The 284,317-nt window shown below is 46.1% G+C and overlaps 19 protein-coding genes across 40 annotated transcripts in view; 7 read left to right on the top strand and 12 right to left on the bottom strand.

Moving 5' to 3' along the window:
- Positions 1–867: 867 nt before the first annotated feature.
- Positions 868–59,880, bottom strand: Hh (hedgehog signaling protein). Its single transcript, XM_076794608.1, has 3 exons — positions 59,099–59,880; positions 6,096–6,357; positions 868–1,968 (listed from the first exon to the last, which is right to left on the bottom strand). Exons 1-3 carry the CDS (start codon positions 59,477–59,479, stop codon positions 1,283–1,285), a joined length of 1,329 nt encoding a protein of 442 aa, XP_076650723.1. The 5' UTR covers positions 59,480–59,880; the 3' UTR covers positions 868–1,282.
- A 17,916-nt stretch (positions 59,881–77,796) lies between these two features.
- On the bottom strand, positions 77,797–87,447 carry LOC143358267 (dnaJ homolog subfamily C member 9). The gene is made up of 4 exons (XM_076795276.1): positions 87,339–87,447; positions 86,894–87,208; positions 86,657–86,823; positions 77,797–78,286 (listed from the first exon to the last, which is right to left on the bottom strand). Exons 1-4 carry the CDS (start codon positions 87,430–87,432, stop codon positions 78,029–78,031), a joined length of 834 nt encoding a protein of 277 aa, XP_076651391.1. The 5' UTR covers positions 87,433–87,447; the 3' UTR covers positions 77,797–78,028.
- LOC143358262 (uncharacterized) lies at positions 84,095–86,013 on the bottom strand. Its single transcript, XM_076795266.1, has one exon. It carries the CDS (start codon positions 85,713–85,715, stop codon positions 84,360–84,362), a length of 1,356 nt encoding a protein of 451 aa, XP_076651381.1. The 5' UTR covers positions 85,716–86,013; the 3' UTR covers positions 84,095–84,359.
- Positions 87,448–87,960: 513 nt separating the features above from the next.
- Qless (decaprenyl diphosphate synthase subunit 1 qless) lies at positions 87,961–137,099 on the bottom strand. 2 transcript variants are annotated; one of them, XM_076794998.1, is made up of 8 exons: positions 136,922–137,099; positions 105,943–106,086; positions 101,959–102,092; positions 99,164–99,305; positions 91,926–92,015; positions 91,149–91,280; positions 90,887–91,081; positions 87,961–90,234 (listed from the first exon to the last, which is right to left on the bottom strand). In XM_076794998.1, the coding sequence occupies exons 1-8, from the start codon at positions 137,075–137,077 to the stop codon at positions 90,013–90,015; spliced, it is 1,215 nt and encodes a 404-aa protein (XP_076651113.1). In that variant the 5' UTR covers positions 137,078–137,099; the 3' UTR covers positions 87,961–90,012. The 2 variants fall into 2 exon arrangements, with proteins under 2 accessions (XP_076651113.1, XP_076651114.1); XM_076794999.1 differs by having other exon boundaries at positions 105,943–106,081; positions 136,922–137,061.
- Positions 137,100–137,843: 744 nt separating this feature from the next.
- On the top strand, positions 137,844–139,064 carry Mrpl32 (mitochondrial ribosomal protein L32). 2 transcript variants are annotated; one of them, XM_076795001.1, is made up of 5 exons: positions 137,844–137,991; positions 138,161–138,412; positions 138,500–138,642; positions 138,713–138,864; positions 138,972–139,064. In XM_076795001.1, exons 1-4 carry the CDS (start codon positions 137,901–137,903, stop codon positions 138,848–138,850), a joined length of 624 nt encoding a protein of 207 aa, XP_076651116.1. In that variant the 5' UTR covers positions 137,844–137,900; the 3' UTR covers positions 138,851–138,864; positions 138,972–139,064. The 2 variants fall into 2 exon arrangements, with proteins under 2 accessions (XP_076651116.1, XP_076651115.1); XM_076795000.1 differs by having other exon boundaries at positions 138,713–138,988.
- A 1,897-nt stretch (positions 139,065–140,961) lies between these two features.
- Positions 140,962–148,924, top strand: Stat92e (Signal transducer and transcription activator Stat92E). 5 transcript variants are annotated; one of them, XM_076794997.1, is made up of 10 exons: positions 140,962–141,165; positions 141,752–141,887; positions 141,973–142,129; positions 142,208–142,554; positions 142,642–142,785; positions 142,870–143,338; positions 143,440–144,112; positions 144,214–144,369; positions 144,490–144,724; positions 146,005–147,569. In XM_076794997.1, the coding sequence occupies exons 2-10, from the start codon at positions 141,760–141,762 to the stop codon at positions 146,075–146,077; spliced, it is 2,382 nt and encodes a 793-aa protein (XP_076651112.1). In that variant the 5' UTR covers positions 140,962–141,165; positions 141,752–141,759; the 3' UTR covers positions 146,078–147,569. The 5 variants fall into 5 exon arrangements, with proteins under 5 accessions (XP_076651112.1, XP_076651111.1, XP_076651109.1 ...); XM_076794996.1 differs by having other exon boundaries at positions 146,446–147,569; XM_076794994.1 differs by having other exon boundaries at positions 140,963–141,165; positions 141,695–141,887; positions 147,335–148,924.
- A 1,275-nt stretch (positions 148,925–150,199) lies between these two features.
- On the bottom strand, positions 150,200–152,320 carry LOC143358152 (uncharacterized). Its single transcript, XM_076795070.1, has 6 exons — positions 152,240–152,320; positions 151,859–152,142; positions 151,464–151,784; positions 151,116–151,371; positions 150,756–151,033; positions 150,200–150,678 (listed from the first exon to the last, which is right to left on the bottom strand). Exons 1-6 carry the CDS (start codon positions 152,318–152,320, stop codon positions 150,426–150,428), a joined length of 1,473 nt encoding a protein of 490 aa, XP_076651185.1. The 3' UTR covers positions 150,200–150,425.
- Positions 152,321–153,168: 848 nt separating this feature from the next.
- Positions 153,169–155,578, bottom strand: LOC143358261 (phosphatidylinositol 4-kinase type 2-alpha-like). The gene is made up of 6 exons (XM_076795264.1): positions 154,964–155,578; positions 154,764–154,882; positions 154,189–154,681; positions 153,845–154,110; positions 153,643–153,782; positions 153,169–153,560 (listed from the first exon to the last, which is right to left on the bottom strand). The coding sequence occupies exons 1-6, from the start codon at positions 155,256–155,258 to the stop codon at positions 153,467–153,469; spliced, it is 1,407 nt and encodes a 468-aa protein (XP_076651379.1). The 5' UTR covers positions 155,259–155,578; the 3' UTR covers positions 153,169–153,466.
- Positions 155,579–156,523: 945 nt separating this feature from the next.
- Positions 156,524–159,155, top strand: Exd2 (Exonuclease 3'-5' domain-containing 2). The gene is made up of 7 exons (XM_076795259.1): positions 156,524–156,847; positions 157,059–157,200; positions 157,277–157,576; positions 157,662–157,786; positions 157,861–158,273; positions 158,345–158,721; positions 158,805–159,155. Exons 1-7 carry the CDS (start codon positions 156,609–156,611, stop codon positions 159,003–159,005), a joined length of 1,797 nt encoding a protein of 598 aa, XP_076651374.1. The 5' UTR covers positions 156,524–156,608; the 3' UTR covers positions 159,006–159,155.
- A 134-nt stretch (positions 159,156–159,289) lies between these two features.
- On the bottom strand, positions 159,290–160,168 carry Blp (mitochondrial import inner membrane translocase subunit Tim16). The gene is made up of 2 exons (XM_076795280.1): positions 160,016–160,168; positions 159,290–159,951 (listed from the first exon to the last, which is right to left on the bottom strand). The coding sequence occupies exon 2, from the start codon at positions 159,876–159,878 to the stop codon at positions 159,477–159,479; it is 402 nt and encodes a 133-aa protein (XP_076651395.1). The 5' UTR covers positions 159,879–159,951; positions 160,016–160,168; the 3' UTR covers positions 159,290–159,476.
- Positions 160,169–160,538: 370 nt separating this feature from the next.
- On the bottom strand, positions 160,539–162,880 carry Fntb (Farnesyl transferase beta subunit). Its single transcript, XM_076795271.1, has 6 exons — positions 162,356–162,880; positions 162,173–162,292; positions 161,850–162,094; positions 161,466–161,766; positions 160,974–161,215; positions 160,539–160,895 (listed from the first exon to the last, which is right to left on the bottom strand). The coding sequence occupies exons 1-6, from the start codon at positions 162,470–162,472 to the stop codon at positions 160,706–160,708; spliced, it is 1,215 nt and encodes a 404-aa protein (XP_076651386.1). The 5' UTR covers positions 162,473–162,880; the 3' UTR covers positions 160,539–160,705.
- A 9,227-nt stretch (positions 162,881–172,107) lies between these two features.
- Positions 172,108–191,316, top strand: Argk1 (Arginine kinase 1). Of its 3 annotated transcripts, XM_076795272.1 has the most exons (5): positions 172,142–172,266; positions 186,293–186,380; positions 189,014–189,374; positions 189,459–189,833; positions 190,142–191,316. In XM_076795272.1, the coding sequence occupies exons 2-5, from the start codon at positions 186,337–186,339 to the stop codon at positions 190,487–190,489; spliced, it is 1,128 nt and encodes a 375-aa protein (XP_076651387.1). In that variant the 5' UTR covers positions 172,142–172,266; positions 186,293–186,336; the 3' UTR covers positions 190,490–191,316. The 3 variants fall into 3 exon arrangements, with proteins under 3 accessions (XP_076651389.1, XP_076651387.1, XP_076651388.1); XM_076795274.1 differs by lacking the exon at positions 186,293–186,380 and having other exon boundaries at positions 172,108–172,266; XM_076795273.1 differs by lacking the exons at positions 172,142–172,266; positions 186,293–186,380 and adding an exon at positions 184,572–184,870.
- A 1,718-nt stretch (positions 191,317–193,034) lies between these two features.
- On the bottom strand, positions 193,035–195,255 carry Slu7 (Pre-mRNA-splicing factor Slu7). The gene is made up of 5 exons (XM_076794504.1): positions 194,925–195,255; positions 194,571–194,842; positions 194,162–194,485; positions 193,796–194,093; positions 193,035–193,716 (listed from the first exon to the last, which is right to left on the bottom strand). Exons 1-5 carry the CDS (start codon positions 195,150–195,152, stop codon positions 193,120–193,122), a joined length of 1,719 nt encoding a protein of 572 aa, XP_076650619.1. The 5' UTR covers positions 195,153–195,255; the 3' UTR covers positions 193,035–193,119.
- Positions 195,256–195,754: 499 nt separating this feature from the next.
- On the top strand, positions 195,755–196,762 carry LOC143358270 (huntingtin-interacting protein K). The gene is made up of 3 exons (XM_076795279.1): positions 195,755–195,951; positions 196,348–196,455; positions 196,526–196,762. Exons 1-3 carry the CDS (start codon positions 195,796–195,798, stop codon positions 196,619–196,621), a joined length of 360 nt encoding a protein of 119 aa, XP_076651394.1. The 5' UTR covers positions 195,755–195,795; the 3' UTR covers positions 196,622–196,762.
- Positions 196,763–196,911: 149 nt separating this feature from the next.
- On the top strand, positions 196,912–198,631 carry LOC143358269 (uncharacterized). The gene is made up of 5 exons (XM_076795278.1): positions 196,912–197,239; positions 197,319–197,447; positions 197,668–197,764; positions 197,922–198,093; positions 198,432–198,631. The coding sequence occupies exons 1-5, from the start codon at positions 197,206–197,208 to the stop codon at positions 198,525–198,527; spliced, it is 528 nt and encodes a 175-aa protein (XP_076651393.1). The 5' UTR covers positions 196,912–197,205; the 3' UTR covers positions 198,528–198,631.
- A 988-nt stretch (positions 198,632–199,619) lies between these two features.
- On the bottom strand, positions 199,620–229,847 carry Rdx (BTB/POZ and MATH domain-containing protein rdx). 4 transcript variants are annotated; one of them, XM_076795269.1, is made up of 8 exons: positions 228,898–229,847; positions 213,020–213,164; positions 205,278–205,399; positions 204,762–204,913; positions 204,396–204,535; positions 204,131–204,308; positions 203,394–203,715; positions 199,620–203,227 (listed from the first exon to the last, which is right to left on the bottom strand). In XM_076795269.1, exons 1-8 carry the CDS (start codon positions 229,008–229,010, stop codon positions 203,083–203,085), a joined length of 1,317 nt encoding a protein of 438 aa, XP_076651384.1. In that variant the 5' UTR covers positions 229,011–229,847; the 3' UTR covers positions 199,620–203,082. The 4 variants fall into 4 exon arrangements, with proteins under 4 accessions (XP_076651384.1, XP_076651383.1, XP_076651382.1 ...); XM_076795268.1 differs by having other exon boundaries at positions 204,408–204,535; positions 205,278–205,414; XM_076795267.1 differs by having other exon boundaries at positions 205,278–205,414.
- Positions 229,848–276,019: 46,172 nt separating this feature from the next.
- On the bottom strand, positions 276,020–280,835 carry Orc2 (origin recognition complex subunit 2). The gene is made up of 11 exons (XM_076795260.1): positions 280,570–280,835; positions 280,391–280,504; positions 280,112–280,312; positions 279,787–280,037; positions 279,490–279,704; positions 279,287–279,416; positions 278,974–279,214; positions 278,663–278,896; positions 278,364–278,581; positions 276,362–276,428; positions 276,020–276,245 (listed from the first exon to the last, which is right to left on the bottom strand). The coding sequence occupies exons 1-9, from the start codon at positions 280,622–280,624 to the stop codon at positions 278,382–278,384; spliced, it is 1,641 nt and encodes a 546-aa protein (XP_076651375.1). The 5' UTR covers positions 280,625–280,835; the 3' UTR covers positions 276,020–276,245; positions 276,362–276,428; positions 278,364–278,381.
- The window catches only part of Nt5b (5' nucleotidase B), an 18,933-nt gene continuing 15,006 nt past the window's right edge, over positions 280,391–284,317 (bottom strand). For 10 of the 11 annotated variants that reach the window (XM_076795249.1, XM_076795248.1, XM_076795247.1 and 7 more), the window contains one exon: positions 282,516–284,317. This exon is cut by the window's right edge and continues 84 nt beyond it. Coding sequence is in view for 1 of the 11 variants with exons in the window: in XM_076795250.1 (XP_076651365.1) it covers positions 280,490–280,504 (15 nt within the window). In the remaining 10 variants the exon portion in view is untranslated. Of the gene's footprint in view, positions 280,505–282,515 lie in introns of those variants that run through there. The other variant, XM_076795250.1, reaches the window with a different exon arrangement.
- LOC143358268 (protein FRA10AC1 homolog) overlaps positions 281,018–284,317 on the top strand; it is a 3,471-nt gene continuing 171 nt past the window's right edge. The window contains exons 1-4 of the mRNA XM_076795277.1: positions 281,018–281,403; positions 281,699–281,867; positions 281,953–282,112; positions 282,195–284,317. The exon at positions 282,195–284,317 is cut by the window's right edge and continues 171 nt beyond it. Of these exons, the coding sequence (XP_076651392.1) occupies positions 281,297–281,403; positions 281,699–281,867; positions 281,953–282,112; positions 282,195–282,484 (726 nt within the window). The 5' untranslated portion in view covers positions 281,018–281,296 and the 3' untranslated portion in view covers positions 282,485–284,317. The remainder of the gene's footprint in view (positions 281,404–281,698; positions 281,868–281,952; positions 282,113–282,194) is intronic.

Here is a 284,317-nt window from a genome sequence, read left to right on the forward strand (position 1 = left end):
CGATCTCGATCTCTTCGAGAACGGGGATCGGAAGCGATTGGAGAGGAAGACAGTACGTTACGGCGAGCGCGTCTCTGATCTGGACCGGACGGAAACATTTTCGAACGCAGGCTCGGATCGGTGGTTGGCTCGTTAACGTTCCGAAAGCGTTCCGTGAACGGGTATAAAGCGCGGAAGCTTGATTAAACGTCTGAAGCAGTGCCGAAAAACAAATGAGAATCCATTTCACCGGAAAGTCTGGAAATATACTTTGTACCGTTTGTAGCGGTCCCGTGCTTTGAACATCGAAACGAAGCGCTGTTTGCGACAAGCTTTGTTGAAATTCACGGAACGCGTAATCGAAATTCCGTTTTTATACATTCGTTCAACCGGTATTCGCAAATAAAGCGAGAACAGGTTTAAACGAAGTTTAGTACAGTGAAAGACGCGTGTCTCCGATCGCAACGAGCCAACCGAGCACCGTCGTGCGCTGTATGGACGCGTTAATTAGATCAATTAGCTCGGACATCGAGTTCCGTCGCAGATCCGCCTCGGAGGTCACACTTCGCGGTCGTTAGGCAGGGAACGAGGAGGGGAAACATTTATATTATATATATATATATTTATATACTCGTATTGTACACACGCTACAGTGTCAAGAGAGAAGCTTCGATCCTCTCTAAAGCTTCGTTTCACTTCGGTCATCCTAGAAATCTAGTATGCTACACGTCACTCGGTGAACGGTGTGTCACTGGCCAACAAACTTCGTGGCTCTTCAACGTTCGTCAACGTAGTCCACGTAGTCGATCGCACGTTCTCCGAAGAAAGGGTGCGCAGAGAAAGAGAAAGAGAAATATAGAGAGAGAGAGAGGCTTCAGCAACCCCCGGAACTAGATACAATTTATCGACTATAGTCGGCGCAAAGTCGGTTGGCCGTTCAAGGCCGAAACTCCTTCCCTCGTGGCGCAACACGACGGAGTCAGCAACGCGAGAGCCCGCGCAGGTTCAACGTTCGATTACAAAAGAAAAAAGAAACATAAAAGAAAACTGAAAGCCACGAACGTGGTTCCGATGCGTGACGCGTAGTCGCAACAAGAGGAATCGATCCAGGGGCCTGATCCTCCGCCCTCGCGTTCGCTCTTCGGATGACGACGATGATGACTCCTCCGGATGATGTCCGCGACGAACGCTCGCTCCGAAGCTTCCGCGCAACGAGAGAGACTAACTGGACTTCCCGGACGCGTTTCACGGCCCGTTCGGTTGAAAGCTAGACGACGTGTTCGCCTCGTCGGCGAGGCTCTCGTCACTGGTAGATCATCCTCGTGGGCGTCACGTAGGAGGACACCCAGTAGAGGAACGAGGCGTACCAGTGGATGCCCTCCGGTGTCGTACCGAGGTCGTTTTGCCTGACATCGGGCTGCCTCGTGTCCTCGAGGGTCAGCCTCCTGACGAAAAAGGACTTGACGCTGCTCCAGACGCGGTAAGGCATGAACGCCATGTGCGCCCAGTTCTGGTTGTCGATGAACGCGTAACAGGAGGCCACCACGTCGTCCACGAGGAGGGTGCCTTCCGTCGTCAACGGAGCGTAGATACCCTCCTCCAGGACCAACCGGCTGTCCACCACCTTGTCCCATCGCAGACGGTGCTCGACCTCGTTCTCGTCCGCAGGGTCCCTCACCAGGATCTTATCGCCAGGCTGCACCCTGCCGGCGAACATCGGCGACCTGCCCTCCACCGGCACCAAATGCGCCGGTGTCAAGGTCAACACGCGGCCGGACTCCGTCGTCAGACGCACGAACTGCCTCCTCTCCGTCAACGACCGGTCCAGGAACGCTATCACCTCGCTGTAGACAATGTCCCCGCGGGAATCCAGGGCAGCGATACGATCTCCAAGACGCACCTGGTCCAGCCTCTTCGACAACCCGTCCGACGTCCGCACCAGACTCCTACCTGGGAAACAGCCTCCCGACTTCGCTGCCGACGAGGATTCTGCAAGCAGATCACACCTTGGTTAGAGCTAGGTCTAACGAAAGATTCGGGACCGAGAAGTCACTTGTACACCTGTACAGGTGACACTATTGTTTAGGTTAGGTAGAACAAATTTTTTGGTTCCAAGGATTTTTTGTTCGACCGACAAATTCGTAACTCTTTTCTGATTGTAACGAGTCCAAACACGGTACAGTTTGGCTCATATTTAATCGTTTGATCCACGGTTTAATGGAACCTCCGTTATCCGAACTAAGCAGTGGAACGTGAGCGTTCAGATAATAGTTCCCTAGGAAGTTAGAGTGTTGGATTAAAGTTGGATCGCTCCGAATCGAACTGTTTGCATGTGAAAACAATATGTATCTGGATAATAGTGAATTCGGATGTCGTCGGTTCGGATAATGGAGGTTCCACCGAATCGTGGATTAAATAGGCGAATGTACTTCGAACGGTGTCGTGTTTGGGCTCGATTTAATCTGAGAAATGTCACAAATCTGTCCATAAAAGTTTCACGAAAGAATAATCATTGTCAGGGGAGAAATTAAAAATATCGTACGATGTAGAGGTCGGAAGAGTTTCGTGCATATTCGACCTGCACCAAGAATGAGAGTTTATGACGTTCCCATTGTAGATATTGGAATCGATGAGTGTATTTGATTTTTCTCGAGAGTAGCAATATAGTTTTCCGAACTATAGTAATCCGATCGGTCAGCCCCGCGTCGAGACTATTCGAATAAAAGTGATCGGGACGCGATCGAACGCGAACGGAAACACGTGCAATGAGCCGTAACCGTGACAAATTCCTAGTAATCACAGCCCTGGGACCGGTATCCGTATAATGGCGTGTATCGTTCGCGAATTCTCCGCGAACAGTTGCGATTTCCCTAGGGAACAACTATGTCGCGCGACGAGATTGAGCTACGGCGGGTCTCATTTGAATTTAAATTCCTCCGCGCGACACCATCGGACAGACTTATCGTCGTTTCTTTGCGCGCGCGAGCTTGCAAGCACAGTCACACTTTGATATACTTGCGCAAACATTTCCATAAATTTGCATTCGGATAAACTACTTGTTAGAAAGTAGAATTACATAAGAATCGCTTTTATCATCCTATCAATCAAAAAATTCAGTCTTCACGTTGAGAATTCTTGAAATTCTTATATTATTGTTGCACTTTAATAATTAAATAACCGATCGTTTCAACAAATCTTGACGATTCGCAGACTTATTTATCAATTCCTTTTTTGTTTTTTAATATTTGCAGTCATTTCTTTTAGACTTGTTTCTATTATAACTTTTCTTTTGACAAACAAGAAGGGATCTTTTGTTAATATTCGTCACTTCGGGAGGAAACCCAGGCTTGCTATAATTAATATTTGTTTCTTCCGTTTCTCGTATACACAATTTCACCTAAATTTGCCCGAGTGCATTGTGAGTTCTAGCCTGCATAGAAATGCGTCGCGTACGAATCGGTGAGACCGGTGGCAGTGTGTTGGTCGTGCACGTGGGGACGAGGCTTTATGGGTGTGTTTATTTACGCTCTCGTGAAATTCCAGGCGAGATTGTTGGTAAATGCAAATGCCGCGAGACTCAATTTCCATGATCGCTCGGGAGCTGCCGTTTCGCGAACGGTGGTGGATCGGCGACGGGGCCGTCGATAATCGTTCACGATCGCGATCGACGATGTTTCGTTTCGTTTCGTTTCGTTTCGTTTCGTTTCGTTTTCATGGAGACACGCCGTCCTGTCTCCGAATATCGTTCTTTCGGCTCGTATCGATTTCGCGGCGATCGTTCCGCTGGAATCTAATTCGAGCGGACAGCCGCGCCTAGATTTATTGACATTTATTTTGAAACCCGAGCCACGGCTGGTCAACGAAACGGGCTGATCGCTCTCGCCGGCCGGTTATTTTTTTCCATGTTTTTTTTCCGTTTCCCTTTTTTTCTTTCGTTTTGCTTTCGTGCGCGGCGAGTTTGTCGATCGCCGCAGGAAATCCGACCGATCGGTCGCCTTCGAACGATTTTAGCGCAGGAAATGGGAGGAATTGCGAATCGGCGTGTTCAGTTTAACCGGATATTCGATTCGGGCTTCGCGGACTATCAAATCTGTTCAATCTCCAAAAATCGGAACAAAAACTTGTAATAAAAATCACATAGAAGCACTTTTTTCTTTTTTTAAATAAGCCCCGTCTCTTGTATCGTAGAAATGTACGATAAAATAATGTGAACGGAGAAAAGAATGTTCAGTTTCAAAATCGCAAAGTTATGCAAAGTCTACAATGGACTTTTTGAATTTTTTATTCATGACATAAATAGTAAAAGAAAATATTTTCTAAGCTGTCTGTTTACTTATTTTCTGCTTTTTTTTTATTTATCTACTATATTTTCAATAAAGTAGTAATGCACTGCAGCGAAGGATTATTTAGTTTCGCGAGTGTAAAGCCTCGCTGTGCTACAACCGACGATTGTATTTTTAAACTAATTTTCTTGGATGCTTTATTTGTTGATTCTTTTTGTACCTGCAATGGGTAGGTGCTTGCAAAATGCACCTACTGCAAGAGCTCGTGCACTAACGACATCCAGCAGACAATATTCAGAACACTCTTCGAGATCTATGAAAGTCGGTAAAACAGTTTCTTGTTACCAGTGGAGTAATTTGCAAATAAATGATTTCGGCAAGGCAGTGGTGCTCGATTAAAAAACTTTAACAAAGTAACATTAAAGCAACATTGCAACACGAAGCGCGATCAATTTGACCAAAGTGTAAACCTCGATGCACCTGTCGCGATCAAATCAAGTCTCATATAATAAATTAACTGACGATCTTTCTCTCTCTCTCTCTTTGAAAATGTCCGTATTGCATTTTTACTAGAATGTGTAACGACGTGAAATGTTCGAAATAGAATAGAGAATAGACGATGTATTCTGCGATGACTCGCGAGTATCGCAAATGGTCGCAGACGTTGATTTAAATGATAAGGCGATATCTGTTCTCGGTATCGAGGGGTTGTAGACATTGTTCGCGATTTAAAGAGAAATTAGATGGCCTACATGGCTACTGATAAAATCAATACGTGACTCCTGCCGCACGTTACTTTACCGGATAATGGATGGAGCAAGCGTGACGAGGCAGAAAATCAGAACGTGATTTCCCTGGGGAATGCGGATTAATTGCGATAATACGTGCATTAGATGGATCAGTGTCGAAATTACTCAACCATATTTATCGCGGCAAACACGTGATGTAAGAACATTTAAGAACACTTTGCTTCCTCGCTTTTATTAATAATTCAGTGATTTTGTCGTTACTTTCCATAAGAATTATCCAGACACTTCAGTGAACCGATTAATTCACAGTTCAATTAAAATACACGCACGTTCGCGTATTTCATTTATTAAAAAAGTAACAGAAATTATTACTCGGGATTTCATTGCACTGGAATCCTCGATTGCGCAAACTGCCCGTGACTGGAATATTGAAACTCACTCGGAAATTCGTCATAGCTACCGAATCGAAACCGCGTAATAGCAATTTACTTGGAAATGTCACTCGAAGCCCCCTAACATTTCTCATCGCTCAGCAATTAATTGCCTTTCGATTCGCGTCGATCACGAAGCACTGGAAATATCGATTAGATCTGATTACATCAGACTGATCTATCCTCTTCAACCCTCGTGTGACGGACCGAAATATACTAAACGAGTTTCGAGCTTTAACCCTTAACGGTCCGGAACTGTTTCAAGTTTACTTCCCACCAAGCTGTTTTTCATACGAAGAGAAACTGTGGACTCAACACTTTTGTATCAAGTATAGAAAGGAAAATATTTATATGTTAGCGAAAATTTATTAATATATGTTCAGAGTAATAGGACAACAAGATGATTTAAATTTGACTTTCACCGCCATGTACGCGACATTGGACCGTTAACGGTTAATGATTAAAGAGCAGAAATATTTTAACAAGAACACACTTCAATCGAGTGATTGTTCAGTTCAGTGACACATTCTCGGATTACATCCGAGATTCGTGATAGATTGAAATTTAAATGGTTGCTCGCATATGGGTGGAAGAGCGTTATTCAGTTCAGTGAGGCGGCATGGCGAAAATAGAACAAACGAAGAGATACTGACCAGATTTGACGGAGCAGTGGATATGTGACCTGGACTCGTAATAAACCCAATCGAAACCAGCTTCGACGGCGAGTCTAGCCAACATTCCATATTTCGAGCGATCCCGATCGCTCGTTGTCACGTCGACGGCACGTCCCTCGTAATGCAACGAATCCGTGGCGTGTTTCCCTTCCTCGTCCCAGCCTTCCGTCACCCTTAGCTTCACCCCTGGCCACTGGTTCATTACCGAGATTGCGAGGGTATTCAACTTCTCTTTGCACCTCTGCAACAGAACACTTCCACGGTTATTCGACTGATTACAGGGGATGCACGAATCTACATATTAATAGCGTCGCCGCGGCAATCTCCGCAATTTCTAACCACGTCCAATTACCTGCGAGCAATCCAAACACACACACACACATACACGCGCGCTCAGAACCGTACAATCATTACTATGACCGCGGATCTTTACGCGGAATAAAAATTATCGGTACTGCAACATAAAGAAATTTTCTTTCTTTCTTCGATATCCTTAAATCGTATATTTACTGTTTTAACCGTTAGAACTCGAATGGCGACTGCAAGGCGCCACTAAAAATTCCTCTGTCATTACTCAAAATATTTTTTAATAAATTACTGAACATTTCAGTATTGTACGAGTAAATTCCACCTAATTTTTACTGTACAACACGAAAAAAATATATACAGTAACGATTAAAAGTGCGATTTTAAGTCGAAAATCGTGAAAAATGGCAATTTTTCCACTTTTAAGCGTTTATAACTCGTAAACGAATTAACCAATGTCGGTGAAATTTTCAGCATGGGTATAATTTATTCAAGCGAATCAAACACATTTTTTAAATTTTCAATACAGGCTCAGATAAAAAAGCTGAAAAAACCAACTTTTACTATTTCTTTTGCGATTCCGACCAATTAAAATTTTTTTCAAAAATTTTGTACACCTCGTCTAATAAACTAATCCTTCTAACTTCTTAATAACATTCAAGTCATTTGATCCAATTTTTAGAAAGTTATGTTGCTTCCAATAGTGTAGACTCAGTTTTGCTCGTTAGTGTATATATAGAAAAGAAATATTTTAGGTCGGAAGAAATGTTTCGTTTTGGAGTTGAAATAGCTTCGAGCGCAAAGGGTTAAATTTGACCATCTCATTTTCGTCGTAGATGAACGGAATCCTGAACGTCTCAGTGAAAATCACAAGTGAAGTAGAAACGGTGCCGAAGAAAATGGTTTCTGGCCACCGCAGAGGTCGCACTCGAAATGTGCTAATCCTATCCGCCGAAGGAGAGTTTCGATTGCGAAAGAGGATCACTCGGCAAACGTCAACGCAGAACTCTAACCGTTCTGTTCGTCGTGATTCGTGAAAAGCTGCCGGTACCTGCATCGTAGGCTACCCCGCGCGGAAGATCAATTTGCTGAAAAGGAAGGGAAGGTGACTCGCAGCCCCGAAGAGAATGCGCCAGGCAGCCTGTTCAGCTCGTCAATGACCGATCGACCGCAGAAAAATCGAGGCGACTTTCACGCGGCGAAAAGACCGCCGGGAATTAGCTTCTTCCGCGCGCCCGGCCGAGAATAAAGCGGGCCATCGGGCGGAGATCATGGTTGGCCGTCGAGGGAGCCGCTTGTACGGGCTCGTCGAGGCGCATGAGGCCCAACCTGGCCGATTAGCTCTCGGAAAATCAATTGGAACACAGTGACAATACAGAGGACCTCTGGGCCCGGTCTTCGTAGATTCCCGATAAGGTAGAGTGACCACGTTACCGACAAAAAATGGTTTCAAGTGACTCAACTTTGCAATTTGCGAACGGTAATCTGTAAAATTGTAGGAGCCAGATAGTATTAGAGAAGTCGATTGAAAATGGTATGGAAATGAAATTTATCGATAAAAATTTCAATGGACTCAGCGACGTCAACCATTTGTTAGGATTTGTTTGAATTATTTGTAACGTTAGCTTTCCCGCCTGCTACTTTTGACTCTCCGTTTCCTATCAGCCAGGTAGGCGGCGGGAAGAGCAGAAAGTCAAGGAAAGAGAAAGAGGGAGAGAGAGAGAGAGAGAGAGGGTGAGAGAGAATAGCCACAGCAGCGCCGGTTAAGAAGAAAACAGGGGGAAGATCACCGTGACCGAATGATCCCCGACACCGGTCGTATTTATACTCCTGTTTGCCTCCTGATTCGCCACAGCCGGGATCCTTAAACAACCCCCGTCGAAAGTCCTCTCCTGTGTTCAACCTGGTGACCGGTCAAAACACGCATTCGTTTTCCGGAAGGCATCCTGGGTCCGATACCTGGCCGGCGCACGGTCCTTTTTTCCGCGCGCATCCGCGTGAAAACGCCGAGTTTTTCGGCCCGCCCCCCGACACCGAGAAAATCGCGTTAAGCGGAAACTTCGAGGAAAAACTCCCGGCTCCCGAGGGCTGAATGAAAAACCCTCTTTCGGACGGGACGAGAAATTGAGCTCGGATTGGATCTGCACCCCGTGAGGCCTCCGATGCGACGGGATTCGTTTCCAATGTTATGAACTTCCTATATCTCTCCGCGCGGCGAATCTGCTTGCTCCGAAGGAGTTGAGGAAAAATGCGGCGTCCTTTGGCGGGCTTGAGCGCTCGGCTCAATGGGCCATTTATTATAAGGCTATTGTGGTGATCCGAAGCGACAATATGGCTACACGGCAACGTCGTGTATCGTAAGCTCTACGTCGCAACGCAACATGCGTCACGGATACGCGACGTCCGCAAGCTCTGTATTTACTGAAGATACAAAAAAAAATTAACTATACACTAATGTTTACCGCGTATTACATTCGATTGTCTATAGAAATGAACTACATTTTTAAAAAAATGAACCCACCAATATTAAATTTTATTATTAAATTATTTTACCTCGTAGAATCGAAACCCCTCCAAGATTGACTTTCACAACCTGAACGAGCTGATATCCGAGAATGCTTTCTGATAAAAAGATTGCGCGACCAGCTTGTTCGTTGTTAAGCACAATTACGTGCAGTTTGCTTATGTTAGATCTTGGTTCTTGCCATAATCGGACAACGAATGACAGAGCCCGGCCGCTGTGGGTTGGAATGATCGCGTGGCCGTTCGGTCAGTATGCTGGCAATAAATTCGGGCGGAGATTCGCCGGGCGAGGCAGCGACGGAATTAAGGCCGGCTATTGAACGCGATATCGTGACAGCGCGGTTATGCGTCTGGTTCGCATAAGCGGGAACGCGGCGTGGCCCGTTTCATTCAGAGGCGGGCCTCCGGGTGGCTTAATGGGAATTCATCCGACAGCCGATGGGCGTGCGATTTCGCTTGTGGCGATCGCGTGCACGTGGCCGTGACACCGGCGCGGCGCGGCGCGGCGAGTCCGCGAGTCGGCTTTTCACCGTGCGAGAGGAGGATTCGTGAACCGGAGAGTATAATAAAAGAGTATAGGGGAGGGACGAGAAGGGGGAGGGGGAGAACGAGGGGAGAAAAACGAAGGAACGACGAAGACGGTGAACACGGTGAAGAGGAGGGCAGGACCGGTCCCTCGAGCTGTCGTGCACCGCTCAATAGGGGCTAATTGCCGCAAGGAGAGCTGCAAATTCGTGGTATTGTCAGAGCCGCGTCTCGTTTCGTGCTCGCTGTCGAACCGCATTGTCTCGGTGTCCGCGGTCCGCGAACGCCGTTTTCACCTGGAACATCAATGAAAGGACGCCGTGCGAACGTTCGACGCGCTGCCGCGATCCACACCACTCGAAACAAGGGATCGCCATCACCAATTAGCGGATATCTGTACAATTTGCAATTTTTATAGACGAATTTCGAGAAAGTCGAATCAAATGAAATCTTACTCCCAATGGTAGCAGCTTTTCTAAAGCTCGTATAAAGAAAAATCGTACCAGACTCTGACGAATTTGACATTCTAGTATTTTTTGGAAATTTTCAGAAGCCACGGATGCAAACTGTTTAAATATTTTCACTGTTTCGCACTGTTAACCCGTTTGCATCATACGGAAATATGAAAAGAGGAGCTTTTTCGCAAACTTTGTTTTTTATTATATTCAAGCACAAAAATGGCTACAAGTGAAAGAACTTCATATTTCAGCATTATAAGAAAAAATAAATTGAGCGTAGTGACCAGGAAAATTGAGCGTATATATATACGCTAATGATGCAAATGTAAACCTGTTGCATCACTTCCAACCTTTCGGAATGATTAAGAAAATATGGATTTTATTACGAAGCATTTTTATTGATCGAGAATCCACGTGTTTAAATGATTTTCTGTACAGAAATGAGAGGGTAGATCCGCCACAAACGTTAACTATACAACCTTAAACCTTCTGGGGTTTAACACTAGGTCAAAATGACGGGTTCTAATATTTGTAATTTAAAATTATTAAGACTCCAAGGATGCATACATGAGAAATTAATTATAAAATTTATTTCTTTGGGTGTACTTTATTTTTAAAATATTCCTAAAAATCTGGGTTGCACGTTCTTGTAATTTTTATAAAGTAATGAAAATAGTCACTTTTAGTGCTCCGTGAACCTAGTGTTAATATACCGACGTTCCATCCCATCCATAACGCTTTCATTGTCCCATTGAACGAAAAAAAAAAGTTCCATATGTCGAACCCTGGCCGCGCATTGTTGAATAATTGCGGAATCACCGCGGGACAATCGATGGGACACACTATCGAACACCCTCGGGTGCAATTTGTCACCGCGAATCCACCGTTCGAACAGAACTTTCCTTTCGCACGCGTGTCGACGATTTCCGGTGAACTCGGCCGGCCGAATGATGTTTCCCGGGAGCAGTTCATCCCGGCGCAAATTTACATAACGAAGATGTGCAGAAGACAAACACAATGTGCCTCCATACCGGCGATTTATCATCGCTTCCGAAGGGAGTCGGCCCGTGTGTGTGTGTTTGTATGACCGTTAATAATTTGCACGGCCAACAATAAGGTATGCCGAAGCACGTACTCAAACGTACACACACGCGCGAACCTGGGAAACAATTTTTGTAAGAAAGGACAGAGAAATTACATACGAGAGGCTCGCTGCCTAGGAGAACAGTGTGTATACATATTGTAAGCTCGGGTAATTTATGTCCCTGTTGCTTGCAAACACGGCGTCGTTACGTGTACACGATCTTCGGAAGTGAGCTCGAGCCGTTTCTCATTAAATTTCTGCGCGGCAAGACAACTGCAATCTAACGACGTTTTCACGATACCTGGATCTTTTTCACGATTCTATCCCTTTAAACCAGACATCGGTGAAGTACTTCAATAACGCTGACCGTGATGTTAATAATCAATAACAAGTCTGTTAATAATTATTGTGTTATATCAGAACAGGCTTACAAGCATTTCTACATGAACGATAATCGCGAAAGAAACGATTAAAAGCCTGGTAAATATAAAATCAAGAGAAAAATAGAAAAACTGAGGGGAAAATAATGAATTGGACTATCTTGTGCGAGTTTCTATATAAAAGTCCTCTAAGTTTCGGTAGAACAGAAAAGACAAAGAACCCTGAAGAGTCTGAAAGGTCCACTGGCGTGTGTGGGGAAACGAAGAGAAACGATCGAAGAGCACGGAAATTGGGTGGGACATGCGGAATCGAGACGAAAAGGAGGAGGAAGGATCGGGTGGGCAGGAATTAAAAAAATCGGGGATGACTAATAACGAAGAGAAAGAGAACAGGGGAGGAAGAACAAAAGGAGAATTCGGCGAGTGGGAGGATAGTGGAACGGCGAGGAACGAACGAGGAAGGAGAAAGAGGTGGAAGAAGTACAAAGGAAGGGTGGCTGTGATGTAGCTTCGTATAAAGAGAGGGAAGAACGGTGAAGAGCCCGAGAAATGTACGTGGTGCCGACCGCGGTGCACAATGGGGCGCCTTGTTCACCCAGCGGGGCACCCGCTGGGCCCCTCCCCAGACTTTACATCTATTTACAAACATTTTGGCGGACAGGAGATAGAGTGAAACGGAGAATGGTAGAGAATGCGCGCGGTTGGGCAAAGTCGAGAATGTCGGGCCTTATGAAAATCCATTTCGGGTGAAAAATGGCCTGGCCCGTAATCCATTAGGGGCACAAGGGCAGAAGGGGGCCCGGGGACAGGGATGAGAAAAAGGGCGAGCGCAAAGCTACGCGCGAAATACCCTCGAAATGGATCGCGACTCTCGTGCAACAGTCGGGGGCAACCAGCGGAACCCTTGGAAGCCCTGCAACTGGTTCTGTGAACCCCGTGGCAAAGGGAAAATTGACGTTTCTCGCGCAACAGTCGACGGAAACTAACGGAGGCCCTGGGACAGCTCCTGCGAACCCCGTTGCAGCGAGAAAATTCGAAGCTTCTGATTTTTTATTGTCTAACAGTCGAGGCAAGCCAGCAGAAACCGGCAGCTTTGGAATAACTCCTGTGGACCCCGTAGGCGCGCGAAAATTCAAATAAAAATAGTAGTCGCTGCAATCTCCACGAAATTGACAGAGGCTAAGGCGACTTTCTGATCGTCGCATGCGTCTCATAACGAAAGCAATCTTTCCGAAGGTTATTTGTAGTCGTTACGCAAGCGGAGTGACAAAAATCGACGGAAATCGCTAGAAAGTCGAAGTAATTAATATTTATTCCCTGCAGCGCCGCGATGAAACACGATCCGGTGGGAAAAAAAAATGGGTTTGCGAAAGGTTAGTGAAAGTCCTATATGGGTTTCGTACGGGCAGCTCGAAGCCTTGAAGTCGTCCAGGTGCGGAGCCACGGTTCCAGACATCCGATTCCCCTTCGGGTTTTTAGCAGGCGTGTAACACTCGTAACGATACTACATCGACCGGTTCGCTGGCTGGGAAACAGAAACAAGAAACAAGGGGAAATTTTCGAGTTTCCGCGAGTACAGGCTCTCGGGCGGATATCGGCGAGAACCGGACGAAACGCGAAAAGCAAACTAGTTTCGGCGGATGATGAACTGGCCGCGACAGGTATAATGTCCGCCGTGCCTCGCACACCCTATCTCCGCCGCATCTCTCACCTCGATACCCGTTAATTATCGAGCGTCTATCACTTACACCTCGTTTACATGCACCGTATCTTATCTCGTGCAGCCGGCCGGCGTGTTAATGCCCGCGCGGCCGCTAGTTAACCACCGAGCAATTTCAATTCCGCATTTTCAACGAGCGTCATTTGCATTAGGATTCGCCGACCCTGCTCCTCCGGGCCGTCGTTCGACGACCGCCGATCGAAATTTAAAAAGACTCGTCGGGTTCGCGTCAGACTTTAATAATATCCACCGCACAACTCCCATAGAATAATTTTGCAGAGTTCCAGTTCATCATAACCATTTCTTTCTTTTTCTTTTTGTTTCTGCGTAACCCTTTTAAGCCTCACCACAGACTAGACGATTGAAGCTTCACAAGCAGCCCCTAATACACGATGCTGGATTTCTTTTTCTTTTTTGCTCGATTTTTCGAGCTTTGTTTCCTCATTTTTGTCTCGTGAAACAGCCGAAGAAAATCGTACAATTTCCAAGAGGTCGTTGTAAACTGGAGCCTTCAATTTTCAAATCTGCGACAAGTTGGTTCACAAGAACAATTTGTTAATGATTTTGCAGACGTTTAAATTTGCAGCGTTTTCGACGCGTCTTCCCGCCCGTTACATCACAGATGAAAAATGATTGTTTTCAAATACCGTCGCACAAACTTTAACAAAGCACTGTATCATGAACATATAAAGAAATGTAATAATAACCACAGCAATCACGAACTCGTCGAAGCGTCCTACAATCTTCAATTTTCAGGTTGCATTTAAGATGCAAATGCATTTCGGAGCTCGAAAGATTCTCGGTTACCGATGCGATTAAAAATTTAGCCCAACCACGCTGAAGTGTCTGCACTTCGGGCTCGTGCTCAGTCGGAAACGTTCGCCACAGGTGAGAAGGTCAAGGGAAGAAGTCAAGAATAATGCAGAAGAAGAAGAAGAGGAAGAAGAAGAGGAAGACGAAGAAGAAGAAGAAGAAGAAGCAAAAGCAGGAACGAAAGATGGGCCACCTCCTGATCAGGAAAAGGGGTTGGGTCCGAGATAAACGAAGATGGTGAAGGAGGACTGGAACTCCATCCCAGCATCCAGAGTTTCGGCCCCGCCCCCGTTGGTTTCTTCTCGAGTCCTCCTCCTCCTCCGTCCCGTTTCAGCTTCACTTTCGCGGCCAGACCAACCTTTTATTCCATTCTTCTTGTTTGAACGTGCTCGTTCCTCTCTCGTCCCCCCCTGCCCCCCACCCCTCCCCTCGCCGTTCCTGTTCCTCAGGTTCGGGGCCTCTCCACCTTCTCCTTCGATTTCCTTCTTGCCCCCCGTATCCGGCCCCACCACCAACGGGCGTTCATCACCTCCTCGCCCGAGAGAGCTGACCACGTTCACGGGGCCAGCAGGAGAGAGCAATTTTGCTCTGCTCTTGATATTCCATTCACTAGGAAACGATCCGCCCCGAGCGTCAGCTGATCTCCCAGGAAGTCTCGCTTTTGTCTCCCTCGTAGAAACGCCCTCTCTCCCCTTCCCCCCCTTTCCGCGACACCTAGGCGACACGTCGGCATTAATCGGCTCGATGATCGCCGGATATTCGAATTCTCAGACAGTGAGATGTCCTGCGACCAACTTCCTACGGTCCTCCGAAAGGTCAAGCGTGCCCCCTGAACGCGGGACCTTAAACAGGAATTCCCGTGTGACCACGTCGAGTCGTTTTGATCAATTTCTTTCTCGCGGACAAACGTAAGTTCTCTTTTTCTAAGCCTTCTCGACTGTCTGCTAAATATACTTGTAACGCTTGTAATACTTTCTCTTCGATGATACAATTAATATATAATTTTAAAGATTTGAAACGACGGCCTCCACAGCCTTTTGTTCCATAACTTCGGCAATCGTGCTGACATTCACACGAAACTTTCCGGAAAATGTTCCGCGAAAGTAATTCAATTAAATGTTCCCCAACAATTGAAATAATCGACTTGCTCCTGTACCCCTTCGAACAACTCCCAGCCGATTCCTTCTCGGTTCTCCTCGTCGGTTTCAGGTTCAGCGTCATTTCCGTGGCGGATCCGTCGGGATTTCGGCAGGGAATCGTTCGGATAATGGGAGCGGATCGATGCCGAACGATTGGTAATGCGCGTGTTTAGAGGACAATGGCCCGAAGCCCGGAGATGACACGGCAACAATGGGCCCCGTGTTTTAAAGAAGAACCACGCGAGCTTGCTCGAGTGTTTATCGAGCTCTCTAGATGGTCCCAGCCAGCGGTGAAGAGCGATCCCCGGGGCCGGACGACCTATCTCACGCTTCTTCATCTCCGTTCCGTCGACTTCGCTCTCCTCTCTCATGACTTCGAGTCATTCATTTGCTGCGCGGGCCCTTCAGCCGCGACTGAACGACCAGGCGAGCGGACTCGATAGAACGCCGCGATTAAAAAACGCTCGCGATCGATCCTTTTGTTCCGAGACTGCTACGATCGCTGCAAACTGTCAGGTCTTTTTCTTTACAACCAATTTAAAAAAACAAAAACAAAAAAGAACTAAAAATACTTTCACTTTTCAAGTAGTCAGCAGAAGCACGCGTGGAATTGATCATTCTTCTTTGAGCTCGTTCAAGATAAAATTTGATCACTCACAGTGGAATTGCACTAGGGTCGTCTGACCACAGACCCACCGAATCTCCTTATCGTCTCGGGGATTTTGGAGACGTAGCTCAACGTAGAGTCAGTTTCATACGCGAACTATATCGACAAATATTGAACATTGTCGAGCATAAGGTGTTCCATAAAGTCAATTCTGTGTTTTGCGTCACTGGATCTCGGCCGGCGCGTCGTGTCCGTTGGACAATCTCGTTTCCCATAAATCATAGAGCAATGAACCAGTCGGATCTATGTGTCGCGCACTCGGCGGGGCTTGCGATTGAGTTATAAAATCGGTCGATAAATCACGACACATTATACTCGGCCGACGCTGTCGCAATTTGCGGTCCGGTGCTCGGGCGTTCGCCGGTGCGGCGTACGAATTAAATTTCGAACGGGGAGACATCGCTTCCTGGAAGCCGTCGATGGGAATTTCGATCGCGACCAGGAATTTTCGGGGCTGTACTGTCTCATAGACGGGTCCCCTGCACTTTGACGATCCTGGGTTGGGTTACATCGTTGCATGCCAGCGATCTGGGGGAAGAATGTTTCGCCGTGCCACGTCCAGGAACCACGTAATCGCGGAAGATCCGGTCGAGTTGCGTGAAGTCCAGCCTTGCTCGACCGATAAATAATTCATAGACAATTCCTAATGGATTCCGGAGTCGGTCGGTACCAGCTAGCTGACGCAACAGTGTCTTCGTCGCATAAGCAAGCTTAGAATCCGACCCTTTTTCTGTAATTTATTGTGTGGTAGACACTGGTAATGTGCTCGTCGAGAGATTGATTATTGGAGGAGTTGTTTTTTCGTTCTAACAAGCGGAAACTCTCTCGAGCCTCATTTGCATGATCAAATTAGAATGCTGGTAGAATTGTACAGATTTGCAGAATTTTCAGGAAATATGCTCGAGGGAAAGGCGAAAAATGATCTCGGCAAAGCTGGCGATAAAATCGCAAAGGAATGATCATTTTGCAACATCCAAAGAATTTAAGGTCTCAGAAAATCCACTGATCCTCCGCGGTCGCAGAAAATCGGCTAATCCTTCAAGAAAGCAGGGAAAGAGAGCCAAAGGAAGATCGGGGGAACGCGTGAGATTAATTAGCACGGATCCGAGCACAAATTCGAGATCGCGAAACACGAGAGGAGCGAGGCAGCTCGAAAGGTATTGGGAGCTAATTTTCAGCTGGGTGTCTCGGGACGGCCGGTGGTTTTCCAAGAAGCAGCGAGATCGATCGCGGCGATCGATCGAGTGTAGGAGCGTTCGAACCTGTCGTGGAACCTGGATCGTAGTCCCCGAGGCCCGGGGCCCGGGGCCCGTGTCCCGAGGAGCTCGGGTTACATCCTTATTACATACCTGCGCACGGTGGACACGATCACGGGTACGCAAGCCGAGGTGGTGGAAGAAGATCGAAGTCGACGGGCCGCGAGGCCCTTTTGTCTGTGGGAACGGATTACCGCGGCAGAAGGTGGAGGCGAGGCGAGGCGAGGCGAGGCGAGGCGAGACGAGGCGAAGTTGCGATCCTCGAGAAAAAGGAGAGAAACAGGGGCGTGTTGTTTTGGCCCCGGTGCACATCACGCCCGTCGTCGACAGGACAGGATCCACGAAGGCGACCACGGGTGATGAAGCCTCGTCCGCCGCGATCAAAGCACGCCTCGTCGCTTCCAGTGCCTCGGCACTCAATCTCGCAGCTTCCTCCTTCCTCGACAGCTCCTTTCATTTATTTATTTCTCGTCGAGACACACCGCTCGATCCTCTCAGCCCGTGCGCACGACTCGCCGACTTTTCGCGAACCACAACCCCCTTGAACCCCCTCGAAGAACTTCATCGGACAGACTCCTTCCTTACCGACCGTACAGCCTGACTTACGAGTGGTACTGCTTAGTATTCGGTAGATTTAATAAACAATATTATATTAATACTGTTTCCTTAGTATTCTCATGCTTAGCCGTAACTCGGAAAAATCGTCGAATTTTTCTTTCGAAGAACAAGTCTTTAGTCTGTGACTAAACTTGTCACGTTTTTTGCTCTGTATTATCGGTACTATGAATTCTGACGCCAGATAAAATATAGCTCAATTTGTAGCTGGAGATTTCATCCAGAAAACTCATCCAATGGCAGAAAAATGCTTGGATTCCGCGGCATGCACATCGTCAATTTTTGGCCTACTTCTAACGGTTATATTATCAAATATCTGCACGATCTCGGCAACTCGTGACCAGCGCGCGCTAGATTGAACCTTCCTCTTTCGAATGAGCCGCTTTTCCCAGCGAAAAATATTCTCGAATAAGGACGAAAAGTTGAGGCAGGTAAAACCATTTTTTGTCGGTAATGTAGTCACTCTACCTTATCGCGAATCTACGAGCCCGTCGAAATCCTTCCGTCTGTAGATTTTTGAAAGTAGTATTTTTGGAGAACTTGAACTTCTCCGTAGTGCAGCTATTTGTGAACGGCAGCGTGTTCCTTTTAATACGCATATTAGTTTCCGCAGAAACCCATTCAATTACCTGAAGCATCCTCGAAACGGCTCGAACGTTCAGTAATTATTGACTGTTCATCCGTCATTTACTTTGCTCCTCTCGACTGTACCGTGCGTCCGCACGGAACGACTTTCACCGTTGCCACGGGGACCGGTGAAATTATCCTGAAGTAGAATAGGCTCGCGGGAACAACCACTCGTATTTTAAAGAGACACGGCGGATGTCGGTGGAAGGCAACAAATTCGAAACAAACGGACACAAGAACACCATTAAAGACGTAGCTGACTTTTCGCATTCTCCGTGAGGAAAGCGGGCCTGGCTATTGACAGATGTAGCGGTAACGGGTTCAGAGGTCCCCGTGCCACCTAGAATCCACGAACGCGGAGGAATTCGAAATGGAACGCGGCGAACGACTTCGGTCACGAACCTCTTCGATCGTACAGCAGATTGGGAGGAGATTACGTCGACTGTTCGTTTATATAAATTACGAACATGTTAGATTTTACCCGATCGCACGATTGCACGCGATCTTGTAAAACGAATTATTTAAATTGCTCATGTTGGTTCAGACTACCGGCATCAATAATCAATAACACAGTAAATGTCAGCTACTTCGTGAACAAGGTTCACAGGTTTGCGGCAACAGTCACATAATTGATGGACAATTGAAACAGAAGAAAAATATTTTCTTACAGTTCGAAGTTGCCCGGCTGTGTACGAAAAAGTTTTACTCGGACAATATGACTAGTTTTTGTAGGAAAAAAAATCGCAAAAATCACTAATATTTTTGTGCTCGTTGCACAGCAGAGAATCCCTTCCCTTAGAAGCTCGTCGGCGGCGGAGTCAGTTAGGGGGGGAAGGGCGGGCAGAAAGGATTATAGAAGGAAACGAAGAAACGGTCGAGAGCAGAGGCAGCAGCGTCACGGAAAAGAAAGCCGGGGGAGGGGGAGGGGGAGGGGGCGGAGGGGCGGGCGTACGTACACGAAGAGGACGGATATCGTGTTCCAAATCGTTCCATATCGAGGGATCGGGTTATTAGGATCGAAATGAATGTAAATCCCCTTAACACGATCCCCGGGCAAAACACGGCTACCCGCGGCTCCGAAAGTGGCCAGATTAGATACCGTAGCCTCTCGGGGCCGGGCTCACCACGATCCTGTAGGATGTAGCCGGGCCTGATCCTATCTCGGGGGGCCTCCGCCACGTCGGGAGAGGATATACCGGGGACCTACCCTGCGCGAACGGGCCCTTAAATCTCTCTCGGCGGCGCGGTTCGGGACCAACGAGGAATGCCTGATGCGCGTCCGACCTAACGAGCTTTTAATCGTCGCTTCGACGGTCCACCGACACGTGACGACGGTGTCACGTGCCTCTAAATCAGAGAATTATATCACCCTCCCACGCTGTCCGACATCGCTTCCCCCCTCCACCACCCCCCTTCTTTTCGTGACCAGGTAAGTTTCTCCTTTTGTCGACGCGCCGCCTTTGCCTACCGACGCCGACCATTTTATTTTGTGGGCTCTGTATAGGATCCTTCTCACACTTATTTCTCCGATTGTCTTACCTTTCCGAACTGTAGCATCGGTTATCGATTAACCCTTACGTCGATATTCAACGTTACGTGCATGCACGTCCCGTTTAACGCGATTAAAAAATTGTTTAGAAATATATGCGTGGAAAATATAATTGTATGTCTCGTAAGCTGCGGGGTATACCCCGTGAGAGGCCATGAGCCGAGGTCTCTGGAGATTAGTATCTCCCGGCCGATATCTGTCACTGGCTAGACCCGAGTTTTCGACGTATATCGAGTAAACGCTGTATCTCATTTTTAACATTCATTACGCTTTAAAATCCACAGAGTAATTGGCTCCGTAATTCGTACAGTACGTATTTCGACGATTTAGAGAAAGATTAAAGAACGAACGAATCGAAAGGGGGAGGAATCTAAAGAAAAGACGAAGAAGTTCGCGGCTGTGGGAGTTTCGAGCGCGCGTTCATAATTTCTTTGAGCGGTGTCAGGCCGTATTTATCAGCGGGCGTGCAGAGCGCAGAAATAACAGAGCAGGGTTGCAAATTACCCGAGATGGCATTTATACGCAGAGGCCCGCCGCGCGGAGAAAATCAATATTCCAGTGAAAGTAACAGTTTAACCTGTTGATATATCGACCGGCTTCGCGATGACTGGTTATTTAATCATGCGCCGCGGATTAGCACGGGAAAAAGTCCGGCGTTTACATCGGTAACCTAACAGGATAATCGTGCCACAAATCAGAATGATAAAATTTCGACGAGCAATTACACGCGCGTACAGCAACAATTTAATTGACGCATAAATACGCGCAAGTAGCGTGCGCTGTCGTGTTACCTTATCGAATCGTATTACTCCATTATCTATGAAAAAACGGCGAACATGCTCGCCCCCTCCCCCTCGAGCACGCATACTGGATTCGAGATTTTTATACGCATATATATGAAATATTAAACGCGAAACTGTACAATATGTATTTTATGCGGACGGGAGTTATAGGCGATCGAACGTTAAACACATTGTTGCTAGAATTCAAATATCCTTTACCGAAGATATTGTCCCTGTTGCAACTAATGCAATGCCTTGTGGGACACGCGTGATATAAAAGAATGATAGCAACATCTAGAGAAGAAATGGACTAGGAGATTTTGCAACAGTATCTCTCGTAAATGCCACGGTAAGTCTCGGTTTATGGGGCCAACTCGTCGCAGATAACATAAAAACGGGGACACCGAAGATATTTTCCTTTCTTTATCGTTCATAAACTTATGCCAGTGGGAGTTCGAACGAGTCGAAGAAAAAATGTTTCCGAGAAACTAGTTCCAGAAAGAATGTTACTTTTTCGTTCGTTCAATCTTTTCCTCTCGAAATCGAGGTTCCAGGGGAAGTTGTCGAAGCGATGTGCGAATATTTCTCGGCGAAGAAGAAGCCAGCGATCTTAAAATATACTATCGCTGATAGATGACGGCACCCGGAGCCGATTATTTTTCGAGCAGGGAACACCGCCGCTCTAAAAGCGACTTCTGCAGAAGTAAACCTCGGAAATACAGCAGAACTGACCTTTGTTTTCGAGGCGAAGGCGTTGAACGAAATCGAAAGCCTGGAGAGAGCCCAGGCTTTGACCTTGCACAAGAGAGATGCCATTGATCAGATCATAAATTCGGAATGCGGCATCGCTCAATGTCCGAATCTAGACACTGCTATTTATACGGCCCCGCGTCTCGCTGTTTCGTTGCGATGAGTAATAGCATTGCTCACATTGTCAGATTTATCTGGAACCATAAGCTGCGCGGTCGGAAATTGTGCAAACTTGTACTCGCTTATCTGACCGTGTTGGCCACAATTTTTATTTCAACCGCTCGTGTAAGCAAAACTGAGACCGATTATAAACGATCCGCCTTTTATTTCAAATATATTAATACTCGGATCGATCTACGATAGTTACACGAATTCAAAATTTAACCGAATAATATTAACAACTGAACCACGGACTAGACTAATCACTATTTTAACACAATTTATTTCTAACGTTACAATATATTTTCCTATTTTTATAAAATTCATTTCGGTGCTACTTGAATTATTATTTGTTGGAACAAGTGATGTTTTGCGAAGGTAATTCTCTAGGAAAATTTTCGTGTTCCATTTTATTTTATAATAGCGGGGGGTTTTTGTATTTTCTGCTGCAGAGGTTTCTTCGAAAATTTTTGTTTCTATTGCCGTGTCTGATACAAACGTTAGATTAGGGATTTCAGTATTTATCTATTAAAATTATTCCGGTTCTAATTGGTTTGGGGGTAGCGCAACAAGTGGTAGTGATTCGAGTCGATGATTCGCGCGACAGAACGTTAAAGGACAGGCCACGTAACGTATTGAACATTTAATTACGGCTGATAAATAATTCTTTTCGACGTTTTGTAATACCTATAGTATTTTCAGGTGCTTTGTTTTCAATAAATGGTAATACGACTAGGCGAACTTTTATCGCGTACGAATAAAAAGTAATTCAATACAATTTTCCCAAAAATAATCACAATCCTCCGCTTCGTTGAAACAATAGTTGTTTAATTAAACTTCGCTGAGATAATCTTCTTATTTTCTTCCAACAAACAATTTTATCCTGAGAACATTGTCGCGACACATTAAAAGTTGGCATTTGCTTCCCCGGAGAATTAAAACGAGTCAGAAATAAATTAGAAAAGTCGCTTAAAATCCGTGAAGCAACATTGTTTTGCAATTTCCAAGCGGAATATCAGGCTGGAAATTTCCGAGCAGAGGTGGGAAAAGTGTTTAGATGTAAATCCAACGTTAGCCGAGCGTTATGGGGTTGCGGCAACAGGAAGTGAAAATAACGCGAGAAGGCAGCGAGCATGCGGCGCGGCGCGGCGTTCGAGACTAGCCACGGCCCAGTGGTCAATTAGCGTTAATTAGCATGGCCGAGAGCCTGGGACGGCTGATTGATTTAGTGGACGTGGGTCTGGTTCAGATATGACATTCGAACTCGCGATTCGCCGCTCCCCTTTGCCCGCTCTCGTCGATCCCGTACACTCTACGAGGAAGAAACCGACGTGATTCACAGTGACTTGCTTTGGAAGCTCGCCCCGTAGCCACCACCAAGTAATTACGGGAACGACAAGATAAATAATCGTCCGCCTACATCGCGCATACTCCACTGGCAACCATAAACCCCGGTTGTGATTTGTTGGCCGCCCGGAAAAACTGCGCTTCGCTCTCTCGAATCCGCCACGGAAAAATAGACAAATTTCGCGCGGCACGTCCACCAAAAGGATCTCCAAAATTCACGTAACAAAAATTCAACAATTCTTATTGGATAAAATTAAACCGTTTAGATACATTACTAACCAATCGACCAGTGCTTTAAACATTTTCATTACATATTTATTTAAATTATCAGTTTCGCATCGTCACTTAAATATATTGTGTTCTTCGGAAAAGAACAAAATTTTTGTCTTATTTTATAGTTTATAGATCAACCAAAAACACGGAATACAATTCCTATAATTCATGGAAAGTCGAACAGTTCCCCTGAACACAATTTGGTAATAAAGTATATTTGGTTCACTTTTTCCGAGCACTATGAAATTTGTATTCTCCAAGAATTTCGAAATATATCATTATCAGCTAAATCTACGTACCGCTCGATAAGATTTGATCGATCCGACGCGTAGAATCGTCCTTGAAGCGTTTCACACAAATTCGACGGAGATAGTTCGTTTTTTTTTTTTTTTTGGTTTTTTAGGTCAAAAACACAGAGTCGTTCTTTGTTATAGCATAGCGATCGATCATCGAGATCGAAGATACGGCGGCTGTCGCGATCGAGCACGGAACAAACGAAGACAGCGAGAGCGCCTCTAATCAGCCGTGTAATCTACCTTTTAAACAGTGGTAAGTACCGATCAAGCAGTCAGTCACTTGATCGTTTAAGTAATCAGGTTCTCGTGTACACAAGTTGTTCCCGTCGGGTCGGCCTGTTTCACCGTTCTCCCCCGGCCCTAATCGTATTTACTAACGAGCGCTAGCCGAAAGTTTACACGGGAAGCCTTTACCGAGCGGTGCGCGCAATTCATTCTAGATAAAGACCGCGATTCGGATCGGCTCGTTATTTTGAATTCCGTCACGTAACGGCTAAAAACGAGTTCTCGCACCCCTTTGAAACATGTGCTTCTATCTGTTTCTTTAGAAAATTATATCTATCGCAAGATAATTCATCTGTGGAAAAATTAGAATCGAAAATTTACAAGCTTCTTCTCTCGCATCCCAGGTTAAGAACCACCGACCCTAAAGGGAATGATTTCAGATTTCTTAGGAGCTGTCCCCTTAAATATATGCACATTTTTCTGCAAATTTTACTTCGGGTCAGAAGTATCGTGAAAAATTTATTTCCCCGATTACATTAATATTATATTAATTCCGGGTATCATTGTTTCATACATTTTTGTACGACTTAAACACAATGAGTTAAAGCCGTTTCCAACCCTTTACGTTTCACCCCTGAGTTTCCCCTAACCTACACCATGAATTTCGATCAGTCTGGAAGAATTGATAAAAAATTATGAAACGTTGCGCACCGACTAAGAACGCAAGAGAAAATGGTTAATTTTAGAAACGAGCATGCCCCACTTGCATACAAACATGTCCAGCCGCACACAATCAGAGATATATCATGAAACTGAACGCAGCCATTGTGAAATAAATTCTTTTATCCGGTTGTTTGCCCGTACAGTAACAAAGGCTGACAAATAACAAACCGACAGTTTCAGTCGCGTGTCCGATAGTTAATGGTCCCGTGATAATAAGAATTTCCTCCGATCTAACGCGTATATCAAAGCTGGGCCCCGTACGAACCGGGTGGAAGATCTTTGGCGGAAAGAATCGCGTAAACGTATGCGAGCGATCGATATCGATCGAATCGGTCCGAGGGCCTCGGCCCGGCCTCGCGTTAGCCCATAAATTCAATTACGATCGAGATTAAACGGCGACGGAAACTTCAGTTGCGCACCCCTGGGTCCCGTGGCGACGGTTTTAAGCGGCTTGTAACAATGTATCGGACAATTCCCCGGCCTATGGTTCCGATGTATTTTATGGCTCATTGTGATGTCGGCCATTATTCACGGTGCAGTTATAACGAAGGATTAAATTATAATGCCCGTTTTCCACGGGTTAACGGTACGACTATTATTGTAACAATAAATATGCATTCGTAATTGCCCCGGACCCCGACCCCGGCGTGAATGGAACACCGCATAAATATGTTAATATCAAACATAAAACTCCGGCCGTGTAATTACGATGAATTCATTTACGTTCCCGGGAGACAACAGGCCGAATCGGTAATTTTCGCGGTGAAAATAAAGGACCGTGTTAGCGGAGGCGGCAGAGGAATAGAGAGAGAGAGAGAGAGAGAGAGAGAGAGAGATCGAAAATTTACGGAAACCAAAAGGCACTCCTCGATGCCGGAGATAGCGATGATGGAGGACTTTAATTATGTCGGACCGTGATCATGTTACTGACGACCACTGGGAGCCTATCATGAAATATCTGTCGGACTTTTCTGGACCGGTCTGAATGGATCGTGGATCCGTCGCCGGATCTACGCGGAGAAACTTCTCGAGCGACGGTTTTCGGAGGACGTCGAATCCGTGGGCGATTTCAATTAATTAAGACGGTGCTAAAGTGACGTCAGAACAGACACGTTCCGAGATTCTTCCCAGAGTGTGCTTAGGCCGGCCAACGATTGGTGGACAACCGGAAAACATTCTCCGACCATCCTTGCCAGCTTCTCGAGGGATCGAAGAAAGCGATTTTTAAACATTTTTCCCGAACAAATTGATCAACCCTTTTTCAAAAAGAGTGCATTGTACACCTGGTAATGTTTCTGTTGCAAGACCTTCTAAAACATTTGAGTGACAATTTTATTCACAGTGTTTACTCGACTCGTGTCCACATCACGGGTGTCTAGCCGGACATATATCGGCCAGGAGATACTATTCGAATCTTTAAAATGAGATCAAAGTGGTTACAGGAACTTTCAGACGTGTTAGTTTTTCGAATTTTCGATCAGCCAAGTGAATAAGCGAGCAGGAAAGTAAGACCGGATAAAATGCGGAGGAGGATCCAAAACGAAATGAATGGCACCGTGTAATTTGATTTGATTTTTTAGTAGGAGCAGCTTTCACGAGGGTGAAACGGCAGCCACCGTGGTATCGATTGCTCACACGAGTTTCGCGTAATGTCGACCACGCTCGAGCAGTTGTAAGCCGATGGTTAAGTCCATTGTAAAGGCAGTACAACACAGTGCACAACCTGCAAGGGACCCCGAAGGTCGACTCAAGAAGGAATTCGAGGGGTCGAGTGGCCCGTGGATGTGGATTTGTGTGTACGAGCCCCTCTCTCTCTCCCTCTCTCTCTCCCCCCTCTCTCTCTCTCTATTTCTCTGTCCTTCCCTCGCCTCATTTCGCCCCGACCATCTCTGTCTCCCGAAGTCATGAATAAAACTGAATAGCTGAACCGGTAACCTAAACCCAAAGCCACTCACCACCTGTTGCTTTTGTATTTGTACAGTACGAACGATGTTGCCTCGGTAGAAATGAAACGCGGTTTCACTCGTGGCTCTGATAGCCATCCTTGTTCCCATTGTCCCTTACAAGTCATAGTTTGGACGCACAGTGGCACGACGATTTGTCCCTAACTTCTGGACAGTAAACAATCCTCTGCCGCGTCGACCACCGTATCTCTCTTTTCAACCGGGAATATGTACAGCCATTTCTTTCCGTGATGAAAAGTTGACAATTTTCTACTGCTACCGCTTTCCTCTTTCTTCGAGGAAATTTGATTTTTTCCTATTTGACACGTTTTATTTGAGGTCATGACGCTTCTCGACACGTTTTGTTTATTTTCACACGGTCCTCCAGGACCTTCTCTTTATTTCCACGTTAAATTTCCAAATATTTGAATCGTCACAAATTATATCCTCACTAAAAACAGTGCACATTATGCGAATTTTCTGATACCGTAGAAATAGCAGTATCTGCATTTTCCAGAATTATCTTCGGAAACAGGTATCTTTCTTAGAGCGGGAACGAAACTTCTGTTTCAAGTTAACATTGGAATCGTGAAAACAAGCTCGGCATCGAGTAGAGGGAACTATTATTGGAACGTATTAAAAGCGTCTTTAAAAAACAAGGTGAAGTAACTCTTTGATCGCGTCGTCGTGGCGAGCGTATGAATGTTTTTTAGTTCGGCAGTAAAACCGAGTTTATTTCCATTTCTTTTCACAGGTGCCGTCGCGTCGTTTGTATATCCGAATGACGCAAGAACCGATTTTAAGTTTAGCCTGACGCGAGAAGGATTTTTCGGATGTTACCGCGAACAGAGCTGGATTTGTTACGCGTTCGTCCGTTCGTTTATTCTGAAACGAATCCTCCACAGAAAATCACACCTACGCGTATTTCGAACAGCAAACCCGTTTCAGGTTTAATTTCAAACTTTCCATTTTCCACTAGAAATCAATATGTTTTCAAATAAGAAAATAGCCCTCTTTCGCGTGAAAATAAAAAATCTTTCGATGAAGAACAAAATGTTCTAATGCATTTCAAAAATTTTGTAAAGTGAAAACAGTTGTGAAAATCTTTAAATTATAGCAATACAAATTTTTATAAATCCATATAGGATTATGTCTCTCGTTTGTAAACGCACCTTTGTGCACCACCCATAAACGGCTGAAAACAAATAATTTTGTATGGAACCATAAATCAATTTAATACCACAAATATATATGTAAATTACGACGATGTTACGGTTCCTTTTTTTTTCAGTAAACGGAGGTCCGTTCGGACGGAATTCAATTCACAAAGTATCATCGTAACAGCTGCCTGAAAGCCGCGCCGGGGTTGAAGAAGGTCTCGGTATCCTTTTCTACCGTAAATTCGAAGGAACGCCGCGGGGAGTTCGTAATGGACAATTGATGATAGCACGTTAACATCGTGATAATTCGTTGAATGAAGCGTGGACACTCGAAAGTATCTGGATCCCCGGTTGGCGCTCACCTACAACCGGGATAACGACTCGATTATTGCTTTACAGTTCGCCAGGATAACTGCAGTAACGAGTTTATTGCTCGGCCGGTACATACTTGTAAATATCGCTAACGACCGCCGGTACACGGCACTTCTGAATGTTAATCTTAATTCCCCGTGACAAGATGCGTGGCTACCTGCTTGCTCGTACAAGTGTGAAGAATTGAATTAATGCCGCTCATGCAGCTTAATGCGCCCGTGGAATTATAACGAACGGCTCCCCCTTCAACACGGTCTGTCGATGTTCCGATAGCTCGAATTACCAATTCTTCTTCTATAGTTCACTCGGCGAACATTCATTTCTCAAACTCTGCAAATGTCCACCAACGCCCGGATCAAATTTTTTCTCTTCCTGGAGCTGGACGCCATTTTCGTTCGATATTCCAGAATTTCCATCGGAATTTGCACTACCGAATATAGTTGCAATTCATTTGTTATTATCGTTATTGTTATTACAGCCACGATATCACGACGATAGGACCGACAATTCTTCTATAGTTCAATCGATAAACATTTACCGAATTGTAAATTAAACATCCACCAAACTCAAATATAATATAATTCCTCTTTTTCTCTTCCTGGAGCTGGACGCCATTTTCGTTCGATATTCCAGAATTTCCATTAGAATTTTCACTTCCGAATATAGCTGCAATTCATTTGTTATTATCGTTATTGTTATTACAGCCACGATATCACGACGATAGGACCGACAATTCTTCTATAGTTCACTGTATAAACATTTACCGAATTGTAAATTAAACATCCTCCAAACTCAAATAAAATATAATTTCTCTTTTTCTCTTCCTGGAGCTGGACCGCCATTTTCGTTCTGCATTCCAGAATTTCTACCGGAATTTGCATTTCCGAATGTAGTTACAATTGTTGTTAGACGATTGCACAATTTATAACATTATTATTCGAGCAACGAAACTGCTTTCACGAAGCAAATATTTCGTAATTTGTGGAAGGCCACGGAGTATTAGGCTCGTTAGGATCGGATGATTTAGAGGTGTACTCAGGAGACAGTTAAAGACAATGTTAATAGACAAGAAGCCTCTGTGCGTCAAGTAGCGCTAACCTGTACGGTAGCTCGGTAACTACCGTGTGTCGTACCTGCAAACTCGACTATTTATCGATTTCATTTAGGCGGTTTTAGTCGCCGGTACTAATTACATTGGCACGCCGCAGCCAATTAGAATACGCAGAAAACAGGCGGAGGATGATGTTTACCTTTCGAAATTCTTGCCATTCCGATTGATATTCTAATTAAACGAACGGTTTCCGTGAAACAGGCGTATCGTTCAGCGAGACGACCGCAATTCCTCTGCCGTCTAAACGCTTTTTAATCAACCTACGATTAAAAACGTTGAGTATTTAAATTACGAAATTTCTCTCCATTCAATCGATCTCTCTTAAATTATTGTTTCGGTCCGAAACGATTTCTACACGCGTGTAAATAAAAATAAAGCAATATTTACCGAAATAAACGCACGAGGGTATCGTGAACTTTCGTTTACGATTCGTCGGAGATTCGCACGGGCGGTTACAGTTTTCGGGAGGGAAAAGGACAACGTGAACGGCCAAACAGAAATGAAAAAAGCACCGCACCATTTTCATAAAACTTTTGTGGAATTTCGAAACGAGTCCCGGGGGGGGGGGGGGCGCGATCAATTTCAGGCGTACCTACCGAATCAGTCAATCGAAAACGTCCATTTAGATTCCACGAGTCCCACCTTTCTCGTCCTCCGAAAGCCACGGGCGAGCAACGTTTTCACCAACCCGGAGATTCCACGTTATCTAAATGTTCGCCACGATAAGACAATTCTTTACACTTTGCCGCGTGTCTCGAGGCCCCGAGAAAAATTCCAGCCTCGAAATGCTACTCGCCAAACTCTCAGTTTGTCAGCAGTTTCACCGGCGTTCAAGCCAAAACGGCCCATTAAAGCCGCAAGAAATTATCATTTTAACGGAGACCGTTTGCAGGACATGCAAATGCGGTTGCACGACTGTAAAACGTTCACTGTCCTCCAGCAGTCAGAATCGCTCGATAGTTCAGCTGACTAATTGTCCATTTAGACCCAGCGAAGCCATCACCTATAGTCATTCTTTTCCCGCGGTGACGAATTTCAATTAAAAGCTGTGCAATAAGATCAATGGATCTGGATAAAATTCCGTTGGAGATATATTTTAAAAGATTTACGAAAAAAGGCCGAAAGAATTAATCTGCTAGAAACATAGAATTCGGATGGAACGTTCTCAACTGCAAACCAAAGTTTAAACGAGGATAGTTCTTCGACGCACGAGCTTGCAGACGCAGGACGTCCCAGGTGCGGATCTGTTTCGCGCGATTCCCGGCGGTAATATAAATTCGTGAATTTACGTGGTAGCAGGGCGGTAGCGTTCCGCGACAACAACGTGTTTTCGGGCCCGTTAAGGGGGCCAGTTAAATGCGAGCGATTCGTTGAAGGTCCCACGGCGCGGGAGAGGGCAGGGCCTCCGGTCAATAATTTCTCGGCCGGAGGCATTCCGCGGCGCGCGATCCGCGAATTTTCATCGAACCCGAAACGTGCACGGCACGGGTCGGTCCCGGGTCGGGCCTGGGGGTTCGGGGCGACGGAATTCACGTCGATCTTCGCGCCTCGTCCCGGTCCATTCTCTCTCCCGCGGGCCTCCTTGATCCTCTCCATGAATCTCTTCGGGGTGTAGATGGTGAGCCAAGATAGGGGGGCTACTTAAACTTAACCCTTACTTGAGCTCGTGCTCTCCGGGGCCAGGAGGACCGGTGAGACCGGAGGCCACACACCAAGAAAGACTAATAGCCGGGAAGATAACGCTCTTAAACACTTTGCCAGGCCAATGCTTCTTCTCCACTGTTGCAACCTGCTTCTACCCGCCGCGCCGCTCCGCGCCGCGTCCCCTTGGACCCGGTCCCGACTCTCCCCCTGCTTCCTACCATCGGGGGGAACCGGGCTACCATTCGGCACCGGTAAAGCCCGGGATCGATCGGCTGCCAATAACATCGCGAAAAACACGCCAACTACGGTCGCCGACTCGACCGCACACCTCTGCAACTCTCCTCGATCCTCGAAACGTGCTGCTTCAAACGGTTCTCGAAAAGTCCATTTTTAAACTGTTTTCCTAACGTCAATCTTTCCAATGGAGCGTTTTTAACCGTGGGTCGAAACGGACCCAAATCCCTGCGAATTAATTTGTATGATAACCGGGGTGCGGATACTTACGCAAAATAAAAATTGCCTGTTAATATATAGAAACTGTACATATACACAGTGCCTATATATATATATATACGGTGATTTTTCTGTATGTCGCCAAGGCTCGGATGATAAACGTCGCGGAATTGTCCCCACTACCGCGGGGTATAATAGTGAGGGGTTATAATAGAAGAGGCCTCGGACGCCTCGGACAACATAAATAGTAAACGTAAATAGTAAAACATAAATAAATAGTAAACATAAGAGTAAACATAACACGGGTATGTCTCCTTAAAAATTGTCCTAAATAAAATTACAGTAGAGCGTAAGAAGTAAGAAGAAATAAAGGACCATTGAAACTCGCAACGGCGGAGCATTCGAGCGACCATTTTCTTGTCAGAAAATCTCGCAACCACTGGCAATGTAAAATCGATCATTTTCATCGCGTAAGGGGAAGAGATTAATGTGCATCGAGCGTCGCCCCGGGACGTATTGAGATCTTCGTGGAAAGGTTCGGGACAGATCAATGCGAGATCGATAGTGTCGTGGGTCGAGGTGGACACTCTCGAGGCGTTTAATAACCGGCTGGCCTGTGTTTGTTTGTTAATAATGTTGGTTTATTAATAGGGCCCATTGTCGAGCCGGGTGTCCGTTCTCGTACTAGCTCGGTGTGGGCCCATTGTCGAAAGGAACATGCGGTGCGCGTAATTCCTGCCAGATTGATGACCGACCATTACCAGGATTTATCACGCCTGCCAGCCGGACCATTGTGACGTACGTGTAAATAAAAAAATGACGGTCGTGTGGCCGGATCGACGACCGCGGGAGAAATTCGTCGTAGCTCGGCAACCCCCTTCGTCGTCATCGAAACTTCTCGGCTTGAAAAATCGGCCCCTGTCACACTATTTAGCCGTGCATCGAGTGATACTACCGAATCATTAATTTCGGCCTGAATTTAACCCTTTAGGCTCCTAACGTTCTCTGATCCGATCGGCAACTTCGACTATTATAACTTTTGGCAACCAAGGATTTGATTCGCTTCGAGCTAGCATTATTTCGTTGTCTTGCAATCTTTATTTTGCATAAAAAATCCCCAGTCTATGAGCATTGTCTTTTTTCAAAAAACAGACCACAATACCGTTTAGATTATACATACATACTAATTAGATTTTAGATATAGCACGAAAACCTTGAAACACTGTAAACCATAAGAATTAGTACAATTTATTTGACAGCTCCTAAATCCAAGGACAAACTGCGAGAATTCGTACAATTTATCTGACAGTTCCATATTTCATTTTAACGTCCAGTTTCGCTTTACGTTTCCATGTAGTTCGTTTCGATTTGATACACAGGTTCTTCGAACCATTTCATTAAACTGGCCTATGAAAACAGTAGTAGTTTATTTCGGAAATGAATCATCGAGTGTCCGATTTACGTCAAAAGGGTGTAAAACCAGGACAGCCGGGAAACTATAAATATCGACGAAACATTCGATACACTGTTTGACAGGATCCTTTTGCTGGCTGAAAGTTACACGCTTCTTCCCCCCGGGGCGCAGAATTGGCGAATCAAAAAGGGAGGATCCGTGGTCGATTATGCAGTTTGATTTACTCGAAAGGCGGGGAGCAGATTAATCTTTCGGGCCGGTTTACGACGCAGGGGTGCATTTCCGAGGATAGAGAGTCGTGTCCCATTGAGACGTGAGTTTGATTCGGTCTGGAGGTCGGGGAACAACATTTTTAATGATTAATCAAGACGCGACTGTCGCCGGGACGTTAAACGTTAAACGACCGGGGCAGAACGTCGTCGGGTCAACGACGGTACAAAGGATGATGGCTCTAAACAGGATCAAGAGGAAAAGGATCGAAATGGGTGAGGCTGTTATGCACATCATGATCGCGTTATGATCGCCATAAGATTTTACAGCGGTCATAACGGGCCCCGAGGCTTTATTGTTGGCTGGACAGAGCCCGGCGAACACCACGGGAACCTCTCTTCACGGTTGCCTATGGGTCTCTGTAAATCCAGCCTGGTTAGGCCGAGATCTACTCACGACCGAGCCTCCCCCGACAAATATTGCCAAGGACGAGGATAAATAAAAATGTTTATTCTCTTTTCCCCTTTTCTGTCGGTCGACCCGGCTGACCCCGGCCCACTGTTTCTCGTTTCTCGAAAGCCGGGAAACGGAAGCTCGGCCTGCAATCGTTAAACGTAATTAGCTATTTGTGATGCTCTCAACATTCTAATAGGAAGTTGGCATACTCTATGGGGGCAAAGGATAATGTGGTCAAAAGTGCCCCCAAACCAAATTGAATTTCCAATAGGCCATTCGACAGCTTATCCGAAGAAAATAATTTCTGACAATTTTCAACCCTGAACGTCGACATCGGGGGTAGTAACGGGGTGACAAAGAAAATCAAGTTTTTCCGTAATTTCTCTCGTCCACTTCAATCGAAAATTCCGAAAAAATTCAGAGATGTGCACCCCAACAGCTAGAATATTCCTGATTTTTTTCAGAATTTTCAATTGAAAAAGTCAAGAGAAATAAAAGAAAAACCTGATTTTCTTTGTTAGCCCGTTACTACCCCCCTGTCGACGTACAGGGTTGAAAATTGGCACAAAGTATTTTCGTCGGATAAGCTATCGAATGACCGGCTGTAGGAAATTCAATTTGGTTCGGGGGCACGTTTCAGCTCCTTGTCCGGCTGCACCCTGACCCAGTGGGCCTAGAACGTCTGAAGCGGCAGCTTTCTCTAAAACTGCGAGATCTCGCAGACGTTCAAGGGGAAGTGACACTTATGTGGCAGCAGTTTCGCGCCGAAGTGAAACGAATCCGAGGATTCCGGCGACGGGACGGAAGCGGTTGTTACGTGTACGGTAGATTTATTGGGAAGTCGTCACGGCCGTCAGAACGGTGTCCGCTGAGAGTGGACGCAATCAGATTCGCAATTATCCACGGTGCCGGACCCTGTCGAGGGTGAAAAGGGCCAACTACTGTGCGACGGGCCGGTTAAACGGTAAACAGAAGTTGGGACCTTCGGCCGGTTCGCCCTAAATATTTGTGCGGGCCGATTAGTCGCGCGTCCAAGTGAAACGGACATGGAGGAGCAACAACGTTTCCGTCCGCCCTGCAAACCGGTGGAACGAAGAAGAATCGTGTCTCGAAAAATATGTACCCGGACAACGACGGGGGACGGCAACCGTGAAAAAGTCCCGTGACCAGTCACGTTCGTCACGGCGCGTACCATTTTTCCGTCGGACGCTTTTTTTGTTTAAACAGTGGCACGCCTGGAAAAGGGATTTCCATTGTTCCCCGGTCGGTAAATAAAGGACGAATAAAAACGCGACGGGAAATGTAACTCGGACGCGCTGTGTGCGTTACGTCTGACAGATTGAGTCGTAAATTTCCTCTCCTCCGGCCTCGTTATGGTCGTTCATACACTGTAATAATGTTCTTGCGAGGGACGCGTCACCCTGGTCTGTCATAACTTTGGGCAAAATCATTATTTAAAATGGTAACATTCGTACTCTTATGCAGCAAGCTTGACACAGCACGTTCGTGTCTGATTTCTACGTGGAACAATTTTTTAGTTTTCTTAGGATCTCATAATTGACACTTTGATCGCCAAACTAGAAACCCCAAAAGTTCCATAAAATCAAAGTAAGTTATTTAATGAAATAAAAATTGCAAAAAATTAAATGTATGATACTGAGTAATCGTCCAACTTTCTTGCATGTTACAGATCCTAATCAAGTTTAGTTGAATGAATATATCAACGTAAAAATTCATTTTAAAACCTGCACAAATAATTCCGTCACCCACGTATGACGTGGCATTCAACTCTTTATTATGTGCTAAAGCAAAGTTGGCATTTGCAAATTTGCAGTAAAAATTGCTTGGCGCTTTCAGAGCGTATTTTAGAAAATTACGAGGCATAATATGCAGGCGAAACTGTCGAAGCGAATCTGCATTAGGGGATTTCTTTTCTCGCCCCCGCTGATTTGACAACTGTGCGACGCCTTTATTGCTGGCAATACTTGCCACTGTTTTCCGTAACAAATCGCCCTAGGTCCCAGTGATTTACGACGTATCTTTGGGAGAAAGAGAGAGCGAACACCGAGGAGAAGAAGTAACAAGTGAAAATCCAGTTGAAACGGGAGCTCGACGTGGCGCCCCTTTCTACCTCCGAGTGGCGCGAATTCTGTTTTGCAAACGGGAACCCCGACGGACTACCGGAAACCTTGAAAGAGAAGGGCCCGCAAAAACAACCTTCGAATGTCGGTCAAGCTGTCCTCCCGCGAGCTGTACCGAAAGCGGACCTTCATGCTTTAATTGTCTTACAACGAATGTTCACTCCGAAAACGCCTTTTCTTCAATGCACTCCCTCGGTGCAGCTTCTTCGAGGAAAATATATTTCAGTGAATTTCTCTGTTTATATTATTTTCTTTTTTTTTTTGTTTCAATATATTGATTCTACTTTTGTATTTCAAGCACGTATGGGAACATAGAAAAATGAGTTAGACAAGAAATTTGTACCCGGTAAAGTCATCCATAAAAAGAATAAAATTTCCACTAATTCTCGTTTATGTGAATTAACAAAAGTACGAATATAGTGAGCATATTCTCAGTTCAAATATCGAAATAGTAAATCGAGCGGACAAAAATCAATGTACCCAAAGAGATTGAACTGACTCTATTGGTGGATCAGTTTCAATATAAAATCATAATCCACGAATAGCAATATTGCAAATCTTTTCCCATCGTTCTTTTACGATATTTGTACGGAACACCGAATGCAATCACAATCCACGCATCGTAATAAGGTAAATTGTAGTTCAATCAACGTCTTAACGTTAATTGGAAAATCGATTAAACGGTTATGCGAAGGGAATCGATAGCGAAACGTGTTGCTCGAGGTTAGAAAGACGGGAGACGGAATGCCCATTGAAATACACGATAAAAATACCGATAGATACCGGGGGGGCAGGCGGAGGGGGGAGGGTTTGTCCGGGGACAGCGAAAAACGAAGAAGAATCCTGCGTGGCGAGCTTCCGGCCGATCGCCTCGTTAGCATCGCCGTGTTTCCAGTTGGTGAACGATAACCGCTCGTTAACGGCGATTAAACGGCGAGCTAAACATCGTGGTGCCGCGAGACGAAACAATCTCGAAGGCGCGTTGAGCCTCGATTAAAATAAACAAGCTGCTCTGCGAGTCACCGCGCCGACTTACACCCTCTGGTCGACTTCCTTTTTCATTATTCTATCCGATCCTGATGATTTTCGCGCGAAACTTCCATCACTCTAACATCAGCTACCTGAAACCTTCGCGATCATCGATTTCCCCAAACGGTTTCAAGCCTGGTCCTCCATTAACAATTTTATTCATTAAGTTCTCATCCCGCACTACAATCTAATTAATTCCAGCATTGCTAAACTGATATTCGGTGGCATTAATTTTAATTTTCTTTTTCAATTTTAATTCCTTAGCTCCGATTTTGATGCGTTTCATAAAAACCAGGCTGAGGAGTAAGTACAATTGAATATTTGTTATCACACATGTTTCTCCGTACTTTCACACGTTAACTGCCACGTCAGTCACACATGACTGACAGTGACATTTGACTAGGTTCAGAAATTCATTTTTACCGTGACATATAAACCGAATTCTATTAGGATCTTTAGAATTCAGTAGGGTTAAGACGGCATCCCCTGTAATACATTTTAAATTTCCAGTTTCGGTTTCATCAATTGAATTACACTGATTCTATGAGAATCTCCGGGATTCGACGTGTTAAAAATTGCCTAGTGTTTCTAGACTCTGTCGCTCACCCGAAAGCACTAAATTGATTTTTAAAATGAAGAACACCTGCAGGGAATTGGAAACGTCGAAATCGCCTCGTCCAGTTTGCCGAGGGTCGAGGCATTTGTGGAGCCGTCTTAGGCGAAGAGCAACTTCCCGAAATTCCGAGGTAGGAAGGCGGCGCGGAGAGGAGCACCGTGTGGAAACGTTTCTCTCTCGTCTCAATAAATAACGTTTACCCGAGAGAGCCCTTTCATCCGGTTCCGCCGGCAGCGCGGGGAAACAGGTGAGTAGAAAGAAAATAAAGCGTCGTCGAGACCTATGAAGAAGCGGCCCGGAGCTTCCCGAAAAAAAAGAAAGAATATTTCGGCGACGCCTATTTAAACCGGCCGCGGAGATAAGAGAGCCTCTTGGAAACACGTTACGGGGCCAATACAAATTTCCGTTGTTGGAGGAAGAATCGTTCGTAGCGCACAAAAGAGGCTCGAAATAGAGAAGAAGGAGAAGAAGGTGTCTTAAAGTTCTAACGTGAGTGGTTAAAAAGCGAGTTCTCTTGGGTACACGAGTACGTACATCGGTCGGACGTCTCAAAGGAGCGCGAAGTAAATGAAGAAGAAGATAAAGACGACGAAGCTACAGAACAGGCCGGCTATAGAAGAAGAAGAAGAAGACGAGGCAGCAGAAGTCCCGAGCAGAAGAAGAAGAAGAAGAAGCGCTGGCCGAGGAAGGAGAAAAAGGAGCGAAAGAACGAGAGAGTGAGAATCGTGAGAGAGTCCGGTTGTTGTACGCTCGGCGGGGTCGGGGGTCTTAATAAGGTGGAAAGAGGCGCTTTCGTGCTGGTGGATGCACGAAGAGGAGACCGATAGAGGGACCCGAAGGGCGGCAGAGTTCACACCTCGCCTTGAAAAGGCGCCTTCGTACCCTGTTCTTCCATTCCTCTTTCCCTCTCCTTCGTTTCTCCTTCGTTCCCTCTTCCCTGTCATCTTTCTTCTTCCCGTCTCGTCCCTTCTATCCCCCGTTTCCTTTCCTCCCGTACTCCCGGTTTCTCTCTTTCTTCCCGCTGCCATACTCTCCGTCCATCCTCCTGCTGCGCCTCTTCCAACCTTCGCCAACCTTCTCCAGCCGCGTCCTCTTCATGTTTTCCCGCCTCGTTAACGCCTCGCGGCCAGACCGGACGTTGCACACACAGCTATTTACCGGGCCGCCTTTGGCCCTCTCTCCCTCTCGTCGAAGGTGAAGGTCTCTCTCCTCTCCTCTCCTCTCCTCTCATCTCCTCTCCTCTCCGCCGACGAGGAACCCGAGAGAACTGTTCCGAGGGGAAACCGCGATATGGAGCCAGTTTCCTTTCGGCGCTACCTTCCCCGGCGAACGCGTTTCGGGGAATTTCTCGCTTTTTATTCGAGCCTCTTTTGTCTTTTATGTACTGCCGAGGGATCCCTTTCTCCCCGCTAAGAAGCGCCGTAAAAATTGCTGATAAGGATTAATCACGTTCAACACAACGTCTGGCGAGTTTCGTTGAACTGTCCGAGATATTTTCTACTGTTTTGTTGCACCTGACTACGTATTTGTTCGAGTTATTTCGTCAACGTTCTAATTCAAGACGGCAGCAGCGTCCGCCATCTTGGCATCCTACCGCTCGAAACGATCGACGGTGATTGACATCGAAAAAGACTTTTGGAGACTATAATGTCCTTCTACGAGTTGCATTAAGTCAGTAATTTATCGTTCGGTAAAATGTTTCGCGGGCTCGTTTAATTTTAATTCGTTTAAACGAGAAGAAAGTCCAGTCCGCCATCTTGGTACTCTATCGCCCCTTCAAAAATTACCGGTTAATATCGTTGGATAGAGTCTTGGAGTTGATTATAATGGTTGTGCACCCCTTAAGACTGATTTTATGAGTCGTTTCCCCCTTGAGAAACCCATATTTATATTTTTACGCTTGGATATTCAACGGAAGGAGTCGCCGATCGCCATTTTGGTTCATAGCCGCGTGACCGGGTTTATAATATCTAATATGTAGATGAGAAAATACACTATCTCCTCCGGATTAAAACTTCCAAGAACATCGGGAAAATATGCTTCTTGAAATATTCATTCGACATTCTTTTCCAGTACAATTTTGCACTAATTTTATTGTGCAGCTGCTACAAGAGCTGAAAAACACGTTCAGCACAAAATGTACTACCACCTAAAGGATAAAATAGTGAATTAACTCCCGTTGCCCTAAAAATGTTATTAAAAAGTCTGAATACATTTAGTAACCATTAATCATCCCCTTTTTGTGGAAATAAAATTATACGAGATATATTTAACAGTGACCCTTAATCATCGATGCAGTAAAAATATATAGGCCCTACAAAAGCAGAAAAATACAATTGAATTTAGAATATACTGTCATCTTAAGAAGAAAATGGTGGTTTAAATCCTATAAAACATCGGAGATTTCGATAACAGCCCATTGTCATCCGTTTCAGCGTAACACAATATTCTTTAAAATAAAGTATCCACATCCCGGTCATTTGAAAGATCGAATCTAAAAGATGTACAGTACGTGCACTCGGAAATTCAGTTAGCGGAATTGGCGGGCGACCTAACTCGGACCATTCAAGGATCTAAAAATTATCGTCTCGGTCGCGGCGTATTAACACTTCCTCGATTCCGGTACCATTCCATTACCATTCCGGTACCATTCATAGCGAAGGTGGCAGGTTCGTCTAGTAAATTCCATTCGGGGGGGCTAATGCCTAAGGTGCCTCGGCCTGCGTGTTGCCTCGGCGCGAGGCAAGACGCAACGTCCCACGGGCGCCCGGGTGTCAAATAAATAACGCTCTTTAAGGGAAGCATAAAGCCGCGCCGAAAGAATCCCGAATGGTCGCGCTTACTTCTGTTTACGTCATTTCCGTAGGACCTCGCCTGTTACCTGGACAACCACCGATCCCCGGGGATCGTGTTACCCTGCTCTCCAACACCACGACTAATTGCCGTTGATCGGTCACTTCGCTCGAATTACGATCCTCGTCGATCGCCGCTCCAAAGACGTCGACGATCGGCCGACAACCATCCTTCCAGTTCTAGTCGGTTGTACGACAGAAATATTCTCGGAGGAATTTTACGGAATCTTTTTTCGAACTGCCTAATTGCCTGGCTGAATACTTTGGCTGCCGCACAGGTGACATGACTCTTTGTCCAGGCGTAAAAATTAATTTTTATGGTACCGTGTCGAGGGAGGTGAATTTTGTTAGGGATTCGTAGATGCGAGGAGATTAAAACGGTAGTGATTATAATTAGTAATAATTCTAGCGATTTATGAGAAAAATGCGTTAGAAGAATCTAAGAACCTGACTGTTCCAACATTTTGTCATCGTCGACGAAAGAAAGAACTTTTCATTTCGCACTAATCATCTCCAGACTGTGAAACATGTTTGCTTCTTCAAAGAAATTGAACCTGAGCGATCGTGAATCGTTTTGCAAATAAAATAAAAAGTGAATAATGGAGGATAGCCACGCGATCCAAGCGACCTGGTCAAACAAAAATGGAGGATGCTGTTCTGCAGGAGAAGGTGAACAGTCTTGCCAGCTGTCGAGAGTAATTTTCAAGTGGTACGGTTTCTTTAATTTTGGTGGGCATGCGGTGATCGGCGTCACGTAGGCCCCGTATTGACGACCGACAGAGGTCACGGGTCCCATGGAAAAATCGCGGCGGTTCCAGGGAACGGGGCCCTCCGTTCTCCAAGTTCCTGGGGCCTGCGCGAATTCTCGGCGCACTTTCTAAAAACAAGCCGTATTTTTCGCGGTAGAGGCGCGGTACCACCCGGGCCCGGGCCCGGGCCCGGGGACGGCCTGGAATTCCACGATGCGAAGCCGCCGGGCCCCGTGGGGCGGTTTTTCCCCCGATCTCCAGGGGCCCCTTTATTCGTGTTGTCCTAATTCGAAGCGAGTCATCGGATCGCGGACAGGACTGGAATGTTCGGCGGCATGCAGTGCCACTCGTTCTACTCAGGCCCATTCTCCTTTCTCGCTCCGATCCTCCTGCTACCTCCAGTTGGATACCCCGCTTGGAACCCCGGTAATTAATTTAACTTCTTGCCCCGACGATGGCGGCTGCTAATGGTTTTCTTGTACCCTGCGCGAAACTCTCCGCGTCGTCTCGCCTTCGTCCTGCGAGGCCACACTGCGACAACTTGAAATATTCTACGCGAACCGATCCGCGAGGTTCCAACCATCGATTTTCGGACCGTCCCACATTTTTACAGATTTTTTCAGAAGACCAACACTTCTAGAATATCGTACAAAGCTAGTAACATACGTCTAAAACAATTTGCAATTCTCCTGGGTTCTTCGAACCGAAATTCAGATCAAATACACCGTAACCAGTAAATTAACAGAATTGAAATACTGATCGCTTCTGAAGCACGAATGTACGTAAAATCATGCACTCCTCGAGGTTTTCGATTCGAATGACAAGGACGGCTACAAAATTACAAGAACGATGCAAGTAATTTCTGAAGAAATGCCGTATCGATTGTTTCCCTCTGGAAATCCTATAAGCGCTTTTTCTTTCCTAGAAAAATTGAAAATGGGCCGTGTCAAAATAGAGATCGTTGGCTAATTTCTTATCTGTCGGTTATCGGAAACAAAACAGAGACCGGTAAAGATTCTCGGTAGAGCGGATCAATATTTGGCCGTAGGTTTCGAGGAAAATTTTTAAAAACCGTCGGTTGTTAATGTTAATGGATCGACGAAGGTATCGACGGACGTGTCCGGTTTGCTCGGAGGAATGTAAATTTAACAGATTCTAGAGGGTCGCCGGGGAAGGTATTTGATAACCGAGAACGATGGACTTCGAAGTCATCTCGGGAACAAATTACCGCGCATTGGATTCCAACGATGTTATCGGGGATCTGGCGGAGGTCGATGATACCGGATAGAAGCATCCTCGGGTTGGGTATCGCGTGGGAAATGCGTTTTTGATACATTTTACGAGGAGGCGCCGGATTATGTCGACCTATCTAACGGGTATCGACTTATTAATAAATATTTTAACGATCTTATCCGATCTACACGCTTCAGCAACTGCGCGACACACCTCTACCGATATAAACAAAAAAACTATAGACTACAATCAAAAGAATTGCGATTAACCCTTAAATATACTATTACGGCTGCCTTGTTTAAATTTATTCTGTGTGTACCGATGCAACTATTTGTGAATTCTCTTTTTAAACCACCGATATTAAATGTACCGATTAATTTCCTGCATTGTTTAAGTCCATTTAGAAAACGTTCTTATTTTCGCATAGATTTCACTTTCAACAGAGTGAAATAGTTGGAGGATTTGAAAAATGTTTCTGTTATCTTGAAGCTCGGGCTTAGGGAATACGATTGTTCGTTTCGAGCGGTGGTATCCGCGTTGTATTTCGACGAGTCGCTCGAACAATGGTCCGAGGTGGTTAGGTGGAGCCGAGGTAGCGCGAAGCAAAAATCCGTCGATGTAACATCGCTTGTCTTCGATGAGTAATCGGTGTATCTTCAAAGACAAATAACGACGCGGCAACGTCAGCGTAGGCGTCACCTTTTAGGGTAGCGGACGCAGAAGAACGAGACAACACGACGCTCAATAGAAACACGACCTCTCGAGATATCAGCGAGGCTTAGTGCTTTCAATCGTCGACTGTGTCACCGAGATGACTGACAACTTGAAAAATCGCATTTAATTAGAATCGAGTGGGAATCTCCCCAACGAGCAGAAACACTCCGACATACTCCTGCAGTTAGACATTGTTAATAATTAATGATCTCAATACTCGTTCTATGCTCTTCCAAATTGAAAATAAGCGCCTCTCGAATGCTCGAATAATCTGGTATTTGAATAACTATAATTTACGTAACCCAAGATAATGTCGGAGAAAGACAGCAAGTCTTCTAAATAAATACGAAAGTTACTGCTAAGATATCTCCTCTTAAATGCTTCAGGCACCACCGTTACGAAATACCAAAATAATTTGTATTCTCATTATACGGGCTTAAACAAAAAGGTTTTGGAAAGTGCCTTTTTTTATATTTTCTCATGCAATTTTTTCGAAATCTGTCAGCAACTAGAAGAATGCCAAACAATATGGAGAAATAAACATCCAGGTCGTTTTCGTGTGCGATGAGCGTCAAATAAAATTCGCTGGTGCACCTACGTTCAATGGAGAATATTTTGGAGCGGTAGGAGCGCAGAAAGCAAAATGGAAGTTGGATAGGTAGGAACCGTTTCGCGAACAGCGAACACGGATTCGGAGGGATCGGCTCGGGTTAGAGGACGAAGAAGAGAAGAGGAGCGCGAAAATCGAAGACGCCGTTAAGTACTAATCAGAAAGCAGAGGGAACGAGCTGGAAAGAGGTAGAAGGAGTAAACGTACAAGGGAAGTGGTCGGTCGCCGCCCCATTAATTAACCGCCCCTCTTGTGCTTCCCCTCCCGTTGCTCTCCTGTTCCGTTCCATCAAGGGCGTAGCCATTCACAGCTAACTACGCCGATATCTCTGCCCCCCTGATTCTCTCCTCTGCCTCTACCTTTCTCTGCTTTCCTCCCCCTTTGCGATGCAGCGTGTCCGTACACCTCGGGGATACTCCGAACCGGCCGATTAATTATATCGGGCGACCCGTACACCGAGAAAAAGGGCTTTAATTACGAATTATCTACAATTACGCCACTAATCGGCGTGGCGGCTGTAAAACCGGGACACTCGTCGGATTCCCCGTCTCGTTTCGTTCGGTCTCGAGCTCTCGCCAGCTTATCGTCACCCTCTTCACCAACTTACGCTACCCCACTCCCCTCGAATCGACAATTAACCCCCGTTCGCGGTTCGTCAATTACGCGGAGTCTTCCGAGAATCGACTCTCGAACATTTATTCTGGTCGGTTCGGTCTCTGTTCCTCGGTGTTCTCTTTAGAAATGTAGCACGTTCGTTCTAGTTAATTTTACAGTGAAGAATTATAATTGAAACCACCGAAATATCTACCCCAGTGGTGCACGAACTGGATTCGCCCGGTGAAATTTCATTGAATTTACACAGTGGGAAAATTGTATCTCTTTTAGCAATCGAAAACCTTCGTCGAAGGATTTATTAACTGTAGAAACAAATGGTTTTATCTCGGAACACAGCGGGCGCGAAAATTCCGACTATTTTCCTCGGGCAGGGCTTTCACATTGATTTGAGATAAAGTTAAGCAATAAAATGGCCACCTAAAGAGGGGCATAAATGATAATTGTCTGGAAAAATGAGGATCCTGTCTCCGAAGCATAAATGTACGACCTTGTCGGCAACTCGGCACGCGCGTTCCTTTATTTTCCTTCACCGAGAAATATATATATTTATAGATATAGATATATTAAAAATAAGAAAAAGCGATGGCCACGATACTAGCCGGCGATAAAATCGAAAATGTCCGCTCCCTGACGGTCAGAGTCATACAAAGTTACAAACGACCAGGGCCGGTGGTTTATTGACGCGAGGGGGTTCTCGCCGGGGGTGGGGGGATAATATTTCGCGAACAGATTCGAGATAAGTAAGACGGTGAAGATTTAATGCCGTTAGTACGGTCCCACGAAACGTAGGCATATACTACACCCGGGGCCCCCGAGCCGATATCGTCGACGACGATTACACGCCGTGGAAGCCATTGTTGTCTTCCTATGGAAATTAATTGAATGTATTTGAATAAGCGCGTTGTTCGCCGCTTGTTCCTACTTGCCCACCTACGCCGAACACGCGACCGCCATAAACCCCGAGCCCGTTCCCGCGGGACACCATCATTCCACCTGGACGCGCTGGCTTATCGGGATATATCGTTTTTGCGGAATCGTCAGTCGCAAAGCCCGAATTTGCCTAATTTTAATTCGCTCCGGAATTTTAGCGATTTGTTGCAGAAATTTCGAACCAGAAAACTCCTTCAACCCCTTCTCCTACGTTTCACAATCTCTTAGAAGAAGAAAGTTTATATCTATCGCAATAACTGTGACAACAACAAGATTCCGTTAAAAATCCCCCCACTGCCGGTCAAAATGACTTTTCTGAATTTTTCTTTTTACGATTATTGAAATTAGGAAGATGCATTCGCGAGGAATCGTCACGGAAATTTCTTTACTGAAAGCTGACGTGATCAAAATTGTGCGAAATCTAAATAAATGGAATCTTGTCATTTTTATAGAGCGATACATGCCAACAGATTTTGCTGCTCGGCCACGTCGTATAAAGATCGCATAATGCAAATAATTCTGCGCGTACCTGTGCAGCCACGTGTAATACGCATACTCGGGACAGCGCATTGGAGCCCCAAGCTATAATGCATTGCAACAGATAGGACATTGTGTTACTGTAAGGGCCGTTGCTTCGGTGAGTAGAGCTGCCGTCCGCACAATGCACAATAGGCTTGTAACATGAATTATACAGTTATTTGTTTATTTATTAACCGTGGTGCCGCGGTCTCCAGCTTGGAAAAGTATCATTTCAAATTATTGGCATTCATCTTGGTAACCCATGATTTCATACTAAGAGCAGATCAAACTAGCATAATTCCGAAATATTGAAACAACGTCTATCTATCTTGTATTCTAATCCAGTGTCTTTCAGCAAATATTGTTTCCCAGAAAGCAAAGAGCACCTACTTATACAGGATTGTTCCCGAGTATATTTAGAATTTAGAAAAGTTTACGAAAGAGTAAATGTGAATTTTTAAAAAATCAAAGTAGTATTCCATTTCAGAACGGTCTAATGACTTTTGATCCCAATACCCTTAACGCGAGTAACTTAACACCTGGACCTAACCAACCTTGTATTTATCATTGCCTAATATTTCCGAGCGAAAATAGAGTAGCCTAATATTTCCGAATTCTGATAAGCTGACAAGTGCATTTGTAAGAATACTTTGAAACTCTGTTTCCGAGTAAAATGATTACAACAAAAATTTAACAAAGACAGCGTTAGAAAAATAATTAAAAAATGTCCCGCGAATAGAACGATGCCTCGGGATGATAGCGTTTACATTAGACAGTATTGGTATTATAAAGTTGGATCAGTGCGATCGCATTCTTCGAGCAGCCCGACGACCGTCGCGGAAGGGAATCAGTGTCGCTCCCCACACTGGCAAATCCCTGTGCATGTGTATTCGCGAGCGCGATCGCCGGCAATTTGCAGGTGTCGAGGGGCAGAAATAAGTCAGCGACGACGTTAACGCCTAAAATTGATCGTGAACGAAAATTTCGAGGGTTTCCGCGATGGGAAAAAGGAGAAGAAGAAGCACCGACGACGACGACGTCCCCATAATTCGTGGGCCGATCGGCGTCTGTCGGCGTTATTAATAATTTTCGTGACCCTGGCATCCTGTCGGCGAAATTCCGCGGAATTTCGTTTCATCATCGTTTACCGGCCGAATTTTATAACCGGTTATTACACGCAACCGTCAAAGCTTCGATCACGAAGCCGATCCGCCGGCTTGAAACATTGCATTAAACCACCTCTCGGCCCACGAGATACACGTTGCTGCTCTCTCTCTCTCTCTCTCTCTCTCTCTCTCTCTCTCTCTCTCTCTCTCTCTCTCTCCCAATGATTTTTCGCGTTTTAAAACGCGACTCCGTTCGGCCGCGATCATCGGCGCCGATAAACCGAAACGCGAACGACGATTTTTATGGCCGCGGTATAATAGCGTTATAAATATAAATATCAATTGTGCGCCGGGTCTCGGCCTACCCTCGCCTAACTCCAGAGCAAATTGCAGAACGATCGGTGACCGTGTCGGTCGCAGAGCGAATTTGCAAGATTAACAAAGGTACGCCGCCATCCCGCGGGCGATAATAGCAAGAAATTGATAAGTTATACGAGAGGAGAGCGTGTATCGTGGAGAAACGACGATGTGAACGGCCAACGATCACCGCGAACGTTCGCTGTACGCGGTAGACGCGAAAAAAAGAGAAGAACGGGAGAGCGAGGAGAAACAATAAGAAAGGATCGAAGAAAGAAAAAAAAAAGAAAAGAGAGAGAGAGAGAGAGACGGTAGAAGGAGAGAGAAGACGAGGGCCAAAAGGAAGACCAACCAGTGACGATCCTTTCCCACGTCGGTCATCGCCGACCTCAAACTGGTCATCGGATCTCCGATCGCGACGGGAGGAAGGAAGTGGTCGGGAAGATCATTTTACAGCGAAGACCGTGGCATATTTTGCAAAACTTTCTTCTCCGCGCGGACTACCCCCATTCACGACAACGACCTCGTGCTCGCGAAGCAGGATACCACGATTCAGCGAATAAGAGGAACGCGGAGAACGATCGACAATGCGTTTGGCAAATCGTTCGGCTGCGATCACGCCGGTTGCGTCTTCGAGATTAATTTTCCATGTAATTGTACGCGTTCTCGTACGCATCTCGCGCAAGTTTCACGAGAAAAATCGAAACTGGATAAGAACGATGATCGAACGCGTCTTGCGGGAATTAGCATGATCCAATGTACAGCTTGAAATAAAGAATCCACGAAACGCAAAGTCAGATTATTCGTACAATCGATGCCAGTCTCGTTTGTACAAGCAATTTCTGATGCCAAATTTAATATCGATCTCGGAGCGGCAACCGAGGATAAATCATTTTTTCGAAACACACGCTGCGCAACATTTCGGAGCCGAAGGGCTCGAGGTACCTTCGGCTGGGTTTGTTTAGGGTCAGCCGGCGACGGATCGATGGAGAGTCCGGTGTTCCCGTGAGAGACAAGCAAAGGGTGTTTACCGCGAGACGCAAGGTCATAGTACGGGCTGGCCGTCGACCATTTTTACGATTCAAGGTCCGGCTTAATCGCGATGAAGTCGTCCCCGGCGCGGCGTCACGTATCCGTGGGGTTCGACGTTAAGCGAACATCGACGAGGGGGTTTCAACGCGTTCGAACCGCGTCCGCCATAGGAACGAGCAGCGCCATGACGTTCTTTTGACCCGTTTGACCCCATGCACACTTCTCACGATGCATTATGGCGGCCGCCTCGGGGGCCCTCTCGGCCCTTCCTTTTATCCTTTCCCCGTTGAAACTCGGTGGACCAACCAGATTACGTCCCTCTCTTTCTCTCTCTCATTTTCACTTGCTCTCTGCCCTCGCGCCGTCCCTTTTCCATCCGCGCGGCTCTGTTTCTCCATGTGGCCTCTTTGTCCCTCTTGTTCTCACCGTATTATCCCACATATAATCGAACATGCTGCGAAGAGAGCCACACGGCGAGAAAGAGAGGGAGCGAGAGGAAGCGAGAGAGAACAGAGAGAGAGAGAGAGAGAGAGAGAGAGAGAGAGAGAGAGAGAGGGAGAGCAGGGAGAGAAAGGGAAACCAAGGGGAAGAAAGAAAGGCGAAGGTACCGAAGAGGCTTTCGCTTCGTGCTCCTTCGGTGTCTATACGCATCCTGGTCTGCGGTTTACACTTTAAGCGCCGTGCACATCGAGATAGGCATACCTCGCACCTCTCGATCGACACGACGATGAATAACGATCGGGATTCCCGCTGGTTACTTCTCTTGTAGTATTACGAATTTGTTACTTCGAAAAACGCAGCCGGTGTTCCCGTTGATATACGCGATGGTCGCGGGGACATTGTTCCGAGAGGAGCTGCGTAGTTTATCCGCGACAAGTCGCGAAATATTCGTCCTCGGGGGCCATCAATTATTCGATAGTTTCAGCAAAGCTTCATCGACAGTGCCGGTATTACGGCATTCGGTTCTGGATACCGTGTCGCGTCGCTTTGGAAATCGACGGATACATGCCTGCTTGTTAAGACAAGCTAACGCGCGCGGTTGATTTATAAAGATCTAAAGGATTGTTATTTTATTGACTATCTGTATGCTGGCCAGCAAAATTCTTACTTTAGAAGCTTAGTCCCTGCCATAAACATATAATTGTCTCTCTTGAAAAGGAAATAGTTGATTGAAATTCAGAATTTCTTCTCACTACGGCTTGTTTTAACCGTTGACAATTCACCCATTTCATATTTTTGCATATACTGTAAAATTATTCGTCTTGTTTCGTATAAATCGCACGTGCAACTTGTTGATTTCAACTGTAGAACAAAAACGGGTGAACTACTGACCCTAGTCTCTTTTATGAAACTGTTTTTGAGGAGCGTGTGAGGATCAAAGATGGCGGATCGTGACGAGAAACAAGAGCGAGGAAATGGAAGCTTCCGAGTCAAATCGGGTTCGGAAATAAACATGAAACACGTCAGGAAATAATTGATTGATAATTGCACTGACTAGAAAACGTTTCAAAAATAGTATAGCATCGAATAAGTAATATCCAACATGGCGGACTTGATCGATCAATTACCATAACCCATTAAAAATGACTATTTATACAAACAACAAGAATAGATCCAAATTTTTAGGATAGCCACATTCCTTTCATAAAATATACCGAGAGAGATAACTGTGTTGAATAATTTCTCATGGATGCAATCTTTGCAATCTCAGCAATTGCGAATTATAAATATTGGAAGCGGTCATTTCGACGGTGCCCGTAAACCAAGTGTTGAAAATCAATAATTTGCTATTAACAATACGAACTAGAACACCGCGTTAGTCGAAAAGTTATTCGATCATCGATCACTCGATCGATTCAAATCGCTAATAACCGACCTAGCTCAGCATTCCCGACAGCATCGAGCGCTCTGTTATCAGTCGTTTCCTTATCAAACCAGATTATCCGGCGTTCCACGGATTCCCGTGATTTTATAGGACCGAGGAGCGGGATCTCCGATGGATCCTTGGATCTTAGCACGGCGCGAAACGATTTCCCCGAGCGAAAGACAAAGATGGAGGAGCCTGCGGATGAAGGAACGGGAAAGAGGCAGCGATTTGTCGCTGTAAACGCATGAACGATCGCATCGGGGTTAACGCGGCTAACCCCGAGACGTCCGGCTGTTGGAAACAAATGCCCGTGGATTTACGAGGTTATGGCTGCGAAGATCACGGCGAGAGAGAGAGAAAGAGAGAAGTTTTTTCAGGCGAACGCTAATCCCGCGAGAGCGCATTAGTAAAACGCGGCACGGACGCGGTTAGCAATCAGTTAACCGTCGAACCGGCCAGCCACCGCGTTTTCAGGATCCTCCTTGATACTTATCGAGAATCGACTTTTCACCCGGCGACCAACTCGACCGATCGATCACCCGCCGAGGAGAAATCGGTCTTGCTGAAGAGAATCGTTGCTCGCCTACAGTGGATCCGCGTTTCTCAATGCGATTTCTTAAATATTAACCGCTAGCTAGTAGACCGAGGATTTTATGCGTTTGTGGGAAAATAGGTAGCCAGACGAAACTGTGAATACATTAACCCCCGGACTCCTGCCAGTTCTATGCCGGAGTCGTTTCTGACCCACGACGATATTTCACTACAGTTGGCTTTCGTCGTATTTCGGATGAAGAGGAGATATTCTTATATTCTTATCTCGAAATAAAAAGCGTCATTTTGAAATCGAACGAAGCTATTTTTAAATAAAAAAATTCGAGAGAGAAATGGGACTGACCGACTAAAGAGAATCGTTGCTCGCCTCCTGTGAGTTTGTGTTTTTCCTTTTTTTATTCGTTTTAGAATAAACGTCTCTTCGATGTTCGTCGTGATAATTGAGAGTCCCTCAATGATTCGTCGAGAATCGACGATCGTAAATCGGCTACGGTTAAGCCAGACCCATGTCGAGTATTTATGTACTTTTATTTCGGACTCGCTTGGGTAATATTGTTGCATGTACACGATCCTGCCAGCAAGCTGTAATTTCATATTTAACGCGGACTGTTTGCACGCTGGCGCGAGGAGTATGCGATTATATTATTAGCAACAGTTCTCGTGTCTCGCGAGACTTGATGATTCATGGTCGATGGCTCGTGAATTAAAATCGGCTGGTCGATTAGTCGAGGCTGTACGTTCGAGAGATTGCCGTGCTTTTTGCCAAAATAATTAACGAGCGAAAAAGAAAGTAATCTTCATGAATTTTTTCTGGAAGAAAATTAATGGACTCTTTTTTTTTTAAACAATACCTTACTTTCAAGTACGTACGTTGTACCAGTAAAGTTTTTTTATTCGTCTGCTTCGTTAATTTCTGTTCAGATACCGAGATCACGTATTAACGGAAGCTTCATGAATTTTTTAGTTTTAGGAAAGACATTTTTGAAGATTTTGCTGCTGAAAAATTGTTACAATTCAATATGTGTACTTTCGCGTAAAAATTTTGTTTAAGAAAAAGGTCCATTCATTTTCAAAATGAATATATGAACATTTCCTTGACCTTTCAAAATGAATATATGAACATTTCTATGAAACTGCTATTTTTGCACAAAGATCTGCCACTTAAGTCTGCAAACATTGTGTAGTGTAGTAGCTAAAGTGCTACTAATTTTTGTAAATGTGCATCAGTATTCTACAGACTAGCTATGTGTTCATCAAGAAAGAAGAAACGTTCAGTTGTATGTTAACTTGTGTACGAATGCTGCAAATTATCTTTACGAGCACTTTTAAGAGGATAGTGAAATATCACTGGTTTTTCTGCAATCTTAATAACTCGGTCTTCCATAAACGTGATTAGTGGCAACGTTTATGTTACCCTGCCTCGATTCTATGTTGGGAACAGTCACGATGAGAATCGCGGACTTTAATGGACACTTGTAGAGACATTTTTCAAACATGTACCATTCCTGTCGCACCCCTTTTATACTTCGAATACTTGTTTTGCATGTATCATTTTTAAAACTGAGTACATTCTTCAATGACTCTTGAAAGTCCCTCCACGAAAGTTCATCTCTTTGTACTTTTACAATATAATAATGCTAAACACAAGTACCGACAAGCCAACAGCAAGCTCAATTAGCAAGTTCAGCTAAAAACAAAGCTTCGCAAAATCGAACGGCACAAGACTAAATCCTCCAATTAGCCCCATTCTATCGCGAACCTAACTGATCGATAACGATTTCGCGTAAGCGCCGCGGAACACGGCAGGAAATTTGCGAGAGCCGCATAAAAGGATACCGCAACGATTGTTGTGTACGGTGATTGACGTTCCGGCGCGGTAATGAGCGTGCGGCAACGTTTACTGTCAAACATCGTCTTCGCTGACAATTTGTCGTGCCGGCGGCGGTTGCAATTTGACAACGATTTATTAATTACGTCCGCGGGTGTCCCCGATCCTGCGGTCGCAACACTCGATAAATCAGTTTTGCGCAACGGGAAAAACGACGTTTAGAAATGATCGGGAAAAAACGGGAAAACGACGAAGAAGAAGAAAGCAAGCGGAGGAAAAGTATTCGCGCGTCGCCGCGACGCGGCGGGAATTTATGAGGCGCATTTCATACGGCCGATTGCACGTTACAACTATGTATTTATTTTCCGGTCCTCGATCGGCGAATCGCCTAACGATTTATCAGCGTGGCGTAACGCATTCGCAGCGGGATCGCGAAAGATTTCGCGCGGTCTGCCGAGCGCTGCATGGTAACGCTGACTATACCACCCCCGCAACTCGCGATCATGCGTAATCTTGATCGATGCAAATTCGAAGGCTGACAATACATTTTCTACCGTTAAATGTCAGCCTGCCGCCGCCCCTGCGATTACCATCTTTGCTCCGCTAATCGATCTATGGTTCGACCCTTCGCAGATCTGTCCACCGACTCGAAAACGTGTTTCGAAATTGATTGCACGCGATCTGATTACTAGACACGATGCTCTCCTCCGTTTGCAAAAATGGGTTGGTGGGTAATTTCACATAAAAAATATTGGAACAATTTAAGAGTACAAATACGTTTCTCACAACTTAATGGAACCACTAAGAGAGAGAGAGAAAGAAATTCCTATATGTTTTCAGTCAATTACAGGACATTTCTGTCTTCAACGATTTTAATAAATCGAGAATAACGTATGGATGTTCTTAGCACTAGGTTTACCGAGCCCGTCAAGACGACGGGTTCTACATGATTTAATTAACAATTATTGTGATCGTAAAAGTGCATTTATAAGAAATTTATTTAACAGATTTATTCCTTGGGACATACATCACGGTAGAAGCTGCTAAAAATCTGGCAGAATATATTCTTGATATTTTTATAAAGTAATCGAAACGACTTTCAGTGCCTCCGTAACCCTAGTGTTAAATCGGGATACATCGATCGACAGGGTTTCCGATCGACCGACCAGAAAGAGACACTCGCGAGCCTCACGATTGCCTTCTTCTCCGCTTACGGCTGATTCGAGACGTCTCGAACGCGTGCACCCGACGCCGATAGCTCACCGGGTTTCGAATTCAGCGACGTTCACCTTGACTTCAGCTCGGTATCGTCTCTCGATCCTTCGACGGGGACGATAACGTTGCCAACGAGATTGCACGAACTCGTCTGCAGGGTCAGAAAACGTATCGCATGGCGCCACGTGCGCTTATCGGGTTACCCTGTTGGTCATTGCCTGTCATCGGGCACCTGTTTGCAACTTGCCGCGATACTACTCTGCTACAGAGCCTCGATTCGCTCCCGTGTGCTATTCCTTATCGCGTCGTCACCGTCTCGATGATGCGAGTTCGCCAGCCAGATCGCGATCATTCGATGTCACGATGCGTCGCGTCGAGACTATACAGTACAAAATGGAAACGAGGCTGGGCAATTTTGTTCAGAAAGTCGAAATCAAGCGAGCAGAAAAATTTCTTTTGTCGAGGGTATAGTGCAGAAATGTACCATTTTTTTTTCCGCCCAGTAGAAAAACGCAGAACAAGTCCGATAATAGAGATAAAAATTTGGCGAAACTCGACGGCAGGTGCGCGGCGCACATCTTGAGAAGTAAATCTTAATTATCGCGTCGCGTCGTCGGCGCGTCGGGCAATTAATTCGTCAGCGCGCGACGGATCGATATAATTGATAAATGACGTCGTGTATCTCGGATATCAATCGATCAACGGGCGCGATCGTTTCATTTATCACTCGGCGGATCGACGGGTGAATTTTCTCACGTTAAAAAACGATCGGCGCCGGGCTCGCCGAAGCGGAGGATCGGTTTCGACGACAGGTCCGATCGATATCGAGAAACCGTTGGATCCCGAAGCTCGTCATCGTTCTATCGGCGCCACGGCGTTCAAAGAGGAAATCGGTGAAAGATCGGGGGGGGGGAGGAACGAGAAGCACGGCCATTAGGTTTATTTGCCGTAATTGGGGGAGCTCGAACGCGCCAAACCAAACACTGGTTATAGCCGCCATAAACCTACCCACAATCACTTAGAGCTGGCGCGCGGGTACGCGCTTTTTCCCGTATTTAATCCGCGCGACCTGACGAACCAACAGACGGAAAGGACGAAAGGGCCGAACCAGAGCTCCCGGCAATTTCCTAAACCCTTCGGGTTTCTTGCGACGACGCTCCGACTACGTTTTTAACCCGGCCGCTTCGAAACCGGACGTTTCTTTCGCGCAACACGAGCTGCGCGCTTCGTTTACCGACTAATTGAAAACCATTATGCCCGCGAATAGATAGGCACTTGCCGCACAGTGTAATTTTCGAATTACCCTGCACCCTTGTTAGACGTTTTCTGTCTCGGCGTTCTATTCGAGCGAAACACACCACCCGAGAGAAAAAGAATAGTGACATTTTTTAACGCTCCTCAGATCTCCTCAACACCGAGTGTTTCGGAGAAGTTACTATGGTTGTTCAAGTTGGGAACAGTTTTCTGTTTCCATACGGTTGCGAAGACTGTAGAAAGAGAGAGAAAAGCTCGAACCTCTGCGAAAGGGGTATAAAGCCTTCTTAAAGATATATTCGGCCGATTGATAGTAATTTGTAGAAAATGCTGAAATTTTTTAAAGCTATTTTCCGCACTGAATTAACGAGCAACTTTTAGTTGATGTATCGAACAAAAGAAGAGTAAGGCAACAAGAGGCTTCAGTGTGGATATAGCTTGATAATTACGTATTGGTGTGCACAACTCGCATAGTCGCCAACAAAATCAAAACAAACCACGGGAAGTTGTAAACTCGTCGCTTACGCTGTCCGTAGGTTTAACTCGCTGACAATAATTAAGCAATCCGGTGTGTTTCACTTTCATAATTTACTTTATAATTTATCAACGTTCGTCGGCGTTCTATCGGCAACGTTTTTACAACGCGATCGTTAATCCCGCGGTCAACAACGTTCGCGAAAAAAACAAAGAGTGGTCGGTCCGCGCTCGCCATCGAACGCTAACAGCCGAGGTAGCATTTAAATGAACTTCTTAATATTTATAGCAGACGCTCGGAACCGAAATGCTGCGAGATATATGTATCAGAAAAACAGGAGTGGCAATCGTTTGCTTTTCGAAACGGTCTTCCGTCAGCGTTCACGTACGCCCCGACGTCATTACGGGAACGGTTCGTTAATAAAACTAATTCGCGGACGGTGTTTAAATTGCAAACACCTAACGATTCTACGGGCGTAAATCAACCGGCGGAATACTTTTCGTGCGTTCGATTTCTGAGAGGAAAGAGACAGAGAGAGAGAGAGAGAAAGGGTTTTTGCTCGGCGCGAGAGCCGAAAGTTGCAAGAACGGTGCGCGGCGTTATTCGTTGTACTTAAATTTGTCAGTGAGCCCCGGCTAATTGGCCGTGGTACCGTCGCTTTACGATCGCGAGGAAGAACCGTATCCTCGTCTGACACGAGATTCATGCCCGCAAAACACGGCGTTAACGAGCGCGCCGGCAAGTCACCGACGGATCCTTTCGCTCTCGAGCTTTTCGGAGACATCGACGCCCGCAGAGGCGATACGCCGCGCCGGCGACGCTCTTGATACCGTCACTGTCGCTCCCACAGTCTCCATTTCACTCCTAAACAAACACCACTTCGTTTGTTCGCGCCGTTCGATTGCGCATCTTTCGACATTTCCGTTGATCTTGACATTCCGGCTAGGAACGCAATTCCATGCGCCACAAAATTAACACGCCGACTGTCACGCGAAGCATCGCTAATAACACAATTGTTCGCTGCTCAATAACGGAGGGTCCACCTTACGGTATAACCTACTTAACTTCAGCATCAGTAAATTGATATTCAGTGGCGTTCGTGTTGGATAATAATTTTTAGTTTGCACAAAGTTTGCCGCGCTACGAATACGAAGACGTTTACCTTACCTTTTAACTACCATCTGAACAGTTTCGGACTGTTTGCACGTTTACTCGCCGACATTCTGGTTACGTTTAAAAATAGTGTTGCTTCCCTTGGCAAACAGGACTTCGCACGAAAAAGAACTATTTAAGAATCCCGAGATTATTTTCCGGCAGACCACTAGAGCGGTTCGAAGCGTCGTAAATTTTGTCCCGACGACGTTCTTCCAGGAACGTTGGCTCGATCGAATCGATGAAAGAGATAAACGGAACAGTCGCAGATTCCGCGTTCACAATTTACTTAGCTCGCCGCGGGCGACCTTTATTCGTGCGGAAACGGCAAATCTTGGGATAATATTTGAACGAGTGAAACCCAGGGGCGATAGATCCGACGCCGGTTCAACGTTCGTATTCGTAGGGCCCCGTCTCGATGAAACAGTGGGCCCCCGGTTTTGCGAAACACGAGTAAACACGAGGCAAGCCGCGAAGAAAGAGTCTGCCTCTAGCTTGGCTGGCAGAGCTGGCTCGAATGCAATTTTCAATGCTAAACTTTATATTTAACTTCCGAGAATGTTGAAAATATTGGAAAATTTGTCAGGAAATATCTGATTTGTTTCCTCTTTTTAAATGCCATTGCTTATGCGATATGCGATACATTTGTTAGTGGATTTTATGCATTTTTAACAGAATTCGGTAGGTGCCATTCACGACAGCGGAAAGGTTAAAAGAATTAAAGAACTTTAACGAATTATCTTCAACTTTGTAAAATTGCTAGGCGATGGAAAAAATGTTTAAACGAACACTAGTAAAATAGTAAATTTTAAGAAATAAATTTTAGAGCGTTATCTTGTTGAAATAAAAGTGTTTCGAATGGTACTTATTTGAAATGTGGACAGCTCTGCCCGGGGATGGTTTACGAGCGGAAACCGGCGCGGTTTCGAAGCGGTTTCGAGCGGATCGGAGCGGCGCCGCGCGCGCAGCCCTTTTGTTCGCCGCGTCTCACGAACGTGGGACTTACAAATTGGAATACAACGGGCCCGGAGTTAGGAGAATCGTTTCACGCTTCGCGGAGGCGCCAAGTGGAAGGCAAACACCGATAAAAACTGCATGAATAAAGCACTAATGGACGCTCTATGGACGGGGAATAAACATCGGGGAGTACATTGAACGACTATAGACTGGTACAGGTGGCGACGACAGACGATCGCTGTTTTCCCTCCTTTTATTCACGAGAATGCTCCCTAATCTCTCGATTCGACGACGGATTTATTTTTGGCGAGATGGGAAAAACTTAATTGCAAATATCAGTAGATTAAGTGGCTTCGTTTAAATTCAACGTGAAGCTTTATAAGAGAAAACAATCGAATATGATACGGTACGTTGTCAATAAACTTTGTCAGATCGTGCTGACAGAAAATCAAGTTGTACCTTCAGAGATAAATCTATACCACTCAACAAGTTTTTTACAAGCAAATTCTTTTCATAAAAAATCCGGATGCAGACATTACGTATGCAACAGTTAAAACAGTAGACTTTCAACAATAATTATCTTTTCCGTCAGTCATTTATCTAAGGTTGCGACAGTTTCTGTAATCAGTCTGTCAGTGTCAGAGGAACTCGTGCGAGCCGAACACGAAAGTGATGTAACATGCTGTTAAACGTCATTTTCAATTAATCGTGCTGCGCGACTAAATGAGGAGACGACAAAACGAGCTGTGGGAATATTAACACTGTTTATGTATGTATGTAAATAAATGTAGAGCTTCGGAGTTGATATGAAAGATTGCTAAATGATTGCCGAAAGGTGTGCTTCGAAGATGCTCAGCGTAGAAAGTAGTATGAATGCGTCGTCGCTTCGGTGGGAAGTGATCGGATCGAGTCATCGCCGGGCAAGAAGATTTTCCCATGAAATCCTACGACGCGTGTTCGGGTTTCAAGTATCGATCCCGTACACGCGTTGTTCGGAAGCGATCGAGGCTCTTATCGGTCGGCTAGCATTTCGCGTGAATCACCTGGCGACGTTTAACGACGTCCAGTAGCTAATTTGTCATACGGCTGCCGGGCACGGTGACACGCGTTGAAGTAATAACACGCGTCGTTGCAGTTAACGCGCCCGTCAGACTGCGCTTTAAACGCGAAACGCAATCAATCTCCTTAGAATCGAGGATCCTACCGCCGTCCGGCAGCGCTAGCGAGCGAGCGAGCGCGCGCGCGCGCATATTCCAACATTCTAATTCCAGGCGAAACGTACTCGGCGAAGTATCGCGCCGAAGAGATCATGAATCACGGGAATCCGCGAGCAGAGCTGAAAAACCGAGTGAGAATCTCGCCGGTTGCGATAACAATCGTCGGGGATCTATTTCAGGCGACTGACAGCTGTTTTCGTGAATGATACCGGTTGTAAACCGTGGCGCCAATAAACGCCGGAGACACGATAAACAGTATGTTAAACGATCGAATCGACGAGCTAATCCTTTTATCGGTCGGAGATCGCGAATCGCCGATCAAACAGACGTTTCGCTCGCGATTTCCACGCACGATCTATCGATTGTTATTACAGTTTCGAGACGTTCCCAGCCGGCTGTGTATTTATCCAGACGAAGGATCGCGCGCTCCGATCCGGGACCCCGAGCTGTTCGATCTCTATCCCCTAGCACCGTGGCGTTCGTACGGTTCGCGCGTGAATCACCGGTTACTATTATCGGAAACGATTGTAAAGGTCACTGACTGCGATCTTTCTACCAGAGATCCCGGCTGCGATGGCTCGGGTTAGGCGATTCCGGCGGAGGATCCCGGCGAACTGAAATCCGCGATACCCGTCGGGCTAAGTGGCTACGAAACCCCGTGTCGGCCGCATAATGATTCACCGACGGTTACCAAGGACTGCTCGGAGTCGTCGCTATCGCAGGTTGACACACGATATTATCAACCGGTCGAGAAAGAAAGAGCCCCGCGAGAAATGACGAATCCGAGCAACTGGTTATCGCAGGTCCACGTCGCGTCGCGTCGGTTCCTCGGGAAGCCGTAGTCGCCCGGAACCTTGATCGACATCTATGTCCACCGAGCGCATTTCTCTCCGTTGAAAGATTACACCGTGCGAGGCAATCCTACAAGCGTGTCCGCGCGATTCGACTGGCAACGACCTTACGCATAGAATGTAGAATTCACCTGTGTCATGAGGCGATCCGCCCCGGTGCCCTCCTCGTCCTTGAAGATGATGTCGGTGTTGTAGTTCGGCACGAGATCCCGGAACCTGGAGTCGTGCCTGGAGACGCGGCCCTCGATGAGCCCGCTGGCCGGTAGCGTGTTCTCGCTGACGTTCGGCACATGTTGCTTGAAGACCAACGGCGTCAGCTTCCTGAGGGGTGGTCGCCTGCCACCGCCCCTGCCCGGTCCACAGGCAAGCACCAGGCCGCCGTTGTCCAGCACCGGCAGCCAGAGGCCGAGGATCAAGAGGAACACCTGGAGCAACGATGGCGCGGTCCCTCGCCTCCTGAGGACGCAGTGGTGGCTTGCCTGATGGCCGCGGCGACGATGATGCTGCACCATAATCACGCGGCTCTGGCAACGCGGAGAACCCTGTTTGCCGGTTTGGTACCAATCACTGCACGCCGATCCTCACGTGCTTCGTTGCTGCCAGCCGCCGTCGTCGACGCCGACGGTACCACCGTGTATTCACCACCACCACCGCCACCACCGCCGACGAATACGATCACGATCCTCCTCCTCCACGGTTGACGGAACGTGGATGCGGACCCGGCCAAACAAGACGACCAGCACGAGGATTTCGGTAAATAGCTGCCGTCGCCGTCGCCGCCGCCAGTCCGTCTTCTCCTCCTGTTGCCACTGACCTCACTCACGCTTAACCATAACCAGGGCATCACACACCCCCCCAGCACCGCACTCTTATCACCGTTCGGACCGTCGTAGCGTCGTAGTCGATCGGCACCCGCGACAGAATGATAGATAGAGACAGAAGAAAAACGAGAAAGAAAAAGAGAGAGAGAGAGAGAAAAAGAGAGAGAGAGAGAGGACACGTTCAACTATCAAATCCGGCAGATAGGGATCTAGGCCTATCGGTGTACCAGAGATCGTCGATGATCGACCGTACGCGGCACGACCGGCACCGACACGTTCGCCGCACTCGAAGCAACAACAACCTCCGAAACCGGAGAGTGACCCCGACGTTGTACTTCTATTCCTCGATCTTATCAGAGTCGTTGGACATATACCGATAACAGATTACGCTTTATCGAACGGTCTCCTACGTAATTCCACCGCGCCGAAACATCGGGGGCACAATTCCTTTCGATCGTATCGAAGGTTCGCTACATATTATAGGGGTTGGGAATCTGGTTCGCGCGACGTTTCGAATGTCACATGGATGTATTTCTTTCCTCTTTTCTTTTCTTTTTTTGTTTGTTTGTTTGACGATCACTCGTAGAGACCGGCGCGTCACGGCGCGAGCTTCGGAACCTTGTGCCCGTGGACCCCCGGTTTTCGTGAGAGCCGGAGGAGAGGTGTCACCGCGATCGGACCTGACTCACTTGACTGAACCCGATATTGCGAGCCGCGGTCCGGAAGCTCTGTGGCGCACGTTTTCCGGACGAGTCGGTGGTGGGAAATGCGTGACGGGTTTCGGTGGGTACCCCTGGCGTCGTCGTTGGTTTGGCCTGGCCTGCCTCGGGTCCAGGGTGCCCCTCTTCCTGCCCCCACCAAGCTACGTGGCCAACGGCCGGCCTGGCGCTGGTTGCAGCTATAGCTGCTGGCCCCCGTGGGGCTCTCACGGCCTCCGGAACGTGGTGGTGGACGATCCCCCTACTCCCACCAGGCCGGGCCCTGCTTGGTGCACATCCTTGACGTCACCGGGCCCGTCGAGACTCCATTGGTCGGGGCGGGGCGTGCGCTGGGTAAACGAGGACAGGTGCACAACGCGGACTCTTCGCGGGCCTCCCGTTCGTTGGTGGAAGCAGGAGGACAGCACGCCGGCCAAGGGAGAGAGAGGATGAAAACCTTTTAGCTTTCTCCTCGTTCGATTCGGTTTTGATCAACCTCTACCGGGGCCGTCTCTCTCTCTCTCTCTCTCTCTCTCTCTCTCTCTCTCTCTCTCTCTCACTCTCTCTCTCACTCTCTCCTCCGCTCTCTTCGTAACCCGTCTTCTGTCTCGCTCGCTTCCACACACGGTTCCCCACGGGTCTCCTCATCGGCTTCTTCTTCACCGCTGTCCTCTTCCTTTTACGTGTTCTCAACGATCCCCACCCCCCACCCCCGCCCCACCTCCTTCTTCGCTCCCTCGATTGATCCCTCTTCCTCTTCGTCGTTTTCGTTGTCGTCGTTACAACGTTTTACCTTGTTGCCGCCTGTCCTTCTTCGACAGCGGGATCGTTTCCTCGTTCAACCTCTACTCCCGTGGATCCTTACGCCAAGTACCCCGGGACAAGCTTCGGTTGCGAGAAGATTCTCAATGACCGTCTACCCCCAAGCAGACCCGGCGTACCCTAGGCTGATGCTGGCCGGCGTGGGGTGGGCTGACCTTGACTTCGGCAGCCGTCAAGTTTCGCTCTTCTTTACGATTTTGCTTTTTCAAGTCTTGTTTCTCTCTCTCTCTCTCTCTCTCTCTCTCTCTCTCTCTCTCTCTCTCTCTCCCTCGCTCTCACGCGAGCGCGCGCGCGCGCGCGCGTTCGGTTTCTTTGCTCGATTACCCTCTCCACCGACCGATTACCACTTTTATCGCATTCCTGCGCCGCGTCGGGATTTTATTAAATGTTACAACGTGCACCGGGGAGGATCGCCGGACCGGCGTGCAACGCGTTTCCTTCCTTTCCCATGGTGACCGGTCATCGTTGAACTTTAAAGGGCAGGCGCCGGAACCGCGGGATTTAATCGTTCCGCGAATCGCTCGATCCTCCGGGAAAGCGTAACCACGCTGGAATGCGTACACAACCGATCCGATCGGCCCGCTGTAAGCGTTACGATTCTTATTTACAAGCAGCGCCGGGATTTATCGATCCAACATTATCGCGGCGGCGACGGCGCTTCGATCGGCACGCGATAAACGCGTAGCTGATTTTTGAAATATTCCCGATAATCGATCAGAACGGATTACCGATTTCTTGGGAAGAATGAGGAGTGGGCACGGACACGATGGAACGTCGCGCGCAACTGGTTAACTGATATGAAAGTCCGAGACTTCTGGAGGAACAGGGAGGGGATCAAGAGCGCGAATACCTACCAAACGGTTCACTGATAATAAACAACTTTTGCGCGAATGTCTGGCCACGTCCCACCGACGCCAGTCACGCTTGATCATCGACACACGCCGATTTACCGTGTAAACGATCCCAGGCCTCCGGATTTCGCGAGAAATCTGATTTAAGCACGGGCAAAAAAATTCCTTTCTTCTTGATAATCACTCGGGAATTTGCAATGAGTGGGATGGTTCTGAGAACGTGCCGATACGTTGAGTCACTTTTGTACCGAATCTAATTAAATATATCTTCTCTCGTGGCTGAGTTAGAGTTTCTCGGGAAAATTGATTTTTCGGTCGTTGATGGTAATCTATCACAGAAAACGGTAAGACTGGTAAAGTTATTTGAGTTGTCACAGTTTTATAGTACTGTCCTGCTTTTCATAAAGTCGTCTAATGCGCAGGTTAAAAAATAGTGAAAAAAGAAAAATAGGACAATACAAGTGCTCAAGATCAGATAAATGCTGGGTGAAATGGGAGGAAATAGAATTGAAAAATTACAGAGAGTAGAGTCCGTAATTTTGTAAAGTATGTCAGTGTTAAAATCGTTCGTGTTTACCGTTGTACTTCCCCCAGTAAAATTTCAATTGAATTCGCCTGCCTCGATTCCCCAAAATCCGAGTAATTTACACATTTAAAAATGACTGCCGTTGAAACCTGTTATTAATTCTCGAGAACCGTGCCTTCGCTCACACTTTTTGCGACGAAACTATATAAATTAACGCAATACTAACAGTTCATATTTTATAATTGGTATGGGAACAGACTTTTTACTTTAACTGCACGCGAACCAATTCAATTCCGAAAATATGAACGCAACAATTACCCGAACAGTGCGTAATGCTTAACAAGTCCACTGTCGGCACCGGCCACCATAAAAATTCCACGAAATGGAAGTAATTTGTTTAATGAACCAAAACCTGAGAAGTTAACATTTCTCACCGCAATTATCCTCTCTCGTTTCTTCGCGAACCGAAGGTTGGCAACGCCAATTTTTTAATCTGAACGATCTCAACGTTGTGACAAATGCTAGTTATTTTTTACTTTACTGTATTACTAATAAATGTTTCTCTTTTCTAGTCCAGCACAAACATTAAGACGATCGTAAAGGGCACAGAAATCGTTTCTCACAAATTCATCGGTTTGCCAACAAGAACATTGTCAGCAAAAAATGATGAGATGCAACTTGTCTTTTTCAAACACAAAAATAGATTTTGAGGTCTCCGGGGGAAGAAATCGCCAAAAATTCTTTTTTCTCGGCCTCCCGATTGGGCGCGAGCCCTTAAGGAGGGTCCGCCGCGAAGCAGAAGGGGAACGGAAGCGTCGGTAAGGGGGCACGAGGTATAAACGTGCTCGAAGGGGGGACGATAATCGATAAGCGAAAGCGCGTTTCTCGCGTTTTAAGCGTTCACCGTAGACGGCGACGGTGTTACACGGGATGGCAACGCCGCGCTATTACTTGCACCTCGATAGCGGAATTTTATTTCCGCTCCGCGCCACCGCAGCTGCCACAAAAGTCAAAGTGCCTCGTAACAGGATTATGAAATGTTCCGGAGTAGCGTTCCGCGGATGTTTACAGCTCGCGAATACTCGTTATCTTTTATTGCCCACCGGCCTGTTTCAGCGATTCTGGCATCGGCATCGTTAACGAGCGACGTTTATACCTGCCATTGGTCCGTAACTCTCCCCCTTTTTGCGTACTACGCACGGGACCATAATGTAACCATTGTTTCTGCGCAGGGATCATGCCGTCCACGCCGAATCTTACGCCTCGATCCTTCGTCCTTCGGATCACCAGGTTGCACGGCGACGAGAAACCATATCCCAGACCAAAGATACAAATCAAAAAGATTCGATTCTTTCGATCCATCTCTGTCGAATCGGTGCAAGAATAATTTAAATTTCACCAATGATCGTACAGATGATCGGATCGGTGTTACGAGAACCGATGGTTCACGAATGAGTCCATATTCACCCAGTTTGAATACGTAGACACCGGAGATTTTTCAGGTTTTCGAGCATTAACGAAGACGCAATCGTGGACGCATCCCTGCGAAAACGCGACTAGAATTTCAGGCAAGGTTCTTGCAATGAACGAAGTGCACGCGCTCGCTATCGATGATGAGCACGTAGTCGCACGTACTCCGCGAAATTACCATTTCCACTGCAAGCTGAATTGCTCCAGCTCGCGCGAACAAAATGCAACGAGGAAGGTTTGCGCGAAAGAACAGGCATTATTCGATGGGGTGCGCAATGAGCGAGAACCTGCTGTGAACGAAGTTCGGATGAAACGGGGTGCCGGTGTATCTCGAAGGAGTGATCTTGTCCGCGGGATCCACCATCGCGGAGAAGCTCACCTCCGGGTGTCCCTTTTTCAAAGTAACACGATCCACGGCACGGCGAGGAAGTCTCTCGCGTCTCTCGGGTCTCTCGGAGGTAATGCCGGGGCCGGATAGAGGTCCGACGAGGCCCCCTCCGCGTAATGGACGGCTCAAATATTTATCATCGGCCGCGTAATTTAAGGTGCGTTTAGCAAACGGAAGACGACGCGAGGGAAAACAAACAAGTCAGGGGCGGTGTAGGATCGCCGGTAAGGTGGAGAATGGGACGTAGAAGGAGGAGGAGGAGGAGGAGGAGGAGGAGGGCGGAGGAGCGAAAGGGTGAGCGAGAGGTGGAGGCGGATGAGAATGAGGAGGAGGAGGATGAAGGCAAGAGGGGAAGGGAGTGGTGGTAGGATAAGGTCGAGATCGAGAGAGGACAGGGAGCCCGGAGATGAGACAGAGTTAGAAAGAACGGTGGCTAGACGGAGAGAAAAACCGAGGGAGAACGACGAGAGAGGCAGAAGGAGTAGCTCAAAGGGGCCGCCGCGGGCCCCAGAGGGCTCTGTGAGAAGGCACAAACCCCAATAATAGCACCAGAATTTATATACCTGCACGAACTCGGTGGAACGGTCTGCGGGGCTGCGGGTCCACGGATCCAGGGACGGCTTGTTGCGATACCCGAACCAGCCGGGGTCATTCTTCGAGAGAGGATTCATTTTCTTCTGTTTCCACGAGGCACCGGCCGTGGAAACCGGTCAATCTCTCGCGAACCAGAGATACGAACCTTCGAACCAACGATGATCTCTCGGTACCGAACAGCGCTAACACCGGTTCGGCCGATCGACCGGTTTTAAAGGCTAGCGATCGAGAGAGCCAGATCATTCCGAGCCCGTCGATATCCGGAACCACGCGAGGAAACGAGATATCTCGGGATCAACCTCGGACAAGGGACTTCGCGTCCATACACCTCAGGACTGACCGGCCCTGGGCCCCATCAGCGGCAGTCTAGCATCCTCTCGACGGAGGGAAGAAAAGCCAACAAGGGGAGCGAGCGAGAGCTGCAGACACCGGACAAGATGAAGAGAGAGAGAAAGAGAGAAAGAGATAGAGAGAGAGAGAGAGAGAGAGAGAGAGAGAGAGAGAGAGAGAGAGGAGAGACAGAGTGTAGAAGTAGCAATTCGTGGCGGGCTGGAGAGCGAACCATCCATCACCGAGGGCTCAAAGCCGTATCTTCTGGTGACCGGTGCCCGCCGCGACCGATGCTGGATGCCAAAGCACAGCCAAATATTGTGAAAGGTCCAGAAAAGGCAGGAACGTGAAATAAATTTGCTCTGCCAGCAGCGGAACGAGGAACGAGAGAGAGAAGGGGACCAGGTGCCGAGAGCGAAAGGGACAGCCGACCGATTCGTGAGAGCGAGCGAGACCCTCGGGAAGGATGATACTCTTCTGGGTAGCTCGAAAGGTTGCGCCTTGTACTTGTGCGTGTCGAGGTGGAGAGAGGAAGAAGGCTCTTTAACCACTGTCGGCTCTTTGAACCCTGTTCGTCTCTCTTTCTCTATCTCTCATCCTCCTCCTCCTACTCCTCCTCGTCCCCCCACCCCCTTTTCTCTCTTTTCCTTGTTCCCATCTTCCTCGTGCACGCACACGCACATCCAAGCGGGAAACTGGCCGGCCTCAGAAACACAGAGCACCGCCATTTACATTTTACACGCGAAAATACGCATTGCCGACCACGGCCAATCGGCTGGCTCTGTTCGAAATGTGTTTCGCGCGCGCGTTATTTTTGCCACTGGAACGAACCCGCGTTGTCTGCTCTCAGATCCCCGACCGTTCAGTCGATTCCGTTCATTCCCGGTCGGAAACTGTTTAAAGGTAACTTGAAAAAGAGGGAGAGACATTCTATGTCAATTATTTTTAAATTGCAAGAGAGATTTTAATCTGTTGTGGTTTGTTTTTTTGCGAGCTGCAGTGACACAGTTAACAAGTTTTGTAATATTGTACAGCTCCGTTTATCAATTGTTTTCTTTTAACCAAATTTCTGTACGAACTTCTTTGACGTACAGACAGTTTTCCTATCGATTTTAGTGGAGCCATCGATTCAATTTAATCGCCGAAGGTCAAAATGTCCATTAGGAAACTGTTAAAACAGAGATTTTACTTTTAATTCTTCCAAATCGTTTTATTTTCAAGTAGACACGTCACAGCACACCCGTCCTCTTATTTTTTGAAATGCGAAGAATTCTATATTGGAATTAATTAAAGTAGAAGGGTCTCGTATAAAAAATACATATTCGAGGACGAACGTGGACATCCAAATCGAAACCAATTGGAACAGAGGATTATCAAAAAATACAAATTTCAATTTTAAAAAGTAGATTAGTACCTATCGACAACGATTTCAACACCTATATATGAATAGGGGATGATACCTCCGTGATTTCCATGTTGGAACCGATCGAATCGGAGGTGTTTAAAAGGAATCGAACTTCGAAAACCAGTTTTTGTTTTAAAATAGATTGGCAGTGTTACACGGTCGCAGGATACGCCGTCTCGCGACGCGACGTCGGATCCTTCGAATCACGTCTCAGGATCGTTCGATCCCCCCCCCCCCCCGCGGGTCTATTGATGCTTGTTAACGTAGCAGCACCTTGACCGTGCTCTCGGTCCATAATCTCCGCGAACGGCACGGATTCTCTTTCTCTCTCTCCCTCTCCCTCTCTCTCTCTCTCTCTCTATCTCGTCGGTGGATTAATAATCGGAGGAGAACTCGAGGGGAGCGAAAAAGCGAGACGACGCAGCGCCGGATCGGGCTAAGGAGAGACATAGGGGACAGAAAAGGACAAACAAAGATTTACAAAACAAAAAACGAGAAAAAGAGAAAGAAAAGAACGGTCGAGCCGAGGAGTGCGAGCGAACGATCGGCCGCGAGGAAGAACGAGAAAGAAAGAAAGAGAAAGAGAGAAATAGAGAGTGAAAGGAGAAGGGAGAAAGACGGAAGACTGCGGGGAAGAATGAGAGAGAGAGAGAGAGAGAGAGAATGATAGAAGGAGAGAGGTGGTTAGAAAGGAAGACCGCGTAGAAAGATGAAGAAAGAAAGGAAAGTGGAAGGGTACAGAGATCGTAGCTCGTAAGTTAGCACGTGGTCGAGGCAAGCCGTGCGAAGGAAACCGAGAAGCGGGAAAGGAGAGGTGAAACGGGTCGAGTGGGCTTACCACCTCATCTTCTTTCTGTTGGCCACTGACGTAGATAAAATTCTACGTGGCCCCCGTGAACGTGACACCCGTCCGCTGTTTTCGTGACGAATAACAATGTAATGGAGGTCGATGGCGCCCTTTGAAGTGGCCGTCCTGCTCGCTCATTTTCGTGACTAATCAAAACCTCCGAGTTCTCGCGACGCACAAAAGGAGCGTCTCCACCGAACGAGAAATATTTATCGACAGAGCCGAATAGGCGCGAGCTGGCTACACACTGTACGATAGCGAACCGTGTAAAATCCGGGAACGGTGTATAAATTAGCCGCGTTTCTCGGGCGACAACGCACACAGACAGACACGCGTGCACCGTGGGGGCCCGTTCGTTCGAGGGGCCCGTTTCCCCCCCTCCAGTAACGAGGAACCTCCCTAATTAGAATTCCATTTCGCGGTCCTGTCGGCGGGAATATCGGCCGATCTACACGATCCTTCGTTACTTACGCCACTGTCAGCACCTCCACCTTTCTGCTGTTCGTCTTTGGGCCACCTCATCTTCGCGGCCCGAACGGAGGCAGAGAGAAGAGAAGAGAGGAGACAAGCGTGCAAGCGTGCAAGCGTGCAAGCGGAGACAGAGGCACAGAGGAGGAAAGGAACAACAGATAGATAAAGCGGACGACACAGCGGCCGAAAAACCAGGAAGAAATCGGAATTCGACGGGACGCCACCGAAAAACCTAGCTGAAGAAGTAGACAAGACACGGCGGGTGGAGTCCGACGAATGCAACAAAAGGAGGGGGCGGGGGTGAAGGGGGAAAACAATAACGCGAAGAAAAAGTAGCGTGGATCGGGGTTGGGGGGGGGGGGGAGTGGAGTAAAAAAGAAAAAGAATGAAATAGTGAAGTGACGAGGGACGGAGGAGGACGGAGCGAGAGAAGAAAAGGAACGGAAGAGCATCGGAGGTAGAATAGGAAGAGCGAAGAAGCGAGCGTAAGACCACACAGGACGCGGCACGCGCGCGCTCTACCGGGTGGGCCAGCGCACGACGGCTTCGGGCCCGCTCGTGCGAAGTCGGCGAAGCTCGTGCGTCCTCGGCTGGGCCCGGTGGTCGAGCCCAGCCGAGGCCACACAGATCGCGCACGCGCGAACGCTTCCTGGGTGGCATTCGCCTGCCGGCCGGCAGGCTAAGCGTAAGGTATTTCTTCTCTCGGTTCCACCGTGGGCCGTACAACCTGTTAGTGTCGTACCATCCACGCATTATGCCCCTCGTTCTCTCCTCGTCTTTCACGGCTACTCACGCTACCTGTCTCTCACCCGAGGCCCCTCGTACTTCTCTCTCTCTCTCTTTCTCTCTCTCTCTCTCTCTCTCTCTCTCTCTCTTTCCTTCTCTCGCGCGAACGCGAGATGAGGCCCCTCGAGGCTCCTCCTGCCCTCCGGTACCTCCGGCATCACGAGCTTCTAATAAGATTCCAATTTGTCAATTAGGGGGAGGACGGGATCCGGGCGCATCTTCTCTCCTCTCCTTCACCGGCACCTTCTCCACCTCGTCTTCTCTTCCTCTCCGCGTTAGCACCTGCCTCACATTAACGACGTGCAACTGCGACACTTGAGCGGCTGCCGTACGCGACGTAATCTCCGTGCGATCTTCCTGCGCGATTTAAACACAACCCGACACGAGCGTCTCTCGCGCGCTTCTCCCGGTGCGATATGGCTCAATGAGGTTCCGTTTCGTCTTCGACTATGATCTGTTTTTTCGGGGACGTCTCCGTGGCCCTCGTAGACGCCCAATGTTGCGAATCTGAACCAACGGGTACACGCTTTCTGGTCAAACTGTTTGCTTCTTCATTGATTCGTTTGAGAAAATCTGCGAGCAAAAATAGTGCTCGTAGAACAATCTCTAGTTCGTTATGAGAGTCTTGTACATTTGTACGTGAATTGGAAGGAGCAGTGTCCCCACTCCTATGCTCCAAATTTGCAGTGCAGTAGGACCTCGACACGATGCGCCGATCATATCGAAGAGAGTAAGCAAACACGGGTGTATCGAAGAGGTACCGTGGGACAGATCCGAGAGAGTGGAAACGCCGGGGCTGAGATTACTGAGAAATCTGGCGATTATTTTCTCCGAAGTCGTTCTCGGTTTCCAGCACACTCCCGAGTGAAGACCCAGCGGGTGGCTCGCGTCACGAGAATGCAGCCCGCTCATGTTGCGGCCAGGCTCATTATGTCGGTGTGTGCGTAAGAATTTCGTACACGCGATGTAATCGCGCCGGTGAAACTGACGCGGTAAACTACACGCGACACGTATCGCGAGTCATCGGCTCGGCCAGGAATCTTTGTCATCATCGTCCCGCCGAAATTCGCGGCGGGATGCAACCAAGCGCATTCCCGGACTCGCCTGCCAATAAAACCGCGCGATCGCACCTTTGTCTCGTCGAATCTCATTGTTCGACACGCGGTTTCGTCTAGCCGTTTTCCACCTGATTCGAATCAATGTTTTCCTGTCGATGATACCGCTCGGTAACTTTATCTGTTCTAAATAGGTTAATAGAACCACCTATGGGAATGTAAGAGGGTTAATTAATGGGACTTAAGAGGGTTGATTAATTAGGTCAACATACAAATTGCTCCGGTACCGTGTTATAGCGCGTTTGCGAATAACGCTGTCGAACCGAAATTTCGTAGAACCGTGCAACGAGCAAGATCATCCATCGAGCAGCTCGCTAGCCGATCCTTAGAGGAGAACTGACGGATCTCGGGCGGCGAGGCTCGAAAACCGAAAGGATTTGAAAGTGATCCATCGGAGGCATTAGTCCTGGTCAGGGGCGTATCCCGAGGCCCGGGCGCCTGTTGTATCAGCTCCTACGTATGTTCGGTGACGCGGTCCCGGGTCCCGGGTCCCGGGTCCCAGGTCCCGGGGCCCTCTCTGCCCCCGCAGGGGGACTATAAAGTTTCATTTCTGCCGGGCGAATGTCTTCGAATTAGCAATAAAGCAGCGATTCTCTTCCCCTCGCAACGAACAACGAGGCCGCGCCGCGCCGCGCAGCGTTGGCTCCTTCTCGTTTTTTGTTTACTCACCAGCGAACTGGTTTTGCGGTATACATGCTCCATTCCCCCTCCCCTCCCCCCTCCTTTCACTGCCACCCCTCCTCACCCCGTGGACCCCCTGGACCCTTCGTCTTCGTCTTCGGTCCCGTCCTCTCGTCCTCTCGTCCTCTCGTCCTCACTCGCCGAGAGCGAAGGAGGATGCCCCCCGAGGGACAGAGAAGACGAGTACAGCTATTTTCGGGTACGCAAATACGCGGAGTGCGTGTGCGAAGGGGTGCTTCTGCTGCTGCTGCTGCTTCTGCTGCTCTCGAGAGCACCCGCGGTGAGAAACCGCCGGACTGTCATCGGCCAAAAATCATCGACCGTCCCAGCGTGCCCGCGTTGATCGTCGAGCATGCTTCGAAGAACAGACCCGGGTACGATTTTTGTATCGGCGGCCGTCTTGTGTTATTCCTGTAACAGTGGGACTGCGTTGAACAAATTTGTATGTAGAATACCATTGGAAACAGCATAACCTTCCGTTGTCTTTTGACGGTAGATTTACGTTACCTTCCTAGCGATTCGTAGCGACAAAATTGATAAATCTGTATTTAAACGGGAAAAATATGGACTTCTGAACAGATAAAGGCGGCTATAAATGCTGTAAAATTAAATATACAATAGAAATTTTCAAATGAAAATCACTTTAAAAAGAGGCCAGAGACTCCTTAGGCTGGGTAATTATTCTCTATTCTTGGACGGGGATGCACAGGTCGCACCCTTCGCGTTGAACAAGAGCATCCGTCGAGAAGCGTCCCCGTGACGCAGGAAACCTACGGCTGCAATATTCTCTCGGAATACTGATATGAAACGATGTTGGCCGCGACTTCTACGACTTCCTGCTCGGCCGGTAAACCACAAAATCCGAGTGCCCGGTGGTTGCAAGGGCTCTCTCCGGTGATTTCTCGGGGCCCGGCTTTAATGCTCGGAGGCACGCGTAATGCACCGACACGCCGCGCCGGTTCCTATATAGTCGCGCATCCTTATGCACCATTATACACATTATATACTATGTGATCTAGGTCCGTGCGCGCAGAGACAAAGGAATGCTCCCTCCCTCCCATCCTCTCTCGTCCTTCCACCTACCGATCCAGCTCGGTACCCCGTCCGAAGGGGGTACAGAAGTAGCCTAAGCGAAGGACGGCGTGAGCCGAAGCCGAGGGGGAGACATGGTCGAAGAAGAAGAAGAAGAAGAAGGAGAAGAAGAAGAAGAAGAAGAAGAAGAAGAGGAAGGGGAGCCGGGAGGAGGAGGAGAAGAGGCACGCGGGAAGAAAGAAGAATAAGAAGAGCGAACCGGAGGAGGAATAGGCCATTCCACTTATACGCTGCTCGGATTCAATTAACTCTCCACCTTCTTCCCTCCTTCTTCTTCTCATCTCGCGAGTCGGCGTGCCTTCTGCCCCCCTCGCCTTATACAGGGTGTTCCACGTGTTACGGACAAGAGCATGCACTCCGAATGCCACCGAAAAACTTTCGCTGACCACGAGCTGCTGCTTCGACACGGGGCACACCTTTGTCTCCGGCTTGTCCCGTTAACCGATCGGTGTTACATGTCCACCGGAGGCCGACGGCGACATATTTCGTCGGGATGAAAGCGGCACGGGTCCACGCCGTTCGTTTCGCCCTAACAAACAGTCCTATATTCGATCCGACGATAGCGGAAATTTCGCTAACGCGAGATCGAACGTCCTACAGTCTCTGTGGAGTGGTGGTGACCAGACGGAGTCTAAAGGGTGACTAGAACGATGGGACTGAACATCGTCCGAATAAATGCGCTCTTACAGTCTCGGTGGAGCGAAAAATAATTTCATAGAAATTATAATGTAGTCGGACGAAGTCTGAAGGGTGGCTAGGTCATTGAAGAAGTGACGGAGGCTACGGTATCACCAGACGAAGTCTAAAGGGTGACCAGACTGTTCAGAGTAAAAATTATAGTCCATATCATCGTATATAAATGAACGAATAAATTTATTTTGACCGGTTCCATATATTTTATTTCACAATCGTTGAAATCACAAGGTTGCTTCCATCGGGAAATGATCCAATAAATTTCAGGAAATTCAATGTAAATTGCGCAGAATCTAAATAAATATAGTCTTGTTAGTTTTATAAGGTAGAACGTTTTAAGTGCTTGGCAGGTTAAAGAACTGCAAGCGAAGATATCAGTAATTGATTTCACGGCTGAGTAAAAGAAAAATTTTTAAAACCATCGTACGGGAAACACCTGAAACATATGCAAGTAAGAACATAGAAGCAATAATTTAATTGGAAAAATGGATTTGTTTGGGCGTCTCCAACAAAGTGCGTTCACGCGCAAGTAAAGAGTACACAGGTATACAGGTAACGCGTCGCCAGCGGCCAGAGGAATGGACATACTCGTACGGCGAATCGGTGTTGGATTTCTCAGTGTCGTTTAATTGGACGTTATCCTTCTGCGTAATGAAGTGCGCGCATGTCGTTGCCGATACCGATGCACGCTGAGCGATTATCGTGTCATTGCCGCACACGTTCGGTCTGTCGCTTTGACTTACGATGGCAATAATCATAATGAGACACTTTACTGCGATCGTATACCAACTGACAACGATGACGACAAGTCATTGTCGTTGGTACGCGAACGAGCGAGATAAGGAGACTCTTATGAAACGTCCGGTAGGCAATTAATGCTAACCTGTTCCTCGCGTTTCTTCCAAAATTGTAAACTTGCATTCCCCGTTTGCAGAATATTCTTTTTCGACCGATTCTGTAAGAAAAGGTACTCGACACTGAAACTAATTCTTCAGATTCTTTGTTCTTTCAAACCTGTTGCTTTTTGCGCGTTCTGAAAAATTATCAACTTGTTCCATCCGTTTGAAAAATATGCTTTCGATCGATTTGGTTGAAAAAGGCAGTAACAAACAATATTCTTCAGTATTCCCAACATCCGGCAGTTAATTCTTGGAAATCTTCATTCTTTTAAATGCCGTTTGCACCATAAAAGTGTTATTAAACACTATCAGAAAAGTGAAACGGGTCCATTCCAATTGCGTATTGCGTTACGCCTTTCGATCATACCAGAGACAAAGTGATCTCACGAATCCAGCATCCCATGAGCATCCACCACCACCACCACCTCTATAGGGCTCGCTTATCCCAAAGATCGCGAGGATCCACAGCCTCTGCGATCCTCGACTAAATCCCGCAGGACCCGCTAACCGATCTGAGCACCAGACAAAGCGTGCACCGTAAAAGAGTGGTAGCAGCCTATACCGCACGAAATTCAGTGTTGCAACGTGACCGAGCTGATCTAGAAAATCAGCTTCACGGTAATCGCTTATCGATACCTGTACCGTGATCTCTGATTACAGACATTTCGTAGCTTTATCGTCGTGGAACAACGCAGTAGCCGGCCGATACCGTCGAGGCAAACCTAAAAGGAAAAGTGCAACGTGCACGCGAAACTGCGACAACGTTATCGCGGCTAATAACGCTGGTCTTAACGGTTCGGCGTTCGGTCCGGTTGAAAACACCGGATAAAGATGTATCGAGTTTCCTCGACACGACGTTTGCGCAGCGTAAATCGATATAATAGTCGCGCAACGGTCTCTTCGGGTTCGTTCGAGTCCGTTCGTCGAAGGTGGAGAAGGTAGAAGCTAGAATCCTGGCGAGAAGTGGATCCTGTGGACGAGAGGGAGCTTTCGAAGTCCTGGGTCCCCGGGCGTTTATGAGTTACCGGCGAGGATCCCTATCCTCTCTCACGAATTCATAAATTCGAGGACTGTCGGCAGCACCTGAGCCAGAAGTCTGCGGTCTTGTCGCGCGTTCGGAGATGAGAACGGTGCCTTAAGGCCCGCAACCTCTCTCCTTGAGACGAGATATCTCTCTCTCTCGCTCTCTCTCCCGTGTGTCTCTTTCTCTCTCTTCGGTTTCCCACGAGAACCACCGCCGCCGCCGCCTTCTGGAATGTCGCTCTCCCCTTCTCCTTCTGTTCTCTCTGCTCCTTCACCATCTCCACCTCCTCCTCCTCCTCCTCCTCCTCCTCCTCCTCCACCTTCTCCCGATACGACCTGCCACCTCCTCTCACGTTGCTCCCCCGTGTTCGAGGCTCCACGAGACCTCGATGTCCTCTCTCGTTCTATCGCGTCGCAAGCAACCCTGGACCATTCTCCTCCTCAGCTTCCCTCTTTCCGCCGTACACCTCCGACACCGGCCCTCTCTCCCTCGATTCCCTCCCGAGATTTAACGGGGTGCATCCTGCTACACGCTATACGCGACGATGCGACTCGTGATTAGGAGTGCATATGGGAAAAGGAGGACCTGGCAGACCCTGCTACCCAGCCATCCCGATTGCGAACTTCCAAAATTCATCCTTCATCGTTTTGCCTTCGCCGAGAGATGTTAACGCGCGGAGTGCGCGTCTAGAGTTTCAGCACGATGCTCGGAGCGGGTCTGTCCTTTCACGGTGAAGAAGCCACGGTATATTCAAATGAATCTGGATTCTGTCGCCGTGACAATTAACGGATGTAGGGTGATTCTTCTTTTGTCTTCGTCGAGAAATTTTAACACCGTGCTGCTTCGGTTTCGGGATGATTTTTCCATTGTAATCGTATGTTTTTGAAAGCGAGAAAATTCTACATGTTCCTTCCTCTAATGCCAGAATAATTTCTATTTGTTAAGATGAGTTTTACGAAATTGGTGTTAACGTTTGCTTAAAGCAATTTTTGTTTTTCGTGCGTAATTGAAGAGGTACGAGGAAGGGAGACTCGGAGGGTGGCTAGAACAAGTCTATTTTAATTACTCTCCGAATTACATTCATCCCCCGGATCCGGCTTGCCGGATTTATTGATCCATAAACAAGAAACTACGCGCGAATCGCAGGAGAGTTAAACGTTGAGTGAGACACGCACAATGGTTTACGACCGTGAATTCTTTATAGCCCTCCGATTACACGATTTCACGTGACAAAAAACTTTTTCGACGGATGTGACATAATTTGCTCGCTATCAGTGGCCATACCATAAACTTTTATCATTCGCGAAGAAGTGCCATGTCTTTGTTGATTTAAAGCCGACCTTAAAATAAAGAAACGGATTAGAAATCACTAATTCGCGACACTATCGAAGCTTTCAGTCTTTTACAAAAAGTAGTATCAATGTCGTTCTCCTTCACTTTGTCTCAGTTTTTCGTCGAATCGCCAGTTCTTTTTTTTTCTTTTTAGGACACCATGCGGAACGGCCGATTTCTCATGGAGTCAAGAGTGAATCCGCGTTTAATTAACACCGCCGCAAAAATCGGCGGCCCTGAACAATGTTGTATTTTCTGCTTGGCGGAGCGGCCGTTCGAACGGGATGTTTTGCTTGGCCGTTCTTGATTCGCTTTGTGATTTCATTGAGATCGAAGCCGATGCGAAACAATCGGATTGCTCGTCGGTTGTAGCTACAACATCGGGCCGTGGATCTAATTGCTGTTTAGCCGGCCGTGGAAAAATATCGTTCGACCCCATTGTATGTGCCGCCGATTTATTTCTCGAACCGGAGCCCGGCGTCCCATTACACGTCTTGTTAATAATGACGGTGGTTTACATTTTGCTACCTATGTTTGCGGCCCGCGGACGCAATAAGATGGCCGTGATCAAGCCTAAGTGTGCGTCCGATCATGTGCACAACGGGTGACGCGTTTAAATCACGCGATTGCGTTCCGATTTAACAACCCTTTGGGAACGAGGATTTTCGAAAGATTATTCTCTTCGGGGAAGTAGCTTATGCGTCGAAGTCTTAAACAATAGGAAAAAATTAAGAATATCCACTGATCACTGCGATAGACTATTATAAAATTGAGGACTCGCGCGGTACATCACTGTAACGTATGAAGAGCGTTATATTTTACATTAATAGTAACAATAAAAATCATCGTAGAATAAATTGAAAAAGGAAAAGGATTTATTCATAATTTTCTATCCCACCTCCAGGGAATATTTGATTTAAAAAAATGATGTCTCAGCCAGTAATAGTATCAAAACTGTCTTTATAAGTGATTATAAAGTGGTTATATTCAACTATTTAAAAAAAGTATAAAAATCACGTACACGTACCAAAAAGGTCTACTAAAAATGGTATCTATGCTTTTCATTCGTATAACGGAGCATAACTGAGCAGTTCGATTAATCACTCTACAGTGACATTTTGTCAGAAAATTAGTGTTTCAGCCACGGAAATCGTAGTATCAAATTTCTTAATCAGTATGCCGTCCCATCGGACGGATGGTGTGTCGTTAATTTCGTTATGGTGTCGATATCGAACAAGATTCCATAATGGATAAGCTTTAGGATATTTCAAATTGCAATATGAAAAAACTTGATGTGCCGTTTGCCTTAAAGTGTGTCACCCGATGTGTAGTGTGTTGTTGTTCAACCCAGACGTAATACGATGCTGACCGTGCGCTGTGGCTACTTATGGTTCCCGATATGCACCACGACTGCTAACACTGATAAAAAAACCTGCAACACCATCTTCGATATCGTCATTATTTTTGCTTGCAAAATTTGAGTATCGGGGATTAATGACTTCGTTCCTTCCAGCAGGGTCCTCTTGTTCCTTATACAAATTTCTGCAATCCGGCATAAATGACCAAGCAATTAATTCGTATGTTGTATATCAATATATTTAAAATTATTCGGTGCGTGCTTTGGTCGAGTATGTTTAAATCGATAAATGTGTAGATGTGTTTTTGGGTAGTCAGTTTCGAATATGAAAATGAGAACCACTGGATCTGCTTTACTAAAGCTGGATACAGCAGTGATCTGTGGCAGCTAACTTAGCATGAACAGGTAAAGAAGAAGTTATGGTTGCTACCACAAACTGGTAAGGAAGAATGGATGTGTGTCGACTGTTGGTCTGAAACAGATTGTGTACGAATCGATTAATATCAATGTTATTATTATCAAATACAAATAATCGATTTCTTTTCTTTTACGAAATATCTTATTAAATCGTGACGAAGTAACGAAAGCCAGTTCCATTTTTATTACATAGCAAATTTAAAAAAAAAACAACTTGTTCAATTCGTTATATTTGAACGAGATGGTACGTAAAATTACAACAAAATTTTACTATCATTTAACCGATGGTTCTTACGATAAATTTCCGTACGATGAATCTCTCGTAGAAACTAGTATGGTAGTGAAATGGTACGCGTCTCAGACGTGATTAATAATTAAGTTACAAAAGTTGCACGTTAAGAGATACGGAGGGAAGTTCTTGTGTACAAATAGCGTCACTATTCTACGTCTTCCTTTTGGTTTTCTTCGTGGGTTTCGTAGTTTTAGCGGCTTTTGAGGGTGAGGACCTCTTTCTCGTCGATTTCTCCGCTTTTTTCGCGTATTTGTCGATTAGAGCGTCGAAGAATTTGTCGGACTGACTCGCTCGGGCTTCGTTGCGACTCTGAATCGCCAGCGCCAAATTGTTTGCAGCTGCGTTCTCCTCGTTTTCGATCTTCAGCATCTTCTCGAGACGTTCCGCTTCTTCGGCTTCCTTTGCCCACTGCAAAAGAAAAACCATTCGTCAAAACAACAGCACAGATCACTAAAAAGCATCTCCAATTGCTGAAAAAAAAAAAATTACGAACATATCTCCTTGCAATTCAAACGTATTTTCCTCGATGTACCTTCACTAGAGAGTACAAGCAAATTTTCTAACGACGACATTTCCAGTGTACACGTAAAAAACCGTGTACCTTTCTGTCGTGATAATTAGGGACAGCCTCTTGACTATAAAAAGATCCGCGCAGAGTGCGTCTTCCGTCCACTTCGCCCTGCACATCACACTTGACCTACATGAACAAGGAATCCGCTTAATGGGTTCGAGATAACATCGAGAGATCGGTTAAATCAGACGGCTGCGGCTCAAGAGACCGTGGTGCTTATTAGCGTAATTAATTGCGAGCACTTCGTGACACGCGGTAGCTCTCTATTTCCGATCCATACGGTCTATCTTCGATTATCGGCTCGACGTCATCCTCGTGACTTGTGCTCGCCGGCCCGTAAAAGACGAGTTAATTTTATTAAGTTCGATAACACCGGATGCTGCTCGGGATTTTCGTATTGTTTCTGGCAACAATGGCAGCGAGCCAGCAGTATCGTTTTGCCATCGAAACGGAAACACGACGGCCGTTCTGATTCAACAAAATTACGCGAAACCCGACGGTATTCTATTTCTATGCCCGTAAAAGTTCTTCCGACGGAGCTCTGCTCACTCGGGAACAATGCTTCGCCTAATCCCTAGGTATTCAGTTTTCCCTATTCAAAGTTCCGTTCAAAATAATATAGAAAGCGCAATAAACGTCGTTAAATATTATTTCGATAAAAATCCATGAAAGATTTTACCGACCTACGGTCTTGAACATGGCAAAATGGCGTGCGAGAAAAACAGAATCCTAAAAAGCACCGCGTGACTAATTTTTATTTTTCATGCGCGGAAACACGGACAATTTGATTTGCTCGATGACAACAAGTCATGAAACGTTGTTTTGCTGGAAATGTCCAATTCAGCAAATTGCCTGCGAAGGTGAAGCCCTGACATTCGATTGACAGCTGAACGAGCACGTAACGCATCCCGGAGCCAGGAAATAAAATTCTACGATTTTTGCCGTTTTCTATTCCGAATAATAATCGTCCTATTATTTCACTGGCGCTTTATTTAGGAAAGTTGGAAATCTCAAACGGAGATTCGGTCATCTCTAACGAGAGGCACGCATCGTAGGGTCATAGTTGTCGATGATGTTACATATACCCGGTGACCTACTCCATAATTCGGCGCTGAGCAAAATCCGTTATTTATAATTTTTGGCAAGTACATCGAAGAGGCATCCTAATGTTAGGTCGTTGCACAACGGTTCGCGAAATTCTGAATGCAGAGGGTTATCGGAATGGCATTCGATTCATATCTGATGGAACCGAGTCAGTCAGCGATTCCCGAGGAACTGGTGCATCATCCTCGATCGAAGGTTCGTCCGACAGAATTTCTCTTATTCTAGCGGACCGAGCGGAAAACATTTCAAGGATGCTCCACTTGAAGAACATTTCAACACGTTCGCGTTGACATCAGTGTTATTTCTAAGAAAACTGCTCGTTCCAAAATAATGCGCTTTCTTACGCCGCTGCGCTATATTTCATCCTGAACCACCCTTGTGGAACTATATTTCATGTCAAGCGGACGATGTTTAGTGGGGACCGGTGTTTAAATCGCGATAGTACCAACTACCTCGAACAATAACTTCTGGTGCGCTTAATAATAGCAAACCGAGACGGTTTTGTTCGGTTCGACTACCAAACCGCAGATTTTATGCGATATGCGCAAACGACGGATCAAAGTGAAATTGTTCGAAATTATTTTTGGAAGCCTTCGGTGCGTGTTTATTATTTAAACGAGTCGTTCTGGCAAGTTGCTTCAAGCATAATTTCGTCAAATGTGTGATATTTTCTAATTTATAATCACCACCCACTTCTGCAATTAAAAATTGTATCACTATTTTTGAAATTACAATAATTATTTGTTCTCCGTCTCGTTTATGTTTTCTAGTTATATTACGAGTGTCTTGGTTGCAACTTTGATAGAAGAGTGAAGTGATACGGTGTACATCGCGTTACACTTATGGTTTTCCGTAAAAGGCAACGGAATGGTCACGTGCATGCATACATCACCTCATGATTATGCAATTTTATGTGCAATACCGTGTGCCACACCATTTCAGAGCACATTTTCCGCAGCAATGATGGACAATGTCAAGTGGAATGGCGGACAGCATGGAATACGATATGGCACGGTTCCAAACTGTGCAGAACTAAATAAACATTCTAGCATTCTTCATGACTATGCATATTGTTAAATTATGCGGAATGTCACTCGGGTATGGAGCTTCCCTTAAATGTAGAATGAGTAGTCAACAGCATAGAGTTACTGGACGTTTGTTCCATCACTTGAATAGTAAATATGTTATTACTGAAGTGCGGACGTTTGTGCAATTTCATATTTCCCAGAACTAATTGATGCAAATTAGAATTATACAGAAGCGCACTTATTTCAGTAAATGGTACTTTGTGCAGTTTGAATCGGTGGCATTTTCTGTAAATGCACGAAGTGTAATGCATAAAACATTATGCATAATCTGCACTCTATTTGTTGCTTGTGTCTCTCGTATTATTGGTATACGACATATTATCGGCCAAAATAACTGGTGTATGAGTCATTTCGTTAATAATATTTTTCGCACAACTTGCGCGGATTTGTAAACACAAAAACAATGCAGTAAGTAGCTGCAGTATCGTGTTTATTTTTAATCAACACGATCGAAATGTGAACACAAAGGCCGACACATAAATCTCGAACCACAGACCCATCGAAAATGAGGCTTCATGCTGAAATATGTTTGTTTTCAAAATTGCACTCCGGACTAGCTTGAAACACATTCTAATTAAAACCCATTATACACTGTTACCAACGACGAGGCAGCTGTTCGCGATATTTCTGCCAGTTCAATGGTGAGACAGAATTTGCTGTTGTTGCAAATTCTAATGAAAACCTTGCATTGTATATCAATTATTAAAGGTACCACCATGTTCGAGACGATAATATCGAACGGCTACTCCAAAGGGCCGTAATTCAAAACGATTTTCGCGTTGCTAAACTTATTGGTATGTAACACTAGGTTTACGGGTTCTAATATTTTTAATTTAAAATTATTAAGACTCTAAGGATGCATACACGAGAAATTATTTAGCAAATTTATTTCTTTGGCTACATATTATTTTTAAAATATTGCTAAAAATGTGGGTTGCACGTTCTCGTTATTTTTCTAAAGTAATGCAAAATAGTCAATTCTAGTGCTGCGTAAATCTAGTGTTAAACAATAGCTGAAAGCTTTGACAAAGAATGCAAAGGGTTGAAACGGTACATAATAAAATAGGAGACTACAATAGAACCTAATAATTTTGCGAGAACTATACGCTGGCGAAATTAGGTCATTCCGACAAGGTGCAACCGTTCCCCAGCATCCTCTGTCTGGGTCCACAGTTCGGATTTGAAGGAGAGGTCGAAACGTTTCCGGGAGCTCGGTCAGAGCGATTAGCATGCCGCGATGCGAGCGTGTTAAGTGACAACAAAGCGGCCAATGTTTAGTGTCAAGTTCGAGTTAGTAGGCTTCCCGTGTTCTTGTTGCAACAGGTGTAGAGACCACGGTATAGTCGGCCGAACGGTTCCCGTCAATGCCAACTCGAAATAACAGGCTTCTCGGGCGTCCTTGCTCGGAACAGCATCGATTCAAGGGGTCCATTGTGGCCGGGAGATGCATCTCCGGATCTCGAACGTTGCAGCACGTGCATCCTTAACCCGCGGAATGGAGTCACAATTCCCGCGAAATTCCACGGCGATGACTCGTCCCAGAGGGAATGCGTTGCGTGTTGCGCAACACGAGCGAGCCCGCCGCGACGGTCCCAACGACTATTTTCAATTATTTCGTGATTCGAACGATTTCCGGAGCGTGTCAGTCGAGCCGACACACATACGTGTCGTTCGCTCTAGACACCGGGAGGCGAGATTCAAGGTCGCGGAAGCGCATCGCTCTGTCAACGGCTCGTGTGCGTCCACGCGGTTTCGCCGTTTCATATTTTGGCACAGTTTCCGCCGATGCAAATAGCCCGCCGCGAAGTACTATCGATTGGTTACCGATCTTATAAATAGCACCGCCGAAACGGAACCGAGTAAATCGTTCTCGGCAGTGATCGATAGACTACGGATTTTCGGCGTGCGGAGAATTCACCGATGCGCGAAATCACAACATCAGTTTATTTTTCATCACTGCCTTCAATTCAATTTGATGTACTGCCTCGAACATAATGCTACCTTTGCTACCCGCATATCCGTGATAGATGTACGATGCAAGATTTTTATCTTTGAACTACCGTAACTTCGTGTAGAAAAAATTGTAAAATCTCCTAGCCCTTGAACTCACTTCCCCCATTGTTCGTACTGCCAAAATTGAATAAAAATTCCATTTTATCTACACTTTGTATTTCAGTACCTGTCCATACCTTTTTCATACGAATGCGCAGGAAAATTAACCGAAGAAGTAACTAAAAGGTCGATTGTCTACATTCGCGTTATCATCTGAAATGAATAAAGTCACTGCGAATATATTGAATAGTGTGCGAGTTGATCCTACAATAGGCTCATAAAGCAATTATACCGCCCTGATTGGTCCGCTGATTGGATTAACAAGAGTTCTCCTATAATTATCAATTTCTATAGATTTATGCTACATCCCCAACCTGCAGAGATACACGCGGCATTAAATAACTGGCTGCTTTTTCAACGTAACCGTTGCTCGAGTAACTTTGTGACCATTCCGTACAGAAAGCGCGGCCTCAAAGAAGATTTGCCTCCCAGTTATTTGACATCTGACCAGCAAGCATGACGGCACCTTCACCTCTACACTCTTTACCGCTCTGCAATGTCTTTCAGCGAAGACAACAATTGGAAAATGAGAGCGCGGCCGCTCATCCGAGCGATTCCTATCAAAACGGAGAATATACGCGATATCGCAGAAACCGGAGAGTATCTTGACCAGATGCGGTTTGGTCAAGGTCGTTGCATAACACCCAGCATTAGATTGGACCGACGACATTAGTAATTATTTCATTACCACACCGGATACATCGCGGCCCTCGTTGCTTGTTACTTTCAATTGATATTCAGCGTCGCGTTCCCGCAGAAATCGTATTTGGCATTCCCGCTTCGCAAACAATATTGCACAACTTCGGTACGGAACGTTGCAGCGTCCGGCTCGGTTAGGCGTGCCGCTCCGTACGGAATTTATGAATAGATTATCGAGTTACGAGCCGAGGGTTGCATGAATGAAGTGAATACGGAGCACTGCCGCGATCACCATGCGAAGCAAGAAAGTACAAAATGGCGGACCGAGACGCAGTCTGCGATCGTACGAATTCGCACCTGTTAATGGTGCCCGGTTGTTGTTCAACCATCGAACTGTATTTTTTAACTCGGAAAAATGCAATCGCGCGATACTAATACTTTGCCGATCAGAAGCCTATCGAAAATCATCTTTCAAATAATAATCTCGACAGAAATGATTGCTCGCTTTGCTCCAATTGCAAGAACGTTCAACACCTATCTACAACTGATCAAAATACAAGTCGCCATGGAATACATCCGAAACCCTAATCAAAAGCGAGTTTAAACCCAATCCAGACCCTATCCTCGCTCTCCAAGATCTCCGAGGAACGACGACAATACGAAGACCCACCCTTCGGATAAAAGCCAAAAGCGTATACGTACACTATCAGCACTGCAGGCTCCGCGGTATCCATTAGAACCAATCCAACAACTGTGGACCAGTTCCGTTCCGAAGTGAAAACGACGAATCCAGCTGCACACCAATTACCCAGTCCAGTCCTTACGATCAATCGTTTAATGGACATCATCCTGACCGTCCCATGAATAACATTATACAACGGTAGGCTACGACGTAAATGCCCGCACAGGTCCGCGCTAGCGATTCGGCTCGACGTTGATTACTATAGACGTTAGTTACAATTTTTTGCTAAAATCCCTCCACAAAGCCATGGCCGGCTAGGGCCATGAGAACCGCGAGTATGACCAGTCCGAGAGATCGTTGGATCGTTGAGGACGAGTTCGGACAGTTTGGTAAAGGTTTGTCGGTGGTGGTTGGGCCTGGTTCGGCGGCCATGACGGATGGGGGTGCTTGGACGTTGTTTGGCGAAACTTGTTGGACCAAGTTAGGTGTATCGGTTGGTAAAGGTCCGATGATCTTGGTCCAGTTGATCGTGTACGGCTTGGTGGCACGGTCCACATCAGATTCCACGGAAGATGACGTTTGCTGCTGGACAGGCGCCAACGGGAACGGTTTGGCTTCGCTTTGGCTGTCCCCGTTTCCATGGGGTGGGAATCGAGGCCTGGTAGGCGAAGGCTCCGTGAGTCTCGGCCAAGATTCCAAGGTCTCGTCGACGCCAGACTGTTGATTCGGTGGATCCGTCGCAGGCTCCAAAGGCGCTATTGTCCTCGGTGGAACGTAGGGTCTCATCTCATTCTCCTCATCGTAGACGTCCGGCATAGGATGGTAGACGACTTCCTCCGTGCTTTGGACTAATGGAGGAATGTACGAAGGGGTTGACGGTTGTTCAGGAGGTAGGATTGGAGATGTCGGGTGTAGTCTTTCTCGGTATGGAGGCAAAGGTGTGTTCTGCATCGTGGTGCTGTCGTAGTAGTCCGTGTCGTAGGGGAGCTCTACTGGGATCAGGTCCTCGGTGATCCTGTTCCATTCAGGGTCCTTCTCGAAGTTCACACCCTGGGACTCCAGGTAGGCGCTGACGGCGTTGGGACACTTGAATTCAGAGTTCTCGGTTAGAAACATTCTTTTCAGATCTTTCAATTTAGACATGTCTTCCAGATTCAAACATTCGAGACGATTGCCTGAAAGTCTTAGGTCGATCAGACTAGGTAGAGTCTGAAATACACCGTCTTCGATGGTGCTTATGGCGTTGTAGTTCAGGTCCAGGTACGTCAGGTAGTCCAGTCCCCGGAACGAGGACTCCCTGACGGTGGTCAGTTGGTTGTTATCCAGGCTCAGTTGTTGCAGATTTTGCAGATGTTGAAAGGCTCCAGGCTCGATGTCTCTGATCTCGCAATAGGAGCAGCCGAAAACCCAGAGGTCGGAACCGAATCTTGCGAGCGTGTCCCTTGTTATAACTGGAAGTGGCATGTTCGAGATCCGAATTTTTCCCGTCGATGCTGGAAGACTGTCCAAATCGGACAGCTGGCCGCCGACGCATGAGTACTCCACCATGTCGTCGTTTTGCACATGTCTGCAGGCCCCTTGCACTGTACCGACACTCGCACACAAAACGGACAACAGCAACAGTTCGATTATGGCACCCATTTCAAGTAGCCAATTCTACGAAATTGTTCGTTTTTGTATTCTTCGAAAAAATCACAGGATCGACTGCGGAGTTTGGTGATCGTTACAGTGGTAGAAGACGCGTTTCATTATTTTGTACGCGCGACGGATGATCATTCAGTGGTTTATCATTGTGGTAGGGATTTTAGCCGAAAATTTCAGTGCATCGAGCAGCGGGCTAGAACCGGCCTAATTGCTCTTTAGACTGAACTCGGCTCTTGCGTTCCCTCTTTACTTATTTACTAGTACTCCCTCTCCTCTGATCTTCATACTACTAGTCCACCTCCTCCTACTACTACTACTACTTCCAATCATGAAGGAGTACTATCTAATGATAAAAATAGAAAAGCTTGAAAATAGCGCGCTGCTCACTTGTTCGTCAGATCTCTGATGTGATGTGTAGCAGGAGCGAAGGGTGGGGGGACATCATGATCAAATTTATGAGCGCATCGCCACTTGCAATCTCGAACGATCGTATGAAAGGAAAACTTAACGTGTCTCGTGACAACGCTCAATATCTGCGCTCTACACAATTTTTTAATCATTTTCTTAATCGATGAACCATATGGTTTCACAATTAGTGCCGTTGTTCAACTAAAAATAGTTCCTCAAATACCATTTTTTAAGACAGACGCCAATAAATAACTCTTTTTGTACTGTAAACAATAATAGTAAGAAATTTTTAATGGAAAGCACCTTCCTTAGTCTTTCTAGAGTCAGGAATAAATTTTTGAAAAAATTGTGAATGAACATAGACAAGGTATTTCTTATACGATATCTATTATAATAATTCAAAAGCTATGTCTACGATACATTATTGAAAATTAATTTAAACTTGTACTGAATTACATGAATTGATGCTCTCGAAAATATAATAATTTTTTAAATCACTTACCAATCAACTATTCATATTTATCCCTTACCTTGCGTTTTCTGCGTAGCTTCTTTTTCTCACTTTCCTCTGTGAAAGCCTTGTATTCTGGCACTTCACCCTTTTCTATCAGACCTTGGATAATATCATGTAATCTTGGTTCATCGTCACAGCTGGTGAATGGTACAGTTTCCAAGATGTAATCCATGTCTCCTTCACCTGTAAGCAAAATATTCAATGTATAATATACTCCATTTGCTGGAGATAGAATATAGTTCGATTCACTTACTGTCCATATAAGCACGTTTCAGATCCTTAATCTCAATTTCAGATCCTTTGTACTTCTTCTCGTAGTTGTTAATGTCCTCCACTGTGATCTTCTTGAAAAGAGTCTTCCAGTAGTCCGCCCAGTTTCTCATCATCATTTCTTCGCTTTCTTCGTCATATTGACCCGACTGATCGTATATCTTGCGTTTCTCACTATCGCTGAGAATAGAATGAATTCGTCCAAGAACTTTGAATTTTTCTGTTGCTTCTGCCTTGACATCTTCTTCGACGCGATCGGGATGTACGAGTAGAGACAATTGGTGATATGCTTTCTTCACTAGTAAAATATCGAGAAAACTTTTATAAATATAATACTGTAAAATGATATATAATAATAGTTATTTAAGTATTGAATAAATTAAGGATGTAAATAGTAAACTTTACGGGTAGGTTATGTGTGCACTTGCCTTGTTTGTCGTTGGCGGTTCTTGAAATCTTGAGGACCTCGTAGAAATCACGAGCGCCGAAATACTGTTCGCAGAGATCCAATAAACTTGCCATAATTTTGACGTTAGGTATATACTGACGGAGTTTGTTTTGGATTTACCGGATTGACAGAACACGGGACTTGCGTGTTGTGGTTTGGCGCTTATTTTTGGTTAAACAGTTCGAACCGGAAGCTAGCGACACCTATGTTCGGTTTATGGCAACGGAATACCACTGCCGGTCAAAATAATTCGAAACGAGTTACCTTTCTCACATGAAAATATTTTATGACGTACATTTAAATTTAAAATTCAAGTTAGAAATCACAAAAAACTTATAGAAATAGGAATACAATATTTGTTGTAACAACTTCCTCGATCTAATATGCTAGACTAACTTCTACAGAAATAAAATCATACCCCCCCCCCAAATGTGTGATACAATTAAATTATAATAGAGTTAAGTAACAAAGTTCGTATGAGGAGAATGTGGGGGAAAATATATTTTTAGGAGTTGTACATTAATGGAGATTTTCTTTTATTAAATCTTGTAGAATTCCATGGTCAACATTAATCGTATAAATATTTAAAAAATTAAGCAGTGTTTAGACTTCGATATAATGTTTATATTAAAAAGGCATTATATAATATAATTTTTATAACATGGATTTAGTAAACCCAACACAACAAATAAGATATTAAACCTTATGGTTTACAATTTAGTAATAATGAAGCTAATCGATCTAAGCTAAAAACATTTCACTTTGATAGCATGATTTTATAGTTTCCGCTGTTATCAACATTAAAAGTTATGCATCCAGAGCGTGCTTACAAAGAATCGCATATTTACAATCGTATGTTTACATTGTTTACACGTAAACAACATTCCGTTGCTATATTTCGTAATACCAGTACATTTATACAGTGCAGCACGTTTACAGGACGTTATTGTCAATGGGTATTCAGTTCCGTATCTAGTTAGTAGGTCATAAATAAATATTACATAAACTGTCCTTTTTTTCGGTTAATACTTGCAACAATCAAAATTTCCATTGCGTTATACAAAGTGGCAGGCGATACATAAATAAAGAAAGAATAACCGTGCCTATGCAGGAGATCGAGAGCTTCATTTACTTTCTCTTTGTTGTCCCAATTCTCACCCTAACTTAAAATCTACGTTTGATCGTAATTACATGATTGCAATTGTATTTTTTATTAATAATCTTACAACAGTGATTTTTTGTTACCTTACAGAGAAATTATATACATTAATTCACGTTATAAATAGAAGTTATTATACATTTATTCCTATATGTTCAGTTATGTAGTAAATAATATTTTGAGCACTTTTTGCATCTATCGAGATAAAAAAGAAGAAAGAAACAAAACGAACGTTTGTGGAAGATGTTGATTCCGTTATCATCGAAACACTTTCACGTAAAAATAGTATGGTTAATTTTAATAATAATATAAACAACTAATTGATTCGATCGTGTATATATGTATGATGCCGATTTGCAATAATTGCGATAATATCAGACAGGCCAAAAATTCAGAATTGTTGGTACAAGTGGAAGAATCAAGACCATAAAGTCTTCTTTGGTAAACATTCTTCGCACGTTTCAAACAAAACATTAAATTATGCTGTCGTTTAGTATTGGTACTCTTGCGATTGTTATTCTTCGAGTGTTCGGAGTGTTGCAATTTTTGTTACCTGACTGTTTCGAAAAACATCTCGAAAACTATCTTGGCGCAATTTTCCCTTCAAATTTTCTTTACCATCAGGAGTTGTGCACAGCAGGTCTACGCCACGGCGAGAGAGAGAAAGAGAGAGAGTGAGAGAGAGAGAGAGAGAACAATCAGGAAGAGCTACCAATCCTAACATAGTTTAACTAATCCTACACATTATTTTATTTACAGTTACGATTGACAATGTCGATAAGAATCAGGTAATATGTGTGCTGTCGAGCGCGATAAGCATCGCCGCCCGTGTTTTTACATTTCCTTTAATATGGTGCGTCTCCTCTTTCACAAGACAATAGCCTAAGCACTTGGTGATTGGATCGTCCCTGCTACTCCTAAAAATTCCTAAAAACACTCGGTCGCGCGTCGTCGACAAGGGAGCGCATGTAGAAAAGAAAAAAAACGAAACCGCGCGCGCGTCCCCGAGACACTGTCACCCAGCAGACAATAATCATCGTTAAACTCTGCAATACTCTCATGTAATACCTACATTGAAATTTTATAAAAATAATTTCCCCGTTGTCTCTCGGCTTCGAAAACGTATCTCGAACAATCCTCTAGTAAATATTTATCTAACGATAACCGTCGTAAACTTGCGAGTTTCTGGTCTAACAAGTGAATTATCCTCCAACGATGATCGACGGAACACATTCGTTACGAGCATATCGAATACACGTCAGGTGTTCTGTGAAAAAAAGGTGGTAGCCCACGATCTTGCCTCTTCTTCTTCTTTTTTTGTTATTTTTTTTCGACAATTTGCTATCAACGTTGTCGTTATCAAAGGTACACTGTGTATCTTTCGTTCGAATGACATCCTCCAGCCCCCGGTCGACAATGCTGGCTAGGCAACGTCGACGTTAACTGTTCACGACTACATTACTCGTCTCTCCTTCGATCTGAGCTTCTCACGTCGCTACTTCATGCGATTCAATACTAAATCGCAGACGACCTGCAGACCTTTTTGGTATGGACTTTCGGCTAAAGATTGCGCGAGCTTCACAGCTTCCACGCAGTGTTTCCGGGCGAGGAATCTCGTCTGGTCGAGACCCTGCGATTTGTGCACCAGGTCGAACGCCTTCTCGACGTCCCCGGGCTCTTGAAACCGGCGCATGATCATTGCGTTTAGTTCTGGGTACTGCAACAGACAAGGGAATCACTCTTGTAGAAATATTAACTCTTATTCTTAAGAAACCGAAACATTTGTTAACCCTTAACTGTAGGATACTTGTGGGAATCTCATTCAACCCTGGCAAAGGTGGACACTTTTTGAGGATCCACTGAAATCCTCAGTAATAATTTTCTTTCAAATATTTCTGAACCTACTCGTTTGGCGTCAACGCTGATTCTTTTATTGGATCTAATATAAATAAGTGATAACTCAAACTAGCTGCCAGGACGTTAAAATTCAGATGGAACATTTGAAACCCTGGGTAAAAGTGGACCCAATCTTAAACCTCTTTTAGTTCTAGCGTAACCATTAAAACTTCCAGTAGCTAAAATGTTAACATCCTGGAACAGCCAAGCGTTTCAGAAGCAATTTTGTCGGATAACCAAAGGAGTACTACTGTGGCTGAAAATTTTCTTTGTGTCTGATGGCAATTGCTAAAGCCATGTCCGTACTGAAGCAAGGTCAGGCAACTTTTTGTCGCCCCTGATTGCCTTCTTCTTCGTTTACCTGAATAAAAGAAGAAGAAGAAGAAGAACAAGGCAACGAGTAGTGAGAAAAAGTTGCTTGATGCTCGTCCAGTGTGGACATAGCAGAAGGGATATAATTGCTAGACTCTTACCCGTTCGCATGCAAAAAGAACCGGAGCAGTCGCAAGGCCGAGTTTCAGATCAGCCGCGGTAGGTTTGCCCATCGCCTCTAAAGACGAGACGAAATCCAAAAGATCGTCGACTAATTGGAACGCCAGGCCAACATTTCTACCGTACTGGAAAGCTAATTCTGCCAGCTGATCGTCGGCGCCTCCTAGCATCGCCGCCTGTTGCAAAACAGCTCTATTTATCATGGACCCCAGGCGAGTTTGTGCGCGATCTTTCCGAACTTACAGCTTTCAACGAGTTGGCGATCAGACTGGCCGTTTTGCGGTACGTTTTCGTTAGGTAATGTGCGAATCTCTCGTTCTCCGTCTCCTTGGACCCGAGTTGCATAAATTCACCCTGCACCAGGTCCGTCACGACCTGGAAAGCACCTGGACTTGTCAATACTTATCGTCAGGATTATATCAAGATCCTAGAGATCGTGGTTGTTATCCCATATAATATATTTATAATCGATCCAAAAGAAAATTGCAAACTTTCTTTCTTTCTTTCTCTGTTCTCTACGGAACTTGTCCTCTACGAAATTGTAAACAGCTCGTTACTTAAACTGCATTTCATTTCTTCCGATCTTGCCTCGTCGAATACGGGTTTCATTATTCGACATAAAACACGCTTCGGCATAAATAAGGATAAACAAGTCCAATTAAAAGTATGATTCATCGAACGAGCGAATCCAGCCGAGTTCAAATCAACTGGATCGGAACAATAATAAAATCATTTCCAGCCGAGTTAATATTTATAAATCGGCTAGAAAGTTTTCTTTGAACGGAGAGAAGTTGAGCAAGATTGCTCCACGGTTCAAACGCCGTTTCCTCCAGGAGAGAACTTTCGCACTAAAAATTTCAATCCGGACTTTCGAGTCTCTTTCACGAGTGTTCCCGAGGAGTCTGACATTGTGTGCGTGCAAACGATTAGGTTCTTGCATGCGGAGTAACTCCTTAAACGATCGCCGAAAGCTATAAGAATCATTCGAGGAGAATTACGATTTTAGACGTTGAATTTTACCTGACTGAGAGTGAGGGTGACGTCGTCGTTTCGCAGCTGGGCTATCATAATCGACACCATTGCCAAAATGTAATCGCCCGCCATCGTCACCTGCGAACAAGATAGGAGACTGTCAATAGCGCCGGTTTTTGAAGCATTATTAAAAAGATAACAAGCAAAAAGGAAAAATTTATTCTTCGAAATATGTCCTAATTCGTGGATAACATTTTCATTTTATTCTAGTATAGTGGCACCAAGTAGAAAAATGAATTCTGGCCAGTTGTTCCATTTGGAATTAGCGAAACAAGATGAAATGACCGCACGATCGCGGCATCTTCAGTCACACCTTTCACCGTGCATCTTTCGAAAGGAAGAACTCATTGCAAGAACGTTCGTTTCTGCATGTTTTACTTTATCTCCCACACACAACGTGCTAGTGATTCCTGCGTACTCGGCCGCGGTTACGCGTAATTAATGCGCGATAACGATCTCCCAGCCGTTTGATTTTATTCCGAGAAGCCGGGCAGCCGCCGAGACTTGTTAGCGGAGGAGGCTACTTTCTTTCGTTCATCTTGCACGTTTCACGGGTGTACGGTAGCATAATTCGGTCCACGATTACGGTAAAAGCGCACACAGAAAGCGTAACATTGGAGGAGCATCGTGAAAAACCTCGAGAACAACGCCGGAAGCCACGGGAATCGCCCGATAATTAATTATTTTCTCGATTACTCTTAATAAGCGGTGTTCCTAAAGTTTCATCGAATCGGACGTCGACTGCCGATTTCGAAGGAAAACTTTCACCGTGTGTCGGCCATTTTGGAAAGACGCGTACGTGTTACGCGGACTCATTAAGAGAGATGTCCTGCTGTTTAACGAGATGTTTATTTCTTGGTACCTTAAAACGCTCGTCGAATTCTGTTAGACAACGGCTTGACAAAAGAAAAATTACATTCGATGCTTGGCCACGCGGTTTTGCAAATTCTGTCTTTGCTTCATGATCTCAATAATCGTAAATCGAAAAATTTGAAACACGGCATTTTCTCGGGTCTACTAACACCAACTGAAAACTCTTCAAACGTGCATGTAATTTACATAAACTAAAAATGTATATATTTTAACAGCTAATTTAGAAACGAATAATTATCTCCTACTGAATGTCAGTGAATTAATGCAGTTTCTAGGTATGTAAATTAGCGAACAAACGAGTGCTGCGTGCAGAGGCTAATATCGCAATGGTATTATTTTACGAGCCATTTAAATCTTTCGATTAGAGAGTGTTAAGGATTACACTGTTATGCGACACTGTCTATGCAAATCGTCCAATTGAGGTAACCATCGGTTCTGTAGAACCGTGATTTTTCTCGTTCATTACAAAGTTAAATCAGGTCGGTGCCACCGATCATGCCCGCAGTTATCATTCGTATCTTCATTACGACGAGCGCGGTCGTGCGTGCAGCGTTGTTAGAAAGTCGGTGGAATGCAAATAAGGGTTGGACCGAGCGCAAATAACAGCGATAGCGAAGGGTGAAAAAAGATGAAACAAAGTGGTCAGGATTGACAACGCGTGGCGTCCACGTTCGTGGGTATCTCTTTTTGTTCCGAGTCTGCGAATGAAAGCGTTGATGAGCAACGCTGTACGCGAGACGTTGAAACCACACTTTCTTAATGGCTTTTAACACCAAGCCAGGCTGCTACCGGCTATTTCGAAGTGTGACTGAATCGCATATTCCTAATGCGTTGCTACGCCTCTTTGTGTGAACCATTCCTCTAATACCTAATCAGCGCGGCAGCCGCCTGGGACTACAAAGTCACCGCTTTTTCTTCCATGCGTAATGAGCAATTCGTTTTCCACCTCATCGGTGCGCGTTCCACTTGCGATTTTCTACCGCCTATGGTTCGAACCGGACAACACTGTCCATTCAAGCAATCCCGTTGTACAAATTTACTCGCAGGATGCCACTTTGTTTCGCTGAATTATGTCTGAAAAGATTGATTCAAATTGTAATTATTTTTTCCTAGATTAACCCCTTGCGATATGATTTATTTTACGGTCACGGGGATCACAACTTCGTTTGCCGTGCGTAAGCTTCTAGAAGAACGAGAAAATTGATATCTATTGTGTGCCTGATGTTCTCCGCGATGGGTGGTCGTTATGCGCAGCACTACAAATCCCGGAGACCTGGATTCAAATCTCGTGACCCACTTTGACATTTTCCATAAAAATCTACATTGATGTATTCGACATACTTTATTTGCTCTAAATGGCTAAATAAATTAAACCGATGAAACAGAGTTTCATCCCAGTTTGAATAATAACTGCAGATTTTCATGCAAAGTAAAAATTGTATCAACTGCAAGACACGGTAACCGAATAAGAATTTTAATAAGAATTGTTTATCACTAGTCTGACTATATAAGGGGCCGAATAAGAGTGTATCGATTAATGCCCATCTAGATTAAAAACGCTTCTTGTTTGACAGTTTGCGCAACGCTTTTTCCACAATGCCGCACGTTTGTTGACTTGTTTGTTTCTGACTGTAGAAAGTCAATTCGTTATTACTTAATCGTGATTAGTAACTTTCTAAATACGATGCACGGAACAATGTAGGACTTGTCGGACTAAAAATGAAAATGTTTCTTGCAATTCATCATTATGTAAACTTCTTTGGGATAAAATTTCGCGTGTACAATGGATTAGGACAAAATAGAAGATCACGATATTGGAGTTAATTATTAGAATCGTTATCTGCTTGTTATAATCTAGTTTTATGAAATGATTTTAAATCACTTTCCACTCTACAAGCAGCACTGTATCAGTTCCATCAATTTGTTTTTATACCTAATAGAGTAACACGATTTCATCACATTCGTTACTACAAATAGTAACATTATGTAATACTTGTACTTATTTGCAACCGATCCCAAAGTTTCCACCGAGTCACCTGGATCTTCCGTCGAATTGAAATCACATTCTCAAGCGTTAATTACCCCAAATGCGTTTACCTCGATGTGCGAATACGTTTACAAACATTCCAGTAATTCTCCGAAATAGTATCCCGAAGTGTCTCGTATCACTCGAAATCGTCCTCGCCGTAACCTACTCGCGAAGCGGAACCATACTCGCGGTGTTTCCCGTCTGGGAGAAGGTGACGAAATTCAACAAGTTTTCTCAGTTGTCTACCCAAAAGATCAGCTTTATTAATAACTTGGACAAACAGGTGGACGTCCGAAGGGGCCGTGTGGCGCGCTGTGCCATTTGTCTCGTAGGACAATGGTTCGAAGAGATTAGACTGCCTCGTAATTTCGAGTTTCACATCCGGCGCGACGCCTGTTAAAATCGCGACGTGCAACATGTCCGTTTCGAGTGTCTGCACATGATAGTTATAAGTATCAGAAATATAAAAAAATATTTCCGATGAAACTTGTACGGTACCGTGGGCGACATATCACGCTGACAATTGTTTGACCTTGAGATAGCATCGGTACCGTCTTGTGAAGGTAACATTTTAATTTTTAAAGGAACATACTCTAACCTCACGTGCTTATTGCCAGTAATGATACGTTTCGAAAACCTAAACACGTATTTTGCTCGAGTCGTTCTTGACGTATCGACTAATTATCTTTTTAAATTTTCCAGTTTACGTCAGATTTCCTTACAAATAAATTTCGTTATCGTGGCCGAAACGCTTTGCTGAAACTGTTGGCCGCGTTGCGAAAGAATTGCTATGAAGTTTCGCAAAGTGCAGCCTCGATATGCGGAAAAAATGAACATAGTTGATTAGAACTGGCCATTACCTCCGGAAAATCCATTATACAATAGCGCGTAGCGATTGAAAAGTGTCTATGGTATATCTTGTAATAAAAACGATTTGCACAAGATCGGATAATGCGAATTTGATTGATGCTTTTTTCTCGACGATTGTGACAGAGTGCGGGAGATGTAATGTGTTGAGCGATTATGCGAGACGAATCGGTTGGGAACACGGTTGTACCGAAGATTATTTCGAGAGACGTTGATGTTACTCGATAATGTTATTATTAGCATAAATGCTGACGGAAATCAGATATATTTTAACTAATTTTTAGCGCAAAATGTTGATACTGTTGATATGTGTATTTAATAGCTCCGTTTTTGTATCTGAGAGCCGCGCACGCAACTCAATCGAAATCAGTCCCGGTGATTTCAATGCTTGGTAAGAGACTACATATCGAGCGATGTGATGAATAGCGGTTCAGCGATCGTGAAACACATTCTTATTAGACTCTCATTATAACACACGTTAGAACGTATACCACCGAGGCAAGAAAAAAAAAACAACATACATTTGCCCAATTATTTATTGAGACACGCCAAGTGAACGTACGTAACCAAACTGAGTACTCAATTCAGCCCTTCTCGATTCTTCTATTTTCATAAAATTAAGTTTAACGGCAATAATCTCTATAAATACAATTTACAACATTTTAAAATTGCATCGTTTATTATTCAACTTAAATGGTCAATATTAATAGAAAACTATCTGTGGCAAACTTTTAAAAGCGGAAAAATAAATTTTCCATCGTTCTATAAATATCCGCCATAAGCAATTTTCCAGTTAGAAAATACACAGAAAATTCGTGTCCAATGAACCACGCATAATTGCACCAGCACAGATTTCCCGCTGCTCTCCAATTGCCGTTCCTCTGGTTTCACAATAATTTCCGTAATTATGCAATGCTGTTTAAACGATAAAGAATTCCGGTTAAGTGAATTGCAATTAACAGCTTCCGAACGCAGTTTGCATTACGAGTAACCCGATTAGTTGATTGTCCAGAGGTATTCCGAGTTGTACAGGGTGTCCCAAAAAATGTTGTACTTCCTTGAATGGTGTGATTCTTGAGGTCATTCGAAATAACATTTTCCTTTGCGGCAATATTCTCCGCGATTTTGTTTTCGGGGAATTATTAAAGAAAAAAACGGACCAATCTTGACCAAGAACCTTTCAAGGAAGCACAACATTTTTAAGACACCCTGTATGTATCCCGCCTCGTTCACGGCCTCGTTATTGGCATGTAACTGGGCGATAACTATTATATATACACAAGCAAAAGTTCGTCCAATTAGTGCCCCGTTAATACGACCGCGTTACACAATTGGTTAGTCCCGGTGATGCTTCGAATCTCCGGCGCGAGACTTTCGTGGCTGGTTGACGGCTTTCCATTTCTTTGGAAATCGCTAATTTGTTTCTCAAGGCCGTCACACTTTTCAGAGTTGGCTGCGGATCACGTGTTCTCCCCCGAAAACATATTTACACCGACAGCTCGTCCGATAGCAAGTGATTAATTCCAAGCGGACCGCCATCGACTGTGGATTTTTCGAAAATGTGTTTAACTTGAACTTTCGCCGATCCTTCGTCTTCCTCGTAAAGAAATATTTTTATTCATACATTATAGAACAAGCCTTATGTAACAAAAAATCAGCCGTACACTTTTCCCCTGAACTAAAGAACAGCATTATCGAACTGTCCGACAAATACACAGATATAATGATTTTTTACAGGAATGGTTTCGCTGATTCGGTTTTGCTCCTCGCGCTGTAATTTTCCGTGTGTTTTGCAATTTGGAGGTGAAGCTAGCTTTCGGGTAAACCAAAAATTGGCTAATTTCGTGAGTCAGCGTTGAAATATGATTAGGGGACGCAAGAACCATGGCAACCGGGGTTTCAAAACGGATCGTTATGTGCTCCGATCCGTGGCTCCGGCGCCGAATAACGCATCGGACGACTCTAATTGGCAACATCCTCGACTTTCGCGTCGACTCGACGCCGGGCCCGTTCTAACGTGTCGCTTGATCGTGCGCGATCGATTTTCTCTCGCGGGCATCCGGGCGATCCGATGATTCTCCTTTTCGAAATCTCGCCGGCCAAACCGTTGGCCGACCCGTTTCCGGTTCCACTCCAAGAAAGCGTGCGCAGAGCGCAAACGTGAATCGCATTAGCCTCCTTCCTCCTCCGGCATTTCAGAGAGAGAGAGTTACCAGAGCCTCCGTGTCGATCGCAACCTCCTCCTCCTCCTCCTCCTCCCCGCACCGTGTCGATCGATCTATCGAAATTCACGATGCATCCCGCGAAATACCAGACGCGGATGATGCCCGACAAATCGAACGGGAATCGTCGACTTCGAGCAAAAAGAAACGTGACGCAAGGTCGGTGAAACGTGTTCGCTTCCGAGCTCCATCCGCGTCGGATCATTCACTGCTGATGACTCGGAGGAATTTTTAATTCGATCCTTTTCGGTCAGCGGAAACTTTTCGTTCGTCTCTTTGGCGCTGGGCCCACCCAAAAATATTCACGGAAGTTGCACACTCTGACCTTCAGTTTTCGGCATACAGACGAAACCTGCGATCGTTCGATCGCTAACAAATGCCCGATGCATTAACGGAAGTATTCGAACGGGAGACAAATTGAAGTATCGATATCTTGCATTTAGAGAGAAGAATGGCGCCGCACGCAGAAATCATTCCCAGTACAAAACCATGGGTCTTCCGAGCACACCAAAAGCAAAAAGGAGGAGCAGTTCAACACCCTATGACTTGTCTCTTCATCAGACATTAAACTCGCAACGGAATTCTAAAGAATTTTTTTCTCGATGATCAAAGACATTTCCGTTCGAAGGATCGCCCGGGGCATCGAAGTTGCTAATTTCTTTCGGACCGAAAGGAACGGCTATGTTTCCTGTTTAAAAAAATTCCGCTCGGATCTCTGTTCGGTTATACCACAGCTATCCAACTTGTGTACACTCCACAATTAATAAAACTCACACCTGTGCATCTTTCCAAACAATTTTTTAATCGCGTTGCACGGGGGTTCTCCACTGCATTGTTATATCTTATAAATTCTGTTCAATCTGAAACCTTTTCGTATCTGTTCTGTACATGTTGTACACGTTCGCTTTATTTTTATATTTCCTCTATCTCGTCTGGTTGTTATTTACAGTGTAGCAATGTGTTCTAACAACGATCCAGAACATGAAGTTTATGACTCTGCACATTTTAGAGTGAATTTTTCAAAAAGTTCCACTACGCATGTTTCAAGTGGAACATTTTAAAGAAATTCCGCTGTGCATTGTTCAAAGAGAACTTTTTAAGAAATTTCACCGTGCGCGTTTCAAATAGAACTCTCTGATAAAGTTCCACTATGCAAATCTCGAACGGAACCTTTTAGAAAATAGCATAATCCGTTCAAGCATTGATTCGGACACGTGTGCGTCTTTTTTCCTTACCTTTTTTTGGCTCCAGACAACATTCACCGAAGGCTTGCCACGGCGGAAGTCTGGCTGGTCGATTACGTCGTCGTGTATTAACGAGGCGTTGTGGATCATCTCGGAGATCATCGCCACCTGTCGTTGCGATTCCAAGAGATCACTGGAACAGAAGAATATTTCTCTCGTGAAAAGATCATCGTTTCATCCGTGTAAGGATCCCCCCCCCCCCCGGGCTAGCGCAAGGCGTGGACGTCGATTCTCAGCGAGAAGAGAAAGGAATGGCAGTAAATAAAAGCCAACGCGTGATCTCGTGCCGCAATATGCCTTCGACGACTTGCATTTAGTGGTTGAACCGCGTCCGTTGCTCTCGCGTTCTCAATTAATACGACCAGCAAAAAGTTGTATCTACGATACGCCCCTCGACCAGTCGATGACGCACATAAACGACGCATAATGTTCCGAGAGAATTCAACCACTTTGATTGAGATCTCGGGCTTCGGTAAATTGCAGCTTAATTGCCCGCCACAGATCATTTGAACAACGAGCAAGGCCGGCCGCAGGGACTAGCAAAAACATGCTAACCCCATAATCATTCGAGAATTTTCAGTCCCTCCGCTAGGTTTAATCCAGGCAATTATTGTGCCAAGGTTGACGATATTTTATTCCGTGGTATTTCAACGTTTTGTACAAATTAGAACGTAATTTTAGGCTCGATATTTTATTGTGAAATTATCTTACACAGGCCCAAAAAATATCCACAACAGTAGAAACGGTCTGAAGAAAAACCGTGGTGTGCTTGCCCACAAATATTTGAGAGTCGACGGACGTTGTAATTGAACGTTTGCGCGGCCATGTTCCCTTGTTAATTAGAGAAACTCCACGCTATACTTTTTATGGGCAGCCAGCACAAAAAGATTGCCGAAGAGATTGAATGAGTTACGCCGAGTTTCTGGTTCGAGTGTTTGTTCTTCGCGGCACTACGACGTGCGACCAGGACCGAGAGGTTGATCGAGGAATTTGGCACCTTCGCATAATCGTCGACAGAAAAATCGACGCCGGACGATCCACGGCGGACCTGGTAACACGTGTCATAGTTACTACTATTTACAATTCGTCAAGCATATGCGATAACGTACTCTACACTAGTTCTCATTCGCTGGACATCTCATTCATATTCATCGGCCTTCGATTCGCCTACGACCGACAGGTAATTGCTTTCAATGCGATTTATGAATTTGAAACAGACCGCGGCGTTAGGCTACTCGCATTCTTTCGGTGCTTTCGAAACATTGTTACTTTATTCGAGTCTCGCTCGACTCTTTTCGTATCCTTAAAATTGCCATTGCATTTCTCTTTTTCTTTTTCTTTTTTTTTGCACGATACAAATACCAAGGAGTTACATAGACATTCATTTCTTTTCTTAACAATTTCATTGAGTCGAGCACAATAAAACAGTATTTAGAACATTCTCTTAATGCTTCTACTGTTTTCCATTTGATCTACTCGTGTTTGTCATAAATCCATAAAATCTGAAATCTAATTTTTTAAGAACATACACGTGCTCTTTGATATTTCAAGATTCCGTCTGCAGAGAAATTCAATGTTTTTTTTTTTTAGAACAAATATGTACGCAGTGGTTTTTGAAGATTCCCACTGCAGAAAAATGGAATTTCTTGAGAACATGTGTGCTCGTTAATGTTTGAAGACTCTGTTCGAAGAAACATGAATTTTAACGAATGCATTGCTTAACCACGGAACGAGTATGTATCAACGTTTGCATTACAGTGTTATCTATACACGTATTTCAGTTTACAAGGCTGTATACAAAACGTTTATTAAATTATATGCATTTATTTTCATTTACATATAAATTCTAAAAATTTAACCGAATGTTTATCAATATTTCTTCTTCTTTAAATCAAAAGGACATCCTGCACCAATTTATAGATCTGCAGCCAAAAAGCTTTCAAAATTCGTATTGCTAAGCTGCATGTTTATAAAAGATATTTGTTCTAGAACGATAAAAAGGGATTAAACGTTCATGCAATGGTGTAGATAAGATCATCGTTGACCCATTCCACGAGGCATTGATAACTGCACCGGCTCCGATTACGACGAAAATAGAAATCCAAAAGAATAATGTTTCGTGGGTCATTGATGACCCACTAGGTCACAGCTGCGCGTCCGCAGAGAATACCTAAACGTTTTGCGATACTGTAATTCATCCCAGTGAAAGTACGAGTCTAGAGAAAACGCTTCTTCGTGGGTCACCGGTGACCCACGTGGCGTGGAGCATGTTACGAAAGATATTTATGTTACTTCACGCGATCGGCTATATCCCGGCTCGTCCTTCAAACCTTCCGAGGAAATTTATGGCTGTTTAGAACAACCGTAAAGTGAAACGCGCGTTCATGTTCAGTAACTCGATCTCTCTATAAAAACAATCGACACCGGAAGAAGCTTTCGCGGATAAAAAAAAGAATGGTTAAATTTGTCACTAAAAAGAAAATTATTTACTAGAAAAAAAAAATGGAATTTTAAAAATACATTAAAACACACGGAGGTAATATTTTGTCTTGGTTTTCTACAAATAAAAATTAATATAGATCTTTACGGTAAAGCAAATGTTGTTTTAAAAAATTACCGAAATTGACTAATCTAATCTTTACATGTAAATCTAATTTTACAAATGAAAAAAATGGTCACGGCCCTAGCATTTTGCAGGACGGCTTCGGTAACCCCGAAAATCCATCGAAAAGCAAAAGAAGTTTATCTGAGGCGAACTTGAAAATGCGCTGCCTCGCACAACTCACTTTCTTTCCTTGTGGTAATTGATAGCCCGTGCCATGAGAGTTGCCACCATCGGCCGCAACGCCTTTCCCTTACCGTCGAAGTAGTATGTCGCTATAGTTTGCAGCTCCTTCTGCGTTGTGTTCCTGATGAGTACCTGAAACAATGGCAAACGTAACCTTGACTTCGAACGGTGAAACGGAACTCTGATTGTTACTAGGAAAACCGCGACTCGGTGTCTTCCATCCACAAAACTGAACACGCTTGCGTTAGAATTGTTATGGTGTGCCCCACGAATCGAAATGTTACGCGATGAAGGACTCCCTTGGGAAACGATTTTTCCAGATTTCTTTGCCCATCGTGAACACAATGGACACTTTATAAGAGGTAACATGAATATTCTGCGAATGGTTTTCGCGGTTGGAAAAGTACCGTTCAAGCAAACCGGCACGATAGTATTTCAATTCAATGCAGGCGTTACATATATTATTCTAAACCAATTTATTACTGGCGCGTGCATAGGCAACGGCTAGCCATATTACGATGATGATGATTCGCATACGTGACGAACGAACGGTCGCCGGATTGCAAGCACGGTAGAAAAAGAGCAGAAGGATCGCTTTGAATTCCAGACATGACACAAGCTGAAAGTCCGTCCTGGAATTTGGCCAAAGTCGAAAGGAACGCTCGTTAGCAGCTCGCGAGGCGAGCTTACGTCACTGAGGCTTTCCGTATTGTCTCCGGCCACCTGATCGGAAGTTGCCGATGCACTCCACTCGACTTGAGCGCACTTTCTTCTAATTGTAAAACGCTGCTTCATCCGAGGTAATTGGGAATTGAATTATTCAACTTTTCGGAGATTTCCTTCAGGACTTTCATTGTCTCAAAATTGTGCCATAGAGACATTTCTGGCACTCGTTAGGATCGAGCGATTTTGTTCGATATTTTCACTGTTTTTTACTCCTTTTGGGGGAATCCTTGTCTTAATATTTCTACTCCCATTAAAAAATCCTCAGTTCATTTTTTTAACTCCTTTTGGAAAAATCTTAGTTCAATATTGTTCTCCATTTGGAGCAATCCTTAGTTTAATATTTGTATTCCTTTTGAAAAATCCTTAGTTCACTTTTTTACTCCTTTTTGGAAAATCCTTAGATCAATATTTCTACTCCTATCGTCGGAGACCTCTAAATTACAAAATTATGTTTAAATATTTCTTCTCTCCTGTCGAAAATTCTATTATGAATAATGACACTGTCTACAAAACGACAGGGACGCGGTGTACTCATTTCACTTGATTTTAATATTCATATCGACTTGAATTAATCAAACTTCCAATTGAATGATATTCCATTTTATCGAATTTCATATTTGGCAAGTGTCCAAAGATCTCAATGTATTATAAAGACAGGCGTCTAACCATGACGTAATCCCGCCGAAAAAGAACACGAAAACCATGCGCAGGACAAAGTCCATCGGACTTCTCGTTTTTAAGAATGAAATATCGATTCTCCGGTTCGAACGCGCCGAAAGAATGCGACTTTTCGATTCGCTCTACTTTCCACCGGCTAATACGCAGAGATAAAAACTGAAAAGTGGACGACGAATGTCTCCAGCGAAAGAAAGTTAAGTTGTGCAGGTCTGGTGTAATGAATTGACTCCGAAGAAGAGTGCCGGAGGCAGACAGCGACAAGAACAATATCAATCTTTACAATCCTTGTTCATCAATTTATTGGTGCTTCGTACGGTACCGCGGAAATTTGCACGCATCGATATGCCTGTACGAAAAAATAAACGTTCAATTCCCGTTTCAATCGAGTTGTGCAATTGTCGTCGGGAGACATATCTGTTTCGAATTAATACGAAAATTAGTTGAGCAACAAATGGTACCTTTGGTCACATTGAATTTCATTTAATTCGTGTATCGAAGGGTTAAGCTTCCTTTACCCGTAGCAATTAGAAAACCCACTAATAGGCTATTCGATGCCCAAAGCGTCAAGGGTGGTTTCACCCCTTAAGCTCTACTGAACCAGTCTACTGACATTAGAAAACTGTTTTCTACAGAAACGTTCGAATGAATAATTGTATAAAGTCTGACTGGATGCATTCTCGCCTCCGTTGAAAGAACCAATAATCACGATAGTCTTAGAAGCCTGGAAATTTTCGTGAATGGTCCAACAGTTCGCGAACATGGTCCGTCATCACTGTGGTCGAGCAGGGGCGCACGCAAGGCCGACGATCTGTCGCGCATCCCCGCCACGTAATTGCGTGACGGCTCGCCCATGATATCGCGTTCCATGGTGCAACGAGAAAAAGTGCTTTCTAAACGCGCTCGGACGCGCATACGCAAATACAATGGCAGCAGCTGGTGGGCTCGGACGCGAGTAAAAGTTCCAGATACTCTCGGCCATATATGCAGACCGTGAAGCCAGCCAGCGGCTGCTTTCGCTAGCCGAGCGCGAAGCGCCTCGAGCACAGGCGCCCTGTCGTGAAAACGGCATTCCTCACTATAAATATTTATAATTACGCGTCGCGAGCCTGATCGTCTTGCTATCGCGTCGCCTAGAAACTAGCCAGAAAGAGAGAGACAGAGAGAGAGAGAGAAAAAAGAGAGAATTCAGGCGACCGAGAGTCTCGCGTCGTCGTCGTCGTCGTCGTCGTCGTCGTCGTGGTCGTTGTCGCGAGCAATGACGAAACCAACCGGCGATGATGCAAATCGATGAGCCCGTTCCTGACACACTGGCCATCCGAGGACAGTCTTTCCCTTCCGGATCTGGTCCACCTCTTCCTGTTGAAAACCCCCTGGCCGGAAGTGCTTGCCGATTCGCCGCGTATCCGGAAGGTTTCCACCGAAAATGGCGGCAGGAAATCGATTCGGTGACTTGCGAATTTGACTAATCGCCGATTGCTTTTTTTAGCCGATGAGTCAAATTTCTCGGACCTTGGACACTCCTCCGAGAACACCGGACTGGATGCTGCGTGGTTCTTTAGCCATTACCATTTCTCAACTTTGCTATAATCCGACTACATTTAACGTTCTCAGAGTGCGATCGCAGTCCTTCGTGCGAATAGGTATGCACCTGCCCGCAGTCATTTTTCAACAATACATTGACAGTCTCCGTTAGAAATGATTATTTCCTGCTAGTAACCGTGCGGAATCGAATCTTCCTCATTGTTCAACTTTGCTGAAGAACCGCTTTTTCTGTCATTGAGAGATAGCACCCCGTTAATGGGCAACATACTTCAATCGTTTTCTTCAAAGGTGCAGTGTATAATGCCAAGGAAAATTGTTGCTCAAGGTAGCAGTATGACTCGGATTTGCAATTTCTAATAAATCATAGACAGGTTTCGAGGATCCTTGCAATTACAACTATCAACATCTTAATCAACGACCGCTGTCGATAGCAATCGTTGTTGAGCATAATTTACTTCTTCGACTGTTGCTCTATGATTTATCGTGTAATTGTTCTTGACAGAGTTAATCTATAACATTATCGTTGATATTATTGAAAAGTCCTCTATAAGGAGAGTACCTCCGCTGTATTGAAGATTATGGCAGACATGTTCGGACTAAATTGTGTCCTGATGGTACCTCAAGGCCCCATTTCCATTAAGATTTCTTCTTGTGCTTCTTTCTTAAGTGCACAAATGATTGTGCACTTTATACAGTAATAACAATGACTGCTTGAATCAACGATCTGGTCTGCTTTCCGATATCTTTCACCGTGAACTTTTTCGTGAAATAAGTTTCCCAACAGTTCCTAGTAGGTACGTGCAGATAAAAGGCACGTAACGCTACTATTTACGGGGGGGTTCAAGCTTCCTCGTTTTTTTTCCCCGCGACTGAACAGGTGTCCTTACGCGGAAAGATACACATTGCATTGTAGAAAGTGAACGCACGGGCAGAACGTGTCGCGTTAATTTGATGAACGTTTCTGCGTTAGGATCGTGTTGTCGCGGGATCTCCGACGCGATTACTTCATCGCGAGGATGCTCCGGGTTCTACTGACCTCTCGTATATTGTCGTAGACATCTTTAAGGTCGTCCTCCAGAAGCCGGTAAGGATCGACTTGGTAATCGTGCATGGATCCGGGTAGCTGTGTTTGCATGGAACTCATCATCCTTGTCCTGTAGTCTCGTGTGCTCGTTCTACTCTGCAAGAAACAACACGGATTCATTATTAATGGCAGCAGGAACAATCTTCGGGTTCTATTTGCATAATAGTCATTTTAACACTAATTCTATCGTATAAATACATTTTTTGTTGAATCAATGGTTAGCGCGATACAATTTATTCGAATATGTAATTTTCTGCGATAAGATGACTCGAACTGTACACTGTCTTTATAGCGAAACGCGAATCACGGCTAAGCTGTTTATGATTGCGACGATTAGCCAATATCCAGGCGTGCATTGGAAACGCTATGTGTAACAGTTGCACGAAACGCACTTGCAATATTCATGCCCAAGAAACGTACAGTTGTATTAAATACATTAGACGAATCTATGCATTTTCCTGCGCTCAATTTCTCGCAGATTGTCAGCTTCTCCAACAATATTAAACGATTAAAAAACAGAATATAAAGCAGGCTTAACAAATGAATCCCAAGATAAGTCATTACACAGAATATTTCGTCATTAGAACGCTAGGAAATGTCAATAATCAGCAGAACGCTAATTAAAACAAGCCAAATATTCTGTTTCTAGAAATAGAAATGAAATTTAATGGAATGCTCGATCCGTGTTGATCGTAAACATAAGTCAAGTGCTGGATTTTTATTCAGAGAATCGATTTTTCGGTTCCACGTGGTTCGTTACGTTCGCTTACATTAATATTCTTTCGCAACGATTGCAGAATCGCGCGTTACGACATTAAACAGTTTTGTTTATTTTTTTTTAACGTCCAGATGTTTAACCACGCTTGTTACAATCTGGACAAACATTCGCGCATAACTGAAATACTTTTCTAGCTTCGCTCGTCAATAACGGAGAGAGGATGTCGCGCACCGCGAAACGATATCGTACTGATCCGTAGGATCTGTTATTTACACGTACTTGTAAATATGAAACGATTGCATGGTTCAGAGTCATGCGGGAAATGAAGTGCCTCGAGCGAGACAGCCAGCGGAATATTAATTTCACGAATGCGTTGCGTATGTCCAACAAGCATCTCGTCTGCGCGATCACGCGTCGCCGCTACTAGCCCAGTCTGATCACACACGCGCCTCTACTACTTCGCACTTCGCGGCGCGTCTGATTTGCCGTTGAGTTTACCACTTGCTGGAAATTGCTCGACTAGAGCAATTCGACCTGTAATCTTAAACATCGAGTTTTTGCTTTTAAGATTCAAAACTACTATAGCTACACTTTTACACTTTTTTTTTTAAATCCGTTAGAGCTTAAAAAATATATTGGAAGAATTTAAGTATACTGTTACACTACCTTCGACTTTACCGTTTATTAGTTGACCATTATTAATTGGTATCAATCGAACACTAGTAATTGACTTGATGACAAACTGTCTCTTCTATCGTTCTGAACGGGTTAATGAATCTCTTAATTGATAACGCGTATCTTCCTTATCATGAAATGGCTGCAAAGATAAAACTTTATGCAGACGTTCGTAATCTATACAATCAACGCTACAAACGGAAATTTATTAAGTTTGCATGAAAAAGTAAGTCAGTATCACACAGTAAAATTTTGTTGTTCGAAGCATCGTGCAAATATTTGTTTCGCATGATTGATTTACTCTTTGAGAGCAGTAGAAACGGTGCGCCATGCTCAGACACGGCAGCCGTGTCAAACCAACTTTCGGAGACGATTATTCCAAAACAGGTGACTTTTATGAAAAAATGTTATACTTTGGTTTTCATTCGGGTTTCCTGTAGAATCAGCTCCTTCTCGTGATTAATCAGAAATCGGTTTGTTATGACAAAAACGAATAGGTGTAATATAAAACAGTAAAAAGTATTTAATATTCAGAAAGAAAATTCAGTTTGTTGCTATTCAGGTAGAAAACTTTTATTTCTATATTGACTATATTGAGAGTTGGATCAAATTCTCTGAGCGTGCGTTCGAAAAACATAAGAATAATATAGTTTCAGCTGGTTCTTATCTTTCAGAACAGTGTGCGATGGCATCGCCATGCGATTTCTTTCGGATAAGCGTGCAGTTCGACCGGAATAGCTGATCGGTTCGGCAAGCGGCCGACAGTTCTTTTGCAAAATCAATCATTCTCGGGACTGTTTACGTTTGGTGGGCACGTAATGGCTCTCGCCGCGGACGGTACGAGCGCGTCTCTTTTCTTTTTTTCTTTTTCCCCGAGTTGTCGGCAAGACTACGACAGTGCCAAGACGGCATTCTTTCCCTGGTAGTGCATCGATGTCTACTTTCGTCATCGAAACTTGATTCTGATTCCCAGCGATTTCTTAGCATTCACCGCGGACGCGAGACGACGCTCACTCGCGGTGTACTCGCCGGTTGTCCATCGAGTGTGTGAGATCAGCCGGCGGATTGGGCATGTCAGGATGCAGTAAATGGCACCCAACAGGCAACGTTTCACAAGTTCGCTCGCCTCTTTGCCGGCGGTTTAATTGAGGTCACGGCAGGCAAATAATACTCTGTGTCGAGCCGGCAACAGCCTAGACGCTGGATCGACACATCGGTAACTGCGCATCGGTCGACCACGATTGACAACTTAATACGAAAATAAATATTTACGGGGATAAGTAGCTACCCGCCGCCGCGTGTCGTGATCATCTTCTAAATCCTCAAGACTGCAAGACTTTGATGGCCACAGTCCTTTTCACGAGCTCTAGCATGAAATAATGATAGATCTCTGCTAGACAGGGGCCATCTTTGACACTATGCTATTTCCTCCTAGCTTCGAGCATAAAACAGTGATTGACGACCCAAATATTTCGACTCGCAATTCTTTATTTGTCATTTTTAGTTTAATCCTCAGAATCTTTGTCTACGCTCAATTTGCCTGACTTCGGTAGTCTTTTTTTCCAGTTGAATTAATAGCGGCCATTTGTTCTTCCCTATTATTTTCTTATAGTTTCGAGCTCCAGGGAACGATTGATGATTGAAAATTTGGCCCCCGCAATTTTTTTCTAATGGTACAATTTTTTAATAGTTTTTTCGACAGCAAGGAAATAATCGACAACTCGGTTAAAGGGTTTTTATTTTGCTCACTTGTATTTATTATTTGTAGTGGAATGAATGCGTATCAGTGCCTATTATTTTTCTATAATTTCAGCTACAAGAAAATTGCTAACAACCACGTTAAAACTAAAAGTTTGATTTCACATTTCATTAAATTTTTATTGGAATCTTCAAGATCATTCATTTTATATGTCTTCAACCTAAGCGTTCATGTATTCTAGTTCAATTAATGGTACGAGTTTAATAGTTCACTCGTACGCTGGTATAATTTTTTACGCTATCTTTTTACGGTTTCATAAATTGCTTTACTAATAGCCCAATTAAATGAAACGTTACAGATTCCGTTCAAGTTTAATTCGTCCAATGAATATTTCTCACGAGCTAACATAGAGTCTAATAGTAACATAACCGTATAAACTGGAACAGCTACCGTCTATTAGTACGTAACATCATTTCTATTAGATTTAGAATGTTCTTGATTTCCTCAAACATATTCAAACCCTGTACGCATTTGCACAAATGGCGTATTTATAACTTATAAATAAACTTGCTCGATAAAAATACTCGGGACTAAAAACTATTAGTCCCAGTTAGCTTCGTAGCTTCGTTCCAACTTCCCAGTCTCGTGTGAACGATCAGAATAAAATAAAAGATATGATAAACTCCGCGATCTACTTATCATACTTCTATCGACTCATATTTGATCCTCGCGCTCTATTTTAACCGTTAACCTCGCGCGGACATCTAATTACAGAATTTTTTCTTTTTTTTTTTTGTAGAATAAGCATGCTAAAGTTCGTTTTGGTTTGCACATAGAAGGGACAGGTGTAGGGCGATCGTGTTTGCTTTGCCGATCGTTTCGTTAGCACGCCGGTTTCTTGAACGCTGGCCTTGAGTAACGGAACGATATGGGAGAGGTAAAAGTGGGGTAGTGAACTTGCCAGTTGCCACTAAACTAGTTGTCCAAGAATGTAATAACCGGCCACCTCGCCGTGGAAATCACATGACACGCATCGACACACATCGAACACGGTCATTGCTCAATGTTGCATGTCCTCCTATAAACATGCTAACGGTTTCAATTTTAGGTTGACCTCACGCCGAGCACGATATACCCGCCAACCGGAAAACGCATCGGTCGCAAATCCCGTTTTCCGTCTCACGGACACGAAACCTGGCTCGCAAGTTCTTCCACCGTCATTCGAAGGTCGTTCGCATGCACGCTCACACTTCGCCAGAAAAATCGTTTTCGCGTAATCACCAGAATCGTCAGTTTCCAAGTCGCACGTTTTTATGTTGCTTTTGTGGTAGCGAGTGTACCGGTCCTTTTCAAATGATTCTTTGTACATTTTTTAAATAATTTTTTGGTTGGCGTTACATGAGAGCTCTACGAATAGAAATATGTTCACAAAAATATTTCTTTGGGAAAAATCGTCCCAGTCGAGAGGGGTTTATCACCGTGGAAGTTCGAGGAATGTGTGTCAAATTTTGAATTTGACATGCATACCGTTTTGAAATGAGACATTACCATCGAAATTCACAATCACAGAGTCCCCGCCACCCCCACCTTAGAGTCATGCTTTCACCGAGAAACGAACTATTCCGTCGAATTAAGTTTCTCGAGTCGCCCGGAGCTCATTTCTATGACGGGCAACCGACTCGAGCGGAGTGTCGTTAACCAAATGACACCCAGAACGGGAGTTCTCTGTCCCAGATGATTCGATAACACCGTCTGGCGATGTAGGATGACCTCCGTGCATAATATAATACTAAACATCGGTGTATCTTGCTAGACGATCTTTACCTCGAACGATCATTTCCCGCACGAGGAAACGCTTTGATCGTGACTGTACCCGACGATTTTTATTTTTCGGAAAGTGTTGGCACGTTCAGGGTAAAAGTTGATCAAGGGTGGTGACATGATTACGAAATTCTCGTCGGGCAAGATGTCACGTGCGTAACGGTTCACTCACACAAGTCTCGATCCGGTGGTAATGAACTCCCTCTCCCTCTCCCTCTCCTCCGCCCTCCTCTCTCTCTCTCTCTCTCTCTCTCTCTCTCTCTCTCTCTCTCTCCCTCTCTCTCTCTGTCTCTCTCTGTCTCTTTCTCTCTTCGACAACGAGACTTTCTTAAATTCTTTTCGCCGAATTCTTGTCATTCCTCGATGGCGAACTTTTATGCAAAGTAAACCTATTCTAGGCGTAGTCGTCTAGCTGTGGCAACACATAGGAATTTCAGCTAAGTTACGTATGATTCCAAGAATCTGGGAATCGATTAGGATTCCAGAATTTTAGCTTAATAGCCCGTGTCCGTGCACCGGGGAGCTCTTGATCCACGTGATTCTTCGATCATGATTTGTGGTCCTTTCAGGCTTTTTGGTTACGTGGAATAACGACTGAGTCAGGGTGGCTAATTACACTTTTTGGACCGTGCTAAACGCAAGATTTATTCATTTTGTAGGTGAAATGATTTTTAAAACCATGTTCAAAGAGAATTATTTTTCTTCAGATGTTTTGTCTATAATTTTAATGGTTAATTTTAGAAAAATCACTACACTGGTTGTCTCTGAATCTAATTTGTTACCTAATGTCAAATTCATGGAACGACAACCAAACAATATGACAAACACAGGGATAGTTGGATTTTTGAACTGCCTCGTTGAAAATAAAAGAACGAGATAAGATAAAATTGAATTAAAATTACTTTTCTTTGATAAGCAAAGAAGCTTGTACCGAGGACGTATAACGAGCGAGGCTCGATTTTTACGCAGCATCAGATTGACAGGACCGCGTAAAAACCACATTAATTTATATTATGTGTCCAATTAGACGTGCTTGAAAATGCAATAAATGTTCAGAGTTTTTCAAAGAGTAAAACAACCTGCAGAGTTCGCGCAGGTTCTTCCAAGTACTCGATTATCTCTCACCGACCTCTGAAACGGGTAAACTTTTCTATAAAACACGTTTTCCAACTTTTATTTTCACTGATCTGATCCAGTCTCTTCGCAGAATGGCCTCGGTTAAACCAAAAAGAAAAGCGGAATAGACCAGGAAAAAGGACAATGAACGCTCAATGTCGGAATTGAACGTCGTTTCCACTTTGCGTCATCTCCGCAAAGCCTGTTTCTTATCTCGACGCAAGGATACGCAAGGATCACATACGCGATCACTATCGAGTTTAAAAACTTATTAGCGTCCAAAGTACGTTTCCCTTAATTGCTTGAGAATTTTTTACGGCACAGAAAATCCTTGTTGCCTCGTGAACGGCGCGCGCGCGTTTTGCATACAGTCACTGGCTCTAATTTTCTTTTATCTTGTTTCTTTTGTTTTTTTCGTCGCGCGTTCACTTTACCCTTTTCCTTGCCCTACAAAAACCGCCTGCGTATGGCCGCGTAATTAGACCTGTTGGCCAAGAATTAATATACCTAGGAGAGGTTTTAACGAGGCAAGAAACGAGCCGTCGGATTCCACCCGTGTGACTGGCCATGACTACTATCGATAATTTATTCCGCGTAAAAGTCGGGGATCGGCCACGTGTGGATTTCGTGTATAAGAATAGAGAAACACACCTTGGGAAACGCACGTGGTCCGAATAGAATTTCGCGGTGTCCACCGCGATTGCCGACGGCTAATGACCTGTGTAGATTTTCTTAATTTACAGCCATGCTAATTTTAAACTACGCCCACCGATGGCTCCCCCGGATCGCCGATGCTCTGCGGTTCCACTTGCGATTCATCGCGAATTTTGCCACCGCTTTCACCCTGCGAAACATGCTTGGATCATTTTTTATTCCTTATCGTCGCACTTTGGTGATCCATGCAATACGGATCTTCGTTTCATCCGGTTCGAAACCGATTTATAGGTTTTCTTCCTTCACGCACAGAGTACACAAGTGTAAGAGGTGTGCGCGTATAATTTCAAAAATGAGGAGAATATAATTTATATATGAAATAATTTGTTCTATGTCTTGACGTGTTTGTAGCTCAATAATACTATGATAAGCTAAATTTCATTCGCAAGGAAAAATGTCTATTTCGGAGTATTTTCTGCAATTTCTAGCAAACAAAATAAATTAGAGAAATAGTGAATCAAACTGGGAATGATCTGAGTAAATAGAGAACCACTCGTGCGTGCGCACAATGGTTATATAATTCGGAAGTACTCTATGTGGCGAACCAGCTTCCCTATTCGTTTCTTCCTATTGCATTCCTAGATTCCAACGCGAATACGACGCAGTGGCGGTGTGTCGTTGTTGCAATTTAAGAATAATATCGAGCCTTGACGGTGTTAATTTTATACCGGACGGACACGATTAACATTCGTCAATATTCATTGTTGATTCGGCGAAGGGACGAGACACTAATTACAATTAGTTGCTTCGTGAACGGAACGCGTCGGAGGGAACGTGAAAATCGAGGGAAAAATATAAAATGTTGTTACGAAGCTCCGATCCACTATCAAAACCTCAGAACCTACTGATATATTAGATAATGACTAATGAAGTATGTTTATACACTTCGTTCTGAATTTTTATAACGTGCTTGAAGCATTGGTATCTTCCGTTCCGCTTTCATAAATGTTCACTTCTGTATAAAACATTTGTTAACGCTGGAACTACTGGGACTCCTTTTTTGATTTTCTAATGATTGAAATTATAAAAATGTTGTCATGCGCAATTTTTTAGTAAACTTCCTATTCGAGCATATATTATAATAAAAATTGTAAACGCGAGAAACCGAATGAATTCAGTCTTGGTATCATTATGAATTATTCTCATTCATAAAGTAATTTATATAAAAAAATCCTCGTAGTCTACAAATTGATTGAAGCTGCTGGTCGAAGCTATTGTTACAGTGGAATCAGTTTGTCGAGTGCAAAGAAACCAGTGTTCACATTCGTTCACGCACAAAGTGGCAACGAACCTTGATTATGGCGCTCGTTATGCTAAGTACAATTATAAGAGAGAGAGAGAGCAGTCAGTGCTAGCCGGTTTTTGCGAGAAGCTCGTAAATAATACATTGTAAACTCGTTTCAGTCATCGACGTATGCAAACCGATTGTGAAACATAGGACGATATTTTTTAACGATTTCTTTTTTTTTCTCTCTCTTTTTTTAACGGGCAAGAAGTTCTTGCAGCGATGATCTAAAGAAATGGGTACAAAGTGTGGCGTAAGATCGCATGTCTCATGGAAGTGCTTCTGTCGCAAGAACCTCCTCAGCTCGCACCTGCGATTGCTATTCGAAAGGTACTATGGGAAACACGAAAAAACGCCGACCGATTCAACACCCCCGCGATCTTGACGATTTTCAATGATCCCCGAACACATCCTGTTTTCCGAGTCCAATTGTCGTTTGTTACGCGTACAAATTCATCCGTAGCCCTTCTTCGCGAATTTACTAATTACTTGCAAAGTGAAGTACGTTTACTCTCCAAAAAAATCTGAATCATTCTCCACGAATCTGCTCAATTTTGCGGGTGATTAATGAATCGTTAGTCTTCGAAATAAGATTGCAATTAACTGCGAGAATCGCCAATTAATTTGTACGCCTGATAATGTCCAGGACAATGCAAAAGACGGTAGATCATTGTCGAATGAGCCTACAATTTTTCTATACGAACAGAATAATAGTATTCCTCGTTAGCAGGGGAAAAAAAAGAAGAGAAATTTGTATTGCATTAGAAAGGTATTCAATTGATGTGAAAACAGACGCGCCGGAAGCAATTCATCATCGTTCTGTCCAATCAAAAACTGTTCTAGATATTTTGCGAACATTTTCATCGACGTGCATGTTTAACCAGTCTTATCTGGATGAAGAAATACACAGACAAATATATTACCACTTTCAATTTCAATCTTATTAATTGAAATTTCACGCTTCTTGGCTGCGACACGAATACTTCTAAACGTACAAGAAGATTGTTTTACAAATGACGCTAGTCGTCGAATCAAGTGATCTAGTCGTTTCACTGATAATTTCTGAACATAATAACGAAAGGCGTGATTATTCGGTGCTGCTAAGTAGTTAAACAATACATTGTAGTGTTACCGAGTCTTCGTTAACATTTCTCGCGAATTCTCTTCCGATTTCGTTAGGCATAGATATTTCGCGGGATTAACTATCACGAACGGGTGCTAATAAACACAGATTTGTTGCTGGAATTTTGCACGGAAAATGGATCTAATAAAGTAATACGTTGAACATGATAACGAGATACATTTCAGCTAAAACGCAGTCAGCCGTGCCGGGAAAAGATACCGATCGACACTCTTCAGACTTTTCTACGCCCACATCGATTAAGAAACACACACATGGCTCACATGCGTCGGGTATCAAAGTTTAAGTAAAAACCTTTGCTACTGGCGTAGGTAGACGTTTTATTAATGCTGGAAAAACACGTGTGCGCCTTTCGTGTTAGGCGATTTACACGGGAAAGGGGAATTGGAATGGAGTAACGTTAAACGTGCGTTCTATTCGGACGATTCTTATTTTTCATCAAAATCCGCAATAATCTACTTTTTCCAAAAAGAAGATGAACCGCACTCGCACTAGTTTTACCAGAAAAAAGCTGATAAAACGTTAACGAACAACTGATCGTTCCGATTTCGGACAATCGTGTCTATTATGAATACCGATTGAGTCAATGAATTGTCATCGTCTTAAGAAGATGAGCCGCCGGTCTCGACTATCAACGACACACGCGAAACAGATTCGATTTATCAGCGGATTGCGTGTGATTGTTGATCACTCGCGGGATCGGTTCCCGCAGAACTGGTTCGTTACGGAGGCGATCCTAACAGTGAGTATCATTTGTTCGGCGACAGTGTCGACGCACGCCGGTTACATCATTGTGCTGGTGCGTTTACGAGCCGCCGCGTATGATTAAAGAGAAAAGTGTAACCAGACTGGGTGGAGCGGGCCCGGGGTTTCGTCTTAAATCGAATCCCCAGCCGCGCGGCCTTTCTGTAAAAGGAGAAAGTGAGGTTACACGATGGCGATACGACCACGATGGTGTTCGACGCCGCAAGGTGGATTGTGGCAACCCGACGCTGATCGACAGCGGCGTAAACTTGGCCAAGAATAGTTGTCACAACTATTCGGCGGGCAGTGGATAAGATATACATCATCTTGAGAGGGGGGGGGGACATTGCGCAACCGTGGAATACATTATCGTAGGTGTCCCCTTACCGTGGCTTCTAACCGAGATATGCAAATCCCTGGCGCGAAAAGAAATCGAAAAGACCTTTACCGTCTTGCACAGCGAAGCTTCGTTCTCGAGATAAAGGCGAGTTCGGACGAACAGGTCGACTTCCGGTTGAATCGAAGAACACGCCGGAAGCGGAGGCTCGAAAAGCTGCAATCATCCTTATCTGGGTGCCTTGAATTGAACATGCTAGCACACTTTTCGTGTCCTTCTATTTTCTACATAATTTTCTTGGCTGTTTGTTCGGTGGAAATTTTTTTCCGCGCTTGAATAGTAGTTCAGTCGTTTTTATTTAGCTAGCAAAGCCTTCGACTTAAAATGTCAGCACATTTTTCGTATTTTTCCACTCAAAAATTATTATATTTTAAATATTGTATAACGAGTGTTATACTTATGCAAATTTTCCTTGTCAAGGATTATTTTAATGAACTGATACTGTTGGAATGTACAAAACACGATACATTGCCGAAAGATTACTGTAATCTATCCATTCACCAAAGAAAGAATGCTTCAAGGATAGTCTCTGTGCGAAGTAAACAAGCCGCTGAAAGATCATTTGCAATCGCTGCAACATTGTCTCCGAATGGATGTCACGTATGTGTTGTTGTATACGCGCGTATACAATCTTTCTCCAGCCAAGTGAAAAAAAAAGATCCGTGTTGCGACACATACTTTTTGTCCAATTGAACCAGACGTTTACTGGAACACCGACTCCTCGGTTCGGAGAAAGTGACACGATTAATTTTCGCCGGGCAACGAGGACTACCAACGGAAGTTGCATCGTGCGTACTGCGAATTCGTTAGGACAACTGATGATACGATACGCGATATCGGACGCTGAGTCACGGAATTATTATTTAGACGGAAATAATTCTTGTGTTTACGGTCGGGACGAATGAATAATATTTAAGTGGAAGCTGAACACTGTTTGGTGAAAGCTTCGCGACAACAGAGAATTGACATGGTTGATCGTTTATGTGCGGTGGAGATGAAATAAAAGGAGTCGGTGACAAAGTCGGTGGCTAAAAAATTCACGGGAAACGTTTACGAATCAGAGATGATTAAAAATGCTTTGAAGTGTGACTTCGAGTTTTGCAATAACGATAAGAGTACTATCTGGCTATTAAACACTCCAACTCCATTAAGCAAAGACTCCATGAAACCAGTGACATCTTTTTATGAATCATCTCTCCGCGTCGTCATGCTTCAAAGTTCAAAAATATTTCGCCTAGCGAAAATCGTAATACTATCGGCCTTCGGTTGTGAGACTCATTTTGTTGGATCGGATAATCGACCTTGTAGACAAGGTCCATAGTAAATGTCTTTTGCGAGCTAGTTCATAGAGGAAAAATGCAGAATATTACAGTATCCATTTAAAAAATATTGAACATCACCAGACTGCAGATGTTACCTATTCACGACAAAAGCGAACAGTATGAAAACACCGAACATTGAAAATATAAGAAGGATTCTGTCACGTTGTATTAAACGTTTACAAAATGTTTAAACGAAGCAATAAATATTTATTCAACCTTCCGTTTGCGAGACTGATAAAAGCCATTTTTATTCTGCCTAAAGATCCCAAATCTGAATCACAAATGCAAAGAAAGATCGATAAATTGTGCGATTATGAAACCGGTTTCTCTCGTACGATATTTTTCAATATTTTTCTTCTTCGATTTTCTATTTCTTTCTCTTTTTTTCTCGAGAATTTCACCGTGCCTAACGGAGGCGACTAATCATCGTGCAAAGCATATAAGGGTCCCGATTTTTCTAAATGTTCACCCTAGACGACTTTCGTAATTGCTAAATAATTAATAGACCGGAGAAAGGCCGTGCAATTACGATTTGTTTAGACAAGTTCGGCTCTAGCCGAACTAATTACGCGTTCCGAAGCCAGACATCGACGTGGCCGTCTCGTAAAACGGTTCAGGGAGCACGACAAAGGGAAACGCATTTTTACGCTGAGCCGAGAAGAGCAAGCAGAGTCCGACACTTGAACCGTGTCGTTGCCAAATCTTTAGTGTACAAGCAGTCGCGCCTGTTTGCCTAGCAGAAAAACTTTCACTCCTTTGCCAAAGAATGTCTCCGCGGAGCGGGGACCATCCTTTCCGTTGGTGAAAACGCAAAAACTCCAGTTTCTTTCGTTCTTGGTTAATTGGATCGTCTGCCTTTGTCAACCAAACAAAAAAACTGTGATTTTGACCCGTTCACAAAAACGTTTCTCGCATGTACGCTTATTATGCCATTGCACCATTTTAAAATGTTATTCAATACCTTTATATTATTTTCATTATTTCATCATTTAACGGCGGCTCTGAATCTGTGTGGAAATTTTCTGCTAAACTTACACAAATGTTATATTAAAAAATAAATAAATAAACCTTTTTACGAGTTCTACTCTTACAATTCCGATTATATCATTGTTGTGAAATTGTAAAATACAAGCAAACGCATCAACAAAAGTAACAGTATCTCCAATTTTTTCTGAAATGACGAATTTTTTGGTCAACGAAGACAATTTCAACAAAGTGTTAAAGTGAAGATTTGCACGAAGAATCCGCTATTGCAAACGTTTTCATTATTAAAGGAAGACTGTAATTACACTGGACACTGTGTTCCCGCACGAAAGAAACCGTTCTTTTGGCCATGAAGGAAAAAAGAAACCGCGAACGAAGTCGTCGAAAAAGCGATTGTCTTAGCGTCGAATGCTTTCGTTTGATACGTTGCGCGGTGCGTTTCGAAAGAAATTGCGCCACAGCCCGGTGGAAAAAAGGGTCTGAACGACGACGCCAGGTTCGTCGATCTTCAGTCGAATTTCCACGCGATCAACAGGTATGTATAATTACGCCGATCAACGTGGCTGCGCGCGTTCACGAAGAACGATATCGGATGCCAAGAGAGGACACTCGGAGAGTGGGAAAATACACTTTCTCCGAGGGTTTCTGGCCGACCCACATTTTGGAATCACTCGGCACATTCATGGATGCTGATGACCGCCGAGAGACCAACGTTCCAGCCGTACTCTAAGCGAAGTATAAATCCGACCAAGGGAATCAAGGTCGCTCTCGCGAGAGTCTGCCCGGCTGTTTTCTGCACGTTTACCAAAGTTTCCTGTTCTCACCTCCATATTAACACTAGGTTTACGGAGCACTAAAAATTACTATTTTACATTTCCTTATAAAAATAACATGAATATATCTATCAAAATCTGTAACCACTTTTTAAATAATATATACCTAGAGAAATCAATTTGCTAAATAATTCCTCACGGATCCATGTTTGCAATCTCAATATTCGTGAATTAAAAATGTTAGAATCCGTCATTTTGACGGGTACCGTAAACCTAGTGTTAATAGAAACCTTAGCGCACCCAGTACCGATTTTACTCGAACTTCATTCAATTTTTTGGTCAATATTTTTCCTTTTTTTTTTTGCTGCTGCTACTATATGGATTTTTCCTTAACACTGTTTCACGACGAAGTGTCTTTTGATTTTAGGCGAATTTTATATGAATTCTTTGGTGAATACGAAATTCTATGTCGTTTTAAAGGATTTAAGAGGATTTGCGGAGTCCAGGATGGATCAGAAGATCGAGGATCCAGTTTGCCGCGAAACAAGTGGTCGCCAGCACGCAGACAAACGATCGATGACATTTGGTGGACCATTGACCAGCCGTGCACCGGGAAACATTCGCGAACTGCCCGAGTAATCAAGGTCAACACGCATTCCTCGACAACTTTCCACGAACGGTTTTATCGTGGCCAACAATCGTCCGCGACGTCCACTTTTCCTTCTCCGAACAAGCGGACCAATAAGTGGCACGGCGTCGGCGATGAATGGACGCGAACAAAGCAAACGACGGGGAGTATACTACTAGATCGTGCCATTAAATTTCTTTTTATTTACCACGACCGACCGCCGCGGCACATTCAAAAACGACGGCAGCTTTCTCGTTTTACGAACCAGCCGGCGAACGTGTCCGTAGAACGCCGGGAATGCAGTTAATAAAATTATTAAAATTCCACGCGACCACGATAGAAATAATTCCCGCCGCTTCCGCTAATTATCCCGCGGTTTCCCTGTGAAGATCTCCCGGGAACTGGTAACGCGACCGGCTTCGAACGAGATTTTCCGGTAAATGGTACTTTCTGTCACCTCGTGACGGTTTAAAAAAAAAAAGAATTGTTTTATTTCACGCAGACACTTGCTCGATTATCGTGCCAGTGCCCGAAAGCATGACTCGTTTCGACTGGGAATGAACTCTGCTAAAAACTGAAAATGTCAATCCACCAATTTTAAATCACGCGATCAATTGAGCGTGTATCCTCTACAGGTTTGTAAATTTTTTGGTCAAGATTTGAATCGAAATCGTTCGTTAAAAGGCCCTGGATATTTCCATTATTCATCATGAGAAAATTATTCGTAGTCAACCTCGTTTTCAAATAAAATAACCTTCCTCGCCAGTATGGAACTATATCGTGGTCAGAATAACCGAGAAAACAGGAATCCCTGAAGATAGAAATGAAAATGATAAATCTATAGATTAATAAAGAAAATAATTCCCGACCGATGCACCAAAAATAAAAATTCTTACGCAAGCTTATCCGCGGGTTTCACGATCGAGTTTGTGCCTTTCGTCGAGCGGAAGACGGCATTCGATGATCATACTTCAGCACGAGTTTCGACACGGCAAGCTGGAAGAAAGTGAAATACCAGCGACAAAGGGGTCACAGGTGTTCCATTCACCGAAAGGGCCGTCCACCGACATCCTTGACCCGAATTTACAGTACCGACTAGGACAGGAAGGTCTTTGACCAGACAGTAGATTAGGATTCCCGTATATAATACATTCGACGACCGATAACGCTGACCAAGTGACCAATGACGTATTTTGCCCGGGTGAACAGGTTCGAAGAAAGTTTCACGCGGTTCCGAGGGGGGAGGAAGATATGTGAATGTCTGCGAAGACCCCAGGAGAATGGGAAAGAGAGTCTTCGAGACGTTGCTTCGCATGCTCGCAAATGTTCGCGGAAAATCGTTTTCAGAAGTTCGGCTCGAAAATGTGACACACACGTGCACAATTCAACGATTGTCCAGTCGTAGAGGAATGTTTTGCAGCGTTCGTAATCGTCTGATTTGTGAGCTGTAAATCAAGCCTGCTTTACTTTTTTGAAGTGCTACTCTCGAATTTGTTAACATAATTATACGGTGACGTAAATCAACGACAGACGACCCATTCTGTGACAGTTTAATGGACACAAGTGGTAATTGAAAATCCTAGCAGGTGGTTGAATTGTGAAACGATGCTAAAGGGTACAAGCATGTAGTCGAAAAGATATTAATCATTATTCCCTTCCTTATTTAAGATGAATAACGTTTACTCATTTTCGCGATGATACATCGAGCCTGATTTCTGTAGAACCTGAGTAATACAAGAAGATTGGAATCACTATGCCAGATCTGTACTTTGGCAGTTGCTGTTGTTGAATTAGAAGATCGCAGATTTGTATGCGAAATAAAAATTGTTATTTCTTTTCTGCATCATTTTTAGTCAAGCATTCGTTATGATGAAAGAAATCGCACAAAATGCAAATAAATTCAATCCTGCCATTTTTAGTGCAAATATTTGCGCGAACATATTTTTTAGTGTTAAGCTAGTAAAGAAACTCTCGACAGAAAAATTCGTCTATTTTATTGCAAAGCACAGCGGGTCAAGGTAGACCCAACACCTTCAGGACCGAATGAAATTTCACGATCGTCCGCATCATTCATAGTTTCAAGCACCGATAAGTGTCTCTAAATGAGCGTACGAAGCGAACAAAGGTTCAGTAGTCTCGGTAAACCGGCAGATGTCTGAACTTCATCAGATTCTACTACTTCCGCGTGATTTCGCACACATTCGCGAGCGTCCTACCGTGTCTACATACGTCACAACGAGAAAGTGGCCTACGTGCCGAAAAGAATAAGACACTCGGCCATGAATATTCGTCGACCTTGGCCTATCAAAAATCCCCTTTCACGAAGAAGCCCGAGAAAGATGTCGATAAGAGACGTGTCTGGACGTTGCCTTCGTGGTGCGTCGGATTTTTGATTCGATGAATTGCCATTCTGATTCGTCGGTCCACGTGCGGGGCATTCGTCCGACCTCGAATCGGAGATTTCGATCTCCGAAAGGCGATTTCACGGCTCCTTGAGCAAATCGATATCGAATACATTAGGCTTCGCACGGTCCATTTCATTTCTATACGTTTGGAAAATATTCTACGCTTTTCCGAGACCCGGCGGTACACGAAAGTCTCGGTGTACAGAGTTGGGAAATAGACAAAATATTAGTTCAATTATATCAACGGTGGTAACAGGAACGATCCAAGTTTTCCAATTGTCACGCAATCAAATCGACATCCGTTGAACAGATGTTTCGGTCGTTTCAAACGAAATCGCAATTTGTCGACCGAGCTATAAATCAGGATTTAAATGTTCTTTTCATCGACTTGCAGCAGCAAGTGCACCGATCCAGCAGCGTTCCATTCTTCTGCCATCGGCACAACCGAACCAAGCGGTTTCTCCGACGCGGGAATGGCGCGCATGTGCCCTCGATACCCAAATGTGAATCACGGTAAAAGTTGAACGTGATTACGTGCAACGTACTACCTAGCGTTCGACCGCCTAACAACGAGCATTCTTTCTGTCTTGTATCTATACTCGCCTCTTAATACGCTCGCAGCTGACGAAGAAACCGTTTCTCTGGGAAATCGATGAATTTTCGCCTGGAAAAACGATCGGCGAAAATCATCTGAACGTCTCGATCGATGACTCCGCTTGCCGCGCTTTCACTCGATATTTGGCGAAACCATGTGACCGGTGCCCCTTCTATCAACGAGAAACCTTTTATCCTGCCCAAGTGTCGTTCCCAGTGAAGAGAAATAATTTTACAAAAAATTTAACAAGAAAAAAAAAGATCACGTATCTAAATTTTTAATTCGACGAGCTTGAAATACTTGAAAAGTATTTTGCAGACTAATGTCTTGTTTCTTGTCGACAAATAGCAAAGTCGATTCCTTCTACAATTACCAGACTATCGATTTCTATGCAAAATAAAAATTGTCCGTATTAATTAGGAGTTGGATAAAAATATGTTTCCCAGTTTAATAGTTTCAATAAATTCTGAAAATGATTCACCTGCATTTTTAAACTCCTCCGACGCCTTCAATTTTTATTTCCCTTACAAGCGAATACAAATAAACTGCTGGAAACGCTGTCATTAAGCGCGTCGTCTTCGGCAATGAAAATTGAGAACAAAGGATCGGGCAGCACGTGTGCCCGTCTCGGACATTAAGAGGCATTTACCGGGCGCGTAATTGCTATGAGACGAGCCCGTGATTTCCTTCGAGCTCGTCGGGGAATGACCAATCTCGTTTTGCATCAAAGACGTCCCGAGTGGTCGATGATAAAACAGATAGCATACCGGCTTAGCGGCGTGAATATCAACAAGTGCGCTCGGAACCGGTGCAGCATCTGCAGTGGAAAAACAGCGGGGAAACACACACGGCGGAGAGCGCACAATCTCGGAAATTAAATGAGCTATTTTGCCTGGACGAGAGAGCGAAACCGAAAGGAGACTTCGAAGGTCCTTCGAGCGGAGTTGCGTTTCCCTCGATCGAGCCACAGCTTGCTATAACTCGCTATAACTTGCTATAGCTCGTTCCACACACCCCCCCCCCCCCTCGGGGAATGTATTTCTGGACACATAGCCACGGATCGACGAGACAGGACGTGACAGAGAACTCCTTTGGACCTTGGAGGCAAAGTCACTGGACGACTACGAATGAGTTCGCGGCGGACTGTTCGCATATGCGGGGGACGTCGCGACGTCTCCTTCGACGGCTCCAGGATAACTCGGCCCGCGATCCGCGAATTTGCATTTCGAAAAATGCGGAAGACGCGCTCCCGGGAAAGACCCCTGGGCTCGCCGAAAGATAAATCTGCCCGCCCCTTTCGCATTATGGGTCTTTCGATCAGTTCTCAGCAGGATGAGGGTCCTCATGCAAATGAGAATTCATAGAAATGGACTCGCTGGGACAGGACAAAGGTTTCTTTATGTTGTTAGGGGTTCCAGCATCGTCCAAAGAGCGTGCCAAATTCTAAAGGATTTTCCGAGGCAAGCTTCAACAGTCTGCGCTGGAGTCACGTGCCTCGTCGAAAACGTTTACTCTCGTTCTTGTCGTAAACGCATAAATATAGGAGACCAAATCGGTCACTTTTCGAACTGGTAAATAAAGAGCTACCGAAGAGAGTGAATAAAAATCGTCTCTCGATTTGCAAAGTTGAAACTCCTCGACACTGGAGATGTATGGCGGGCTCGAATTACAAAGTGGCAAGAGCTCTCGCATAATGACAGCGAGCGAAGTGAACGTAGCCGGAAACCGCGAGATTAGATTAAATCGCGGAACGAGCGTGTGATCGGCGCGGCGGGCCTTGATAAAGCTGAATCGTCCCTTTTTGCTTGTTCGCATCCTGCTGGCAAAAGAACATGTGTTCTTGCTCGGGCCTCAATCATCGCGAGCGACCAACACCTCGGGATTAGAAGGTTCCGTAAAATTTATGTTTGCATAGCCACGCGCGTAATTATAGACTGAAACGAGTCAGCCTTTTATCCAATTTCTAAAATGATTTTTAACCGAGGAGAACGGGTTCCTGAAGAAGATGGCATGTCGTACATAAATCCTCCAGGCGGGAGGAAGCGAAGGATGCAGAAGAAAAAACCGATCGAGGGATATTGGTAACTCTCACGGTCTTATGTCGAGTCAGGTACAATTTTTTGTACTACATGAATATTTAATTGCGTGGCAAATATTGAAATATGAAATGCAGGATTTCGTCGGAGCAGCAGCATTTATAGCGGCTTTGAAGCTCAGAGACTCCGGCAGGTGATAATGGGATGTCGAAAGGTTCTGGCAGGCGATTATTCACCGGCGATTATCGGAAGCAATTAAATCGATGTTATTAGACAATTAAGATGGTGTAAAAATACAGGTCGAGCTATTAGAGGCACCGTGAACCGTCTTATAACTGTATAAAGATTCAGGAATTCGACTAATAGCACACCGTCGACGAGTCTTCGCAACCACGACACGATCCCGCCATTATCGTCCCGTTATGTCGGCGGAACATTAGGAACCAACATGAGCGTCGAATTTTAGCCCACGACTCGATTGCGTAAGGCTCGAATGAATGGCTGACGTCCATTGTTAAAAGTTGTCTGGGGAATCTCCAAAGTGTGTCTTGTCCGAACATCGTTATAATGAATGACAGTCTATCGTACCGTCCTTGTTACCAAATGACCAAACGATACTCTAATCGAATCATTAAAATGATCTACACCGTGTACAGTGCTAGAAGCGTGTATCGCAATCGATATCTAACATGATTAATTTATGTGTTCGTTAGCCGCTTGCCCTACAATCTTCATTAGAACTTCCTTGCTGATCGGAATTTCCGAATTTGTCTACGTTTACTTAAATGTTAATATCGGAGGAAATGAATTTTATTTCAACTCGACAAACGTTATTAACGTTAACGGATCGTGTCTCACCGGTCCGAGTCGATATTGCACGACAAAGGCTGAATATTTTTGCGATAATAAATTTTTAACAAACAAAGCTTTAACTAACGTCAAAACGTTACTGTAGCGAGAGAATGTTCGATACTCGAATTGTGCAATGTTTTCATTACGACCGGTTTCCCAAGATTCATACATACTTTTCGCGCACTATATGCGGACTAAAGACTTCAACGATCGCATGGGCGATATTCTGGAACGAGAAACGAACCTAACGCTTTCAAACTGACCCAATTAGTGCTACGACTTCAGTCCAATTTAAGAATACTTGTTTAGATCTACTTAAATCACGAAATCGTCGAGAAAATTGATTTTTATTTTTTAACTATGACGAGCCCAGCAAAAAGTATGGAAAAAATTGGAGATAGCGTTGATAACAATACCTTACTATCGAATTAATTTCCAGAGTGGTCGCTCTTCAACTTCGGCATGATATCTGTATTTTTTTCGAATTTTTTCGGGGTTTTCAGTTTTTACAACCAGAGTTTGCAACTGAAAAATCGGAAAAAATTCTCGAATATGTGGTTCGATATGTTGAACGTGTCAGAATTTTTTTAGAATTTTGAGATGCGATTAAATGGGGAAAATGGGGTAGAAACTGGTTTTTAGTGTTTTCCCCGTAACTACCCTTACGGACGAGGTACAGGGCTGCAACTTGGCTGAAAGGGTTCTTCCTTGGTAAGGAATCCAAAATCGGCTAAAGGGCGTTTTTTACCCTTAAAAACGAAAGAAAAGTACGTTTACAAAAGACCCGGAAAAATCACAAAGGAACACTAAGACATAGCTATTACTATCTTACAATATCAAAATGACTAATCTTTCCGTGCAGAGGTTGCAATCGTTTCCGCGGATAGTTGCAGAAGATCGGTTAGTCAATTTTATAAATAAGCGCAGAGCTACGCCTAACGGGACGTGCTTGGTATAGCAATGCGAAAAAAAAGAACAAAATCGATCGGCAGATAGGGGAATTCCATAACAGTATTTTGCAACCGTGCTGATGCTGCGCGTGCCCGATTACTATGCCGATGTTACGCAGGAAGATCTGTCGTTACCGGCGACGCCGTCGGATTCGGAGACGAGCCTGTGTTCATTCATGCTAGCTGCGTTTCGATTGACGCACTCCGAGCCGCGAACGATTCACATGATTCACCGACACTCCCTGAATGGCGAATTTATCGCGTTCGTCGATCTCCTAATCTCGATCACGGTAGCCGTCCGGATTTCGGGTTGCGACTCGGTAACTCCGCCGGGTCGTCGGCGATCGCTGAGCTAATTAGGGACGCTTTAACGAGGCGTTTAGATGATAGATTAAATTAATTAACGCGCCGCGAGTCTCGTTGCGAATTCGACCTGTGTCCGAGCTGCCGATCATTTCCCATTCCACGCGGAACGATTCGACGGCGTCTCTCTGGAAGATCGGTTTTGATATTCCTCGAGTATGCTCGCGGTTCAACACCTGTTCAATATGTATGCTATCTATGGATCTGAGTGAAATCAAAATAGATCTTATCCATGGAGTCATGTGTCTCTTTCTTCCAGGAAGATTGATCAGAAAAGAAACTGTTGCTCCTATATTTCGCAATTAGTAAAGACAATTTTTCTTTCGCGTAAGTAATCTAATAATTACAAAGATAGACGCTTGATTTGTTCGATCGGATGATTTTGTCCAAGTAGGTACACCTTCATAGCCGTGACCGGTCGCGAAAGTAATATAATTGCCATCCAGCGGCATTAATTAGCGAGGAGACGACGAACGCCGGCCCCGCCGAGAGGAATCAATTATCGCTATCGGTCTTGCTAATTATCAGATCGAATCCGTAGGTAACGTAGGTCGTTGATCGCAAACATAATTGCGACTCGTCTAGATCCTCTGACTTGATTAGTGCAACATTGGTACCGGTTTCTCGCTGGAACAGAGAAGTGTCACGTTCCTCTGCACATCGCGGCCGTTCTCTTCAATTATCTGCGTACATATATGTAGTATGTATACACACGGCAAACCCAAAGGCCGACCTCAAAGCTCACGTTAACTGTACGGCTACACCGAGGCAACAAGGATTCGCAGGAAATTGCACACGGCTACTCGACATTCGCACAGATGTCCTCGCGGGGTAATTGCCATCGCGTTCCTGCCCGGTTAACTATAGTTTCATTACGCGGAGATCTTCAATGTTTCTGAAATTGCGATGATCCTACGCGAGATTGCGCGTCCAACGTTCAAACCATCGGTGTAACTCGCATCATAACCATGTAATAATTGATCGAATAATCATGAAGTGTACGAAGTCCTTCGCGAGATTCTTTCACTTATTAACTTCAGTTTCTTGTTCTTCGCTCGTTCGCAGAAGAATGATATATCATTTAGTCGTGTCGGGTTTCGAGTCGTTTGCAATTTAATCGTTCGAGCGGCTTTGTCATTAAATGTTTCCAAGTTGTGTCGCTTCGAAGTTTACATAATCGATTAGTTCTCTACAATCTTTCCACATTTAATAAAACAGCGATTGAATACCACCTAATAATTTGGCCACTTCGTGGCCACTTCAAAATATTTTCTATCCAAGCTAAACATAAAATTTAACCAAAGATTAGATTCTCACAAGTTGAAAAAATTCCTAGGTTCGCAAAAATATAGTGTCAAGATTTTATAGGCTAATATTTAAAAGAAAAAACACTGCAGAAAAATAATAACTTACAAGAATAAAGTGCAGAATGTTGGATTGAAATTGTGACGATTTCATGCACTAATGTTTCAATGAAAAGTCTAATTCAACTCTAGATCAATTTAAATTGTAAAAATTTTAATGTCTAATATTTGAATAAAAAATGATGCTTCGTAAATAGGTAAATAATTCGATGTGTCGGTGTTGTCAGCTTGTCTTTGACTCGAGGTTGGCGTGAAAAGCGTGTTTACTGGGAAATAGGCCAAAGTTGCAAGATGCAGGAATGTGACTTCAATCGAGTGACTTCAACGCGCGAAATACATAGCATGCTCTCTCCTACACATTATGCGGACCAGTTGCGAAGACCGAGCGATCTAGATAGTTTTTTCAGAAAACGTCGGCCACGTTGCGCAAATCGATGATGAATAAGGCAATGTTTATTCCGCGCGTTCTCTAAGTAGTTGTCTAAAACAGGTTTTTACGGGAAACAAAACCCGAAAGCCGGGCGGAAGGTTCGAGCCCGAAAAAACCAACGACTTACATTTCCTACTGTTTACCGTTATTGTTATGAGCCAGTAAATTTCACGCTTTAAATAACCGTGTTACATAACCGGCCGCGTGGAAAAGTAATTTTGGTACACGTCTCGAGACCGAACAAAAATTTAACCAACCCGACGAGGATGCAATCCTGGCTATGATTTTTCTTGTTTACCGTTAGAGCTGTTCTTATTACGCTTGCAGAATTATTCGTTGCTTGCATCCACGATTGCCGAGTACCTGTTTAACTCGGAAACTTGAAGGTCCAGTTGTTTTGCGACCGAAAGTAGGTTGAAATAGACCATTCATTAAAACTAAATCCTGATAAGTAACCAGTAATTTCGTACTAATTAAGATGTGCTGAATATAGGCTGAATATGCTAACTAATGCTGGCTCTGTTGGTAATTCGCTCCTAATTTGTAAGCATAATAGTTGTCTAATGTGACTACCAAGCAACATTGAAACAGCCGCATCCTCTGAACGAAGTTGTTCTGCAAGATGTACTAGTTTTTATGTCGCAACAAGGAAGTTAACAGATGCAACAGAGTTCCTTACCTAAAGGAGCCTGGGATAATAATACACCAATTTTTGTGCTGCACTTTAAATCAACAAATTATGTTACATTCAAGATGCACATTTCACAGAAAATGATTTACAAAAAATGTGAACCGAGGGATTTGGAGATTTGGACCCACTGACATGGTTTTCAGCTTATTAAAATTATTATAGAAAGGACACTTGGTTCCTGTTTCTTGCAATCGATGCGGAATACTTTTACTTTGCATAAAGATACGAGCGATAAAAAATATTCTGTTAAACCTAAAGTACCCTGTTTCAGAATATGTGCTGTCCGCTTTTCCAGGCTGTCCAGAATAGAAATCGCGGTCAGAAGGTAACGATCCAGGCCTAAAAGGGTTAAAGGCAAGTTTTTCGATCGCTTCCTCAATTTATGTAACGTGTAACGCAAGTGACGGAATTTTTCACGGTGTGCACGGACAGAATCATGTTTCCAGAGCTATTTCCTTTCGCCTCGTCCACTTACATACCTAGGTTACCGCGACAGTCTATTCGAGCTATCAATCCGTGCACAAGAAGGCACACTCACACAACGGCCCGGCCAACCGTGTGCACTCGTGACAAAATTCGAAATCTTCCTGCGCAAGAGCGAGCCGTGCCTGCGATGTAACGATGAAACGCGATCTTCTCGAAGCTAGACCAGCATTCTGGTTCGGTAGCCTCTATCTCGCAACGTTCGCCCGACTTGCGAAACGATTCGCCGCGCACGGCGCACGGCGCACGGCGAACAGCGCACAGCGCACGTCGATCATTTCGTTCGCCAAGGCAGAGCCTCCTCGATCGGCCACGATCGATCCAGACTTTTTCTTGCCGTTCGCAGACCTGCTTGTTACACTTCGCTGCAGGTTTATTAACCCACGGACGAGCACGGACCATTCTTGTAACTGGTCTGCCGGTTTTATGCACTTGCGACGAAAATGAGTAGGCGAAATTTCAAGCAATAAACAGATGAAAAATATTTAAGAACAGCATCGCATTAGTTCCAGCTTATTGAAATCGTTAAAGGAAGAAAAGAATTTCTACTTTGCTCCACTTGGTTGCAATTGTTTGTCAATATTCTAAAACATATTTTCGAAGGTACTTCTTGTGGACACGTTAATTGAATGATTGAATGACGATTCTGACACTCTGGGTCTAAACAGACCCGGACTCGGCTGTCAGAGGGTCGACCCTCGGATCCCAGAAGTTGGATCCATTTCGGCCCAAAGTTGTAAACGTTTCGCGTAAATTTGGAACTTTTGCCAGCCAGTTTCGAAAGTTAATCTTTCAGTATATTTAATGCTTGTTTCGGATCTGAAAAATGCAAAACGATTCGGCAATTTGTACTTGATTAAATTTACTTCGATTATATGGAATTTCTATGTCAAGAGACTCCTTATAATATTAGTTTACTCGTATAAACAGTATTTTCCTTGTTCCTCTTTATACAGTGTGTCCGGTAAGTAGAAAGTCCATTATTTCTCAAGATACTGATGAGGTGCCGGTGCACAAGAAAGAAAATGCAATACCAATTTCAATTATTGCAAATTTTAACTTTATTTATTTAAAAGAAATGAATCTAGAATCTGCCATTTTTCTACAGAACCGCCCCCTTTTCCGATTGAAGCATTAATTACTGAACACCCTGTAGAAATGGGGAATGTAGGTTGAGCCGAGTCTCGAGCTGATCTTTGCTCGGTGTCTTATACTACTCTTCTCTTTCAACCAGAATCGTTCTTCTCTACATAATCATAGGAAAAACAGTACAGTATTACACTATCGCAAGAGAGACATGGGTGGAGATTAAACTCTTCGTATACAGTGGATTCAAAAAATATTTCAACCGCAAATTTCCCGTCCCATTCTCGGGAAATCGTCGATATTTGAACTGTGGCAATTTCGTTAAATAAAATAATACAACAATACACCTGGACTCGTTTCAAAGCTCGAAGCCTCTACTTTTTGTCATCCATCGTTCATTTGTGCCTAAGAGATTTTTTTTATGCTTTCACAAACCATTCAGTTTGTATAATTTTCGACTAAAAAAAAACGAATGATGGTTTACGAGAGTGGAAGCTTCGAGCTTTAAAATAAGTCCAAATTTGTGATTATGCTATCTTTTTTTAACGAAACGATCATAGTTGCAACATTGAAAATTTCTCGAATTTGCTGTTGCAATACTTTTCGCACTCACTGTAGCCCGTAAGACGATCGGCAGCGTAATTTCTGCTAGGTGGTCGTTAAGCAATGCATTTGTTACGGATTTGCGTGTTCATTTGTTCCGTTTTCGATGGATCATTGGCAATGTACGCTGCGTAATACACTGCCGTACAACTCGCCACGCTAATTTCCAGCGTATCAACGCGTCCCGTATGCTTTTCGCATAAACGTTCGCTCGAAAAGAACGGTGAAAATCGGACGCGGGAGAGACCGGTTCTCCCACAACGAAACTATGCTGCCTTGTCATTTAGATACTCCGCTACCGACTAATGGTTACGTACTTCAACTTTTTTCTTTTTTCTTTTTTTTTTCTTTTGGTTACTCTAATGACTTGGCCGCTCTCAAGCGGGAAAAGTAAACGACATTCGAAACCGTGAACGCATGGTTTAATAGACTCGGAGAACTCGTTTTCAGCGAGTGTTGATCTCGAAATTGTGAACTTGATGATCGGAGAAACACAACAAACACGAAAAGGAATTCATACCGTTACATGAGCCGACAGGATAATTAATGGGAATGTAATTAACCTCGCTTTAACGTACAAGGTGTTGAAACACGGATTCAGCAGAAAGCTAACGCTGTGAATTCAAAATAGATCTTTTTTTCGTGGAGATTTTTTTTTTTTGTAGATTTACATTTCACAAACGATGCGAATGTTTAAAGAGGCTTTCCTTTGGTTTTTCTTTTAAATTTAATTTTTACGATTTTGGGTCAATCGAAAATGTATTCGAACACAGTTTGGATGCGCGGATTAATTGTTGAGAGCATTAAATTTAAGAGAATGAAAATTATTACTGCGAGAACGCTTCTCTCGTTCGGGTTATAAGACTTCTGTACACTTGCCGCTTCGATTTTTCGAAGACCATTTACGTAACGTTGAAAAAGTGAAAGTGTTTGAGAATCTCTGGCAGGCTGTAGCTAAGTAGCTCTCAATGAAGATGCAGTATTTCCAAAATGACATAATGTTTACCATTTTCCCGGTAATACTTGCGCAACACTGGCGCTAATAGACCGATACACGCGGACTGCTCCAACTCCAGCGATCAAAACACAACTACACGTAATTCACATAATTCAAAGCCGACAGGCGCCGAGAAAATCAAGGAACTATAAACGATGCACGATCCTACTTTGCAATAAGATCAAAGACACGTTTCAATTTGATGTTTTGCTTAATAAAGATAGATCTGAATCAAGACAAATTTTGCTTAATAAATCAACAGTTCACAGACTATTAATCGCCTAGCAACACGGTCAACTGCAAACTAAAACCAGGCCCGAGTTGGGCCCCATAAATTGAGACTTGCGGGCTGAAGAAAAAGATAAACGGAGAGGCCGCGAATTTCAAAATATTAGCAAACCGTGCATAACGAATCAGTCGTAAGATTATTCCCGCTTTAATGCGATGTGCATAGAATTGGAAGCTGAAAGAGAGCAAAGGTTGGATGACGCTGCACCATGCATAAAAATGACGCGCGCGCGCGGCCCATTTAGAGGCAGTCAAAGGTTGATAAATGTCACGAGCACATGTTTCGTGGTCATTTGCGTCGAGCCGAAGGCGATACCGGATTATCGTCGGCGAAAGCATCCTAGCCGGTGTAATACGAATGGCTTGTCCTTGAAAACTAAATATCCTTAATTACACCGGCCTTGGGTGAACCACGTTCGAAACCGTGAAGAACCAGCGGACGGATGTAAGGCATTGCAATAAGTATCCAAGAACTGTTCCGGCGTTGAACATAGCCTGTCAACGTGAATGTTACATGTGAATGTCCCAACGCGTATGTATAGTTACTGGCTGGTGAACTCGATCCGACGGTGCGAGTCGACGAAGCGAGAAAAGAGGCATACTGAACGACTTATGTTCACCGTTTGTTCCTTGTAATCTCGAAAAACAATATAAAAGCAATCATTCGTTTTCAAGGCATATCCCCGAATTCTTTAAAACCAGCTACGCAAAAACCTAATAATTCTAATTATTAAGCGAGCTGAAAATTGTGTTGTGTTATCATTGTTAACACTAGATTCAGTCCATGAGGAATTATTGAAACAAATTGATTTCTTTGGGTATATATTATTTTAAAAAGGGTACAAATTTTGATAGACACATTCGTGTTATTTTTATCAAGTAACATGAAATAATAATTTTTAGTGCTCCGTAAAGCTGGAAATTGGAATTTTTCAGAAGTTAAAGGAACGTTTAATTACGCGGTTCGCGTGCCGACGCACACGAGGCCGTTATGTTAATCAACGGGGCGGCACATCGAATAGAGTGCGCAGTAATTTAACAACAATCGTATTGTAAAACTATTCACGCATTCCTATGCGTGCGTACACACGTGGAACGTTCACGAGAGTGGAATGCCAAAAGCAAAGACCGTCGTGCGTCAATGAAGGAAATCTCCCTTATTGAGCACGAGTTATGGTGAGTGACGCTTGTGAAACAGAACTTGCAAATCTATGGTGTTAATGACCTTATATTTGCATTTAATAACGGCCATGAAATTCGCCGTGGCACAGATTCTTCTCTGGCGTTGAATGTTCGTCCTCGATTGGAAATTATTACATCTTTTATATTGAATGAACAATATAAAATCTCTGTAACTGCAAATAATCGTTTTCTATGTCGAAAATGATAATTCCATAGGAAACGATTTTATTGGAATGCATGCCTTCGAGTCTTATTCAAATGACTGCGGTGAGCTCAACGACAGTCTTCACCGCGCATTGAAATCACTGTACGAAGTTTGTTGAACACATCCGCGATTCCCTCGCGGAAACAAAACACGTTGGCTATTTCGATTTTTTAGTGCACAATTTGCGGTTGATTTGCTTACAAGAAGCCTGCGGATTTTTATGCAAATTTCGAATTTTGTATACAAATTTTTGCCGGCGACAGCTACAATTGTAATTCAAGTAACAACCTGTGCGTTGCACCTCACTTGAACAAAACAACAGCTTGCAATCTCACTTCACCTGAATGGAACAGCAATATTGAAAGGAATAAATATTTATACGATACTACTGTAAAGAAAAAAAGAAACCAAGTACAATGACAATAAGTAGTAAAAGTTATAAATATTTAGCGCTTAGAAAGTGCAGAAAATAGGGACGAGTGTATGAAAAAGTAGAAAACATTTTATACGGTCTTAAAACTATTCTACTCAAGAAAAATGCCATATCTCAGCGAGACAGAAAAATGCTCGACCAATTTTCATCGAGCAATATCTTTCTTTATCACAAAATAAATCGAATTCTGTGCTGGATCCAGCGATAATACTGTACTACTTTCATTTTGCAAAAAAACTGCAAAAAATATGGCCGCTTATATTGGGTTAATTGGAAAGTAACATCAGTTTTAAAATAATTAATCGTGATGTTATCGTCTTATTTAACCAATTATGCAATATACCCATATATGTAACCATAAATAAATCTCAAGTGTTTTATTGTGAAACTCCAAAAATCGTTTTTTCTTTTATTAAATCTTAAATAAGTATTTCGGTGTAGAGGCCTGAATAATGTTAACAACTTTTAATAAAAAAAAAAAAAGAAAGAAAGAAGGAAAGAAAGAGCGCTCGATTCATGGTAGAATCGGTGAATAAGAGCAGGGATCTTTACGCGTGTAGCGCGGCTAAACAAGCCGAGAAAGTCAAGAGCGTGAATTCCATAGGTTAACCGTGCTCGAAGAAGGATATCTCACGGGCCAGTTAGCCTACTTATGAGAAGCGAGACATGAAATTCGTCTCGTGGCGTTCGCGACCGGTTCTCGGTTGAATTCGATAACATTGACCAGCGCGCGACGGTGAAACAGAGGAAAGAATCTTTCAGCGCGGGCAACGCCTGGCCATCGTTTACCTAAGGCCTTATGCAATATGTACAGACGATTAGCTATCGCCTATGAGCCGGTGCCTCGCATCTTCGATATCCGATCGAAAGAGATTTCAAAATCCGGTCTCTGTGTCACTTTCGAGCAGAGAAAGTCGTGCAATTCGTGTGGATGCTCGCGGAACGATTTATGGAAAACTTTCGTTACAGGCGCGCTCGCGGTTTCAGATTAAATTAGAAACTCCGGGAAATTAATATTCTACCGTTCTGTGGCCAATGAACAATTAATTACAACACCTTTCGTTGTCGCGACACGAATCTATCCTTCTCGTATTTAAAAGTGCGCGAGAACGCGCTCGAGTTTAGCCACTGCGCATGCGTCCGGCCGGCGAGCGTCGCTTCTACAGTCAACACAATGATTAAATACGATTAAAAATAGTATCGTCTTATCTCGGGTCAAAACACATACGTCAAAAATCGAATCTTAATTTTGTCCATGACTTTCTGGAGTGAAAGATGCATGTTTTCTTTTTTTCGTATAATGTTGTCTTAAGATGCTCGCTTGAACTACGCGGGTAACAGACGCCAACTAGATCGTCTGCTAGAAACAGCTGACAGCTCGGCCGGACAAAAACGTGGTTTCACGAATTTTTAGATGTTTTATGTCCGTCAGTGGAAATTGTGTCACGCGTGACGTTTCACCTAAAACGGCGAGCACGCAGTGCGTGCGCGAAAGAGAATCGTTTGCTTCACTTCGTTTCCGAAACTTCTCAGTGAAGGAACGTGTTTTACCGACACATTTTGCTAGACATTATGTAATTTTCGTAGTCCAAAGAAACCGATATAATTGATCTTTTCACGTGAGTCGTCGACGCCACAGACTTCTGTATAGTTTAACTTCGAAATGCCTATAATAACCCGTATGTCACGTTAAACGAGATCACGTGCATCAACGTAAATCTATTCGGGAACTGCAGGCGCGAGCAGGTTATGTCGGTGGCGACACGCGGATCAGTATCAATATCCTCCGAAAAATGAATGAAACGCCGGGTATTTGTTAGCGTGTCGTGTTGTAATGACATAGAGGAATCGTAAGAATAATTTACGAATTTACCGCCAACGGTGATTAACGGTGATCGCTGATAAGATTGGCCACGGCCAAACCGTGGCATCGAAAACGAGATCAACGTACCTGACAGCGTTGAATTAAAGTGCTGGTCTGCTGCTCTATTCTGGGTCGTGACTTGACACATGTTGTCGAAACTTTTCTCCGTAATTGGGCGAAATGTCCGAACTGGCACAATTTCTCTGCACGAGCACAGAGCCTACTCGACCCTATACACGCCATAGCGAAAACTGTAGTGAGGCAAGTCACACGACTCCTAAAGACTTTCGAGTCCTACTACTCCCCACCGACACTTCAAAATTGATTCCCCACCCGCTTTTCCCTTTCCCTTCCCCACCACCAAATACACCTGCTTTGCACGGCATTAATCGGATCGGTATTGTAATTCTTGACTGTCATCGATCATCGAGTGTTTTACGAAAAAGTCATTATACTCGACGAAATATTAAATCGTCTGCTTATCAGCGACCTCTTTTTTTATTCGAAACCAAATCTTAGATTAAACGACTCCTGATCCCCATGTACCTTTACCAGTTACGAATTATATACAGGGTGCCCAAAAAATGTTATACTTCCTTGAAAGGGGTGATTCCTGAAGTCATTTGAAGTAACTTTTCCCTTTGGGAATACCTTCTCCACGGCCTTGTTAGTGAGTTATTAACGAAAAACGCGGACCAATCAGAGCGTGGCTACAGTGGACAGATTCCTGCTAGGCCAATGTCATCGCCTCTGATTGGTCCGTGTTTTTAGTTAATAACTCTGTAAGAAAGCCGCGGATTACATTTTCGTAAAGGAAAAAGTTACTTCGAATGACCTCGGGAGTCACCCGTTTCAAGAAAGCACAACATTTTGATTTTATCTTCTAACGAAATTTCTGGTTGCACCGATAAATTTTGGATAAATTGAGTAAACATATATAGTCTGAATAATTGAAAATACTAATTCAATGATATGGTAATGCACAACGAAAATTACCCTTTATCTTATGGGTACCAATTACCAACCCATCTATTTGATACACCATGGTTTATGGTTAACCTGAATCATGGCTAGCGGTTTGTTAAGGAGGTTATCTCATGCATTTCAAACGTTTGAACAGGCAGTTAATATTATTCTCGGTCGAGGATTTCCACCAGGTAATAAGGAAAATTGGTTTTATATTACACTTACTTGAAACTGTGTAACAACATATTAAAGATGGCAAAAAATACAATCGAAGTGTCCTAACCTCTAGAGTAGAATTTAAACTACATTTACTTAGACAACTTCTATATTATTCATATCTGTTGTTTATATTTTATTTAGGTAGTCTATGTGCGATCGACTGCAGTCACGTTTTAAATCAAACACAACCTGCTCATTTACCTGGGCGATCTCTAAAGGACATTCTGAACGATTCAATTTTATGGGCTGTACCGAAAAAACGTCGTTCAATAGAAAAACGACTGAATAGAAGATTCGGTATTCCAGATCTACATTGGAAACCGCATGTTCCCAAAACCAATATTTTGATGTGTAGACGTTGCGGTCATGATTATGAGGCTGGTACACTTTGTGGTAAGACCTATGGGATATTACTAAATATGAATCCGTTTTGTTATATCTTTAAATTATAGAATATTGACTTCCTGTACACTTCCATAGGATATTGTTATGAGATAGTGAAAACAGAAACGAAAGAAATGCAAAAGGCTATAGTGAATTCGTTAGGCTTGGAACCAATAGAGAAAGATGTTATAGTATTATATGAAGGAGAAAAAGAACGACTGAAAGAGGAATATTGGAAGGTACTTGATCCAATTGCATTTTCAATTATAATGTGTACTTGGAATAAAAATTTCTATTCAAATTCAACAGTCACAGAGGATCGTTGAATTACCCAAAAAGAGACCTGAATGGTTCAGTGAGAATTTACTTCAGCCAACCACGAAAGAACTGTCTGATGAAAAGGAGTTAGAAGTTGTAGATGTACCTAAAATTATAAGTAAAGAATAAGTTGCATCAACAAGGTACTTTTGTTTACATATGATGAAGTTAGAGGGAGAAAATAAATTACAAAAATGTTACGCCTGTGTTTAAACATAAAATATTGACTATACTTATTTTATTATTTCAGTGTAGAATTGTTATGATTGTAATCTCAGTAGTTCAATTCTTCTTTACTGCTTCAGCTTAAAACAAAAAAATACATGTCATAGTACTAACAACTGCATTAAATTAATTTTATCTGGATCAGAGTTTAGCACTGGCAGACCCATATATATAGGGGAAAGAAAATATCGTGTAAGTCTGTTATCGTTACTTATGTTTTAAATAGCTGTTAGCGAACGATTTCGAAATCATCGATAGACACTTTCTTATTAAAATTTCCCGTAGAAAGATCCACACAATGGCAATTATTAGGGTGGGAAGTTTTGTGAACATGAAAATTTGTCTAAAGGTGGTGGCGCCATCTAACATTGACTATTCTAACCGTCATGATCGTATAGGGTTATGGTGTTTGCTCAAAGAGGGCACAACCACATTTTGGGAAAATTATCATCTGGTGGTAACATTCGGCTACCAGTTTTAGCGTTTTGCCACTACGTCGAATAGCGCTGTACAAACATTTGAACGGAGCAAATCATTCTTGCCGCTGTTTACACGATACCTTATGTGCAACACGGCACGAATCATCTGTGTGAAAGATTGCAAATTTATGAAGAAATTTGCAATCGAGATTAGTTAATATTTTGACACGTTATGGTACTTCTTTTTCAACCTAAACGTCTTGATCACAAAATTGCCATCTTTCACCTTTAATTTAAGCCCTCAAAAGTTAGAAAACTCCTACAGGAATATATTCTAAAATTGGCTCAAAAATCCCCTCAAATTTTAATTAATTCGATCATTTCTCCGTTACATGGCCGAAGTTTCTGTGCCCGTGTAGAGCAGGTTTCAGGAACCTGTTTAATGTACAACTATTAAGTCACAACGTATATCACATTTTCTACTTATGATCATTTTCTACTTATTATCACATTTGTAAGTACAAATAAGAGAGTAGTATAAATCTGTGCACAGAGGAAGCAATATAAAGTCGAACATGGCAAATAATATCTTTTTCATGCATCATAGCCACTGCCATGGTTGTAACTTGTATGATGATTCAAAAAAATATGAGAATCAAAAAGGAGTGATAACAGATGTATTTTGTTCGCTTGGAGCACTGGCTAGAGCTTCTGGACCTATCATAGCACCTTCGGGTAATGATAAAGTGAAACAAATATATATATTTACACCTACTTATTGATGTAACACTATACAGGTTACAGCTGTTATTCTAGCTTTCTGGTGCATTGGAAGTAAGACAACGTATCTTATCGGGGCTGTGCTTCTCGTACTTCCACCCCTTATTCTCCAGAGTATAAAATCCCTTTAAAAATAAGGGATTTTAAAAGAAACTATAAGAAGTATTTCCGGTGACGTTACATTTACATATGTATATGTATAGCTGTATACATATTCGAACACTATTTTTATATACTTTTTGTACGCTTAAACAAAGTTTTTGCGATTATATTATACATTCTTTTCTTTTTTTGTTCTTTTTTTTTTACTGAGTGCATGAAAACATTAACAGTATGAAAGGATGAGTGCAAAGAATTGTAAGCCAAATCCTCTTTCATCACGAAGAGACAGAAATAAGCTTATCTATCTATCTATTTATCTTACAAATTTTTTCTACATTTATTCTATATCGAGAAAATAATATATTTTAAATTTAAATATACACGTGAATATATATGTATGCGGTGTTAAAAACCCACAGTAAATCGAGCGTTTTGTTGTCGGAAGCGTTTTGTAGAGAAAGAGGTTGTTAACATCGTAATGGTAGTTATACGTGCGATAAGCCGAGTAAATGTTATTGATTTGCAGCAGAAAATTCCAAGATTGATGTAACGATAGGTATTGGTACTCGTTTCCATGTGTTATTACGTTCCTGGGAAAATCATACGGCCGCGCATGCGCGGTTAGCCGTTCGGTCAGGTGACTCTCCCCTCTCTTTAGGACCGCGCCATTTACGGTCAGAAATTCTCGGAATTGCTTGGCCGCGGCACTCTGTCGTCGTCCGCGCTGATGGGAATAACGCAGAAGGGGAAGGAAAGTTATTGATGAGATTCGCGCGTGCGACCGGTCCCCGCGATCATTACGTTTACGATTATTTCATCGGTGCAAAGGTTACATCTCGAACGTATCGGGTCTAACGAACAGAAAGGTACAGGTCACCGAACAGAACCTAGTTGCTTCTGTCTTCGGACTAGCAGCAGGTGAGTACGGACAGTTCTTTGAACGCACATCTTTTTCTCTCGCCCCTCCCGCTTAACTATTTTACGCGTTACATATTTCGTTTACGTCATATTCTTTCACTTGTAAATATTGATACTGGTGTTTCTGCACCGAATTCGGCCAAAATTTCGAATTCTTTAGCGAAATAATCAGAATTTTCTGGTCATTTCGTAAATAATTCAATATACTTGTATCAGATTCGTCGAATATTTCCGTATTGGCAATTCCGTATTTAAATTTTCCAAGCATGTACTCGCATGCTTTTCCTGTAATCTTATCAACCATTTTTTTGCTTCGTTGAGTCTCGATCTTTGCGTTCTGCACTCTCGCTTAAGAAAAGTCGCGTATGGAAAATAGTGTCTTTCGTTCCATTTTATGCCTACGAAAAACGAGAAAAAAAGGTTAAATGGAGTAGCGTTAATTTGTGGTTATACTGTTATCTTATTTGGCGGTCGACCACTGTTATCGATCACCGACGAGTACAGTTATCATTACTTTTAAACTTTGTAGATTTGACACGTTCCGTAAAGATTTCAAACTAATTCAAGAGAAAAATATTTTTGTTAGGAGTGAAGATGGCACTGTGGACAAAGATACAACAATTGCCACAAGATGTGTTGCAACAGGTGCGATCAGTCTACGGAGAACACTTTCCGATAGAAGTTCGCCACTTCCTGTCGTCTTGGATAGAAGAACAAATGTGGTAAGTACATATGCATACGGATATCTTTAACTTATTAATTTGTCGTTCTATTCTCCCGAGACTCATAACGAGATTGGTGTTATAGGACCGAAATAGAACCAGAAAATCCACAGTTCGAACAGTACATAACAAATATTGTTATATCTCTGATACAAGAATTAGAATCCAAAGCAGCATCTTTAAACACGGATGATATGTTTATTACAAAGATAAAGTTGATGGAAGCTGCAAAAAATTTTCGAGTAAGTTCTTCTTCGAGCAGACATTAACTGGTAGTTGAAAATTGCACGGTTGTTATTTACATATTTTCTTTGCTACAGCAAAGGTATACGCATAATCCGACGATGCTGTTCAGAATAATCAGTCACTGTTTGGGAACAGAAATGAAGTTCCTAGGTCAAGTAGAGAATTTGGGAGGAACTTTGATGAGTATGGCAGGAGGAAAAGTAGGTTTGATAAGCGATGCTATCGCTGAAATAGCGCAGCACGTTGAATCCTTACGGCGTAGAACTCAAGAAACTGGAGAAGATCTGCGAAAAATGGAACAGGAACAAGAAGCTTTTGCCATTAGTTATCACGAGTGTACCAAGCTGAACGCGCATCTGCAACATCTTGCAACCCAGCCACAGAATCAACAAAACTTGGATATGGAAAAGAAAATTAGAAGGTAACTAACGTAACGTTATGGTTTCCTGTAATCCGAAGCAACGCGTTTTACCATTCCTATTAATACTAAAAGCGACTAATATTGTAGACAAAAAGAGCAACAAGAACAAATACTGAATCATAAAGTGACTGGCTTGATGCAGCTAAGATTAACGTTAGCCGATAAACTAAAAGATACTATTACCAGGCTAAATAGCTTGCAGTCCAGAGTCCTGGACGATGAACTTATTAGGTAAAATTTCTTTTCTTTTTCCTCTTGGCTCCAACAATTTTGCCACGCAGGAAATGCTTACCTGTAAAAGTTATGAATTTGTAGGTGGAAAAGAGATCAACAATTGGCTGGAAACGGAGCACCGTTTAACAATAATCTGGACTCTATTCAAGAATGGTGCGAAAGCTTGGCGGAATTGATCTGGTTGAATCGTCAGCAAATCAAAGAGGCTGAACGTTTAAAGCAAAAGTTTGCGCTCGAACCACCCGGAATGCAAGATATTCTCCCCACGTTGAATTCACAGATTACGCAGCTTCTTAGCTCGTTAGTAACCAGCACGTTTATCATAGAAAAACAACCGCCGCAGGTAATGAAGACCAATACCCGTTTCACAAGTACAGTACGCCTTCTGGTGGGTGGCAAGTTGAACGTTCACATGACGCCTCCACAAGTAAAAGTTAGCATTATTAGCGAAGCTCAGGCAAATGCTCTTTTGAAGAGCGACAAAATGTCAAAGAACGGTGAGGCCAGCGGTGAAATTCTAAACAATACAGGATCGATGGAATACCATCAAGTAAGCGAGAATATTTTGTCTCTATTTTCTAATATCGTTGTTTGGTATGTATGTTTATCGAATTAAAGAAAAACTGATTTCTTTTTTTTTCTTTCTGGTAGGCAACGAGACAACTCTCTGTAAGCTTTCGTAACATGCAACTGAAGAAAATCAAAAGGGCGGAGAAGAAGGGAACGGAGTCGGTGATGGACGAGAAGTTTTCGCTTCTGTTCCAATCGCAGTTCAGCGTTGGTGGAGGCGAATTAGTATTTCAGGTTTGGACGTTGAGCTTGCCGGTTGTAGTGATCGTGCACGGGAACCAAGAGCCTCACGCGGTGGCTACGGTTACGTGGGACAATGCTTTCGCCGAGCCTGGAAGGGTACCGTTCGCTGTACCCGATAAAGTGCCGTGGGGCCAGGTAGCCGAAGCATTGAACGTTAAATTTCGATCGGCAACGGGTCGTTCTTTGACCGAAGATAATCTTCGATTTCTCGCGGAGAAAGCTTTTCGAGGAGGCAACGCTACCGGCCAGGATTATACCGGTTTACTTTTGACCTGGGCGCAATTCTGCAAAGAGCCGTTGCCCGAAAGGAACTTCACCTTTTGGGAATGGTTCTACGCCGTGATGAAACTAACGAGAGAACATTTGAGAGGGCCGTGGATCGACGGCTACATATTGGGGTTCGTCAGAAAGAAGCAAGCCGAAGAAATGCTGGCGAGTTGCGCATCGGGAACTTTTCTGATGCGCTTCTCGGACTCCGAGCTCGGCGGTGTCACCATTGCGTGGGTAGGAGGTAAAGTGTTCTGAACGATTGTTCTCGTTATTGAATCGATGTGTTGCGGCATACGTTTGAAACTGGCAAAAACTATAACAAAAACACCTTGAATTGTGCAGATCAAACCGAGGTGTTTATGCTGCAACCATTTACCAGCAAGGATTTCACGATCCGCAGTTTGGCGGATCGGGTGTTCGATCTTCAACACCTGCTCTACCTCTATCCGGATTTGTCGAAGGATCAGGCGTTTTCGAAGTACTACACGCCGTTCACAGGTAAATGTTTGTTCGATTGGTCGTTTGTCTCTTTATACACGCAGTATGCTTGATTTGATACTGGTAACTCGTAACTTGAAATTTGAAACTTGAAACGGGATGTTGCACGATTTGTCGTAGAAAATCAATCCACGTCGACGAACGGATACGTGAAACCTTTCTTAGTAACGCACATACCTGGTTGGGGTGGACCGGGCGTTGGTGGTCAGACACCGTCGCACTCGTCCGTAATTGGGGTAGGCAGTAGCGGTCAGAGTGGTGCGGGTGGTAGTTATCCTGCAACGCCGTCCACCATGTTCCAAGCGCACAGTCCTGACCCGTCCGTGACGCGCGATACTCCATCAGTGGCTTCCAGGTCAGTCCCCTGGATCTAAGCTCTCATATTTGATCGTATTTTCATTTATTCGCTAATATTAATACTAATACCAATACTAATATTAATACTAGTAATTACCATAAGTTACTGCCATAGATATATTTCGTACAAGATATGCAAAGATTCTGCTTCTTTCGCTTTTTTTTTTCCATGTACATATACGTTGTACTTAGAATTCGATTCGATTCTACTCTATTTTGTTCTGTTCTATTACATTCTATTTTATTCTTCGTTTCCCATGAGAGAGCCTCGTGTTGTTTCCGGTAATTACGAGAGTTTTTCTTTTCGAATTCTTACTAATGTTGTCCTGGTACCATTTTTATATCTCGATACATTATGCGATGATTCTTCTTCTTCCTCTCCTTCTTCATCTTCATCTTTATCATTTTCTCCTTCTACTTCTTCTTCTTCTTCTGTTTATTATTATTATTATTATCATCATCATCATCGTCATCATCATCAACAGCAGCTTTATCGTCATCATCGTCACCATCATCATTATCGCGATTATTATTACCGTTATTATACACCGAAATTTTTCACGTTGAAACGTAGATACGAAACATTCCCACGATCCGTAACGCTTTGCATGTCTTTTTTTTTTGTATACTATCTGTGCAGACGATGTCAGTATTGTTTTTTACGTTCTCACGTTGTACGAATGTTTAGAAAATATTTACAGTGATATTATAGTTTCATACCTTTTGTAAAACGTTTCTCATGGAATTTTGAGCATTTTTACAGTATATTGTATCGTGAGATGGATATCGCATAACTAATATTAGCGTTAAGTCGTGTTAAGCGATTATTCTGTCCGTGATTAAGAATAATGTAGGTATATAATATATATATATATGCATTGAAGAATGCTGGGTGTTCCGAACGTTGAGGAGCTTATGAAACAAGAATTCTTTTTTTTTTTTGCCATTGTTACCATCATTCTCGAAGTATATCGTTCTGTTTTTTTTTCTTTCTTTTGATATAGCAGTTTTTTCGGTTTGTTCTTGTTTTTAATTTCGTCCGAAATAGCATTCGCGCCCCACTCAGCATTCTGTTCTAATGTTTGAAAAGTAATTATTAGAAAAGTAAGTGTACATACATATATGTAGGATTTTGGAGGAAGAAAGGAAGGAACCAGGCACGAGCGGGACTCGAGATTCATGTCGAGAGGTTTGCGAGTTCGAGTTCGAGTCTCGCTCTGTTTCCAAAAAATCCTATATATATATATACATATATATATATTCTATGATAATGTTAAGGGACATCTGGGTCAAGTGCAACTCGACGAACGATGTTGTTATCGAAGCTCTCCGAGGTCCTTCGACGATTTGAATCTTCTTTGGGAGAATCGAGATCCCAGAAACGTGCATGATGCTGATCACGCGGTGCTCTTATTATCACTATAATATTATATGCGAAATGTAGTTGACGAATGTTTGAAATTTTACGAGATCCGTCCAACGGATAACGCGCGAGCAACGAAATCAAGGATCTACGGAGACAATTTGGGAGAGCAGTTTGATCGTCGATCGATTTGTCTCAACTCTTCTCCTTTTACTTTTCTAACGTTTACAATGTGTAGTTTGTAGTATGAATGGGGAACACGAAGGAAAGAGGTTGATAAGTATATAGAGAACAACAGTCCGTACTTTTTACAATAACAATGAGACTGCCAAATTTTATATTTGTGTGTTTTTTAGCGAAACCGCTTATCCATGGCTTATAAATCAAATAAGGCAAACGATTCGAGTAAGAAAAGCTGTTGGTTCGCTGGTGGGTGCTGTATCAAAGAAAAAAGAAACAGTAGCGCGCTAATCGACAGCCCGACCAGACGAACGTGTCTACATACATACATACGTGCAAAATAGTTTGCTTAACACGAGATTTCGAAAAACAGAAGGCAAAGGCCTGGAGCAAGCCGGTACAACCACAACAACAACGGAAAAATTGAACGCTTAGACTAAAACGCTACTCTTGACTAAAAGAATAGAGAAACGCAAACGAAACGCAGCTCCAATCACGATGTGTTGCAACATCATCATAGTATAGAGAACTCTACTGGCAATTTAGCGATACATGCGTTGCGCGTAGACGATGCTACTATACTGTCAATTCGGTCGAGGGGACGGACAGGCAGCAAAACAAGGCAACGCAAACGCAATCCACCGTTCTACAGACGCGTTGAATCGCATAATCGTTTACTTAACTATCGTGTCGCAGCGATCGCGATTCACGACTCGAGGCTTGGTCGGGGATTCTTTTTGTGGTTGTCTGTTGTGTACCTACGTCCCTTGCCGTGTTGTACCGGCTAGCCGGCTAAATCGGTCACGATCGTTTCGGAAAAATTCAAAATAATCTAGGAAAAGAACGAGTAACGAAAGTACTCGAAACGAACAAACGTTCAGGCAAAAAAAAGAAATTCTCGAGGATCGGTGGCGTTTAGACCATTAAAAAGCAAGTAACAGAGGCCGTGTCGCACGTGTGTCGCGGCGCGGTCCTACTACCGTGCGTGTTATATGTTTGGAATTAGAACGAGACCGCTGTCTATTGCTATGCCAGTGATTGGGGTTGTGTTTTGATTTGTGGTAGCTACGCTCCGGGCCTTGGCCAGTCAAGCGTTGGGCGAGCAAACCCGGACATGGACTATGTGGAGCTGATGGGTCCTGGTGAGCTGCCCTCGTTCGACGAAAATCTCAACTTGGACCACTTTAACGGCTTTAACTTCTCCGAGCTCATATACTCGTACAACTCGAAGCCGCAGTAGTAGGTATGTCGATGATGGGACAATCGCGATCATACGTTTCTCATTTCCACCTATATCTACCTTCGCGTCCGTCGCTCGTCTTCGTTTTTCGTTTCTCGTTTCGTTTTCCCCTTTTTACTTTTCACCGAAAATCCATAGAATCTGATCCGAGACGATACGGGGTCGTTTAATCGGGGGTCTACCGGGGGAGGAATAGAAACTGGAAATGGTCTCGTCGTTTTTATTAATCACCGATCACCGAAACGCGTTACGTCGCGCGTCTCAAGTGCAATATAGATCTAGAATCAATAGCATGTGAACCCCTTGCTGCTGTCTGTTGCCTCATCTGTCCCTCTCTTTTTCTGTCGCGCGCGCGCCCTCGAAGCGCGCTCGACCTATACATACACATACGCGTGCCGCGTACACACACACACACACACACACATAAACAAAGAATATCATCGTATTCCATTCATTTTACACAGGATCGAAACGTTAACACAACTGTATTCGTAGGCGTAATCGACGCTACTTGGTGTTTCGTTACGATTATACGTTCAAGTGTATCGTGAACGATGCTTGGACTTATTTTACTAGGCAATTTAGTTGTTTTACCATTTTATTTTTAAATAATTGTTAACGTCGCACGGCACGACGATATTTTCGAGATTTTAAGGTGATCACAGGAATCGGTCGGGGTCTGGCTGGGATTTGCTAATCGGCAACGCGCGTTACGAGAAACTAATCTTCTGTCTTTTATCGAACAGTTCTCTTGTACGGTACGATGTACCCAACTTGTTCAATCTTTTAATCGTTTTAGTTGGTCAAAAGCTGTTTTGACGTTTTATACGGGGCAGAATAGGAAAACGGTTGGTACAAAATATCATAGGCATTGTATAATTTAAGATGCATGCGAAAACGAGGCAAAAAGCACACTGTATTGTATAGAAGTATAAGAGGAAGGGAGATTGTCCGACGGACAACGTTGGACGACGTCAACGCGTTCTTCTTGCATATTTCGCAAGGGAATCTGAGCGAGGGAAGAATCGATGACGGTTTTGCTAGCCTCTAGACTCTAGAAATATCGGATGATAAGTGATAATAGAAACAGTACGGAAGAATGTATGGCGCGTAAGTTGCGACAATCATTTTCGTCTAATTCTGTAAATAGCGAAATTACGGGAGAGAGAGAGAGAGAGAGAGAGAGAGAAAAGTTTTTAATTTATCGATGGAATGTATGGCGAATCGAAAATCTATGATGCTCGAGGTTTCTGTAACATCTATGGATAAAGTTATATTATACCGGCGTTGTGCAATTCGTGTGACCTAACTACGTGCCTTACGATCTTTGAATTTATGGTCGTCATATTTTTTGAGGATTCTTATATAGAAATTTATATATACTACATGTATATTATATAAACGTCTTTGGTAAAGTTCTTTTCTTTTTTTTTCCTCTCCAAAACAATTCGATATCACGGGGACGCGACGCGACGGTATGACTATCGATCAAGCACGTTTTCACCTACCGTTCTCTCAGAATCTTTTCGATGAAATCACTTTCGCTTTTAATTCGACGCGCAAAACACGCTTTCGTCGTCGTACACAGAAAAACGTTGATCGGTTTTTTCGGAAACGAACATTTCCTCGTTAATAGATATTTGAATGTTAAACCGAGCGTTGTCGTCGAATTCAATTGATTATAGATGGCGAGCGAGGGCGAGCGATTCGGAAAGTGGTTCTTAGGTCATTTAGGGTCACTTGTCACTTTGTTTGTTCGCTATCGGCCCTTAAACCTTAACTAACGTTTGCTAAAGGTATTCTCCGATCTAGCTCGACTCGCTGCCAGTTGTTTTTAACCCTTTGCACTCGAGCGGTGACCCTGAAGCGCCACTAGAAATTGTTGTGGCATTATTTCAAACATATCGCAAAAAATATTACAAAATTTGTATTCAACAGATTACTAAACATTCAAATATTATACGTGGAAATCGGATCAGTTTCGTACGAATAAAACGAAAATATTCCAAGACGGAAGAAAGATTTAGTTTCAGAATTAAAATAGCGCCGAGTGCAAAGGGTTCATTTCCCGAGGACGGGCCTTTTTATGCTGATTCTTAGAACCACCGTCCCCGCTATTCACTGTCAAGGACGTTTTATTACCCTTAGATACCTCGTCGTCATGGTAGCGCGTCCTCGTAGACACGTTTAGGCGTCTAAAAACTAAGCTGATACTATGTTCATAGTATTTACACGTTAGCTGTACAGCATGTATATGCCATGACAAAACTTCGGAAACTGTTGTTATTGTTTTCGAGCGCATAAAATTACCTGATCGACGTTCGCCCTCCCCTATTGTACATGAACTATGACAAAAGAAGAAGAAGAATACTATGACTTGTTGCACATCCGTGAAATATCGATGTACGCTAATGTTTTGTCTTAAATATATATATATAGTACACATTATGTATATTATATAGTACATAAGTATGTATGTATGTATATGTATGTATGTATACGTACGTAATAAGCTAGACCTCAGAGGAGCGTAGAGTACGTTAATATTGTCTATTGATCTTTTTATCAAAGATTAGAGTTTATTTTATTATCGAGAACAATTTCACTGTTTGTAAAAGATAAAATCGTTTATTATCCATCGTCCTCTGTATACCGAAATCGCTACACATATAGAATAATATATATATATATATATATATATATATATATATAAGAGAGGAAAAGAGAGTAAAATGAGGTACGTTCGTCTGTTATTATAGCAACGTACTGTAATAAAATATCTTTTAGTTGGACTTTTTGTAGGTTTCTTTACAATGTAATTTGATCGTTGCGGAGCGTCGCTTGCAGTCGTGGCGGGTATTCGTTCCACGACGAGTTTCAAGGATGGGAATCGTTCGAGTTTTTGACAAGTTCGGTTCACGCGGTAGGGCACGGCGAACAGCCGTTTTTCGGGTCGCAGGGATCACAGTCTGCTTCTTGCTCCTCGCATATCTGCTCGTAGTGTCCGGGCGCGGGATAGCTGGCCTGATACATAGTGTCGGAGCACATGGCCTCCTTCGGTGGTTGGTACTTCCTCTTGACCGCCCACGTTAGCTCTTCTTTCGGAAGGGGAGTCCATTGCTGATACGAGAGTTTGCTCACGGTTTCGGAATCGATTTTGTACGGTGATCTGTAAGACGGTTATACCACGCCTATAATCATCACCAGTTCGATTAGCACTGGTTATCGGAAAATTTGTCGGTTTACTTGGCGTATCGAGCGACAGGCTTGAAACTTTGAACGCATTCCATCGGTCCCGGTATCGCGTACGATAATCTCGTGGTGGTGGTGTCGTCCATAGGCGTGTCCGCGCTTCGGAGATTGCCGCTCGGAATAATCGGATCGGGTCGGGTTGCCCAGGATTTTGCCGCAAAATCGCGCCGACTGGTAGTCTCCGATTGCATCGGGCCGTCGCCCATCATGTTCCGGTCTCGGGGCAATATGGGCATCGCGCGTTCGTCGGTCCGAATCGGTTGATAGCTCAACTGCATTCGGTTTCGTCGAAATCGTTCGGAAAAGAAATCGAAATTACGGAGAAGAAATGAATAGATCACGAGCAGCGCATACTTTGTTGGTCGTGTCCCCCGAAATCTTGCCGTCCGGTTTCGAGATACTGTTGCACGGAAGGACCGGTTGCACGCGATCGGTGCAGCTCGGTTCTACGCGGTAGCTCTCCTTGTATATCGTCCTCGCGGCGAATTCGCCTCCGTGCGGGAACAGAAGGTTACCGATAGGCTTGATGGGTTTCTCCGTGCAGAGTTCCTCGTTTTGCAAGAAGCTTTCGGAATAGGTGGTCTGTCCGCACATCGCTACGTCCGGTGGTCTTTCAAAGGAGTATTAAGATTTGTCTCGCGTGAACGAAGTAGCTTTCGATTCGGAAAGATGCCACTAAAGGGAGAACCGAGAACGGAGTACCTATACGTTGGCTTCAACCGCCAAGGACACTCTTCCTGCTCTTGAACTTGAACCGGCTGATAGCTCAACTTTTGGGTGGTCTCGTGACGTACCGGTTCGCTGGGTGGCCGGTACACCCTTATCGGCTTGAAGTTGACGGTCGGCTCGACGTAGCCTGGATCCACGTAAGAGAGTTTCGCGGTGGTGCCGGCGTCCAATTTACCGGTGCTCACGCGGATGTGTCCGCACGGGATTATCATTTCCGATTTCTCGACGTGTTTGCGAGCGTAATCCTGGCGAGCAGTGGTCACGTGTTCCATGCGACCTGTCCCAATCATTGGCCTGACACCGTGCACGAAAAACGAAAAGAAAAAGAGAAAGAGTGATCCTCGTACCAGCGGTGTTTTTTCGGTTACCTATGCTTCGGCATAATCGGCCTCGTCCTCGGTATAAAGCCAACGGTGGGTTGCTTGTAACTCAACCTGCTGGTTGTTTCATCGGAAAACTTCCCTTCGAACTTTCCGAGAGCCGGGGTCGGCCGAATCGGTTGGGATCGACTGTGCCGTTTATCGGCATGGTCCACGTTCAAGAAGGACACGTGGTAAGTGGTATCCGTTTCGAGCAGCTTCGAGGGCGGACAATACTTTCTTTCCGGTGCAAATGATTTGACTCGCGACGGTTGTACGTATCTTTTTGTACACTGACGAAACGAACGAAAACAAAGGGAAATGAGAGAGAGGGTGCCAAAGTCGGTGATCGAAAGGCGTCCGGAAGAGAGAACGGAAGGATCGCGTTACCCGAACGTTGCAAGGACATTCCAGCGGTTTCCGTGGCGGTAACCGAATCGGCCTTTGCGTCTTAATCTCCACCACTTCCATCTTCCTCTTTTCTCTACTCGAGTTCCCACGTTACAAATTCAAGGTGGTTAATTTGTTCCCGACGAGATCCCGATTCAAAATTCGTCGCGGTACACGCGTAAAGACGGAAATATAGAAAAGGATGAAACCACAACCCGCAAGCGACAACTACTACGTTTCATCGCGCGGAGTTGACGAAGCGAAACATCTTGCAGCATCGGATCTTTGAAGTCGGTTTCAAATGAACGATATTTGAACAAAAGCAACGTAAAATCTATAACACGACCGTCGACGTGTATGTATATACAATGAATTTCATCGAATACCGTCTACCGCACTACTGTACGGACGTACATTTACATACCTACGTACACAGATATATACACAGATATATGTAGATGCGTATCTCTTTGACTATTGTAAATCGTGAATTGAAATTTTCCGTGTTAGCCACCAATAGTAAATTTATTTCCTCATATTTGTCGATTAAAAATATAATATGTTTGCGTGAGATGATCCAACGAATAATGACACGACCTCTAACTATTAGATCACAGTTGATTTTTCAAGATCCGTCTCAAGTTGTCTGGGGTATTTCTTTTCGGTAGCACCTAGCGAAGACACGTTCATGGCGATGAGTCCGTAAACATGATCCGGTACGAGTTAATACGTTTGTACGGAAGACGCGAAGAACGTACCATGCGAATACATCTACACAGAGTACATAGAGTATTCGTGTTTCGCTAAGGGGGTGGTACCGTGGTTACGATAATACGTACGTGTACCTATGTACGCAGCAAAGACAACGCGTTGCTGCCCAATGTTAGTTTCCATACTTTTCGTTGAAACGCGAAGCATATCGAAAAATGTTACTTTAACAATACATATATTTACTGTATACAAGATAATTCATGCTACGACCGATATTTTTGTCTCGTTCGAATGAAACAAAGGTATTTCAAGTAAAAGATAAATTAGACTTAGAGGCGTAGACGTAGACGTAGACGTAGACGCGGACACTGTCGTCGACCTAATCTTCCAACGGAGGTAGTAATGCGGAATAATATTAAAAGATAGACAGAACAAATAATAAGACGATATTTGCGTTACATCGAATAGCTTTTTTCTCAGTCGACACACGCACACACACAATTGACCGATGTCGTTTCAACACCAAGAGAAGAAGGGACTTTTGTTCTGGAAGCGCTGTGTAAACGTGTCGGAAAACGAGAATAATCTCGGTGCTCCGTTCCCTTTGGCCCTGTGGACGGAAAACGTAAAACGTAAATAATAAATAACGAACTAACGAACTAACGACTATAGAGAAACGAAGAAATAAATACTTTTCGACAATCACAGCAGGCATTTGGACCAATTGCACTGGGCTTTTGGCATCCTTTAAAGCTTGTTGCAAGTTTAATATCTGGCCCCTCATTACGCTCATTTGTTTATCAAAGTGATGCCGATCGAAACCTTTATCTTGCTACAAAAACAATTTCTCGGTTTGATACTTTGGATTCGTGGATTATCTTACTTTGTACTTACTTTGAACAATTGGTACAAGTCATCGCAAAGGTCTTGCACGAAATTTTGATCGGAGAGCTGAGGTAGCACGAGCTCTCTCGTTACTTCGCTGAAAGGTTGCTTCGCTTGGCTCAACCATGCCCAGTGATAAGGATAGGCACGCCAAGAATCAGGATGTTTGAAGGGAAAGGCTAGTCCGTTGTCTATCGCGGCAATTTTGACCTCGCCCTGTTCCGGCTCGGCCTTTGCCACAACATTGTCGTACTTGATCAACCAATTGTCGTTACCTTGGGAAAATTGTAATGCATTTAGAATTACAGGCTCCGATGGCAGGGAGCGGAGAAGTTCTCGAATTTATTAAATACCTCGATCCGTATTTCTAATGATGTAGTCCAGTATAACTAAACGCTCGAATTGAAGTTGAAATTCTCTACTGAGGCGCGGCGACAGAGGCTCGCTTTCCCACCGTCTCAGCCAATAGTCGGCATCTTTATAGCTATCCACGAACACTTGAAAGGAGCCAACTTTTGGCGGTAGACCGATACGATTGAAATGAGAGCCTACCGTGGGAAACTGATCCATGATCGCTTGCTTCATCCGGGCTTTTTGACGGTCTAAGCGTGGGTAGTTAAATGTTTTACTGACAAGTTTAACTACTCTAGTATTTGGAACTATGCCGAGACCTAATTTACGGTCAACTAAACTTGCACCAGCCTCGCTCAAATATCCCTGATTCGGTATCAAACAACTTCTTCCGAAACAACAAGGACAACAAAGTTTGTGCATCCATTTCGTCCATTTTGGATTTAATCTCCCGTAAGGTTCTTCATCTTTTGGTTTGAATACGCCTATTATTTTCTGAAAATTATTCAAATTTTCTTATCGTTATTCTTGCTGTTTCTGCGTTATAACCAGATTCGATAACAATATTATACCTTACCCCTGCAGGATTTTTTACAAAATAGCTCCCACTGGAGCCTTGATATATTCTTTCAGGAAAGATTCCATTGTCTATCGCGCATTCGGCCTGCCATACCAATTCAGAAAATTGTGGATCGTCTATAAAATGCTTAGAATTAATGGATACGTTTATTATTTATGTACATTGTTCGCTTATAATCGGAAAAGAGGATTACAAACCAGGAAAGCGATTGAACGTAACATCTAACTCCAAGCGACCGAGGAGAGGCTGGCTCTCCCGGTCGATTCCAGGGGAATCAATGGCTATGGGTTGTTCGTTGCTCTGGTTTGGAACAAACTCAACTTCCGGTATTACTTCGGAGCACTCGTTGTTGTTCACTGGTAAACAATTATTGGATACTATGGATAAATCTACGAGCGCATCGGTTTCCACCAGGGCAGACGTGTTAGTGTTGTTCTGGCTATGGTATTCTCTATAAGGCACGTGCAATTGCCGCTGTTCGGAGTCGCTCATCACAACCGAATCTGCTCGTTGAACGGCAGATTCTATTACGTCGCCGATCGTGTAAAGGATCGTTCTCGCGATAATCCTATCCTATCTGTTTGCCGACATTCCTGTACCACTTGTCAATGACGCATTCAATTCAGTTCTTGTCTCCGAAATATTTTCACCATTAAAAACCGTGACACGGTCATTGCGACATTAAAACAGCCATACCTTTATCGGTTTTCGCGTACCTACCAATTCATTCGAATGACCATTAAATCGGAAAATGTTTTTCTAACAGTTCAAGCAGCACTGTTTAACCAACAAGCAACAAGGCGAACTACAATTCGTCATACCAGCAGACGATATCAGCTGATAGGATTAACGCCATACTTTTTACTATATATATATATATACATATATATACATATGTATACAGACTCTTTTGTGCGCCTTTGGGTATGTTTCCTAATAATTTTTTTTTTGAACTTACAAGAAACACGTGCCCGACTATATGTATTTGTCTATATTTCACGTATTCTTGAGAATCGTTTAAATTTTAACGTTTTCGGAACATACTTGACAACAATAAGTTAAACGGACAATACGGACATGTATGTTCTATTCGAAAATGAAAATTTGGACTGTCTACGGTTTCCATTTCTTTGTGATACGTGTGACTACTTCGAAAAATTTCGACAATGATGTACGATGTTTTTCGTGAAAACTTTCCGCGTAGAATACCGTCGACCAATCAGCACGACGAACATACTATCGAAGCGTGAACGTGAACACGACAAGCAAAGTAATTACAGAAAGATAACGTTATGGTAATCGCGCGTGGTAGTAAACATATCGCAGTCGTGCGTGATATCCGTAGCCGCGTACGTCGGCCGTTTCTTCAAGGAGCTACGGATTACCTTGAACCTCGTTCGGTTAACAATTGAATTCTTCTAATTAAGGTCGTGATGTATCTTTCGCGCGATTATTCAAATAATTTTCATAATTTCATTATTGAAACGTACCTCGCGTGGCATTTCTCGTCTTTATTACTTTGCAATAAAGATTGTCGTCTAGTTATTCACGATCGATTGAATTATAATTCTCATAATTCAACGTAACAATAGACTTATTTATAACTTATTTATTTAATTTATTCTACCGCTCGTGTAAATATTTAACTTGAACAAGTAAAACTTGATATTTATATATACATATACATTATATACATACGTATATATATATAAAAATAAGAAAATAAATACATATATATATATATATACACACACACAAGCGCACATAAAGCAAAAAAAGTAAATTGTACATAAAATTTTTAACATTAACTTTCATGAGAGTAAATCTTTATTTTTGCAATTAATGCATCCTGCAAAGAACAAAATGTTTCTCGTATGTGTAACCGTGGGTCTTGTATTACTGGCCTCTACTAAGTACCGCAGGAACGTATTCGATAGTGTAAAACACATATATCGAAGCATCAAGAGCAAAAGCTACAAGCAGGAGACCAACAAGAGGAAGGATATTAACGTTGCAACGGACAAAATTATTTTGGCAGATACTCCAGAAAAATGTGATTACGCCGTTCAGCGTATTCGCTGGTAAGTCGAGGAGACCACCTATATTTTGATTATGGGTGTCAAGTACACGCCAATGTTATATTTACATTTTTTCTGAGATCTATTACATTCCATATAGATTCAAAATAGCAGTTGTGTTTGTACTCTTGTCTCAAAATTATTTCTTACATTAACTATTGTACAAAAATATTATTTATTCTTACAATTCTAAGTAAACATTATTATATTGAAGCAATTTATCCAACAATGTATTGGGCTTTGACTGTGAATGGGCCAACGAAGGACCCGTTTCTCTGCTCCAACTTGCTACATTTAATGGAGTATGCGGTCTATTTCGTATTGGAAAAATTGGATATGTTCCTCAAAAATTAAAAGTGAGATGCTTTCGATTGGAATTCACTAAATATGACTTGATAGATATGTATATATAAATGCAGAACCATTTTTTAGGAATTGCTGGCGAGTAAGCATATCCTTAAAGTTGGAGTCGCTTCGTACGAAGATGGTCAGAAAATAACAGCAGATTACGGATGTAGAGTTTGCGGAACTCTCGATTTAAGGTCATTGGCAGAACGTGCGAGGTTACCAAGTCCGAAGAGCTTGGCTGCAATGAGTTTAGAATATTTAGACGTAGAAATGGATAAATTGATAGAAGTAAGATGTGGCAATTGGAATGCTGACATTCTTACAGACGAACAAGTAGCATATGCTGCTTGTGATGCAATTGCGTCTGTTCTTATTTATGACCAGGTAGCAATGTATTAATAGTATAACTATTTTAACAATCTTACAAAGGAAATTCCCAATGATAATTAAATTGTCTTATATTTTTTAGATCGTGCAAAGAATAAAGGAAAAATACTCTTTGTGGGAAAATTTTGTAAACTATATAAAATGTATGTGTAATAAAAACGTAAATACTCAATTTTATTATATACCTAATGCTGTAATCGATACGAGGTAATAATTCTCATTCCCTATTCTAGATGTAATAGTGAATCAAGAATGATTTCATGATAATTTCTTCATTTTAGGTTCAAGGTGCAGCAAACACGCGCAAGTGTTAATCAAAAGAACACTAAAAACTCTAAACCCGATGCATTTAAGCAAGACTCGGATGCTAACAATATCGTTGTACGTACAAGCAGTATACCTACAAGAAATAAACCGCTTTATCACAACTGTTATTTGCAAGCACCGGATGGAGACACATTGTGTACGTGTGATCGCAAAAAAGCAGAATGGTACATTACCAAAGGATTAGGAGAAGCGATCGAACTGGAACCATTTACCGTGAGATTAAAATTTGAACCTTCCGGTCGTGCTTTGGGAGAGGTAGGAAAGTACTATACGCAGGTCAAGATCAATCAATGCGTGGTGTGCGGAACTTCGGAGAAGTTCATTAGAAAAAGCGTAGTGCCTAGAGAGTATCGTAAATACTTCCCATGTAAGTTATCAAAATTGTAAGTGAATTCGACATGGTGAACAAAGCGGTAAAATCTGTTAAATATCTTTCAGTGGTGATGAAAGCGCACCAGTCTCATGATATATTATTGTTATGTCCAATATGTCATGAGATAAGCAACAGTCATGATCTGCAGCTCAGAAGAAAGCTGGCAGACATATGCGACGCACCTCTGGCTGGCCCGCTGACGCACGTACGCAACAAATATGTAAATAATTACAGAAAACTGCATTCGGCCATTAAGGCACTAACGGAAAAAGCTACGTTACCCGACGTACGACGCAAGGAATTAGAACATTATATTTTAGAATGTACAGGTCAATCGCAAGTCACGCCGCTTCTTCTTGATGTGTTGACTCAAGAATTAAAAAATGATATACTCTCGGCGACCAACTATGATCAGTCCAAATGTCAACCCCATGGCTTGAAGGTATAAACGACGAAACGTTCAGATTTCAACGTTTTATTAACAAACTCACAATCTTACTATACGTTCTTAATTCTTTTCTATAGGTGGTTCAGTACTTTGAAAAAAGAGAGGGTGGCTTGGTAGAATTGGAACGCATATGGAGAGAACATTTCCTTCTAACTATGAAACCAAAATATTTGCCTAGTCTGTGGTCTGTTTGTCACAATCAGGAAAGGCTAACTATTCGTCAATCGCAGAACAGAATCGAACCGCAAGACGCGATGGTAGCGGGCTTGAAATACTGAACTTTTAGTATTACGTAACGAAAAGGACTCGTATATGAGCGAGTACTTGTATTAAAATACTGTCACACGAACCAATGTGTCTCTTAATAACATGTATTTATGTACATATATATTTATATTATTTATATACATACATCTACGTACAACGTCTATCAATGCTTTTCTCATTTTCCGCTACTTATCTGTCTCGAAAGTAATACATAGTATGAATTGAATGAATCCAGCATGGTCGGTATAAAAATAGTAATAATACGTGGAGATGAAACACTTTTTAAAGCTCCTACTTATAATAAGATGTCTGTCTTTATTTTAATATTTTAGTAGTTAACAAAATACAGTCAGAGCAATCTCATTCAATTGCATATTTTGTACTATTTATTTATAATTAAAATATAGGTAATTAGTTATAATATTTCTATATACAGAGATTTCGGAGATGCGGTAATGAAATTTAGACTACGAAAGCAGTTATTAAGGTTGTTTGGTTGCATCTTGATGCGTAGAATTTGTCTTAGGTGGAGGTACAGTCGTGTTTTTCAGCTCTTCGTCTATACGTTCTTTAGCACGTACTATTTTCGATTGAATATAAAACGAACCACCCTTAGTTCTGTCGTTAACATCCATGAGATACTTATAGTTACGCTCGATAACGTCTGCCTGGTCTATTCTATCAACATTGAGAATACGTAACGCTTCGTCCAAAGAAATTCCAGCTCTAGAATCGGCAGCTACATGTTGAGCGCCTCTAGTTCCTCCTCCAGCTCTGCGCGCAGCTTCTTGGCTAGCTGCGATTTCTTGTCGCAGTGCACGAGCGAATGCTTTGCCCACGACCCGCGTGCCCATAACTATCACCTGTATCAAGTACTTCGCCATAACCTCTTCTTTCAGGTTAGGAACAGTTATCGAAATGATCGTTCACGTATAGTTTCTCTATGCACATTTACGCCTAAAAAATCATTTGTTCTTAGAAAATTCGTTTGATATAATTTTTAGACGATGACACTACTGACCTCAAAACTTTACAGACGTACTCTCGTGCATTACACCGTGCAACCCGTGTTTGCGGCATTTCCGGACGTGATTGCACGATGCCCCTGCCCCAGCATATACCCACATATACCATATACGAACCTATAGACTTAACCTACTATTTTGGTTTTCATTTGCAAATATATTAGTTATTAGAGTGTCCATATCAATTCGATACAAAATTTTTTAATAAAAATTTCAAAACTATTTTCCACTAAAACGTATATGTATTTTTAATTCTACATACTGTACTTGATAGCTGTTGATGAGCAGAGATATTTATTACAAAATATATGATGAAACTTTACTCGAAATAGAGTGGGTATTGTCGCCAATATCAAACATACATTTTTATCAATAATTTATTTTTTACATTTAAATTTATAATTATATGGTACAATTATTTTTTCTCTGTTCATGAATCGTCGAAGGATTTATGTTAGGTTAACATATTGTATTATGGCTTCTTACAGACACGCTTACAAAAATGAATTATCTCTTGAATCGTTTCAATACTTCTTACTTTTATTAATCAGTAACATTATATGTACAGTTTGTTGGTCAATTTTAATACGAAGTCAAATAGAATCTGTCCCTTTGAACTTTTTTCCATAAAAGAGAATAGAAATAGTTGTCACTCTATTAATGCACTTTGAATATTAAATACATACTCAGGTAGGTATCCGTTCTCTATTAAAGTATTCTAGTGCATAAGTTGCAGATGTATGTACGAGATTATATATAGGATGAGTTCGGTTCACTATATCTGTAGTTTGTGATCCAATAATTAAAGGTCGTGGAGAATTTTGGGCAATTGATAATCCACTGAGAGCATAACACGTGTGGTACATATCCGAAATTCTAAAATAGATAGAAATATTTAGAAAACCTTTTCGGTACAATGGTATTATGATCACTGTAACAGTAGCATTTTCATACTTCTGAGGCTTGTCCACAAAGCCGCCGTCAGGATGCTGGCAGCAAATTAATAAATATTCTTGTAAGGCCTCTTGGTTGAACAACCAGTAGTTAGAATTGAACACTTCCTTGTCTTTTGTTAAAATCGCGTGTATCAATGAAAGAGCTCCACTTTGCCAAAAGGAATAGCAAGCGTCTACTACTTTATTGGGCCGTCCTTGAAATCCGCCCTCCAGCCGCATTTGTCTGTTCACCGTCCATCTCTAACAGAATATAATATCAAAAAAATAAATAAGAAGTGATATCAGGCGGCGGATCTTTATGCAACTATAGATTTTTCTGGACCAATTAATAACAATTGAAAATGACAAATATTTTGCTCCCTCCATTACGAGTTCTATTATGTTTCAAAGAAGATACAAATCTTATTAAACTTTTTTTAAACGTTTTAGTAATACTATAGATGCATAAAATCCACAGTTTAGTCATTATGCTTTAAGGCATTCTATGTACCAGCAACGACTGTAAATTGCAAGAATCAGTTTTCCCAAGAAGTACAAGAGATGCTAGCCCGCAATACGTGTATCCCCCATGGGCTTCCATGCCGGGACAACCTCCAAAACCACCTTCCCAAGTTTGACATTTAGCTATCCAGTCCTCCGATCCCTTGAACATTTCGGGAGTATATACATTCGTCAATTTTGCTACAGTAAGTGCACAGTATATACCCCTAATGTCTACTTCCCCATCGACGTGTATACTGAAAGAACCGTCTTCGCCGCGTAGAGACGTTAAAAAACGTTTAAGCGCTTTCCTGCAACCGATATAGACGTTTTCTGGTTACAAAATAATTTTGGTGTAGATAAATGTGTCTTGTTACAATGTGTTTCTTTGTACCTATCGATTACTCGGTACGGGTACGCTTGGCGAGTGCCAAGGATACACAACGCGTTTACTGCCGCAAAAGTAGTAGCCAAATGAGGATACTGCCCTGGGCCTCCTCCAAATCCACCTTCTGACGACTGACATTTAGCTAAGAAACTAACAATTCTACAACGCTCTTTGTCATCTAAATGATATCCTAAGATTTGAAGAGAATGTAAGATCCAGTAACACAACCATGGTCTGCTACAATCCAAAGACTAAACAGTAAAGCGTATACATAAGTACGGATGACAAATAGGAAAGTAGTAAAAGAAAATTAAATGGAGAACACTTACTTCGAAAGTTACATCGAGATTAGTTATGAGCATCTTTAACTTTTTCAAATGATTCTGTGTCATTAAAGTAGGCGTATGACTTAATTTGTAAAATTTAAGTACACTATTCTCCACACATTCCTACGAACAACATTAAGACAAATATATATTGGTTTGCGATTTTCGGTGATTGGAAAAACGTACCTGTTCCATCGATGTATTGGTTTTGTGATTTTCGTCATCTTGCTTTTGTTCTAACACTTCGGCGTAACTTCTAATACGAGGTTGATCGACTTCATTGAATGTCGAGTCCCACAACATAATCTATTGAACGTGCCGATACGTCGTATCAAACTCGATAGTAGAAAATTATGCGTTCAAATCGAAAAAGAAAGGAACTATGAAATTGATTAAATTTCACAGTAACTATATCGTATTCATGGTGAATGTGCAGTAATTACGCGAGGATTAAATTCCGTGACACTAACTAAAATGTATATTAGAGCAGAGAGGATATCCTCTATGATTATATAGAGACACTTGGAAAAGAACCGTGTGTGAATCAGTGTGAATAACCTTAAATAGTTACTCTGCACTATTCAAGTCAAAATACGTAACAACATAGTTGTCCACACCACTCTGGTAATCTGAGAGTCGCCAGACCTCTCTTATATCGCGATAATCAATGGCATTTGCATTCTCTCTGTAAGAGCTCGAACATCCGAACCTCCTAGAAATGCTTATATCGTTAGATCGATAGATATGCGATTGTCGAGCTTTCTAGCAGCTAGAATTTCCTAGATACTTTTTTTTTTTAGTTAGTAAGTCATTACCAGAGAGGAAATGAGAGTGCTCACACCCGGGATTTTAGTGTCCCCCGGTTCTATGTTGGAAGAGGCTCTTCTATGTTGGCTCTGATCCAGTCTAAAAGATGATGCAGGTTCTGGTCCAGGCTAAAAAGTCGATACAGGTTAGTGTTCAGGATTCCTCCGCTGGGTGGCGCCACGTAAATCTTCCAAGAAAATCTGCAAACAGCGCCATTACCTCGTAGTGGCAAAACGCCCAAGCTTGTAGCCGATTGGTTAGTTCGGGGTTCCACCGCCAGGTGGCGCTGGCGGCACCAATGTCGGTAACGTTAAATAACGTTAAATACAAACGGGATATTACAAGTAGAATTACAAACGGTATAAAATTTAATGAACAGTACAGGTTAATGTACACTATATAGCAGGCATAAGATTTAACTGGCCAGATCCGAGGTATTTACTTTACGGTTAAAGTTCTCGTGTCACCTCAAGCCTGTACCATATGAGTCGCCTTAATGCGTCTCGCGAAAATTACTTTTGCTTTGGAAAGTCTACGAAGTTACAAGCGGGGAAACGAAATGAAAATACAGAAACAAATAAAAGAAAATATGCAATAAGCCTAGAAATCAGGACGGGTGTAGGCTGGTCATTTTGTATTTCAATTTTCCAATTGGTGGGACGACAAGTTAACGGGCTGTGGAAAAATTCGAATTTGTTGCACCGACGTTAAACGTAGAATTGAAAATAAGATATTTAGAGAAACGTTCCATCCTCTTTTTTTCAATTTTTATTTCCTATTCTAATTTACCGATAGTTATCCGGCGCAGCGTTGCGTTATCTAGCGACACAAGTACAGAACTATTTGGTGTAAGTAGCTTGAACGCCTTGCCGTGGATGGCGCCACCGGTGTTTCGGCTATCAAAATTTTTCCATTAAATGAAAATCATTCGGTATCGATGAAAAGAACAATGGCTTCCGAGGATATTCAAGTATCGATCTGGAAGATTTTCGATTAGAATTTCCGTGGATTTAAATATTCCGTTCGGTGTTTACATTTCCAAAGTGAATTCGGTGATCTTTATCGGTATCGACAAATTGGAATTTCCTCGTGAAACGATGTGAGGTTTGCTCGAGAATTCGTCGATACAATAAAGTTGGTGTCCCGTTGCTGGGAACCAGCGAACAGCAACAAGCAAGAAGCAACCGGCTGAAAATATCACAGTTGCTGCGTCGGTCCGTCGGCAAACATCCGTGAGGTCAGTCCACCGAGTACCGATGAAATTAGCTGGAGCAAGAGAGCAACAGAAGAAGCGGCAGTCAGTAAATATGGCATAAGGGAACGAGGGGAATAGCGTCCGTATTATGTGCGAGGATCCGACGCGACGTCTCTCTACACGCCGTGCTAAAATTGACTTGCTCCGGGAACCGGTCGCCTATTCGAAACACTGTACAATCCATTCGTTCCGCAAAAGGTACGCAAAGGTTGTTTCGAGGAAATTTTTGTCTCGCTGCTAGGTGGATTTACGAAAAAATATTGGGACGCAAAGGTTGAAATGGAGAAAAGAAGAGATTGCAAGTCGAACGAGCGAGCAAGCGAAACGATATTAGCGCGCGAAGAATAGGGACACGAGAACGGCAGGAATCGCGCTAAAAATACACCGGAACTTTCTGCAACACGATGAAAAACAGTTGGCATTCTAGCAAAGACCTTTCTTTAAATTCATAGAGGAAGGTCCGACACGTTTGCCCGACGACAGCGTATCCTCAAGCTCGAAAATAGATCGTAGCATATGTAGTTTTCCACGGCTGTTAACGCGGCGGGTATATCATACATAATAGTTGTACCAACCAGCAAACCGACCGAAACATCGCCTGGCCACGGATAATTAAACATTTCTAAACACCCGAGCGGAAGGTGTTATAGCTCGGAAGATTCCGAGGTGCAGGGTTGCGCTTTTGATGCAACCGGTCCCGAGCGCGCCAAAATTTGCAACGTGCAAGGCCACTATAATATCGTTCTCCATTTACATATCACGCGAGCGCGTCAGCGTTTGTCCGAATTTCACCGTGAAATCATTTTTATCCTCCATTATTACGCTATCGATCGATGAAATATTGCGAGAGAAAATTATCGCGAGACTTGTCGTCGGTTCGAACGCGTTTAAATCAATTTGAAAGATTTGTTTCGTCGTTATCGCGATAACCACTTACCGAGACGTGGCACTTTTTATTCTGTTATAGCAAGGTGGTTGCAACGATCGAAGACATGTGTTGCAACGAAGAAGATGTCGTCGGGGGACATAATCGGTCCTTTGGTCTAGCAAAGAGGTGGCCGTGAAATCGGCTACGTCGGCCATTCTAAAATCGTGCCAGAATTTCTTGCCAAATTTAATTGGAGCTCCGCTGTGTCTACCTACCGTCTGTTCTATAGTACAATCATTCGCCGTCACCGTTGCTCTCGACTGTAACTTTTTCCACGATTATGTGTATTCGTCGTCGAGCGGACTTTCACGTTTCACATTGATCCGTTCGTCGAACGAGTCGATCGATCGATCAACGAAAGTGATACGATAACCAAAGTCTCGTCGAATCAACATATAGGGTGGGTGACGAACGGAAAATTACAGTTTATCGGCTCGAAACTAAAGCACGATCCGGTTTTCCAGATCATCGACGATTCAATCATAGAAACGCGAACGCGTGTTCGTGCCACCGGCTCGCTAAATTCCCGCGAACTTTCGTCGTTTATCGCGACACGATTTATCGGTTGACAACGTTCGAAAGTGTTCAGCAAATATCGTCTGTTCCACGATAACGAAAGTACTCGATGCTTCTCTCCGCGAATTCGCGAAAGTACTGATACATATACCTTGCATACGCATGTGTATTTAGCTATTCAGCCTTTTCCATTGGTTTGTCGTCGCCGTAAAAGGGAAGTCCCTAGGCAATTCTCCGGCGTTCTTCAACAAAGCGTTTCCGATGGCTGAAAACGCGGTTGAGAATTACAAAGGAAAACAGAAATCGGGACTGCAACGGGAAATTGTTGTGCCTTTCGATTTCTGCTCGCGACGATAAATCTCGGAACGATTTGTACGCGAGTCGTTCCAGGCAATCGTTACGTCGTGCACGTGCAGACGCGTTGCGTCAACGACTCACGTAAGAACATCTAAACGGTAACGATTCGTTCGTTTACAAGTTACATGCACCTTCTGCCGCGATGCAAATGTACGTCGGACACGCGAGAAAGTCGGCTCCTCGTGCGAATTAAGCGAATTAAGCGAATTAAGCGGACAGTATCGTTAAGCCACGAACAATTAGCGTCCCTCGATCGTCTTCCGTGGCGACTGGGCCGATCGAATCGCATCATTTCCCGTAAAAAATTAGCTAGTCCCGTCGACCATATTTATGGACCATGAACGCCATCGATCCAAACTGTCGCGAAAACGATCGTTCTCGTATTATTATTGATCGCGAAACGCTTGAAGTGTCTCTGCGAATTGTTAGAAGGACTGTACCGTTGCTGAAAAGATTTACATTCGCAGAGGCGTGCGACAAAGCCGAAGTCGAAGCAGAAGCAGAAGCAGAAGCGGATAGAGGAGGAGGAGGAGGAGAAAGACGAAGGGAAGAAAGGAAAAACTCGCGACAAGAGGAACAATTCGAGCGGCGTCGGTGTACCCGTCGTGTATTTCGGTCCCAGCGAGCGGCTGGGCCCTCCGAGAAGTTTACGGTCTCCCTGTCTTAGCGAGATTCCACGCTAAATTTAATCCACGCCAAACCACTAGATAATTGTGCTTTTGCGTAAGAGATAGCGCGTCTCTTGAAATAATGGTACCGACCGCGTGCGCGTCTTACAGTTATTCTCGAACTTTCCTTCGAGATAATGCCTCCTAAGGACTCGTACTCTCATGGTTAGCCGATGAAACGACGCGAAAGCGTTATTTTACACCGGCGGTAACGTTATCGTTAAAATTCAGTCGCTGCCACGCGACGCGACAGTGTCGTTGGTCAGGATAGACGAACGTAGAAGTGGTACAGAGTGCCAAGTACCTATGTAGATGTTTCTTCCGTTGTATCGACGCGGTAACGAGCAGCTTAATGAGCACCGATGCCAATCCGTTCCCGGAGGAGCTTGTTTAGGATTTGCTGAACGACGCTTAATTGTTCCGTTAGCAAATTGCATTGGCCACGTATCAACTCGATCCCTGCAATTGAACTTGTTTTCTTCGAGACAGCGTTCGAGGCGCGTTTTACACGACCGTGCACGATAAGAGAACGACGGCTTTTCTTCTTTCACGGTTTTCTCGCGAACGAGAATCTTCCTGTATTCCGAATATGGCAGAATTATCGGTGTATCGGGTGCTGTGTAAATTTTCGAAAATTTCTGGTACGCGACATAGCAACATTTCTTTCGCGAAGTCTCTTCGAGCAGATAACATCGAACCTACGATCAAACTTTTACGCAACGATTATCGCGTACAACGGAAGAAACTCGTCGATCCTCGAAGCCCGATCGGTTCCTGGATAAGGTCTCTCGTTATCGCCCGTAGATAGTTTATTCCCGTGATACATACTCGGTCGGTTGTTTCGCTCGATCGTTACGACATTAACGGTGCAATTAACAAACGGCCGACGATCGGTCGGTTGCAACAGGTTGAGACATTTTTCTCGGCGCGCGAGACAACTGCCGAAAACGAGTCGGAACTTTGCCGATGACCCGGCAGAACGTTCGGCACGATAAAATCTGTAAATCAGTAGAGGAGAGATAACGGGGCGGGGACAGGGGCGAGCGGAATGATCGATAAGAAAACGTTTAAACGTGGATGTTTTCGAAGGTGTCCGGGGATGCCGGGCGGATAAAGTTGGCACGCTCGCTGGCACCCGCCGGTTTCCACGGAAAACAAGTACATATAATATATATCTGGCGGAGCCCGTCGTCGGGCATTATGTAATGCGCGACGCGAGCAAGGTGGCCGTCAACCAGGACCACCGATTCAGCGAACGAAACGAAGACGAACGAGCGCCGAAATTACGAAACCACGGAACCACCTTGTGCGTCGTCGGTGGTTAGTGTTCGATCATCGGGACGTTGACATTCAGATCGATTCTCCAGATAATGACTGGACAAGAGATTTCCGGTTTGCCTCGCGGATCGCAAAATTATTATTACCCGCTACACCGATTATATAAAACATCGTTCTCTCGGGGAAGTTTCTCGTTCCGGTAAAGAGGTAACGCCAGAAACAGAAACGTTGAAGCAAATAATAGCGGTATGAATTTAGTTGAGGTTTCCACGGTTTCGGAGGATCGCTTGTCGCGACCATCTGGGAAACTGGACGACAAATATTTGCCGTGCTCGCGCCGGCCACGACGCTGGTCACGCGATAAAATCGCTGGTCTCCAGCCAGTTAAGCCGTTCATTTAATACGCTTATTGTGGTATTTAAAGCGGTTGTTTCAGAGGCTGCGATCCGGGTGATAATTTTCTCGTTTGCCGGCCCGAGACGCGACGCGCGAAATCCTCTTGGAATTCTCGCTCGCTCGCTCGCTCGCTCGCTCGCGAGGCTTGTTCCCTGCTCTCTGCTCCCCTATCTCCGTGGAATGCGCGCGATGCCCAAAGCCGTTGGATCGTGTTCCTAGAAGCCCAAAGCAAAACGGTTGAGCGAGGAAAGCTCTCTCTTCCTTGATCCACCGAATGATTTTTCAGCAACATCTCGAGAATCGAAAAATCTTGCAGTGGCCGGCACGCGAGTACGATAAACATCGTTCGAGTAGCAATAAGCGGGATCCTTTGATTCGATTCGGCACGTTCGCCGGTGGCGGCTGCTCGTAAACTCGGAGTGCGTCGGGAAGAATATAAAACAGATGGTCGATGTTAAAAATAACAAACAAGCGAGGAAAAGTCATTTCTCCCGGCCATTGGCGCAAGCGTCGCTCGTTTCGTTGATGCCAGCCAGTCCGCGTCACTCCGCGCCGTTACGTAACCGAGAACCGCGCGAAACGGAACGAGCTTTCCGTCGATATTTTCGATTTCGATACCCGTGCGTTACATACATACATACCTATTGTTTACGTCTGCGGCGCGGATAAATTCGATAAATTGCGCGCGCTTCCTCTGCACGCGGCACGGATACTTCGCGAACGGATCGATCCTCGAACGCGGCCACTACCGATCAACCTTTGCTCGGTTACCATTCGTCGGGACTCGTCGAATAACATCGGGGACACGTAGCGGACGAGAACTGGAAAAATATCTAGAGATCTGCCACACCGTTTCCGAACTCGCGAACATTTCAATCGAGAAGACAAACGTTTGTTCTATCTGGGAGAAGGGGGACTTGGACATTGCTATGGCTTGTTCGACGGGTACAGAGATCGCTTTTGGGAAAAGAGAATTTGTATCTAACGAAAGAAATCGATGCTCCGTGGAATTACAGGACCGTTCGGTTCCTTGGAACTGGAACGTCCTGTAAAATAACGTTGCCCCAGCCACCCCGTACGCGAGAAAATGCTTGTCCACATCGATGACAATGGTTTTTCAGTGGATCGTGCTTTGATTACTGTTTGGAGGTGGAACGATCGTCGAGAGGGAGGCAATTAAACAGTTTCGAGAGAACGATCATTTCGGGCATTCCCATTGGTCTGATAGGGAAGGTGAGCATGTAGGCTTCGTATTGATCACCGCGTTGAGGCGACCTTTAATATCCCCTCTCCTTTATTACTTCCTCGGTTGGCTAGAGAGAGCTAGAGCGGGACAGAGAGAGAGAGAGGGGGGAGAGAGAGAGAGAGAGAGAGAGAGAGAGAGAGAGAGAGAGAGACTTGGAAACCGAGAGAGAGAGAAGGCGAAAAAGGTTGGGTCGCGAGGGGAGTCCTGACGCGACCTACAACAACCAGAGGCAGGCGCACAGCTGATTTCGTAACAGCCAGACGACACTCCCGGAGTTCCACCGTTCTCCGGAAACGCTGAATGACCTATATATTCCTAGGAATTCGGGGAACGGCGCGAAACAGGAGCAACTGCACGGAACTACCGGTTTCAGGATGCACGCCGGCTCCCTCTGCAACCACCTTCCAGACTCGGAACTGCATTCGAACTCGTTCCACCCCTTAACCCATTTTATGATCGACGATGACTCGTTGAATGCCCGTCGCGAGGAAAAAGAAATTCGCTTTGGCTATTGTCCGACATTTTTTAGCCGGTTTTACAGCAACCACGCGATCGAAAGCTGATCCAACGAGATGTTTGTTCCATTATCGTCGTCTGCATAGCAGAGGTATTACTTTCTTTTCGAAGATTGGCATGTTAATTCCGGCAAATCTATTTGCCGAAGCCCAGTTGTTTTACGGTCCGTTTAAAATCGGATAACGATGAGCGCGGGCCAGAAAATGATAATGCGATAACGCGAAATTTAATTCGGAGATCAAACCGGTGTTGTTTATCGGCACGGTATCGTTTCTAAGGTCTCGCGAAGCATCGCCGGCCGACAGAATTAAACGAGTAAGCACGCCGAAAGCAGATTACGCCTTTCCGCGTGTGTATACAATCGCGTGCCCCGATCGACAAACGCCGAAGACGAAACACGAAAGACGACGCGACGCGCGACGTCACGATCCAACGAAGAAGAACCTCAGGTGTGAATATGGCGTCCGTTATTTATAGATCGCTGCACGTTCGCGCCTCGTACACTTGTACAGTCTCTGTCCCTCGATAAACACAAATGTATCTGTACCCGAAACCCTGAGAGACAGATTGCGATCGATGCTCGTTTGCGAAAATGACTCGAGCGTCGAACGAATTCCTGTATGCTCGTAAGAAAACGTTCGTCCAGACAGGAAGCTTCCATCGAATTAATGGGCTTTCATCAACTGGCGAATCGCATCGCGCATATTTGCATAATATCCGTGGTCTCTATTAATTATGGGGGCCTGTCGGATCGTTGAACTCCAGCGATCGCTTCCTCTTTTGCCGGAATCGCGAAGTGTGGGGCCTTCTCTGGCCTCGATTCATCTTACACACCTACGTATACCTATGCAGTATTCAATCTTTCGATCGATTCGAGAATAATCTAATTGCGCTAGAACTCGCAGCTAGATTAGAGACACACGGTGGAGAAGAAAAACGATCGGCACGACATTTTTGTTATGGTTATCTGGTTGTAGGCGACGATCGATTTTTTTCTGCCATCGACGGCTCTTTGTTTCGAGGTCGTTGACGTCCGATCGCGTTACCAGATCGTTTATCGATCGCGTGCGTATCGTCCCGTAACATCGATTGAAAAAAGCGGCAAATATTTTACATAACCTCTCGGTTGCGTCCGAAGGACAAAGAGAGAATGCTGCTTCGGCATAATGTCGTAGACACAAAAGATACATAACTAACCATTGTATAATTTGAACACAAAAAGGTTTCTTATTCCAGTAGCATCGCGTCACGGTATACCACCGTCCAACCCTTGCGTCCCGTCGGGATAATCGTTACCTTCCTATTACCTAGTATAGCCTAGCCGTTATTCTTAACATTTATTGCTTTCGCAGTATGCTTTCATAGTTCCGCGTTATCATACTTACACATATTCCAGAAAATATGTTAGGAACGAGTAGGTGCAATTTCTGGAAACATTGGAAATATTTTTTGCATCATTGTTCATATTTAATAGAGTACCAAACACTCAAGTATTGTACGAGTAAATCGTATCAGTTTGATATGCATAAAATGAAAAAAAAAAAAACAATCATATAGAATGGAAACATTCTAGGTTCAATTTTGCGTAAAGGTTCGTTCCGTTGTTCGGAGTAATGCTGCTTTGCAACCGTTTTAAGTACCGAAAAACGATATTGGGAGAGTTTTCGAATCCTGATTCGGAGCGTCTGTTAAGATTTATCGGTTGCTGCGCGGTTTCGGTATCGATCGAAGAGGGATCCGGCGGTGAGGGATAATCGTTAAAATTAGGAGGAAAGAAAAAATAGTGGTGGTAGGAGGGCCGGGCAACGGGCAAAATCCTCGTGGAAACAACGGAACAGAGGAACGTGGCTGGACCACGAACCGCGGACAGTATACCGTATACCGTATACCGTATACCGTATACCCTATACCGTGTACCGTCCCGGGGAGTGGAACAGAGGAACGAGGGGAGAACGGGGGGAGTATGTACAAAGGAGGGATGCGATTGGCTGAGGCAGAGAGGAGAGGTTCTCTCGGCTGTCGCGAGGCGAGTTGATTCCGCGCCACTTCGTTTCCGACTCGTGTCTACGTACGACGTGTCCGAGGACTAACGCAGAACATCATCCTTCGACTTTCCTTTGTCTACTAACGGTAAGCGACAGAATAGTTTGATCATCGCCGGAATGCTTTGTGCTCGCGAGACCCACGTTTTCCCGGATTTAACATTGGAACAGCCAGCTGGCTTCAATTTTGAATTTCTTTTCCGTTATTCTCCTCGGATTCGCTTGCGAAAACCGGACCGGATCTCTCGAAAAATTCACCCTTGGAATTTCCATCGGACATTGCTATTCGACTCTCGAAATTTTCTTCGCGTTCGTCGCGAAATTGTTGGATAAACTTGTTTTGGCAAAGCCGGTCGATATCTTTGCGAGAATTTCGCCTGGCAATTCCAATGTTAACGGTCATTTAGTTGTAGGCTGAGGGAATTTCTGTAAATTTCTGTCGACTGAAACATTCGGTCGTACTCGTTCGATCGAAGGATAAAATTGATTCGAAGATTTTTCGGCCGCTGCACCTTGCAGGTTAGGAGAGAGCGTAAACGCGGAAATTGCTAGCAGAAATCGAGAAATCGTTAGCGTGCAGGTTCTTTCCTCGATTATCTCGATGAAAGTCGCCTGGATTCGATCATCGAGTAGACTGCTGGTCTGCTGGTAAACCTGAACGAAACGAAAGAATAGGCGACGAGTTTCGATCGGTCTCGATTGCCGGTGGCTCGAACCGGCAGGAATTTCACGACCTGCTCTCTCGCGAGTTTTGCTCTAAATAGAGTTGCACAAGCGAGAGATACGCCCGATTCGCGTACACCGCCTAAGTGCTCGCGATATCATTTTCCCAACAGTGTAGATCGACGATTATACCGTTCGCGAACGTGCACGGTCGATTGTGCCGGTTTTTAGGTTAGCTATCGACCAGGTGTGTCCGTCCGACCAGGTATCCCGATCGACCGGTCCGACCACACACATACGTGTATCCGCAATCTCTACGATTCGGAATCGCGAATTGATATCGAAAGAATGATCGATCCGATCGCTTGCACTCGTTGGATCCTCTCGGATCAATTTTTTCCCATGATTTTTCGGAAACATTCGAGCACCGGTAAACGGTGCGGTTTTGTCGTAATTCGCATTCGATCGCGTAATCGTCGGAGATTTCGTTTAGTTGGTATTCGTTCGGTCCGATACAGAACGATAATTACAACGATAAATCGTGTAATTTTGTCGATACCAATGAAGACGTGCAAGTCAGATTTATGATTGTCTCTGCAAAGACTGATCGCGGAAATGGCGGTTACATGTCACGTGATCGTACATTTTAATGGATCGTTAAACCACTTGCTTTTCAAGCAAGAAGCTCGTAACTCGCGATCGATTGTATCGTATTCGGGGGCTGGTGCAAAAAGAAAAAAAAAACGAAACAACTTTTTTCGCGTGTTCCAAGGCCACGAGTTATTTCAAAAGCTAAAAATACGCCTCGCGTTTCATTCAAAGTATGTATCGATCTTGAATTTGAAAATACGCGATATATCGAGCTCGTGGTTGTTCGTAGTTGGATCCGCGTGTCACCTTGAAACTAAAAAATTTGCCGGATTTTAGGAACATCATCGATCGCTCTACCGTCGGCATCGGCGTCGTTCACGTTTCACGGGTTTCGGTATTACATGCTTACCGTGTTACATCCTCGTAGTTCTTCTTTTCACACAAAACTATCGTTTTTCCCCTCCTCGATGATTTTAGCGTTGCACCAGCGAGACTGCCCGTTACAATGTTTCGCTCGGCTCTCTCGAACGAACGAAAATATTCTGTTTCGAGACAAAGTTTTCGCCGGTTCGCTTTGTACGGTCAAATAATTTTTTACCGGGGGGTACAGTCGCGGACACCGGGTATTATTATTATTATTATTAGCATCACGATCGTCGGAAGCTCGGTGTCGGAAAATTGATTAAAAAACGAAAAGTAGAAGAAAAATTGCATCGCGTCGAGACAAATTGCTCTCGGATTCGAATTCGCGCAGCGAACGTATACCCGGATAAACATTCGCAGTCTAGTTATCCTCCATTGAACTGATTCTCGATTAGCATAACAGAATGTCTCGGTCCGACTGGCACATGAACGCGATCGATTCAATTTCCGTCGCACGCTTCGACGGAAAACGACAAAAAGAAAAAAGATTCGTTCGCGTCGCGCGTCTCGTTTCCGGTTCGTCCTGAAACGTCTGACACCGTGTTACGCAATTTTCGTGACCGTCATTTCGGTTCACCTTGGATCGTGTGCGCGCGCGCGCGCGCTCGCAGCCGAGTAGAAGAGAGTAGGTGGTAGGCGGTAGGCGGATTCCAATCGAATTCGAGTTGTCAGGAAAATCGGTATCGAATATGCAAATTAGCGAGAAACGCTGCATCGGATTTCCGTTCCGGGGATCCTGTCAAAAGTGAATTGACAGATTACGGTCAGACTACGTGGCATAGTGAAACGAGAGAGTGGGTGCAGTCTGATTACGTAAGGCCAGGGGATGCCCAGTGTTTCTCATGCTATTCGCCAATTTCATTTATTCACCAATTTTCGTTTGGTCCTGATCCGATATGTACATTTAAAAATTCGACAATTCGATCGCGTTACAGCGTTAGCGAAATTTATTAAAAAATCGCTAGAATTTCGGTGATACCCGGGTAAGTAGATGTGCCCGCCACGATTTAATCTCGATTCCCGAGATAGGAAGACGAGATCGATACTGACTGTGAAAATCTCATCGTTCACATCGCATTTTCGTCGAGCTCGTAAACTATTCACGGGTGTAGAGACAACGATCACGGGGGCACGATCCAAAAGTCCGAAATTTCAATTTGAAGAAACCGGTCCTAGTTCCTGGTTAGTTGTTACCGCGAATTCGAGAGAAAAAAGAAAAATTGAGATCTCCCTAATTGGGGAATATTCTGATCGATCGAGGGCTGCGGGAGGGGTTTGGGCTTCCGGTTCCGGCGGACGATTTATCGTCGCGTCGATCGAAATGTATGCGAACGGCGCGGAGCGGCGTGCTATTGGCAGAAAGGAGAGGAAAGAAGAAGGAGTGCATCGATGCGTTTCTTCTAGGAGGAGCCTCGTTAGGCCGCCGAGAACCGGAGATTCGTTTGAGCGGCGCGTGTGCATGCGTGTTCTGGCGTTTGGTAATTCAAAACGGAAATTGATAGTTGGCGGTCTCCCAATCGCGGGGGGCTCTGCGCGCCTCTGCTATACTCTCTGCGCGCTCTGCGCTCTGCGCTCTGCGTGGAAGGAACGCGGGCGCGCGCATACAAGCGTACATGCACGTGCGGGCACGCGTACACTGACGCTCAAAAGTATCTGGACACTTGGAATTTTTCACTCGATACAAACTGTCGACCAAATTGAAACACAACTTTCGCCGCAGACTTTCCTGTTAATCCAATGTAGTCGTTCGCTATTGTCGTCGAGGCCGTTAAATACAAAGTAGAAATAAAGTGCGCGGAATTTGGCAAATTTATTAATCATTTCACGAGCATTTCCCCAGCTAGCTGTCGCGCATCTGGCATAGTTTTGAGTGGCACTGTACGCGCGCACAACCGCAGACCGGAATGCAACGGCCCTCGTCTGCCATCGATGGTGTTTCCCTTGATCGATTTTTGCTGGAACAACGGTCACCGTCGGCACCTTCCACGACGCAATCGCGACGAATTATGCAGACCATTGCTTTTAGAACGGGATGGGAAACGTTGTTATCGATGCCCATTCATACCGGTTATTTTTATAATATTATAATCGTAGGACTTTGTAGACGGGCGTGTTATTTTTACCAACACTTTCATTCTTATCCCCGTGGTCGCGGAGATCGATAATGTATTCGGTTAAATTTAACCCGCGGCCAGCGGAACGCGTCCGATTGTTGGTCGGTAACATATTTCGCGATAGCACGAGGCCAGCCGAAGGGCTGTATTTGTTGGGGCGACGTTCACGGTTTGTATAACTGGCATCGATTACGGTTCTAGGTTCTACCGTCCCGCGAATCGTTGATACCGATTCACGGTATCGGTTTGTTCGTCTCCGCTCGGCGCTCGTCATCTCGTTACCTCGCCGCCCGTGTCGCACCTGTGATATTTAACTCGCCGTTCGTTCCGTTGAAGGTGCCCGGTGAAAAATTTTTCGCGCAACGTTTGTTACGGGATAATGAAATATCAATGAAAATGTTAACGATAAATTTAGAGAGCCGGTCGGCCGACGTCGCTCTTGGAGAAATCAGCCGGATTTAGAAAAGGTCTGACAGCACTTTATTCTCGGAGCTAATGATTTTTCCAGAGCGATTAGCGAAAGAGCAGCTCTTCACCCGTGACGTTTGCCGCCAGCAATATATGTCGCGAGTAATCTTTATCGATCTTACTTTTAACGTACAGATTCTTAAGGAGAAGAAACACGTTCGGCGTGTTCCGTTCGGGCTCTGGGTCTTTGCCCTCGGCCGTTGCGTTTCAGCATAAACAAAAGCGAAATGTTGTGTCAGTCTCGTTTTAATTTTGGTCCGAGTTAATTGGAGCAAAGGTGTGTACCTATCGAGCGACCCTGGGCGACATATCGATGCTTTAGCAACCTCTTTGCAGGCTGCAGCTTACACCCTGTGTCGAGCTGAACTTTTGCACAGTCCTCTAAAGGTACGCGAAGGTTCCCGATGACTATAATCCACTCGAATAATTTATATTCCTTCGATCTCTTTCGCATTGCCGCTTCATACCATATTAGACCCAGTTTTCGAATAGTCTTCTATACATTTCGAAAGCGACCTGTCGACCGGCTGAATTCTCTCCTCGGAACGTTAATTCTATTCTATTCTATTATAGATGGCTATCTTGTTTCTTTCGAGGGAATTAAATATTGCGTTGGAACGGTCGCGCAATGTTTTCTTTGAGAACGGAATCCATTCTTATCCGGATAAAGGGAACCGAAGACGGTACCGCATTCCAGACACTTATTCCTTTCGTCGAACAGACGCGAAAACGAGAAAAAGAAATGGAGTTCGTTTAAATTCCGAACCGATGATTCGCGGCCTCCGCGCGCGGTGTAGATCGGCCGTAATGACGCAAATGTAAGCTCAGTGACCAATAATTGGCACTGGCCTCGAAGTTACGCGATTTAAAAATACAAGTTGGCCGACCCGATGCCAGCGACAACTTGTTTGTCTTCTTCATTTAGACGCGCGACCACCTTTTAAATCGAATGCCGGTTAAAACGCGAGTCTGGCGTCACGTTTCTTGCTCATACAAAATCCTCTTTCTAACTATTTTTAGCGTTTCAACGATCTCGTTGAAATGTCATTTTGATAATAGTCTTGCGGGCGATTGTGGGCGTAACACTTGCACAATTAATTGCACCGGACAGCCTGCCAAATGTTACGAAAATCTGCTTACTGCCATACAGGTTCGCTTTGTTGATCGACGTGTCGCGTGTCGCGAAAACATTGTATCGAAATATTTCGCTGCGGGTATTTGAATTATCTTCGACCTTTATAGGTTGGAGGGTTTTCCTCGTAGATTATCGCGAATCCGATCGCAAATGTATGCCGCGTTTCAAACCGGCATCGATCTCCCGCGCGTTCACGTTTACCGGCAAAGTAGGTCTCTACCGGCAAAGTTGCCGAAAGGGTGCGCCACGGTCCGGCTCGACTGGTAATCGACAGGTCGGTACAATCGGTTTCTAGATGTACAACGGCGCGAACAATCGACACAGTCGGTAAATAGATTTTTGAAATTTGTAAATAGGTTGAGATGAATTTTTATTTTTTCTTCTTCCCGTTGAAACTCATTGTGCTTTTCGTACGTGGCGCGATACGGAGTAATTTTCACGTCGCAGGTAATTTATCTTCATGAACCCAGTGCAACCGGACACTGGCTAACAAGCGGAAGAATACATTGGTATATTCGCGTGGGTGGCTTTTAAGCAACCATTTTTCACGGTTTCCGATTTAAGAGCAGCTGCTGCGTGTCCCGAAATGCTCCGTCCGCGTGCATAAAGAGGACTTCCGGTCCACGAGAAGATCTCGCAAAACCCGATTTGCTAGCAGTCTCTTGTAATTTTGATCTTATCTTTGGCTAGATTTTTAAATAGATTTTATCCGTTCCACGCGTACGGTTTTCGTCTCGTTTCGTCTTCCGATCGATCGATTTCGTTGATCTCGCGCAAGAGTATCTCGCAACAGCTTCGCGGCCGACGGAAACGGCGACGTGGTTTGCTTGGAATTCGCATAATTCGACACGATTCCTTCTGCGAATCAGGCGAGTCGGCCTGAAACGACTGCATCCGGTGAATCGCGCGATTTATCCGGTTCATTTCAAACTGCCGGCTGGAGAAGGACAGCTAGCTCGAACCATGCAGGGAAATTCGTATAACGGAATTCATAGTTGAACGGATCATTCGATCCTCGCTGATTGTTCGATTGTCCTTCGAATTGCAGGGAATTTCGCAGGGTGTTGATGGCGTTCGATGTTGTCGCGCGGAGCGTGACTGGAATCGCAGAATTTTCGACGCTCCGATTCGAACAGCGCAGAAAGAATCGTCGCGACGGCGTAATATTTGCGAAAGTAATAATCTTCGGCAAATATTAGGCTCGCTCGAGCGAGGAACATCGTGTTGACGAGCGAGACGATTCTATTCGCGCGGGATGACCTTCTTCTAAAGTGAACCCGTTGCGTTTTCCTTTTCGCGGAACTATTCCATTCCGGCATACATAATTACCATCTCTAAACGCGATTACTCATTGCCAGGCTCGCAACCATGACGGAGGTCCTTGGAGCCGTGTCTCGAATCATTGTTCACGTCCCGATTTGCGTTGTAACGTAACCGATCGACGCGACGCGACGACGCGCGACGTCTCATTTCGCGAAACATCGTGCAGCGCGACGATCAGCCGTATTTCGCGCGTAGATCGAATTAAATCATTGTCATAAAGGTAAATACGATTTTGTACCGTGTTCTGTTCGAACGAAAGAAATCTTCTGTTTAGAAATTGTCCGAAGCTCGTTTAATTCTCAGACGAAACGATTAGCGATTTAATTCGCAACCGCGGTCGCAATCAGTCGCAATCAGTCGCAATCAGTCCCCTTGCTTATCATTTTTAATGCCGTTTAGATAACCAGGTGATTATTAGGATTTCTGCGAGTACAGTTGCCTGCTCGATGAAACCGAGCGAGTACCATAATCGCCAGCAATCTTTGCATGCCCCTTCAGAGAAAATTATCGAAGAATTAACGTGTTGTCGCGCAGAATATTCGACCGCTAAGTATTGTAGGAGACAAAATTGTCCCGGCAAAGTTATCGACCCGAGTTATCGTTCGATCGTAATTTCGGACGAACGGGGAGGAACGGGGACGAGAAGCGGAAGGGGGACGCACGGTCGAGAACAATTCGAATAGTGTTGGTGCCGTTATCGGGCCTCTCGATAACGCACGGTGCCGCCGCGATAATTCTATCGTCAAGACATTCTTGAAACACGAGCCGACAGATCGTAATCGCTTTTACGTGCCTCGTCCCTGTTTCCCTTCGTTCGCCTATAGAAAAATTACTAACGTCGCACATTATGCACCCTTCGATGCCGGAGGACGAAGAGAAAGCTATTCTCTTGGAGAGCAGCAAAGTTTCGTAATTTTTCGAATGTCCTCGAGCATCCGTGTCGATGGCTCGAGGCGCTAAAGCGATCAAGAAAGATGACGCAAGTAATTGAAAGAGAGAGAAAAATAATTAGCGCCGTGGCGGGTACAAGTGGCCGCAAGTTGACCGAACCCCAGTTACCGGAGAACAAAGCGGAACACAATGGAAACAAAGTGTCTGCGTTTACCCCCGGTGCGTGTTGTTTCGTGCGCCACCCTCGCGCCACGCCACACCACGCCACGCTCTTTCATCTCTTCGGAAACGTTGCGTCGTGTGTGTGTGTGTGTGTGTGTGTGCGCGCGTGTGAGCGCGCGCGCTGCGTGGTGTACCGAGAGAAAAGGCCGTCTTTTCACGGTAACGCGAAAAACTTGGAGGGAGCAGCGAAGAGACGAATCGTTGCTCTTTCACTCCCCCGGTTCTAAAGCTCGCCCCGAGCGCGGTTCGTGCCCCCCGTAACGAGCTCCTCTCTTCTCGGAATTAAACGGGACTGATATATCGAGGCTGCCTCGCAACTATCTACATACGTCTCTGCTACTTCGCGGTCGCGAGCAAGACATCGCAAGGAATTGCTGGAAAAGGGTAGATCTCGTCCAACGATCTTTCTTGTTAAACGAAGAGTATCCAATTGTATTTCAAAGAGTGGTTCCAAAGCTACAGGGTTGCGAGGCGAGGCGAGGCCTGATGTCTGACCTGCACAGGGCTACTCCACTTGGCGCGTTGTACCCGTTGAGCCACGCGACTGCTTTTCAAAATCAACTTTCGTGTCTTTCGCTCGAACAATTGATTTTGTACCGTGGCTGTTTAAATGACTGGTAGGCGTGCACTCGCTAGAACGATAGGAAATAACACGCTTGTCCGTCGATCGTTGCCAGGCGGGCACGATAATCGTGTGCGAAATGGCGTATTCGCGAGCGACACGGATAGACGCCAGGTTGAAGGGACTGGGGGAAAGGGACGCGCGATGAGATCCCCGGTGCACCTCTTGCACGCACCTTGACCCCTTTGGTTCCCGTTGACGCGACGCATCGGCGAAACAATTTCGTCAATGAACAATGATGGGTCGATTTAGGCTGATGCGCGGGGCCTAGATCGCGTTTAGCAGCCGATGGTCCTGAGAAACTTGCGAAAAGCTTGTTCTCGGTGTTCTATTTATCGTATATCGTGCCTTCTACGAGGGAATCGCCCTTCGTCTCGCGAGGGACAGAGCCTATCGAAAGTTATTTTTACCACTAGTTACTTGGTATTTTCGTTACAACAGAGTATATTTTATTTAGCAGCGGGAGAACAAGCAACGTATTTATCGAGGGGGTTTATTCGAAGATCCCTCGATGACGTTTCAATTAATTTCGCGGGCGTCCGATCAACTGAAAATATCGTTTCCTATTAGAACGTTGTCGAGCGTGTGCAACGGAAAAGTTTCGACGGATGAACAGGTGCGGTAAATCATTAGAATAGATTTGCTACTCGTTTGATCAAGAACCTGTTACTCTCGTAGGAGTCACGGCGAGGCGAGGCGAGGCGAGGCGAGTTTTCGCGCATACGTAAAGAGCCGCCGACTAGCAAGCACTCCCGTAGGCAGCCATTTATTATTCAGGCTCTCCTGTTATTGGTTTTCCTCGTTCGCTGCCCTTCCGAGCTCTATTCGTCTCTCGCAATCGCGTGTCGTCATCGAACGAACAGAAAATCCTAGGTACTTTCAGAAGCTGTTGGCGGCTACCTGTTCACGACTCGTCCCCCATTTTTCAAATTTCGTACAACGAACTGCCAAGCTTCGTAAGCTTCAAAATTACTGTCGAGTACGAAGATCTTCGAGGAGAAGATTTTTTTGTTAGAAAATTCGCCATAAAGGAATTCGAAGAAGGATATTTTCTTATTGAGATTGTTCGAGCTGGCTGAAATCCGAGTTGCCGAATAATCTTGTTCCTGTATTTCTCGATACACCGGTTTAGCCGTGCCTCGTGAAAAATGTAGAAAGTTGCGAGGCTTGCCCCGCCGCGCTGCACCGCGTCGTACCGCGCCGGTTTAACGCAGAAACCGTTCGAACTCCGCCGAGAAAAGAGGAGAGAGAAGAGAGAAGAGAGAAACAGAAGTCGAGCAATTGGTAGAGAACCGCATTTGACTCTCTCGACGGAATAACAAACTACCCCCGGTGCTGGATAATCAGCGTGTATTTCTTGCGAGCGTGTCGGGAGCATTTAGACGTCGCCGACGATCGAGATAATATCGTCTCGGGAGCACAATATTATCTCTGAAAGCAACGACGAGTTCTCGAACACGGTCTTCGATTCATTTTTGCGTACCGTTCATTCCGAACAACTTCTTATATTTCTCCGAAAGATTCGGCGAACGCAACAAAATTTGCATCGCAACCCTCCGGGATGGCATCATTCATCCCGCGGGGTATGTATATACTCAGAGTTTCCGAAATCACGGGCCGATCGAGAACGAACAAATCGGGAACACCGAGCCGAAAGTGTTTCCGATTGGTTCGAGCAGGTGTTCCCCGCGATACCAACTAGAAACATGGAACGAAATTTGCACTAGGGTAGCTCCGAGTACGTGCATGTATATCGAACGATCTCATCTTTGGGTCTCGCTACAAATATCAGGGTCTACCTTTCGGAAAATTGATCGTTGTACCGGGAAATTGCAAAATTGCAAACCGCGCGCGCATCGGTCGGCTGATTTTTCCCGGCAGGTAGCCCAAGCCCGAGCCCGAGCCTGGGCCCGAGACCACGACGAACGTAACAAAGTGGCAGGGATTGGTGGGTTCGGCATCGAGGCTCGAAAACTACGGTCTCTTCCGGCAGCCAGCGGGTAGAGTCGGCCAGAGTCGGGTAGAGTCGGGTAGAGTCGAGCCGGAGCATAGGTAGACAAGCGCGAAGGTGAGTGCGCGCGTGTGATTTTCCACGCACGTAGTCTCTGGCCCGTGTGTGTGTGCGTGTCGCGACTTGCGTGTTGCTGCACATGGACGTGTGGGTGTGTGGGTGCCGGTGTAGGTGCGTGCTATCGACCGGGTATCCTTCCGTGCTGGACGCCGGTGTGCCCCACCCTGATGCCGTCGGGGCGAGCACAACCGAGAGAGAGAGAGAGAGAGAGAGAGAGAGAGAGAGCAAAATCGTACACGCGTCCGGGGAAACGACAGAGACGAGAGATGTAGCCGCTTCGCGAGCGAGCAATCGGAGGAAACGAGAAAAACAAACGAACGATGCGCGCCGCTAAGGAGGTAGGGGGTGGCCTTTTAAAAAACGAGACAGGCTCAGGAAGGAAAACGAGAGTGCGACGAGAAAGGATCGCGTGGCTGTGGCGCGTACAGAGACAGAGAGAGAGAGAGAGGAGTGGGGAGGTCTGCGAAATGGTGGAAAGTCTAGTGGAAAATGAGAGAGACGGATAGGAGGAGCGAAAGGAGACGGCCGGGCCGTCCTGCGCGGGCAACAGAGACACAGGAAAATTGGTGCGAGCGGTAACAGTCGGAGAGAGAAAGAGCGCTATTCGTCGGAGAGGGGAGAGCGGGAGAGCGAGAGCGAGAGAGAGAGAGAGAGAGAGAGTGTCGGAGAGAGATGACGGCACGCAGAAATGCCTGCTGCTTAGTGATAGCGTAGAGACTGTAGTGTTCGCATCTGTCTGACGGCGCGCGGACGGTGTTCACGACGGACGGTGACATTTTTCGGAGAATAGAGGAGGAACGACAGAGAAGAGACGCGCGGGAGAAAAGCGAACCGTTCGCAAAACTGTTCGGAAAAACACGGGAGAAGACGAGAAAGGAAGATCGCCGGACCGGTGACTCGCGAAAAGACACGCGAGTTCAGTGATCGACGTAGCGGGAGTTCCAGGATACGTCTCTAAAAAACGAGAGAGAAAGAGAGATTGAGGGAGAACGGGGTAGAAGGGAATTTCGATTTACGAATTTTGACTAGGCCTTTCTCGAGGTACCCTTTCCAAGCCCTTCCCCGATCGTTGTTTTTCTAACTCTCTTCCCCGGATTTGGTAAGTAGGCGGGGAACTCTGATCCACGACTTCCGGTTACACCGGCCGAGCTCGCGTGATTTTTCGAGGGCCGTTTCTACCGTTTACCGGGATATCGATTCAAGAAGTTGCTCGGAACGCGCGTGCCGGTACGCTTTCGTTTTCACCGAGCGAAAAGGAAATACCCCGGTAATAATACTCGCGCGACATTGATCGCGATTCTCGGTGGTCCGTCCGGCGCCACCTGTTTCCCTTCGCGGATTTTTTCTTTCATCCCTCGCGCGTTTTCGCCGGGAATATCGCCGTCTCGATCGCTAGAGAGCCGTCCGAAGAAACGCCGATCGACCGGTGTGCAAACCGAGAACACGCTGCTCCGGTCGATCGATCTTTTTTTTTTCTTCCGAAAAGATGTTTTCGGGAGATCGATTCGAGAGCAGCGTGTTCCAGGAAGTCTGGGGCCACGGGCGGGAAGAGAGAGAGAGAGAAAAACGATGATCAGTCATTTTCAAAATTGTCAGACGACCTCGTCGATCGGTCCAGCGTACGAAGAGCCAACGGATCCTCGAGGGATGCTGGTTTGGACCGGTGCTTCGCCGAGGATATTTTGTTAGACGTTTCTTTTTTTTCACGGTGAAACCGGCGAGGTAGAGTGCACCGCGCTAAATCCTTTTGCGGCGCTCGGACCGGAAGCGGACACGAGAACACGACGAGTACAAGCAGTACGGACTATTAGAGAGCGTGCTATCGACGAACGGGGCTACCCGCGTTTCGTTCTCCGTCCATCTTGTCTCGCGAGGACCACGGCGCGAGCCTCTTTGCTCCGAACGGGACTGCTTCCTGCTTCCGGTGTCGGTGGACCCTGTGTCGACCAAAGACGGAGGGAGAGAAACGACCGAAGCGGTTGATTCATCGACGGTGTACTCGCAGGCACGCGCACACGCACGCACCGGTGGTTCGCGCCCTCGTTTCCCTCTACCTCTCTCTTTCTCTCTCTAGCGCGTGCGTCAGGGCGTCGCCGTCGTTGTTGTTGTTGTTGGCGTTGTCGTCGTCATGGGTGGATGTACGTCGAAGGATACCACCTCCAGCGACGAGTATGTATCAGAAAGGGGAGACGTACTTGTTGGGTTTGATCGAAACCGATTTTATACATTGAGCAAACGGTAGCATTTCATCGAGAGAGTATTTGTATTTGTTTCGTGCGAGTGAAATTCGTTGAAAAATCGTTGACGGAGGAGAATGTGGGAAACCCGGCGATTCGCGTTCTTCGATGAAAAACAATCAGGGTGCAGCCGGGACGGTGTTGCATCCTGTAGAACGTGTGCAACATGGTTTTCGAAGGGATGCTCGCAGCGTTCAGTGATACAGGAGCACGATGGGTCGGACCGCGTGGGGAATACGATACGCTCGAAAGTGCTCGAGACGAGCTTCGTGACTAAACTAGATCGGGGAGCCACGGGATAACAATAAGGGAACGCGAGACTCTTATCGCGACTATCTTCCCCTTGTATTCGAAATAATAATAACCAGATGTACGACTAGAATAGCCTTTTTAGAGGGGGGGGGGCGGTCGAGCGCAAACAGTTCAACGATAATACAGACGCTCCGACGGAAACGGGTGCTAAGGAGTGTCCACGATCTCGATTTCTCCGAGAATTATAGAGCATCCCTGAAAGTACGTTTATACGAGAGCTGTGATAAAAGCTGATCGTCCATGGCGCTAAGCTACAAGTTGCCGTGCCGGTTGTTTCGACGTAAACGCGCTACCATTCGAGAACGATGGAACGCGTTTGGTCCGATACGAACGTGATAAAAGTGCCGTAACGCTCGAAGACCGAAACGAATCTTGTTCATCTTGGATGAACGAGGCTCGATGAGTTTCTTGTGTTATTCGAGTACACGGTGGAATATCGAGTACCGGTCCCTCGTGCTGAACGACAGGACGAGAGAGGGGTCTTTGCCGAGTTTACACTGGCCGGAGACCGACCCCTGCGTTGGCTCGCACAAAAGGGTTAACCCTTCGCCCTTGCGTAGGGGCGTGGACGGGAAGCAGGTCACCTGAAAAATTTTATTTGCATTTCGCACGGTATGTCGAACTCGGCGCTCGTGCGATCACCTTTTCTGGCGCGCCTTCGAGAACGTCCCACCGACAATACCTATTTATTTCTTTTTTTTTTACAACTCGACGACTGTCGATCAAATTTAGAAAACACGGTGTGCACGCTGTTAACGAGAAAACTTTTTTGCGAATCTGGCGCCGTTACCGCGTACGATAAGGATAAGAATAAGAATAGGAACGAGAACCGGAAGCGAGTGTACGCGCGATTCCTCGCGATCAGAATGTTAATCGGATCGATTCGAAACCGAAGGACGAGACGGGACGAGACGAGACGAAGGAAGCTTTCGAACGCGATGAAACTATAGGAAAGTATAGTGGTCGATGCTCCGTCGTCTGTGTGCTCGCTGAGAGAAATAGAGGAGACCCAACCGTAACAGTTTCTGTCGCTTATAAATAGACGCATAAATCGCCAGGGCGATAATCTACGCATAATTGTCGACGATGGGCATATGCGAGTCGGCGGATGAGACCACCGTTGAGGACGAGTACGTATTGGCACGCACTGTTGTTGTTGTCTCTCTCCTTTCTCTCTCTCTCTCTCTCTCTCTCTCTCTCTCTCTGTCTCTGTCTCTCTGTCTCTCTGTCTGTCTTTTTGTTAAACGTTGGTGGCCCCAGGCACGAACAGTAAACTCGCTCGAGCTCGGTTGTTCTCCCATAAAATTATTCGAAACGATACTTTTTCCAAATAATATCTAGAAAAGCGCGAAGATTTTTAAATATTCGATTTGCTTCGGGAAAGCGGTGGCAATTACCGCGTTCGAGAGTTTAATGTCGCGGGTCGGTCTCGTGACGCATTGCCCTGTTAATCATCCGATGATTAATCTTCGGCCGTGACTCGTCGTCCGAGCATAATTAGACACGAATCCATGCGCGTTTCGAAGGTACACTCTGGGAATTTTGTTCGCACGAATCCAGCTATCTCGATGAAACTTCGCAGACTTTTCGTTGCGTGTTCAAGCTATGTACGAATCTCACGATGCATCGTTCTTTCCTCCATGCGTTGTAAATTACTCGACCGATCGGCTTCGAATTTCGCAAGCTAGAATCGTCGGTAGTCGAACCGCCAGCAAATTGTTAGAGCTCCGTCGATGTACAATGTTCTGTCCGTTTGAACAAAGTCCGAGGATACGTTCGAAAGCCAGGGGGAAAAGATAATATCCGCTCGAGGATGAAGCTCGAACGAGTTCGAGCGAAGCACTCTCGCAACTTGTCAGTGTATCGCCTCTCAACAAGTGCACCGACGCTCCGCGCCGCGCCGCGCCGCGCCGCGTCGCGTCGCGTCGACGAGAGACACGCCTTAGACACCCATCGCACGGCACATGCCGCTCGAATGCAAAACCGTCGAAGCTGTGTCGATGCCGAAGAGCAGCTGCGATGAACAGAATCTACATTCCACCGAGGCTCTTCGAGCATCCGATTGCGAAAAAATGTCTGTATCAACGTCCTCTTCACACATTGCGGACGTGCGAAATTCTAGTTGAAAATGCAGGCTGGCGATTCGTGTTCCGCACCGGTCATTCGAACGTGTCGATGGTTATTAAAGCTTCGTTAACACGGCATTTCTGGGTCGGCTGTAAATGGTTGCAGGCTCGCAGTCTATTAATTAGGAATAATTCAAGGTTGAGCCATCGTGGTCACGAAAGCCTCGAGCACGACACGTTGGTACCGTTCCATTGCTATTTCTATTTGTATTCGAACTTGAAATAGCAAGGCGCATTCGACGAAATTGAACAAATTATTAAGAGGGCCGCCTTGTCGCCTCAATGACGATCGAGAACGGTGCTTCTCGCTCCTATCGATCGTTTCGGCGTCAAGTTCAAACGTCTCCCGTGATTGCCGATGACGCGCCGCGTTAGACCCGAACGGAAAAATTAATGTGAACTCGAGAATAACGAGGTATGCATCGTTTCGTGAAGCACGTGCTTCCGAGGACCGGCCGGCTGCCGTCTGCTGTTGCTATTTCTGTTGCCGTTCCCATTGCTGCCGCTGCTGGTGGTCTCTGGTCAAGAATCGATCGATCGCCGCGACCAGTTCTCTCTCGATGCTACCCTGTAAGCTTTTAAACGTTCTCCGTGCCTCGAACGAAGCCCTGACACAATCTCTGGCCTGTCGTGCCGTAAGATTGCCGTTCAGATCGATCCAAACGTGAGTAACAAACCTCGATCCTCTTCGATGATATCGTCGCCCTCGCGATCGCCCAAATAGATTATACTCGATTTTTGTCTAGGCAAGATCGTCTATCCTTATTAGACGAATTTATCTTTGTCCTACCACGTTCTAACTCCGTGTTTGCCTTCGTGAATATTTAAGCCTGTACGTACGGTCCGATTGTACAATTCCAGTTGAAATCGGCTCATCGGGTAGATATCGTGTATATTTTTATGTAATTCTTATCGCGACGGGATCGAACGCTATCGTTTCTAGGTACGACGTAACCAGATATCCGAATCGGTTGACGTCAACGAACAATCCGGGGTCTTAAAATCTGTAAAATCTCGCGATTCGACGCGCATTGTCGATTCGGCGATATTAATAAACGCTCGATAACGGGGAATTATCTTTAAGAACCGTGATCGATAATCTATCGGGTTGATACGCGAGAGAACAGCGCAAAGGTCAAAGATAAGATGTTTCGCGATAGAGAGAGAGATTGGTCGCGCCCATCGACACTCTCGATCGTCTTACCGACACCTTGACACATTGACACCTTGACACGTTGACACATCGACACAACGTGTACTATTATGCACCTTGTTGCTACTCGAAGGAGCCGTGTGATTCTACTACTAGCTATTCCCTTGTTCTTTGTTTGCTTCGCGGGAAAAACGAAACCGTAATGATTCTGTACGAGGTACAGTATCACCTCGTTCGACGGACACGCGAGAAAGTAACACGTTCGAGACGAAAAGATCGGGCCTGTCGTTTTCTCCTGTTAGAATTAGGGGAGGCGCAGAATGACCGAATGATCGAAAACACGTGGGTCGCTGACAGGTGGAAATCGGCACCGTTTAACGAGGTGTTACCGTCCAACGAACCACACTTTAAACCACCTTGAACCATCTTGAAACGCGTATCGAAAAACCGTGTTCGACTAACGAGTCACGATTGTTCGTTGCAGCAAGAAAAACAGCAATATGGTGGACCAAGCAGTTCTGGACAAGCTGGAGGCTGGCTTCAACAAGCTGTCCGGCACCGAGAGCAAGTCGTTGCTGAAGAAGTATCTGACGAAGGAGATCTTCGATCAACTGAAGACGAAGAAGACTCAATTGGGCGCCACCCTGCTCGACGTGATCCAGTCCGGCGTGGAGAACCCCGACTCCGGCGTTGGCATCTACGCCCCCGACGCCGAGTCCTATACTGTCTTTGCCGACCTGTTCGACCCCATCATCGAGGACTACCATGGTGGCTTTAAGAAGACCGACAAACACCCGCCTAAAGATTTCGGCGATGTCGACACCCTTGGAAACCTCGACCCTGCTGTTAGTATCCCGAAGAAATTATTCTATTTTGCTTTTCATAGTCGTCGATAAACGAGCATTAACTCTTTTCTGTCTGTGATTCAGGGTGAATTCGTGGTTTCCACTCGCGTGAGATGCGGTCGATCTTTGGAAGGCTACCCCTTCAACCCCTGCCTGACCGAAGCCCAGTACAAAGAGATGGAAGAGAAAGTCTCCAGCACTTTATCCGGCTTGGAGGGCGAGCTCAAGGGAACATTCTATCCGTTGACCGGCATGAGCAAGGAGGTGCAGCAGAAACTGATCGACGACCACTTCCTCTTCAAGGAGGGCGACCGCTTCTTGCAGGCTGCCAACGCTTGCCGCTATTGGCCCACCGGCCGTGGTATTTTCCACAACGACGCCAAGACCTTCTTGGTCTGGTGCAACGAGGAAGATCATCTGCGTATCATCTCCATGCAGATGGGTGGTGACCTTGGACAGGTAAACATCGGAAATATCGAAGTCTGCGTTTCGTAATTTTCTCATTGTTGAAATTTTCGGACGGGTTTCTAGCTGGGAGGAGGGTATATTCTACCTAAGGTTTCTACGTAGGAATTTGTTAACTTACGATTAGGATAATAAAGGTTGGCGGTGATCGTCGTCGGTCCTAGAATTCTCGACCAGGATCAAAGTAATCTGTACACGATAAGAATACTTTGAACAGATGCTTCGCATAGAAATTGAACGGGATAATAGGACTGCAAAGTAGCCGGCTCTGCGATCGTTGATTCGTGTTTCGTGTTTCGCAGGTTTACCGACGTCTGGTGACCGCAGTCAACGACATCGAGAAACGACTTCCGTTCTCTCACAACGACCGTCTGGGCTTCTTGACTTTCTGCCCGACTAACTTGGGTACCACCGTGCGCGCCTCCGTGCACATCAAGGTGCCCAAGTTGGCCGCGAACAAGGAGAAGCTCGAGGAGGTTGCGTCCAAGTTCAATCTTCAGGTCCGTGGAACCCGCGGAGAGCACACCGAGGCCGAGGGCGGCATCTACGACATTTCCAACAAGCGACGTCTCGGTCTGACCGAGTACCAAGCTGTAAAGGAGATGCACGACGGCATCGCCGAGCTGATCAAGATCGAGAAAGAGCTCTAAATCCCGCGTCCCAACGTTGAATAACGGACACCGCGACCACTTTTCCCTTCCCCCCTCCCCATACCCTTTACCCATACAGTTCTCCATTTAGTTGTTCTTGACGCCATCGAGGATCAACATTGTTGTTCTCTCGTGCTCGCTTCTATCGAGCCAATCAAAAGTGACATCAAGGCTACGCGATGAGTCGCGTACGTATGTACGTTGTTTTTCTGTTAATGCGAGATCGTTGAAGAGAGGTACGAATCTTTAGGAAAGATTTGTATTCCCGAACGGGATATCATTTTGAGATCCGCTCTAATTGTCTACGTCAACTTTTGGTTCTCGATGCGGTAAGACCTCTAACGCAGCTACAAGCGGGTCCTTAGAGTTTCAGGGAAACGATTCAAAGACGCCTCCTTCGCGTTGAAGAGTTTCAAAGTGTTGGCGACGAACGATCGTTTCCTCGTCTATTTGCTCTGTCTTTACTCCTCTACACGCGTTATGATTATTATTACTATTCTTATTCTTATTCTTATTATTATTATATAATTAATATTATTAATATTATTATTATTATTATTATTATTATTACCATCGTTACTATTATAATTATTATGATTATCATTATAATTTTTATGTTGACTCAAGTTCCTTTTTATCGATAAAAAAATCTGATAATAACAGACAGCGTAAGAACAATACAAAAACAGCCTTTCGTTGTGTTACACGTGAATACAACCACGCATTCTATGTTCGGACAGTATTTTGATTTCGTTTCACCCTATTTCTTTTTTTTTTCTAAGGACATGTAATCCAGCAGGTAGAGAAATACACGCAGTATTCTTTCATTTCTCTATTATATTATGCATGCTCTTTCAATATCCTTGGGATTGATTTTTTTGTAACCGTCGTCGCCGTTTAATGCCAGTCGTGTCCCGATCGAAATCCACATCCCACGATTTGTGATTGTCTTTACTCGGAGAAAGTTTAAACGAAAGAATGGAAGCTACGGTTGTACGAAAGATTCGCGTCGACGAACGACACGAACGTGTACGGTGATCGCGTTCGATTTTTATACGTTCTTCCGGAAGCCCGTCGATTCTCTTCTTCTTTCTCTATTTATTCTACAACGAAGCCATTCCGTCTCTCGTGAAAACGCGTCGAGCAATTTGATACGAGACACGGAGGGCGAAATTTCTATCGACGCAGAACGGAAGCGATTTTGAAAGAATAACTTTCCGCAACTTCTCGAGTGTGAGATTCGACATCTGGGCTGCTGTCGCTTTTCGAAACGTTTACAAACAGCCCTCCAAAATATTCGAACGAAGATGAATTTTACTTTGTTACGAAATCGGAACCGACAATCGCGTTCGCGAAAAACTTTGAATTTCCAAGTGCCAACTCGTTTACAGATTACTCAGTTCACCATTCGAATCCGCGTCTCGATACGTCGAAAGAAACGCGAGCATCCGACGTACGACGATGTTTGCGTTTCCCACGGTGTATGAAAGTATGTTACGCGCGCGTTCCTTTTCCTTTTATTCCTCATTTTCTACAAAAACTAAGAACATCTGCGACGGATACGTAGCATGTTCAAGTGCCGCGGATTGAGGGCTGCTACAGCTTCGCTATCAGATGTATGAAGAAACGAGTTTCAGACACGAATAAAAAGAAACATACACACCGTAACCGGTTTTTGTTACTGTATCCTATCCTATCTTATCCTATCCTATTCTATCCTATTAAATACGCTATGTATACATGCATGTATGTATATATTTGTTCCCTTAGGAGGGCACAAAGAGATCACGTTCTCTCTAAAAATCTTTTCTCCATTTTTCCCATCGCCTCTCGTCATCTTTAGCCTGGAACAGAACCTGCATCAACTCTTTAACCTGGACCAGAACCTGCAACATCTTTTTAGCCTGACACTAAAATCCCGGGCGTGAGCAACCCCTAAAGAACACAACAAATGATTCTTGCCGATATTCCCATAAGGGCTAGTGCAATAAGCGGCAGGAATCACCTACTCCTGAAAATCTGAAAATAGCGCCACTAGACCGTAGCGGCAAAATGCTCAAACTGTTAGCCAAACGTTACCGACCGAGTAACCCGTTGGTGTCGCCAGCGCCGCCTGTCGGTGGAAAGCCGAAACTAATCGGCTACGAGCTTGGGCGTTTCGCCGCTACGAGGAATGGCGCTGTTTGCAGATTCTGGAACAGAACGTGCATCATCTTTTTAGCCTGTATTAGAACCTGCATCATCTTTTAAGCTGGATCAGAGTCTACATAGAAGAGCCTCTTTCAACATAGAAGTAGCATCCACTCTGGCATTATTTGGAATCCGCTGCTAATGATGCAGGTTCTGGTTCAGGCTAAAAAGATGATGCAGGTTCTGGTCCAGGCTAAACATTAAACTAGGGGGCAGCACTATAATCGGGTGTGAGCACTCTCATTTCCTCTCTGATACGCATATAGTTAGAGGATACGAGAGTACTCACACTCGAGGTTTTCTGCCTCTGGTATAGTAATGCAACAACACTAAATTCTAGCCTGGACCAGAACCCCACACAATAAAATTGAATAACTTGAAATACGATTTATTTAATATGTACAACTCTTATGCTAAATCGGCTTAGACTAAAGATTCGTTTATTTGTTTAGAAATTCTGCCATGGGATCATCCTCGCGTTGTCTCTTCATTTGGAACGCTTCTATTTCTTCTACCGTTGGTTCTTGTACTTCGTACATACTGTTATAAGGCCGCTTCCTTTCGTCTATCCCCAACAGCTTTTCTGCTCTTTCTTGATTCTCCCTTTCTTTTTGCAGTGCTTGCTGTAGCTTGTCCTCCTCTTCCTTCTTTGCCATCTTTTCCTTCTGCTTTCGTTCCTTCTGTTTTCGTTTTTTATCCTTTTTCTTAGATGATTTCGATCTCTTGATTGTTTTCGGTCTTTTCTCCTCTTCATCTGACGAACTATCGCTACTCGATGATTTTTCATCGGGCGTGTCTTCCTTTCCATCGTCTGAATTTTCCACTTCCGTTGTTTTTTTGTTTTCCGTAACTTTTGCATCGAACGCCCTTTTACCTGCTTCTCCTGTACAGTACGAATTTTTAACAAACGAATGGCAACACTTGTAACCCCATGTACCAGCATGCCAGTAAGATCCCCACACAGAGGTGTGATTATTCGGGTAGACATCTTCTTCATATTTCGATCGAATTACATGTCTCTCCTGTCCTTTGATGATCTGTAAATTATCCATGTAAATTAAGAGTACTCTTTGAATAAAACAAATAATTATTATAGAATTTTGTTAAGTTACGTACCTTTCCGTATCTAGAATATTCTACGTATTGTTCTGTTTGTGCTAGTAAAAGAGAAGGTGGTAGAGTATCAAGATGCTCTTCACCACCGTATGTACTGATTATACTGTCGCGAGCCTTGTCTTTTAATTCATCGCGCTTTTTATCATATTCCTGTTTAAGTAGTTCCAGTTTCGTGGGTTCAGCAAGTAAATGAACATCGACACCCCTTTCATGAGCTTCCCATGCGAACAATTGAGCATTCGCATGACGTTGCGTGTCTCCGGAGAAACGAGCAAAGTTTTCGCCTTTATAATCCACTCTGTAATAGAATGTAATAGGTATTGAGATAGTCCGTTTGTTTGAAACTCGTAAGATAAAGATACGTACTCTCGTTCTGTTCCAGTATAAGGATTATCGCGCATAGATCTTGTTTTAGGATCGTAATACGCGGAATTCGGATCCAAATTTCGAAGATATTTTGCTGTGTCTTCTCTAATTCTCAGATTCCTAACAGTAATACGTTGTTTGGAATCTACTTTTGTCCCTGGCATATCAACTTCGTCTACATATTTATCCTCGTCTTTATCCGAATCTTGTTCGTCATTCTCTTCTGCGTTTAGCTTTTCTGCGCGCATTTGTCTTTTAGCTTCTTCGATTTTTTGATATTCTTCAACAATGGCTCTGTGCTCCGACGGATCATAACCAGCCCACCTACAACAAACAACAAAATTACATGGAATTATAACTTTGTGATTCATTCTCAAAAATAAATAGACACAAAACACAGTTAGATTACCTATCTCTTTTACCATCGTAGTCCATTGATAATTCAGGCTGGCCAAATTCATCTGAAGCAATGTTCGCGTTTGTATATTTGGCTCCAATTTTACGTGGACGCTCCATGCATTCCTTTCTTTTGTGAGTCATAGCACCACAGTTCTCGCAAGCTCCTTTACGATACTTTGTTACTAATTTGGAAGAGTCGACACCTCGATTATACCATTCGTCTATTCCACTAAATTGTTTTTGTTTCTCTGGTTGTGGTCTTTGATGTTTCAAAGTAGGACCCTTGAAACATTTTTATACAAAAATATTAATTGTCGAAAGGATATTTTTTAACGTAAAATTACCGATAGAACTACTGAGATACCTGTGCTCCAAAATACCACGGTGTAGCACTAATATACTGTGGAATATGTGGATTAATATCTTTTCCTTCTTCATCTACCGCTGCTGGTGCTGTACCAGCTTTTCTTGCTTCCTCCAACTCCTTTGCTTTTCGCCAATCCTCTCTACTCTTTTTCCTCGGTTCATCCTCAAAATTACTTGTATTCTTTATGATTTTCGATACAGGCACATTGGCTAATGTGTTAGCCATCTTTACCGAATAGCAGATTAGCGGATAACTTGTGAAGGCGTTTAATCTTATGTTTATAACGATTCTTTCATTTGATGTTCCATTTCACGAAACACTACCTATGTAAACAGTGGTTAAAGAAGCGCTTGTGGATTCCCACCCAGGATTCCTCCGCTAGGTGGCGCCACGTACAATTTCCGGCAAAATCTGCAAACAGCGCCATTACCTCGTAGTGGCGAAACGCCCAAGCTTGTAGCCGATTGGTTTCGGCTTTCCACCGCCAGGTGGCGCTGGCGACCACGACTCGGTCGGTAACGTTTGGCAAACAGTTTGAGCATTATGCCGCTACGGCCAGTGGCGCTATTTTCAGATTTTCAGAAGCAGAGGATACCTGCCGCTTATTGCACTACCCCTTATGGGAATATCGGCAAGAATCATTTGTTCTGGTCTTTAGGGGTTGGATATTAGCAGAGAGGAAATGAGAGTGCTAACGCCCGGTATTTTAGTGTCAGGCTAAAAAGATGATGCAGATGCTGGTCCAGGCTAAAAGGATGATGATGAAGAAAAGTGGGGACACTAAAACCCCGAGCGTGAGCACTCTCATTTCCTCTCTGTGCGTATGTTGTTCTTTGTACGACGTGAAGTTGGCTGTGAAAAGGGAAAAATGGCGGACAACGATGTCAACGGTGATTCGGATGAGGCGCAGCAAGAGAAGTCACAGAAAAAGGCAGCGAAATATGACAGCGGCGCGGCAGATTTGGAGAAAGTGACAGATTACGCGGAGGAGAAAGAAATATCTTCCTCCGATGGATTCTCTTGCGTGAGTGTTTCACAACTACTTAATTTTCCACGTGTTTACGATTCTGAACAATTTTGTCCCGTTTTGCTTTGCAACGATACAGATCTGCGTTTTCCAAAGTCGTTGTCTGCACCTTACCATTTGACTGTGCGCAGAGTTTAATATTCGCAATTGGATCTGTTCAAAGGAATAGCTAACAAGGTCTAACCTATAAGTTGTGTACATGTTTCGCACAGTCATTAATAATGTTCGAAAACAACGTAAATGTTGAGAACACGACACAGCGTTAATAGTTATTCTTTCAAAATTATTTCAGAAAAATTCAGTCTGCTCCGCTAGCGCTGAATATAAAGGATTATAACCTTACTTTTAATATTGTTTTCATGCTTATGGCAACTTGTATTGTCTTTTACACAGGCATTGAGCTTAATCGGAGACCAAAGAACTAAGGAAGCAGCTGAGAAAAAAGCCAGAGAAAAGGAATTGCTAAAGGTTCCTATTAAAAAAGAAGACGTCGATCTGATCGTAAGACAATGGATATTAAAGGTATTGCCCGGTTATTGCATTTATTAAAATTGTCCCGATCTCGTTTCAGGTGAAGGAGATGGAAATCAGTCGGAGTACCGCGGAGCACACACTCAGAGAACACAGAGGAAACGTTGTGGAGGCATTGATTACACTGACAAACTGACTGTACTGTACTGGCTCTAAACGAACAATTTTCCTAAATCTCGATTCTATCGTGATTTATGCGGTCTTAGGAATTGTTATGACTTTGGTTTCTTAATATTTATTCGTACATATTACAAAATATATTCTATGCGATTCTGTACATTCTGCTGTTAATTTTTCTCTTTCGATACCCGTGATTAAGTAAGGTCCCTTATTGGAACAATAGCATTTCGCCGACGTGCGTGCTAAAGGATATTTTCAATTGAATGAAAAAATAATTGCGGCACTGATTACATTCGTTATCAGAGAGTTTCCTCTTGATAAGATTGTAACCTTTATATGATCGAGAAGTCCAGAATATTTTTTAGTGTGAAGCGACATGTTTTACTGGTTGCGAACGATGGTCTCGGTACTTGTACTTTGAAATCGGTGAAAGGTATCAACAGAGTTGCGCGGATTATTATCTTCGACGCGTTCTTCGGCACGGAACTTGTTTCTGTGGGGAACGACTACGTGTATATCTTGAACAATAATCAGCAATAATTCACGCGATCATATGAACTTCTAGACTCCAAAGACCAACTATTTTTGGAACTGTTCGAGATGGTTACAGTGAGTCAACTAATCAATTACCCAGGTATGTACATACTAGTTTTCGTCTGCGTGCGTGGATATCTGAAACGAAATGTTAAACAGACGTTTGGTACTCGTGGCAGAATTAAATAATTCGCTGCGTCCATTTGCGAACACGGAACATACGACAAAGTTCGAAGACAAACGCAACGGTAACGGTAGCGACAACGACAACGACAACGACAACGACAACGACAACGCCAACGGCAAAGGTGAGACCAATTCAAGAAAAGAAAAAAAAGAGACTATGAGATTAAAAATTTGTTTATACCTCTGTTTTCTATGGCGTACTAATCATCATTCTGCTGGCCGCGAAAACTAAACGATTGCATCCTTTAATGGTAAGACCGATTAGTCGTTCGAGCGCAAAACCGCCAAGTGACTTATCAACCGACTGACTCTTTGTTTCTTCGTTTGCAGGAACGGAGAAAGATATTAACGTGATCACAGCGACGCAAATTATAGTTATACTGTTGTTTGCATTTGGTATTCTTTTTGCTCTTCTAATGTATTGCAAAACATTCAACAGGTAGGAACGAATCTCTTTCTCGGTTATTGATCGCGTTTATAGCTAAAATATCGAAAATCAAGATTTATACACGAGTTTTGGGAGCTCTGCCGAAAGATCCAAAGTTCCGCGTTGATAATGCCTAGGCGATATGAATCTCGCTATTAAGTATTTGCAGGTTGAGTCCAACGAGATACTTGGATCGAAGTCGTTTCGGTAACAACGAAGACGATGAACAAACGGACACGGATTCACTGTATTGCTACGCGATAAATGAATCCAGGGAGAGACCGCCGTCTTACACTGAATCATGCAACGCCCCACCCCTTTATGGGTCACCTTTCAACAGGGTAAATTGATCCCTAATTTCATCTTCTCCTAGAGGTATTATCCCCGCGATCAATTTATAGCCAACCGCGACAGCGCGTTTAACGAATTCATCGCCGTTCATGAATCATTTATCTCGCCGATAATAAAAACGAAAACAGAATGGTCGGTTGTTATCGTCGATGCGTCAAGCTAATTAACATGCAGATGCAAGAACGATTTCGAACAGGACAACCTACAGAATCAATACGATGCAGTATAAACCTTTATTACGAGTAAATTATTATTTTCCTTTTGCTATCACATAAAAATCGAATTTTATTTGGAAACGCGACACCAAGATATATGTTATATTTTCTAGGCGTCTATGCTCGAAGCACCACCGGTCTACCCGGACACCCCTAAGCTATCGGATAGGGTGCACGGCCAAGGTTTCCCAGTAACTAATCACATTTAAAGCTTACAACAAAGGACCCCCGATCATCTGTACAGATACATTTATAATAACGCGAGAAATTTCGATTTGTTAAAGCGGCGAATAAACATAAAGTTTTGTGATAACGTTCTTCTCGTTGTCAATCCCCTCCCCTCTCCTCCTCTTTCTCTCTCTCTCTCTCTCTCTCTCTCTCTCTCTCTCTCTCTCTCTCACTCACTCACTCTCTGTGCTTCGCAACCACAACGCGAAAGTACCAGGGATAATGAAAAATCACTGTAAAAGTTGTCACGATTATATAATGAAAATGTCATTTATTTGATGTGGTGCAATGACTTAAAGTAAATGGAAAAATGAACGTTTGTATGAGCTGGGTTCGATGATCACAACGATGCCGTGTATAACATCGGCGAGCTACCACTGCTGAACTATTCGTTACAAAAAAGCTTTCTTCGGGTTTAAATGCAATATACAACGGAAGTGTGTATCAGACAGCAGCGCAGTAGTAGCTAACACGACACGGGCACGCTGCTTTTCCATGATGAGGTAACACTTGTCTTAATTGTACTTAGTTTATCAAATTATCCAGTCATACGCTTATGCAGATTGGTTCGAAGAATTGCATCTAATGTATCTTTTTGTTTCTTGTTCACCCTCACCCTCTCTCTCTCCCTCCCCCCCTCTCTCTCTCTCGCGCGCCTCTCTTTGTCGAAATCTGTTCTTTTTTTCTGCGTTTTCCATTTCTCTCTTTTTTTTTAGGAAAAAGACATTCAACGTTACGAGTTTTGTTTTCGTGAGATATTTCGCCGTACAGTCCCAAAGATAGAATGGGTAGAATTGGACGTAGATTTCGTTCGTTATCGATAATCGTTACCCCTCTCTCACTCTTTCTTTCTTTCTCTCTCACACATGCACACGCGCGCTCTCTCACTCTCTTTCCGTATCTATCCTATCTCTTTCATTCTCTCCACGAAATGTTAAAATCTGAGCGAGCACGGCCAAATCTGTTCCTTAAACCGCTTATACAATTTTTAATTTCTCGTTTCTTCTCTTGTTTCTTGTTTTTTTGCGTTTTTCTTTTTAAATTTGCGTTCATACTTCGTCGCCTTATATTTGTTGTTGTTGTTGCCATTTTTTAGTTTCATTTCAAGCTCTAACGGTCTACGGACTCGAAATAAACGTCTTGTAAAAAACGGTGGAAAAACGTTCCCTAACTATGTTTCCCATAGGATCTTTTTTGTTGTTTTATTTCCCTCGGTCGTTCTTTGAGCCTGGACAAGAAAATGGGATACGCGTGTACGCGCGTCTCCAATCGAAATAGGATGCGCATTTGTGCGCGCACGAGTCAAGGCTCAAAGATAAACACGCAAAAAGTATGCTCTAATCCGTATTTTAATTTGTCGACAATGTACATATTACATAGTTTACTTAAAGCATTCGCTAGTGTTTCAAGGAACATGAGTTTAGCACAGTCTGTAAAATAGAAATAAATTATAGTTGGTTATTGTACCCTTCATAAAAGTATGTGGTTCCGTTTTTTCGGTTTTGTTCGGTTCTTATAAAATACAGTTTAGATATGTACAGAGTAAAAATCTTAAAATCGAAAGGGACGCTAGATTTGGGACTGTCCGGATTGTAGCGACCGTTTCATAAAAAGATTTAAAGTTTTCTTTCGTTCTTTCAATTTGTTTAATCCTTTTCCGCTGGCTGCCAGGATCATCAGAAGTTCTAGAAACTGTGTGTACATGTATACGCGTGTGTCTGTTACGTGGTTCTCTGTGGTTTTGTGTGTGTCTTCTTTGTGTATGTACGACTGTGTCTGTCCGTCTGTCCGAGTCCATGGTATACGTGTGCATGCACGTGTACCTGTATGTTCGTGTCCATGTACGTGTGTACGTGTGAATGATTACAATTGCGGTAATTACAGTGGTCTTATCACAGAACATGTATGGCATTAAATCGTCGATATCATTACATCCAAGTAATGGTATTATGGTATATATTCCGTATTTAAAACGTTCGGTAAAGCTAGGTCGGAGGATCAGGAAGCCAGTACGGTACTAAATGATGATTATTCGTTTCAGCTTTTCACGGTTGCCCATAATTCAGATCATTGACCACACACGAATTCACAATTCAATAATTAATTACATAAAAAACGATTAATATTTCGTGCTATATAATTGACTAACTTTTATTTTACATTTTTCTTTCTTTCGCTCTACCTCTCTTTCACGCGCACTCTATCCCCCATTCCGTTCACTCGCTCACGCTCTCTCGGTCTCTCTCTCTCTCTCTCTCTCTCTCTCTCTCTCTCTCTCACGCTCACGATTTGATTTTTCTTTCTCTCGTGTCCCTTTTGCGTTTTTCCTAAGTCCCGTGTATCTAGCAGTATTTTCTTTTCACATAGTTATCGGGTTGCACGCGTCTACTCGACTTTTGTCGTTCCGATTTTTCCGTGTAACATCTTGTCCGATTTATTGTACGTTTTAATCCTGCGCACAAGTAAGATAGACATTTTGAGAATAATCAACGTAAAATTCGATAAATTATGGACAACCCTAAATTTAATATAATCAATAATATAATAATAATAATAATAATCATAATAATTAATATAATAATCATAATAATTCGAATCTATCACTTCATCTACTATGCAATACTCGAGAAAACAAAACAAACTGTGCCTAGTAATCGTTCGTAGGAGGGTGGAAATAAAGGCCGCATCAGACTGGATACCCGTTATCCGTTGAGATGGCAGGTTGTCAGACAACCGATCAAACACCGTTTCACGGAATTTTGCAGTGTGCTCGCAGCGAATATTTACAAATAATCATTTTTACTATTCTTCTAAGCGTTCCACGAAAGATCCGTATGCGAAGTTGCGTTCGAACAGCCGCCGCAACCGCACGTTATATTGTAATCGCGTGAATCGGGGAGCCAAGCGTTTTCTTATCGTTAACGTCTCTCGGTGTCTAACAGTTCGAAGCGATTTATCCCACGACGAACGCGATTACAATCGAATTCACGTTGTCGCGAACGGTAGAAACTTCGAACAAGTAAACGAGAACACAAAAATTGAACGAAATATATTCGTCGACCAGTCAACGGTCCAAAGAATCCAGCTTTGAGATTAGGGGCAGCGGGGCGGTATTCGCGGACGAAAAAATATACAAAAAAAATTGTGGATTTCGGGTGGACAGGGGCGGGGGGCACAGATTGCGTAGCGTTAATAGTAATCATAGTAGTAGTCGTACATGTTTGAGAGAAAGAGATCATAAAAAACCCTAACTAGAGTCATTTTTTTCTTCATTCTGGAAGAGTTTCACGTTCGTATCCGTCTCTTGTGTGGGTCTCCGTTAAACTAAAAATCACTATCGGTAGTAAACATAGCATATATCTAATGTTCTTTTTCTTCGTTGCGTCGGAACATGCGTGGGACATCGTTCGATGCATTCTTCATCTCTTTTCATCGTCGTCTCGTCGTCGTCTTCTTCGTCTTCTTCTTCTTCTTCTTCTTCTTCTTCTTCGACAAAGGAACAAAATGTTTAATCGCCTGGCCGACGTCTATCACAACTTCCTTCGTGCATACCGTGTACGTGATGATCTGTCTGCGTGTATCTGTCGCTGTCTGTATGTATGTATGTGCGTGTGGGTAAGAGCGCGTGTACGCATGGATGTGTCTAACGAGTGGTAGCAATTTCAGCGAGCTTCAATCTCGCGTTGGTCCTCTGGCTGCTTCTGTGATCGTTCTCTTTCTCCCGCTCGATAATACGGTTGCTTCTACGAATTCTTCGGTACACACCTCGATTGGTAGAAACGAAAAGCAGACCCACTCTATGGGAAACTCTCTAAACGGTGCGCATCGACGGATCGCTGACATTCGAGCGGCCACTCGAGGCTAACGATGGACGATGGACATTGGACGATGGACATTAGACGATGGGTGATCAACGAGCAACGAGGAACGAGCAATCGTACGTGGTTACTCGGCGCGCAACGCGAAAAAGAGTATCGCACGATCGTGTCCCAGTCCGTATCGGTCGGCCCGAACCCTTCCGAGGATGAACCCATCGTCATCGTTGGTTACACTCAATTTCCGGCTTCTGTTTTTCTCTGTGTTGCGGGCGCGGGCGCGCACTGGTGCTCTCCTCTCCTCTTCGCACTCTCTCGTCGCTACACTCCGGTTCTGTGTGATAGACACGGTTCTCTCTCTTCAACGTCGACGACCCATCGCATCACAACATAGTCTGTCTGTCTGTCTGTCTATCTCTCTTTCTCTCTCTTTCGCTCGCTCTCTCACTCTCTCCCTGACACTCTCTCTTTCTCTTTCTTTTGGTCCGACTCGCGGGCCGCTCCTCGAGAAACAACGCGAAAAGCTCGCACGCGAGACAGTCTCTCTCTCTGCTCCTCGGCGCACAGTTCCTTTCGCAGTGGACCAGAGGATGTCGCACTAGGAAACATTTATTTAGAACACTACTTTTGTATCACTGTACAGAAAAAAAGTTTCTCATGAGGGATGCAGAATAGGCGGGGGCGATGTGGAGGTCGTGCCCGGTGTCAACGGTGATTGTTTTCAGCTCTGTTTCACTCGCTTCCTGGGCGGACCGATCGGCGGTATCTGTTGGGTGGCTAGCGCTCGAAACGCCTCCGCTATCAGGTGTGGATGCGAGTTAACCATCGACTTGAAACCCGCCGTGTCCATCACGTCTGTCGCGTGTCTGAAAAAAAAACGAACCGCCGTCGGTTTAACAAGGTCTCTCGTCGTCTCCGACCGATTCCGATTTCGCGAAATTGCCCTCGAACGACTATTCGCGTGAAAATTGATCAGCACCGTGATCGTCCGAGGGTGAAAGAAAGCCGCGTTCAAAACGGACAACCACTTACGTGTTAATGAAGTCTATGGCTTGCGCCTTCAGTTGATCGGCGCTATGAAGATCAGCGAGGATTAGGATGTCGGCCGCGTTCTCGATGGCTAAACTCGTGCAAAGCGCTTCCTCGCACATCACCTTCAGCCTCTCTAACGCGTATTTGTCCGCCGCCGCGAGCAGATCGTCCGCCATCTTTTCCAGATTCGCCGCCTTTCCCGTGTAGATGAACCGCAGCATCTCGCGCAACACTTCGTGATCCACGTCCGTGATGTCCACGCGGTTCTGCTTCCTCTCCTCCATCTCGTGCTCGAACATCGCCGAGAACACCGGACTTCGAGCTAGATGCGTAACAAAATCGCTGGTGGATTAGCGGCGACCGATCTTTCTTTCTTCGTCGCAAAGGTATTTTTCACCGAGTTTACAGAAACAGATTTTACATCTACACGAGTCTAGCCACGGATCTTATTCTTTGATTCACGCGACCTACGCTTGGCGACCGAAGTCTCTCGAGAGTTTCTTGGCCCCTCACGGAGAGTATACCCCCGCGGTAGTGGGGATGATTCCGCGAACTTTATCGTCCAAGCCTCGGCGACATATAGCGAGAATTCACTGTACATCGAACCGATTCTTTTCGTTGTTTCGATTGATCCGAAGGGCTCGCGAAAGACCGTCTCTCCCCGAATCGGTATCCGTAGCGAGAGGGGACCGTACGCGAAAGTACACGATCGAAAGTAGTCAGTCCGGCAGTCTCACCTGCGAGTATGGCTTTATGCGCCTGAAACTCTCTCCCGCAGACCGTCAGCGTGACGTCGCTGAATTTTTGGTTTTCGAAGAGGAGACCGAGGTCGTCGGGCAACCGGCACTCCGGGACCTTAAATTGAATGGTGTTGCTCTGACCGGAAATGTTGACGCTGTCCGCCACCACGCTGACCTGCGAACGCCACAACGTCCCGTCGTTAATTCGACAAACGGCCCACCGAGTTACGGAACAAGGGCGAGTATTAAACAATTAACATACAAAGGTATATACCTCACAGAATATCGTGAGTTTGTCGTCGGGCAGGAGTCCGTTCGCCTCGTCCAACAGGAAATCTCTCCTAATGAACTTCTTGAAGCCCCAATCTTTACCTTGGACGAACCTGTATGCACGTTGGCTCTCTGAAACCCAGGCGGAACAACGATCGGTTAATCATCGATGCGACTCTCGAGGCCCGCCGACGACGCACAGAAGCCACCGAACGACTCGTGGGATCGCAATAAATAAAAAACAAATTACTCTTGGCCGTTTGCGGCTGCAAACGGAACAATACACAGAGATCCCCATTCATCTCCCGTGCGAAAACACGTGTTACGGTGGTTTCTAGATAGATCGACTCCGACTTACCCATTGCTTTGGTTTCCTCTCTTTTGGCATTAAGGATAGAAAATTTGAACTTTGCTCTGACTTCTGATTTGTTGCACGAGACGAGAAGAAGGTATAGGGACAGGTAGTCTTTGCTCTCCTCGTCCAGACCCTTAGGATTCACTCTTAGGCACCTGGAAATCAATTACCGTTCATGTAAAATTCATAGCCGGTCGCCGGGACCCCGATATTTCTGAGGATCCGCATACTTCTGCGCGCGCGTCTACACGCTCTCTCTTTCTTCTCTCGCTTTTGTCTCGTTATTGTCTCGTTATTGTTCGGGTCTCCGCGCGCAGGAACTCGTCACGAGTAGTCGAGCACCCGAACGCTCGAATGCTCTAACACTCCTCGAGCAAGAGAAGCTTGCCCCGGTAGTTAAACTTTCGATCGAACACGCCAAGAAGAAAACTTAGTCGACGCGATTTATTACCGCGGAGAGCAGCGCAAGAAGCGGAAGTAATACGTTGAATCGAGACGACGAGGAATCGTCGGGCTTACCATTTTAATTTGTCGTTGGCCCCTGCCGAGAAGGTGGACGACTTCAGCACCTCTCCCATCTCCTCCCGGCAAAAGCTGAAGTTATTTATCGTCCACATGTAGCTGAACTTCACCACCTTCACCTGTGCACACAAGACCTTCAAATGCGACATACGTCAGAATGCGTCCCGTTCGAAGTTAGCGTTTGGGGTTTGATCTACGCGCTAACAACTATTCCGGAATCGTTACCTCACCGCCATCGTTTTCTCTCGCTTGTAAATCGAAAGATTCTTCTGCACGGGTAACGAAACAAAAAAGAGAAAAAATGACCGGCAAATGGGAGGAACGACGGAGGAACGTAAGTCTTCGATTTTTAACATTCAGGAGAGCAACGTTTCGCTAGCGAAAGAAACCCTAATTATGGAACATCTTGCGAGTACACCCGACGTTGGTTACCGAAGCAGTGGTGTCTCCTGTATACGGTGAACGATTGTGTCTACAGCAAGTGAGATTCAAAGTTGTCTCAAGTATCCCAACTAGGAACGTTCAAACGACGCAGCGCCATTTCGTTTCGTTCCGATCGTTGCGTTGCGTTGTTCGACGAACGGCAAAGTCCTCGGATATATTTGTCGGCTAGCTTCGTCTCGAGAGAATAAAAAAAAAAGAAAAAACGACGGAAGAAGAAAAAGAAGGGACGGGAAGAGAAAGGTTTGCGAAGCGAGCAGAAAGAAGTTCTTTTCGAGAGGAACGCTCGAAGGTTCCTGCCGACTAAATTGATCGTGGCCTTGTAGTCGAGCAGACGAGCAGCGAAGAACTACAAGTACCGAGAGAGAGAGAGAGAGAGAGAGAGAGAGAGAGAGAGAGAGAGAGAGAGAGAGAGCACGCGTTTGTTAGAGATGGGTTGGGGAACGGAGAGATCAAGAGGAATACACAGAAACGAGCAGAGAAGGAAGGAGAGCGAGAGCAAGAGCGAGAAAGCCAGCCAGGGTCGAGTCGAACTTATGTCTCTCTTACGTAATTACCTTGAAAAACGCGCAGAAAAAGGATTTAACCTTTGCGAAGCAGTTCTCCCGCTCTTTTCTACGCAGATCGTGTCTGCCGTGAGTGATCCGCTCAACGTCCACCTTTCCGAGAGCGGCGCTGAGCGGTGCGCGCCACAGAAAAAGAATATTTTCGGAAAGCAAAGAAATTCCGTGCTTTCCGAAAATATCGGCGATATTTTATCCGAACCCCCTTCGTCCGCCTACGACTTTTCGAGATTTTTAACGAGGTTCTCTCTCTCTCTCTCTCTCTCTCTCTCTCTCTCTCTCTCTCTCTCTATCGGTGCGTCTCGTTTTTTCCAAGAATCGTTTCCAAGTTTCTCGAACGATTCCGTTTCTCTGTTCCTTCGCGGAGTTGAACTCTGCGCTTCGCTTCGAATCGCTTTGAGTCGTTCCGAGTCGCGTCGGTAGGGGAAGGAACAAGATAGAGATAAGCGAGTAAGGCAGAGGAGGAGGAGGAGGAGGAGGAGGAGGAAGAGGAAGACGAAGAAGTCGAGGTCGAGCCCCCAGGAGTCAACGATCCCTGACGTCACACGTGTGCACGACCTTGGCGAACGAAGCCGTGCCCGGAGCCAAATCTATTTGTCTAGTTCGTCTGCCATCCGTCCGAGACGGGGCCCTTTTATCGTCCATCTATCGCTATTGCGCGCTAGCCTACGCAACCTTCTTCTGTTCTGTTCTGTTCTGTTCTGTTCTGTTCTGTTCTGTTCTGTTAACACTGAACCTACCAAGCACATAACATATAAAAGTGAAACGTCTTATAGAAGTAATTTCTCTGCGCTAGTCTGTGCGCTTTTAATCGAATTCGACGACAAAGAAGCAGGCAAAATAGATTCGAAAAAGGAATTCTTTTGGACTCGACGTGGTGCTAGTACCGGTTTTCAGCAGGAATCGAATATGGCAAGCGTTAGCGCGACCACGCTCTAGTCGACCGATTCTAAATTAGTTTCCTCGTATTCTCCACGTGTCGGACCTTGAGGAACGGTTCTAACGGAAGCTCGTCGCTAAAATCAGCTATTCGGGCGACACAGGTGGCGCTTCCGGTTTCAAACACATACTGGCTCTCTCGACGGGCGGGGACGTTCGATATTACGGTCGCCGCTGCTGCGCTGGTAACGCGTTCGACGGCGAACGAATCGTTCCCTCTTCGAGTTTCCTTCGATTCGGCAAATTTCTCTTTGTCCCCGTTAATCGATCGGTGGGGGCGATCGGAGGCGAAGGAATCGGGGACGCAAAAACAGGCGTCAAGGGGACGGATAATCGATTTCGATCGGCGGTTGCAATCAATTAAGAATTTCGTTGCGACTCGATGTACTGTGACGCGTCGATTCGTTTCGAAATCTTCGGGCGACGTTCTCTCCTACGCGAAAACGCGAGGTTACCAATGTGACTCTCGGTTCTCGAGCGACGACGAGAACACTTGTCCGCGTTCTCGCGACGTTTTCGGATCGGAGTTATCGATACGCAAAGAGAAGCGTGAGAAAGACGAGACACGACGAGGCGACGCAACGTAACGCGACGCAACGCAACGCAACCCATTGCGACCCTGGGCAAAGTGAAAGTCTCCTCCTTTCCCGATCTCTTTCGCTTCGATCGTCTTTTTCGACGGGAACAATGTAGCTCGAAGCGAGCCATAAACGAAAACAGCATTCTCCTCGCGATTCGCCGGGAATGGCTGCCTCCGGTGCTCGTTGCAACCAACGCGTTCGTAATCTCTGCACGCCGCGTACCGATTACCGCCATTACTATTTCGCTTCGACGAGCTCGCGACAAAAGTGCCGATCGGTTTGCACGCCACCAATCTCTCGACAACATCAAGATCGCCGCACACATGGTTCAGAGTCGTGAAGTAGGTGAGCAAAATTCGGAAAAATTGGATGACATGGAACGATTTAATATTTGGTCCACCGATAAATTAATGCTCGTCCGAATCCTATTCGGAAGGTGGCTATTTTATGATTCTGAACCACACGGTGTTCGCGCGACGCGTCTTCTCAAACTCCCGGTCGATATCGTTCGTCGACGAACTTTCGAATATAAACTTTAGCCTGGTAGAAATCGCTGTTGATCTCTGAGACAGAGACTCGAGCAGCTTTCACCCGCAATTGTTCCCGCCTATCGACTGGTTCGACCGTAACGCACGGTCTCGGGCTTCCGTTCTCGATTATCGCGCGCGCGTCCTATCTTCGGACCGCGAAATTCCGCTCCTTTTTCGAGAAAACCGTGAGAGTTTTTGAAATTTGCCGGAGGAGGTGATCGTGCTCTTCCGGGGGGAAATACTGTTCGAAGCGCGACTCGAAAAGAGGATACGCGGTGCCGCGGGTTCGATGATCTTCGCTTCGGCGTGACCTTCGCGCATCGGAAGTTTAAGGTCAACATTCGCATCGAAACAGGTAGGAGGTGCGGCGCGGAGCGGAGCGGAGCCGAGCTGAGCTGAGCCGAGGCGAGCAGCGTCGGCTATCTCACCGCGGAGCGAGCGCGGCGGTTCAACGCACGCTCGTGCGTGTAATCTCGTAACCAGTTACGTCCCTGGACGACGGTTCACGGCCGGAAAATGTTCATTCGAAGGCGACGCGGCGCGCCGTTGCGAAATTCAACCGGCCCGAGACCGGAAGTCGTGAAACACGACCCTGAACCCACGCTTCGTCTTCCACGTTGTCCGCGTTTATACGCGCGAGCCGAGATTTTATCGCTTCCGCGAGATTCTTCTTCCGGGTCGAGGTGTTCCCTGGAAATCCTTGGAGATCCCTCTTAAACGATTCCCGGGGTGGCGATCGAATCGAACGCGCAGGAAGTCGATGTTTTGATCCCGGGCCGCGGGGATATCCGAAGAACGGAGAAACCGACGACGTCCGAGAGGGTTATGTTCCGACTCTAATTCCGTATCCTCGAGCGTAATAACGCAGTCTGGACGTGTTCCAAGTCTGCCTACGCGTTCGATCGATCCTCTCGAACGCGAATTCGCGTGTACCCCTTTCGCACCATCGCGGCGGCCGTATCACGTGGCCTGCGCACTGACCCTCTCCGTCTTGTTGCGTCAGCTTTGCGCAACACCGGCTACCGGATTTTCGCTCCTTCTTCTCGACAAATTTCATTAGCCGAGAAAGAAAAAGAGACAGGGAGGGAGTGCAGCTATCATGTAAAAGACGCCCGTCGTTCTGCTAACCGCGTGATTCGCGGCCGATAAACACCGACGCGGTTCAAGCTAACGGCCAATCGAATTGGGCCAATAATTAAACGATAATCTAGTTTGCTATCGCGACACGATTCACGCGAGAATAATCGGCAAAATAAGCAAACGAACGTCGGAAATGAATGAAACAGGGAGAATACGAGACTCGGTCGACTCGTCTTATCGCGGACAAGGTTTAAATACGATCGTTCGAGGTAGGAAGACGAGTTGAAGAGCCAACGAACCGGGCCGCCGATTATTTAAACTTAAACGAGCCGGTAATCGAAGCGTCGCGACATCGGAGTCGCGAGGAATTTCAGACACTCGAGACACGAGAGAGAGAGAGAGAGAGAGAGAGAGAGAGAGAGAGAGAGAGAGAGAGAGGGAGAGAAATATGGAGCTGGGCGAAATCGTGCCACCCACCGATCCTCTGGATACTGTTAATCGGACCCGGGTACTGTTAAGCAGCTCGGAGGAGGGAATATCGATACGACTCGCTCGTTTCCAAGGATCGGGGCGACGAGGAACGAGAAACGAGGAACCAAAGAGGTGTACCGGTCGATGGCCCCGGGAGTCGTTCAACCCGCGATGATCGACCATAATCGTCCTTGAAACGCGCGTTTCAGGAACGAGCACGGGTCAAAGATCGGCGCTTCCATCGATCGCGGCCGTGAAAAGACCTCCGTCGAACGACGGTACGCGAGACCGGTCGTCCGTGGAGAAACGATAAGCCTCGATGGGGGTAATCGATGGGGAAATCGATAGGGAAATCGATGGGAAACCAGCGTCGGGGTTTCAGGAACGATTTCGAGATCGAATCGGCACCGAGTCTTCCAACGGTCCGATCCAGTTTCGCGTTCGCAAACGCCGTCGATCGTTCTCCGGAGTCTATTTCGGGACGGAACAACATTCTGCGGAAGCTCTCTCTTAGCGCCGGACGAGATTCGCCGTGTACGTACCACCGGGCTGCTCGTAAATGCTTCGGGACGGTTAAACGCCTGTTAAACGGAACACGGAAGAGTTTGACAGTTTACGTACCGATTTATTCCCTCCCGCCAACGAGTAAAACCGAGGCGGATCATTTGCGGTGGTTCCATGGTCGAACGTCCGGTCTATTCGGACAACGATACGATTTGCGTTTAGACCGCGGATCTTCAACGGTTAAGGATCACGCGATCGTCGATCAACGAAAACTACGAATCCCCGGGGTCTACTGCTCGCTGGAAACAAGGAATTTCTGACTTCGTCGGGACACTGTCGTCGTTACAGAAGTTGTGATAAGATAAGAAGATTCACGAAGCAGAAAGCCAGGACCAGGCCCAGGGGCAGGACACGACCCAGGCAGGGAAGAGGCGCTCGTTCGTTTGCCACGTTCAACGATTCCACGTTTCCGCATAGAAGAAAACACCGCGGAGCGAGGCGGCGGCCACGAAGGGAGAAGGCCCGGTCGACGCCCCCGGGAGTCGTTCAACCCGGTGCCGACGGTCGTCGAGGATCGGCCTTGAATCACCCGTGTCCGTTTACGGGAGCGGCGCGCACGGGTTCAAGCACCAGACCAAGTCCGGGCTTCCGGTAGAATCGCGGACACGGTGCCCGAACACCGAACCACCGAACCACCGAACCACCGCCAGGTAAAGGATCGCTCGTTCGACGGGTTCGTCTTTCGCGCGAGATCCTCGCCGTCGCCAGTCTCATCGATCCGCAATACAGTCATTTCCCTATATATGTCGGCAAGGCCTGGACGATAAACGTCGCGGAAGTATATCCCGTGAGGCCTCGTACGCCGAGGAGTGTAAACATAAAACGGCACGGGTATTGTTGACATATATCGAGAATTCACTGTAACACGTTCGAGGATTGGCTCTGGGAACGGTAGCAACAATTTCGGGGAGTTTGATCGCGTCGAAAACGACGACCAGAAATCGTTTCGATAAAGGAAAAGGGGGCCCGCGGCCCGCCAATAACCCTTTTGCGGCAAAAATCAATTTCGATAATTGGCGCGCGTTCGCAAGCGTACCGTTTCGCCTGTCCACTCGCGGGGGAGCGAAAATGGTCGGTGCATCTGCTCTCGGCTCGATGGCGCTTCGGAGAGCGTTTGGCTCGAGGCATTATTTTCACGGCGCTTTGATCCGACGATGGACGAGAGCAGCTCGGTTTGGCGAGAATGAACACGTGCCCCGAGATAACGACGTGGAAATGAAAGGCAACGAGTGATAATGACCATTAGCGGGATATCGCGTGGGGCGGGCCTGGTCGACCAGGACCGGTCGACGCGACCGATGCCGATACCGATCGAACGTATTAGAACCGAACGGCTAGAGCTGGGATAATCCGTGCGCTGGGAGTTTGATAGATTCGGAACTATCGCGTAGATGACGCTCGAAATGGATCGCGATCGGGTCTGCTTGCTGGATTTCAGTCTACCGCTTGCGGTGGCACGAAACGTCGTGTTCACGGTCTTCGAACTCGCGGCGGTTCGCGAGGATCGAACGAACGAACGAATTTTCTATTGCCAGGGACACGACCAACGACCAAACGAAAGATACCCTTTCCTACCCGGAAGCTTTTCGGCTACGTTTTCGAGGGTGGAAAATGGTCGCGGTGTGCTCGACGGATTCGAAAGGCGGACAACACAGCATCGCTGCTATCCGACGCCGCGACGCTTTCTACGGTTTTATCGAGTCGATCGATCGGCTTGTTGCCGCGAGTTACGACAGATTCAGCGGCGATGGTGCGCGCGATTGCTGCACCACCGGCTGCACCCGGCGCTGACGCGGCGAAATCGGTGTGCATTACGAAAGTTAACTGGAGCACGAATCGACTTTCGATTCGGTGGTAAGGGGCCCCGTGCCTGCTCCCCTTCCCCCTCCCTATCGCGCACGCGTTCTCTGAAAACCGAGAGTACTTTCTTTGCGATTCCCGGTGATAGAGAGAGAGAGAGAGAGAGAGAGAGAGAGAGAGAGAGAGAAACCTGCACTTTGCTCAATATCCGATCCACCGATCGTAATCCTTCCAGAGAATTCACCAGGGCCCGTAACTTCTTCATTGCGTAAACTATGGCCGGGGCCCAGCTTCCGCAGATCTTACCAGGGTATGTCTCCTGGACGATATACGACGCTGGCAAGACCCGTGTTGTTGACTTATATCGAGAATTCATTGTATCGAGAGACTGGTTCGCTTCCGATGCATCGAAGGCGTTCGCGGCGACAGATTGCGAATCAGTGAGCATTTTCGCGGGGAAACTCGGACGCGAACGTTTCCACGGCCAAGTCGGAGGATCCGCGGGGCACGAGAGGAACAAGATATCTAGTTGCAGGTCGTTCACATCGCGAGGGGACGACCAGTAAAAATAGAACGAGAGCGGCAGGAGCGCGCGAGTGCGTGCGCCGCGACCAGACGCGACCAAACGATCTCCTCGATCCTCCCTTTGCACCGATTCGCGAATCCATAGGGACCGATTTTCAACTACACCCGGGACTCGATCATTTGCTAGGGTTGTTGGGTCGTCTGGGTTCATAGGGATAGAGCGTTGTTCTTGCGTCGATACGTACCTGCGTGTAACACCAATTCTCGGCCACAGGGGTGTTCACTTCCGGCGGTGGTGGGCTCGGTACGCGGCTTACTGCCATACTACTGCTGCTGTGCAAGTTCGAGCTGACCCGCGATGTTTGAGGCGCACAGTCGCTCACCGCAAGTCTGTAACAGAAAACGACATCGAGCAATTATAGTTACCGTTGTGCAAGACCGAATATAAATGTCGCTGCTCCGCTTAAGCGACACCCTTCTTCGATCAATCATCAAAAGAATGAAAAAAAAAAAAAATAGGGGAAATTTCCTAGTTTAGAAGCGAAGGTCAGTCACACGGTTGATTGACCTCCGCGCGCCGAGGATGGAACGGATCGCGTTTTCTTCAAGGGGACTCGCTCGATGCTAGGAAAAGGGTGGACACGTCGATGGAGGGGATGAAAACGCGAACGCGGGAATAAGGGGCGGCGAAGGAGAAGGAGAAGGAGAAGGAAGTGGAGGTGGAGGTGAAGACCGGAGGGGGTGAAAGAAGCACGAAAGAAGAAGGGTATGCAGGGCACGCGATGCTGCTCACGTGCGCCAAGTACGGAACAACTGCTCGAGCATCATCAACACTCTCTCTCGAGTGCATTAGCCCCCGCGCGCAGGTTCATCGGACCCGAGTCGTTCGGGAAACCGGGATGCGCCGCCTTGTCCTAATCTTTCGACCCTTATCTGTCGGCCAATCGATACGCTAACGCGATAAGGACAACGGTTCTCCAGGTTAATCCTACGGCTCTCCGACGTACCTTGCGCGCTTGCTCTTTGGGGAACTTCTCTGCGCTCAGCCACCGCTTTCGCTGAAACTGGGCCACTTTTATGGACTCGTGTCTTTTAAACGGTTTACCCCCCTCCCCCCCCATCCCCCATAGTTTTCGTTTTACGCAAGAAAAACAAATTTTCCTGCTCTCGAATGAAACTGGCCCTGATTTTCCTAAGGTTAGGTACGAGTCTGGCTCTCGCAGATTTCCGCATCTGGTAGCGAGATTCAAATCGTTAATCGACTATTTCACTCCTGCGAGATCCGGTGAAATTCGTAAAAACGTATTTCGGAGTGGATCGCGCGGGTTCGGTGGCCATTGGCATTCCCTCGATCGTCCTCGCGAGCAGGCAGGGCACGGTGCGACACGACATTCCGCGTGCGTGCCGTGGAAAAAGTCAATCCGTGGGTATCGGCACGCCACGGGATCCCCGGGTCTCTCGTTTCCCACAAAACTGCTCGCGTTACGTTCACCTCGGGTCTCGGGTCTCGGGGTCCGCGTGGGGGATCACGACGGAACCGTTTATCTCCATCTCCCAGCGAAATGTCGTCGCCGCTTGCTGCCGGGAACACGAGCTCCGAGCACTCTGCTCTCCGCCGTGTGCCACCGAGCTCGCCGCGTTCGAGCACCTCTTCTCTCTCCGTTCTCCGCGATACACCCGACCATCCAGCCTGTATAGTATTCTAGCGCGAAGGCAACGTGGGAGTAACGTGGAAGTGAAAGTTAGAGCAGGCTTCGACGGTGACGAGGAGGGAGGACAGGTTGCGTAAAAGGCAACCGCTGATACGTCGACGAAGAAGACGTTTAACCCTCGCGCTCACCGTTCGGCTAATCGGCGCGCCATGCGCCGGGCCAATTATGGGAGAAAACTCGGAATCGACGCGAATCAACAGAGTTCTCCCGCTTCGACGATCGCCTCGATCGTATACCGGTCGCTCGATAACCGACCTCGTTCATTTTCCAAAACGATTGAACTGTACCACTGATGGTGTTCAACCTTTTTTTCTTTTTTCAGGTACTTCTTGTTGATCCATTAGTCCCTCTGTCGTTTCTAATGCGACAGCTATTCGTTTGATTTAACCGCTAGATCTTGAGTAATTGTACGACGATTTTGGTGTTATTTGAATTTGATTTTTACGATCTTCCCGGACTATGACGCACCAATTGCGGTCTGCGTTTTCATCGGTGTCTCGTGTCGTCTCGGCGAGGCAGGAGCCGGAGCCGGTAAAGATTCATCGGTTTTTCTTGGCTCGGCGACAGCAACGCGATCGCGGGATTTCTCTTATCCGCTGGTTGTGCAGCGCATTGGAAAGTGAAAGGAGAGAACGAGAGTCTTTTTCGCGTGGCCGGGGACTCGATTTATCCTCCGGAAAAGATCCATATCTTATCGGGGATCGGTGCGGCGTAGACACGAGACGCGAGACACGTGTACGCCTCTGGTCGCGTGTGTTGCATCTCTCGTGCCTCTACGAATGTCGGGCCCCATTCGTATTCGTTTCGATTCGATCATCGCGTTTGCTCGTTTTTAACGCTTTCGATGCGTTCTGGTTAAACGACAGCTGGAGAATTAATTTTCAAATGGCTGGATTCGAGAAACTATTTCCATCTCAATATCTCGATATCTCGGTTAACAATGTCGGCGATTCGAATTACGAATAGGCAGGAAGGGTTTCCTCTTGCCCTGGCAGTCTTCTTCGCAGCAACGGGCAGAAACGTTGTCCTTTGGAAGGGGATAAAAACACACTGATATTAACCCATCCGGCGACAAGGGGGCCGTCGGACGCCTTTGTGACGGCGATAACGTTCGCCGGAATGTATCACACCGGATGCGAAACCCGAACTTGCCGGAAGTTTTGTCGAATCGGTTCGAAAGCTGTGGAAAGAGAAAGGGAGCGGAGCGGGGCTCGGCACGTTTCCTTTTAATTCGTGGTCGCGAATCTGCGACGGAAATGAACCATCGAATTAACTCCTCGGCAACTCGGGCCAAGAGTTATCCAAGTTCTACGACCCCCTCGACCATGCAATTACGTTTCCCGGGCAGCGACGTGCTCAGATCTTGCCCCGTGATCCTTTCAAAGCGACTCGAGCCCAAGAGGGTTAATAACGCTAACAATTACCAACGACACGTGTGCGCGCGCCCGCTCCCTTCACGAAAAAAGGGCTGCTCGCCTATACCGGTAACAACCCTCCGGCGGAGGGTCGGCCTCGTTCACCTCGACGGCCAGGAAAGTCGAATTGATACGACGGCGAATCGTGGAATCGATGTGAAACGCGCGCGACGATTTCTGCGAGTGGAAACAACACGTCTTCGATCGTGTTTTTTTTTTCATAATATTCGAAGCCGAGGAAGCTGATTCCGTCGAGTATTTATTCTCGGAACGCGATACGTTCGCTGTAATTGCGTTGTTTCGGGCTTGGTGCACGCGGTTTTCACCTAACTTCCTCGTTTTCACCAGCGCGGCGAGCAGCGGTGTTCCACTTTCCCCTGGGCTCTCCGGCCTGGCCCACGCCTCCGTTTCAACGGATTCGGAACCCGGATGGGCCTGTGAACCACGAAGCGTCGCTAATTAACGCCGTTGCGTTCATTTTCGCTCGAGAAAATGAAGCGAGACCGATCTGTCGAACCACCGTACACTCGCTCTCGACAGAGTTCTCCGTACGCGTTGGTTCAGTGAATTCTCGACATATGTCAACAACACGGGGTATACCCCGCGCAAGTGGGGATAATTCCGCGAGATTTATCATCTAGGCCTCGGCGACATATACAGAGAAATCGCTGTACTCCGTTCGAACGGGATTTGGCATGAAACGCGATCGAGAAAACGAGACGTTTTGAATATTTCGTAACCGGTGAGGGCTGCTCGAGTCTTCGTAAAAGAGGGAATCGAAGTGCATCGTAGCGTGAATTCGGACTGGTTTTATAATACCGGGAAGAAACTGGTCGATGGTAACGACGACGTTCGGGGAAATAAAATCGCGCGCCGCTCGTGTCGCTTCGTGTTGCTCCTCGTGGTCGGAAGCTCGCGGTTTTATCTGGTCCCGTGGCGGATAGAAACGAGGACATGGAAGAGACGCGAAGAAACCCGAGATCGTCGACAGAAATCGGAAACCGGACGAGGTAGCTATCGCCGGAAAAGTCACTGAAATTCCCTGGCCGCGATTCCAGCTGGATATATTAATTTGAAAACACTCGTCGGAACGCAGCGCCGTTCTCTCTCCCTCTCTCTCTCTCTCTCTCGCTCTCTGTTGCTGTCTCACTTCGGAACAAAATGGAGTAAAATTTCAACAAGCGTAATTTTTCGAACGATCGTTTGGGCGGTTTCCAAGAGTGCGGTTACAGTTATCCGCGTGGATCGCTCGCGGATATTCCGGAAAAAGATTGTTGCTGGTCACTGCATGTAACGATTAACCGGGGTGGTGCGCGTAGCGCTTCGATGACTCGTCAACGAGAAATTATGCAACGCTCGGAAATCGCGATACGTCGAATACAGATACATATATTCGAAGTACATACAGAGCTACACGTTCGACCCGTAAGACTCTGTTTCCGCGCGAAAATACGCTCGATTCGTTTTCCTGTTTCGTAAGACGAGCAAAAACTTCTTTCAATCTCCGAAAAGCCTCGACAAGATTTTCGAGAGCCAGTCCCCGGGTGATTTTCGCCGTAAACTTGGCAACGAAGTGGGAGCAAAGCGTAGGGGAAAGAGAGCGAGGGAGCGAAGGAGAGGATCGAGAGGGGCGAAGTCAAGGCTGATGCCTGGCACAAGCCGACTGTGATAAGACAAAGGCTAACTCTCTTCAAGGGCGAGACGTCGACTGCGGTTCTCTCGGCCGTTTCGCACGCGCCGAGTTGTCGCTTCGACGAAGACGCACGAACCGGCCGAGGAGACGCGCGACGTCGTTCCACCGAGAGACAAGGAGAGAGAGAGAGAGAGAGAGAGAGAGAGAGAGAGAGAGAGAGAGAGAGAGAGAGAGAGAGAGAGAGAACGAGAACAAGACCACTCCAGGCCGACCGTGAGCGACCGTGGGTTTGGCCTCTCTTCACGCGCGAGCCTCATGTCGCTACGATAAAATTCGATAAAGCGTCGAACCTATGATAGACGTGCCTCCGCGCGTGTCGCGTGTGCTTCGGCATTGACTTTAATGGCCGCACACATACACGTGGCGGAACCGATGGCCGTGGAAATAGACGGTCGCGTAACACTTCGCTAGATCGATTCGTGCCCGGATCGCTGCACAAGCTTTGCGGAATCTCGTCTAAGAATCATCCGAGATGCATACTCCCGCGGCTTTAATTTCACCGTAAGCGAGAAGAATGGAGATCTTACGGACTCGCGACAACAATTGTTCCACGAGAGAAATCCACTGCCGCGAACTCCGTCGGATCGCCACGGTACGAGGGAGCAACAGCTCGGCCTGCCTTCGAAAAGCAACGATAAAACAGATCGGCTCGAGTTGCTCGGACAGAAAATTCAATGCGTGAATTTCTTCTACGAAGAGAAGAAAAAATTACGCTTCGGCGTGCTGCGAATTCTACGGCCTTTCGTTTACGGTAGCACGCGTAATTTTGAAATCCGTCAAATGGACGAACGGCGCGCGACAGATTTCAAATACTCGAGGATCTCTATTCGAATCGGAACGGAAATTAGAAATGACCTTAACACGTTGACTGTCATATATGTCACCCATATATGAGTGACGGAATTATTTGTCCATTCGTTGTATTTTTATTTCATTAAATAACTCACTTCGATTTTATGGAATTCGTTGAGGTTTCCAGTTTGGCAGTCAAAGCGTGAATAAGAAGAGGAAAAATAACTCGAGGAGCTCGTGTCGGACGATATACTCGCTGCGAATAAGAAATTTAATATCGAGTTTACGACAGTGATTATTCAGCGAGGCGATTATAATTTTATAGTGTTGCGCGGCAACAGTAAAAAACGATCGCTACCAGCTGATTGCGAGTTAGTTTGTTTACTGAAACGAGTACCTGTACGCCGCGCCGCATAGTCCGCGAGGCGCTTTTTAAACGGGCAAGTTTTTCCCGTTGTCTTCCTTCCACGTACAAAAAGATTGAATCGGTGGATTAACACGCGCAACCACGGCCGGTATCCCCTTCCACGACCATTAAGACGAGAAATTACAAATGGTAATCGAATAAGAGTGGCAGGCCACGTAATTGCGGATCCGGGGCGAATACTCGGACCCGAGGCTTGAAAATACCACGTCCACCGTGTGCCGTTCCCCGTTGTGTCCGCCGGTAATTTCAGTTTCTTCACCGATCATTAGTCGTCGTTATCCAAGACGGTGTGCACGCGTGGGCTCTCTGCTCGCTTTCGTGTCCCATAAAAAGAAAAAGAAAAAGAAAAAGCAAATGAAACGAGAATGTTGCCGCTGTATTATATACGAGTCCCGAGGTATAAAACTCGAGGCGCCACAATTTTTTTGGAATCGGTCCTTCGACTTGTCGGCCAGTTCGAAGGTGACGAGACCGACGATCAAGATCTTGGCTCTTAATTTCATCGTTGCGTCTTCCATTGTTCGTTTTCGTGCGAAAGAACTAGCAACGACTCTTCTGGAGAAATCAAACGCGAGTAAATTCGCGGAAATCTCGTAACGAGCAAAATATTTTCATACGTCGTTGAGCCGAACCAGATCCACGGGCAGGTAGGCGTGTATTCCATTCTTTCTGTTCTCGAAGGAAAACAAAGAGGCCTCGCATCTTCGATTCGATCTTCGCTAGAAATTCCAGAAAAGGAGAAACGAAGAAAAGCGAGGGGAAAAATTGAATATACGTATTTTTCACTGCTGCTTACGATCATAAGAGATATGCCGGACGTTGGACTTTGTCGGGGACGGTAGAGAAAAATATGTCGGTTGACGCGCCGAAAAGCGAGGAGGAGGAGATTCCACGGAGGATGGGGAAAGCGAGCGAGAATCGAGAATCGAGAAGCGAGAAGCGACTCGGTGGCTAATAAGACGGCCGTAAGAGCCCATCTGGAGGGAATGGACCTCGCAAATTGGCCATGAGGCCCAAGGTCGTCCGGTATATCCCACATAGCCGGGGCCAGTGGCCCCCGTTGGAAACGAGTCGGGAGTCGGGAGTTGGGAGTTGGGAGTTGGGAGTCGGCAGTAGAGAGTAGAGTCCAGAGGAGCTTCCCTGCCCTTGGTTCGCGCTGGCTTGCGACTCGGTCAGCAAGGATAGAGGATAGAGAAAACAAGACAGGCCCCACGGCCCTTCGGCCCTATCGAAGGACGACCGAATCCTGCGAAGAGGTTCGGACCTTTTCTGCTCTCCTCGGTGTATCCCCTTCTCCTTCTTCTTCTTTATCTCTTTTCTTCTTCGGGTAGAAAAGACCGAGCCCGCAGTCAGCCTTGCCGTGGGCTCTGCCCTCTCTCTCTCTCTCTCTCTCTCTCTCTCTCTCTCTTTCTCTGGCCGTTCCAGCTGCGCCTTTCGAGAAACGCGCTAGGAACTTCGAACAACCAACGGCCACCGAGCGCAACAAAGAAACTTCTGTGGAACGCGTTGTCCGTCACGATCCTTGGAACTTCTCTATCCCTCCGTTCTTTTATTCTCTCGTTTTATACGTTTCGAGTTTCTCGTGGGAATCACCGTGTTTTGGATCATTCAGGATAAGCGATACAGGTTTTCCCTTCGACAAGCAGGAACGCGTGAACCGAGAGGCCCAACCGTCTCTTCCCCGGCTCGATTGTACGCACAGATTGGTGTTCCGACTATCTGTCGAGACAACGTTCGGCGTGAAAAGCCTGTTTGGAATAGAAATTACGCCGCCACGGCAGAGCGATTAGATCGCGTTTCTGGGGCTCCTTTGTGCGCCAAACGAGATTTCGATGGAACGTCCCTGTACAGCTTGACGACGAACCGAAGCGCGTGGGTGGTCCGCCGATATTTACAGAGGACTTTCATTAGCGCGAAAGGACCATCGAGGAGCAACGACAGAACTTCGATGACGGAACCGGGGATACGATGCTTTCTTCACGATTTTTCGAATTCCGTATTTTAACAACGCGAGATTATCCCAAGGTGAGACGCGACGCGACGCGACAGTATTTTTCTTTCGACGGTTCCGATCGATTTTCCAGGTTCGGTCGGCTGAAAGCCGGAGTTAACGGCCAAAGTACCCAAGTTGAAGCGAAGCCGGCTGCCTTCCCCCCTGCCCCTCCTCTGTCTCTACGTTTCTCTTGTTCCCCAATTAACCCGAATTGCACTTCGGGCTGTGAACCGGGCAAAAGCTCCTTCTCCGCCAGTGGTTCTCCGTTTCACGCAGCTGTGTCGAGTGTTGTCGAACGCAGCGCCAACTAATTGCGCTGTTAACTCGGTAAATTAATTCTACCGACGAGAGACACGGAGGGAGAGAGAAATCGAGAGAGAGAAATGTCCCGCCCCTCTTCGCGCGTTATTCAATTAACGAGCTGTCGTATCGATCGGATGTTGCGCGGAATCGAGAACGACGAAAAAGATCGAATAAACCCGGATTACAGCTATGAACCCTTGTTGCGCGACCCTAACCTGTTGTCATCCCCTAATTCAACCTATCCTCGACGTTCGCTTTAAAAATTCTCAATCCATCCTACTTGCCAGTTAAGAAGAAGCCTTGAAATATTTCCTTTGCGTTTCAACGATAACGGAAGAATAGAATATCTCAAGTAAATTTCGACGATCAATTGTTATCCGAATATGGAGGCGGAGAACAAGAGAGCTTCCCATACGAATACGAAACGACAGAAATACGCACCTTGTGTATTGAATTCGGTTGGTTCCAACCAACCGTCTCTCTCCCAGAGGGGGACAACAACACGAAGTTCGTGGAAGCGTCAGGCTGTTTTTCGGCGTTCGCCAGCTTTTGCATTCCGCGCGAACGCTGGCTAGCAACAACGCCATAATAGCCCCATAGCCCCATAGCCTCCAGGCCCCCTGCGAGAGACGTTCACGGAGAGGGAGAGGGCGAAAAACTGAGGGGACGTCGTACTCGGCCCTGTACCCTTGAAGCCGAAGGTTGCGAAGCTAGCGAGGGACAACCTTTCTTCCTTCCTTCCTACCGAACCCCTCCTGTCCTCCTGCCCTCGACCGGTCCCCGCCTTTGTGCTCGGCTTTATTTCATCGCGCACCGGACATCGATTGGCCTCGAGTCTCGTCGCGATATAATAATAGCGCTTCCAGAACGATTTCCCGAATCGAGACGCTCCCGAACAGATATCTCGTTCTCGGCACGACGGAAACGAGCAGATCCCGAGACTCCCGAACCCTTCCTCCTCCCCGGGGGCCGAAGTCGAGGGGTTGCAGACTCGATCTATACAGCCCCGAGGCGTTGTCTTTGGTTACGCCGCTTTCCGCGGCATTTAATCCGATTGAGCTTTAACGCGCAAACAAATTAACCCTTTGTCTCGCAACGTCGAATCCGCGACTCGCTACGAACGGGTTTCAATCGCTGGAACTGCAAAAGAAATTGTTGCGCGAGAGGTTAGCTCTTTTTGCGCTCGAATGTCGACTCCGAGGCCTCTCTAAAAATTATAATGATTACCGCAAAACGGGTGGTTCCTTTCGAGAAGACCGTTTTTTGGATGGACCGAAAATCCCGAGCAAACGCACGCGCGCGTTCCTGGGAACCAGCGTCGTCGAGATAAAAAGCTTCCGATAGAGCCGAGCGTACACTCGAGAACGCAACGCTATCGTGCATCTTGCTGTATCGCTGCGAAAGATCGGAGAACGGCTTCCAAGTTCTTGGTTACCGTTATCAGTTCGAACAGCTGGAAATTAGCTGGCCAAGGAGTGCGATATATCCGGTCTTCCCGATGGAAGAGAATTGGATCTCGTTTTCGAAGGACCTCGAGAACGATGATTCCATCACCGATCGGCGGCGTGGCGACGAGATTCGATTTCAGTGTCGTGTTCCACGGATAGAATACTGCGAAACGGGCAATTGTTTGCAGAGTCGGAGCGACAAGTTAGCGCCGGTTCGACACGGCCGTTTTAAACGATTCCGAACGAGAAGGTTGCGATTCTAGAGGTTGACCCCGGGCCCGTGGGCTGCGAGAACCGCGGGGGGGACGGAAGCGAGCCGCGCGCTCGTTACATAAACGCGCAAACACGCAAATAGGTAAAGGTTAATTCGCGAAGACGGTTGAATACGAGCGAAGCTGCAAAAGCGTTACGCGTGTACCGTCCCCGGTCCGCCGCGATAATTGCTCGCACCTGCCGAGCAGAATGAATGAAACCGGCCGGAGGTGAGAGCCTAACCTCGGCTCCCTCGTTAACCCGCTACGTAAACGGGGCTTGGACTCCTAGGAAATCGACTCTCGTCGATATCGATCGTTTCGAATCACGGATTTGTCGTTTTTCCTGGTACGTATGCGTCGCTAAATCGTTCCGTTCCTTGCCATAAGCGAGTGGCTCGAGTTTCTTCGCGACGAGACACCGGACACATTGTGTTCTTAAAATATACATTTTCTGATGGACGCGTCAAACATACGGAACATGCATTTTTATCGGAACGTCTGTCACTGCGTTACCGTAAACCGGTTCGCGCTTCGGAAAAGCTGATTTGAATGATTGCGACGAACCGTCCGACACCCCGACACGGACGTTGGCGTCATCCGCTTCGGCCGAGTCTTGAATACGCAACGCGGGACGACTCGGGATAAAAATGTACTACGCGGCGAATAAAGTTGCGCTTCCCCGCCACGATTAGTTGCAAAAGAGATAAATCTGTACGCGGATATCGGACTCGGTGTATAAAAAGAAACGACGGGGAGCAGATCTTCGAAGCTTCCGCAGGAGCGCGACACGAGTTGTTCGTCGATGATCGAAGTGCAAGCGAGACGACGCGACACGCGTTTCTACGTGAACCTATGAAAAAATATTCAGCAGGAAAAAAGCTCGATTACACCCGACAAAAACTCTTCTCAAAGACAATTTTGTATCGACAGGAAATCCAGGATGCTAAATTGCACGGAGTGAAACTAGTTTACGACAGTCGTGTATCAATTTCGATATCGGTATCGGTATAGGACGTTTTCAATCATCGATCGTAGGCTCTCTCGCATTGTTTCCACATGCTTCGGGGGAAAGGAGACTGTCATCAAGGACGAGAGCTTTGCCTCTGAAATCGGTGCGTGTGCGCGAGTGTGAATCGCTCTATACTAATTTACGCCGATGCGAAAAGGATCTGGGTCGAAATAGACACTCGGATGCGGATACGGGTACAGTGAATTCTCGATTTATGTCAACAACACGGGTCTTGCCAGCGTCATGTATCGTCCAGGAGACATACCGTGTTATGTTTACGCTCTTCGGCGTCCTCGGCATCTCGGTAGTGGCGATAATTTTGCGACATTTATCGTCCAGGTCTTGGCGGCGTATATAGAGAAATCACTGTACTTACGGCTACGGGAATTATTCGAGAATTCGCGGAGAAATATCGAACACCGTTTACATTACTGTAATCCGGCTGGTAATCGGCCAACCAGTACACGAATGCTGTTGCGTTAATTAAATCTGCTTATTAGAATAACGTGTTACGCTCGCGTTTACCTATCGGTACACCCTCTGTTTGCCATCGCGATCGATACGGGGACGATTAACGGGACGGGGCGGGAGCGAGCGCGCACCAGCGTCTTTCCGTCGCCGTGTTTACAGACGAAATTCAACCGGGTGAAATCATTCGCAAAATTGGCGTAATCAATTTCGTCCAGCAAAGCGACGGAAAACGTTCGGCGCGCACACGATCGGAAAAATATTTACTGCGAGGAGCACGCGAGAAGCTTGCGTAATCGCCGTCACCGCGTAATTTAAAGACTTCGCCGCTCGTCTCCCCGGGTTCGGGTTCGGGTTCGGGTTCGGGTTCGGGTTCGGGTTACAACTACATACTCGCTTGTCGACGGATCGTTCGACGGACATACTCGTCCCGCGACTTTTCTCGTCTCGAGCATCTTCTTTGTCGGCGATTGAAATATGTTCACGTTCACGGGAAAAAATGTGAAAATCTTATCGCGAGGTTGCGATAAACGTGGAAAATGCGTGGAGCTGCGATCGGAAGAACCGGGATTCCCGGAAAATTACCAAACGAGAACGGAGCGATAACCAAAGGCGGAGGGGACGATCGATGGATCGTTAGGAAGGAACAGGTGTGCTTTATTTCAAGACAACGGTTACGCAGAAGCGATTGATACAAGTTCTCTAGCCGAGAAAAGTTGAATATTTAGCACGCGAGCAAGCGTGTGCGCACACGCGCATTTACACACACTCGAGTAAACAGCAGCAGCCAGCGACCACACGGCCAACAATGATAGCCGGCCAGCTGCGGCGTGGTGGGGACAAAGGACACCGACATTCAAAGCGATTTCTGGCTTTGTGTGTTCTCCCTCCCTCCCTCCCTCTCCCCCTCCACACGAGCAACGAGAAAATATTATGACGCAAACACGATAACGGCGCAGAGGCAAGGTCGGGGCTTTTCCGATTCATCTAACTCGACAATCAGCACACGTTATGCTGAAAACTTTTATGCTCCCGGGTCTTTAACGAACCGCTCAACTTTATCGCCCGCCGTGCTCCACGCGCCTTTACGTGCTTATAATTATGGCGACGGCTTTTAAACGCCGAAGCGACAATCACGAAAGAGAAAGAGGAGAGAGAGAGAGAGAGAATACTCTAGAATATTCTGTCGTATTGTACACGCGGCGCGCGATTCGTTAATTTGATCGATGGAATACACGTTTTGTCGTCGAACATCGCTTACAAAAATTGGAATGACCTTGGCGCAAAAGCAACGTCAATTTTTCACTAGAATCGTATTCGTCGAATGAAAGAATTGTTCGACTACCCCGGTCTCGAAATTGAAATTTCCCGGCTGGTTTTCATAGTCCAACGCCGAATCGTGTTTATTCGTGCTCGATCGAGCTCGCACGAGCGTCGATAAAGCAAGAAAGTTTCTCGGGCCAATGAAGCGACAGCACGAAGGTCGCCTCGAACAATTAGCATAACTCGAAGCGAATCGCTAGTCGATCCTTCGTCGATCAGCGTCGATGGAAATCACATTAAACGCTTTACGATGCGAATCGATTGATTCCCCTGGTTGTTTGCCGTATAACAGATGTCGGTCGAAACGTTTTTCATGACGGCACAACGGGCGCATTAAACGCAAAGTTAATCGGAAGGGGTCTCGCAAAGAAACGTTATCGGCCACGTAAACGCGATGGTGATAACTAGATAGACGGGGGCTGGGGGAGGGGTCGCGCTATTACGAAAAATCGTGTAGGCGAGAATTAAGTCGACGCGTTAATTGAAACGTTCTCGTTCCTATCGAGAAACAAATCTTCCGCAGGGTACTCTTAACGCCCAAAAGTCTGCTACGATCGAAATTTCAATCGACAATGCGAGAAATTGTTTACCGAAAATCGGTTTACGGTTTTCCACGATGCGGTCGGTTCTCGATGCGCAATTTCCGAGATATCATATAAAATTGCGTCTCGACTCGAGGATTTCGAATGTAAGTCGGCGTAAACGGAGAGGCTTCCGCAATGCCAAGGTTATGGGCGTACAGGTGAGGGGTCCCACACGAGCGATCGCGACCGGCGTTCATTAAATTACAACTATAAAGTCGAAGATCTGTTTATAGCCTCGTGATTCATCGGTACACCCGACAGCGTTTCTCGCAGCAGGAAGTAATGACTAATAGGTTCCATCGAGGAGGTCTTCTGTGCACGGTGCACGGTGCGCGCCCATTCTTCTTGACAACCCTGCCCAACTATTCTATCCGCGTTCGATTACCGTATCGTATCCTTTCCGTGTTAAGCCCTGCGAATACTTTGCTTCCCACCACCGTCGCCACAACCTTCCAAATATCGTGAACCCTCCTATAACGCGGAACAAAAACTGCTATTTGACTTGCATCAAATTTCATTGAGCTTAATCCGATTTATACTAATACCGAACTGCGTATAACGCGTTGCGAATCAATCGTGCTAAAGGAGGGTTGACTGTTCGCGCCCCTCCCTTCGAGACAAATTTAAAAAACGTGAATACATAGTACACCAATGTATGAATTGTTAACAGATTTTCCGAAGGCATTATACGAGTCGAGGTAGCTTCTAGGAGACCCGAGACTGGTTGGAAAAACTCATTGCCAGGTCCGTCACGATTCGATCGCATACGAACATAAATATGAACCGCGAAGGCTGTTTACTAGCCGCGTAGTATCGTACTGATAAAAAAAACCACCGACACGGAGAAAGTCATACGAAACGGTACATAACCGTCAACGAGCAATAACATTTATACCATGGTCTTGTAGGTTAGTTAATCGCACGCTACGTTCGCGATGCTATTTCATTGATAGCGCGCAAAAATAGATTCGAATATCTCTTATCGTTCACGTAACAACAACAACAACAATAATAAATACACAGACGAACGAGTAACAGAGCGAGAATATTTGTTTTACAGCTTCCCAGTATACGAGATTTACTTGCGGTACGATTTCGAGGTCTGACCCGACTCCGAAGTCGCGCCGAATCCTAACCTCATTTTTGCTGTCGCAAGATATTTCGAATATGCTGTTCCAACACCATCGATGTATCGATCGACTCGAATTGTATTCAAATATCTCTGTCGCATTCGCCAACCTAACCTACAACGATTCCACTTTCGAAACGATATTTTATTCAGCTTGGCGTTCTCTTTTCGAAATCTACGTCTCGACGCTGTATCGTTCGATTCGAGAACCGTCGTTCGGATTCGTTTCGTAAAAGTACTTTGATTTAAACAACGCTTTGCTTCGTTGATACTCTATCGGGCTCGAAGATACAGATGTCATCTGGCATTTATTGGCTTGTTTGCTCGAAGAATTCTTCTCGAAACGTCCAAGGAACGTTAGGGGGATATTAGTTGTTGTTGTTAATTGGTCGAGTAAATGCGACGTTTGAAAGTTCTCGGGGCCTGTCTGTAGGGACATGGTCACTTAGGTAGGGGGCATGGACGCGCGGAGCGACATCGGTGCGTGCGCGTCGAAGAATTTTCGTTGGCCCGACCCGACCCGACCCGGCACGGCACGGCACGAAAACCGAAGCGACTCCGAGTCTATGTCTTGTACGTTCGAATTCCAACGGATCATATTCACGGTCAAACGTTTCAGCATAAAGGCGGATTGTCGAACCGTGACTGTGCCCGCATCGGACTCGGAAGGTCGGCTCGCAACGTAAAAAGGTGTATTAACCTTGACGTCTCTTACCTTCGCCACGCAAGCGACTTGACCAAGAACTTTCAAACTAATAACGACCACCGGTGGTGTAGGCATCGGCGACAAAACAACGGAAAAACGAGTGTCGTCGTCGTCGTCGCATGTTATGCGAATTCTACGTACACCCCGCAACAGTGTGAATCTGTTAAATCAGTGACTATAGCCATGGCAGGGATGGGTCGTTGACCAGCGCGCACTCTATGGCAGATACCGGCATCTGCGGCCGAATACTTCAAAACAAAGGTACACCGGTATCGCCGCGAAGAACAATCGCGCGATCTATCGTTGCGATGCGACTCCTGTAAACGATATCTTCGAATTCACCTGCTACGCTTGCGACCGGAACTCGTCATATTTTCAAAAACCCCATACCGACAGAAATTGATTTTTCGGAGCAAGTCTACGGTTTTCGAGACGAGGGGAAAAAATCGGAGCAGAAAATTTTATAGTCTCCGGTTTCTCCTAGATCGCACCACATACTGCTCGTTTCACCGTGCTGTTTTTTTCTTACCACGATTGTTTAATCGTAGCTGTTTCGCGAGAGAAAACGTCAATGAATCAGGGGGCTGCGTGAAAAGAGTATAGCTCTCGTAGTTGGTCTAGATGTCGGATCGATAGAGCCACTTAATAGAACGGGAAACAAGAGGAGAAGAAAAACAAATGCTGCTCGATCAAAGACCCACCCTGGCAGCCGTAGCACAACGTCGAAGCTCTTGTGTCGAGCGTATGTGTATGTATACGTACACGTATATGTATATATAAATATATGTATATACATAGATAGATAGAAAGAGAGAGAGGGGGGGGGGGGATAGAACATAGAGTATAGATAGAGAGCAGAGTACGTACCGCGCCAGCGCCATCCTGACATGAGATAATCCAGGTCCGGTAGGTGTCGAGAGCAAAGTATCCAGATCTGGAAAGAACGCTTTATCGCCGGCACTAAATCCCACTGGACACATGCGCGTAAATTCCTGGTCCTCGAACACACGAGCTCGTCATAACTTCCGCTGGTTTTCGGAGGGGCCTGGTCGTTCGAGGAGCCTCTCCCGAAAATTCTTTGCCGTCTCACTTCGATTTTCTCTCGGCGTAAACTTGTGGCGTCCTCGCGCCTACGAAACGTAACCAGGGATATGTATTCTCCCTCGGTCCCCGGCTGTCCTCGGACGGTAACTCACTGTCACTACCGCATTTTCACTGACTTCGTGTGTCCACCGCGAGACGAAACAGGCCTTCACGACAGTCAATTACGACAACGACGACGGTCGAACGGAACGACAACCGAGAATCGACGGACGCGCGCGCGCGTGTATGTGTGTGCGCTCTCTCGACGGAACGGTCTCAACTGTGTGCGCGTATATACGTGTACACGGGAGAAAGAGATAGAGACGGAGACGAAGATGAAGAGAGAAAGCGAGAAAGAGACGAGCGTAACGGCGCACGCGATAACGGGAGAACAGAAGGCTCGCGATCCGAATATGCTGGAGCTCTCGTGTCAGCCAGTCTGACTGAATTTTGACTCGCGGACGACTAGAACCCGCAGGTAAAGCTTTTGAAGCCTGCCTGCTCGAGTACACAGATCGCCAGTCACTATTCCAACTCCGATCACGGCGCTGGCTCGACTGAGTCGAGAGCAACTGAGCGTCCGGGAGTCCCCACCCCGGCGACCGCGGCCTCGTGCGCTCTCGCCGATTCTCGGCCGTCCCCGCGGTCGCTTCGGAACGCCTCGTGCCTCGCCGCGACCTCGTGTCGTCGCTAGAACGATGCCTCACCGCTGCGCCGCCCCGCGCCACCCCGCGCCACCCCGCGCCGGGTACCCAAGGCTTACTCCGTTTCCTCCACCTCCTCCTCTTACAGGAAACCAACTACTCCTCTCCGTTCGGGAATGCACGTTTTCTGGTGGCATGCTGCTTCGAAATTATACCAACTAATGCTATTGTAACGTAACACACGTCGTACCGCTGCGTCGCGCCACGACGCACCGCGACGCGACGAGACGCGACGCGACTCGGCGACCGTTCGACGAGTGCTCTCTGACATTCGTGTCCTCTGACAACCACCGGAGGAGCTTAATATAGCGACGTGTAAAAATATTCAATGATTCTTCCGATATTTACGATGCTCTCGAGCGTTCTATGGGAAAACGATCTCGACGAGTCGTTTACTGATCTCTCGTTGCATGTTTTACGCACGTACCTCGCGGCACGTGCATCCGTTCCGACGATAAAAAGAAAAATCCATGAAATTTCAGAATATTCTCTTCGTTCCGGAGGAATCGGAAATTTTCCGTGGGCGCGAGCGTACGTTCGCTTATGCATACGGTTTGCAAATGTTAACTTTCAAATTTTCCAAGGAAACAATTTCGAAGTAAACGGGGCTAACCTGTAGAAATTTGTTTATATAAACATCCTCGGTCGACCGATCGACGCGTCTCGGTCTCGGTTCATGGGTTTCCACGAGAACCTTAGGCGGATGGAACAGAATTATTCATGCGGTTAGCGATGGTATATCCGAGGCATTCAAATCGGTATAGGAAACGCGTGAACGTTTACGAATTCAGAGGTATAACGCACAATCGTTGGGACGTGTGAAAGGTCTCCTCTCTTTCTCTCTTGCTCTCTTGCTCTTTGTCTTTCCCCCCATGCACGCCGCGCCGGTTGGATATCGGTGCTTTCATGTCACCGGAAACGGAGAACAAGCCTCTGTGTTCGTCGAATTACATGAAAAAGAGGTCACGAAAATGTTTTATGGGTGTTTAAGGTGGCCTGGGGTCGGCGTCAATGGGACCGTGACGTCGTGCCGGAATCACGCACGACGATCGTGACATTGTGAGAATAACCGCTCGCGAAACTAATACAATAACAGGGGCCACCGCAACAAAAGACGTTCAAAATTGCCCGTGAAGGATCCCATCGACCTACCGTCATATTTGATATCGTTCCTCAAGATTAGACGCTTGCGGAACACGTGCGAACATAAATATCCCTAGAGTAGTCCATTAGCCACACTTCCAACATGGATGCCTCTTTTTTCGTCATCCGAGGAATCGTTTAGGAGACAACAATTTGTTAAAGTGAACGGACAATGGAGACTACGTTCTCTCGGTTACATCGAACCGATGCAAAGCGAATTATCGACAGGCAGGTTCCTTCCGTTTTCAATTTGAATTCCGACGAGCCGTTACCTCTCGTCCGCCGTATTCGCCAAGTTTCCGTTGTTTAAACCTAAGCGGAAAATAATTGAAAACCGTATCTTCCGAGTTTAGCGGATCGGTGGAGCTCGTGTTTTTCACGGTACAATGGGACTTTTGTACGAAGAAACTTGACTCGACGCGGATTAAACGTGTTTCGCAGCGATCCTTGGTTTTCGGTGGACAAAGGGACGCGACTGGTTCTCGAGGAGAGCAGACGCGCCGCTTATGGGAGGCCGAAGTGTCTCTTCCACGGTGACAACCGGATCACAGCTGCCACCGCACACGATTTCCTCGAGAACCGACCCGGACGACTCTTCGTTTGTGTTTACCGCGTGTCCTCGAAGTTAAACAGACCCTCTCTTTGCCACGACAGAGCGTGTTCGGGGAGGCGTCGACGCACACGGTTACAAAAGTTTCCAGAGGCCCAGAGTATTTCCAGGACGGTAGAAGACCACCGATTCGGTACTGTTACACCGTTTACGGGCCGTTTTCAGGCCGTTTTACCGAATTCGGAGAAGGGTTCTTACCTGGAGGCCCGAATTCTTAAGCCACCTTCTCGGGGTTTTCGAGTTGAAACGACGTTTCTGACATCGATTCCTTCTGCTCGAATTAGCTTTTAATCGATCGGTAATCGTGTCGGCAGTCGATGCCGTCACGAGCAGCGATGGTCCTCGAAAGGGACACCGGTACACACCATACATACATAGGTTCCGAATGATTTGTCGCCGTTCTTCCGAGCAATCGTGCCCGTGAACGACACGCCAAGGAAACGTGGTCGACGCGGCGATGAAAAAAGTACAGGGAGAGAAGAATGAAAAGCATAATAGAGTTTACATGGCACTCGTCGCGTGCTCTGGAGCAAACGAGACTCAGGGACGTTTTTTAAGGGGGTCAAGGGGAGCCTGCGCCCCGGGGCCGTCCTTGTTAACGCTGACCTTTACACCTCGAAATCGGGAATTTCAAAATTTCTTGCAGAAAATCCAGTCGACCTCCCCCCCCCCCTGTTGCCTTTTCTAATTCTCGGAGATTCGCATCGAGATCTTAGCCTTCGTTGAAAATATTAAAAAATCGGTTATCGGGATCGGACGAATATTAGCAGCGTCACGAGCACGATTTTCCGCGGGTTACTTTGGGAACTGGAACGAACGGTACGCGGCACGATTCTGCTCTTTTCAAGATGACATCCTCACCGGATTTCCTCGATAATTTTCCAATGGAACGACAGGCGAGAAAGTCGTTCTCAACGCGACGCTTAATTTATGGACGCATTACGCCGCCGCCGCGAATCAGCGTGCGATCCATGCAACCTTAAACTTGCATCCGTCCATACGATTGCATAAACTGGCCGGAGACGCGAACGCGGTTAATGGAATATATATCCTGTTATCAACGGGAATTAAAGAATCAATATTAGGAGGATCGCTCGCGGGAGCCGTTCGCCTTCGATCACTGCCTTCAATAAGCAGAGACAGTTAATCAATGGCTAGAAAATTAATGGGCAATAGTTCAGAAGTGGCTAACGTGTTTGCAGTTTTCCCCGAGATGAATTTTGGAACGCGTTCGAAGCGACCGACCACGGACGCGTTAAGAAGAGTACAAAGGAGCTTGCGATCGAAGCGGAAAACCGGCTTCATCCCTCCTCGGTTTATCCAACTTCGATCGGGCCGCAGTCTCCCGCAACCCCGCGAGCTCGCCGCCGAATCATTTTCTCCCGTCTATGCTAAAATCCCTTCGCGAGTGGTGCACGCGTTGGGGTCCAACCCTCAAACAGATATATCCCGTCGCGAGAAAGAGAGAGAGATTCCACGGATGAAATACGAGGGGAGGATCTGTGTACGTGTACGTGTAAGCGTACGGAGAGTCCGCCATTAATCGACGAGTCGCGCGCTACGGTCGGTTCCGCGTTAATAGATCGCCATCGCAACAATGAAAAATAAAACAGTTGGCCGTCGAACGGGCGCCTCGCTGCGTGCAATTAACACCGGGGACTATCGATGATCAACTCGTCGACCGAGAACGACGTGTTAACTCGCGCTTCGTTTCGCTTTCCAGCGACTTCCATGTCTTATTTGCCGCGGCGATGGCTCTCTGTACAGTGAATTCTCGATATATGTCAACAACACGAGCTTCGTGGAGTATACCTCGCGGTAGTGGGGATAATTCCGCGACGTTTATCATCCGGGCATTCGCGACATATATAGAGACGTCACTGTACTCGTATCAATTCTTTCACGTTCGAATTTACAGCGACGAAAGGTTCGATCGCGTAAATTGTTGACGGGTAAGCAGTCGTTTCCGGGCATGTTCGACCGCCGTCCTGAACTGGGCGTTCATCCATTTTCCTCGAATCCTGGCGACCGTTCTCGGTTTCGCAGCGTTCCTCGAAACCAGTCTTTTTCCCAGCGAACTTCCCTCTGTAGCGTCACCGTCGGCGCGGCCTTCACCCGCGCTTTCGTCGTTTTCCGATTGATCCCGAGACGCGAATTCCCCGGCCTTCGTCTTCAGTTCCTGACCCCTGATCGCGTTCAATCGTTTTCTGCCGTTCTCGAGCGAAATCCTTTTAATCACCTCGACCAGGTAAATCACTCTCGCCACCTCGAAAAACTTCGGTCTCGTCGCTACCCGAGGAAGCGTCGAGGGATCGGTCCAACGATCGGACCCTCCTCGACGAGAAACCCGGAGTGGTTTATTGACCCAAGGATAGCCGAAAGAGGGGCGAAAGGAGGGACACCGAAGGGGGAGAGAGAGAACCGTTCATGCTGGAAAACGACCGCGTTTAAGAATTTCAAATTCTCGTTCGATTCGCTCGCCTGAGCGCAAAGTGGTGCGCTCGTTTCAGCGTCCACTAGATTCCGATCGTTTTCCCGGCTCGTTCCCTCTCTTGCCGTTACGGCGGCGGCGGTTCTAGCCGGCTGCGGGCGCATTCTCGGCGCTACGTTGCGCAACGATTTATAGAATCGAAGTAATAGAAATCGATCCGAATAAAACGTATTTGGCCAGCAACGATCGGCCGACGGCCGAGCCCTGACGTAACCGCGAAATTAATTCAGCCGGAGCAACAGGCTCGCTTGCTCGTTTGGTCGCTCGCGCCACCGCGAGCGTCTCGGCGTGGAAAAGTTAAGCGATCGCCGTCCAGTGTCATTTTCGACCCCTGGAACGTACCTACGGATCGATCGTCGGTTTCCCTCGTTCCTCCGTCGAAACAGAGCTCTCGCTGCTACGTATATCGATTCGCTTATCTCGATCACGTGTCTCAGATCGTGTGTCAGAGAGATTGTAGGTCCGAAACTGCTCCTCCTGGGGACGATCCAGGGTGAAAAAGGTGCTACGCGTTTCTGCAACCGTTCCGTCCCAGGAAGCAGCTTGTCGTCGTTTATTTGCGACGGATCTCCGAGGATCGTAGACCGCAGAAGCTGGAAGGTGGAAGACACGGTAGAAGGCAGCGCGACGAGCCACTGGCGCGAAAGATGTAACACACGTGCGGCGAAGATAGGCGTCCCCGGGAAGACGCTAGCCGGCGACTAAACGGCGACGATTAATAATTCCCGCGGACGTATGTATGCCTGTTTGTTGCTGAAACCGGAGATCGCCTAACGCGTACCGACACCTTGGCCCACAAGAGGGGTTTGACCCCATTTTTATTGCGGACGAAACGCGTTCTCCTCCCCTCTATCCGAGGAACAATGTCATTGGTCGCTAATGGATTAAACGCGCGTGGAACAACCAGAACGAGAAGGACGGAAGCACGGAGCGAGAGAGAACGAGGAGGGACCGGGGAGGGACCGAGAGACTTTTCTTTCGCGTTTTAAAAGTTATTGCTCGAAAGCACGGACTTGCCGTGACTCATGGACCGCCGATGGACCCGTTAAACGCTCTCGAATTTACCCGACTCGGAACCATCGATTCTCCGGTCGCAACTTTCTTCCGAGGAAGTCGAACCAAACACAAACTCGTGTTCTACGACTTCGTCGGCTGCGACCGATTGAAAAATTCTCGTTTGGACGGGCGACAACGGGTCCGGGGCCTCCAACGAAAGTGGATCATAATGGAAACGAGATGGATCGATCGATCCGTAGCTTCGTCTCGCGCCGAGAGTGCGACACACGTTCGTCGTTGCGTACAGAGTGTGTGTCCTATGAGCTCTAACGGTCTTTTGCCTTGACCGAGTTGAGCGAGGTCCGTGTCGGATCTCTGTCTTGACTTTGACTCCGTTTTATCGTAAAAGTCATTTTCACGATCAAACGGTGAGCCTCGAGAGGCGGCGCGGCGCTGAAATCCGCGGCGTCGTTCAAAGCACGCGCGGCAGGCCGATGGCTAGAGCGAGAGAGAGAGAGAGAGAGAGAGAGAGAGAGAGAGAGAGAGAGAGAGAGAGAGAGAGAAGCGGAAAAGGGAAGAAAAGAGGAAAATGGGACGGACCAGGAAAAGCTTCGCCTAAGCAGGAGCTATCGATCCTTTATTTACGGGCAGAACGGCGCGATCCATCTGTTTCTATTGCACTCTCGAGATTTCCTTTTTCCTTGGCTGGCATCGGCTCGTCTCTTGGATCGCCTCCAAGTCCAACTCGCTCTCAGGCCGGTACTCGTGTGGTGCTCGCGATGCTGCGCCGGCCTGGCGTTTCTGAATCCTTAATGCGACCTTATCGAGGTCTTCCATGAGGTAAACCGCCGCTAGAGGAAGCGAGGAAGCGAGGAACCTCGAACTGCGCGCTCGAATCTCCGCATCCTGTCCACGTTGTTCTCTCTTTCCTCCGGAAAGATTAACCGGTGTACGGATAAGACTCTTTTTTTTTAAACGCGACCTCCGAACCTTTCGGACCTTACGGTTCCCTCGAAGGACACAATGGATCCGATCGAGATCGTTCTCAAAGACCCATCGATTCCTCCGAGTTCCCGAGAGCTTCTTGGGAGGATGGGGTAGGGTGTGTGTGTGTGTGTGTGTGATCAGCGAGGAATTTTTTGAGCCGCGGCGCGTGTTTGCGGACGATTTCGAACAGGTCGAAAGCCGAACGACCGGGAAACTCGCGGACGGCTTCCGCTTCGAAATGAACGGCGCAGAGGCGACCGGGCCCGCGAGAGCGGCTTGGTACGCTCGCGTACGCGTTGGTATACATGTTTATTCGGCACAGCATGGCGTGGTGGCGTGTGGCATAGGTGGTAGCTTCGTTCTATCGACCGAACAGCAAGCTCGTCCCGTGACCTGACCTCGTCTGAACCCTCCATTCCGCTCTGCCTCGCTCTAACACAATCGCCAACCGCGTAAACCCCTCCTTCTTCTCCTTCTCCTCCCTCGCCGATCTCTGTTCCTCCTGCCCACCCTTCCTGGTCTCCTCTGTTCTTAACACCTTGCGCGCAGCCACAGCTGAAATCCAGCTTTACGCGAACAAGCCGAGTGCCTTCTCGCCGCTTATCGAGCCGATCGCTTAATAATTTAGAGGAGGCCCTGTTTCCACCGCTCGCGCCACGGCGTTCCCGAAAACCAGCTTTTTTTCGCCCTGTCGCCTCACAGGAGAGACAGCAGTCCCGTTTATCCCGCAGGTTCCCAAACGCGCAAAATCGATGGTGACCGGATTCGCGTAGGACGTTGAAGAGGATCTGACGGAGAATGGAGAAAATTTCAAACGGCCGGAGGAAGAAGGATCCGTCCATCCGTAACGCAAACGATAGGTAGAAACACGTGGAAACCGAACGGAGCAGGGATTTTGGAGCGACGATGCGCGGTCCGGAGATCGGAAGATCCCGATGGAGCCGACCAAGTACGAAGAAGGGTCGGACGCAACTCGGAGGCAACCGAAGATCTATCGGTACAACAGGATAGAAAGTTTTGGACGGGCACCGGTGGCCCAGGGCGAGCATGAAGCGGAATATAAAGGAGCGCGTCGGGGGCTCATTGTTCGTCGCTGTCGTGACACCCGCGTTAGGACAGCGACGACCGTAGCCGCAGCCGCGCCCGCACTCGCGTTCATGCTGGCGCGCTCACGCTCGCGCCAACGCAACGGTCCGGATGCATTGAAAGCGGTCTCCGTCCGCGTCGCCCCGGGCACCAACAATGCATAATAATGCTGGAACGGGCCCGTATGGATTCTGGCTCCGGCGTCGCTCGCAAATAAGCCGGCGACAACACCGGAGGACCTAAAGAATACGTGAAATGGAAAACGGAGAAAGTTCCCCCCTGCTCGGCCGAAAGCGCTCGTAAATTTGTCCGCCGAAAGGACTACTCGATCGAACCAGCCTAAACGGAGAACATAAAGAGAGCCAAGGGGAGAACTAACGTGAATTTCGCGAGAGAGAAAAAGAGAAAAAGAGAAAAAGAGAGAGAGAGAGAGCGGGGCAGACTAGGGTTCTTCGGTTTCTGTGTGTGCCGCGTTTCGAAACGCGGTGTACCCACCGAGACACTGCCGATTCGATTCGAGCGATTCGAGCGTTCCTCGCGAATCGCGCCGCTACAATTTAGAGCAGACTTGGAAGTCGAGCCGATCTGCTAGCTACCCCCTTCACTCGGTCTATTTGCACACTTTCGGCGAGGTATGCGTCCGGCTCGCACGCGATCGCCGCGAGACCAGTCGCAATCGCAGCCGCGGGATTCGAGATCCTGCACGTTGGCCAACCGGATATCGAGACAATCGAGGACTCGAACGTTCTCGCAACTCGAACGAAACCTGTTCGATTCGGGACGCTCGAGAAAACTCAAGATTTTCGAGGTTCATTATCGTAAACCCACGAGACAATAGCCGATCGTTGCTACGTTTCTTTTGAATTTGCTTTCACCGTTGTCGGAATGCGAGAGCCGATCGCCGATTGTGCAAACAAGAGAAATCTTCGAATTAGAGGCGATCCGGCCGGGACCGGGAACCCGATTCCACCAACGAGGTAATCGATTGCTGGTATGCAGCCTTGTACGCGAATTCGGATATCGGCCATTATGATTCGAGAGTCATTGCCGGCGACTTTGATTCATCCTTAACCCCGTTTCCCCGAACGACAGAAATTCTCGGCTAATTTCTGGATGAAACCGTAATTAACGGACTAACCTTAACACTGTTTGCTCGGTCTCTCTCCCTCTCCCTCTCTTCCCGTGCCGCGCGCGCGTTGTAACACAGTTCGAAGCGATTCCTCACACCCCAGCGCGTTGGCGCTACAACATTATAACTTCGTCTCCCCGCGTTCTTGTCCTTCGAAGGCAGAGCTCCAGGCGGCCGTATCGGTGGCGATCGCTGGTATCGATCGAAACACCGATAATCGAGCCGAATTCACGGATGGAAAAGCCTGTGCACGCGTTACCTCGAGGAAACGAAAAGATCACGAAAAATCGAAAGATTGATCTTGCTCGCATTTGAACGCGTCGGGTCGCGTCGCGTCGCAAATTTTTTCCTCCGGGCTTAGCGGCGCTCAGCCTTCGCTGCGTCCGAACCTTGGGACACTTTCATGCCGAGCCGACGATCAATTCCATCGATTATCGACACACCGAGGTTAAGGTTAGTCGCGTCGCGTCGCTTTAGGTCGTTCGAACGAGGATTGCGGCGTGACCGCTCGCGGGACCGGCCCCGCGACTTTCGCAGCTCGTATCGATTTTCGGCTCGATACGCGCGGAGGCTGATCGAGCGACACCCGATTTCACCTTTCGAACCTCAAATTCGTTGCTCGTTTGGAAAACCCACGGACACCTTGTCAACAATTTTTATGCCAACGTTTGTCCGAACGTTTCGATGAATTGGTAAGCGTTGGATCCATCGTGGCGCGACGAGGGATCGCCTGTTCGCTGAGAAACGATCGGTGATCGAACAGGAAACGTCGGAGGTCGCGCGTTGGGGTTAGGCCTCTTCGTGGGTTTGGCTCTTCGTCCTCCCTCTCTCCGCCGCGTCACTCGATCTCACTCTCCCCCTCACCCTCTCGCTCTCTCCCTCTCTCTTTCTCTCTCTCTCTTTCCATCGCACGGTATAGAATGGAGCAGTGAGAGGTGCCACGGCACAGGACGTCCTCGAGTTCTCGTTTTACGCGTCCTAGACGACCTCACCGTCGAAAATAACCATTTCGATGGTCGCTACGGGTGTGTACCCACGCCTTACCCGTGTCCATTATGCTTCCCTGTCCGTATTGATCGAGTACTTGCGCAACCCGGAAACAATGCACCGGACGTACGTTTCAGGCTTTCTATGGTTTCCATGGGTTTCCCAGGTCCTTTCGGGCCAACTGTTGCGAGCCTACGAAACGCTGCCGCGTACCCGGAGAAACCAGATCAACGAGACGGACGATCGTTACCGCGCATCCTCGATTTTTTTTTTTAAATAAATCCGTCCGTTGGGGTCGGGTGTGTTGGAATTTATTTTTGTGAAACAAATAGACAAAAATAATCTACTGTACTTTTTTAAAAAATTATTTTTGCCAAACAAGCGTTGTATCTGTGGCAATCTTTCCCCAAATTTTCAAACAATTTCGTTGGATAGTTTCGTTTTTGCAGATTTTTTGCCGCTTGTTGGCCATTTGACACCACTGTGCCATCGCGGCTACGAGGGAGCGACGCGCGACGTCGCTCGTCCTCGGTTACGTAAACGCGTCGTCGCTAATATCGATGATCCTTGCTTGGATCGGAGCTGTCGAGCGGCGAGCAGTCCCCTACGCCACGGTTCGAACATTTGTCAGCGCGCGGGCCCGTTTCCGTTGCACGCCGAATGGAAAGTTCTTAGAAAGTGACGCGGGCGTCTCTTGTTCGCCGTGTAACCGCGCGAACCGAACCACCACGTGTCCAAACTGTCTTAATATGGGATGACAAGGCTTCCAAGACGGCGTGTACAGCTCGCTTCGAAACTTGCCGCCTTGGACGAGCGCGATCGATCGAGCCAAGCTCGATTCGAGTCTTGGCTCTTAACGGTTTCGAATCTTTGACCGCGTCGACCGTTTCGGGAACCGATAAGATTGCAAGGAGTTGAATAAAAAGAGATGGTAACACTCACGCGTCGACATAGCTGGTCCTGTTCAGGCGACGGGGCCCGAGCGGGGATCAAACGGGGCACATCTGAAACCGAGAAATCAAACAGAAGGTTATTAACATAGTAGGAGTTGTTTCGGGAAAAGAAAGAAAGCAGGACGCCCTTTATGCCTGCCGTTGCAACCAATTTCCCTTCGTTTCACCGTTTCATGGCCGGGGTACGGGCCAATGGAAAGAAAGAAGACCGGCTCTCGTGCCGACTGCTTTCGATTGTCAACCGCTGGTGCCCACGGTTGGCGAAGTGAAAATCACGCCGCTAGAGAAGCTGAAGGCAGAAACTTTCAAATCGCCATTCTACCCGGCCGGCGCGCTTTTCACTGGTCGCTTTTCACTCGGCCGGTGATTCACTTTCCTCCGGTGGGCGTTCGCGTCTCGACGCTCGGCCGTCTTCAAGAAAAGAAACGAAACGCGAAAAGAGAGGCTCCTCTCGTGAAACCATGATTTTCCGCGATCCCGACGATACGTTTTCGTCGATCAGGATCGCGCTGGACCGCGGATCCTCGCGCGTTCGCGGCATTCGAGTTTAAAATGGAAACTCGCTTTCGCTGCTCGGACCTTCGTTCGGCTCGGCGCGATCCGAAACTCGTCAAAGCTAAGCGCTGTCCTACGAAACGAGGACAACGGAAGACAACCGATACGAACGGTTCCCTATTAAAAGTTTAAACGGACGGTGGATCTCGAGGGAACCCTCCGCCGAAAGGAAGCGGTCCGGCGAACTGAACAAAAGAAGGATCCTCGCACAGGGTCCGACAACGTTACCATAATCTCCCCCATTGAATCTTCGGCGGAGCTGTTAAGTAACTCGTGGCACAACGGCGAACGCTCTCACGAACGGTCCACGAATGCGTTCTTGCATATTCGTTTAATTTTGTCGAAGGTATTATCGACGTCTGCCGGAGCTAGGGTAAAGGGTGAAGCGGACACGCGGGGGCGAGGGAGAGCAGAAAAGAAAGAGGAAAAGAAAGAGGGGGGCCACGAGGGCTCCGCAGAAGAGAGACCTGAATACTGCGTGTGGTACCGGATGGCGCGAAGGCAGGGCAGGGCAGGGCAGGGGGGAGGGGAAACGATTTGGACAGCGACGGCCCTGAGCCACTTGCCACAGTAGGTCAGCTCTCTTCACCACACTTCGCCTCGTTTTTCGAGCCTCCACTATACACGCGGTGAGGATCCTCCATCGCTCTTCGACAAACGAGCCCACCACGGATTCCTTTTTCCGCCCGCACTCTCTTTCCCTACATACGCAGCTGCGTATAAATATAATTGCTCCCGTTCGCGTTATCGTGGCCACGGTAACGGGGTTCGCGCTCTCTGCTCTGCTCTCCTCTGGATCTCCTCCGGTCTCCTCTCCTCTCCTCTCCTCTCCTCTCACCTCTTCCAGCGCCACCGGCCCGGTCTCTCTCTCTCTTTCTCTCGTTCGCGGTTCCGTCGCCCTTTTGCGATCTTTCCTCGAGCACCCGTGTACGTCCGATCGAATCCCGAATTTCGTCACCGAAATCGCGCCGCTCTCCGATTGAACGTCGCCGAATCGGTTTTCCATCGAGCGCCTAAAAAACACCCATTCGTATGGGATTCGACGGAGCTGGCCGGTTCAATTTCTAGAAATTGCACGAGCGTTCCAGCAAGAAGCAACATGCAGTTTTCCATATTCATAGGAAACGGACGTAGCCGGGTGCTGGAGGCAGGCGACCCACGTGCTCGACAGCCGACGCGACGCCGGGCGTCGTTCGTCGCGAACCGCGTTACACAATGCCTTTGTCCGCGCACGCTGTACGGCACACGTGCGAACTGTGAATTGCAAATTGATTCCTACCAGCTCCGGCTCGATTGAGACGCGTTGCCGTTGCCTTTTTCGCGAGTGCCACTCGGTAAAACCTGAACTCGCCGATCTCGAGAATCCCCAGGGAACCGTTCGGAACGGGTTCGACAGGGATCTCTCGAGGTTCCAGGTCCAGTTTCGAGACCCGGACTGGATCTATGCGCGCGAAACTTTCGAAAGAATCCCTCGAGAAATCCTGAAGGTCCTCGAGTGGGTATAGCGAATTTTCGATATACAGTCGATAACACGGGTCTTGCCAGGAGACATACCCTAGCCTTGTTGCGTTTACACTCCTCGGCGTCCCAGGCCTCTCGAGCTTCGGGGTATACCCCGGCGGTAGTGGGGATAATTCCGCGACGTTTATCATTCAGACCTTGGAGACATATATAGGGAAATCACCGTACTCGCCAGAGTCCTGTGTGAAATGGCAGTCCGAATTCGTGGTCGACCGAGTCTGAGGTTAACTCGTTGTCCGTTCCGAGGCGTATCGAGCATGCTCATCGCGCGGTTCGAGATTGGCCTCGATCTAACGAAGAAAGTGTATCTGGCGAAGACCCGGCGAGGCTACCGCACCGGCACGGCGAGCGACGATTGTTCGCCCACGGATCCATGGATCGTTCGTTTTCGGGGGCGCGTACGCCGAGTATTATCGACACCGACGATGACGGCCGAATGTTAATTTAATCGAAGCGAACGGCGCAGCCTGTAATCGGGACTTATTTATGGGAAACCAGTTTCGGAACCGGCGACGCCCCGACTCCGGCCCTGCCCCGGTCCCGATCCCGGTCCCGGTCCCAGTCAGAGTCCCATCGAACGGGTCCTACTCCTTAACTCGATAATGTTAACGAGGACCAATTTCGTTGTAGCAACGATAACATTGACGCGATCGTATCCACACGACAACCGTAGCCGCGCACACGTACAGCCCCGCTACGGATTACGACGACAGCCGTAACACCGACGACGGCTAACGTGTTCAAGGCCCATCGAATCGGCCCCCGTCCTTACGCAGCGTCGAACCACGTAATTATTTACCGAACCGTCGCCCCGGAGATCGTCCTTAGACTTTTTCGGATAATAACCGCCTCGACGGCGTATAAACGAATCGTCAATTTCACCGTACACTTTCGTTTTCTCTTCGGTAGTTTAACCTTCGTACGCTGTTCGGATCGATAGAGCCCGAAAAAACGCATCTTTGCTTCCAACGTTTACTTTCGCTTGTCCGTGATTCGACTGAACGCTTTACCAGCCGGAAACCTATTAATCGGCTTTTTAACGGCTGAGCTGAACGTGGAACAAGTTCCATCAGTTTTCCGATACATAATCATTTCCGAAGAACTCTCTGTATAAATTCCGTTTACCTTCGAGTCGGTAAATTTGCCGGTAGGTAAAGTGTTCGTTTTCAAAGTATAAATAGTGTCCCAATTTGCGGATCGGTGCCGCAAGGGTTAAAGGTGAAAGACAGGATACCCGGAGAGAATCTATCGCGAATAGATGGGTATTGGGTGAATCCGACGTTAAACCTTTCGATTAATTGCCGTTCGACCGGTCGCGCATCGACGTCTCGTGCAGCCAGGCTCTAGCCCCAAGGACCACCCGGTCGGCCGATCTCTCTGGCGCAACGGCCAAGGATGATCGAGGTGCCGGACCAACGGAGCCAGGGGATTGTTCTCGAATTGATATCTCTCCGAATCGATCGTCGGATGGCACCTGGCCGACCTAGTAGTACAGTTAGACAAGTGGGAGGAGCGGTATTAACCGTCGCGCGGCTGCTAGGATCGAGGTTAACGATAAGTCCTCCGCATCGCGAGCTAATAAACGTCCGCGAAGAGAACGGGGAGAGAGAGAGAGAGAGAGAGAGAGAGAGAGAGAGAGAGACGGCCGAGGAAGACGCTGCATCGATTCGGAAAAATTCGCGATGCAAACTCTCGGGTTCTCGATCCCGTCGAAACGATCGACGGATCCTCCGTCGCGTCGGCGGGGAGCCTCGTTACTCGAGTTTCCGAGGCTCGATTTTCTGGAGGATGACGAAACGAAGAGTTTGATGAACGGCCAGGTCAGGGGAACTCGACGATCGTCCACTTGAACGTCCACTTAGGTGGGTTTCTTTGTAAACGGTCTTGCCGGAGGCACGTGGTCGAATCGAGGGCATTAGCGTGTGTGGCAGAGCGACGCAAATAATTAGGATAGTTGCGTATCGTTTCTATAGGCTTATTGAATAATGGCGGTGGCAAATTGGTGTGATTTGCGGTCGAGCGAGGCGACCGAAAAAACACGTCTCGTCCGCGATTCACGCGATTCACGCGATTCACGCGAGGAGAAAAAAAACGAAGGCGCTCCGGACCTTCGAAAAGTATCTCGTGAAAAGATTCGATCGGCGCGGCGCGGCGCGGCGTGACGCGACAGCGCGAGAGAACGAAATTGCCGGCAATAAATAAAACAAAGTTGCTCGGCTGGGGCTCTCGAGGTGACCCAATAATTCCGGATCGTGTCCTTTTCGTTCATTGTTCTGGCAATCGGGACGCAGCCCGATCGAACTTTCGATGAATTTCGTGCGTCCTCGAGTTTCACCCTCGACCGCGATCGAGTTCCACGCGAGGTACATTCGACAACGGGGTATATGACGTCGATGTATAGGGTGATTTTTCGTAGAGGGCGGGGGGAAGGGCGAACTCTCTTTCTTTCCTGTGAAATTCTTGAATTACAAGCGGGCAGGACGGGGGAAGGAAGTATCGATTTAATTGGAGCGCTCGCAGCAGACGGCGCGATCGATTTCACCGGTAAAACGTGTCTCACGATCGATACGACGCCCTCGCCGATTGTCTACGTTCGTTTTCACGAAGCTACAACAATCGCGTATTGTTTCACGAGCCGACGCACGATACAATGACTCGACGCATCCAATTGTTCAATTACAAAATCTAACCACGAGCTATCGAAATTCTTCGGAAGGAAAGTCATTTCTCGTTCGGGACACTGGAAATCGCGTGGATCGCCGTACAACCGATAAATCATTCTCCCACGTGTTTACCGAACGAAAGAGCGTGTAACAAGAGAACCACCCGGTACAATCGAAACCTGTGATCCGAGGACACATTCATCCCCATTCCGGTTATTCCCGCATTTGGGATCTCGTGACGGCTCTCCTCCGTGGGTGGTAGACGGAATAAGATCGAGGTTCCTTCTCTCCCTCTCCCTCTCTCTCTCTCTCTCTCTTGGATATTCTGCGGAGGCGTGTTGCCACCCTCGTCGAGCAGGCGAGCGGATCGGCACTCGCACGGATCCGGTTCGGGTTTGGGTCGAACCGAGGGATGGAGACCGAGCAGAGGGTGGCAGATGTGTTCGACCGAGCTTCGGATTTCAGCGTTCCCAACCCAACCGACCGATTTTCCCTTGGGTTTTCCAACAACGTCGTGCGAGCCACGGAGAGAGACCGCTGCTGCACTTTCCACGGTTTCCTCCGGCCATCGTTATCTCGTGGATTTCGAAGACGATCTCGTCGAGACGAACCTTCTCCGGGTATATCGACCGGTAGCCCATTAATCAGTTGCCATTGCAACCGAAACAGATCCGGTGTCAGGGAAGTGTTTGCAGTCGAGTGATCGGTAAGAAGTGCATCCTTGTGCGTTTCTGTGAAATTTCGATAATGCGAATACGTCGACGCTGCTCCGATCTTTAGGGCCACGAAAATTTCGCTCTCTCGATGACAGACCGTGTATCGCGTTGCCGTTGAAGGAAGCTTCTCCTTGATCATTGGTCGGGAACACTGATTAACTTTCCAGCAGCCCCGGCGTAGAGCGAATGAACAGTCAGGGTGGTTCGGAACCCTTCGGATCGGTGAAACGAAGCGAGGGTGATGGTGAGAGCGAGGGCGAGGGCGAGGGCAAGGGCGAGGGCGAGAGCGTGGGCCGGAGGGTTCGTCGACGCTCGCAAGGGCAGCGAGGGCATCCGAAAGAACCGAGACGTAGGATTTCGGAGGGGGCGACCACGAGGAGTGCGGGGTCTGGTCAATGGGGCCCCATCTCGTGCACACCCTCCGACGATTCTTATTTCGTCGGCATTGTCAGCGCTCAGCATATGGCAGCCCTTCGTTCGGGCTCTCGCCGACGAAACGGGTCTCCGGAGCGACGGGAGCAACGGGGAAATCGAACGAGGATGGGAAACGATCCTGCTCGAACACGTGGGAGTCGATTTCAGGGATGTTTCTCGCGCTTGGCAGGCTAGGGGATTTTATTTCGAATAATAGAATACGAAAAACGAACGATACGTGTTGGCCGTGCTCGGATTTCGCGCGAGGAGAAAACCCTAGCAAATTTATTTAAAAACCTTGGATATTTTTGTCGATTAATCGATCGGTTGCCCTTAGAAGTCTGAATTCGGGCGACAAAAGTTTCCACTCGAGAGAAGAGACCCACGCTACGGTTCGAACAGTTTAATTTGGTGAATAGAAGCGTCAACTGTTCCGGACTAGACCTCATGCTGCGTTTCCAGTCGAAACATTCCTACGAGTTCGGTGTAGACGTAGACCGTGTTGGACTGTGTGGACTGTTGCTCGATTCGAGAGCAACTCTCTTCGGCTTCGCTAAATGTCGAGAGCTCCTGCGAGCTCGAACGCGGAGAGAGGAGAAATTTGAAAAATCTCGAGCGATAGGACGCCGCGGGAAAAATAGAAAAGAGAAAGAATTTTTCGCCTGGAAGAAAGTCCGAAGAGACTCGGAATAGCGAGTAGGTAGAACAATATCGAGGGAATCTGTGCTAAAGTTTTGCAGACGCGAGGCTGTTTCGCTCGCTCGCTCGCTAGCTCGCTCGCCGGCCGCCGAGTGGGTAGCGAATGGAGCGGCCAGGCCAGGCTTTCCAACGATATTTCTGGTGGTAACTATGCCAGGGACTGCCGGGTAAGTAGTCACTGTAATACGGCTTGAATCGAGTAAAAGTACATGGGTAACCTCGTAAGCGGGTTCACCATGTCGCTTTCACTCCCCATGCCGCAATATTATCCGTCGCTCGAGGACCGACCGGTAGACAATCCTAGATACCGTGGGCTGCCATTCCTCCGAACCGATCCGATCCGATCGACAATCCCATAAAAATAGCCGCGTTTCCATACAGGGTGTACCGTAACGATCCAACGTTTCGCCTCGATCAAAGATCAAACCGATCTAATCGACAAACTCTTTTCTTTTACGTAATCTTAACAGACTTCGGTCGGGACGCGTCGACGAGTGTCGAGAGGCGTTCCGAGTTGAGAAATACAATTAACAGAAATAATAGGAAAGCAAAGGTTCTGTTGCAGAATTATCAACTTCCTAAGAACGATATCAACGACGACGACGAAGAATAAAAGACGCTAGTCGGGGGACAGTATGGTAATTCGGTGGCACACCCTCTACAGAGAAGGATCGGTGAGAAGCGGATGATATTTGCGGAACGGGAATCGTCGGAGCTTCAACGCCTATCGTCAACGGTGTCGCGCATGTATCATTGGTTTCTGCTTGGACAAACACGGTCTGTCCGGGCCGCGATTCGATAAAATGTGCCCAGCCCGGCACACGATCGAGGACGATACCGAACGAACGAACGAACGAAAGGTCGTCAATTTGCAAACGCGCTGTAGAAAATGGAATGAAATGGAATCGCGGCGTTGAATGGGAGACGATATTGCGCCGGTGATGTTACACGATCCTTCGGACAGCCGATAATTTCTGACAGAGAGATGATAAACGGCGGATTTATAACCGAGCCGGACAAATTTATTACCCGAGAGACGCTCGATCGAGCAACCAGCCATGTATGCGTTCGTATCGAATAAAATGGCCGAACAGCTTTCGAACGGAGGAAGAATCGACGATTTATTCTGTGGGCAGACAAACTCGAACAAATTTTAGGTGAAATAGGAGAGTTCGATTAGGCGAAGTTTCACCGATCGATTCCATGGCAACCGATCGTCGGATTAGAATCACCCTGTAGCCACGTTTTTTTTTCACCGTCCTTCGGTTTTTCGCTGTTTTCCTTTCACAGGCCGGACCTCCGCGGCGAGGTCACTTCGCTCGATTTTTTCCCACTCGAAATTATCCACGGTCATCCCGCGTTTCGCTTAGGTAATCTATTCCACCCCCTGCTCCCTACTACCGCGTCTCCCTACCCCCCTGAGTTCCCAATGCGCGATAGATCATTCACGGTGGCTGGCTTTAAATCGCGGAATTATCTAACCGAGGTCAGCTGGGAAATTCGCGCGAGTCGCCAATTTTTCTGCCAATTATCGGCCTGAAAAACTGCGCGGACTTTGGTGTGCGTCGCGTTTGCTCGTCGAACGTGTGATTTACAATTCATAGTCAATCTTCTAGTCTATTCTTCGCGATAGAACCATTTTTATTTGGACGTGAATGGTTCCAAATCGGGCTACTCTCCCTTAGGATAAGCAGCGGGTAGATTGGCAATCGAGATACGACAAGGTTTGCCGGGCGAGCGACGAGGATTCGATGGAGCCCCGTGTCTCGTTTCGGTTTCCGGTCAGAGTTGGACGTTCGCGATGCGCACCGGTGGAAAAACAGGTACCTGCTCGCGCACCGGACTCTATTGTGCACGGTATACTTTAAACGAGCCACTTTACCATGGGAACGTTTCCCCCGGGCTTTGTGTCGCACACCGTCGCGTCCGAGATAAGATAAAGGCTCCTTTGTGTCGAGTCGAACGCCGCGCCGATGCTCTCGCGGCGACCTTTCGCTCGCGACACGTTCAAACGAACACACTCTTCCACCATCTAACCGTGTACGATTTAGATGCGATTCATCGGCCCCGGCACAACGGTTCTCTCGATCGCTCGAAATCGAGACGTCACACCTCGAATTACTCCAACGTTTTCTCTGTCCTGAACTTTTCTACCGGGTTCAGAGATTACTTTCCCGCCGAAGCTCTATATGCGTCGCCAAGCCCTGGACGATAAACGTCGCGGAATTATCTCGAGAGGCTACGGACGCCGAGGAGAGTAAAGAGAAGACGGCTCGGGTATGTCTCCTGCACGATACACGATGCTGGCAAGACCCGTGTCGTTGACATATAGCGAGATCTCACTGTACCTCGAAGTGCTTTCAACGGAACAGAAATATCATTGCCGATTTGACCGTGGCCGGACACCGGCGCGGCGTCAATTTGCGAAATGAATTCATCGATTCCCACGGTTCGCTCTTGGAAGCACCCACTCGAAACTGAAGTAACGGTGGAAAGTAACGCGATCTCGCTTGAAACCACTTTTCTCAAATCGGCGCGCGCCGGAACTCGAAAGCCACTCGATCCGATCGACTGCCAAATTAATTTGCTCTCTTGTTCAACCGAAACTCCCGTTTCGGAGGAATTTATTTCACCTGCCAGACAATTTTTTACCGAAGAAAAGTAGCCTCGCGACGATCGAAGTTACTTCTCCGAGAGATTAAAGGAGGCAGTGACGTCGTCGGCGTTTGCGAGATGAAGCTCGCGGATTGGAGTGAAGATCGGGATCGGGATCGGGATCGGGATCGGTATCGAAGTCGCGTGTACAAAGTCGGAGCAGGCTCGCTCGTTGGAAGATGTTCCGCGGGCAGCTACTCGGCGTGCAACCTACCTACCTACATAAACACGCTGCTCCGCTTTGCTTTCCGTTCTCCTTACGAGCCCCTGCATTGCACCTCGGCGAGAAAATGAGAGAAAGAGGAGCACGGGAGTCAGGAGCAGCGGCAGCGGAGTAGCACAGTCTCGCTGGATGAGGAGCAGCCAGAGAAGGAGAAAGAGTAGGACGAGAAAAGCAGGAGGAGTTGGAGGAGGAGGAGGATTACTATGGAGGGGACGCGGAGTAGGAGGGCAACGAAAAAAGGTCGAGAGTTGAGAGTAGGCAACCCAATTTTCCTCGGCTCTCTGCTCTCCGCTCTCCGCTCTCCGCTCTCGTCTCTCGCCTCTCGTCTCTCGGCTCTCGGCTCTACTAGGTGTTCCGATCTGTATTGCATAGGTCAAGGTCGACCGAGACATTTAACCAGAGAAACGTCAGTCGTCCTAAATGCGCTCCTCTCCGAACCCGGACCTGGCCGACGTATTTCGCGCAGAGCTCGTCGCCGAGATTTCAACGACCATCGACGAGAAACCATCGATCGTTATCGGGCAGTGTCTTCGCCGTGCAACGAACGTCTCCTCTCGTTTCCTCTCGAAATTGCTGACCCGACCGATTACGCTCTTCGCCGGTCTAACACGGTCCAAGACCGGCGCTTCGAACCGGATGCTTGTCTCCAAATAAATTCCGGTGCATCACGATGGCTGTTTTCGTCTTCGATTCGATCCTGAACCACGTACTAGGCAGTGTCCGAGAAACCTCGTGGAATCTCTACAAGATCATAATTCGAGAAGCATAATTCTGTTTCTGAATTTTTCGACTCGTGCTCGGTTCGCTCCCAGAGAGATGATCTTGTTTCGTTTGGGAGTTTCGATGCGCATAGGAGAGAAGAAATTGAAGAGAAAGAAGATTGAGACGTATCCGATCGATGATCGAAGAGCTCGAGGTAGCACGGACAGAGCTGGCGTTGAACGCGCGCGGATAATCCGGCGTGCGCGAGCGCGAGCGCGAGCGTGCAGGTTTGCAACTCGAGAGATCGACGAGCCATAAAATCAAATTAATTGTACGATCACGCGTCGCCAATGCCCGGTCCGCGTACACGTACTACGCGCGTTTACGCGTGGGTGTGATCCGCGCGAGTGTGCGCGCTCCGTGTAGGTGTGGTCCGTTGTGTTACGTGACCTCGTCGTTGTCGTACGGCTGAATAGGCTCGTCAATGGCTCGTTTCATTGAATTAAATAGGCCATTCGTGCATGAACATAATTACTCGCCGCCGAGATGAGGAGGAAAACGAGAGAACGGCGAAAAAACGAACCACCGCACCGACGCGACGCGACGCGACGCGGCGCGGCGCGGCGAACCAATCAAAACGAAGAACACACGCACAAACTGTGCGAGACACAAAACGTGATCCTTTTCTTTTTGTATTCCCACGATCGATCATGCTCGCGTGATCATCGACGCAACGATTTTTCTCGTTCCAATTTCCGTGGACTCGATTCGCGGGAATTTTTATTCGAACGGAAACCACACGGCGAATCGCGACATTTCGGGGCGCATGTCCGGATACAAAATGTAATCTCCTGCAATCGGCAACACGAAAACGCGCGCGGTTAGGAATCGCGCCGAATCGACGAGGAGTGCGAAGCGCGGGAAGGGAGAAAGAATAAACGCGCCGATTACACGTTTCGACATCGAATCGTGACGCAAACCGTGGCGTCTCTTGGCAAACCGGTACGCGATCGTGGAATCGCATTGTTGCGCGAGGCTGTTCTACATTTTCGGAGACGGTCGAAAATCTCGGCTCGCGTTCGCGATCTCCGATCAACTTTCCCGGGGAAACCGAGCGAACCAATTTCAGTTCATCGATTCTAGTTCGTTAGTTTTCGACATTTCGATCGCATGCTGTGTGCAACTGGCCCGAGAGAGAGTCTAACCGCGAGGAAAGAGACAAGCTCGCGTCGTGTCGGGGACATTGCGCAACAATGGCGTAACGAGCAAAAACGTCCATCGTCCTGTCGCGATTCCGGTCGACCAGCATCTTCGAACGATCGGATAATACGAATCGAACGTAATCGAGAGGCGATTAAACGTAACGATTTCCAGGCAGCCGGTCGACGGAGCTGTTTCGCTGGGCGACTCCCAGCTCGCGGCTCACCTCCACGCGTGCTCCAAATCGCGAACAGAGTGTGTCTGTGACTCCGCCACGCGATAAGTGGACCGAGACCGAGTCCTGTCTCGTCGCAACGAGCCTTTTGTACGAGCCTCCGCGATCTGCCCGGATAATCGCCATAGCTGTACCCCGTTTCGCTCGTGCATGTGTCCGTGCTCGTTCTCGTGCAGCGATGTCCCTTTTATTTCCTCTCTTTTTTTTTTTCATACTTTGTTCTTTCTTTGTACGCGAGTTAATCGTCGACAATCGGTAACGGTAGCGCTCCGGTTTGTCGCGTTCAAAGAAATTTGGCGAACCGAGCGAACCAGGCTTCGATTGAAAGTAGAATGCGGGTACTTTCACGGAATGGCAACGATAGTCGCCGTAGTCGCGGTCAATCGTTCCTCCTATCGCATTAATTCTTCCTCTGCGGTAAATCTATACCCTGCTATAACGTCGGTACTGTTGTACATTTTTTTTTCATTATAGAAAATTTCATACGAGATTTATTTTACTCTTATACATTAATTCGTTGATTGTACGGTATTTGAATGGAATTTATCGGAGCGCCCCAAGCGGGACGATGTCTCTGGAAGAGCAGCTGGCATTTAGCTCTCCGCGACATATATCGGCGAGAGAAGAGTCTCCAGGGTCGCGGTGAAAAATTGATTCGCGCCTAGGTTCACCGAGTTAAATTCGGTCCGACCTCGCGGCGTGCCCCTCCCCTCCCAATCGATACGAAATGGCAGCGACCACGGGACGATCGTGAATTCGAAAAAGAGATTCTGAAAGATCGTTCGAGATTATCGACGATAAATCGTTCGAAGATAGGTATTTAATTACCCGAGATCGCGCTAATGGTTCGCCCGATCTGCGAGTATAATTTTTCAATCAAATTGTCTATCACGGTTGGCCGATTAGCATGGTAATGGCGGTCGAGTCCTGAAAACCCACTCGTCGGAGAAGCGTGGGACGTCGATGAAACTCGTCGAACGCGTGATTGATCGCCTCCGATATCGTAGGCGCCGGGGAAACAGGAAAACCGGGGGAAAGAGGGGGGGACCGGGGATCATCTAGAATCAGGAGACGCTCGGCTATGGGATAGATGATTTATCGAGCACTTGTCCAGGCCAATTGTTTGGGGAATTGTCCGCAAATTGCCCGCAGGCAAATAAACCATCGACGACGGTGATTTATTCGAATCGCCATTCAAGGGCTGGCACTTTCTAAAAGGATCCTTCATTCATGCGAGAACCTGTTCATTCTTTCGATTTTATTGGCGATGTGAGCGAGAGAGAGAGATGCGACGATCGAAAGTGTCTCGACGAAGCTCGGTAGGCCTTCGGACGTTTCGCAACGATCGTAGCGATCGTACCTTTGTGGGTTTTAAGAATTTCGGGAGTGGGACATCCACGGAGGATGATCGCGCCTTCGTGGTCGCGACCAAAATTTCGAACGATCGATTCACAATTCTTTTACTCGATGTCGACGAACGATCTCGAACAGTTCGACTTCTAGACCGAAGATCGGGGTTGCTCTTTCGAAAGATCGTCTGACAGAAACGACGAGGAACCGAACGCTTTCTCGAGGGCGTTCGAAACGCGTGAAAGTTTCGAGATCGCTAAACAAAAATCCGCGTGTCTTCGGCGAAAAAGCCGAAGATACCGGAGTAACAGCACAGGAAGCCAGACCGATGAGCATCGAACGTTTCGAGAGAGCGAAAGGACCCGAAGCTGCCGGTAGAAATGGTGAAATCTGAATGTATACTTACGCGAAGGTGACCTAAAAGTGAAACCGTTTGCGAGCGCCGTGTAAAACGCTAAAACTCCGAGATCCCACTTTCCATCGGTTTGATTACTAATTTTTTTAACCACGAGGACACGGACTCCCGCGACCGAATTTGGTCGACGGAGAACAGACTGCTGGAGAGACGATTCGAAGCGGGTAGCTCCCCGATTATCGAAAGCTCGTCGACGCGAGGGCCGAACCTACGATCGAACTAGACCAGACGAGACCAGACGTTTTCCCTATCGCATTCAACTCGTACAACCTACGAGTCCGAATAATTAGCCGGCCGTCGACGCAAGGGTGAAAGGTCGACCATCTGAAAGATACAAGACGGTGTTTTCTGCCGATCGAAGTGGACTCTTTTGGTCTCGATGCGGAGGAGTTTCATTGCACCGCGCCGCTCTGTTCGTAATGCGCGATCGAGCAAACATTCTAATTTCGCCTAGTTCTCTCGGCCGGTTAGCCGCACTCGCCTACTTGCATTAGAACGTCGGCTAACCCGAACCGTGTCGGCAATATAGGATTACACCGGTCGCCGCGAGTCGGCTTTCTAAGAGCACCCCCACCATTCCCCCTTGACTCTGGAACGTCGCGTTTTCACGAGAGAAATGGATTACGTGAATCTCGGCTCCGACCGAGAGAGACGTCGAGTGCCGAACAAGGAGATACCGAGAGGGGGAGGGGGGAAGAAAGCACAACGAAAAACCGAGAGACGGGGTCACGGCCGATGGGATCGATCGAGCCGATAAGCCAAATTCGAGAACCACGAGGCGAACCATCGAATTTTGATCAAAGCGTATTCTTCATTGGTACGGCATCTACCGGAAAAAAGGCCAAGTGTTTGGAAATTTATAGCCATTTTTAGTGGCGTCTTACAGTCTCGCCATTCGAGTGCTAAGTGTTAACTGCCTATCGAGCTTTCTTCAACATTTTCCTGTAAAGCGACCGAGCGACGTTTAAAATTTCATTGGCGTGGTGGACACGCGTTCGGAGAAGAAACACGCGTCCTCCGTTGCGCAATTGGTGTTGCGAAATTTTTCCGTAATAGAGACCGATAGATTCTCGGCAAAATATTCCCTGGTTTCATAGTGGTTATATTTGTCGATGGAACGTCACCGGTTACCATCGACAGGATATCGATCGTCTCGTTCTTTCCATCGAGTTCCCAAATAACCCTGCGTAAATATTTTCGACTTCGCGCGAAGCAACGAAGATCGATTCACGTTCTCGTTCTCGTTCCCGTTCGTCGACGTCGCGAAGCGCGTCGAAAGAATCCAGGCGCACCCTTCGCTCGCGTTCAGGTTCGAGCGACACTGCGAGAGGGTTCGGCAACGATCGGAGCTCCTCCCACGATTCGCGGAACACGAAAATCGATGCGCAAGCTTCCCGGATTCCCGGCGAAAATGTCGCGCGAACAGATTCTTCGGGATCCGGGTGAACGGTGCTCGTAATCCGAGCGAACACGAAGGTTGCCAGGGAGTCGGGGCTGACTTTGGTAACTAAACTTTCGCTAGGAAACGTTCTCCGAATGCTCCTACTATAAAAATCTATTCTTTGCTGGCAAGAAAATATTTCCTTGGAAACCGTGAGGGGCCACGAAGCTCGAGAGGCCTCGGACGCCGAGGAGTGTAAACATAACACGACTCGGGTATGTCTCCTGGACGATACGAGACGCTGGCAAGGCCCGTGTTGTCGACATGTATCGAGAATTCACTGTACATCGCTTCGAATGGTTTCGACTTGACCGTTACAGTGAATTCCGCGTATTTTTCAGTCTACCTCAATCGAACGTTACAACGTCGTTCTCGCACGTCGACGAGAGCTAGATGCGGAGTACTGCTTCGGCAACGACTCGCGCCGAACGGCGATACTAAAAAGGGTAAAATGTGTAACGCGAGCCGAGGAAATTCGAACGAGGGTAATGGAAAATCGTGATAATGGCCACGACGAAGGAGACCGGGAAGAGAGGAACGCTGGCAAGGCATTAGACAGATAGCGTTCTCGACGAAACAAGAGAAACGAAAGGAGAAAGAGAACGAGTGATGCGACCCTGTTTCCAAACGGCGCGCTTCAAGATCGCTCGTAAATCAACGGCACGCTACGGGAACGCTTCGTTTTCATTATCAGCCCGCGAAAATTAAAGAACAGTCTCTCTCTCTCTCTCTCTCTCTCTCTCTCTCTCTCTCTCTCTCTCTGCGCGTATCCATCGTACCGGCGAGACAATACGTTTTCTCCGTTCGCGAGAACGATTCACAGTCCTCTGATTCTTGTCGTTCCACGCTGAATCCTCGGCGCATTGTTCTCTTTTCGCGTTATCTTCCAACGGTGAATCGTTGGCGCTTCCGAGACCGAAGCAGACCCTGGAGACAAGGATCTGGGAGGTAGCGTTCGACCGTTCGTAGAGCGACGCGATTATCGGTCGAGCTTTAAAAATGAAAGTTGAAGCGTAGGAGAGCGTAAGTCGCAGGAGGTTCGTCTGAGCACGTGGAGGTGAGCGTGTAGCTTCGTCGCGCAGGAACCGTCGTTTAAGGACACGCGCACGAGGAGATCGGACTTCCGGAGATGCGAACCAGGGAAAGTGAAGAAGCAGCGCCGAGCCTAGCCGGGCCGGCACGCGTAAGCGAAGTGCGCGAGTACGTACGCGCAACAGAGTTGGTCGACAGACGATCTGGAAGAGGAGCAAGAGAGGAGGCAGAGGAGGTGGAGGCGATGAAGGAAGTGGAGGGAAAAAAGGCGGCGACAGTCTCGCGCGAGATCCACGGAAACGGGGAACCGTCGCCGACCGGGTATCGAGTGCGGCCTATTTGATCGGGAGGTGGCGGATTCAGGAAGGGGAGTCGCATGAAAGGCGAGGATGGAGGAGGCAACGAACAAGGCGAGAGAGGGCAGATAGGCGCGTGCCACTTAGCCCACCAAGAAACGCGGTCATAGCCTCGGCACGTCTGACTCGTCGACGATATCGTCGTCGTCGTCGTCGTCGGCGGCGGCGGCGGCGGCGGCGGCGTCACCGTCATCATCGTCGCCGTAGTCGTCGGAGACTGGTTGCAGGACCTTTCTATCGACCCGACTGGATCCTTTTATTCTACGCCCACGCCGAGTCTACGAATCTCGATTCGCGTCGAGGAATTAGAAACGCCAAGGTATCGACGATCGGTCGCGCGAACAAGAAAGATTTGACTTTGGAGTATCGAATCTCCGAGAAGTCTCGCGCGGTAAGATACCAGCTTGCGATGCCAGCGAAGTTACCAACGCGATTCGCCGTAGCTTCGGAAAGAAGAGTTTCGAAGGAAACCCCCGAGGCTCCGTTCGTGCCCCGAGTGGGCGTGACTTTGCCGCTTCCGATCTCGCCGGAGACAGGGCAATCCGTGGCCTACGTTTTGCCCCAACTGACAAGAGGATCCGACCGACCTCGCTCTTCGAGCGTTTCTCGTTTCGCGGTACGCTTACGAGCCGAGAAACGAGTCCGACCAGAATTGACTCGACGCGCGCTCGCGCTCGCGCTGTTTTTCGGCTCGGGAACGGGATTATCGCGCACCTTCGACTCTCCGATACCTCGGATCACATTCTCTCCCTCCTATCTGTCTCTTTCTCTTTTCTTCTCGGCGTGTCTCGTATACGAGAGAAGAAGCCATTTCGCCTGGGGCAACGTCTCGTAAATCTTTCGACGCGCTTCGCGAAACGTAAATCTTCCAGCGACGTTGAATCGGAGAGCAGCTTCGCCCGCGATCGGGCTGCCCCCCGGTAAAACGCTTACCGCCGCCGGTGCATTAACACGCGTCCAACCTTCCCTCGAATTCCCCGACCCCGAATACGCACGAGTCTGCTCCGGGACGGTTTAAAAGCGGGCCGACCGCGGGGGCTGCTCTTCTTTACGATTTCAACGCGCTTTCTTCGGCTTCTGCAATTTTTCCGACCGCCCGTGCAATCTCCTTCCGCTTCTCGTCAAAGATCTCCCACGTAGATCGTTACCTGGGACTCCTCCGTTGTTGTTCTTTCCACGTTGCTCCGATCGGTAAGTTCGTTTCCAAGGATTCGGCATAACGAGCGGGACACCGAAAAATTGCAACGAGCAGCTGGCACGGAACGCGTCTCGAACAAAGTGGCGACAAAGTGGCCCAGGGGCGTAGCCACCAGTGGGTCGTGGCCGAGAGAAGATGCCTATCGCGGAGACGGTTCTACTGGACGGAGAGAAGGTCGCTGATTTCACGAGCTCCCGCTCTTTTACGGGCCGACGGTGACGACGACGACTGCCTGCCCCCGAAACCCTCATACCTCGATGCGCGATGCACGATGCGCCAGTAGAGATATCTCCTTTTCCGCGGTTTTCTCTAATTAAACTAGTTCTCGTGGAATCGTCGTCGACGATCCAAGGATTCTCCTCGCGCACCGATCCCCTTCGCGTTCTTTCGAAGACGAAAAAAGACGATCCGTCGTCGGCGTCTCTTTCGCTGCTCGTTCACTTTCCTATCCGATACAGGCTGCCTCAGAGATCCTGGTCCTTCGAGCGAACACGCGGTAGAATAAAGAGATGGTCGCCCTTTTGACCCCGTTGCCCTACAACAACGAGTCAGCGACGAACATTTCAAACAGAATCTCTGCCGAATATGTATTTTATTGGTCTCCTTCGCATCGAACGTTATTCTTTTCTCCACGGAGAGTTTCCAGTCAGGGCTGTGGAACGTGTCCAAAGTGCCCCGTGGAAAGTAGGGGTCGTGGGGCCGATGTGAAAACGAGGCGCAGGAAAAGCAGCAGGCGTTCCCTTCGAACTAGGCCTCTTAGGCGAAAGTGTTTTCCAGAGGTGAAAGCAAAATGGGGGGAAACGCCGCAGAGAGAGAGAGAGAGAGAGGGGGGGGGGAGAAGGGGCGGGGGAGAGGACGGGTGCTCCAAACTTCGAACCGCAGGCGATATCCGCGACCCGAGACAAAAGAGAAATCAGAATAATTGGAAGAAACGGCGGTAACGTGGTGTGGTAGCCGCGCAGCGTCGCTCGCATTATTCGCTTCTCGTTTATAGCGCCGGTTGCTGAAAAGGCGGGGGCGGAGCGGTGGGGGGAGAGAGACGCGGAAGAATGGAAAGAAAAAAGGATGCGGAAACTTTCTCGGGGGAAGGAGGGCCGCGAGCACAGAAATTGCTACGGGTGTCGACACTGCTCCAGGTCGTGCGCCAACGGATCTGCACGCGCAACCGTCTGTCGCGAATCGCGAGAGTCTCTCGCTTCCGATTCGAGTTTCTTCGCAGGAAGAGAACGATCCTTGGAAACGGTAATGTTCGATTAGCCGAAACGAAGACGATTCGACGCGCTCGTATCTCGGAGGGCGATCGCCGACGAGTTTCTCTTCCGAGTCTGTTGCGAAAGAAACTTTTACGGAAGAACGCGTCGTATCTCTGTCACAGGTGTCTTCGCGGAAACGAGGATAGGCGACGCGCGATCCTTTCGGGAAAAGGAAGTCGGACGCCGCCGCTCAAAAATTTGGCAAACTTCGTGGTTGCAACACGAACGTTCCCCCGTTTGTACCGTTCTTTCTTTACGCATCGTCCGACGGCAAAAAAGTATTCTTCGAGATAGTATTCTTCGACGGGTCGAAGATCGATCGCAGAGCGGAAGAAAGCGTCTAGAGCGTTGCGCTGCGATTCGAGTACAAAGTGGCCGGATTGTGGATCGTAGTTCGCGGGTCAGCGTGTTTCTTCTGGCGGAGCGAGAGAGACGCTCGTATCGAAAAACTCGTCCACTCCTGTTGGAGATCGCGGGCGCCTCGACCTGGCGCAATAATCAGCTTTAACCGGCTTCGGCGTGAAACGGATGAAATATCGACTAAATATAACCGGGGCCAGGAACCGGTGGCAAAGAGGGGCGACCAGCCACGGTGGGAGAGCCTCCTCGTGCCGCGAATGTAGGACATCGAGCCTCGTCTTCGAAAAGATACGCGAACGGGAGAGGGACACCGTCGATTACGTTACCGTTCACGCCCGCCCGATTCTCCGTGCTCGCGATCGAACCCGGCTCCTCTCCTCTCCTCTCCTCTCCTCTCCTCTCCTCTTTCACCTGTCCTGCTCGCCGGTTCGCCGGTTAGCTCATACCCCGACCGTATCTCCTAGAGCCTCCTCGCGACCGAACACCAACGCAGCGTACCTCCACGTTCTCCCTAAGTAATTGCAGGTTATAGTGGATGAAACGAGCCATCCGTAGTTTTGCAGATCGGATCGCGAACAATCGTGAGCAGCGCCTGTTACCGAGACGACGTTGACGCATCGATTGCCGATCCGCGTCCACGATCAAGATGCTATAAAATCGCGTGGTCCATTCACGGTCGAAACGGCTCCGATCCCGTAGGATCGACCGGCGACAAAAGGACGAGGAGAGACAGCGCCCGGTTTAGGTCAACGAATGAAGTAGGTGCGAGGTAGGTTAAAGTAGGTAAATAGCCGCCTGCCGGTTGACCCGTCACCTGCGTTCTCGTTCTATCGAGAGCAACGTCTCTCGGTGGAAGGGACGGAACGGAACGGAACAGAACGGAACGGAACGAAGATAGCGCTCGCTCGCCAGTCGGTTCGCCTGCTCGATTCTCCGTGTCCCCACACGGAACGGCGGCGATAGAGGTGACGGCGGGCTGTTCTGGTTCCGGCAAGAATGGTCCGTGGGTCTCGAAACTTGCGAGTTTCGAGTGCCCCAAAGGAATAGGCAACGATAGAATGGTATGGGTAACGGTATCGCGCCTTTTTCTCTTCGGCAGAGGCATCGCAAAACGTTCCCGACCGCGCTAGAGACAACGCGCGAGCTTAAATAGAATGGAAGCCGTTACCGGAGATCGTTTAGCGCCTCGGTGAACGCGATAGGATACGGATAACGCGCGATGCTACGTTAATTTCCTAATGAAACCGAGATGAGGTTGACTCGACCGTCGACGAAGCGTTAAACGAGTGTTTATGGCTTTTCGAGGAACGCGAATCTCGGACCGGGAGGATCGCGCGTATGGCACGGCAAACCCTCCTATAACGCGGAGAAAAAATTCCGATTTGCAAAAAATTTAGTTTAATTTCATCAACGGATTTGTATTAATTCCGAGTTTCTTAGAATTCGGTACGAATTGATCGCGTTTTATAGGATGGCTGTTGACCACCGATCGAGCTACCGCGATGCTCGCGGAAGCCTCGCATCTTCGAAAGAAAAAAACATTTTTGAACCTCGTCTGAAACGGTTCGGACACCGTTCGCGATTCTAGGTCGTCGACTAAGGCCGCGCCGAGCAGCGCCGAGCCGCGCCGCCGGCAAACAACGGGCACGGGGCGCAGCCTAGTCCGTTTCGCGTTGAAACGCGCACCGGCCTACGGGAACCGGCTTGCGATTTTTGCGCGATCGCGTGTCGGTTTTCGAGAGACTAACCGGAATACGTCGCTTCCTTCCTCTCCGAGGAAAGCATCCGCGCGCAGATGAAAAGTCAGGAAAGTAGGCTTCGTTTCGGTTTAATTGAACAGCGGCGCGGCGCGCATTCTGAAACGATAATTCACCGTGTCGCCGCGACGCGATATTAAAGAGTTTCACCGGTGAACGGGGTTACGTCGTGCGCGCGCGAACAACCATCGCATCGGGAGGCCAACGGAACGCGCGAAATCTAGTTCGTCCAATTAGAAATACCACAGTGACAGGATATAATCGGTGTTGAAAGAGGTTATCGTCGGGCCGAGTCGATGCTCGTGGAAATCGCTCGAGATTCGTTCGGTTCGGTTGAAACGGATTCGATCGACTCGACCGATCTGAATTTTCGGGCCGGCTAGACCTGCTCGGCTTCGAGCGACTCGCGCCGGTAAACGTTTCTTGGTCCGACAGCGGCGTTTTATCGGCCGGCTGACGGAACGACGGCACGCGGCCATCGTAAAACCGTCGTAAACCCGCGACGAAACGATTTCGTTAACTGTCAGCCGGGCGCGGATCGTCGTGCGAACGAAACGTCTAGGTCGCTCGATACGACCACGGCCGATTCCAGCCGGTATCGCCGGCCAGGTAGGTTAACAGATTAATAGTTTGTGTATCTAGAAGGCGGCTCAACAACGAAACCAGGCCAGCATCGCTGGCGCAAGGTTCGTCGATACCGCTACTCGCCGCCGATCCAGAGAAACGCCGAGGAAAAATTGTGAAAAATCAAAGAGAGCGGACCCCTCGAAAGGATCGATCCGATCGCGAGTCGACGCCGCAGCTGGGGATACTCGAATCGAGCTAAACGTTTCGTCTTCTCGCTCGCGAACCACTAGTTGCACGAAACGAGAGTACGTATCCATAACCTCGCGGAAATCGAGCTCGATAGAAGACTATGGGCTCGACATATCCATTCCGTGTTTCGGGATTGGGAGCGATCCCCTAACCGCGATACTCGCGGCAAGTAGAACGCCCCAATGACATCCGAGTGTGCTCCAGCTAATTGGAACTCGAATTCGCGTAGAAGTAGACTTAGACACGGCTCTTAGGTCAGGGACAGAACAACAGATCGATCGGATCGAACGCTGTACGAACCGTGCAAGGTCTCGCGGCACGTGCGCGCATGTACACATGCACATGAACACGGCTGGTGTGTGTCCGATCGTTGCATCGATTCCAATTGCCCCCCTCTGCCGTCCACGGAGGAAAGAATCGCGCTTTCTCGTCGAAGTCGTAGATTTTCCGACGGAAACCGACGTTCGAGCAGCCTGCGCGGGAGGATGTCGAGTCGAGCATCGGTTTCGAACAGGTTGGTTCCATTTGTCTTCCGTAGGACACTGCTGTCGTTACGATTACCTTCGTGCTTTGGAATAGCGCGGCGCGACGCGGCGCGCAACAGCTCCGACTCTGTCGACGGCTGTTTCAGGGGAGTTCCACTTCCAGATGAATTTATGGCGTGATAAATACAACCACCGTTTCACGACGGCGGATAATAAATTCGTGTTGCTCGATGCTGCCAGGGAAATGTCCTCCCTCGTCGCGGTACCGACGAACTCGCGGCGACGCTCGATTAAGGTAAGTGGAACGGTGTCGCTGCGAGTTGCGAGTTGCGAGCTGAGAGCTGCGAGCTGCGGAGCCGACCAACGATATCATATTTGAATGGAACCGAGAGGATCGAGGAATCGAACGAGAAGAAATCTGTCCCCCGAGCAGAGCGTATCGGGCAGAGAGTAGGAGCAAACGAGAGCGAGAGGGAGAGAGAGGAAAGAGAGCGATACGTTGGTGAAGCAACGCGTTGTCGTGTCCGTGACCCTAAAAATTGGACTGGAAAGCTTCTGTTGTTCGATTGGTTCGACCATTCGACGGAGAAGAAAGACGGGGAGAGAGGAAGGAGTGTTCGGGAGAGACCGTCGAACGAGATGAGACGGTGCGCGCGGCCAATCGATAGAAAACGGTGGGCCGTGGCGCGTTCCACGTGTAACGAGGAAGTGTTCTCGCAAACAGTTACAAGTGGAGTAGGTTAGGTAGATAAGTCGTCACACATACCTAGCCCCGAGCGTGTATGTAATTCTCTGCCGAGTGGGCATGTGGGCTCTGAATACGCACGACCGACATCGCAGGTATCGCAGGTATCGCAGGTGTAATATACGACCGGCCGGGTTATTGTTCCGCTCGGCTCTACCAGAGTCGAGTAGATACTTTTTCGGAGGAATCGCTCTTTTTATCTATCCGCTCGTATACGTACTCCTTCCTTCGCTGCTCGCTGTTGCTTCTCCTTCTACTATTTTCAGCCCCTACCCGCCCGTTCTGCCTTTATTTTCCCCCACTCGCCGCATCTCTCTCTCTCTCTCTCTCTCTCTCTCTCTCTCTCTCTCTCTCTCTCTCCTCTCTCGACCGACGCATCGGTGGCTTCTGAATGAACTCGATGTGCCCGACAACGATTTTAAATATCGAACGCGCTAGACGAGCGACCGTGTCTCGGGCAGTGTTAGGGTATGTGCGCACTGGGAGGTGCAACAACTATCGATGAGAGCGAGGCGTCGAAATAGAATTTACGTAAATTACATACCCACACTTTTACCAGTGGAAGCGTTCACGTTGAACCGACGAGCAGAACAGTCGATTGTCAAAAGTGCCACTCGAATGTACCGGTACCCTAAGAGAGAACATTCTCGCATGGTGGATTTTTGCAAAGGTCCGCGATCGATACACTAAATTGAAGGAACTGGGGACCGGTAAGCGACGCAAAAGACGGATCGAACGTGCGCGCGTGCTCGATATGTGCATCGAACGAGCGCGCATCGGATCGGCAGGCGAGGAATGGAGTCGCGGGCGAGGTTGACCTCTCCCTGTCCGTTCCCCGGATCCTGGAAGAAGTACAGTTTTCACCGTGCCTCGTTCCCGTTCCCGTTCCCGTTCCCCGTCGGCTCGTTATCCGAATTGGACGGTGACCTATGCTCGGACAGAGGTGTAGAGAAAAGGCGGGCGCGAAACGAGGCTTTGGATATCAAACTGGCCAGCGCCTGTTGATATTAGCATTTATTTATATCTCCTGACCTCAAATATGTGTAACGCGGCTCCCCTCTTAGCCGTCGCAGGCTTGGCCGTACACGCACGCCTCCGTTTTCGAGGTTACGCGCGGTGCTGATATCGAGTTCCATCAAATTCTGTCGGTGTAACACCGGTGGGCTTCTCGTTTCGCGATAACGCCTCCGGGGCCTCCGGCTTTTTATTCTTTTTCCCTTCTCTCTCTCTCTCTCTCTCTCTCTCTCTCTCTCTTCCTCTCTCGTTTCAGACCGTCCGCTCGTGTACGCCCACGCAACAACGTCAATCGTCTCGACGATGCTTTCGATCGATCCCAAAGGAACAGATACATGCAACGCGACGTACACTCTCCATGTACGTATCTCTTTCGACCGGTCTGTGGATTTTACCGTTTTTTAACTTGGTTTTTATATCGTGGCAATCGTATCTTTGCCCACTCGCTCCGTATCCTTCGACAGGCATCCACGATACGCTGAAGCGCAACGATAGCCGCTTCGAGGCGCGAGGCTGAAGGGATGTATTTTTTTCTGACGGTCCAAAGGGTGTCAGCAAGAGTGGAAAACGACGAGCACCGTAAAAATGATACAGTTTTCGTTTCTGTTCGCTTTCAAAGAATTCTCTTTCGCTATTTCAGCGGATCCGCTGTAACGTTGGACGCTTATATTTTATAACGAACTATTTGCATATAAAGCGACACGCTACACGCGTATATCAGACGCGATAGAGCAGATATGTGTATGAAAACTCGTCTCTTCTAACAGCTATCTTTACTTAGAAAAGTCGCAAAGTAGCCGTACAATTCTACCGGGTGTTATCGCTCTCGTTTCGAAACGCGAGACGAACCGTGGTTCCAACGAGAGAGCGGTGCACTTGGTTGAACCCGACGCGGATCGAGGGAACGAAATCGGACCGATCCCGATCGCGATCGCGAGACCGGCCGAGGTTTCTTCGGTCTCCGGCTCGCGTAGCGCCGGAAAGAGACGCGGCGTTCGTACAATGAAGTATTCACGGCCGGGCTAATGTGGAACAGAAGGAAAGCCCGGCACGAGAAACAGCCGAGGAGAATAAGTAGAATAGCCCCGCTCCGAAACAGATCCGTAGATAAACCATCGACGGTCTGGTTGGTCGCGTGTTCGACTAACAGCCGTTCAAGAGATCGCTCGGCAATCTACAACGACGCCGCGAGATCACGTTCGAAAGTGCTCGTTTGTCCGACAAACTGCCGCGGGATTTTCATTTCACGATCGATTCGACTTGTAAGAGAGCTTCCTTTCGTTCTCTCGGCGGTAGAGACCCATGAATTCCTTGGAGCTTCTTTTCCGGGCCGTGCTCGTTGCAAGAACGAAATCCGAATTCTTGGACGTCGGATTCATTCTGCCGGAATGGGAAAACTTTTGCTGGCCCGTTTCCTTGGGCGGCCGACAACAGAGAAGCTCGTGCTTTCGAACTTTCTTTGTCCGGCGGTGGAAGCGCCCCGGCGAAGTCCGAGGCGAGTACGTATTTTTAAAACGGCTGGACTCGTTTCTCGATACCGGCGGGTCTCTAATAACGAACTTCAACGCCGCGACGGTCCCCTTTTTTCATTCCCGGCTAACGGGAATAGACCAGAACCGAGTCGGAGCTTGAGTAACGAGTTTGCTCCAATTTTCTGGACCCGTGTCTAACGGCGGAGAGAAAGAGAAAGAGACGGAGAGACAAAGAGCAAAGACTGGCCACTCGGCGGAGATCGGACGTCGAAGCGATCGACGAGAAAACCGGTCCGAATTTTCCAGGCTGATCCGAAATCTCCGCCGACGAAAATCCACGCCAGTGCGTCGTACGTCATTTTTACCAGAAAACGCGAAACGATTCGACCGATTATCGCGAGTAAAATTAGAACGCGCGATACAGGCGACTCGATAATCGTTTAATAACACCGAACCGAATCGATCGGAGGACACAAAATCCTGCTGCTGATATCGTCGACTCGTCACCTCGTCGAGCTCATTTTTCAGGCACTCGATTTAATTAAGGTTATCTGCGGCGGCAGTGGCTCGTAAACCCCGGCGAGATAACGGATCGTTTTGCATGAAGATAACTCGATACCGAACGAGGCGCGATTAAAACGCCCCTGGGGCGTGGGAGAAGGGAACAGAGAAAAAAACTCGTCAATCTGTGTCGCTAGCTAATTAAGAGCAATCGTTATCTTCGGTATCGCGTCGCGTTTAAGCTCGTGGGACTCTCTCGAGGGAAACGTCGAAATTCGAGTCTCGATCTCGGTCACCGAAAAAACGTAACATCACTCCCGAAGGAGATTTCGTTTTTCCACGCTGATTGCTCAGCCTTTTGTTTCGCGATATCGAGTCGCAAACACGCCCGCCATTGATTCCCTTTAAATCGCGATACAGAAAATTCGGTTTCACAGTTATATCGATATTCAACCATCGGAGGAAATATAGCCACGCGATAGATATAAATTGACTTTCTCCTCTGGGAATTCACGAACGAGCAGTGAAATAAATCGTGGTGCGAGGGTTTAAGCAACCTGGTCGACCAAAGAAACGATCCAGAAACATTTTGAAAACGTCGCTAGCCGACGCACGGCCCTTGCTACCGAGAGAGACGGGACACGAGTAACAGCGTCGAGGCATAGTAAACTCGCGACGCGGTGCAACCGCGCGAAAGAAAAGAAAGAAAAACAAGTCCACGGTGTGTGAAAGAGTACGCAAGAGATTCTCGCAAGCAACATAATGGCCGGCCTAATGCGAGGCTAAATGTGCGTGGGGGATCCTTCGTAATGTGGACATCCTTGGCATAAGCATAGAAAGCTAGAAAGCCTCGACAGCAACGGCGGTGTCGGTGTCGGTGTCGGTGTCGGTGTCGGTGGCGGCGGCGGTGGCGGTGGCGGCGAGGATGATAACCCAAATACGAGGCGCTGTTGTGCTCGGTTATCCGACTTTGTTCGGGAGAAACCTTCTCGTCGCCCAAACGAATCGACCGGGGCGCGTCTGTGCTATAGCGCGCGCGGCATACGAAAACGTTTGATCGGACTCTCGACGGGGTTTGCGAACCCGACGCCGACGCCGACTTTATATTCTCGACCCCCAAACCCGAGGAAAACTCTATTCGAGTCATGGCTGCGGAACGAGAGAGAATGAGAGCGAAAGAGAGGGAGAGCATGATGCAGCGGGAGACGAGGCGACCGTGATGGATCGAGGATTAAACGTCCCGATCCGATCCGTACGAAATCCGATGTACGTATGTACGTACAATAAATTCGAATCCTCTTAGCGAGCGATTCGACTCGCACGATTACAGGCCGAGGCGCCGAGTAAGCGCTCGACGGGACGGAAGAGTGGAAGAATGGAGACTCGTGTCGGGAATTCCGCAGGTTGCCGCGGAAGATTAACGACCAACTAATTATTGCGAGAGCAAATTGCCGCGCCTCCTTGTCGAGCCTGGAATCGTATCGGAATTACTGTTCGTTTTCGAAGACGCTGCAGCGACCATTTTAAGCGGAGAGTGTCCAATCGTATCAGAGAATAGACGTCGAATAAACGTCGATCGAATGTCGTATGGAAGCTGTTCGCGATCAAACAACACCGAGGAGAAGAAAATTCGCGGACGGATATCTCGATGGAAGAGAGATGACGCTGCTGTTCGTTGTTTAGAGTGACGAGGATCGACGGAACGGTTTAATGGTTTGGCGGTTGGTTCGCAGTCAGCGTTTGTAACCTCTTAGAAAGCCGGTTAGACCTTTTTCTGCAACGCTGCAGCGCGGCGCAACGCTGCAACGCGACCGGGAGAGTTCGCGCTCACTTTCCCTGGCAGCCGAGCAAAATGCCAATCGTCGTTCGCTAGGAACCACCGATTTAACGTTGCTCAACGAGCTCTGCGGTTCTTTTCGGCCGCAACAAGCGCATCGAACCGTCTGCTGCATGCCTGTCTGCCTGCCTGCCTGCCTGCCTACCATCTCGCGGTTTTGCGAAAACCGGAGAAACTCGAACAGCAAAATTTCGTAAAATCTGACTTGCCAAGCGCCACAGCCAGCTCCGAACGAGTTACGCTCCGCTGGACGAGAACCCGCTTCGGTCCGCTTAAAAACACGATCGGTGTTTCGTCCATCGATCTTCAGGATATTCTTTCGTGGCAAGCTGAAATTCCATGGGACTACTGCTGCTCGGGTGCTCGAGCAGCCGACGCTCGAGTAGAAAAAGACTTTTATCGATAAAGAGAAAAATTGAAATTTTGCGTACAGAAGCTGAACGAGACTGTGGAGCGAGTTAGCAATCGCCGTGGCCCTACGACGCGCGAACGTTATTGGAGAGTAGCGCAGGGCGAGCAGCTCGAAGGGCAACATCTGTTGCTCGTCAACGGCGCCGGCGGCAGCGTAAAGCCGACGCGCCATGTCCGCGACTGTGGCGCGATACCCTAATCGCGGTAGCACGCGATCGAACCTTCTAATGTCAGCGAACCGAGCGAACCGAGCGAACCGAACGAACGCAGCGAACCCGGTGAAATTCTGGAAACGTTCCCTCCCTGTGAACGCGAAAGGTCCACGGGGGGAGCTCCGTCAAAGGCGGGGTTCATCGTACACCGAGTGGTGGGTAAAGGTAGGTAACCCATTTTGGGGGTGGTTGGCTCGGCTAGCTCGCTCCATCCCCTATCCTCTGTTCTCCGCCCTCTTTCCGTCCCCCTACCATCCTCCGTCCCCCGGCCAAAGAGTCAGCACCCGTCTCTCGCACTGTACTCTCGCCGTTCTCTGTCCAACCTGCCTCGACGAGAGCTCGCGGCAGCTCGGTTGTGTGTCGTCGTTCAGTATTGAGCGGGGTGAACGCTCTTGCGCAATGCACGTACAGCAACCCCAACCTCGACGACCTCCGGGCTCCTTCGTCCGGGTCTACCCCGGCCCGCTGCAATTGAATAACCGAATACATCTCGAATCCATCTTGTTACGATTATTAACCCATCCACCCCCTCCCCTCCTCGCCGCGGCCTCTCGATTCACCGTCATCCAAGCCGGAAGCCTAATCGTTTCGCCCTTAGCCGGAGATGATCGAAGCGCGATCGGACGATTACGGCAACAATCTCACCGAACAAACATTCTTTAAACACTGTTTCTCTCGCCCTTCTGTAATCACATTCGCTTTACCTTTATCCGGAATTCGACGAAATAATTCGTAGGTGAACCCTGATAGAATAAAGTCGTTGTTCGGTCGCGCTAGGCGTAGGACCGCAAAACGGTTAAACAACGATAAAACGATAATAAGCTAATATTTGTTGCGGATAGAATCGCAGCTGTAGTATATCTATTCGAATGTACGATCCGAATTGGTTTCGAAGGATGAATCGGCGATTCCGATGGTTGGAATAGCGAACGAATTCGAGGTTCTGGCGACAATTTTCCGCGCGGCGAGTCCATTCAGCCTCCGCGAGACTGACCTCTGACGAAACGGAACGAGGAGTCGGGTTTGACCTCTCCTCTCCTTCCTCTCGTCTCCGTTCCCTTCCGTTCCTGTTACTTCGCAGAAGATTGCCCTCGCGCGTTCGCCGAAACTGTGTTCGACGATCGAACATCCTTTCTTCTTCCCAGCCTCTCTTCCTCGGCGACATCGTCGGATTATGAAACGTCCTGTACACACGCCACTTTCACTGTCGCGGCCAAGTTTCATAACTGTTATTATCGAGGTCATGCATAGGTTGGAGCGAACTGGCCGGAGAGAGAAAGAGCACCGAGAGGAAAGGGAAAAGAGAAAAGGGTCTGGGCACGACTGCTACCAATAATCATTGTCGCTCGCCGCGAATGCAACTCGAACCGAGCGTCTGACAAAAGCCAACACCCCGAGTTTCTCGAATGGAATAGAATGGCTCGCCGTCTCCGATATCTCCGCTCTTTGGCAGGGAGAGAAAGAAGAGAGAGAGAGAGAGAGAGAGAGAGAGAGAGAGAGAGAGAGAGAGATCTCGAACGATCTCGCTAGATTAGTCTGCCCGCTTGAAGCACCGAACGAATAAAAGTTCTTCCTTGGCAAATCGGATTAACCAAATTAGAAGCAAACCAGGAATCGCGAACATTTTGAAATTCGATCAACTTAATCGTGGAATAAGCGGCCAACAGAGATTCAGGTCCGAGTTAGGTTTGTTATTTCCAAAGCGCAGCGGTCGTGTCGTCGGATTCGTCGGATTCGTCGGATTCGCGAGAAGCGTCGCAACATTTAGCAGAGGCCGATATCACGACTGCCAGGCGTAAAGGCAAAGTAGCGCGCGCGCGCGCGAGAGAGAGAGAGAGAGAGAGAGAGAGAGAGAGAGAGAGAGAGAGAGAGAGAGAGTGCGAGCGAGTGCAACGCCGGCAGCCCTGACACGTGCAAACACCAGAAAATTATGTTACACAGCCTCGGCTTGATGTGTGCGTAACCGTGCAGCCGCCGCTTGTGTGCACGTGTCGCGCTCGTGTCTCGTCGGTGTGCCGGTTTGCTCGTGTGCTCGCGCGCGTGTACGGCATGGGTCACACAGAAAACCGCATCAGCCACGCTGCGATGCACGTAACATGTGTGTCAATGCGACTGACAAACCGCCGTGCCATGCCGCCGTGCTGCCGCTGCCATGCCGTACCGCGCAGCGCAGAGCCTCGCCAACGTTCCATTGTCCGCAATTATTTTCTGTAACGTCGTCGCCTTCGTTCTTTCTCCCTTTCTTTTCTCCTTCCTTTTTTCCATCGCAAACTGCCCTCCCCTCTCGGTCTCTGTTCGGCCGTGAAACAACGCAACGCCTCGCCTCGCCTCGCCTCGCCTCGTCTCCGCGGTCGACGCTTCTACCACCAGTCCGAGCATCCTTTCGACACGACCGATCCCAATTTTTCGAATGCTAACATGCTGCCGCGTTGTGATTCGCAAGGGTGCGGTCGAGATCGAGCGGTCATCGGACACCCTCAGAAAATCTATTATCCGACGACCGACTCCAACGTGGAATCCCTTTTACTTTCATCGACCGATCGGAGATCTTAACGCTAAACCCACCCAAGCACAAAACATATGAAAGCGAAACGTCCTATAGAAGGGAGAAGATTTTCATTATAATATGAATTCAGTAATTTAACGACGAATATTATTCCAGGAAAGACAGAGGAGAATAGGAGATGCTAGAACGTTGTCTACGCAGTTATATTTGCCGTACCAAGTATGACCGATACAAGCGTGAAAAACGAAGAATGCACGACAATACCGAGAGAGACCCCACTTACGACAGTTCGAAAAAAGCCTGAAGACCGATCGGAATAAAAGGTAACACAGGCAGTCTGATGGAGGAAGACGGAAATCGATGTCTCGACGATCTTATTAGGAAAGAATCGCCAAGGGATTTCGCCCTGTATGGTCGATAGGGATTGCGAAGGATAGAAAATGTTCGCCGACGAGGGGTTGTTCCACCCTCGCGCGGCTTATCGCGCGTTTTGCTTTTCAAATGGCTCCTCGTCCGTCGCCTTTTCCCTCGTTTCCCGTTTCCGTCGCCGGGCCACTCTCCCCCACCGTTGTTTTTACGATCGATCCGGGAAGAGATGTACACCACCGGTGCGCCTCGTTTCTCTTTAATTATCTGTCGCCTCCTGCCGAATAAAATACTTCCCGGACACATCCATAAACTCGCAGCTCGATAATCGTCGCGAAATCGCTCGTTGAAATCGAAGTCGAAGAGACCGGTACATACTTTCCTCGCGAGTGACGTCGCGCTGAGAAAACTGTACGGTAGAGCCTCGATGGTTGCGAAGCCCTGGAAAATGCGGGCCCGAGGTTCCCGAGGCAGAAAATCAATCCGTAATGACGATCCTTGACAGAAAATACCGTCGGGGCGACGCCGCCGAGGTTTCAGCGTGCGCTGCAACGGTCTCGAGCCTTGTTGCAGCGTGATCCAACGACGATAAGCGAATAAAGCCGTAGCAAAGCGTCGCTCTGTGGAAAAGAACGTAACCGATGGCGTCGCGAGCCGCGTCGAGGGAAGCTGCGCTGCGAACGCCATTGGAAACGGGCAGAGACCGAACGCGGGGTTCTTGTTTTCAGAAAAGGTTACCGGGGTGATAAGAAACTTATTGGATCCCTGGAGAGAACAGAAGAGAGAGAGAGAGAGGAGCGCGGTGAAATATCGCGGTCGGTTCCATTTCCGGGGTGAAATATAGAATGAAACGTGATATTGAAGGGAAATGAGAGAGACTTCTCGCGCGATTCTACCCTTTCTCTTCGCTCTCCGCTCTGTTCCCTCTTCTTTCGGTTTTCCGCTTCGATCCGGTTTCTTATTTTACTTAACCGCGGCGGAGTAATTAGTCTGTAACGAAGTTTTACGGTCGCTTTAATGGGCTTTGATACGAACGAAGAGCGAGGGAAATGGCTTCCCGGGAAGTCTAACGGCGTTTTTCGGAAAAGGTAAACTGCGGCCACCGGGGCTTTTAAGCGCATCGCGATGCTAATAACTGCCCCCCGAGCTGGATTTAAACGAATCGATAATCGTACCGCCGTGTTTATTAAATGTGCGCGTACAACATTTCTTTCTACGAATAACGAGCGTTTTTTTCCTCCGTTTCGGTAACGTTCGCTCGAATTGTTCGTTTCTCGATCGGTTGCCGAGAGCTCGATATTTCAACTCTCCATGGTGCAACGGAGCTCGCGCCCTTTGCTCTTGTTCATTCGGAAACGTCCGTTTGTCGAACGGTCTCCCATTGAATTCAATTAAACGCGTCTACCGGAGATATTCCTCCTCCCCCCACCTCCTCCCCCATGAATGATTTTAATGCGAGCGAAACGATCCTTATCGGTCGAGTTTCGAACGGTAACAGACCGCATCGATAAGCGGGACCGGTTACAGAGTGGAAACCGGCGATTAAAAGTCACAAGCATCGTTGACAAATATTTCTGCCGATCGAGACAGACGGACAGAATGGCAGAGAGGGGAAGGGGAGGAGAAGGGGGTGTCTACCCGCATCGTGGCCGATTATATCGAGTCTGTAGAGAAGTTCTGTCGTGTTGCGCGGCCCTTATCCGATTTCTGGCAGTTCGTTAGTCCCTTCTATTCACAGTTCGCTCGGCCCTTCGGTTATTCGATCGCAAATATCGTTGCCGTGTAAAAATATAGAGTTCGCTCGTGGCTCGAATAGAGAGAAAATGAATATTTCGAAGGTGGCGTGTTATTTGGTCGGCGAGCGACCGAAGGTACGGAGCGGAGGCGGGCGGAATCGCAGTCGACGACAGAGGGAGGGTGGAATCTCGGCTGCGAAAGAGAAACGAATCAAATTTGATCCCCGGTGGGAGGATCTCGCCCGGAGAAGGAACGTTTCCCAGCGATTCTCAACGATTCGCAGTGTCCCAAGGATCCCAAGTATGCGCAACCGTGTCGGCTTATTACCGGAGCAATCATATTCTTGCACAAGAGACGAGTCTCTCGGCGCGATCGCGACCGTCTTCAATTCCCGTAATTGAATGTCAGTAGCTAAACTACTTTGTCGACTTTGATCGAGTGCCGCGCGACGCGCGACAGCCCTCGCGCGCATCAGGGTTCTTTTGCAAATCCTTTCACGAACTTTGCCGTTCCAAACCAGAATAAAGTCTTCGGGAGGTAAAAGCGAGCCGTTCGAACATTTAAATGGACTTCGTCGACTCGAATTTGAATTGAAATTCGAAATCGGTCGATTCGAATCTCGGACGCGTTTTCGAGGGTAGCGTTCGATAAAGACTACGAGCATGCCCGGACGAAGTTTCCTGTTCACCCTCTAGCTCTAACCAGTGCTCTGCCTTCTCGAAATATTTAACATACCGCGAGGTCGAGTACGAGTTTCCCACTTCCACCGTAGGAACAAACGTAGGAATAACGAACAAACGAAAAATGCGATACTCGACGGGAACAGTCAAAGGGCTGATGGTTATTACAAGCGTTGTTGTGTGCGAGGTGTCGGTCAAAGCGCTCCGTTTCACTGGATAAAAGTTTCTATTTCAGAGGAATCGTTTCTCAAACGAACAAAGAGAGTTTCTTGATTAATTGCACGTGCCGGTGGAACAATGCCGAGCTGGCTAATGTTGCGCCCCATTGTCTCGACACACGCTGCACACGGAAGAATCTACTTGGGTGGCACTTTTGCGACGCGGAGGATCGCATACCTGCGGACGGTTCCTAATCCCACGAGAATCGAACAAAACTTCAACTTCGTTTCCTGGATGCCGAGGGCACTCGTGCTTTCAAAAGCGGAAGAGCGAACCGAATACAGGGTAACCAGAAAAGAACGGATCAAAGTTTTCGTTTCTGATATCGAGAAAACGTTTCGACACCCTCTCTCTTGTAGAGTGTATCCGAGACGAACGAGATAATAGCAATCCTATCAAGTTCTCGAAACGATTTCTGGCTAGCAAGTGGCGAAGCTAATCGTTCGGGCTTCGATTCTCGGCCGGTCTATTGTTGAGCTAACGAGGAGAGCCTAAGGTGGCGTTCCTGCGCTTCGAAATGTTAAACGTTGCTCCCTGGTAGGCATAAAAGTCGCGATAGCGAAGTGAACCCGATCGAACAGGGCAAGGGGACAAGTGGGGCCGAGGGGACAAAGGGGCAGCGGGGGTAATATTTCAACAATGGAGCATTATTTAAGGCCGTTCGCGCGCGCGCGCGCGCATGTACTCACCGAGCCGAGCCGAGTCGAATTAAACCGAGCCGTGCCGAGCGGAGCCGTGTCGAGCCGAGCCGAGCCGAACCGAACCAAGCACAGAGCCACGCATATGGAAGGAATCACTCCGTGGTCCGAGTCCGAGATAAAAGAGTTCCATGAGTCATGCACGTAGAATCTTGAGTTGATGATCGTAAGTGATCCTTGACGCTTAACGGCTCCACGACCTCGATTTTGGTAAAACAAGCGGAAATTGGTTAAGCGTCCGCGGACACGGGTTTCTAGTGTTGCACGCGTCAGCGAATCCCCGACAATAGGGCCAGTTAACTTCAAATTATCGCTTGCCGAACGAATCCTCCCGCGCTAATTCAGTTCTCCTCGTTTAGATCCCCGCCCCAAGATTATTCTTGCAGAGTATCACCATACTCACTCCGCATTCTCTACCTCGTAACTAGAAATGCACCGTCTTCCGCTCTACCGCTCTTCCGCTCTTCCGCTCTTCCGCTCGTCCGCTCGTTTACCGATTATAACATTCACACGATCGCTCCTATTCTAATGTGGACTTTGGTATCGACTATCATTTAAACAAATGTCTACGTCGATCGCGGGAAACAGGAGCCGAATAAACAATTTTTTTCCAAATTTCACCTGGACTGAGGACCTTTCAAAGCAAATTTCAGTTTTCGAGAAAACTAATATTTACATAAACATTAGCAGCTAATTTCAGTAATGATAGCCGACAAAATGGACAGGGCGCACGGTGAAATTGGTTTGTCCCGGGAAAAGTGAAACCTTCGTAAGCGTCGTTACGTGACATTAGCGAAAACTCAAGTATTCCGTAATTTTGTTCCGAATATGATAATATATAAAAGCGTTATGTTCGAAACGTGTTTATAAATAATTCCTTGAATGTCACATTGTACTTACGTTACAGATTTTTGACATTTCCGAGATAAATAATGAAATTCCTATTCTTGAACGTTCTCATTTAGAGCACAGACAAACACAAACGTACGGTCAACAATTTGTTTTAAACACTAAAATCTCGCGAAACAGTTCAAAAAGATTGCTGCCGAAATACGATTACAAAACCACGAAAAACATCGTTAGAAAAGATGCCGGACTGCGAACGTTACCTAGCGGTGGAATTACAAAATTCTAACTATCCTCCAATAGAATTCCGTCGATAAAGATGGCAGCTGTAGCTTTCGCTTATTGTTGATCAAAGCTCAGACGAGACACAAAGTTTTCTAATAACGACGGGATAGTTAGATTTTATTTCTCGCCGTCACATTTCTTAAATAAAAATAATTGCAGATAATAGATAAACGATCAACGATACGTATAGACACGCTGCCTGTAATCCTTTACACTTTACATACACCTTACAAACAAACAAATAATTCAAACCAATTTATTCAGATCTTTTAGAACACGACCATATCTCAATTTTCGTGTTCATTAGGTTACAAGACGTACAACTAACAACACTTCCGTACTTTACTACTTTATAATCAAAATGTATAGCAGACATTATACGATTAAATGAATGTAATTAGAATGATAGTAAGAGATTTAATATACCATATTTTTTGTTCTCATTTTACCAAGTAAAGTATTGTTATAGTCCTCTAAAAGAAATGTATAAAATCAATTATGAAATATGCTTAAAAGAACTATGTCAACGAATGGTACGATGTATGGATGCCAATATTAAGACAGCTTATCCTACTATATTAAATGACTCACCGAAATATATGAAGATGCCAGAATAATTGCCACTGCCCCGTATCAAATGCACTGATAGATTATCTGCAAAAAATGAACATATTTACAATATAACTTTGCTTTTATGGATACGTTTCTCTATATGCATATACATTTCGCAATAAGTGCAACACTTTTTCCGATTTGTTAACCGGGTGATTTTTCGGCCATGAATACCCGTACAAGCTCGATAAGCGATAAATAAAAATGATTTGTAGTGATTTGCTTCAAAATATTTGATACTATACTGCAGCCATGACAGAATTGGAGCAAAGAATAAGAATAACAATTGAATCCGACTCTTTCCCAGATAAAATACATAGGTTAAGTAGACGACAACAAATATTTTTTGAACACGCAAAAGCACACAAACTACATACATATATACGACATATTCGATCGATAATTCAGCTTCGAAAAAATCGAGTCCTTATTAAATTATTGAAATAGAGCAAACGTGAAATTGTTATTAGAAGCGTATAAACAAAACAGCGGATTTTCTTTGACGTATTACAAACAAACAAGCTTGACCGAAATTCGCGCAACTGTTCGAAGCAGCAAATCCTCTGCACGTTAATATCCGTTTACGAGCAGCATTTTATCGATTATAGCATTACAATCGCTACAGAATAGGCTTTAAACCTTAGTCGACAATGGTGACTATTCGGTCATTGTATACTTGCCAAAGTCAAGGTCGTCCAACTTGCCATTGTAAGGTCAAGTAACGTCGTCGTGTTTACAATGTCAAATAGGAGCTGTAATTCACGCTAGGCAGCAACGGACACGCACATGTCCCACACACTAACATTTCGAATGAACTTACGACATTGTTCGTGGCTAAAAAAAGGCGAAGCATCCACGCTTGATCGAATAACCTCGTTCAAACAAAAAGAAACGTGAAGAAGAAAAAAAAAACGTCTCGACGACGCGAAAGTTAGGTTAGGCCGACGTATAATGGAATAACGAGCCGGTAACCGCACAACCGGCTGAACGATCGTATTTTCGATGTTCTCGCGGTACTCGTCACGATACTCGCAGTTCTTCGATCTGCGGTAGCGATTAGATTACGAAGAAAGGGTAGCCTCTACTGTACCAACGCGATTGCCTAGCGGATCGGAATAGCAGAACGAATGCGTCGATAACGAGCATTCGCCCATTCAACCTTCCCCCAGCGCGTAAACCCTCGTACGACCCAACGTACTTGACATCTTACTGTTATTACCGTATCGTATCTTATTCACTAGCCGGCGAACGTGTAATAATCACACAGAAAAAATAATTCACAATGTTGCCGCCTGGGCGCTCTGCTCCGAAACGCTACCAACGTTACGTGACCGCAAACGGCGTAGTACTTACTACGGGTCTATTTTATTTCAAAATAGGTCCAAAAACTATTGATTGAAACTTCTTCTATCAGAGCATCTCAATAATTAACCCTTTCCACTCGGAGCTATATTCATTCCAAAACCAAATTTTTCTTCCGACCTAGAATATTTCCATTTTATACGATCCTTTTTTTTTCCTTCGTTTTATCCGTATGAAACTGATCGAACTTACGTATAGAATACTTGAATGTTTAGTAATTGATTATATACAAATTTAATAATATAACAAATTCGAGTGCAAAGGGTTAATGCATTACCATTTTTGGGATCCAAATATACCACACAGTGGCATACAGCGGATTGAAAAATATTCACTCAATTGTCTCTTTAAATAACATAAAGTTTAAAAAACTGTACATTGATGCGGAATGAATTTTTTACCGATTAAGAAATACTTGTTTAATTCATATTACCGCAAAAGAAGATTGAGTGGGCAAATACTACTTCAATCCACAGTGCATAATGGGATAATCTTTTCTTTTCGCACGGTTATATAAATATTTACAGTCTTTGTAAACTGTGACGACTTATTCATATAAAAATAGTACACTTTATTTCATACAAAACATTTTATTTCTCTTAAAAAGTAACTTACCAAGAGTATTTCTAAAAATCATGGCTCGTGTTCCTCGAGGAACTGTTTTAACAATGTGTTGCTTAATGGAATTACGAGATGCTCCACGCTATCGATATTCCGTTTCACTTTGACTAACTTGTGATCTATAAACTCGGTTAATTGGCCTCGTAATGCCAAATCCGAGCTGACAAGGAAACCTTCGCGGGCAGCACGATAGAGATCTTTAAATGCCATTCCTAACAACAAAGATTACCATTTCGAAACATGTATAATTTCCTTAAGATAGATTGATTAGATGATATAAAGCGAAGAAGTACCTGCGAAAGTGGCATTACTACTATTACTCAGTTGATACTTGGCAAGCAGTATGTAAATAGATTTTGCATTCGACGTTAACGAGAGGAAGACGTTCTGAAGGGACGACAAGGCTAAAGCACCGCTTTGTTGTACCAAAAGTGAACTTTCGTAAGACGTTTCTTCTTGATAAGATAAAAACGTGCTCGTGTCCCACCAAAAGAAATTCAATCTTGAACGTTTTATATGGTCCCATACTGTGAACATAAAAATATGTAATAATTATTAAGAGCTTCAAAGAATAGACATCAACGTAAAAGGCAACTAATCGTACATAATGGAGCATTGACGTGATCAACCGATGCCAAAACACACACGTTTGGTATACTTGCAAGTCTAGATAGCAAGTCTTGAGCTTTATTTGAACGTAGCATTATACCATCGATGTTATGTATTAATAAGTAGAGTCTCTCTTTTGAGTCTTTCTTGAAAGCCTTTTCAATAATATCTATGCACGCGGTTGTGTCGACAGGGCAACTTAATTCTAATAAATCAACGATTATGCCATCCAGTATCTAAAATAGTAGCATCTTAATGTATCGTATCACAAATTATTCTTATATTTTAATTCTACTTGTATAACTTACGTCCTTTATGGTCAGACTGGGAAAGAATCCATTCACTATCAACGAAGGATGATAACATATACTTTTATGAAAATTATTAATTAAACATCTTTTTGACCCTAAGCCATACAGTAACACTGTGTATCCTTGTCTAAAATAAAACAGAGTATAAAATAATTTACAAAGGATAAATACTTATTATTTCCTATGTACCTAATACATACTCCATAATAAAATACCACATGGGAAACAAGGTGGTATAACTCTCGGTTAGTGTACAAATATTTTTTTTATGTCGCGTCGATACATAATTCTGGTTTGCTAACAATTCTTCCAGTTTTTCTTTTGTTAAACGAGAATTACGTAAATGTTCCAAAGTTCTGTCGGATGTAACGACTTTTCCTGTTTGGCTTTCAAAGTATTCGTCAGTTTTCATGTGCTTTAAAGGCAGAAATTATGAAATATTATTATAAATAAATTCTTTGGGGCATACTTTTCTGTAAGAGTAGTTTCATACTTACAAAATCCTTGTGGACAATTGCTGGTTTATTCCTACTACTCGTTTTTTTCGGTGTACTTAATAAATTCGATGGGAATACTATCTTATGTTTAATGGCTTTTGGTTTACTATTGTCCTCCTCTTCGTTACTGGATTCCTTATTGCTTTCACTCGATTCATCAGAAGATTCTTCATTGGATGGCATGTAATCGCTTGGCTCCGATATGCTCTCGCTTTCGCTGGATGTTAATCCAGACTCGAATCTTCTACAAACTTGTAAAACCAATTGAATGGACTAAGGGTTAGTGAATAATTTCACATCGCATAATGAAAAATAAAATTAATACCTTTCGTATCTTTTGTACGTCCGTGGGGTAATTCTACACCACGTATTTCTACTCTTTCGAGAACAACTGTTGGTATCATGTTTTCCTTCGAACTAATAGGTGTACGGCATAAATTTGCTTTTTGTGTCATAGCATTCCTCTTGCTCGGTGTTTGAAATGTATATAATGTTTGACCACTGACATCATTGTTGGAAAATAATTCTAAACAGATGTAGCTTTTCGTTATTAAAACCTGGAAAAAATGATGGGATACAAAAACCTAAAACACTGAAAAATTACCAATTGGTTTCCGCACTGTCTCTTCTATGTCGTCCAATTCCTTTCTCAACGCGACCGATGCTTCCGAGAAAGAATCACGATCTTCATCCGAATTGTATGTTATAGTTCCTCGTACTGTAACAGAGGAAAGAATTAGTTACTTTTTATTACATATTTTTAGGTTTTATGTTCCCTTATACCTTTAACACGAGCTTGAATTCTGGACGATCGTCGTAAATTTTCCGTGACGGACATTTCGAATGGAACGTGCACGATATTTAAAAGGAAATGCAACCAGAATCCTAACTGAAACAACCGCTCTTAATTAAATGAAATGAACGGTGTCGCAAATCTAGAATAACCGCCCACGTGCGAATTCAAAAATGGTTTGCTCGATACGCCACTACGCGGCCAAGTTAAATCGAACATTAGAGAGAATCTGCGAATAATTTACATTATAATAAATATCATGATAATTTTTTAGGCAAAAATAATTGAATATAATTTCACGAAAAATAACTGCCTCGTTTTGCTATAATTTTTAAATATGATAATTGCTAGGGACATATGTCTTTACGCGATTCTAGTAACAATACGTCTATTGAAAGAAATTGCAAACACTGTCAGAAGACGCCATTTTTAAAAGTAGCTATTGTAAACGATGGAGATCTGGAATTATTTTAGAATTAAACGTACGTACTCTTAAGAGAGATAGTTTAAACTAATGTACAGACAATTGCAGACAAAAAACATACGTATTTCGAAGGATACGTATACGTATGCAAATGTATGTCTGTTGAGCTGCGTTGAATACCCGTCGATTAATTGGGTTGTGCGTATGCGTTCCGGATAATACTAAAATCATCTAAATACATACATCGGAACAGGAAAATAAAGTAAATTTTCCAAATACTTCGATAAGAGGAAATGTTTCCGGCGTATGCCTATCTGTCTGCATACGACAGACACAAGAAACTTATAAACGATTACTTGACGTTGCACGGAGGCTCCATATCATCTATAAAACGAGACACGTATGTTAAATTTTCTAATCGATCTAAAGTTAATTTTATAGTGCGCTCGATGCTTTAGAATACTATATTGTACAATTTCTTTCACCTAAAATATTTCCCGACACTCTATTGAGAAATGGTTTCAAGTTAACCTACGAAAAGTTCGTCCGATAACCTCGCGGATTATTAACCGGGTAATTGCTTACAAGAGAGCCCTTTTGTAAATAATTACTATTAATCGTAAATGACGAAGAAAAATGATAACTCTGTGAACCTTAAAACGAGCAGCACTTGACGTTTCGGCCTGTGTTTCGAGGTCCCGAGATAAGACAGACTATGACGTTATAAAAGAAAACCATAAATTTCTTTGGGATCAGGATAACGATGAACCAGACACGTGGGGTGCACGGTTGGCGAAAAAATATTACGATAAATTGTTTAAAGAATACTGTATAGCCGACTTATCGTATTACAAGCAAAATAAGGTACAACAAACAATTGTCAATTTACATGATTTTCCATAAACAATTAGTGTTGTTTCAATGAATCTGAGAGATCGTTATCGAACAGGTCGCCTTAAGATGGAGAACAGAGAAGGAAGTAATAGTTGGAAAAGGTCAATTCGAATGTGGGAACAAAAGGTGCAACGAAAAAGAAGATCTTAAGTCTTGGGAAGTGAATTTTGGCTATATAGAGCACGGGGAGAAAAAGAATGCGCTGGTGAAATTAAGTAAGCCAATTGCATATGTGGTATTTAATTTGTTTCTACTTGCTCTGTCTATGGATTTCCACTGTTATTCTTCGATTTTAAGGATTATGTCCTGAATGTTCGGTGAAATTAAATTATCGATCGCAAAAGCGCGAGGTAAAAAGACACAAAGCATTGAAGAGATTAGGAAGAAATTCAGAATCGCAGAGCGATGTACCGAGCACATCTGCCGTAACTATAAAAATCGAAGAGACCACCAATAACGCAACAGAGGAATCTGTCGCACAAACGGAAAAAGATGAATCAACAATTTGGAAAGAGAAACCAGCGGACAGCTCTGAAAAGACCAGGGAAGAGGAGTTTGAAGAATACTTGACGGATCTGCTAATGTAACAAAATATTTTGGTTTATGCAATACTATTAGTAATGTCAAAACATTGTTTATTAATAATGCTGTTAAAGAATATAACAATTTTTACATATAACGCTAGTCATGTTTAAATAAATATAACAATTATAATCGTTGTATATTTATTTCAATCGATACATGATTCATATTTTACCATTATACCACATGGTAACAAGGCTTAATATTCACATTTGTTTAATGTGTACACATAGAGTAATTCCCGTCCATGTACACTCGTGTCTTTGAAAGAATGAAATTTTTATCGTGTGGAAAGAACTAGCACCAGCCAACAAATATACGTCGAAGTATATTTTACAATAAATAAATACAACTATTTACTTATTTTATTGCAGTCCAGAATCTTCAACAACCTTCGTAATATGTATATATACACTTTGAAAAATAAAGGAAACTTTTAGCTTACCTACTCGTGAGATGCGATAATTTTAATTGTATTTTGCAGAACGGTGAACGTTTTATCTCGTTTATCATTTACAAATAAAATTATACAAAAATTGTATATCGTCTGATTTTTCTAAAATTCGCTAATCGCTGTTTTCATGCAAAATTTCTTGTTATAGCAACAAGATTCCATATTGTTATTAGCTAGTCGATACGAATTAATCATATAGCTAAATAAGAGCACACGTTTTATGCATTTTTCATGCAATTTATATAACAAAGATAACAATTTGATTGATTTTTTTTTGCTTTTTTAACTTAGTTCTACGGTTTTTTACTCTCATCATGTCAATAAGCTAAAATTTCATGTAAAAAGACTAGCCTAATACTCAAACTTACTCTATCCTCAATATGTATAACATTTAGTACTCTTATATAATGTGTGTAACAACTTACAATGTGTCGTATAAGACTAATTATACAAAAACGTACGATACGTAGTTGCAAAAGTCTAGCTCAAAGATTCCTTTTACAATGGAAAAAATATTTCTAAGAGAATCTCAGTTGTGCGAGAAACATGTACATCTAAAAATAACAATTACAATCAAAGAATGTTTTTTTTTATCTTTAATGAGCAATCGACATATTGCTTCTATTGTCTGTTGTTAGAAGAAAAAAAAAGAAAAGAATCAGCATTAATACCGAAAAAATTAACAACTAATACGTTCTGCATTTTATTTTGCCTCCTTCGTTAATTAATGTATATTCTGCACGTGTATATTAATAATATTATGGCACTCTATTATAATATTCTTAATATAGACATTTGCAAATAATAAAAATAATAATTTATTAACGTGTACAAGAATCACTAAATTATTTAGTCTGTATACAACTTGAACAATTTCAATTGAATTTCAAATAAATATAAACCTAAATCAACGAGGACTGTAGATCAACATGCACGCTAATATACATTTCCGTTTGCAATAACTCATAACTTGCAACTTTAAGAGCCATTTCAAACGACTGTAAATTCAGTTTTAATATATTAACAAATTCAGCTTTAATATATTAACAAATTCAGCTTTAATATATGTGTATATATATATATATATATATATATATATAAATATATATATATATATATGTATATGTATTGTATTCGTTTTGGAATAATTATCGTAAAGACAGTATCATGATCATGAAAATAATCCTAGCATCGATGTTTCGCGAATGCAGCAAGGTAAAATACAACAGTGCCGACAAGGCGACTTTAGTCACAAAAATCAAAGGTCTCTAGATGTTTATAAACATATCGATGACTTTCATAAAGACTTGAAAATATAGGGGGTCACGGTGTAGAAAGACCGTGCCAAGTGTTCTAGTCAATTTACACAATAGTTGAATAGATG

The sequence above is a fragment of the Halictus rubicundus genome, chromosome 10 (genome assembly GCF_050948215.1).
Source record: "Halictus rubicundus isolate RS-2024b chromosome 10, iyHalRubi1_principal, whole genome shotgun sequence".
In the NCBI taxonomy this organism is placed as follows: Eukaryota; Metazoa; Arthropoda; class Insecta; order Hymenoptera; family Halictidae; genus Halictus; species Halictus rubicundus.

Bases quoted from the DNA above. Each gene is read 5' to 3' on its own strand.
- Hh (XM_076794608.1), bottom strand. From the start codon at position 59,479: ATGGTGCAGCATCATCGTCGCCGCGGCCATCAGGCAAGCCACCACTGC. The intron at 6,358-59,098 runs GTGAATTCTACA...GTTCTGTTGCAG, and splicing joins CGGATCGCCTCATGACACAG to AGGTGCAAAGAGAAGTTGAA. The intron at 1,969-6,095 runs GTCAGTATCTCT...ATCTGCTTGCAG, and splicing joins CCACTGCTCCGTCAAATCTG to AATCCTCGTCGGCAGCGAAG.
- LOC143358262 (XM_076795266.1), bottom strand. From the start codon at position 85,715: ATGGGTGCCATAATCGAACTGTTGCTGTTGTCCGTTTTGTGTGCGAGT.
- LOC143358267 (XM_076795276.1), bottom strand. From the start codon at position 87,432: ATGGCAAGTTTATTGGATCTCTGCGAACAGTATTTCGGCGCTCGTGAT. The intron at 87,209-87,338 runs GCAAGTGCACAC...ATATTTTACTAG, and splicing joins AACCGCCAACGACAAACAAG to TGAAGAAAGCATATCACCAA. The intron at 86,824-86,893 runs GTAAGTGAATCG...TTTTGCTTACAG, and splicing joins GAAACGTGCTTATATGGACA to GTGAAGGAGACATGGATTAC.
- Qless (XM_076794998.1), bottom strand. From the start codon at position 137,077: ATGGCGTGTATAGGGTCGAGTAGGCTCTGTGCTCGTGCAGAGAAATTG. The intron at 102,093-105,942 runs GTCAGTAGAACC...CCATTGTTTCAG, and splicing joins TCTACGACAATATACGAGAG to GTACTCATCAGGAACACAAC. The intron at 99,306-101,958 runs GTGAGTTGTGCG...CTTCTGTTCCAG, and splicing joins AATTACCACAAGGAAAGAAA to TGATCTCTTGGAATCGCAAC.
- Mrpl32 (XM_076795001.1), top strand. From the start codon at position 137,901: ATGGCTAGCGGTTTGTTAAGGAGGTTATCTCATGCATTTCAAACGTTT. The intron at 137,992-138,160 runs GTAATAAGGAAA...TATTTTATTTAG, and splicing joins CGGTCGAGGATTTCCACCAG to GTAGTCTATGTGCGATCGAC. The intron at 138,413-138,499 runs GTAAGACCTATG...ACACTTCCATAG, and splicing joins TGAGGCTGGTACACTTTGTG to GATATTGTTATGAGATAGTG.
- Stat92e (XM_076794994.1), top strand. From the start codon at position 141,760: ATGGCACTGTGGACAAAGATACAACAATTGCCACAAGATGTGTTGCAA. The intron at 143,339-143,439 runs GTAAGCGAGAAT...TCTTTCTGGTAG, and splicing joins GATCGATGGAATACCATCAA to GCAACGAGACAACTCTCTGT. The intron at 144,725-147,334 runs GTCAGTCCCCTG...GATTTGTGGTAG, and splicing joins ACTCCATCAGTGGCTTCCAG to CTACGCTCCGGGCCTTGGCC.
- LOC143358152 (XM_076795070.1), bottom strand. From the start codon at position 152,320: ATGGAAGTGGTGGAGATTAAGACGCAAAGGCCGATTCGGTTACCGCCA. The intron at 151,372-151,463 runs GTACTCCGTTCT...CTCCTTTGAAAG, and splicing joins CGGTTGAAGCCAACGTATAG to ACCACCGGACGTAGCGATGT. The intron at 151,034-151,115 runs GTATGCGCTGCT...AACCGAATGCAG, and splicing joins CGGGGGACACGACCAACAAA to TTGAGCTATCAACCGATTCG.
- LOC143358261 (XM_076795264.1), bottom strand. From the start codon at position 155,258: ATGAGCGACTCCGAACAGCGGCAATTGCACGTGCCTTATAGAGAATAC. The intron at 154,883-154,963 runs GTTTGTAATCCT...AGCATTTTATAG, and splicing joins TACGTTCAATCGCTTTCCTG to ACGATCCACAATTTTCTGAA. The intron at 153,783-153,844 runs GTAAGTACAAAG...TTGTTTTTGTAG, and splicing joins ACTTGTACCAATTGTTCAAA to CAAGATAAAGGTTTCGATCG.
- Exd2 (XM_076795259.1), top strand. From the start codon at position 156,609: ATGCATCCTGCAAAGAACAAAATGTTTCTCGTATGTGTAACCGTGGGT. The intron at 157,577-157,661 runs GTAGCAATGTAT...TATATTTTTTAG, and splicing joins CTGTTCTTATTTATGACCAG to ATCGTGCAAAGAATAAAGGA. The intron at 157,787-157,860 runs GTAATAATTCTC...TCTTCATTTTAG, and splicing joins AATGCTGTAATCGATACGAG to GTTCAAGGTGCAGCAAACAC.
- Blp (XM_076795280.1), bottom strand. From the start codon at position 159,878: ATGGCGAAGTACTTGATACAGGTGATAGTTATGGGCACGCGGGTCGTG.
- Fntb (XM_076795271.1), bottom strand. From the start codon at position 162,472: ATGTTGTGGGACTCGACATTCAATGAAGTCGATCAACCTCGTATTAGA. The intron at 162,095-162,172 runs GTAAGTGTTCTC...TTTACTGTTTAG, and splicing joins ATCTCGATGTAACTTTCGAA to TCTTTGGATTGTAGCAGACC. The intron at 160,896-160,973 runs GTATGAAAATGC...TATCTATTTTAG, and splicing joins TTTGTGGACAAGCCTCAGAA to AATTTCGGATATGTACCACA.
- Argk1 (XM_076795272.1), top strand. From the start codon at position 186,337: ATGGGCATATGCGAGTCGGCGGATGAGACCACCGTTGAGGACGA. The intron at 186,381-189,013 runs GTACGTATTGGC...TGTTCGTTGCAG, and splicing joins GAGACCACCGTTGAGGACGA to CAAGAAAAACAGCAATATGG. The intron at 189,834-190,141 runs GTAAACATCGGA...CGTGTTTCGCAG, and splicing joins TGGGTGGTGACCTTGGACAG to GTTTACCGACGTCTGGTGAC.
- Slu7 (XM_076794504.1), bottom strand. From the start codon at position 195,152: ATGGCTAACACATTAGCCAATGTGCCTGTATCGAAAATCATAAAGAAT. The intron at 194,843-194,924 runs GTATCTCAGTAG...AAATGTTTCAAG, and splicing joins CGTGGTATTTTGGAGCACAG to GGTCCTACTTTGAAACATCA. The intron at 193,717-193,795 runs GTACGTAACTTA...GATAATTTACAG, and splicing joins AATATTCTAGATACGGAAAG to ATCATCAAAGGACAGGAGAG.
- LOC143358270 (XM_076795279.1), top strand. From the start codon at position 195,796: ATGGCGGACAACGATGTCAACGGTGATTCGGATGAGGCGCAGCAAGAG. The intron at 195,952-196,347 runs GTGAGTGTTTCA...TCTTTTACACAG, and splicing joins CCTCCGATGGATTCTCTTGC to GCATTGAGCTTAATCGGAGA. The intron at 196,456-196,525 runs GTAAGACAATGG...ATCTCGTTTCAG, and splicing joins AAGAAGACGTCGATCTGATC to GTGAAGGAGATGGAAATCAG.
- LOC143358269 (XM_076795278.1), top strand. From the start codon at position 197,206: ATGGTTACAGTGAGTCAACTAATCAATTACCCAG. The intron at 197,240-197,318 runs GTATGTACATAC...TACTCGTGGCAG, and splicing joins TCAACTAATCAATTACCCAG to AATTAAATAATTCGCTGCGT. The intron at 198,094-198,431 runs GTAAATTGATCC...TATATTTTCTAG, and splicing joins ATGGGTCACCTTTCAACAGG to GCGTCTATGCTCGAAGCACC.
- Rdx (XM_076795267.1), bottom strand. From the start codon at position 229,010: ATGTGTCCAGTGGGATTTAGTGCCGGCGATAAAGCGTTCTTTCCAGAT. The intron at 204,914-205,277 runs GTAAGCCCGACG...ATTGATTTCCAG, and splicing joins GCCAACGACAAATTAAAATG to GTGCCTAAGAGTGAATCCTA. The intron at 203,228-203,393 runs GTAAGTGGTTGT...TTTTTTTTTCAG, and splicing joins GCCATAGACTTCATTAACAC to ACACGCGACAGACGTGATGG.
- Orc2 (XM_076795260.1), bottom strand. From the start codon at position 280,624: ATGTCCGTCACGGAAAATTTACGACGATCGTCCAGAATTCAAGCTCGT. The intron at 280,038-280,111 runs GTATTAATTTTA...TGGTTTTACAAG, and splicing joins ACGTACAAAAGATACGAAAG to TTTGTAGAAGATTCGAGTCT. The intron at 279,215-279,286 runs GTAAGTTATACA...CTACTATTTTAG, and splicing joins CCAGTCTGACCATAAAGGAC to ATACTGGATGGCATAATCGT.